Source organism: Lichenostomus cassidix, chromosome 3 (assembly GCF_008360975.1).
Source record: "Lichenostomus cassidix isolate B80296 chromosome 3, HeHo_3.0, whole genome shotgun sequence".
NCBI lineage: Eukaryota > Metazoa > Chordata > Aves > Passeriformes > Meliphagidae > Lichenostomus > Lichenostomus cassidix.
The window spans coordinates 33,965,676-34,254,033 of record NC_139483.1 but is presented as its reverse complement, the minus strand read 5'-3'; the positions used below and the strand labels follow the sequence as shown (position 1 = coordinate 34,254,033).

The following is a 288,358-nucleotide window of genomic DNA, read 5'->3' as shown; positions in this document are numbered from 1 at the left end:
GAGGATGGTGACTTCAAAGGCCATAAATTTCTTCCAAGAGGTCTGTGCAAGGCGTTGACAGGCATGTAGGTCCTGTGGAGCAGGTATGTGCTGCAGCTCAACCCATCCTGTTCATCTCCTCAACACTCAGGAGGAATTTCTGGCCCCACTGCCGTAGGCATAGGCAAAGTAAAAAATCTTCATGTGTGTTATAAAACAAGATATGCCTGCACAATTTTTAGAGAAATCTAAACTTTTTCTGAGAAAATTTTAGGAGGAAAGTACAGAGTCTCTCACAGATCAGATTTTTGTCCGACTTGTGGGACCCAAGGAGCACCCTGCTCTTCTGGCATGGAGCTGTGGCCACTCTTCTAAAGTCATGAAATCATTTCCTCTCCAGGTTATGAGTAGGAAATATGGAAGACCCAAGACTGAACTGGCTATCTTGTGATCATTACACAGAAACTGCTGAATGTGTCTTCTCAGCTTATCACTGTGGGCTTAGTAAGGCAGTCCTGACTCCACATACAAGGACAGAAAACAGACAAATTAAATGATTTCTGCAAGACTTCTGCAAGATTTCTGTAGCTCTGTCACATCTAATTCCATCCAGGTGCTTAAACGGAAAGGAACAAATTTTCTGCTCTCAAACAATTACCCTTGAGCCTTTTCCACCAAATACTACCACAGGAATCAGAGAGCAGAATCCCACAACACCCCAAGATGTCACGCACAGCCTGGCGGTGCTGGCTCCGTTCAATAGGAGCACCATTGCACATGTTAAAGTTAACTCCTAACAAGTGGCAGTGGAGTTAAAATTCTGCAGTTTTTCCACATTTCTCAAACTCTGTGAAATAAAGTCCTAACTTATGCATTATTACCTAAGGAAAATTGTTCTTGAAAACCATTTATACCTGAAGAAAACAAGCCATAGATAGAACAGAGTGAGAAGTTAAAAGTACAATTGGGATGGCAAGGCAACTAGGGGGTTAACATTGTTTGGCTTTTGCTGCTTAAAGCACTTATATTGAAATTTGCCTCAGGTAAATAAAATAACCAATGTCCTGTAAGGCTTATATAAAATACACTGATGTGTTTGTCTAGTGTTTGAGAAAGGTAGGGAGGCTGAATTATGTGTGCTGTAGCCCTTGCCAGCATCAGAAACTTCTTTAAATAATTAGACCAGTTGGGAAGCCAGGCCTCTGTTTTTGCTTTTTTATGAATGAGGAGACCTCATGGGCCAAATGAATACATAATGTTGGCATGCCTGGTTAAATAGATGTATACCAAACTTACACTGTGTAAATATAAACCACTGCGTGTTTCTCTGAGAAGATGGCAATGGCCATGTTTCCTGAGACTGTAGAGAAGCTGGGCTCTGTCAATAAGTCCCAAGTCCCTGGTTCAATTTTATACCTCAGAGGGGAAAAAAAGTGACAAATGATGACAAAATCAGCCTTTTTAGATTTACCATGAGCAGTGCTCAAGAGAGAGCTGATAAACCCTTTACCCTGGGTTCCTGTTCTCCTTTACCCAGGGAATTCTGAGCAAACTAAGAAGCTACTACTCTCTGTTTAGTGTTTGTACACTCTGAGAGCATTTAAAAATGCACTGCATTAGCTGTGGGCATGCAGACAATACTAGTTAGAACCAACAAGTCCAGTGCATTTGCTTATAGATCCTGGACTGTAGCAGAAAGAAGCAATGGTCAGATATTGCTTTCATTATTTCAAGGTATATCTTTATAGGAAAAAAGAAATCAGGTGGAAGATGCACTTGCACTTGAAGTACAACACAGAGCTACCATGGGCATCAAGAAATCTTCATTATTTTTACCATGTAGCTGAATCTACCCATCTAGGTCCTGTATTCCCAATACCTGATTTAGAACAGAGGTTGCCAAAAATGCTATGTTGAAACATAAATAAAGTGAACAGTAAATGAAGGGGCTGGAAAAGCCTCCATCATGTTTGGGATCAGGAAATGCCTAGGGTAGTACTGAAGAGGACTTTGCCATGATTGTGTCTGCAGACCTTTGGATCTGAAGAAGTGTAACCAGCTTTAAAAGCTGTGACACCATGTAGGTGGACTGTGATGTTTGTATCTCTCCAGTCTGCTATCAGAAACCAAGATGCTGCCACAATGGAAATCAATTTTATGTACCAATTTTTGTCAGAATTTGCAGTCATTGCAGACAGAAGGGTAGCATGACTGAACAGAACTGAGTCTGTCAGAAGTGCAGCAGACTTCATATGGACTTTGTTAATCTAGAATCCAGTGTAGGTAGGGATTGAGTCTTCCCAAGTTAAGTGGGATATATATCATTGCTCTACTACCTCATATAAAACCTGATTCATCAGCATAAAACTTCTTGTGTGAGGAGTAAAGTCATCTGTTTAGGAGAGTGCTCTTTGTTAATCAAAAGCAGTGATGGATTCAGTGTTGAAATTTGCAGCTGAGGATCAGAGCCCTCAGAAAATACAAATGGCTTTTTCAGCATGCTTTCCCTAGTGAAAGTGTCTACCCACTTCCAGTGCAAGCCATGTGCTGTCATTGCCACTGTTAATTCAGTTTACCAAGAATACCAGGTCTCACTCTGGATCCCAGTGCCCCTTACCTTGGCAGTAAAGCTCAACTATTCACTGCAAATCAGGCCTGGAAAATGTAAACCTAGTAACAGTCTTCTGTCTGTTTTCCTGACTATTTTCCCGATGTGTTTTCTGTTTATGCTCTGTAGGGCATCAGGTGTCAGAGCAAGTAAGTGATGCCAGTAAAAGCCACTTCACAGTAGAGAGCTCATGGCTGCCTCCCAGCAACTGAATGCATCCCCTCTGTGGTGCCCTTATCCTTGTCTCCTCCAGCTTTGGCTCTCGGCACTGAAGACTGTTCAAAATGCAGGTTGTTTCTGGAGGCAACATGCAGAAATTAGAGTGCTGCCCTGGCAAGCAGAAGTGTCCAAACATGCAATGACGCCAGAACTGCCAGTTCAGTGAGTGGATTAATGTATTTTCTTTGCTGGTATTTGCCAGAGTTCATGAAAAGCCCCTCTGCATGTGCCCCTGTGCACAGGCTTGCCATGTAAGGCTTAACACTGTTCTCTCCCAGCTGAGTGGTGGTGGCTCTGTCCACCTCTAGGGTCTCCTTGCCCACTGCTCTTGTAGAGAACTTTGCCTCCAGGGAGGAAAAATTTCTAAGAGGGATCCAGCTGGTGGAAGGGGAAATGGGGTCGTTTGGCCTCGTGCTGGTGTGGTAATGAGGGCTCTCAGTATGGTGTGGGAGTACACAGGTTCCCCTGACTCCTGGATGGCGTTGCACCCATATAAATCTCTTTTTGTGTGGATTCAGGTCCTGGCAACTCCATTGTTGGAAGATGGTACACATGGTGGAGATCGACCATCCCATGTTTCAGCAAGGCTGAATGGAATGGGGAAGGAAAGTAGTGAGACCACCATAGGGTCCTGGTGCTGAGGGCTGGTAGAGTGGGAGAAATAGGAGGGGAAAACTAGTATCTTACTGGAGGGATGGGTGGAAGGTGCTGGGGGTGCACCTGGGAACCTATGATGTAGGTACAAGGAGGTTGTAGAGTGATGCAAGGGTCTCTCTGGGCACGCAGACCCCAGCAGTCTGGCGGAAATGCCAACACTGTTCCTTCTCACCATCCCTGTCCTGTCCCTCTGCTCCTTTCATTGCCAGCAGGATGGGACAGAGAGTGTTCCTTTAACTGGTCACCACCAAGGTGTTCATTGCTGTGAACAATACTGTGAGGGTATTGAAGCTCCAGACTGCTGTCAGCCACTAAAACCATTTAAAAATTCCCCTGTTGTGTGTGAAGCAGCCTGACATTGGACAGCCTTTTGTCTGCCGAGGGCAGCAAAGAAGGCAGGGCTGCAAGCAGGAAACTCACCTCCCTTCCTGCCCCTCAGGATATTTGTGACCAAGGTTTTATTGCTGTATGTGTGCAAAGGCATCAGGGTTGGGGAGTGCAGGCTGTGCCCCTTTTGCTGCCCATTTCCACCATTTTACCCAGGCACCCGTTTCCCAGCTGGACAGAGCAATACATTTCCAATCAAAGAGAGCTATGAGGTGTACCCTAAGGGACAGAAGATGCAGACACACATTTCTGCAGTGCAGTAGCCTATATCTATGCTTTTTATAAGCCAGCTATTTTTCATGATCCATTTCCACCCAAAAAGCAGAAAACAGGCAGTCTGCATAAACACCACTCAACACAGTAGCAATTCAATTTACTATAAACTCAGTAATGTAGAAATAGAGTACCAAAGAGAGAGATCTTTCTTCTATGATGCCTTTAAGGGCCACACCAAGTTCTAATGCAATTTTAAATCCTTCTCTGAAACCAAGCCTTGAGAAGAAGTGCTGCTCTTTTGTTACATGTAAAAGAAAGAAAAAACTCTTCAAATCTTATTAGAAAAATAAATCTGTCTGAATAAGCTCTATTCTCCATTCCTTGCCTCCAGTGCCACAACCATATATCATAAGGTGAACTCTGTATTTTGATCCCCAAATTAAGTAAATTACTTCTAATAAATTGCTTAGTCACAAGCACAGTTTAGCTGGAAATACCATTTGCATTCTTATAATTGCCAGCATTAAATCTCCCAAAGAATTGTAAGAGGAAAGCTTCTACATTTTCTGCTTGCTAACTCCTCGGAGTGTTTTATATTGTGGAAAATGCTGTAAATGCTTTCAAACTATTTCAATAATTGACATTTCCCACCTTGGGTTTTCAGAGCTCTTTTCAAAGAAGGGCAAAAAAATGAAAGGAAGTGAAAAATGGTTTTGGGGGAGAGAAAATTAAATCACATACATTCTCTTAAAAAGTATTGAAGAAAAGAAAGGCAAGCAGTTTTTGTAGAATAGAAAGCTGAGAAGTTCAGAGCTTACAGAACCAAGTTTGAGAAGGTATTTTCAGTACTTTCAGTACTACAAGAAAGACAGGGACAGACTTTTTAGCAGGACTTGTTGCAATAGGTCAAGGGGTGGTGGTCTTAAACTGAAGAAAGGTTGATTTAGATTAATTAAAAGGAAGAAGTTTTTTTATAATGAGTGGTAAAACACTAGAACAAGTTGCCCAAAGAGGTGGTTGAATGCCCCAACCCTGGAAACATTTAAGGTCAGCCTGGATGGGACTCTAGGCAGCCTGACTGATCTGAAAATTTCCCTGCTCATTGTAGAGGGGTTAGAGTAGATGACCCTTAAAGGTCCCTTCTAACCCAAACTATTCTATGATTCTATGATAATTGCCTTTTTTTTAATCCAGAAAAAAAAGAGAAAAGCATGTTGCAGACAGGTTCTGGATTTACCAGCGCTATGAGGGATGCCCATGACCCCACAGACATTAATAGAATTGTAGAATCATAGCACAGTCAATACTGAAAGAGACCTTTAAGATCACCAAGTCCAACTGTCCACCCAGCACTGCCACTGTAACCCTTAAGCCCCTAAACCATCACCCAGGACCAGACTCAGGTGCCTCCAAATCACCTCCAGGGATGGTGAGTCTACCACCTCAGTGGGCAACCTATTCCAATGCCTTACCACCCTGACAGAGAAAATATTTTGTTCTAGTATCAAACCTGAATCTCCCCTGTCTCGGCTGATGGCCATTGCCTCTGGTCATCTCACTGCAGACACAGCCCCCACCTCACTACAGCCTCCTTCCAGGTGTTTGTAGAGAGCAATGAGAGCCCACCTGAGCCTCCTCTTCTGGAGACTAAACAAACCCAGCTCTCTCAGCTGTGCCTCATAAGACATATCTGCTAGTCCTTCTATAAGCCTTTCTGCTCTCTGCTGAACATACTCCAGCACCTCAATGTCCTTTGTAAAGTGAGGGGCCCAGAACTGAATGTAGTGCAGCCTCACCAATGCTGAGTACAGGGGGATGACCACTTCCCTAATCCTGCTGGCCCCACTATTCTTGATCCAGGTCAGGCTGCCACTGGCCTTCTTGGCCAAGTGAGCATATGCAGGCTCGTGTTCAGCCAGCTGTCAAGCAGCATCCCCAAGTTCCTTTCTGCAGAGCAGCCCTCAAGCCATTCTTCTCCAGCCTGTAGTGCTGCAGGGGGTTGTTGTGACCAACGTGCAGACCTGGCACTTCACCTTATTGAACCTCCTGCAGCTGTGCTCAGCCCATTGATCAAGCCTGTCCAGGTCTGTGCAGAGCATTCCTACCCTCAAGCAGATCAACGTTCCCACCCAACTTAGTGTCATCTGGAAATTCACTGAGGGTGCTCTCAATCCCCATGTCCACATCATCAATACTGATGTTAAATGGGACTGGCCTCAAAACTGAGCCCTGGGGAGCATTGCTAGTGACTGGCTGCCAAGTGGATTTGGCTCCACTGGCCACAGATCTCTGGGCCTGGCTGTCCAGACAGACAGTTTTTTACCCATCAAAGAATCAACCTTCCCAACCCGTGAGCAGCCAGTTTTTCTGGGAGGATGCTGTGGGAGATGCTGTCAAACACTTCATTGAAGTCTGGACAGACCACATGCACAGCCCACCTCATCCCCCAGGCAGGTCACCTTGTACTAGAAGGGCTGTGACAAGGTCACCTTTTCAATCAGGGTTCTGAAGACATGCTGTTAAAATGCATGTGCTGGGGAGCAAGGGGGTCAGGACCAGGAAAAAGGGAAAGGTTTCCTGCTGTTTCACCTGCAGCCCTGCAACACCCCGATGTGTGCTGGGATCAGTACTTGGCCTTCTGTTTGCAAAATCTAATGGGTTTTGTTGCCTCCCAGTAGGGGTTGCAAGCCCCAGGCAGAAAGCCATGGGAAAGTAAGGTCAGAGGAAGTCTGAGAGAGGCTCTGTTGTGTTAATTTTGGTGAGTTACAGCCACAACAATATCTTGGTGTGTCCAGATCCTGGTTCAGCTCCTTTGTGTCTCCACTGACAGCTCACCAAGGCAGAGCAGCCCAAAGCTGCTTTGAGCATGGTGAGTTTGTCTTAGGCTGTTCAGTGCTAGTGATGGTTTCTGTGAGCCCCTTACCATAAAGTGAAGGACATTTATGATCAGTGAGAAACACATCTGGCATGTTGTGCTTGTGCAACTCACTTGCAGGGGGAACAGAGGAGGCAATTCCGATTCACGCCAGTATAAGAGAAGGAGGTGTCAGGCCTGCAGAGACACCTAAAACAGTGTGCTCCCATCCTGAGCGAGCTAATAAAGTAGGAAACCAAGCTGTGCCAGCTGCAATGTGAAATATTACATGCTAGCCTGTGTTACAGCTCCCTGGCTGCCTCGGCTGTTTGCTGCAGTGTGTTGGAGCAGCAGAGCTGCTGCTGCCAGCCCAGATGAGCTGTAAATAGAGGCTGTTGAGGCCTCTGGTGCAGTGGCTCTGCCTTCAGCCCTGCTGTGTTTGGTGAGCTCCCCTTTCACATGTCCTCCTCACGGGCTTTCTGCCATCCAGCTGTCATTGCTGGGGATTGGGATAGCTTATAAATATATACTCTGAATCACTGCTTAGAGGAGTTACCTGACAGGAGACCATCAGAGGCTCACTCTGTCTCCGTTGTGGCAGTGCATGAGAAAGCCTGTAAAGAACCTGCAAGTGCTAACTGTAATTGTTTCCATCCAACTATTCTAATCCAGCTAAGCAGACACCAATTTTTGGGGAAATTACATTTCAAAGATTCTGCTGCTCTAAAGTGAATTTCTTTTTTCTTCAGAAAATTAATGCTTTACAGCTTTTTTTTCTTTTCTTTTTCCCAACAAGTGAATATTTTTCATCATGTAGAAAAAAAGTCAATTTACAAGAATGAGTAAGAAAATTGAAACAAGTCCTGATTTGTATGAAATAAATAAATTGGGTTAACTTGTGGTAAGTAATTGCAGTTTTTTTAGTCTGTTGCTTCATTTGTTTCTTTTCACATGCAGGAGTGGGGAATTAGTGTTACTGTGAATGATGTATTTTGCCAAACAACTCTGTCTAGCTATGGGAAGTTGTGAGTAAACTTCCCATTTATTTCGTTTCACATTTCCAAGGCTGGATGTTCTGAAGGCCGCAGAGGTGGGGCACAAAATCAGGGTGGTGTCTGCTAAGGATCCAAGAAATGAAAAGCAACAGATGAATTGAATTCAAAAGACATCTGCGCAGACGTTTTTTCTATCATCATGTCCACTCTTCTGCAAGAGTGGTTTGTGCAAATGGAGACATACAAACAAGGAGTGCTCAGAAAGTGAGTGATCAAGAGTTTAACAGCACCTGTAGCTGAGGAAAGTGGTACAAATTCCAGATTTCATTTATTTCTTTCTTTATATTTTTATTTTTAAAGAGTTTTTTTCAACATTCTGCAATGTCCTTGGTGTTTATTTGGTAGGAAATTGTGACAGTGCAAGTGAACCTCCATGGAGTCAGTTGGTATGAAGCAGATGGAACTTAGAAACTAGATGTTAGTATTTGGGCTGGTATTTCAGAAGAGATTTGCACCATCCTCACTTCTGCCATCAGCTGTTTTTTAGAGTGGAAAACAATTGGATGGACCAAGAGCTGCCTCAGGCACCCCATCAGTGGGAGAATAGAAGTGGTGTGTGCATGTTTTATGAGGTTCTATGCCATAAACAGCTGATGGAGAGTGTGTAATTTACTGCTGTCAGTGTGACTATTGTTTCTAACCTACAGAACTTCAAAAAGTTTGCAAACAGTTTTATGCACAAGAATTTTGATAAGAGAGACTAACCTTATCCTGCAGCACCCAAGCACTTGGTCTTGTTCTCCTTTCTCAACATTTCACATGTTCTATGAGTTGGCCTCATCTTAAGACCCTGCAGATGAAGTCTTTGCAATTAATCATTTTGCTGTTGCTTCCAAGGAAATAGGATTTCTGTCTCATATCTCTAGGATAAAAAGGGATGACATTTTTCCCCCCTGCTCCAAGGGACAAACATAAACATGTGAGAAAGGGCATGATAGAGAAGAGAGAGGGGATGTTGTTTCCTCTCTGATGCCCTCTGTTTCTCTTTCCTTCAGTACTGTGGGGAGAAGCTGTAGGGAGGCTGCAGGCATGGTCCTGGCTCTTGGGTGTGGCAGGAGCAAATGCAGCTTTTGGGGAAGACCAACATTTTTTTCTTCAGTGCATCAGCAACAAATCTTACAGGCCTGGTCATGTCCTGAAATTGCTGTGGCCATAAACACCAATGTTGAGTTGTTACTTGTGGCTGGAGGGAATTTCATCCTTGATTTGCAAGGACTAATATTTGTGGTGACTCTTTCTGAAAGAAGGTATCCATGATGGGGTTTGTTGGAGTCACACAGCTTCTTTAGCACAAGGTTTTACACAGTGAGGCTGAGGATTGGAGAAGTGGTACAAGTAATTTGAACCAAAGCCCTGAATTTTCTTTATTCCAGGCAGGCAGAGGACTTGTCTCTCTCTCTAAATTATATTTAGGGATTTTTGCAGCTGAATGCCATTATCAAAGACATTTCGAATGAATAGCCCTACACATATTCTCCACAGCTGCAATGTGAATAACTATGAACACTTCTCAATCTTCCTCTTCCCACTCTCCTCTCCCACCTCAGCTAAAGCACAAACACTCATTTCAGGGCTAAAGATATACTCTTAAATAGCTTCTGACATTTCTTTGTTGCTGCCTAATGAAGGCTGGGTTGATGAGCTAGAGAGAAGTTTTGTATAAAGCCCTTCCTGAGATGTTGTCATAGGATCGGAAGTGGGCAGCACTGACAATTGTTAGCATTTGTCTCTGGAGTTTATTTAACTGCAGATCTGCAGATCTGCATGTCTGCATGTCTGCATGTCTGCATGGCATAGGGGGCTTTGTTGTATTGGTTTTGAGCCTCAGTGATGTGTCACAGTCCCGAGGACTGTGGAGTTTGAAGGGCAGCCACACTGCTGTCCCTGCTGTGCTGACAGGGGGTTTCTGTGTGCCCTTGTTTGGAGGGAGATGTCCCACCAGAGATGTGCCAGCTGCTCCTCTTGGCTTTTCCAACCCTTTCCAAACACTTTTGCATTCTGCTTCTTCCATTAATTGGATTATTTTTTTTTTAAAGCTTGTTGCTGAAGAAGTCAAATTGACCCACGCCTGGTTAACAAAGCCTGAAGTAATTGTGAGTAAGTCAAAGCAGTGCTGAAGGGGGAGGCCAGCCTCACAGACCAGGCCCTGCTGAGACTACTTAATCCTTGCTGGGTTTATCCAGCTGTCATGGAAGGACACCTGGATAGCAGCCAGAATGGGAAGCATGTCCCCTTGCTACCTGGTCTGGTCATTCATCTTCTGCTTGTAACCAGGGCTAATACAGGGATTTACAGACCAACAGGAATGAGCTGGTTTTCTTGTGGGGTATCTGCAAAAGCTGTCTTTGCTGTGTTGACCATAACCTAACAAATGAAAATGTTCAGTTCAAAATGAGGGCTTCCTATTGTCATCTGTAGGTAAGGCTGGCAGGACACTTCTGCCCTTTGAAGGTTAGGTAGGTCAGTGAGATGCTGTAAGTCTGCAATGCCAGCAGATGAGGAAAACCTGCTGTTGTGATTAAGTAGAGAAAATAATTTCAACACTTTTAATGACTGCAACTGCCCAGACAATAGCTAGTTTTTACTTCGCTTACTATATTAAAAAAATAAGATAAACCTAATTTTTTTTTTTTTTTTTTTAATGACAGAAGTTCTTTGGGTACATTCTGCTACTCAGAAAGCAACCAAATCCTTCAGGATTAGAGACAGCTGAGGCATGCCATCTTCATCAAAACCTTTGGGATCCACAGCTGAGAGACCATATGTTTAGTATTCTTAGACCTTACTGTGCCCACTGAACTACGACTGAACTGAAGTACTATTCCAGATTTTGCAGATGGAAGCATTAGGGAAAAGTCTTTAGGTTATTGAGCAGGTTCACTGAGTGGCTCTTATTTGGAGACTATAATTTTATAAGGCCAGAAATATTATTCCAGGTATAGATTGTGGCAAAATAACTAATGTTAGCTTCATTTCTGTTGAATATACTTGTAAAGGGGAGAAGAGCCCAAAATCCATGTCGTTTTTGCAGGAGAAGTTCAGGGAGATTACTCTCAGTAGAATTTTTTTTTATGCATATGCTAGACCTATTCTTTTCTGCTATAATGGTAAATGTTTAAAGGGCTCTTTGTACAAGAATCAGGTAAAAGTAAACCTTGTGAGAACTCCCCATTTCACTGTTCCATGGTATCCCTCCATTTTCATGGTAGGTTGAGGGAGAAAAAGCATTTGGCAAAAATTGCTCTCTTCATAGTAAGAATTCTTATTAGGAAGTGTTTTGGTGATGTGTTCACCCCTGCTTACTTTCTGATTGTTGGCTGTGTTCTCCTTCATCTGTTCCCAAAGCACCTGCCAATAATGCATTTTGGGTTATTAAGGGATGTGGGCAATGAAAAAAGCTGAAAACATGAAGCTTGAAATATGGGATTTCTGTTAGACTGGAAATGAGGAACTGCAATGCTGCTTCTCCTCAGGTTGTGGTGAATCAATAGAGAGGTGGGTGGGCACCACCAACCAAGAGAACCAGTGAGTGGGGCATAAGCAAACAGGAGGTCTAAACTAACCTGAGGAAGGCTCAAGTGTGCTAAATACTGCTGCAGCCCAGGAGTTGACAGAGCCTCCCTCTTATCTGTTCTAATTTCTGATGTCAAGATTTTGGGCTCCTTTATTGGCCTACATACCTGTCTAGTTATCCTAGTACTATCCAGGTCTTTTCTCACAGCCCACTAAGTCATATTTTTCCACATTTCCTGAATCTGTGTGCTTCACCTCTTGTAAAAGCTCTGTTTTCCTTCAAAGGTCAAAACACTTAAGACTTTCTTGTGAAGAATGTATAGCATCTTTCAAAGAATAAGGCATATCCATTTTCCAAAGTGTATGTTTTCCCTTGCCTTGACTCCAAGGATGCAGAATGGTCTGGTGATAGCTCCTCCAAATTATGGGGAGATGTGGGTCTCATCTCTGGAGCTAAGAACTTAAACTTTTGAATTCTTGGACTGCACATTTGCCTGGGATGATTATTTCTGATAGGACACACAATAGTGATGATGTACTTGACCACCTTTCCACAGAGGAAGCTGAGGGCTGGATTGTCAGGTAATGTGGTATCAGTCAAGGATGAGCTAAAGCCCCTTTTCTATTCCCTTTAAATCCCTGTATAGGCTACATGTTATCTCAGGATTGGCTAGCTTGTTCTCAGAGGAGTTAGTGTTGCTCATTTCACACAGCATTATATCAGTGGTGCAAAGCACGCCCCAAGTTCTCCCAGTTCACACTGGGGACATTAGTGTGATATGAATCCATTAGAAATTTATCTTTGGCACATGATAAGGCTTTTCCAGGTCACATCCCAAAGAGATACTCATGGTCTCATTTGTGCTGCCAGACATTATTCTTGACTTCGCACTTAATTTTGCAAATAGTGTGGCAGACGTGACACACAGAAGTGCCTCTTGCTTGGGCAGCTTGCAGTGACCTTGTGCTGGACACAGCAGATGTGCCTCTGGCCACACATGAACCCTCCAGGACTATCCCAGCTTTGCTCTAGCAGTGGTTCTTTCCAGCCTGGCTGGTGTACAGTGTCAAAGGCTACCAAAGGCTGACAAATATCAGTGAGGGAAGACATTTATTGCAGTGATTTTTGTGAGTCCTTCCACTCTCCTTTTACTAGGTTACATCCTATTACATAATTAAATGCTGTATGTTTGTTATCCCCAGAGGGCTTTTGTCTCATTCACTTAGCATCAAAGAAGATGCTTATTGGCACAGACAGCTGGTAGTACTTTAAAAATTTTTATTATTCAGTGTGGCCCTGTTTTTTCTATTAGCAATGGGCTTATTACATTCCATTTAGTAATTTTCTTATTGTTCTCTGTTCCTACTGTAGTACTATTTGCACATCCTTTGAATCATATATTTATTCTCATGCTTCTCCTGCACATAAAGATGTTTTCTGTCTTGCTTTCCTTTTATGATGATACAAAACTAATCCAGCCCAGAAAAGAAAGTACTTTAAGAAGTATGTGTTAAATACACATGTGGGCACTCAAAGCTACAGAGAAAAGCACAGGTCCAGATGACAGGCTTCTGCTCTCTCCTGCAGTTAACGCAATTCACTTACCTCATTGAGTGTGGGTATATGAAGCTTTTTAAGAGTCTTCTAGGCACAAAGCTTCTTGCAGGATCTGTGTGTATGTGTATCCAGTAGTACCTTTACTCCAAAGATTGTGTTTTCAGTTTTAGCCTGCTTCATCTGGAATCACCTAATTGCCATCTCCCAGGAAGCAGGAATACATGCTGATCCATGAGGACCTTAGAGGTATTTTTTCCCAATTACACAAGATTGTAGCTTTCCATATTCCTTCATCGTCGATGCAGGGAGAGATTGGGGTCTACTGTGGAGTCTTTGCTGCAGACAGGAATTAGGCACTTCAGACCAAAACTAAACACAAACACATTTTACCCTGCAGGCACCTTCACTTTGGTCTGCAGAGTTCCTGAAGTGCTTGCAAAAATCCTTTGTATTTGTTGATTTACTGAGAAGGTTCATGCCCTGAGCTTCCAGCAATTTGAGAAGTAGGTAGAGGGACGCACGGCATTGCAAGAGAACCTGGTTTGCCAGGGTGGCTTGAACACAAAGCCAAGGCAGTGTTCCCAACTCTTTCAGGTGAAACTATTGCCCTAGGTGAAACTATTGACCAGGGTAGCAGTAGAACAATGAACGCTATCTTGTTGAACCCTATCTCAGGAAGGTGTTTCGTCTCCATCGGTCTCTCCTGAGGAAAGTGCTAAACCAGAGGCCATGCTTGGATGGGCACACTCTAGATCCCTCTTATTGTGTCAGTCTGTGCAGCCAAGACTGAGGAACTTATGGGGTGAAGAGAGACCTGCAAGGGGCTGCAAGCCTGAGTAGTTCTCACAGTAATAAAATCACTGTCTTAAGAGGGGGATGGAGGGTTTCTTGTTTTCTGGTCTCTGCTACAAGAAACACTTTTACATGAGTCATTAGATAAAAATGCATAACAGCACTGAGAACAGGGACTGGACTGGAGTAGGCTATCCCACTCCCTCCAACTACACACTCAAGTTATTCGTGTTTGCATTAGAAATGTCAAAGCTATTAAGAAATGCTGTTATGTATTTCAATGTGCCAACATCCTGAAGGATTTTCAGCTTGGCAAAAATGCTAGCAGGGGAAATGTGGACCCAAAAGGTTTCTTGGCATAAATAAACAAAGGATTATGATAATTTTTTCCCTCTCCCCAGTCCAGAAGAAGCTATTTTTAAATGTGGAAATTGAATAGAAGTAATCCTGAATTAACTTAATTGTTTGAACTCTGTTGCCCCAGTGAAAGGGTTGTGTCAGTGACAGCGGTATTGGTAATCCACTTGCAAGGCCAAGTTGTACATGTGAGTATTAATAACTGCATTTCATTATTAATAACTGCTATGATTTTGGTATAATACTGATATGTTGATAATTATGAATAATATTGATAATAAGAAGTCATCAAGTAAGATCTGATGAGATTTTGATACACATGAATGATGTGGCCATTAAGAACTCACCTGCTGAGTGTACTAATCAATAGCTAATCAAAACAGTTGGGAAATGGTTGGAAATGAATATGGAGAGTAGCTAAAAGCATAATTTAAAGTATGGTTTCAGGGCTTCAAGTGTTCTTCAAGGTGACTTCTTTATGCTCAGGAACATCATCTTTGCCAGGGTGCTTTAGCAATGTCAAAAAGGCTGTGATTACAGAAATGGATAATGAACAGCTAGCAAGGAGTTTTGGGTGGCTTCCTTGCATCTAGGGTAAGATCTCTGTCTCAGATCCTGCTGGAACAAGACAGAAAATGCTGACAGCATCCTTCAAAAGTGGTAGAATTGGTTGGCATACTACCTTCTGCCAGATGGTGCTTTTAGAGATTCCAGGTGGAGTTTGGGGACACTCTTGGAAATGGCCTTCTGCTCTGCCTTCCTCCTTGCCTTTTTCACACCTTTCTATGTCAGAGTCTGAATCCTGCAGATCAACAGCATTGTTGCAATGCAGCAGGGCATTTTCTTTAGGTAAGAATTTTCTCCATGTATCTGTAAATTAGCAGAAATACAGATTAAAAGCCAGGCTGGCAGTTATGGCCACAGAGTGCCTCTGGGCAGGTGTCTGGCACACCTATGGCTGTGGGTGTCTCTGGGAATGCAGTAGGGATGCACAGCACTGCTGTCTCTCTGTGGAGCAAAACCCAAGCACTTCCAGCAGTGAGAACTCTCAGCCCATCATGGTTACTAAGGTGGATTTTGTGCTACACTTAAAAGCTTTCAAAGCTATGTGCTAGCTTTGGCTAGCCCAGCCTGGCTTCATGCAGCTGTCACAGGATTTTGCCCTAAACAATTTGATCTATTTCTGCAGCTGCAGTGTGCACTTTTATCTGGAAGCAAACTGTTTACTTATTTGCTTTTAATTATTTAGGGTAATAAAATAGCATCCATGTCTCAAAATTTTCCACAAAAATAAATACTCTTGTAGTTCAGATCTGTGGCAATGAAAGAAAGCACAGTTCCTCAGTGTTGCTTGTAATGTTTATTTGTTTTTAACTTCAAAACACAGGTGATTTTCTCAAAACAAATGGAGTAATGGGGAAATGGAGGTGGGCTCTCTTTGTAACTTTCCCAAGAAACACATCTGGAAGAGCATATTTTTGCAAAACAACTACATTTCAGCACACCCAGACAGCAAGATTTCAAAAATTCATAAATAGCAGAGGTTAGCAAAGACTGTTGCTGTTTTTTTCCCCACTTCTTTTTCCCCTGTTTAACCTGCAAATGGCACTAAATGAACCCACAGTTTCCATGGCTAGCTCAGATACATTTTTAAAGAACTCTTTGAATATGCAGTTATTTTAAAAGATGGGGAATTATGGAGACATACCTCCTCATTTTGATTCTGTAATATATATATATAAAATATAATATATTTTATATATATATATATTTGGATATTCTATTGGTGATATAATTGGATATCATAACATCTGGAAGTCTGGCTACTGATTTGGGCCTACAGCACAACTATTTAAATCAGTATCCTTAGTTTCTACTTAGTTTGGTTTACCTAAAAGTCACTTTTTATCCATAGGCAGGTAGCAACACTTTCTTTAGAAGCAACAGTGAAGTGCTGGATTATATTTTGTAAATAGCTCTGATGCACCACCTCATCAGTACTCTTAAAACCTAAGGGTCAGTTTTGGTTTCATTGCCTGTACATCTCTTGCTCCACCTTAACAGAAAGGTAGAAAAGCAATCAGTTTGGAGACAGATCAGTAAAACCAAAGGCCAGCTTTCCCAAATCAGAAAGCTGCAATTGGGCTCTACTCACCAGGAAGGTGAGGCAAGGTGGAAACAGTTCTGCAAACCAATGGGGAAAAGTTGGAAGCCACTGCTCAGGCTACAGTGACTAGAAAATACCAGGCTAGTATTTTCAGTATACTACAACTCCTAGTCCTTGCATAGACACACACAGGGTGAGGCACAGGCTGTCAGAAGATGATGATTTATGAAGACAGGCTGAGAGCTGGGGCTGTTAAGTCTGGAGAAGGCTTTGGGAAAACCTTACAGCAGCCTTCCAGTACTAAGGGGAGACTACAAGAAGCTGGAGAGGGAATTTTTACAAGTGATAGGACAAGGGGGAGAGACTTCAAACTAAAAGACAGTAGGTTTAGATTAGATTTTAGGAAGAAATTATTTACTGTGAGGGTGTTGAGACACTGCAACAGGTTGCCCAGAGAGCACCACAGAGCTAAAACAATCATCTATGGCTGTGACTGTTAAAGAGTAAAAGACATATTTGGAAATGTAGTCCAGAACTGATAAAATTTGGATGGGAACATATTAGTTATTTTTGCTAGCTAATGCCTGCTCTCCCAAAGTCAGTCTTTCTTTTCCCAATGCATGTGAAAATCAAGTGTTTCTGGCATTGGGTGTGCTGCCCACATTGTAATGTTCTTTGTAGCATTTTGTACCTACGTAGAAGGAAAATATCACTTTACCGTCTGATTTGCTTGAGTTGTGTAGTCATCAGTGCTTTAGGAAGAAACAGATGGAATGGGAATTAGTAAATTACTCAAGCACTGCTCTGTAGAGGGTCTTCCTGAACAAAAGTGTGTGTATAAAGCAGCCACAAAACTTACAATCTATCACATTCAATATCAGGGTTATTGGATGGCGTATCGAGAATACCAAAATACACTTCCCTGTTTGCTGGAGGTGGGGTGTTGGTTGGACTTCCCACCCCAGAATCAGGGCTTGGAGCAGGCTGCATTTCTGCTGCATACTTCTCTTCTTTCTGAGAAGGCTGTGGCTGCTTCTGTTTGAGGTTTTTGAATCGTTTGAGCTTCACAGGGTCCTTGACTTCCTTGGCACAATGGAAGAGGATGAAAATGTCCCTCCGAAATTTGGAGCTCATTCCAAAGTAGATAATAGGATTGTAAAAGCTAGCAGACTTAGCAAACAAACTGGCAAGGATGCTGGTGAGGTTGGGCACAGGGTGACCATAGGCAGACCATATGGAGATGACAGCATATGGTGACCATGCAATAATGAAGGCTGTGCAAATGACAATAGAAACCTGAAAGAGAGAAGAAGAACAGTCTTAAATCTCTTCTGGAAGACTGCATCAGGGAAGCAAAACACTGGAAGGGAAAGGTCCAGATTGCCCTGAGGGTATGGCTTACAGGAGAATATGGGCAAGCAAATGGTTTGCTTTGATGCAGCCAGGCAGACCTAGGAGCTATATATTGAATTTTGGCATGGCGGTGTGGTTGAGAAATGTCTCATCCAATAAAATTAAAATAGCTACATTCCCATATACTTATATGAACAGGGAAGGTTTCAGGTAGACTTGATTGAACAGTGAGTAAACTGCAATCTCCACTCTAACTTCTGAGTATGCTCAGAAGTAATGTAACTTTTGACAGAAGAGAGCATATGCCAACCCAGATTTTTGGGGTTTGTGCTGTATAACCAACTCCAATTATATTTAGATCATTTTTCACGTGTGATGTAGCCCCAAAATTAACCAATTGGTGCAGTAAAATTTTTAAACAAACCTCATATTCTTCACTGAGTTCAGGCTCTCTCACTAGAGGTTATAAAGAAATGAAATGCAATTGACTGGTTTTGTTCTCTTCTGTTCTAGTTGGGACCAATTTTTGGAAAGACAAATTTCACTGGGATAAATCCCACCCAATACAAAACCCAAACTCACCCTGGTGACGTCCCGCTCTATTCTCCTCTGTCTGTCTGTGGGATCACCCAGTCCTGTTAATGCATGGCTTAGTTTAACAGTATTGATAATTGACACATATGAGAAGACCATGACTGTGACAGGTAGGAAAAAACAGCAAATAAAAATGGAGACGATGTAGGACTTGTAGATTGTAGAGAAGTTGGCTTTTGCCCAGTCTATCTCACATGTGCCGTACATGCGATCTGGAAAGCAAGAATATGTTGGTTAGAATTTTTAGGATATTTATCTGCTTTTGAGCAATTAATTTATTAGTTAAAGGGCCATATATTCCTCTGTTAAAACTACAGAATGGATTGATCTTTCTGATTTAATGAGACATGACATTACTTCCTACATAAACAATTTTTCAAGACCAGCTAGACCGTGACAACTTTTAATGTGTATTATCATTCTGTTGAGTCTGTATTTCAAGTGTAAATCCATAATGCACAAAGCATTGATTCAGGATAGGAAATAGTGACACTTTATTAAAAAAAAAAGCTCTTAAATCCTTCAGTGATACCTACTCTTATTTGTCGTAATACTCTTCTTAGTAACTTCCTAAGATGAGCATTGTAACAGCATAACAAGGAGTTCCAGAGACAATATGCCAAATGTAAAAAGTCACTACTTACATAACTAATTAGGAAATAAAAATATTGAGGCTTCTTGAGGCAATGGAACTTCTACTGCAGTGAGAGCCATGAGGCCGAATTGATAAAGCTAATGATAAAGGTTATGGGAAGAGAAAACATGAAAATACTTAGAAAGACATGAGAACTTTTGATAAATGGGAAACACACAGCCCTGCAACACAGAGATGCAGACTTTTAAAAAGGAAGTCAGGCAGATTGCAGGGTCTACCTATTAGTGAGACACTAGGTGATCGAATACTTAAGGAAAAGACAGTGGGAATAATGTGTAGTCTCTGGCTCAAAAACCTTTATAAATAACAGCTGACTTCTTTAGATCCCCTGATGTGTTTGTAAAGATGTCCTGATAGAAAACTTGAGTTCTATAATGTTAGAGGTTTTTCTATAAATTGTGAATTTTGTGTTTTTCTTTTTGAGTAGAAAAAGCTGAGGTTTTTTTCTGTCAGCTATGGCAACAAAATGAATTACAAATAAATGAAGTATGAATCAAAATTATGTGAGTCAAGTATTAACAGGTCCTGGAGATACGATACAGGTGAAGACTACATGATTTAGAAGCAGATCTCTCCCTAACACCCAGTGGTAATTCTGAAGAAAAAAAAGATCCTTTAATTCCTCACATGTGATAGGAGATTTAAACAGGATGAATTAAATGAGCAAAAGCTTAAAATCTCTTTTATGTTTCTCATCAAAAAGAGCTTGGTATTTTTATCACCAAAGCTCTAGGTGTTGCTGCTTGAATGTGCTCTGTAATAGAAATAGATTTTTCTCTACTTTGCCTTTTTCGTCAGTAGACCTCAAGATTCAAAAATATAACCATAAAATCTGGCTTAATTCTGGGTTTCTGCTCTTGAAAACTTTTGACTGAAAAATGACACCAGCCTCTATATGACAGGAAAAGAAAATCCTGCAGATTTCCCACAAGCCAGAATTCAGAGCTGTTTTTCTCCTCCTCAGGGACACAGACAAGTGGCTTTCCCAAAAATCAGTGGGGTCCTGAGGGCCCCTGAAGATATCCAGAAGACATAAAAGGCCCAAGGCAGCCAGCTGTAATGTGCTGTGGGCTGCTGGTGCCTGCTGCTGGACTTGCCACTGCTGGGCTCCCACATGTCCATGGATGCCCTCACTGGAGGTGTGTTTGGAGATAAACCAGGAACCTGGAACTGCTGTGAATCTCAACAGGGAATCTCCTAGATTCAACAGGAATCTCCTAGAAGTAGTCTTGCAAACCACAGTCAAGGAATTGAATTGAAAGTACAAACAGGGTCTGTGGGGGCACTTGAGTATCCTGACAAGGCAGTGTTGCCCAAAAAGTCCCTGGCTCCAGTTTAAGGCCAAAAAGAGACATCAGAAGTCCCTCTATAAATGAAGAGCTGGTAAGATTAAAGTAAAAAGAACGCAGATAACCAGAAGATACACAGAAAATTACCACTCCAAAACACACAAGTTTATGACATGTCCAGTGTGCAAAAATATGACATAAAATCCAAGCAGTCTAATAAACAGTTTGAAGTTATCTCAAAGAGAAGGTCCATTGAGCCTAATGCCTTGGGTTTGTGAAGGATAGAACATTTAACCAACCATAGGAATGGCTGCTTTTCTCACACTCATATTTAAAGGGTCCAGAGATACCTCAAAGCTTACGTATTTAGTAAGAGAATATACACACATAGTGGCTTCAGTAAGTCTCCATAGATTTCATGAATTCTCAAAGGATGCAGAAGCCTACAGGATCCAGACAGGTAACTGCTGGACAATGTCAGTCACATACCTTCAGTTTTCAGGACTTCTGTATCATCACTATTTGTTCCTAGATATTTGTTTTGTTGAATTCTTAGAGGCTTAAATTGAGGTGATTTCTCCAGATTGCTCCCATGAATAAATTGTCTGGTCTAGGAATATCCCTTAGCCATTGAATTGCTGCAGTGTCCACTATACAAATGTTTACCTTTTCTTTCTCCCCCTTTTTGATATGGCCTTATCTTGCACCCTAATTCTTTCTTGAACTGACAAACTTTCCAATGTCTTTTAGTTCTTTTGCTATGTAAGTTTTCATATTTTCAGCAAATTATTTTGCCAGATCTTTCTGGCTTGTCTTATTAGAGGTTCAAGTTTAACTTGCTGGAACTTGTGTTCTTTTCTAGTTTCCTAATCTTGACAGTTTTTGAAGGATGCCTTTTGATAGTTTTCTTTATCTCACTGCTTAACCGTGCCAAATATTTTTGGCCTCCCTTTTTTCATAGGCAATATGCACTTGGTCCAAGTCTTTCCTATGATATCTTAAAAAAACCAATCTCTTTATAGATGATACCAAAGTAGGCAACACTCTGCACCTACGTCACGCATGATGAATGGTTTTCTCAGTTCCACTGATAATCGGTCTGGTTTAGCACAAATAGCAAGAAAGAAAGGTAAGCATCTTTGTTAAGTGGAGAGGTGCCAGATAAGTACAACTGGAAGATACCTGTTACCTGTATAGCTGCCCCAGCCAAGTAATGGAGCTGCAGACCAGAAGAAAGCTGCTACCCAAATGAGGACCAGAGCCACCGACATGCTGCTGTTGCTGATGCAGTGACCTGCAATGGCATGCTTGGGTCAGAAAATAGTACTTGGAAAGGCAAACATATCTCTGGAATCTAAATGCACTCCTATACCTGCAGCTAACAAGTGAAAAACAGCTATTAAAAATATTAAGAGGAAAAAAATGCATATTCATAAAAAAGCTTGATTTTGAAAGTATCTGTCAAGCTTGTGTTATCACTGAAAAATGGAAATTAATGTTTTCTAAGCAGGAGACAATGAGTTTGTTGAGCAGTGTGGAATAAGAAAATTCTGAGTTAGACTTATGCTTTGCAATTTTGGAAAATGCAGGAAACAGTTATATTTTACATAGCAATGAACAAGATAAATCTAAATTCAGGGGATTTTCTTGCTTCAAGGTTTTTCCCCGATGAAAAGAAAATAGCCCAGACTATGTTAGCCATTCGATACAAATGATTCAATCTGTCCTGCTGTTGTTATACACTACAGTTATTTCTTCATTTATGTGGGAAATATTTATGCATTCACCAATTTCTATTCCTCAGCATTTCTGTAATGTTATACTGGGTACTTGCTTGAGATTCAAATATAAATTATGCACACCCTCAGATGTATATGTGGTAGAGCTTCACAAAAGAGAAACGTGGGTTTTAAATATGACTTCTTAACAGGCAATGAATAGAAGATGTAGAATTACATCACAGCCAAATTCTATCAGCTCCAGCAGCAGTTTGTGCTGAAAGTTAACTTCAACAAGTCTATCATTACACCAAACTGCAGAAGAACTTCTTGTGGAAAAAATTACCTCCCTGCAGAAGTTCTTTTCAAAGCAAATGCTACTTTACTTGTGCTAGTAAAGGGAAAAACTCATAGGATGCATCCCGTGTATTTACATATGCTTTACCTGCAGACATTGATAGATTTCTGCCTGAAAAATGGTGCAAGCCAATTGTAACAAAGGCATGAAAATTGATCATATACTGTCCAAAGATCAGTGCAAAAAAACTAGGGATAATTTATGGTTAGTGTAGGTATAAAGAAGAGAGATTACATAAGACTCTCAGTGGAAGTCAAAATTTTGAGCAGGCAGGAGGTCCAGAATAAATGGTGAGGAAGTTTCTATTGATCCAGTGAAAGAGTATGCCTGGGGTGAGCGTGGTGATACAAAGAGGCATGAAGGGAAATTGGTAGATGATGGCATATTTATATGAACATGCTGTTGAGGACTTCACGGGGCAGGAAATGTGTAAAGGATTTCAGATCAGGTTTGTACAGTGGCAAAATCATATGTCTTCACAGAGGGACTTATACCAAAGTTTAATAAAAAACAATGTTCAAAAAACCAGAGTGGTTAGTAAAATGTTTCTGGCACTTGGGAGTGTAATGAACTGGGGTTGTTTGAGATATTCAGGCTACAGATCAACAGGGCACTGGGGAAGGATGAAGTGTGGGTACAAAGCTGCAGTGATGATGCTTTGCAGATCTGGGAGACAGGCAGGAGACAGGGACTGTCTGGGCAGAGTGGGGTCATGTGGCTAGCACAGGTCCTTCCCATGAGACCTTTCTCCTGTGTTTTATAAACAAAGATAAAGTTCGGATGTTATTGAAACAGTGTCTCGAGATTTGGACAGTTCAGGCCTGGCAAATCTGGCCTAGGGGGAGGTTTCTGACTGACCAATCTGGGTGACCTCTGATAAGTCTGTATAAGTTGGAATCAAAATAATAAATCTCTCTTTTCTTGCCACACTGAGAACCCGGGTCCTTTCTCTGCTAGCAGCTCAACAGCAACAGGGTCACGGTCAGTTCTGGGCATGGTAGGAGCACTTTTCATCTCCTGTGGTGTGAATATGTCCAAGGGGAAGCTGGAGAGGCACGTGGGGATGGCAGGCTGTGTGGTGCTACAAAAGTTGGAGGAAAGACCTGCAGACTGAATGTTCCCAGTGCCATCTAAAGGAGTCCATGATGCCTGCTGTGCATAAATCCTAGTAAAACACCCTGAAGAATGAACATATTTGTATATATGGCAGTCTTCTGAATGAAGGATCTGATCCCTGACCACAAACTTCCCAAACATCACCTCATAGAAGATGAAATTTGTTTCAGTGAGATCCAGACAATGATGTATTACTTAGGAGCAGTTAAAGTAATATTTTAAGGAATACAGAGGGTCAGTAGGACCTGTGGTATCTTTGGCGCAAGGATGAATTTACCCATGGTGACCCAAGTGTACTTGTAATAATTTGGCCTTTACTGGAGTTAACCCTGAATGATTCTATGAAAACATGTTTGCAATGTCAATGACTGTGTTATGTCCTGGTTTTCAATGCATTTAATTTATATTTAATATATATATACTGTGACTGAGAGAAATACAGATTTCCACCAGGTTCAGTGAAGACAGAACTGGATTTCACTTTATTCCTTACCTCTCTCAGGATGGCATCCCTTGATATAACGTGTCACACTGATCACTGTAAGGGTATTAATGCTAGCCAGGCCAAAGAGAAGTGTCAGGAAGCCATCAACCTGAAAAACAAAACAGTACATGATGTTCTTTTACTGCGGAGAGGTGAGGGGGAAAAGAACCACAGGAATTTCTTCTGTCATTTTCAGAATGAAATTGAACTTGAAAGTTTTTCCAGAAACCCAACTAACAGGGAAATACAAAATGTCAGGTGCAGTTATCTTCTATAGGATCAGTGAGCAAGTAAATATTCAAAAATTATATAAGTGCTCTGTCATGTACATACAGTAAGTAAGCAAGCACACCCTTACATCTATGCTTCCCTTAAATGACTTGCTAAATGAAGGAGAAAAACTTTGAACTGGAAAGAAGAAAAGCCCTAAACAGGCAAAAATGCCCTGGATGCAGCTGCCCTGCTTATACAGTAAAACATGAAAACTGATCCTAAGAAATTTAGGCCAAAGAGGGAAGAATGTAGGAAGTGATGGCCTTGGCTCAGTGAGAAAAGATTTTTATTTTAAAGACCCCAAAACCTAAATAATCCCAGTAGATTGAGTCTCAGTGTCTGGAGCTCCTATTATCTACTATTTGTGAAGCCCTGATCCTCATCCCCTTGTTGTGATGCATGCAGAGCTGTGCTGCTCTCTGTCTCCCACTGATGTCAGTGCCTCAGCAACATCCTGGGATGGCCAAAACTCTGGGAGCTTCATGGCTGGTGTAACAAGGAAATTGCTGTGGGCTGTAGCAGACATGGATGATGTAGCCATCTGCTAGGGAGCACTGTATGGCTGGGAAAGGATCCAGGCAAAATGCTGACAGCAGGCCTTTCTTTTTGGAATCTTTGGAATTTTGGAATGTATTAAACTGTGCAGAGGAGAGGAGCTCTTGGAGGTGCCAGTTTTATACCTAGTGAAGCAAGAATATGAAGCAAGAGTCTCTGGATTGTAACTTGGCATTAAAATAGTGAAATTAGCAGCAGAAAGGCACATCATTATTCTACAGGAACAAACTCTGTCTTTGTGTGAATGGCCACAACTCCTGTGGAATTCAGTTTATCCCAGCGCTGAATCTGGGGCTTTAATCCCGGCTTAAAGCTAAGACCATGGCAGATTGTATAAATTAAATTGGGTGAAGGGTTAGAAAAAGGACTGCTTCATCACTTCTTTCACTGGTGTTTTTTCTTCCTACCAGTGCCCTCATATTGACCCTAAATACCTGTTATTGCCAACTTTTACAGACCCACCACATTTTAAATGCATACAAGGCTTGCTACTACAACAATCTACACCCACTTGTGCTCTGATTACAATCAGCTCGTGCTTGGTGTATAAATGCAACCATATTTGAAACAGACTTTCTTGGATACCTCAGCTACTTGCTAGAAGTTGCAGTTGGCTGAATTTGGCATACTATGTGCTGTGGAGGTTGGTGAAATACCTGGGTATTTAAATGTGCTCTGCAATTCATTAGCCTTACTGGTGCAAGCAGCTGCTACTTCTCCATTTGCCCTAACAATGCTTCATACATGTGGAAAACATCATGGCCATAATCTTAAGGAATTGCATTAGTTATTAGATTAGAAAGAAGCAGTATTTCAACAAGAATGCAAATAAACACTTTGAAATTAAGGCTAAAGAGTTATGAGATTGAATACTAAAAGAGTAGGACAGGCTTCTCACTGTATATCATAGGCTTGTGCTGAAAGCAGTGGAGTTGTTCTGAAATAGATGTGTTTGTTTAATCACTGACTGATGTGACCATTTTACTCCCACCCTCTTTCCCTCATGTAGGACCAGAGACAACTATATCAAGTGAGTGGTTCAAACAGCCTTTGAGCACACCTACAAGGCAGGAAGGTGGGTCTAAAAATACACTCTTGCCCTTTGACATTTAAGATGAAGCTGTCACCATAAGAAAGAAAATGTTTTTCTTCCCTAAATATTTCTTTCCTAAAAAGCCTAAACGTTTTCTTTGGAGCCGTGCCTTGCTAAAAAAATGCAGTTTTACCTAAACCAACTTAGTTCATAGGATTGAGCCATTGTCAGCACCACATCTTGTTTTCATACTATTTTGTAACAGCATTTTATCAGATCTTCTGCAGGTGTGGGGACTTCCACCAAAGATGGTACCAAGGCCATATGGTTTGTAAGTGGCCAAGTGGCAGCAGCCTCCAAGAGCAGCTGTCATTGCCCCCATGCTGGCCACAGGCTGAGTGGTTTGGGAACAGGTGAAAAGGGGAAATGCCATGGAGGAGAGGAAGCTCTGGGGATGGCAAGAGCTTGGATGAAATGAATAAAGGAGGGGAATGGTGGCTCTCAAGCTGCAGAACAGCCCATGCAAGAGCCACAGCATCTGCAACATTAAACCACGAGACAGCATCCAAGAGGCTGCTTTGGGAGCATGATGCCCAGACCACTCTCTTCCCAAACTTGTGTTGGCAACAAGTGGCTTTTGAGCCCAGCTACGCATTAACCTTTCCCCAACCAGTTTGTCGATTCTGCAACACTTTTATATGCGTGTCACTTAGACATATGTCTTCAGAAGAAAACAAAGGATCTTCCTCTAGATGTAGAACTTCAACCTTACACCTACTATATTTGGAAGGAAGATCTCTGTTACTTTCTCTGCTTTGGAGCAGAAAACACTGACTGTAGGGAGCAAGGCAGCTGCTTGGCACTCAAAGTAGTTAACAGCAGAAGAACTTCTTTAATATATTCCCAATTTCTATAGACAGAGATGAATATCTGCAGGCTACAAAAATATGTGATAATTTCTGTTTTCTGCATCTTTAAAGATATGGAATGACAGCCAAGGAAATGCTAGAATAGTAACTAACATTTAATTACTTTGGAAGATTGATGCTTTTCTCCTTACACAGTTCTGTTTTTTCTTTTATTCTACCCCCCAGCCAGCTCCTTCCTTCCATAGTACTAATATTTCCTCCATTTTTGTGTAATGCAATTTTATCCTTCCTATTATTAATTATGATAAAATAGCAGCAGTGTTAACAGGCAATAATGAATTCTGACATAAACAAAAAGTTGATTGCATGGTAATTTTAATACACCGGCTTTCCTTTTTACCCATTAAGAAAGAGGATTAGATTAGCAATTTTTAAAGCTTTTCTGTCAGTGCTCTACCAGTATTACTCCCCTGGCTATATAGATACTCATGGAAGGTGCTCATTATCTTTATGCTGCCTGGAAGCTAAGACACAACTAAAGAAAAAACTGTGATTTTTTTTCTGCTTTGTACTTGTGCCTGACTTTAAATCTTACTGATGCTCTTGGAGCACTATTTACAACCCACAATACATAGAGCTCCTACTGCATGCAAATTCATTTACTTCAGCACAGGGAGAATTAGGAATCCCTGGTGCACTATGAAATCTTTAGCTGTGAGCTTGGGTGTGCCCCACTTTCAGTACCTCCAATACTTATGAATCCCTACTGATTCATAAGGGTTGCCTTCATTTAAAGCAGAGTAAAATATAACCTATTGTTCTTATTACTGGATTAATCAATGTTTAATTGCACAAAAGCAGATTGCCAAAATAGCTATTACATTTCAATTTAGGCCAAAACATTGATCTCACCAGCCACAAAGGCTGCCTCGCTCCCTCCTCTGGCCAGCTGGTGAATCTATTGCAATTTCCCAAAGTCCATTTTTTAACCTTCAGAACCACAGTGTCCTGTATTTTGCTTCTGTTGAAAATGAGATAATAAATATGTAAAGAAAAGGATAAACTTCAAACAAGGATTATTTATCCACAGCATATATTTAAAGTTGCCACAATAAGCTCTCTCAGAGTTATTATTTTTTAATACAGATCTGATTATTTTGGGATCATAATGTAAGTAGATAATGGCAATAACCTCCTTCAACATCCAGAAACAAACAAGCCCTAAATCAGTCTTCAAGAAACACATTTGTAAAGGCAATTGTAGATAACTTTGAAGAGATGTCTTAAAATTTAAAAACTTAAATAAGTTTAAATTTTACAAATTCCTAAAGTTTGAAGTAAATGCAAAAATATTCCACTTGAGTCTGATGACAACATAATTCTCCCATCTATCAAATATACTATGATGTGTCAACTAGACTACAGTAACTCTTTCATCACAGAGGTTCTAGAAGAGCCACTGAGGTTCATAAACAGTCTTCACAGTGGACCACTTAAAACTCACAATGCATAGAGTTCCTAAAGCACTCAAAAAGTTTCTCTAAGATTTCCTACAATACAGGAGGGGAAAGAGAAACCTTATCACTGGCTGATGAAATGAAAGAGAACTTATTTACTACAGTTCCCACAAAATCTTTTGCTCATGAGACATTGCTCTGCTATGGTTTCATTCTGGCTTTTAAAATATCTCAGTAGGCTTCAAGGGTAGCTATTCTTAGAGGTGAAGGCATTAACCCAAGACATTAGAGGCCTCTGACACAAATGCCACTCCATTTATTAGCAAACAATGGGAATTTATATGCTACAGGATTAGAGAGTTAAACCATTAAGTGAGAACATCAGATATTCAGTATTTTGCACTCACAAAGTGATCAAATCTTTCTGCTGATGACATTTATTCTAAAGATAGAAATACATGAGTGCAGTATTTAGACTATGTTATTATGTGTCCAGATATGTAATTATATTAATTATATTATATAGTTAGTGTACGTTCAGCGCCACTATTTATATATACAGGTCAGATTTTGGCTTTAGTAATACTGGGGAAGCCAGTTTTATATACCAGGTTAATCAAGCGAGGTTCAAGGTGTACTTACTCTGGGCTGACCTTTAACTACTGTAGCTGTTGCCTCTCAGGCTGCAGATTCTACTCCTACTCTTACACACCCCAGTCAGTGAGCATGGCTGTGAGTGCAACAGCCCCACCAAGGGCACAGCATTTAATGAACAGATAGAAATTGCTTGCAGAATTTCCTCACACAGTCTCATAAGATTATAATATTGCTTCAAATACCCCATCTCCTAATGCTTGGGATACCTGCTTTCTGGCTCTGGGTAGATGCCGTGGCATCATGGCAGGTTTTATGCCTCACGTGTTCCCCCATGAAGAATAAATGGGGAACATGTAGCTCATACCACCAGATGATCCAGACACAATGGAAAGATTCCCATCTTCAGGTTAAATGCTGAATTGCCATTGTCTTTCTGTGAGTTAATGCAGAGGGCAATAAAGCACTGGATAGGAAAATCTAGCATTGCTCTTTGGGAGCATCTGTGCTACACTGTGAAAAATTCTTTTCAGTGGGCCTGAGCCAAAACTCCTCCCCAATTTAGTGACATTAATTCAGAGTCCATTTGTTTATTGTTAGCATCACCATTAATACAAACAAACAAATAAATCCACAGATGAAAGAAGAGAAGAGTCACCTGTCTCATCTTTACATTACCATAGAAGGCAAGGCTTGGCTTTGTGGTTTATGGAAAACAGAGATCCATGAATATCAGACTAAAATCACACTTTTGTTTTCAAAGTATTATCTTGGACATTTAGGAATATCATTCTACATGTTTCTTGAGGCTTACACATCTCAAGGGAATCAGAGGTCCCACAGTTCACAGACTCTGCCAGGACAGCCCAGAGACCACAAGTGACCCTCCACATTGTTCAAAATACAATCCTCTGTGCTACTTCCCAGCAAGAAGGAATCTGCCTATGTAGCCACCCTCAGGTTAATACAAGGTCATCTCCGATCGCTGGCTGAATGCCTACAACTGAACTTGTCCTCTGCTCATGAAGCTGTTAGGCAAAAGGCAGGGCAGGGCAGTGATGGTACCAGCTCAGCCTGAAGTGGCCAAGACAGGAATACATTACTTTCCTGAAAACCTGGAAAAGCTGCATGGCTACTAGCAGATCACCTCTTAGGTGAATACTCTTGTCCCCTATGGAACCTGTACCAAAGTAACAGGAGAGTCACAAGCATTTCCAAGGAGCCCTAGTAGATCAGGGAGAGCATGGAAGGAAGTCTAAAAGATACAGGTTATTCTTGGCCTTAAAAAGCAATCTGGAAATACCAAGTGCAATATCATCCCCTTCTGCAGGGATAGTGTTGTGGAAATTCTGGATGTCATGTCCTATACAGCCAATTGCAAACCACAGTCATCTTGGCATTGATTCACTCAGCACAGGATCTAGGTCAGGATCTGATTTGCTTTCTACTTACTATCAGTGTACTCACTCAATGGAATATATTTTTGTGATAGAGAAGATGAGTAAATATGAGGTAGAACTATTTAAGATACTTACAAACTTTATCAGACTGATATTTTAATTTCAGATTAAATTTTTCTTAAAAGCCAGTGAACAGATGTGTTACACAGAGAGGAGTCAGAAGAAAATGAATTGTTCAGTACCATGGTGGGAAGATCTTGAATGATGAAGATTCTTGAAGGATGGACAGCATTTTTAAAGAAGACATTTAGTATCTTAAACATCAGCACAGAAGGATGAGAAAGGCTACTATTTTCCACACAGAGAAATTAGAAAAGGGTATTTCAAAGCCCTCTGTGAGGAAAGCAAGTGGAGGAATCAAAGCTTAGGCTTTGCAAATTCCTGATTCTGTAGGAGCACTCTCAGGCAACAAATGCCCTTTCCAGGCAGCAGTGTGTGGTTTGACACAGCACTTGGGTGTCACAGGAGGGGCTATGCCAGCCTGGTTAAACAAGGAAACAGATAGTTTGGGCATTCATAATTTTTCAAGTACCAAATGTATAACTTACCTAATTAGTCACAATTGACTGCAGAAATAATAATTTAGAGGAAAATGAAGAAGAATTCATGACTAATGAAAACTGGCGGAACTTCCCTGAAGTCACATTAGTTCCACTGAAATGATCTTCTATGTTGCTAATGATTTGTGCAAAGGCAGTATTTCCCCCTTCCCTGCAGATGAAGTATTTTTCTCATTAAAATTCATCTCACAGATGTCTACATGAGTTGCCTTTACCTCTTTGACTGCAATGTGTACACTCTTTAGATTATATGAAGGCAGACCAGAAATAAAGAAATAGGGAAGACTAGTACCTCTGCAACTTTATATTTCAGTATCCAAATCTGAGGTAGGCAAGGAAACAAGAATGAGGATACATTCTAGTGTTCATAATTGAGATATAAATTTGTTTCAGAAAAAATATATCTGGGAAAGGAGGATTTTTGTATCATGGCACAGGGAAAGTAAAGGGCATTCTTTTTTGAATTTGCTTTATAGAGCAGTCCCCACATCCTACTTTTCACCGTGAATCAGCACACTAAGGTGAGCTGAATACAGAGCTAATATTACACAGCTTTTCTCCAGCACCTTTAACACCTGTTTTATCTCTTAATGCTCTTACTGCCAGTTCCATGATTTGTGTTTGGGTTATTTTCATCTTAATGAAATGTCAGGAATGATAAGCTGTATATAAGTAAAATCCCAACAATATCACATCCCAGTCCTGTGTTAGGAGAGTAAATAACTATTTTTCATTCCCTTTTCACCTTTGGTTTGATTTATTTTAACATCTTACAGGTGGATAGCTGAACATTTTTTATCTAAGTGGACATTCATGGACTATACCATTTGAGGAAAAAACCTGTTTATTTCTGGCTATTCTCAATCTTAGAACTACATGCTTGGACACTGGGATATGTGTGGTATTGCAATATTTGTTACACTGAGCTGAATTATCTCAGTCTTTGGGTGGAAAACCTCTGCCAAAGTTAGCCTGCTGCAGAAAACCATGCTGAGGCAGAAGGTCTGCAGCACAAGGGAACCATAAGGCATGCAAAAATGCCAGTGAGCTCGGAGAGGAGCAAAAACATGGAAGAATATTTAGATACTCTCAGATGTGGGCAAGGACAGTAACAGCAACCATCACTACATCTCCCAGTAGTGAGCTGGGAGGGAGGGTGAGCAGGAGCAAACCTTTGTCCACCTTAGTGGACTTTGCTAGGGATACAGATGAACAGCTTGTGGATTTGTCTGGGTTTTATGAGGGCTTTGTGGAGAGCAGGGTACTCACATGGGGGGAATGGGAGGCAGAGGTGGGGGTGAGACAGATACTCCAAGGATGCTTGTTATGTACAGAGGGGGTTGAAAGCTGGATGATTTGGTGAAGGAAAAAAAAAAAATAGATGATGGAGCAATGTGAATGGCTGGTTAAGCTGGAACAAGTCTGACAAACAATGCATGCAGACATTTGACAGTAGTGGCTGTCTGTCATTTTCCTCAGTAATCATCCCAGCAGCAGTACTGGGAAGGCAGGAAAAAGAAAATTTGTGAGGTTTCAATTTGGTCCTTCTGATCTGACATTGCTTTTATTACCAGTCACGTGGGCTGTGGAGCTACCACTGGTCACACATCTCTCCAGAACATGAGGGAGTACTGCTCCACATACAAGACTGTGTGAACACTTTCTTGGTATTTATAAAGCCCATAAAATCATTAACTGAGTCAAGAGAGTCAATAGTCTAGCTAAATAAAAAATTGGTTGATTTTATGAGTTATGTTAAATGGACAGAAATCAATGTTCTCCAAATTTACTCTCTATATAAAAGAACATAAATGCTTTAGGGTTTTTGATTTATCAGACAATTTACAGAAGATTTTGTTAAGAGAAGCAAGTGTTAATCCTCTGTTTCCTCCTCAGACAAGATTTAGCAATATTTTACAATCTGTGTATAGGAAAAGAGATAAATACATGTTCTGAGAAAGCAAATGGCATCAATAAAATACAGAAGAATTTATTCAAGGTTAAAAGTCCTGCCCTCAAATCTTCTGAAAAGAGCCCATGTGTTTCCATCATACTGTTCTCAGAATTTCCTACTGTTGCAATTTTCCTTTTGGTGTTTCAGCTATTCAGTTCTAATTTTTAAAAAAGATGGGCATTATTTCTTCTCAGAAATGTCCTGATAGAGCTCTATATATTTAAAAACACCCAAAATACTGGAGTTTTTAAAGTCCTAGCAAGAGGCAGTGACTGGAAGATGAATCTAATCAAGGGGTAAGGGCAGATGTGCTCAGCATTGCAGGCTTTGGTCACTTTTCTGGTGAAAGGAGGGTTGTGGCTCTGAGCTCTGCTCCAAGATTGGAGGTGGCAAAGCTGGTGAGCAAATGAGGCTCCTAAAGAAGCCAAGAGAACAAGGTGATGGACATGTCTCATCCTCTTTGACTTTTCATGTCTTACTTCTCAATGCAAAAGATCATGATTCCTTGTTATTCATAGCCATATCCTTCCCTTAACTGGCAAAACCTTTCAAAAATTAAGCAGTGTCACTGTAAAAAGCAAAGGGAATGCTGATCCATTCTCCCTTTACCCCCATGGAGCATGTGGGTGATCTGGATTTACTTTTCTCCGTTTGAAGGTGCTCAGACCCACATTCCCTGCCTAGGAACACAGACCCAAGACTATTCATCATAGGGGGATACTCAGCTATTCCTAAAGCAAAAAAATACTGGCACCAGAGACTAAAAAGTCTCCCTACGTTAGTGTCAGACCCCCACTGGAGGGAGGCAAACTCTCCTTGTCCAACAGCAGCATTGTTAAGGCAGGGATATTGCACATCTATATTACCTTTTCTTAGAAATCCCTGTTTATCTGGGATTTCAGCTGGCAACTTCATCAGCTACACCACCACAATATGGAAAATCTGCTAAAGTGCAAGAAATTCCAGACATCTGTGGGCCATGTACTCCTCAATGCATACACACTAAGTCTGGTACTTCCAGATAATTTTTGACTTCCTGGGCACACCATGCCCTTTCGGGATGCACATATGCTACAGATCTGGTGCTGTCAGGCAAATAGTGCAGCAGTGTATTAGGGCTAAGACAGTAGGACAATGCCTGTGTGCAATGTGAGGCTCACTGCTCATCACCTCATTGCCATGTGCTTCTGCCCAGGCCATGCCAGACAGGAATAAAGAAGTGCTGTGTGAGGCACAGAAGCACTGCAGGATTCAAAACCTGATTTCCTCCCTGCTTTGTAGCAAACCCAGCCACAGGATGAGACAGTCATTTCTCCCTCTCTCCTGCTCCCCTTGGTGTCTTTATAATTCTGCCCAACATGAAGCAGCTTTGTGAGGCTGAAGGCAGGTCCCTTCCAGGCTGGCCCTCAGGATGCTGAGGGCAGGCTGCACACACAGAGCCAGTGGGGACTGCAGCCTGTCAGACAAGCATCCTGCACTGGTGCTCACTAATACCTCAGAGCAGAACTTTTTTTTCCTATGGCTGCTCCTGAGGCTGCTCCTGTGCAGAGACAGATCTGCTGGGGATGCTCTGGCACCATCTGGCTGGCCAGATGGACTGGGAATACCTAGGCTGACAGTGAGGTGAGAGCACCTGCGGTAACAGCGTCAGTCAGCACGTCAGGGACAGTGGTGTCCATGATGGTGCTGTGACCTGGAGATAACCATGCTGTGCTCTGCTGTGCACAGCCCAGACACATCTTACATGTAAGGGACAGTGACAAATAAGGAATGTTTTTTTTAAGAAAACCTATACCAACAGAGTGAGCACATGGTAAGGGCAGTCAGCTTTCTTGATCCTCATAGTAAAACCTCTAAGTGTTTATATTAATGTTTAAATAACCAAACTGCATTATCAAAAGAAATGAAAAAGAAATTAGAAAAGTGAACTACTTTAGGAACTACAAGAAACAAGTTTAAACTGAAGCACCAGGATTATGAAGGATTTAAAATTTCAAGGGACTCCACAGCCCAATCTAGTTTTCAGACATGATTGCAATGTACCTGTGGAATTCAGATAGGTTATAATCCTTTCCCTGTATTTCGAGTCTTCCTGAAACCTGCAACTTTTGTTGTATTTACCATGTGATTAACAAATACAAGCAAAACTTCCTGTCATTTGATAAAGAAGCTTTAGAAGAAACCATATTGGCCTGCAGAGAGTGAATATTTCTCTGCTTATTACATGTAAGAACATTTGCACATGACTTTATTTACAGTTTTCAGTGCAACTTCTAGTTCAGCAGAACATACAAATAAAAAAAAAATATCCTGAGATAGATTTTCACAAGGAATATGGTCAGTGGGGGAACAGATGGCTCTTGGTCACGGGTTTACATTCCCTGACCTGAAATTTACAATGTGAACCAGTTTACTTACTGATCATATTGGGAGAGGCTAAAAAATGAATGTGCCAGAGACCAACTGTGCTTCCTCTGTCCAGATCAGGAGTAAGAGACAGTGGCAGAGCAGAGGTATAAACAAGAAGTGAAAGCAGATTCCAACAGCCACCATTGGGAAACTCCAATGTATTTGAACACAGTGTTCAGCAGTTGGATACAGACATACAGACCTACCATATAATCTCAATTCCTGAGAGAAAAGGCCTGTCAGACTCAAAAAATGGTGTTTGGCATGGGAAAGAAAAGTGTAATTTCTTCCATACAGACGAGGAGAGCAGGAGAACTCCTATCTGTCCCTTTCAGTGGGTATGCAGTGAGATGGTTCTTGTAGCTGGAGATACAGCTTTTGTTACGGAGAGTTTTCAAAGACTAGGCTGTTTTGAGAGAAGTCCTATTTGTCTCTCTTTCCCCCACTCCCTTCAACTGGGGCAGCCAAGGATGGTGAACCTTAATGCTGAAAAATGTTACCCGAGGGCACAGAAGGAGACCCAAGTCAGAGGAAAACAAAATACTTAGGTGGATTAAGTGAGGTGAGCTCATGAAGTTTCTTCATAAACAGAAATGACAGGCTAGCTTGGGAAAACAAAATTTCCCTAAGCATACCTGACAGCAGAAGCTGACTGATCAATAGGAACAAATGTGTAGTGAACCAGACAACAGCAGAAAGCCAAGCAAGGCTGTCCTATGGAGCTGGGAGAACAAACCAAATAAGGGAAAACACACGGGCCGTGCTCAGGAAAGAGCCATGCTTATGGATGCAAAGTGCCACCCCAGCTACTTGCAGAGGAGCCTGAGTGCACGAGGGGAGCAAGAGACACTGACTTTGGTGGGTCATGACAGAAAGTGTGGGCTTTACCTTCATGGCACAAAGGTCCTCATTCCTCATGTTCTACATGTGAGACCTCTTCTAGACAGACTACAAATTCAGTCTACAGCAATCAAAACACTATTGCTGTTCAACATTAAACATTTTAGAATGACCTTTGTGCTGGCTGTCCACACACACTTGGAAATTTTCAATTCTTTTTTCATGCACCAAAGCTCCCTCCTATTTTCCACAATATTCTTACTAAAGTCTAGCCACTCTGTTTCCATAACCTACTTTTTCATCACTGGTTTCTGTTTTGGGAAGCTTAGTAATCAAGAAGATGAATGTCAGGGTTTAAACATGTTTTTGTGGCTCCTCAAGACGTAACAAAATCTCAATGGAGACAGGAATCCTATATGATGTTCTCTCAATTAGCTCGACTACTCAACAAGCCACAACAAATCCAAAGTATTAATTCAGGGTAAAAATTGACTTTTCCAGATTACTATTAATTTTTAATTAGCATTAATACAGTACAAGTTCCTATTTGGAATGATAAATGTTACCTTCTAGAGTTTACAGAAGATTACCAAAGCAGAAACTTTAACGTTTTGCAAATCAAAGTGTTAAGAAAAGCCAACTAGAAAAGCATTATTGGTGTCCTGCACAAAATTTTTGGCTCTCAATACATCAAAACTTAGTTTGATATCCAGACTTTACAGTGAATGCTGTTTAAAACAAGATCCAAACTCAATTACTTAATGCACCCTGACTACCAGTTTGGGTACCCTAAAAATGTTATAGACCACTTCTGCCCTTGTAAAGGCAGTTCAAGCACAGCAAGATAAGGCACACCTCCATGTCACAAAGCTCAAGCACACCTCAATCCCAGTATTTTTAAATCTTTAAAAAATAGTCAGATCACCATAACAAGACTTAATAGCTCCAAGTCAGCCAAAGAGGGATTCCCAGGCAGAGGCATCATGAAAGAAATCTCTAAGGCTGCTGACGGAAGTTCCCCTGCAAACCAAGACGTAGCGACACAGTGTGGCATGCCTTGTCAATTCCTCTGTGTGCTGTTTTTCATGGCCCCAAAAAATGAGCCACAGTACAGACAGGGCTCTGAAAGAGCTTAGAGTAGGGATGCAGAAGGGTCATTTAATGTTACCTCTTTGAACCTTGTGAATTGTAGGCATTGAGTTACGCCACTGATCTTGGGTCAGAATTTCACACTGAATGGCTTGCCCTGTCTTACACAGGAAATCTGCAACAAAGCCAGAACAGAACCTGGAGATGCAGGTTTTACCTTGTCTTTCTTAGTCATAGCTCCGATCTTCCTTGAAAGAGGGAGAAAATATGAATCTGTTTAATTCTGAGTATGGGTGGGACTATTACAGTTTTCAGGTATGTGTTTATTTATCTGATAATTTCAAAGTTTTCCATTAATTAAAAACTTCAAAGTTTCTGCTCAACATAGCTTAGATTGCAACTGTAGGCAATCTCACTAGAGAAAAAGTGGGATTTCTCTGAGGAAATAATTAGCTTCATTTTGATAAATCCTTTTCTGTCAAATGACTGTAGACATACACTTTAAACAATAAAATAATTTTTTAGCTCAAGCTACAGCTCCTAGGTTAGTCAGTCTCTTATAGGAAGTCTTTCTTGCTGCATAAACTGAACTTTTTTATTGAAAGGGAGTGAACAGGACCTGCAAATGTTCTTTTATCTATGTTGCACAATACCTCAACTTCCTCTTTATAAAAAAAACCAAAACCAAACCTCCAGTAAAAGAGGATTATTTCTCTCTCCCTTTTCCTTCATCATGATCTTTCTTACACCTTGCCGTAGGCTATCCCGTCATTTTCAGATTTTGATTCCCTCATGAAACAGAGTATAATCTTTCTCACAGATGTTGTTGAAAGCACCAGGGAGGCAGCTTTATGCCTATCTGTCTGTGGGGTGCATTTATATTCTTTCCACACAGGTATGTTTCAGAATTAACAATAGTAACTTTTCCCAAGTACTCCAACAAAAAGCTGCCTCCAAGATCAGTGACGACTGTGCTATAAAGTTAAATCCCTCATTCTACCAGAGGCAATGAAGCAACCGAGAGTTTAGGAATGTGATTGAAGAGTTACAGCTGATTTAGTGCAGAAAGTTGTATGCTAAAATATATGGGTATTCCCACATGCTGTGTGGAGCTTTGCTATACACATCTTGTCAAGCAGGAGTCAGCATTGCTTTTAGCCAAATGTTAAAGTGCCAAAGACCAGGTTGGCTTCAGGTGAGCTGCATACAAGCACAGCTTATGCCTTGACTTTCCAACATGACTGTGAGCTCTGACATAAAGTCAGAAACCCCAAACTAGCAAGAAATATTGAGAATACACAGGAGAAAAACCTATTGAAAATTGGTGAAGCAGCAATCAAATGCATAGATTTATAGGTGTAACAAAAGAGAACACTGTCCTTTTGAAAGGTTAGCGATTACCTCTTTTCATTCTTTGGGTCCTGTCTGGTTATTTATATACAGCACACCCACAGAAACACCTGCACCTCTTTTGTTTAGTTAAGTGTAATCCAGTCTTACCTGGCAAGTCCATATTGATGTGATAATGAATCCATCATCTCTGAAGACGTTGAAGATTTCAATGATTCCCCGCGAATAACCAAAGACGGAGATGCTGGCATCTGACACTGCCAAGTTAAATGTGAGGTAGTCGGTAGGCTGCAGAAGATGTCTTTGTTTGTACAGGACAAAAATCACAATGCTGTTTCCAAACCAAGATAACCAACCTGCAAAAAAATTAAATCCATGGAACTAGATGATCTTTAAAGTCCCATAAAACTCCAGCCATTCTATGATTCTATGAAATAAAAAAGCAAATAAATAAAAGCTGTTGAGTGTGTAAATGTATGACACCTCTTCTAAAATTTTCTTTTGTTCCATTAGAAGCACATTAAATCAGCTTATTCACTAGAAAACCTATGCATGAAATGTTTTTGAGCAGCTTGGTACATTTCAGAAGCAGGAGCAAGTGAGTAATTGCAGTGATAAAACAGAAGAAACACAAAAGAACTGCTGCTGCATCTACTGAACATCCACCATTTAAGGGCCTAAAGTGGATTTTTTTCCCTGAAGTTTTTTTCTTTACGTGGATAGATGAAACTCATGAAGTGTTACACCTGGGAAAAATTGGAAGCAAGAAAGATTGGTAGAGTGGAGCAGAGTCTACAAACAATCTGCCAAAATCTGCACCTCTTGTACAATAATGGAGCCAGAGAGCTGCTTCATCAGTCCTCCCTAGAGTAACGCAGCCAATACAACTAGGTTTCTTCTCTTAGAACAGGTCTAGGATCTCCTTGCAACAAAATCTGTCCCAGATGGGAACATTTTTCAGTAATGCACATGATAATCCATATGAGAAGAATGTTTGGAATAGAACTTCAAAAGTATCTTTTTATTTATTTTTACATAAAGTTGCATTTTCTCTTACTCTCCAGGAACAGAGATGCCTGACTTGCATGTGACTTTCATGTGAGGAAAAGGCTAGAGAGATGACTGTAAAGCTGGCTAAAGTAAGACACTTACTCCGTTGGAGGGACCAAGAGTTTCCAAATGTCCACAGCTATTGCTCTGCCCATCAGTCCAACATCCTGGTAGTTTGCATCCCACTTTTTGAAATGATGTAGACATTGAGAGATGAATGAATTTTAACAAAATGTTTATTGATAAGCGTCAGGCTCAGTGCTGAAATGTGGCTTAGCCAGTTAAGGGGGTGGCGGGGCTGAGCAGCAGGTCAGGCAGCACCTGGCTCCCCACTGGCTCCTGCCGCTACCCCACAAACCAGCTCTGCCACTTTTGACATTGGTGGCCTCACTTCACCTTGGCAAGGTAGAGCAAGACATGACCTCTTTTGAGTGTCTGCAGCCTATGACAGGATAAGGAATGCAACACCTGGTGGTTTATGGTGGGTACAATATTATCAGGCGAGGGAGAAATGAGCTGACCCACAGCTCTCTATCCAGGCACATCCAGCAGAGACCCCAGAGTAAGGCTGCTCTATATGGACCCAGCAAGAGATGAACACACACAATAAAGACAAATAGGTGCTGCATGGTATCTCTGGATACTTAAAGGAGTCTGTGTCTGTGAGATGAAAGATGGCTGATAGGTTTAATATTGTAGCAAGAGGGCAGCTGCCTTCCTTCAGGAAGCACCACTTCACATGTCAAGAACCCAGCAGTTCACTGCCAGGATGCCTCAGCTAGGAAGGGAGGGGAGGAAATTGCCTCTCAATCTCCAGGCCATGTGGGAGTATCAGGAGCTGAAATGCCAAAGAGTAAAGCACTTGTTCTATAAAGAAAGAGGTCAGGCACGTACCTCCCAGTGAGGTGCTCCGGGTACTTTGGAGTGGGAGGGAGGTGGTTGATGGGACAGTCTCTGTATGGAGCTATGACCTGCTTCTTCTGTGGCGCAACTTCCTTTTAACAGTTCCTCTTTGCAGCATTGCCACTTTGCTGCTGTTCTGGCTTGTTTAGTAAATGCACCTGGTTTACTGAAGAGCATTTGAACTGGGAAGAGCTGAAATGTCAGTATATGGTATTGACAAGAAGTAATCACTGGTGCAATGATATACTGAGATACACACATACATTCTATATATACCTTGTTATAAGATCAGCAATAATAAATATATCTTGTTCTGGCCACTAGGTGACAATGTTTCTTAATGAAGTCTTGTTTTGAACAACTGCATGCCTTTTAACTCAGGGGTATTCTGACTCTTGTTTGAGTCCAGATATTATAACTAGGCAGAGCAGGGCACTGTGGGAGGAAGGCTTTGGGAATGAATGAGGAAAGCAAACATGGGAATTGTGTTGTTTGTGTATTTTGATTCTACACTCTGCAATGGAAGATAATTATCAAGGCAGTAGGCATGAAATATTTTTCCCTGTCCCTATGAATACATAGTACTAAAATGGCAGACAAAAGAAAATGGCACCTCCTTTGTAAATAGCAACATTTTGTCAATGCAGTGTAACAGATAGGAAGGCTACCCTCAAAGTGTCAGACACCTGCCCTTCCTGGGAATATACAGAGCACATTCCCCCTGGCCAGGAGGGTAAGGGAGCTCTCAGTTAAAGTGTATTAAGGAGGGAATTGAACAAAATGTCACATAAAACAGCATTGCACATTTTAGATGGAGGTGAGAGAGACGCGGTACTTGTGATAATTTTTTGGAATTACACTCTCAAACTGAGGTTGGAGATGAGGGAAGCATTGAGAAAGATAAGGTTACAGGGCGAATATGACTTCTGCAGATGGGCACAATTCCTTTTAAGCAAAGCAGTGGAGAATCTGCACTGGCATATCCAGTCCCTAAAAGGGTCTGTCTGGTTAGTAGACCATATAAATTCTGACTTAAAAAAAAAAAAAAAAAGAAGAAAGAAACTGAAGAAAATCAATTCTTAGTTAACCATGCAGTAACAGAAGCAGTGGTCACATAAAAGTGCTGTCAACTAGAGTAGTGACTGTGGGACACTGGATCTCTGTGCCATCAGATACATTTGCTAGTCTGGGTTGCTGCCTGTATTGACTGATTGACTTAAAAAACCCCAGACAAACCACTCCAAAACAGAAAAACAACCAGCTCCAGCTGAAAGAGCACCTCAAACGGAGCAACCCCACTCCCTTCCTAGCTCAAGCCCCGACAGCATAACAGGGAAGAAGGTTGATAGTGCAGTGTGAGCACAGCAATCTGGTACTCTCAGTGAGGGCAGAGATCTCCTCAACTGCATTGCAGGTGGTGTGTGCCTTAGGGGACATCAGAGGTAGATCAAGAGTGCAGAAAGAAGCCTCTGAACTTTGATGTGTCTCCATGTTACCAGGTGTCATCTCAGTAAAACAGAGGATAGAAAAGAAACAACTGAGGGAACTTGTTTCATTCTTTGCAAGCTGCCACTAATATTCACTCGTATGAGTGTGTGGAAAAAACTCCAAACCAATCCCAAAATCCAAAGCCAGCATACTAAGGTAATCCGGGTGAGAAAGGACAGATTTCAACTGAGGTCAAAGTGTGGCTGAGAGAGAAAAAATTAGCAGGAAGAAACGGAGCACTCCCACCCAGCATAAGGTTCAGAGAGGTATCACCAAATTTCTCCTGTAGGCACAGTGTGATATGAGCTGTTCATCAATGATAGATGCTAGATCTTCTGAAGTGGCAAAATACACGGATAATATGCAACTACCAAAGTAGTTTTGCAAACATTTGGAAACATTGGGAGGTAGGAGGAAAAGGATGGACACCAACATTAAAAATGTTGCATTGCCTCTATATAATTCAGTAATCCTTCTCCTGGAATAACACTCCCTAAGAGACCATTTTAATCCATAGATGTCAAAAGCACTCCACAAGGGCGGCTGTTATCAGTGATTTCTCAGGGAAGTACAGAAGGGCTGCCAAGTGAGCTGGTGGACGTCAGGAACTGAAACCCCATTGACCAGCTCCTGTGTTAGTGTGATGCCCACCAGCCCATGCAAAGAGAGCACCAGAAAGGTAGCCAGAAAGAGTGACTAAGGGGGCTGAAAATATCTCTGCTGAAAACAACTGAGAAAACTGAGATTGTTTAAGAATATCAAAAAGGTATGCTATGATTTTACAAATATTTCTCTCAAATCACTCAAGCTGTACATTCAGACATGCCCCATTTTTCTCCCATGTACCTGGGATGGTCTTTGAACAAGCAATAAGCACCTGAGGCTGCATGCGGTTTCATTGTTAACATTGTTTCTGGAGAGTTAAATTTGGCACAAGTGAATTGATAGCTCGGAGCTGGTCACCAACATTTCCAATAGAAGACTTCACCTGTGTCCAGCCACAATAGGTTATTATGCTTTCTACTTAGACTTGCTCTTATTAGACATCATTGCATGGCCTTTACTTGTAAAATATGGCAAAACTGAAATAGAAAAATGAGTGTTACAACTCACCCACAGTTTAAAATATACATGGAGCCTTAAGTGGAAGAATTCAAGAAATGAGAGAAAAAGGTGGGGCTCAGTGTCACAAGGCAAACTAGGTTCTTCCCTCAGCAAATTACCTTTCCCTGGGCCAGAAATTGGATTGAGCATCTTAATACAGAGCAGGAATGAATGAAGTCAGTTACTGGTTCAACTATAGATACACAATCATAAATGCCTATCAGAAGATGTTTGCTGTAAAAGATTTTCTGCCTAGAAAACTTTAATTAAACCAGTGATAAAATCCAGGGAATTTGTGAAGCTGTCATTAACTATTGCAACTTTGAAGTGACCCTGTTCTGTTTTCAGTCTTTGCTGCCAATTATACACACACAATATCCTGTCCAGGGCATGTTGCCAGTTCTGGCAGGAAGGAGAAGAGTCATCTTGTTTTAGACTTGACAAAGCATGGAGAGATTATTTGTTCAATAAATGCAATCATTTTGTGGATGAATGTTCTTTGAATAGCTTGTTTCCTTTCCCACCTTCTTAGATTTATCTGTCAAACAAAATTCCAAAATAACACTCATTCTGTCACTTGTCAAGTAACAGTTTACTTTTACCATTCGGAAACGTGTGCCTTTTAAAGGCATGTTTGGGTCTTCTGGTCTGTTCCAGTTTTCTGATGGGATTGGTAATGCTCTCAGCATGCCTTTCTGATAGAAGCACTCACAAAAAGTCAGAATTTGTTCTCTAACAAATACTCTCTCCTACTGACAAAATTTCCTTTCATGCCTCATATTTACTCTAACAGCCCCAGTTAACTGTGAAACTAGGGGAAACAAACAGAGAACAAATTGTATAAATGCAGAAAAAAAAACAACTTAAGAATTCCAACTAATAATTATGAAGAAAAAAGAACTTTATATTTTTCCCTGACCTCTAGCAGCCAGCAGCAATGGGCAGTGCTTTTAAATTGCACCTCATAATTTAAACCGTAAAAGGATTTTCCAAAGCACTTCACCACTTAGGGCACAGGCACAAAGGGGTGAGATGTAATCCTAGCAGCAGGACAAGCTTTCACCTGTTAGAGACAGTTCTGTGCTCATTGAAGGGAAGGATGGGAGCAAAGTGCTGCCTTTAGAAAGAGGATACTGGTGCAGGTGACCTAAGGAAGGGTAACACAGAAGCTGCTGTCACTTGCAGATAGTCCCTCCAAGAATGGATCACTGCTGTTGGATGGGAACTGCATTTTCCCCCCATTTTGCTGATCCCCTGGCCAAAGCATTAGCAAGGAGAAGGATGGAACAGTGACTCGGGCATCAAGATGCAGTGCAGTGATCTCAGCATCCATCAGCATTTGCAAAATGCACCACACACTTCATGCTGGTTTGCTCATGATGTCCCTGTGCGACACCACTGTGTGCAGGCTTCCCTGCAGGGCTGAGGAGCCCTGGTCTGGATCTGAACCTGCCTGGCTACTGTGCCACATACAACACACACAGCAGGGTCCTGTCTGTCACAAATGACAGCTGTGCTGCTGTGTGACCTGTGGAAATTTCCAGAAGGGGACATACAGAGGCCTTATCTCAGCAAAAGGTGTTAGATCATGGTTCCTGGATATTCACAACCTCTATCAAGATGGGTGACTCTGGGAAGACTTGGTCAAAGATAGGTTTTTAGGACTTCATCCTGTGAAGGTGAGGAGATTCAGAGGAACCCCATCTTCTTTATAAGTGCTAACACCAACCACATACATTTCTTTAGTTTTGGAAATGTACATCAGAATTTGCAAGAAGCTGCACTGCCATACTGAGACTCAAAAGAGAATAAAACACTTAGTAACTAAAGCAGTGTAATCACTAAAGCTGTTTTCCAAGGCATCAAAAATCCAGGAGTATCAAGTATGAACATCTTTGGGGCTTTGTGTAAGGAAGCATCCACAGACTCCTGCAAATGTAGATTGCCAGAGCCCTAAAGGAACGGAGGTACAGGACGGTAGTGCACAGACTGGCCTTTTTTCTCTGCTGCCAGCAGGGCAAGAGGGTGTCTGTATGACAGAGTACTTGTTCTGCCACTTGTTCTGCCATCACAGCTCCCCAGATAGAAAGAGTTATTGGTGTACATAAAACTAATAACTATAAATTGCTGTGCCTGGTGCTTGCAGAAGCGCAACAGTAGACCTTTGAGGAGAAAAGAAATTAAGACTTTCCTGATTTATGTATTACTAGCAGGTTTTTTCACAAGTTCTCATTTCCAAAAAGGTACACCTACATCCATCAGTTTCAACCAGATCCACACTACACGTGACTTAAAGTAGTGCTACTGCCAGTTGTATATACTCTGCAAGAAATGCAATTTAAGGTTTGAATCTGGAGGTAAGTTTCAAGAACAGCAGTTATGACATGCAAAGCACTTGTAAGCTTGGCGAAAGGAACTGGAAAAATCAAACCCCAATAGCCTAAAGGCTCAGGCACCTAGATATTTGCTAGGAGATGTAAGGTCACAATCAGGAAGCAGCAGAGGAAAACATCTCTGTTGGTTGATTGTTGGAAGAAGTCTGAACTACTGGTGTGATGCAGAGGCAACACTAGGAGGGATCAGTAGAGTTGGTAGAATGTAAATATGAAAAGGAATAGTGATGGCAAGACCTTGCTTGGATGCTGTATTCAGTCCTGGCTATAAGGCTGCTGGGATGACAGGGAAAAGATATCATGACAGGAGATAAATTAATTATTATTACCCCCCAACCCCAATCAATCAACCAATAACAACAACAACAAAAAATTCCCTCAATTGCTTAATATAGGAATACAGAGGTTGACCTCAAGGTATGATTGTTCCTTCAGAAACATAGATTGGCCCTAGGATGTTATTCACAAGCAAAAAAAAAAAAATTATTTCAATTAAAAAGAGTGACCAAAAAGTTGTTGTGATCACTTTAGCTAAGAATTTAGGTGAAGACTCCTATCCAACAGAGAAACAAAATCAGGAGCATGCTTTCAGCTGGAAGAGTGGTAACAATGCCAAAAAACCCCTAGGGAGTTATATGAGGGAGCGTGATAGCTGTGTAAATGAGATTATACATTGTCACAGCAGGGGACTGGCCTTGCTGACCTAAGATGTTCTTTAGAGTCTTAAGAGCAACTGATTAATTCTTTAGCTGATGGTGCAGACATTTCCCAGCCATTCATGAGGGGATATGCAGATGTGAACAGACTGGGGATAAATTGGAATACCTCTGATTTACCTTACAACCACTCTCCTAATCAACTCTTCTAAGACAGAAGCCATATGTATTTCTACTAGAATCTCTGTTTTTGCTCTAAGTACAACTTTCCCTGGTTCCTATAGATAAAAATAAGAAAGGGTAATGTAAACATATTAAAATACTTAGCATTTTACATTTTAACTTCCACAGACCTTTGTCAAGTGTACACTGAGGACTAATAAGTTAATTAAAATATGCAATAAGAATAATAGAATAAGAAAATAATAAGAATAAGAAATCAATAAGAATAATAGAATAAGAAAAAACCTGTTAGGCCAATCATTTAAAACAAGAAACATTTTTGTACATGCTATTTAGAAGAAGAGATTTAATAAAAGTTAAAATTTCTTGTATTTTCCTGTGAGGTACTACAGTTGAAATTTTTATTATCTAGCAAGCTTGCACTCTTTGAAATTTCATAAAGCAGTAAGTCTGCCCAAAATAGATGATATTTAAATGAACAAAATAAAGTCTTCCAGCAGAACTAAAATAAACACTTGGTATTTTTACTGCTAAAACACAGGATAATGTTCCAGTACCTAGATCTTTCATAGATCCTGTTTGAAGAAGTCGATTTCTATGTGCATCCAACAGTCAAAGCAAGAACAATACAAACAATTAAAATTATAAACTATATTTTGGGTATCTGCAGGAGATAATTGTAGGATGCCAACTGACCATCAACAGCCACAGCTCTGAAAATCAGAGAACATCAATTCAGTGCTACTCAGACACAAGAAGACAGAATTATCATGCACTTCTGATAATCTGTACTTTTTTATCTTCCCACATATTAAGCTTAATGAACATTAGTTGAAAGTTTACAGGCTTGATTATCTTTTTCCTCAAGATTTCTGCATTGATTATAATTTTTTTTAACAAAAGCAAGCTGTACCTCTCTGATCTTGCAATTGCTGAAAAATAAGGTTTCATTTTCTATCATCCTGCTCTATTAGGGGTGAAACCCAAATTAATCACTTCGAATTTGGTAACAACCTCTATTTAAGAGCTTCCTTTCACATCCAAGCCAAATACCTACCTAAAGCCAACAGGTAGAAACCTATGATAGTCTCTCCTTGCTCTGTTACAGCTGCCTCTCTGGTCAGAAAACTGATGTTGTTGTTCCTCCAGGGTGCCTGTGCAGAAAACTGGACAGACATTTTCAGTGGAGCTTAAGATGCAGAAATTGCTCTTCCCAGTATGTCCTGGTGATATCCTGGAATCAAGGGGTTTCAGCCTTTTCCTCAGTTTCTGCTCACTGTATACAAGGGAGCTCTCGATAAGACTAATGATCCAAAGAAGGAAATCTCAAGGGACAGGAGCTTTGCAGCCTTCTGACCTATTCTTCTTCACTAATCCTATCTATTAATACAGCCTGTGAACCTGCAGCCAGCACAAGACAGCAGATTTCCTTGTATCCTCATTACTGCTGTATGCAAAAATCTTTAAAGAAGAGTGTGTATCTGACAAAACACAACTTTCTTTAAAATAAGATGACACCACATAACCTACAGGCTCACAGGCACACCCACACCATACTGATATATTGCTTGAATAGCTGCACTTTCATCTGTTTGCCTTCACTGAAGATGAATGGAATTTTAGTTCAAATGAAACTCAGGAAAAATCTCACACAAATTAAAAAAAAAGAAAAGGCACAGTGAAAAGAAGCCAGGGAGGTGTCACCACCTGAGAACGTGACTTTAATACAGAAAAAATCATCTATGGGGTCACTTTACCAGCAGGATAGTTGTTAATTTAAAAAAGAAAGGAAGATAATTTCCAGTAGAGGTAGAAAAAAAATGATAGTACTTTGAATCATATTTTTAGACTGCTAAGCACCGTCTAGACTTGGATTGCTGCTCAGATGGAGGGTAGGGATAGCGTTGTTACTGAAGGCAGTGCCCAGGGACATTCACAAATGCTCAAGGAGACCCACAACAAAGCACACCTACTTTCAGGACAAGGAACTTGGATTAGAGAAGAGGTCCTCAGCAGAGGATCCATTAGAAAGTCTCTGTCCACGGATGCTCATGACTACCAAAAGAAAGATGTACAAAAGGATGACTCTTTACATTGGGCAGAAATTGTATACCTGGTCCATGCTCCCTCTACTCTGTCCTTGGAAATGAAACAGCCATCCAACAGCCCTCTCGTGGGACAAGTCCAAGGCCTCTGGGTGAGATTCCTCAGCTCATTGAAAGGAAAGAGAAAAGCTTCCCAAGGGTTTCCCCCTGCAATGAGGCACATCTCACACTGTGCAGGTCTCTCCTGCTGTCCTGAGCCAGGCTGTTTCCCACCTTGCAGGAATCCACACTAGCAGCAAGCAAGGGATGTATGGACCTGCTATCCCACAGGCAGTGCTGAGGTGGCAGAGCATGCTTGCTAACCACTTTCCTTTGTGCACAAGCAGAGAGTATTTTTCAAGCAAGCTGTTCAAGAAAACTGTATGATTTACATAAACGTGACCTCCTTAGGCATAAGCACTTTAAATGGTAATAAGTAACAATGATAATTATATCCTTGTTCCCACTATAAAAGGAGAATTATATTATTTGACTTGATATTCTGAACTTGAATTTTGATTTTTCCCAGCTGTGAATTTCTATGGTAGAAATACCAAAGGTCTGTAGACCCTTCAACTTTACATTTCAGTGAGAAAGTCTTCTGCCAAGCCTTATCCTTTGTAATAAGAGTGAGAAGGAAGAAAGAGAGAGAGAGAAAAAAAAAAGAACGTTCTGGTATTAAAGGAAAAAAATCTGAGTAAACTGGTCCATGAGTAAACAATCATCCTTTTTGATAATTGTTTTACCCCCACCCCAGTCTTCCCACAATTCACTGATTATTACCTTGACCCATTTGCAGTTTTCTCCTTCCTCCCTCTGGTGGCATCCTCCAGTGAAGAACAGAGGCTTTGCAGACTCCTATGGTTTATTGGGTGCATCTGCAGGGCAGTGTGATTCCAAATGAGAGAAAGGCTCCCTCTGCAGATTCCAGGAGCCTCATTCCATGTCTCCCAGTGCTTTGGTGGTGACCAGTTCAGTGGCTTCACAGAGATTATCCCCGAGTGCCTTCACTATCTTCACAAAATGCTTTGAAAGGATTAGAGCAGCATATGTTATGGGCTGTTCCATAAAAGTACAAGAAAACTGAAATGGTACAGAGAAATTACTGTGTTTCACATAGCTGTGACTACTGGCCTGATATTCTAGTATAACTAGACTCAGTCTAGTTATATTAGAATTCAGTGGACTGTTTCTGATACAGAATAACAGAAAAATCCTAAAAATTAAAATTTGTGTGTGACAGAAAACATACGATGAATGTTTCTAACAAGCACCTGTTTTCCCTGAGCAGCATGGAGATTTGGGCAGTTGCCAAAGGAATGATTTTGTCAGAAAGCTGGTGTAAGTTCTCACAGCACTATGTTTGCATGATACCTGTCATACATGGGTTAAAGGAAAGGACCATAGAAGGAGGAGGCAAAAGAAAAAATATTCACAAGGGATGGGGTAAAATAAACCAAAAGCAGATAGAAATTGGTCATGTGGAACAAAAATGCTGTTTTGTCTCTGTGAGGCATAAAATTTTCTGAGATTTTACAGAAATATATTTAAGGGATTCCAAGGCAAATCCAATGGTATATTAGCAGGAACATCTCTACATAGATTGTTTTTGATAAATTATTTTCATTTTTACTTCACATTTTTAATTAGAATATTCTCTACAAAATGAAAAAACTGTCGATATCCAACAAGAAATCACTTAGTCTTGCAATGAACAATCACGCAATGATGAGTTATGCCTATGGATTTCATTGTGGTAGCCAGAAAGTGCATTTTTTATCAGTGATAGAAGATTTTTACAAATTCAGATCACGTATTTTTTCCCTTCTTCCAATAAAATACACTTGTTGAAAGTATTTGCACAGATTCTTTTTTAACACACATTGAATGAAAAAGAAAAAGACACTGAGCTCAGGCCTGTAATGCTTAAAATCTGTTGAGGGATGAATGTGAATGACTGTGCTCGCTGCATGCCATTTGGAATAGCTTACCTGTAAGAAGCACATCTGAATCTGCTCTTAGGTTGCCAATGTTGAATTTTATACCACTAAACCACATCTGAAATATTTAAACTGAAGAGTGATCATAATGTGAAACATGCTTGACCACTTGTGTTGGGTTATTTGAAAACTCAGTTAAGAAAATGGTTACATCATATAATGAATATATTGTAAAATTGTTACTTCTGCCATGATTTCAATGGACTTTAGCCCCTTATCCTATTAAACTTCATACATTATTCTTGTTCTCATCAATCCTGAATGCTAATGTTTCTCTGAGAAGTTGTGTTCTGTACCTGTTCTGTAGCCTGTGACAGATCTAGAAAACTCCCTGACAGAAAAAAGTGCTTGGTCAGTGCTTACTACTGCAATATACAGTTTGAAATTAACTATTTCTCAAGGAATGCTGTTTAGATTGATCCTAATATGAAGACAGGCTATCCTGCTGCTTCAGATATCTACTGCTTTCATGTTGAAAGGTGATTGAAGAGAATGGAAACTACTCTGTATAGATTAGGTGGCTGAGGTTTTGTGTTGTTTAATCTCGCTGCTCTAAGCTGAATTTACACTGAGTAGATTAGGTGACAGTAAAGGAAATTAAAACCTTCTGAGCAGCTGAATCAGTTTGTGGGAGATCTCACTGAAGTGGGGGAAGTTCAGCTTCTGAGATGATGAAGAGTTTCCTAAGAAGAGGGCAGCTACTCTTGGCAACCACTGATAGAGTGGCTGAAAGGCAGGAGACTCTCTGGGGCACAAAGGAGTACAAGATTTGAGTTTTTATTTCTAACATGCCTTCATGTGTTACGCTGAATTTTTTTTTTTAATTAAAAGAATGTTACTGTAGCTCCAGCTCTAGGAGAACTTGGCTTTTTGGCTTTAAAAGCCTTCCAGTCATCCTTGGTGAGCTCATTACAGTAGCAGGTTTAAAAAAACCTACTTTAGAAGAGTGGCTGGCTGGTGTTCTGTCAGTGGGGTGCTTTTACAGGCTGTGTTGCAGCAGTGCTTCACTGCTCCGGTTCAGAGGGGAGCCCAGATAGAACATCAATTTTCCCCAAATATGGGCTCTCATCATATCATACCATATGCTCACAATCTCAAAATGGTACACGTTTTTAAATGTGAAAGCTGATTCTTAATTGCTTAGGTGTTGGTTCAGAAAGGCTGAATGTCTTGAGGATTTTCTGCTTACCAAATGCTGAAGTACACTAACAGAGGCAGGTGCACTGGATGACCTGTCACTTTGACTCATGTGAAGAAATCATTCTCTGCAAAAAAGGCAGAACAAAACCTTCAGCACTTCATGTATCAGCAGGACTTTAATGTCAGGAGAAATTTAAAGTTGCATTCTAGGGATTAAGCAAGCTATTGCAAATTCAGCAAATTAGGGAATTAGATGGGGGGGAGGGAAAGGGAAGCATAAATAATTTCAAAATGTGTTTCATTTATGACAAAAGAAAATAAAGGACACTAACAGGGGAAAAATTCTCAATAACTATTCAACACAACACATACTTCCTAGCACCTACCATTCTCCCTGGTGTTATACTTACCCTTCTGCTCTTTCTCTTGAGTCTTCCCACAGTTGGCTTCAGTCAGGGAAACAATGGTTACAGGGAGCATCATTTTTCCTATTTTTTTTCTGGAGGGAGGATGATGGTGGTACCCAAGCAGCATGATGTTGAAGCTGCTGCTTTCTTCCTTCCCTTCCTAAAGTCCACTTGGGGTTTCTTTTAGTACATTCTCTTTCTTACTTTACACCTTGTTCTTTTTATTTAGTTTGCAACTTGACATCATGTCAGAATGACCTGTATAAAAAATATCTTACATATGTTGCATACTTCTTATCTGTTTCCTCTGCTACCTACAAGCCAGTTTTGCCTGCTTCCAAGGCTTACATTTAATTGTTTGCTGCTAAGCTGTCCATAGCTCTCAACTGAAATTCCCATGCCCTCTTCTCTTATCTTCTCCATGCCTGCACTCCTCTCCCCTGCATTGTGGGTTGCCACAGGCAGCCCTCAATTGCCAGGCTGGGCCTTTTTTCTTTAACAATGCAATATTAAGATGATGGAATAAATATTTCACTCTACACAGAATAACTACTCACTATGCTTGTCTATACAAGAATTGTGGTTATATTCCATGATTATTAAAAACCAAGTAAAACAAATCAGGAAATAGTCACCTGATATTTCAAATAAACTGCTGTCACAGCTAAGCTGGCTAAAATGAAGTTCCAGGTAGGCTAAGGCAATTTGAGGCAAAGCAAGCCTGACATGCTTTAATACTGGAATGTCAGTACACAGCCTGTGGCATGTTACTAGCAACAGCAATAACTGTATTTGTGGGGCTGCAAGTTACACTGATCAGGCAGTGGCTGCACAGAGCTGCATTGACTTCAGCAAAGTTTTATTCAACATGTAAATTTATAAAACAAGCAAGCCTCCTGCTTAACTCCATCTGCTCTTGTCCTGCTCTTGTGTGAAATTATGCACAGATTGATTCTGACCACTTTGAAAAAAGTGTGGTTTCCTTTTGGATGATGCTTTTTGATCGCTTATGATGATGCTGAACATGTTCAGCTCCAACATCCAAACTAGCAAAACAACACAGACTTTTATCTTAATGTGTTCATATGAGATTGTGTGCAGGCAGCATAAAATAGAGCAAACCCCATTACTCTTATTTAATTTGTGTTTGCCTTGCACAAAACATCAGAAATTTACAGGGTAGTAAGATTCACACCTGAAACTTCCCATTCAAACCTCAGGTACGTTGTCTTACTGAAACTTCCATTCAAAGTGATGAGCTTTCCAAGGACTTAACCACAATTAGAATTTAATCCCAGATTAAGAGAATACACCACAGGAGGAGGAAATCACTGAAAATATAAATAATCTTGGCCTGGTGTTATGCTTCTGTCAGCTGAATCCACCTAAATGTTTCCAGGTGACCCTTGCTATTATAAACGACATCCTGTAGACTCCCATGAAATGTTTAATACTAGCATTCCAGCAGGTGTGGGAGCAGGTAATAGGAATGGCTCATAACAATGAGCAGTCTAGGAAACTGCTGCATCAGAGGAGTCCTAGACATGCTGGTTTCTTCTGCTCTCACCCTTTATGGACTTCTTGTAAGTTTCTGTTGAAAATCAGAAAGAATGCACCTTCCCAGGATGCTGGAAAGGAAAAGTGTTTTTCTTCTGATACCTGGTTTATGCTCCTGTGCATCTCGTGGACTAACAGGGGTAATGGGTATTTCCAGAACACCAAGAATGTCATTCATGCAAACAAGATTAGAGCTTGGAAAGCATCTAACATATTAGGAGGTCACTTGAAAGGAGTACAAGTGTTTAGAGAATCTTGCAAGCTATATAGCAATACACAATAAACTCAAGACTATAAAAGTTTTATGGAGAACAAGACACATTTCCTTACATCCTGTACATTGTTGCTTAACACCAAATGTTACCCTTTTATTTTTTGTCATATATTATGCTTTGATCTATACATTTTATAAAATATATATATTTTACATATATATATATAAAGACTCACAAGTGTTTATGTCTGAGCTCCCAAGAAAGAGGAAACCAGAAATTTCCTTCCCTTTATATGATTTAGTTTACTTCAGGCTAGTACTTTTCCATGCATCAAAAAGATATGAAAAAACCCCAAACATTGTACTTGTACTTACACAACAGTAAAGGTCCCTTGTTCCCTTGCTGAACGGGATAAAGGATTGTAACACTAACATCCACATTCTGGAAATTTAGTGGGACCATTATTTTTGGACAAACCACTTCAGTTTTTCTTCCAAACCTGGGGAAGAAGTCAGGAGTGCAATTTCTAGAAAAGCAAACTGAGGTTTGGATTACCACTATGTGCCTACTGGCTCTTTTGTGTGACTGCCAAAGGAATTCTGCATAAATGCCAGTTATCTGGGGCATGTGGTAAAACCCACGAGTTTTATCACAGACATTATTTCCCCACATGAACAGTTTTAACAGAAGCATCATTATGCCACAGAATACAAGCGTTGTGTGAAGGGACTCCATTCTGGCTCAAAATTTAATTTGGCATTTTGTACCAGAGAGCTTTCTGCCAATATTCTGTGTATAGACAATATTTTATAACCAAGTTGTACATACTCTATTAGAGAGGAAGGAGCTACATATCCATACAAACTGGGTTTTTACAGAAGGAATTTTGAGTCCATTAAAATTTTATTTACTAAAGACAAGACTCATGCTCATTTGCAACAACACAGGTGAAAGAAAATGAAAAATGTCTCAAACTTTGTATATTTCATAATACGAGAAAGTTCTGTCAAATTTCCTGGCTTTGGCTTCTCTAAGAGTATTTTGGAAACACAATAGATGCATTACAGGTTACCCTATAGGTGAAACACAGCCAGCTGATGATTCCAAAGCAGGGCAGATCAGGGGCAGAGCAGGAGAGGCAGCACTGCTACTCCACTGACTTTCTAACACCTGAGCCCCATCACCAGCACCAGCCACATTTCAGCCCCAGCACCTGAACAGCTCATGCCTCTTGAACTCCCAGAGCAAGAGCCCCAGGTTCCACCTTGCAGATAGCGATGTAAAGCATGCATGCAGTCACACAGATTTGCCAAAGAATGGGGCTGATGGGCTGATAAAAGCACAGCAAGATGCCTGTGTCTGCTGCAGCACTTCAGCCTTCTCTCCCCTCACCATCACTGCCCACTCCACTCTCTCTTCCTGAGCTTTTCTGTAGAGAAAGGCTGATTCCCTTCACAGTCCCTTCTGTAAGGATTCAATGGAGCTTAAGTGCTCATTTATTTTCTTTCCCATCCAAAACCCAGAACCTGTACAAAACTAGAAGGTACACTCTCTCACTTCACCGGGTTTCTTTGAAGCTGACTGCTTTCCAGCAGAATGTCCTCAAGAAAAAGCAGGAGTGCTGTCACTCTCCCAGCCTGCTCCTCCCTGCATATTTGAAGCAATGTGCTAATCCCAACCACCTGCAACAGAGAAGTAGTTTCAGATGAAAGGATTACAAGAGGTTTCAAGTTTCAGAGGTTTCTCAGCCTATAACGCCAAGTGAGGATTACTAATAAACTTTCCTAGCCTCTTCTCTTTAAAGGACATTAAAAAAGGGCAATAGTGGTTATCTGTGTCTTCATCAGAAGGTTGGTATCAACAGTCTTACAGAAGACAGATATACCATCACCTCAACAGTCTTCAAGATGCCATGGTGGTGCACAGAAAGGCTATAGATGTCAGCCTTCTTTGTGGAAAACATTGATGCAACATATACCTAAAGACAAAAATTTTATTTTATTTTTTATTAAACTTCCAAGCATTTCACTTTTCTAAGTTGATCTCCTCAACAAAATGATATTGACACTGCAATTTCAAAATATTGATAACAAAGGTAATAGGTACCAGTATCTTCCACTGAAGAATCATGTGGAGCTACAAACAGCTTTTCCATGCAAATGAATGCAGCATTCCTACAAGAGGAATAGACTCAGCACAACATATGACCTACAGAAGAGAAAATACTGTCTCTTGTTTCCCTGGAAAGTTTTAAAACATCAGTGCTCTTTGCAGGGACTCTGCTCTGAGACAAATTTAAGGAAAGGATGGAAGCAGATGACTTCTTAGAGAAGAAACAGGAACAAACAACTCCAGTAGGGATTTCAGAGTGGCTTGCCTGAAAATTACAGTCTCTCTGATCTTATTAATAAATGGCAAAGTTCTTCAGCACTTCAAAAGAAGCAGTATCAGCTTTATATGGCTGTTTGCTTGGTGTATAAATAAATGGGCTGCTTACTTGGGCAAGAGCACATGCTACCAAGCAAGGTCAGAAGAGGTGAGGAGTTACATCCAAACTGCAGCTTGACATGGCCAAGGAGTTGGGAACTTCACCACACTGCCCACTTTTGCTCATAATCCTTTCAGCAGGTCAGCCAAGGCTGTATCTGCTGAGAGAAAACAGAGACCATCACTGTTCACAGACACACAAGAATTGAGCTTTCAAAACACTCTCATACATTTCTCAGGTCACTTTACCAAAGAAAACTGGAAAAATCAAGGATAAAATTTGAATGGCATTTTGCACAATTAGGGTGCCAAGGCTTTTCACAAAGGACATTTTTTTTGCCTAGGCAAACCCAACAAATTCCTGTCAGTCTCGGAGCTTGGCCACACATCAGGTGAAGGATCTGAGCCTTGCTTGCACCTGTGGGGAGTTTTAAGGTTCTTCTCTATACTGGGTCTGAGATATTTGTGCTCTCATAATGCTTTCAATTACAGTGTCTCTTGAGAAGTAGAATTGTAAAGCTCAAGGCTATTGAGAATTTTCTTTAGAAAGCTACAGGAACTGATTCTCTAACATCCTAACTGGAAAGAGAAGTCAGTAGAGCTACTCATTCTGTGGCAGCACTACTACTGAATGTTCACTTCCACTAGGAGCCAGATACAGTTGGACTGAAAGACATCTGTGTAATTTCAAGTAGCAACCCCAAAAAACAATAGCAACTGGCCACAGACAGAAGGTTGTGTCTCCAGTCTTGATGAGGTTTCTTCTTTCCCCACAGCAAAACACCCAGAGAAGTCATTAACAGCACGGCAGCCAAGATGGCTCTCTGCAGAAATGCTAGACTTTCCACCCTGTTTGGGATTTCTCAGAATGAAAACTGATGGCAGCAGGAGACTGAGAATGGATGAAATCAAAGACTACAATCAACAATTAGTCAAAATAAAAACCTTCTGACCTGTGTGAACAGCAAATGGAAATCACCTTTCAGATGTTTCTTGATGCTGTCCTCACAGTGAGGTACACAGCTCAGGAGCCTACACTGGCACTGCAGGAACAAGTGGAGAGCTCTGACTGAACATACCGAATTCAGAATTATTTTTCTAAGTCTTTAAACCTATAACCTAAATCTGTATGCCACGTGAGATCGTACAGACCTTCCAATAGCTCAATTGTTCCCTTTCCTTTTGTGTACCTGCTGCAATCTCAGGGATAAGAAGGTATACTTTTTTAAATAGATCCTTGATCCCATCTCTGATCTGACACTTTCAATGATGGTAAATCTCAGCTGTGCCTTTTCTACCTCCCTCAAGATTTTCCACGTTGTTTTGTTTTCTGACGCCAAGCACCTTCACACCCATCACTGAAGAGTAGGATTTCTCTCACTTTAGATGTGGGTGTGCCCCAATCTACCCCCCCTTACATGCAGCCATCACTGGAAGGAGTATGTGTCCCACACCATGGGATAAAGGGTTCTGCTGTACAAAGGAGCACAACACTTCTCTCAATCCTATTCCTGGCACAGCCTCAGATTATTGACTCTGGTGATAAGAATGTGTCATTCCAGTATTATACTGTCTCAGGATATTTTTCTTCAAATCCCTGAAAATGACTTCTCAGACTCCAAGGGGACATGACATCAACCAGCTGAGCAGACAGGGTACTTTCCATCCTCTGTGCAGGGCAAAGAATGGACAAAAACAAGCATATTTTTGTTGGATTGCTTTGGAACTGCAATTGACGCATTGCTATGTGGACTAGCAGAAGCAGCCAGGAAAGTCTACCTGTCAGAGAGCTATTAACAGCTTTGAGAAAGTCCCGTGCCTTCTCCGGTACTGTCTGCCAGGGCAGAGAGCTTACTGGCTACAAAACCTGCTTTTACCCCTGCACTTTTTGATGTTTCAAACTGTATTCTCAAACAGAAACACTCAGCTTTCACAAAGTAAGACCTTTGAAGAATAATTTAATTTCACAAAATCCTTTACACAGTAAAGGCTATAAACCCCCTCAGCTTTCACATAGAGTCTTGCTTTTACCAGTCAGTGCTGGAGCAGGTAGGTCACTGACCACAGAACCAACAGGGACCTCTACAAGTGACTTTCAGAGGCTTGGATGTAAAAAGTAAATTATTGTTTCAGAGGAGATGAAAGCAAACTAGCTGTAAGTAAATGTACATACACGTGAAAATAGTAATGATTGGCTCCAGGCACTGAATGTCTTCAAACAGGCCCTGAATTCCAGGGAAACAGAAGGTATATTGCGGATGGGCATTGCAGTGATGTATTGTTAGACGACCTTAGGAAGTGGAAACACTGGCCTAAAGGTGGAAACCCCTCAGATTTTGGAAGGAAATATGTACTAACTGGGGAGCACTAAAAAGAGCTTACTTACCTTACCCTCAGTGCCTAACCCTCCACAGAATGAACTCCCTCACCAACCGCTGGATGAGAAACTATTCGGAGCTCATCCCTAAGGCCAGCTTTTGTAGCTAAGCAAATTATCACATTGTAACAAACGCTATAAGCCACGGCCTTCATTAAAATGAATAAGTGTACACAAAGGCTTTCCTGTGCTTGTCACATCACCTTCACAAAGTGATGGCGTGTGAATAGCTTAGCTTATCTTTGGACTTCATCATCTTTGGACTTCATCTTTGGCAGCACTGGAACTGAGAGATGCTTCACCGGTGACGGATTGCTGCCATCCAGTGGCAGCTACTTGTATTTCAGACTGACACTTGCCAGAGAGAAAACAGTCCTTTAAAGGTGTCGTTTTAGAAAGAACTCCTACTAACCCTAATTATTCTTAAATACCACAGCAGGAAAGCCAGGTGTCTGTAAATGCAATATTAATATCTTAGAAAGCCATGAGCCATTACAGCGATTCTACTACAAATTACTCTCTGAAAGCAGAAATTACGGACCATGTGAGAACGGGCTCATGTCACCTTTCTACTTGGAGAGGTATTGCAGCATTCAGTGGTCTAACTCCAGAAAGGGTGCTAACCCTAGTCCAGTTCTAACCCTAACCATATCAGACTGACAGTTCCAGAATGGACATAAATAAAAGGATACCCCTGTTTCTGATGGCAACCGTGCTGGTGTCCTAAATTGGAAAAGCCATCAGATGGTTTGAATAAAGGGAGCCCTCTGCTAAGCTTGTATCCAAACTCAATGCAGTAACACCGTTCCTAACACTGAATCTAAGGGTGTGTGATTGGAAAGGTGTGTGACAAAAATGAACCAGTGAATGACCAGCTCATTGTTACTTTCTGAGATTCTGTTTCTCACATCTTGTCCCCAGTTTGAGTCTTTGGTGGGAGAAATAGTTTTCTCTAACATGGCTGTGAGACCCAGGCATCTCGGAACACAAGAGAACTTGCAGATTGACAATAATGGGTCCAGTCTTGTTTAACTTGTTCATCAATGACTTGGATGGAGAGGTAGATGCCTCCTCAGCAAGTTCACTGACACAAAGCTGGGAGGTGTGGCCAATGGCCCAGAGGCTGTGCAGCCTTTCAGAAGGACCTCACCAGGCTGGAGAGATGGGCAGGGAGGAACCTTCTGAAATTCCACAAAAGGAAATTCAGGGTTCTGCAGGGAGGAATAACCACCTGCATCAGTACAGGCTGGGGGCTGACCATGTTGTGGAGAAGGACCCTGGGGGTTCTAGTGGACAGCAGTCTGTCCATGAGCCAGCAGTGTGTCCTGGTGGCCAAGAAGGACAATGGAAACCTGGGGTGCATCAGGAAGAGCATTGCCAGCAGGTCAGGGGAGGTGATCCTGTCCCTCCAGTCAGCCCTGGTAAGGCACATCTGGAATGCTGTGTCCAGTTCTGGGCTCCTCAGGACAAGAGACATGGAGCTCCTGGAGGGGCTCCAGCAGAGGGTGACAAAGATGATTAAGGCACTGGAGCATCTCTCTTACAAGGAAAGGCTGAGGCAGCTGGGCCTGTTCAGCCTTGAGAAGAGACACTGAGAGGGAACCTCATCAATGTCTGTGAGTGTCTGCAGGGAGGAGCCAAGAGGATGTTTTCAGGCTCTGCTTGGTGCTGCCAAGCAATAGGACAAGAGGCAATGGGCAGAAATTGCACAGGAAGTTCCACCTGAACATGAGGAAGAACTTCTTTACTGTGTGGGTGACTGAGGACTGGAAGAGATTGCCCAGAAAGGTTGTGGGCTCTCCCTGACTGGAGATATGGCAGAACTGTCTGGACACAACCCTGTGCCACATGCTCTCTGATGATGACCCTGTATCCAACTTTTGTGCATTATAAAGGAAAAAAGGGAAAAAAATATGCAGTAAAATAATTCAGTAACTACATTGTCCGGTTCATACAATTTCTTCACAAGTTACTCTTATGACTGCACAGTTAGGACCGAACAGTGATCAGCTAATCCAGACAGCCATCATAGTTCAAGACATCCAAACAAAATGGCCAGAATTCCTAAACTGGGTCCTGGTCAAATGAATGTGAGCAAGGGACAAGACATTTCATTTCACCAGTTAGGACAAACCACTTAAACATATTCCTTCTGGTTCCTCAGGTGTAAGAAACTTTGCAAGGAAGGTAACTACTACTTCTCCATCATTAGATGGGCCCTATAAAACACTCCAAGCACACTGCTACCTGCAAAATTGTAGACAACTTGAAAATAAAGTGTATTGTTTTTGCATTACGACAGGTAGATTGCCCATATCACAATCAGAGCGTTTCTGTTCAGAGTTAAAATAAACACTTCTGTGCCCACAAGAAGATCAGAACACTAAATTCACACAGTATGACTCAAGATCCATTTTGTTCTGGGATTTTATATTTTACTGGATGACAGCCATAGCAGTTTTTGAAGTGTCTTTATATTCAGGGATAACTTGGAAAGTTCATGAGTTTTAAAAATCAGGATTAATATCTGAACCAAATAATAGTCCTACCATTGCCCCAAAGAAATCTTTCACACTCCAGAATGACACTAGGAGTCAGCAGGTTCTGGTTTGGATCCATCAGAGCCAGGAACACTCCACTAGAAAGCTTTGCCAGTGGGGCTGCTGCTGTCCACTGCCTGTGGCTGCCAGAGCTGGAGAAGCAGGCTTCCTGCTGCACAGGCTCTGCTCCATCTACAGCTTCACGAGTTGAAACCCAGACCATAAACTGTCCCTTTGGAAATGAGGCAGCTGCTGGGAAAGGTGCTGTACAGATACACACTCCATTATCAATCAACACTGTTGCCAAGCACAAAAGGTGCCATTTCTGGTCTAGCTATGGTTTCCAAGTGACAAGCATGCAGAAAGAATCCCACGGTAATCCACCCTGGAAGCAACAATGATGTGAACAGCTACAGTATTACTCCAAGTTAAAGGCTACAATTACCTGGCACAGTCAACACCAGATGTTCTTTATCACAAATTTCCTACACCAGCTGAGAGTCCAGCTAAATCATTATCACCAGAGGGAACTGATGTTGCTTTCCAGTTTCTTCCCTTAACCAAAACCTCATAATTTTAGGACTCTTGACTACTTCTTACATCCTGTCCAGACAGTCCCTGACTCAAAATTTTACTTTATCCATGAAGAGAATAAACTTCAAGCAAAATAGCTGAAACACAGAAAAAAGATTAGATAAAAACAAACAAGCAAAGCAAGTGACACAAATAAATTAAGTACCTTAAAATTCAATGACTTTAGGGCAACTTCACTTCCAGGACTCTTCATATCAAAAATGGAATGGATTTTCATTAAATCTCTGCTAAGGTATCTATCAGCTACTCTTTTTGGGTGGCCATTTACAACTGTCACATGCTAAAACTAAAAAGAAGAATGAAATTCATCTCCCTGAAAGAATGAAAGATTCAATAATGCATGTGGAAAAAAAGGATGCATAGTAGAGATACAAAGTACATAGAACCCAGCAGAAGATTTGCACAGTTCTTTTTATTCAAACGCTTTGTTTTTTTTTATGTACATATATAGGTATACATATAATACTTGCCACATTTGGCAGCTGTTGTTTAATGCATACACAGTAAACAGGTACTTTTCATAATGAAATCTTGTTTAATCTGATGAGAGGCATGAAATTCCCAAGCAGATGCTTAGCTCATGAAAGCTGTTTCTGGTCTCTAAAGTTTTCTTTCCAGTTTCATTACTTTTAGTATTTTGTGACTTTAAGTCATCCAAGATTTGTTGTAAGTAACACAAACTTTGAGAGAAGTTTTTTTTGTTGTCCTTTTTTTTACTCTTAATTGTTGTTTGTTTTATTTCATTCCATCTCAAGCCTCATCAGGAGATTGAAGCACCTCTAAATAATCTCACACTGAGACAATGTGGGCTTTACATGTGCACCTTTTGTAAAATAAAGCAGGGTCATCCCCCTTTGCCCATTTCCAGGCATCAACAGTCAACATCAAGAATTTCTACACAAAAAGCATGCCATAATGAATTTATAACACACCAGCTACAGAAATAAATGGCAGCCTTTTTTTTTTAGAGGAACCACAAATGAATTAAAATAAAGCAACAAAAAAACTTCTTTACATATGACACACTCATGGAAAGGGTTTATTTATTCCTGAGCAGGCTGGCAAGTATCTATTGGTGGTCAAGTGGGAGAGAGGGAGGAGAAAAAGAATTTTAAGTTGAAAAAGGCACAAAAGACAAAAATATTGAGGCCTTTAGGAAAAAAAAAGAATTATGAGAACTATTTTCAACCATGTTGTTTTACTGATCAAAATAGTATTTGGTGCGGAAGATAAAGTTGAACATCGAAGATTATGAAAGGTATTCAGGATCAAATTTCTCTTTAATGAAACCTCTGAAGACTTTAGATGGAAAAAACTGAAGAAAGCATGTTAATCTCTTTAGAACCATATTTTCCAATGCCTTCTGATATTCAGCATATAAATCTGGGTGGAGAATCAATAGGAATTCGAACTAGAAAAAAGTGGGTTTTGGTGGGGTTTTTTTATTAGTACTCCTTACTTTACTAATCTAATCTCTTAGACAGGCAAAATTACCTGTGACAAGTATTTAATGCTGAGATTATGGGGGTTTTATGTTTCTTTTACAAGATTTGTAAAATACATTCTCATCTTTTTGAATGCAGGTACATTATCACAAAGGAGACATTGCATACAATTTACAAGAGAGATTTGCAGTAAAATTTAGAGATACACAACAACAAATATCTCAAGATAATACTAACTTGGAAGCCAGGTGCAAGTTTTTCAAACTGTACATGTATTTTTAAAAAGATACTGCCTTTTAAAATGTTTCTATATTGAAGCATTTTCATTAAGATCAAACACTTTTTAAAACTGGTAAAATTATAGCAGCAATATGGGAGACTATCTAAGCCACATGAATATTAATAATTAAAATAAAACCAAACATGAAATATTACATTAGTCAGATGTTTGTGTTAATACCAAGAACAAATAACACACAATTACTCATGTCAAACCAAGGAATCTGGATTTGTTCATCTATGAACAAATCTGTTGTATAGTTCAAAGTTACCATTTACAAAGCAGTGTTGATTGCTGACTTTCACAATCACCTTTCTGGAGTGTCCTGGAGAACTCACTTGAATCTTAAACTCCAAGTCTGACTAAAATAGTTTTTCATTTTTGTTTAGGAACTAAGGATGCTTTTAAATACGGATTCCTTAAAATGAGGCTTATTTTATTTACACTATTTAAAGTTTACTTTTCCTTCCAACAACAAAATGTGCAGGAGGATTTACTACATGCTATACAATGTAAAAATAGACTTTAAAAAGTCTGAACAATGCAAGTAAAACTGTACAATGTTTGTTCCCTGCTCCAGTTCATTGCACTATTAAGTTAAACTGGATGAGTTGTCATGCCCAGATGACTTACTGTAGGATCAGAAAATCCACACACACAGAGGAGGTAAATGAATACTGCTTTAGGTATAGTGCCAAATGAAAAAATACTATGAGTTATATCCATGGAAAGCTTCTCATCACAGAAAGGAGCATGGCTAATTCTGAAAGGCAGCCCTCTTCATGTAGGACACAGCACTGCAAAAAAGCCACAAATACACATTGATAAATGTCAGTGAAGTTGGTCTGCACAAAAATGTAATGTATATACTAAAATATTTAAATGTTGGATTCTACCCTATTAGTAACACAGTAAAATCTAGTAATCAATTGAAATTGGTGATTAAGTTTTCAGCCTCTCTCAAAAGGTAATGAAGTGACACAACCCACTATCTTTAACTAATATTATCCAGAAATGAGTTAACTAAAGGTCATGTCTTAAACAGTGCTTTTTAAAGCGTTATATCAGAAAACAGAACATTAAATAACAGGTGACGCATGCAGTTATATTTTAAAGATATGCACTGACAATTTGAGAGTCTAACTCTACTTGCTAATTCTGGTGCATGTACTAGAATCACACAGTGGAAAGATAAGACATGTCCTTCATGTGTTTCTCATTCCTGTTTCAATGTAAGACACAAACCTCAGAGCAATCCAGCTTTCAAACCAATGCTAGCACAACACAAAAGCAAATAAAGAAGTCAGGTGTATCAATTAAAAACTTCAAAGGCAAGAAAATAAATGTTCTCATTTTCTGAAATACTTGCATAACTTAAAAATAGAACAAGGTGTGAATTCTTGCTTCATTAAAACAAAAAAATATTTTAAGTTTTTACTTGAAAGATCAGGTATGAAATATCAAGGTGAAAGATGGACAATTATTCTGCTTTCACGACATCTACATTCAGAAAAAAGAAGAAAACAATACTAGACATTTCACACATTTTACTAACAAGTAATGTATAGCATATTATTTTAGCACTCTATTTTTGTCACAATTACTGTTTAAGGACAATTGGAAAAGAACACAAAGCTTAGCAGTAAATACATCTTGTAACAGTTCACTGTAGTAATACATCTGATTTCAAAGGCAATCATTTTAGCTGTAAGTGCATACTTACACATTTTATATAATAGTTACATAAAAATTATCATTGTATATGAAGCTAAATCCTCACATTTTGTAAAAACTGGAAGTAAAAAGCAGTAATCTTGAAATAATGTGTCTAGATGTGATACCAGACAACCTACCCCAATACCTTAATTCTCTGTATACACTGGTTAACACTTCATGTATATCTTTGATTTGTTCTGGAAGTAGCTAAATTAAGAAACTCTTGCTTCCAGCAGGTTTTGTCATATTCTTCACTGCCCATATAGCAATAAAACAAGCTAATGCTCTTTCCCACAATGATGCACTCAGCTTCTGCTTTAAATCTGCTGTGAACTCCATCCCAGCAGGCCCTCCCCATGTTGTCATGGCCCCAAAGAGACAGGAGCCCATGTATGTGCATTCAAGTATGTGAATATACCAGACCAACCTGCCCAAGGTTGGCATTTCCAGGCAACAGCCACCAGCTCAATACAAACAGCAGTTTCAGTCCTTCTCCTACCTAGATGCTGTTCCCTACAGTATTTCTGTTATTCCCACAACACTTGTTTCTGTCTTGTGGGGTTGAAATTTGCAATTATTTGTGAAATTGAAGAGACAAACAACTGCACAGTCATTTTCTTCAGAAAGCAGCCTAAACTTGCATACTGCAAAGATTACAGATGCAACTACACTGCATACAATATATATAATACTATTAATATAAATACTAATCTTTATAATATATATGAAAAATACTACTTGCATTATTGTACTTGGCAAATAAATCATAATGCAGAAGGTCATTACATTATACATGCAGGAAGAAAGACCAAAAACTTCTTTAAACAGAAAGTAAAAATTTAATGTGCATTGTCCATATAAACACACTTTGATCAAAGGATATGGTGCCTATTACTGTTGCAACACCTAAATCCAATGCAGCTGCAAGGTACGACATGAATATTTCCATCTGCTTTACAGCTTAACTTGTGCACAAGAAACTTCGCTTATGGAGGTCTTTCAATGGACATAAGCACAGCATTTTCAAAACACATTATATTTGTTCAACCATGAAAAAAGACCAATAGAAAGATGAGCACAAACAGCATTTAAATACTGCCACCTTACTAAGCTGCCAGCTTCAGTCCAGAAGTCTTTCTAAGATAAAGAATTTCAGTCTTGGTTTGGTATTTCTTTCCCTGTCAGTAAGTTCATTCCCCTACACTTTTTCAAATCTCAGCTTCTCCTTCATGACTCCTATTGATAAAATATAGTAACAATATTGATATATTAAAATACATTCAGAAAAACATAAGCACAACTGCAAATGCTGATCAATTTCACGTTACCATCTCTTTTAAGTCTAAATCTATAAAATATAATATGAATCCTATGCTAGTGGGAAAAGAACTACAGTTCACTTGCAAAGCAAATCACTAATTCCCACTCATTATTGTTAAGTTCAGGACAGAAACGTTCACTGAAAAGTAAAAACAAAGAGAACCTCATGAAGGAAAAATAACCCCTTGAAAATAATTTAGGCTGCAATAAGAGAAAACAAGAGAAGGCAAGCTACTACACTGTACCAGACTCTTCACAAGGTATGTACTCAGTCTGGTTTTGGGATACTTACCTTTCAGGAGACATTCCTTACAGAAAAGATCCAGGGGAGAGCTAAATGACCCCTGGAAAGAGGGACTTAAGCATGACAAGGAAAATGATGATATCTTTAACATTTGGGGGGACACAAGGGGGCAGTAGAAATTGGGGAAAGAAGATGCTTTATAGAAAGCAAGCACATGAAATAATTTCAAAACTAATAATCCTATTAAGAAATCCATACAGAGGTGTTTTTTCCCCCCTAACATGAATTGCATTGAGTTGGCCTTTTAATTCCTTTATTATATTGGATTTGCACACCCCATGTTTTGAGGATTTCTACTTCCAGCATTTCAGAAGGATTAGCTGGTTATGAAAAAGAAGTACAAGAATGATCCATGGTAACACAGAAGTTCAGCAGCAGATTTGGCTGCAGAACTCTCCTTCGTGTTCCAGTTCTGTGCTCCAGCTCTTGTCCAAACAAATTTACTTGATCATTATTAAATGAAGATAGTGAGTATTAGACAACATACACAGAGGGGTCTGTGTGTGTCTTCCTACATGATCCAAATTGCAGAATTATTCTGGCATTTAGTTCAAGTTATTTAAGACAGTGACTTCTACAATACACACTGGAATACAGGGAAAATATTAACTTATTTCACTATCTTTTTTGTTTTTATCAGAACACCAGTAATGTGGTAAGATTTCTTGTTACATCAATACTTATGCTCAATCTTATGGTTCCATTTACCTTTCCATGTTCACAGAACTCTTTTTTTATTTGTTCCATTACATTGTACCTACAATACTTTGGTAACAATCTTTTTCTAGACATTTTTTCTTCAATTCTTGCTTCTGAACAAGTTAAGTAACTTTTCAACAGTGATGAGCAATATCTGGGCAGGTCTATTAATAATTCTGTGGGCAGCCATAACACTCACGTAAGATTGTATATTCTTATCTTTTAAATACCATAGAATAGCAAGACAGTGCTGCTTCAAAAAAAATGATTAAGAGCTTGTTTGTAAGACTTTTTTTTCTGCTCTGTAAGACACAATATAAAGTTTGAAAAAAGGTTTTACCTATGCAGTCAGATACCAAACTGGATTTCCCATAAAGCTACACATATCCCAATATCACAGGTATTTACTGTCTACTCTTTTTTGTAGTAAGATTGGGAAAAAATGGTCCTCAAAGGAACATGTACTGAACAGATTTTAATAGAACCAAGTACCTTTGGTGATACAATTCACACATTTCAAAATTTCATTTCCTGATTAAAGCTTAAGAAAAAGGAATAAAATTCATTCAGTGTAAAATGAATACAACTACCACTATACCAAATGGATTATTACCACTGGGTCCAGAACTTCTTTCCAAAAACAAATTCAAGCCCCTAAATCTTCTTAACGATTTTTACCTTGCCAAGACACTTTTAATCTTTACAGCGAAGACAGCAGACTCTTCAAAAGGTAGGTCACTCCTTTTATTTTGGAATTTAAGAAATAGGTTAGAATTTCAGGTAGGAAAGCTCAGCTGAAAGTTGATCTAAGTGGTTGTAAACAATTCAACCAATCTGCTTCAACCAAGCTCCCTAAATCATCCTCTCATATGTTCAGGTAATCTACTTTTATAAGCCTTCTTTGCTTATAAAGAAGATTTCTCCCTTTCCCTAAGCTGGCAGTTTCTTCTCAATATCCCAGTAATCTGAAAGTTCTTCTGGATAGCTACATCTAAAAATAAGAGTAGACACTGTGAAGATTACTATTAAGTCAAATCACCTACTACCAGATGTATTATGAAGAGCAAAGAGTTTTAATTACTGACAACGGTTCATCCTCTTGGGTCAAACATTCTGCTTCACAAAACTACAGTTTAGTGCCATCACCATTAAAAAAACCTTGACCTTGATCCTAACATGGCTCACAAACAAATACATGTGTCTAACTGAGGAAGAATTTTTAGAAAGAGTAAGTAAACAACAGAGAAATCAAAGGAATCAACTGAAAGGATCTCTGCATTCTTATTGTATTTGGTAGATACGTATGTAACCCTGCACAAAACTTAGAAATGGATCTCTTCCAACAGGAAGTCTGTTGGAGCTTCCAGAATATTGAATGACTTTTTTCAGATTTTCTGAAGTCACAGCACACTGTATGTCATCCATAACTTAAACATGAAAGTACTTTAAAATATCTGTGAGATGAGATGATGAGAGTGACTGTAAGCTTGTGAAAGAAATAAAAAAAGCCTTCAAAAATCATATGGAGTGAGTTAAGTCCAATGACAGCATATTTGAGAAAATAGTGAGACTTGGAATACATGATGCCAAAAGGACAGAAACTTTTGCAGCATATGAAAAGCAGAACATTATAAACATGAATTTAGAAACCAGGAAACTATCTGGAACAACTCCTTGAAGCTAAAGCAAACAGTGCTTTTCAATGTCTGACATTCTATTAATATAATCAATGTATAAGACTGGAAAATAAATGACTCATACAAAAACTTTTCAAATAAAATCTGTAAATAAAGTAAAATAAATACTTTTTACTATTGATCAGAAGGTAACACTTAAAATGAAGCTATAAGCACTTTGCATAGCAAATGCATTCTTACTATGGGCAGTTTGAGTTCCAATAATGAAAAAACTGTATAATGGAAGACTTTAACTATACCCATTTCACTTCATAAGCCAAACTTCTTTGCTCCTACTGATGTCATTCAGCAGTTTGAATATACACTGCATACTTTGCTATATTTTACTATCACAAACAAAATAAACATGTTTTATTGATGATCTGTGTGCTCAGAAAGCTTGGACAAAATAAAACAAATGAGAGCTGTGTTTGATTGAAAGGCAACATAATTCATGCATGCTGTAGGATCACTCTTCAAACACACCTTATATGTACATTAATTTAGAACCAAATAAAATCCCTACTATGAAACATACTCACCCTTTAAAATATAGTCTGTTAACAAGCTTGGCACTTTCTCGCTATCCTCTTTCATGGCATGCAGAACTAAAGAATGAAAAAAATAAATGAGATATTTAGTAATAAAATAAACACAACATATTAAAAGTAATACCATGGAGCTGTTCTAACTACTCATAGAGATATTACTACCAGAAGTAAGAAATCCCTTAACTGAAATATGAAAAGATACAGTAAGACACATCACACACCCTCCACCTTTCACATGTGTAATTCTCACTGAGCTCCACAGTTCACTGATGCAAGAGTCCCACTTCATGTGGTTAATTATATTACAATAAAATGCCATCAGCTGTAACAACAACAACAACAAGCACCTCTCCCCTATAAAAAATTCTCACCAAAGGAAAGTCATGAAATCCAAAACTAAAGTATGCTAACAAATATTGATGGGCTGGAAATCTCAGGCCAGAAAAGGATGCTCCATTACTTAATATCTTTGATCATTACCTCAAATAATGGAACAATGCTGTGAATGATACTATAGAAATACTAGTGGTGCTTTTTTTCCTCCCTGAAATGGTGAATGTTATCCACTGTAGCTTAGAAAAATCTTAAATGAGTGACTGAATTTGCCATTAACTTAGAATAATACAAAAATGCCATTTTTGTGACATATGTGAGTCGATCTTATCCATCCTGCCTGTTTCTGAAGAAGGAAAACACAGGGAGCTGCTCAGCTGGACATATATAAGCCTGTCCGTCACTACACAAGGAAAAACAATGTCTACTCCTTCTAAAGTGCTCAGGACACGACTGAAAAGAATCAAAAATATAAAATTATATTGAAAAGCAATATTTAATGAACTCCAAATGAGACTCCTCATATGAGACTCTAAACTCAAATTATAACAAGTGTTTAACTTTTATGTTGAGGTAAGACATTAGTGTTCAAAACTAGGAAGTAATACACAGCTTTGAAAAAAAAAAAACCAACTGGACAACCCTAAACACCTGCTTTACTGCCTGCCTTAACAACAACAGAGACAGTGAGTCACAAGTCTACAACTGACTCACAGGGTCAAGTTCCAGCCAGCCCACAGAAATCAACACTGTTAATACTTTTTACAATGCATTTGTGCAAGACATTTTGTTAATAAACCATCAAACAACACAATGTTTTCAAGAGACTTTAACCTGTACTTAAAGAGTGTAAAGTGAAATTTAAATATGGCAAGAGGATAAAATTTCACTGCAAGAATAAACATAAAATGAGAAATCCTTTGTCACAAAATAAGTATGAATTAACAGCTAAGGGTGCCTACTGTAGAAAAATAAAGGGAACTATAATTCCTACTTAAACATTTCATTTACTCTAGAATTTATATAATGTTTATTTTCTCTTTCCAAAAACAACCAACGATCCTTTTAACACTCCTCAGCCACCCGTGGAATCACAGAACTGCGCTGCTGAAAATCACCTTAAGATATAGTGAGATTCTCCACCGAGATCTGATCAAATGCACTGATGCATTCTACCATCTGTCTTTATTCATATAAACATCCAATGAAGGAGATGCTACTGACTCCTAGAGATGCTGTGTTGTATTAAATCACCTCAATAAGTAATTTTTAAAAAATGCAACCTTGATTTCTTGCAAATTGGAATTGAAAAAGATCCAAATAAAATCAAACAAGCAGAGGACTTGGAACTTAAAAATAATTTTGAGGATCTGGCCTAAAAAGGTATGAATAACAGGGAATTCAAAGCATTGTCAAAATTCTATCTGGTTTGGAATTCCTAGTTATCAAAATTCATTAACGAAAAACCCCCACCAAAACCACAGAGAGAAGCAGGCTATTTTAAAGGCAATCAAGAGCAATCATTACGGAACTAGTCCTAAGTATCCTGATAATCCACTCCATTTTGTCAAAGTCATTACAATAACCTCAATAAAGCACAGCAAATATAAACAAACAGGAGTATATCAGGCACTATAAGACCAAATTGCATGATATGCAGCCAACATCAAAATGTGACAAAATTTACTTCTTGATATATGCCAGTTTCTGGCCTTCAGAGTGTCAGAGAACAGCTAGGAAACAAACCTACCATGAAGGCTCAGAAACCAAGTTAACCTAGACAAAATGTATAGTTAAAATCATGCATCTTTACATCCATGCCATAGGGTAAGGGGGAAGAGATAACTGGATGGATTCATTGGCTTTGAGCAACCACAACTGCAAATACAGTAAGGAAAAGATCAGTGGAATTTCATATGCTCACTTTTGGTCAACGTTTGAAGATCTTCAACCGATGGGGGTCCATTTTTCTTCTCGTAAGGAATAACGGTTGTCAAGTACTGTTAGATGAAAAACAGAGTTACTTGACAGTCCTTTCATGCAATTTTGTTGCTTACATTTTACTTTGTAAAAATTGCAGCTATTGCTAGCCACAAATAATCATATTACACAAGAGATTAGGATTCTACCTTTCCTATTTCAGAGCTTTTATCACAGAAACCAACTTTCATTTTTTTTCCAAATTATGCGGCCACTAGAAGTCACGCAGCAAACTCTCCTCTCTGCAAAGAAAACTAGGCTTCCCCAGTTAGGTGAAAATGAAACAGATGGCTTTCACCTTCTGCTGCTATACACTTCCAACCAAAAAGAACAAAGCAAGCCTGATGAAAATAAGACCCCAGAATTTGGAATTTGATTTAAATTCTCAGTTTTAATAGTCAAGTGTGCTAACAAATTGCTTCAAACCATTCCTTTTTTATTTGATTTACTTAAATCTTTGATTCTTGTCTGCTTTAAAAAAAGAACCACAACAAAATTTCTAAAATCTTTCAAGATTTTCACATCTGCAGTGCAACTAAGATTAATTTTCAAATTCTTGATGCAACACTGTTGGTCTTTTATTAAGTGCATTTTAGGTGACATCTTACTTTGCAACATATGAATGCATGTACTTCTTAAAGAGGTCAGAATTTCAAAAGTACTGAAACAGCTAGAATTTTCCCCAATGGAAAAGCTTCCCAAAGTTTCCCACAATTCAATTTTTAAGAATTTAACAGGAACTTTATTCTGGGTTAACAGCTACAAGGCAGTAGGCAAAGTAACCCTCAACCTCTCATTCAGCTTGAGATCTATGTAGTTCTCCAGGCAACAAGCAGAAAAAACATTACAAACAAGGTACAAGGTCTCCTGCTCTCCTGGTAACAGCCCTTCAGTGATAGTCAAGTGTAACTCAGCCTCTGGTGAAGAGGGAACTTCAGAGAGACTTTGCAGAAGGAGACTGAGGGTTGCCAAGCACAGCTATAACCACTGCCATGTTTACAGTGGGACCAGGCACCTCACACCCAACCACATCATCTGCCTCAAAGCCAAAGAGACTCAGTTCAGTGTCACTGAACCAACTGTACAGGAGGTACTGACACCTCTCCAGGACCTTCTGCAAACATGAGGTGCTTTTCTCCCTCCTTTTTCTTTTGGCATTTTCTCATGTCCACTCAGCACGGCAGAGGAAAGTATGCAATGTTTCTTAGGAAACAATCAATTTTCTATTTCTTTTCCAGGAGATGTAACCAACAAGTATCACCAGAGAACTGGCCTCTTAATAAAATTACCAGACTTGATAGCAAGATAAAAGGCTGCTGAATCTGCCAATGGCAGAGATAAAAGTGGATCTACTAACACAGAAATGGATTTCTGGCTGTCTTTTCCAGCCTTCAGAACTAAGTGGCATTCTACCCTTTACCTGGACAATAAACTACTAGGATATATCACTGAACCAATAACCAACTAACTCTGTTTCCATTCTCCTGTAATCTCCACCTTCCATTTTTCCTCTCTAATAGTAGCAATTAAGAATACAAAAAATAATTTCTTAGTTTCCAGAAATACTTTTCTTCATCAACCTTGTAGCTGTAACTATCAGTCTCTATAATAGCATTATAAAAACTCAGGTGCTGAACTGCTGCATGAAGGATAACATATTATGAAAAGAATGAAAGAGGGACTGAACTGTACTGACATGACCAAGTGTTAAATCTGCTGTGACCTCTAAATTTTTGAAGCAGATTTGATGACATGATAAAGCAGCAATTCTCACTGCAATTTTTCATCACCTATGAAAAGTGTTTGCTAGGCTTGAAAATCAAAATGAAGATGACTGTCTTGAATTTTATTCTGGAAATATGATCACAGAGTGAGCTACCAATACTTCAATGTCTTTTTCTTTTCAATTGCATTATCAGATAGGAACAGGGAGTTCCCACTGGAAGTTTCTCTTTACATGTTGAAAAACTTTTAAGTAATTTTCACTTATGTCTCAAACACATGCACAGAAAAAAGGACTAAGATTTTACAAGGGAGAGTACTCACTATCAGACAGTAGTAGAAGGTGGTAAATATAATTAAAATTAAAAAATGGAAAAGAGTTCTGAAATGACTGTACAAACTTGTCATAAACTTTTTTATGTTGCAACCTCATGTGTAGGAACTTCTGGCTTTTAAGGAACACAAAAAATTGTCTGTCCTTGAATTTTTTGACCACAATTGCAGATTTGTAACTCTTCCCTGCTAGCAGAAAACTCACATGCTAGCATGTGAGTTTATAATGACACCCTCAAAAAACCACTCAAATTAATATTGTGAGAGCAGCATTAAGTAACTGAATATTTGATACTTGCTTAATTTTGCAACTTGTTGCAATAAGATTACAAATTGTTGCAATAAGTATTTCAAAAGGAGGGCTAGGGCTTGGCAATGAGGCAAAAAACCCTAATCAAACAAAAACCTCCCAAACAGGAAACAAATGCCATAGAAAAATGGATTTCCAGGAATAAATCAGAACAGAGTTGGTATTTTTTCTACCTTTCTACCCTATTTTTCATTTTAAGTTCATGTTACTTCCATGATTTGCTTTAGGATATAGGAAGGGAAAAAAAAAACCCATAACCATAAGGATATAGAAAAAGATAAATAAGGAGAAAAGGATGACCAACCTGAAGAATAATTTTAGTAAATTAACTCAAAAATTACTGGAAGAGTTATTCAATCAGTGTTATTTTTAACATATGATTATGCTACTTGTCTCTACATAGGAGGCAGTGAAAGTCTTTTAACCAAAAGTATGATGAGGTGGCATAGCTAAATATGCTCACTTTATGAAAATATATAATATTTAAAATAGCTAAAGATACAGGTATAAACAGCTGTAATTTATGGTAAAGATAACAAAGAAAAAAAAAACCAACCCAGCACACAGGTGCAGCTTTACTAGTATTGTGATAGTGCAGAGTTATAAAAACTCTTGTTACCTAAGCTCTGTGCATGTGTTCAAGATCCCCAAAGGTGAGCACAAACAAATAGCTGGATCAATTAATTCATAAAATCTCATACATATTCATTGCCTGGAAACTGGGCAAGTCTTAGCCTTCTAACCTCATGATTGCAGAATGACTTGAGAGGAGTTGTTTTACCTCCCAAACTCCTCTGCAAGATACAACACTCATCTTCCAGATAAAAGCTTAATCAGCCTTGACTTCTAAACTACCAGTCAATTTATTGCCTCAATGGACTTCTCGCTGGAGGAAAAAAAAAAAACCTCTAATGGACTCCTCCGACAAAACTGCACAAACTAAAATAGTGGGTATGTGTTGTATAATGTGAAATACCAATACTTTGTAAAGTGTGTCAAAAGACTAAACAACAGCATAAACACTAGCAGTTAACTAAAATACAGAATGGATTTAATAACATACATCCTACAGATGTGAAGCAACAGCCAAGTTTTTACTTTGAAATAAGGCATAAGACTCTTGCTTCCAAGGTACACACAACATCTACATGATGCCCACTGAAGCTAAGTATCTGCTCTCCATTTCAATATTTAAATAGCTAATGAAAAGACACAAACTTGCCTAAAGCTTGTGTATATTATATTGGTAATCTGCCTTGCACACATTCGGCTGCTTTTAAAATCATGCCATTTTCAAAGGCAAAAGACAAAACAGTCTATACATTTTCCAGGTGCTACTCTGTTTTTAGATGTATCAGCTCTGAACATTTCAAAAAAAAAACCAAAACAAACCCCTTTTTCATTATGCAAGTTGCTAATGCTGAAGGCTGAAACACTACATCTGACCGGATACACATTCTTTGACTGGCTATTAGTTTTACAGACATGCGATGTGTCTAAAGCATGCATTGTGCTAAAAGAGACTTTTAGTCTAAAGTAAGAAATCCGGGTTATTAGCTCAGTGCATCAGGGTATCACATCTTGAATCTCTTGAGCTTTGAGGAGAGAAAGAGACTGTAGGCTGATCAGAATCCTGAGGTAGGAAGGACTAGAAATTCCAGCATTTGATTCTGTATTTTTCTGTCTCAGCATTTATCTTCAACTACTGTCAATTTTCAAGATCTCAGCTCCTACTGAAAGTGCAGGCAAAGAATGAGAAAAAAGGGAGAAGATAGCCCAGCACCTGTTTCTCTCCACTCGAGTTTCCAAACGTGTGGCGGAAGCCATTCTGTATGACATTTGAGATCCCTTCCATGCTGAAGCGCTAAAAGTAGTGAAAACACAGCAGAAAGAAAAAAAAAGGGACAGAGAAAAGTTCAAAAGACTATTAATCAGCATTTCTCAGGACTATGAAAGACAAATGACAAAGACAAGCTTCAAGATGTATTTCAGCACATTTCTATTTCTTCAATAATCTACTTAATATTTTTAATTAAAAAGCAAACCTTATAATGACAGTTAAGCAGTATTTCTGCACCAAAATTTATTTAAACAAAATCTTCACACTGCGGACCCTATAATCGAGATTTGACTTTTACATCTGCTTCATTTTGAAAGGTAAAAAATAGCCATTTTCAAAGTTCACCTCCCAGTAAAATCTCCTCTAACATTTGTGTTTGAACAATGTATGTTTAGAGACACTATTGATATCAATTTTTCAGATTTTAAGCACATACTAGAAACACTGTTCAGAAGTAGCAATTTTCAGGTCTTAAAAACTTTTTATGCTTTCACGCTTCCTTTTCCACAATTGAAGCAACAATTAGTATTCCCCATTTTCTGTAATATGACAAAATATATGCAATTAGTTAATAACACACCCATATTGACTTCAAGCTCCATTATATGGAATCATGGAATCCAAGTAAAGAAAAAGCAGTACATAATCCAACTACACATTTTTTCCTTGAACCTTGTAATCCTTTTTGCTCATTGGAGGAAAAAAAATTTAAAAAAAAAAAGTTTTGATGTTTAGCATGTGATATAAAAATCAGCAAGCGACAAGAACATAAAAAGAAGAAACTGCCAAGATGCTGACACAAGGCAGTAAGATGAGCACACCTCAGCATGTTTATCTGAAAGCATTTATTTATATGAGGGGAATAAAATGTGCTGGAATACAGTATTCATTTGCTTTCTAAAGCACACAAGGTCAGTAAAGACATAAATTTTGCCAAAGCCATCTTAACTCTTTTGAGATACCGTGCTTAAAGGAACTGGTATCTTCAAGCCCTGACTATTTTTAACCGGTCCCCAGTTTCCCTTGTGAAAGAGGCAAAAGTTTAGAAATATAAGAAAGTAATTTAGCCAAAGACTGTATCAAGGACAAAAGAAATAAAATACCTGTATTTTTCTATTCAGTTATAGTATTTACAGGAGCATTCATTTTCTTAAGGGTATGAAAATTCAAGTTTACTTACAATCTTTGTATTTAAATAAGACTTCATTGTAGTTACCTAAATGACCAATTAATACATTATTTATTAACAAAACCTCAGTCTTCACAAAGCTACTAGAACATGCTATCTGTATGCATATTCGTAGCACTTTTAAAAAAAAAAAAGAAAGAAAGGAAAAAAAGGAGTGTTGAAGAAAGGAACTGTGCACCTCTTTCTGGGAGAGGGCTCTCCAATCTGTCCATGGTGACAGTGAAATCTGTTTTCAAAGGAATCACACCTATGCAGCTACAGTCTCACTTGTGAGCTAGTCTATTCAATCCGTCTTAGAAAGCAACCTGACACATCTGTATCTTGAAGTGACCAAACACGAAAATGTCTTATACTGGGACCATGTAAGTTATACCTGAAAGCATCATTCAAGTTTCTAAACTTTAAACTAATCAGAACAGCTTATGAATCACTTGACTCAAGTTTCAAAGTAATTATTTTTCTTTCTAAGTACAATATCTCTTTTTGTTTCTCCACGACTGAGAAGCAAAAAGGATCTATTCACTGTACTCTTGTAAATGGATGACAATTTTGTATGATTTTCCAGATATATACTCTCCTTAAGTTCCACTAAAACTTAGCTACACACACAAACATCTCTCATTTGACAGGTGAGATCAGAACCCTATTTGGGTTATATCACTGGTACCTTATTCTTGTAACTATAGAAATAAATTCTGAAGTATTAATATTTAACTATAAATGTTTATTCCTTACATTTGAAAAGCAAATCCCAAAACCTTCTGACATCAAACTGAGGCATTTTTTCCGGGACTTAGGCAAGATCTACAAAACCACATTTTCTGCATTTGCTAAGAGGCACTAAGAAATTCAAACATTAATATCTCACTTAAGCAATTTTAAAATATACTAGACAGATAAGAAAGAAGAATTTGCATTCTAATATAAGCTAATAACCTAATTTCTTTTGTTCTCTGATTCCTCTTATTCAACTCTACTTGAAAGACATTTTTCCTTTCGTTGCTATGTCTGTAAAGAATAAAACAAATTATCTCTTCCCTGAACACATGCACTACACTTTGTCCTCCTCCCTGTCTCTTGTTGAATGTAGTAACTGCCACAGGTTAGGAGATCCAGGGTAAGACACTCACTTTTTCCCTACATAAAAACGAGCATGAGCAATAAATATCCATGCAACTATAGCAACAATCATATTGAGTTTCCTGCAAGACTAACACCTACTAAAATTCACACAGTGAAACCAAGCAGATATATAAATTTGCCTACTGATAATATAACACAGGGCAGTGTATCCAAAGACAGCATTTTTGAAAGAAAGGTATGCTAGTTCCAGGCTAATTAGCAAAAAGTTAAAAAAATCCTTTCTGAGCATGAGAAGAGTAAAATGTATGACCTTGTGAAAAGAAATTCTCAATAGGAAGTGCTGAAGCGTTGTTTGTGAATGAAGGCATGGAAGCAGGAGTACCAGGCATCTTAATATCATCTAGGACTACTATTTCCCTTAGGGGAAAAAACAAAAAAAAAAATTAAATGTATAAAGACTTATAAAAATTTTCTTACTGTTCCAGGCATATGACCTCTTTCTTGTTTGCCATTCTGAGGACTACCATTTTTCAGCTTCTTTTTCTTCTTTGCTGTTTCTTTGTGTTCTCGCTGTTTGTTTTGTACTTCGATGAGGACAGAAATGAAGCTGTTTTTCACTTCCTTCTCAAACTCCAACTCATCTCGTAGAGCCAACTGCTGTACCAGTTCCTCAGAATAATCCTTAATAGCAGTCTCAATTTCTTCTAGCAGTTCATTTAATTCAGCAACAGACAATCTTTTTACTCCTACAAATAGTTCATATAAAAAGTTGTATGTCAAGATTTTAAGCATGAGAAAACTTGTGGGAATTACAAGAAAAAAGTACTCTGAAATGTCTCAAAACAAAAAATTCAGTTCTAAAACCACACAGAACAAAACAATATTCCTAAAGGAATAAACACATCCCAAAGGTGACAAGATTAGCAACAAGAAGATGGTTAAACTTTCTTCTGAGAAATCTGAGATAGTCTGCAAATATGAAGAGTGTGTTGGTGGTTAATATTGGAAACTGAAATAAGTGCTAAACTTCTGACACAACTGTTAACTATTCCTTTCCACTGCATTCACTGTTCACAGTAAAAGGCCTTCTTATTTTCTAACTACTGGGTGATGTTTTACAGAGAGCAAAATTATGACAAAGAAAAGGTTCTGAGGCTTGCTTGGGTTAAAAGTGAGCACATTCTTTGAGGACTGCTTTCTGTTCCAGATTAAGTCTGACACACCTAGGAAGCTGGTAAGTCCCAGCAGTTGCTGTGTCAAAGAACATAATCTTATTTGGCACTTGAGAAACAGCTAGTCCTGATTACACTGATGGGCACAATCTGTTTAAGGACACGACATAGATGCTTGCAATTATTTAGTTTCATTGAATTAGTCTAGTAAATACTGCATCTAGAAGTATTCTTGTAATGGAAAGCACCTACAGACAAGTGTTGAAAAATACAAATGAGGCCACAAACTACAAAAAGTGTAGCTCTTAGAAGCATCAAAGGTAGTAAGTGAAATGTGATTTTTTTCCCTTAAACTACAGCAGGGAAAATTGAATGGAGAAATCTCCTTGTCACTTACTTAAGTAAAGAGAAGGCAATGAAACCTGTTAAGACAATTCTCTGTCAAGGAGCCAGTTTTTCAAGGTAGGTTAGGCCTTTAACTCTGTTCAAACACTGTAACAGTACTGAGAGAGAGCACCTGCAAGTCTCAACACTTGAGAACCAGCTTCACAGCCTAAGAAACAATTGTTCTAAAAACACAGGTGCAGGTTATCCAACTGCAGTCCTGACTGATGACAGATCAGTTGTCACTGTCAAAATCTACAAAGGGCTACATAGGAAATACTCTGCTAATGTAGCTGAGTGAAGACTGAGGAATTCAAATACAGAAGACTACATGGACTGAAACTTAGTAGGCTGAACAACTCACCTGTGTTACCAGAGCTTTATTTTCAGACTGCCTTAACATATGTCTTTTCCAACTCAAGAAAAAAGTTAATACAAGTGATTTCCTGCTCTGAATCCTAAATGAATGAGCACTGCTTATCTGTCCTATAAAAGCCAGAAAGTTTCTAGGAAAACCCTGTAAAAATTTCAGAGAGATGCAGACCAATTCTGAAGCACCGTCATCCACTAAAAGTAACTAGAAAGCTTTTCATAAAATAGTGACCAGAAAGACATAAAAGTAGATTCTGAGAAACTGGTGAAGCAAAGTTAAATAATCTGCCAAAGTAACTCAGGGCATTATTTGGTTGAGATTGACCTTTAAACCATAAAGATGCAACAGACAAGATGGACTCCTGAGGCAAAGCAAAATAAATATGATATGAAATACTGAGCAAGCTTGATTACCTCCAAACCTTAAGACATATGGAACTGTCAGAAAAGCAGGAAGCCCTGCTGAACACAGTACATTTTGCTTTCACATTCCTGAAATTTATGTGTTGAGATGGTTAAGAGACCATTTTCATGGTTGGAATCTCCTCCATAAATCTGAAATGCAGCAGAAACTGTAAGTCATGCCACAAGAGGTCTGCCAGTTTTCTGAATCTTCTACAGAGTTTATATTGTTGACCCAGACTACAGGAAAGAAAGCACCAAACTTTTTAAGAAGGACCAAAGTAGAAAGATCACCTATCAAGTACTCTTTGTGTCCCTACTATCTTCTAGAATTTATGCTGACAAATGAACAGATTAAACAAAATTTTCTATCATGAAGCTCATTAGTCACAGGTTTCTTTTACATACAATTCAACCTACTACCCTTAAATTATTAGTGTAATTTCTCCTTTGCTTTTGTACAGGGAAGCACAGATGATTTCATTGGAATAGAAAATAAAAAGGATATTTTTAACTTTTAAGCTTTCTGAAGAGGCATGGAAGGGGAGGACTGAAAAATATGCATGGTCCTTATGGGGGAAAAAAGAAATGGTTGCCTTATTTTTCTGTTTCTGTCTATCAAGGTATGTTGCAATGACTGAAACTGCACCAAAGGGATGGTAAAGCTTTATTTACAGCATAGCTTTCAAGAGCATTAGCTGATCTTAAGCAGTGTAGTAGCATCAAGAAAGTGTCTCACTTTACAGAAAATAATGAAGTTTAATAAAAATTGACCAATTTACTGCTTCACCCATGAAGGAATCTCACTCCACTGTATCAACCTTCAGAGTTATTTGCTTTAAATTGAAATTCTATAAAGTTCTATTTCTGTTCTTAGTAATTAGAAAGTTGACAAAGGTAAGTCCTCTATTTATGTTCTAAATCTAGGCTATTCTTTCAGGACATTTTGGAAATATTTTTGAATGCAGATATTTCATAAGAAGGACTTGCTATGAATCAAACACATGGCAAACTTACCCTTTAACCTTTTTTTAATAAGCGTAAGAGCAAAAATACTAAATAAATATCACTTACTCTCCTCATAGCTGTTGTTTGTACTGGATCTCTTGAGTGTCTGAATTTCCTGGGAAAGTATAGAGAGCCGATCTGATTGGGTGGGTGTTTCATCATCATCTGGATCAGGCGATTCCTGCATCATTTCCTCTATTTCTTCAATCACCTTCAAAAAATGAAAACTTATGAAAACCCTCCTGCATGCAGAGCAACAGCCTGCAACTTGAAGCAAAGCTGGATGAAACTAGTACCAAGACGGGATGGAAGAGGATCAATAAAATCATACTGAAATTTCCTCTCTATCCTTGCTCTCTGAGAATAACCAAACCTTGTTACAGTAAACTGGTAATGATCGCATAACAAGCAGTGTGTTGAAACTACAGTGTTATTTCTATATGAAGGTACCCATGATTCTGCTTAAGAAAACTAAATTATAGAGTGAGATGGAGTATCTTTCCTGAGTATTCAGCTGAAGGAAGTCACAACAACAAAAACCAATTACCTCCCCTACCCTCTATTCCATCATACTTTTCTCTGTAAAACAAACACTCCTCTCTCCTCCAACAAGACACCCACAAAATGAAAACAAACAAAAAGAACAAAAGAGAACCTCATTTAAAAAAACCCTCAAAAAGCCCCTCCAAGCAGCCTGAAAATCTACTGTGCTCATGAGAAGTTTTATGAACTGATCCACCATAACTTGAAGCTGATTTGAATCCCTGGGCATAAGACCTGAGCCAGACAGAAAGTATGGTAACAGATATTCTGTGCACAGATAGTTTACATCACATAAATGACCACATTTCTGCAGGCTAAATTATGAACTAGACATCTGAATAAGTAACACATCAACTTTTAGATGCAGTGTTGAGATCCAACTCACAGTAAAAAAGTGCCGAGGCAGTTCAAGCAATCCTGATTCCTGTATTATTAATAACCATGTTCATCTGAGTTCACAGGTATCATTTAAGCAACAATAAAACAGATTATTGTGTTTGCTTACTAAAGCAGGATCTTAATAGACCTTCCTCTCATTAACCTTACTCAGAAGAACAATTTTCAAGATAATTGAAGTAAATCCATGGATTTGAAGCCTTTAGATATTAAATAATTTGAAAGCTTAGCAGCAGGAACACTGATCTACTCTCAGGTTAGGCAAAACTTAAAAAAAATCTTGCTAACAACAAAGCCCTGTGAAGCTATGAACTGCCACACAGTCATGCTGGAAAACTACAAACTCTACCATACCACTAAGATTTGTAAAATATTCTTGCTTTTTGACACAAATATTTAATTTAGTAGCCTTCCTGACTAATTCATGGTAAGAAGTATATAAAGATTTCAAAGACCCTGGACTATCAACCTCACCTGAAGTGTTGGAACTCTTTTCAAACCTGAATGATGTAATGGTATCTCAAACATTATTAAAACCCTAAACAAAGAACAACCAAGAAGCTTAGCTACAGTGAAGAGCAAGAGCAACAACAAAAAGTGATAACAGACTGAAAGAACATACTACACTGACAACACAGTCTTTGATGAGCACTTTACCTGCTCTGCTGTGAAAAGCGGTTCTTCATTGATGCAGGAAACAATAATAGAATGCATATCCAACTGCTCTCTCAGCTCTTCATCATCTGACAGATCAAGGTTCAAGTTGTCATTTACCTAAAAAGCATGACAAGGTGTACTTATATAAATATATATACACCTCAAATGTGAGTGTATAAAATACATGTGCTTGTATAAAAAACAAACAAGGAGCGAATACTTAATTTTAAGAATGAAACTGAATCTTTGCCTACAATAACAGAATCAATAATTCTTGCTGTCAAATGACCTGGAAAATGAAATCAAAACTGCAACTGGATAAAGTCAAAATAGCTGTCAATCTTTAACATATTTTTAAATAACCTCAGTATGTAAAGACCATATACACACTGACATGCAGATATCTACATGGAAGGCTGTATATCCAACACAAATACTTAAATCCTAACTGAAGACTGACAAATGACTGTGTGGGGTGAAAAACCTTGCCTATAATATCTACACAAACCTCTCATTCTATGTATTTTTATGGTTCCACTTTGTCACATAATGAAAGGCATGGAAAAAAGCTGGGAAGAGTTGACACTGAATGTTGACATCAGAAAACTGTTATCACCCCAGATCATTTAAAAAATGTATTGTTGAATACCTCAGGGTCTTTTCAAAAAGAAAGAGCAGTAACATTGTTCCCATATATGTACCACCAAATGATACTCATCCTTTCAATCCAAACATAAACATACTTTAGTAAGTATGTATACACACCTTGATAAGTCAGACATATTTTACTCTCACACAGTGATATATCCTAGTTTATTTACAAAATTGTCTATTACTAGATTCCAGCTAAACCAACCTAGAAAAGTCCCCAAAAGCTGCAACCCTCAACCTTTGACATTTGAGCTCAACTGCTTTAACTGATCTTTGGGCTAATTTACAAGCATTATGACTGGCTGTACAAAGTCCTTGGTCTTACAGTACCAGTTTTCAATTTTTCTTGTAATTCCTCCAACTTTTCCAGTTTCTTCAGAAACCTTAATAGTTTTCAGTTTCATTTGGAGCCTGCAACTGATATCCCCAGACAGCTCATCTGCAGGGGAAAACATACAATTTGCACTTCTTCAGCCCTCAGAATGAAGGCAGATGTCCACTTTTTCCCAGAATCTGAATTCCAGTAACTGTGCAGTGACAAGGCTCCACTATGACTCACTCTTCACCTACTACATAGATACATCCCAATTTGACATTTTTTAAATGTCTGCAGTCCTCAAATATTTTTTCATACATACAGGATTAGGACAAAAAATGATGGGATAGTAAGCAAGGATAACATTTTATCTGAAAGATCTGCTCTCCCTCCTGATGTCTCCAGAAACATTTTGAGATACTTTCAGAATACATTTTGATAATATAGACAAGTAAACCATCAAAAATGGCATCAGCTGTAATCTGGACTAAAATGAAAACCTGTCTTTCCACCCAGCCACATTCCATGCCTCCTTCTATCCACCTGCTACCAGGGAATGACCCAGTTAAAAAAGGAATCTAGCACACATGAAACAAACATGCAATTGCACAATCCCACTCCTCATACCACTGTGCACACCACTTCCACCCAGCTACTTCTTTCACTGTCAGGGACGTATAAAAGTGTGCACAGACCTGCCACGTGAAGCGACTAAGATCAGGTGAATCAGCCTTACTGACCTTACATTCTTTCCTACTAAAACAGGAGAAATGCTTTAAGCACAACTTCAGCAGCATATTATTAGTTTCAGACGCATCAAGAAAGTGTTGCTTAGCTGTTAGTTTTCATTGTAAGGAAGTTAAAACAAGATACTAGCTGGTCCATATGTGCTGTCACATATCCAGCAACACTGCTGAGCACTAAGAAGCAGAAGAAAAGTATGTCAAATGCTCCCCACAGTCTTTACACATCAGAAGGCAAGCCATGTGGAGTGAAAGATGAAAAAACTTGGGACATGTTTAATCCCTAAACTGATTTTCTCTTTAGTGGCATCATACCTAGGGTTCTGTCTAATCCAGCAACATCACTTTACACTTTTTTAATGTACTTTCTTTGTAACTTCCTGCAAATAACTTGTAAAAACTATATGAAATGTTTTTTAATATATTATATTTAGCTCCTTATCAAGAAATCCATTAGTCTTCCAGTCCATTTTTCCATGCCACAAGGTCACAGCATGGGGGGATTGTATTTTTACTTAAAATGTAAGTATTTAATTACTCTAAAACCACTTATAAAATCTGAACAAGCATTAAATAGAGAGTAGAAGAAACACAAGTCAAATTCAAGGGATAACCATGAGGCTCAAATCAAGAAAGTTGAGTTCCGAATTTGCACCTTCCTCTACTGAACCCCGAAGTATCTTCTTCAGCAGAACAATCTTTGCTCCTGTCACAGCAAAAAGCATCTGTTGATTATCTAATGGATGGCAGAAGTCAAAGCATTACCCAACTCTCATGTTACACACAGATATTTTTACAACATAACTGAGCTTCACTATGTTTAAAAGGTAAGCCACTCATTTCCTCAGAAAACCTGTGAGATGGGAATTCCTACTAGGTTTTCCTCCTGAAGTGTTTTAATCCACTTCTAAGATCAACAGAGGACAACCCTTTCTATAAACCTTTCTGAAGCTCGTAATTCTCTGCTTCCTCCCCAGAGAGCTATTCTAACTCTTAAATAAGAAAAACAAAACAAACTCTTGCACTTCAGTGTCTCCTGGGCCACCTTTCCTCTTAAAGAAGCCATCTGACTGTGGAATAAGATGACCTTAAAGTCCTCACTGGATTTACTAGATCAGAATACTCCTGCCCCTTTTCTTCCCTTACCCAGAACAGTGTTCAACATGGATCATACAGCAGAAAGATTTTCTCATTTTACATTTTTTTCTATCATGTTCTGGCTCTAATGAACCGCCATCTAAAACTAACCCCGAATTATTCCAACCCAAGGAGATGGAAACATACATCAAAGGCTCTGTGACTTTTAAAAAGCTCTCATGTATAATGGCAAGTACTAAAAATATTTTCAGTCACTTAATAACAACATTGTTTTATACAAATGGAAACAGTTTTATTTCCCTGTTGAGTACCAAAGATCCAAAAAGGGCACTTCTGCTGATCAGAACTTACCCCTTTTTCTGAAAGATTCAGTGTTGGCAAGTGCAAAGCCCTGGTGTGGGAAGATTTCCAGTCAACTGGCATCACGTTACCGTAATTATCAGTCAAAGCATTCCAAATCCTGGAGAGAGGAAAAAAGGAACAAAAATGCAGACCTCAAAACAAGCAGCAACTGATCAGCAATAAACATATTCCTATTTCAGTAACTATACTTTCCTCTCTAAATATTCATCTGCAAGTTGCTGACAATATTTTTAGTGTTTTAAAGCGACAAGAAAATGTTTTTTGAGAAACATAATTTACTTCCTTTTTTAAACAACAATGTATGCACAGCAATGAAACAAAACAATAAATGAAGACATAGCTTCCCTACTAATTATATAACTATACTCAAAATATTTTCTGGGGGTGGATGAGCCTTTCCTTCAATGAAATTCGAGCTGAGCTATAAATTCCATTCCTAGTGTCATTTAGCAGAGGCTGAGTAGCAAATTCTGAGCCAAATATTTTCTTTTTTTTCCTTTCCTTTTATCACAGAATTACAAACGCGCACAAAGCATACTACAATTTTGGAAGAATTTAATTTTTTTCCGGAAATACTCTTGCAGAGCTCAGCCCACCACTCTTGTCCTCGGTCAGTCCTTAGTGTTTGTACAGTGTACATCCTCTCTGGCTGTACTGGAGGGGTGCACATGCAGACCCAGCCTGGCGTACCAGTTCAGTCTTTAACCAGAGCAGCCCTGCAAGCACGCTGCTTCCTCAAGTCACCAAGCAAGCCTTGCCTCCAGGCGCTGTCCTGTGGGTGGGTGTTTGGAATGGTTGCCTAGCTAAGGCTCAGAGGAGGTCAGAAAAAAGGCTGAAGCAGACACAGAAGGGCGGACAGTGCCTCATCCCTGCCCAACGTGATTCATGGTTCTCTGAACTTACCTCACTCTTTCCACCACAGATCTAGTATTTTGCCAACAGGCTTTTTAAAATTCTTCTCTTAGAACAAGACATACAATTTAGTTACCTTAAAGTAAAGCTGAAGTATTTTTAATGAAGATAAGCTGACTAAATTTACCATAAAATAAGAAATATAAATACTAGTTAAATAATGTTAAAAACTGCACAGCAGCATGGATCAGAAATGCTCTATTGCTCAGGGGAAAAAACCTAAACAATTATCGCAGTTGCAGCTGCGATTTTGTTCCTCGCCCACCTTCTGCACTTCCCATGTCTAATGTGAAGCTCTGAGACAGTGGACACTTCGCAAGAAGCTAAACAAACACTAATCCCGGTCACTGCACTTCAGAACAAGTACTCCTCGCTCCCCCGGCGGGATAAGAAGCTCTGGGATGCTCACACGCTCCCCCGGCCGCCACGGGGATAAAGCCGGAGCGCTGCACGTCAAACCGCGCCGCGGAGGCCGAGCGTGCTCTCTGGCCGAGGCCCGGCGGCTCCAGCTGCAGCCCCGGGGGCGGGGAAAGGCTCCGCTCCCGCAGCCCACAAGCCCCGCTGGGCTGGGCAAGGCCCAGGGCAGCGCTCTCGCACGGCAGGGCTGACGGGCCGCGCTGTCCCTCCGGCCGGGCCGGGCCTCCCCTGCGCTCCCTCTCCGCGCCCCCCGGCCCGCACTCACTCGTCGTCCTGCAGAGCGCTCTGCTCCGTGAGCGGCCGCAGCGGAACGCGACTCTCGCCGCCGCCAGCCCGGGCCTGCGGGGGCTCGAAGCACAGGGACAGCTTCGCCCCTAGATCCCCGCTGCCCCAGCCGCCCTTGTCGCGGGCGGCCTCGGGGCCGCTCCCCGCGGAGGGCTGGAACCCCGAGAAGTCCTGCCAGTCGCCCGGGTCTCGCTGCGAGGCCGCCGCCGCCGCCATCGCCGCCGCCGCAGCTGGGGACGCGGCGCGCTCTCGCCGCTGCGCGCTCCCGGCGGCGGGCGGGGCCGGCCAGCCCCACACGGGGCCAGGCTGGGAGCGTCCGCAGGGCCGGGCCGGGCCGGGCTGTGGTAGTGTCCGCAGGGCGGAATAGGGCCAGTCCCGGCTGTGGGAGCGTCCGCAGGGCTGGGCTGGGCCGGGCCGGGCTGTGGCAGTGCCCGCAGAGCCGCACGCAGCTGTGTCCGCACTGATTCACAGCCCCGCGCCGTGCAGGGGCAGCTCATGGGTCCGGAGGGGGAGGCGTACAGAGGTTTGGGTTGGAAGGGACTTTTAAAGATCATCGAGTTCCAGCGTCTCTGCGATGGACGAGTATTTGCGGTAGTTTCGTTGTAGCCTGGTTTTCTTGCTATCATTTATGCCTATTTTTAGCCACCTAGTACATACGAATCTAAAGCTTTGAAGATACTTGTTCTTACCAGCACTGACTCCCGTGCCCATCCTTTGCTAGCTTCGTATCGTGCCCTTACATGCAATAGCTTAGGATTTTTTTTTTAATCGTGGTGGGGGTTTTTTTGTTTGTTTGGGTTTTTTTTTTTGAGCCACCATAAACTTATGATATCCTAAAGTACCTACCAGGAATTTTCTCTGCTTAACTTCCTGAATTTGGTTTGAGGCTCCGTTAAGTTTCTTCCCACACTTCCTACTTGATGTTTGGAAATACAGCAAGTGGAAAATACATTCCTTGTTAAGCATCTGCATGCCGCTGAGGTAATTTAAAGGATTTGCGCATCCTATCCTACTCAGATACAGCTTTTTCAAACTGGTAAACCCCAGAGTAAACAGGCATTCCAAATATTATCCTTTCAGACATTGTAAGGCAGAGGAGGCTGGGACTACTTTGGAGTGTTCAAATTTAGATGCACCATTGTTTTATATATTGGTGCAATGATGTTTTCTGTTTCATTCTGAGGAAACCCTAAAATCCTTCCAGAGTTTGAAGATGCTCTTCTAGAAGATGTGAGTCTGCCATAGCCTTAGTCTTGGGAAGGAGCAATAACGCTGAACAGGTAACTAGCAAGGGAGAGGAAATTCAGCATATAGAAATGTAAAGGGTCCATAAATAAATCATCCATCAGTACATAAATACTGATCTATCCTATTTAAATTATAGACTTTGCAGTAATTACTGGGCATTTTGTATTATTCCAGCTAGCTCTGCAAGAACGCTGACTCAGTGGTCAGCAGCAATCCAAACAGTGAACACCATGCTAGATCCAGGGAGTACCACATTTGAACAATGTGGACATTTTCACTCCTCTTACCCTTCATCTTTAAAGGATGTACATGGAAGTACATGAATGGGAAGTACAAAAAATGGCAAGTTTGGCCATAAGGTCTGGAGCTGATGCCAAAGAATCATATTTTAGGCTTTTTAAGAAGAAATGGAAATAAGATACAGGTCTCTAAATTGATGGGTGGCATATACACACTGATCTACTGCTGCTTTGAATGCAGTATCAGGGATATTAAATTAAACCATTAGAAGAGTAGGTTCAAAGAAAGGAGGCAGTTTTTCACAGAGCAAGTAGTTAAGCTGAAAACTGCCTTGCCACAGGATCTTATATACCAGAACTTGGACATAGAGTCCATTAACTGACAAATTACTAGAAGAAAAAAAACCCCCACATTATAGATAATTAGATAAATAGATGATTTGTGGTTCAGGAAGTCCATGAAATGCAAACTCTGATTCCACACACTTTTTGTAGGACCTGGCATTAGAGTGCTGTATGATTAATCATGGCTTTCTGACATATACGACTGGACAGCATAAACTCCACGGCACGGCAAAGATATAGCTTTGCAATTGATTCATCTTTACTGAATGCTGGAACTAGTTGGAATTCCACAAAGCTGTCTAAAGTGAAGATTCTTTAGTGTAATATGCAGAACTTTCTGTAACTGCAAACACTTCTTTACCCACAGTGCATTCTGAACTATTCCGATCTCAGGTCAGCATGACAATAATACAAATTCCTACTCACCATAATATCAAGCTCTAAACTAATGTCTCAAGGACCAGTGTACAGAAGTAATAAATAGGAACATTTAAGAAAAGACACATCAATAGGTTTAAAATTTTTTTATTGTGCTGCCAAGAGCCAAATTACAAGAAACCGCCTTACAGTTAAAAAAGTAAACAAGCAATCTGCTGAACCGAAGTGCACTCCGAGTGCCACATATGCATCTATTTTTCAGAAAATTATATCTGCATTTCTCTTACAAGAGCACAACAGGAACCAAAGTAAAAGAGTGTAATGGATACAGCACATAGGATAAATCATATCTTTAAAATAATAATAATAAAATAATAATAATAAAAACATTTTACACCATGTCCTATATCCTGCTAATATTTTCAGAATATGGCCTTGATTGTAAAACAAAAGCAAGCATTTACAATTTCTGGATAAAGACTGCTTACTCTTATGCAAGGAATGGATGTTTTGTCTTGACAAAATCTCTGTAGTTGCTGGACAGAAACATCTCTGTTTCAATATCAGATTGAGTACAAAACACTGGGGAGACGACATTTTTTCTTATTGGTGGTTGGAAACTGAAGTTATATAAGCAGAAAAAATGTTGACCCTTAATGATACACCTATTTTTTTCTTTGATGCAAACAGCTAGAACACCTTTTTGATATTCTAAAACAAAAAAATTGTTAATCTTCAGATTAATAAATTAGGTCATTATAATAATAAATTAGTTTTTTTTTTTTCAGTTTTAAAGTTCAGCAATCTCTGACCAAGTATTTACAACAATACTTGAGAGTTCCTTTACAAAAAATACATTTTCTTTTCACATTAAGCATACTGGGTATCTGTGTCTCTTATGACAAGCATTTGTAAAAGAAAAAAGGCAATGCACAAATGGGTAATTAGTATAAAAGTGCCAAGACCTGTTCGGAAAGTTAACATTGTATAATACAGTCAGAGTTATAAATGAGGCAAGCTACAACAAACTTCCAGCTTAATGCGGACAATATTCCAGTAGTTGTTTCAAACAATTGTTTGAAAAAAAAAAAAGAAAGAAAAAGAAAACCCAACCAAAATCCAGGAGCTGATTGTGTTATTTTATGGAATTGATTAGTGCTGCATGTATATTGTCATCAGTGTCTCTAGCCAATGCATTCATTAAAAAGCCTTTTTAAGGCTAAGCAGGAAAAGAAAAATAAGAAACACCCTGAAATGTAGCAAGTAGCAAGAGCAACGCTTACTGCTATAATCGTGCACGAACTGAACACACGCCAACACAAGAGTGCATACACACACACGCACACACACACAAACACTTTCAAATCAAATCAAATCAGATCAGACCAAATCAAATCAAACTGTAGGTAGAATGAGATGCTCTTTTCTTGTCTTTCCTAAACTCACAAGCGATTAAGCATTGATATGGAATGCCTGTTATCTGTTTCTTCTCTGGGTAAAATCTCTCTCAGATAAAAATACATTCAACAAGAAAAAAAATAGAAAAAATATATACTGTATACATAATATTTTATATATACAGTATATATATGTATAGTGTATATACACATGCACGTATATATACATATGTATACCTACATGCATTTGTATATACATATATATACACAAACATACAAATACTTTTTGTTGTTTTTAGCATAATTATATTTACATAAATATTCCTATAATGCTAAAGTTTAAAGAAGCATGATCTCCTTTTTTTCTGAGCTTCAAAAAAGGTGCTTGAGTAATATACAATTAAAATTAAGCAGCTTCCTAGCATGGAAGTAGTTTCTAAATCTGCATACCAGTAAATAAGAACATCAACAGGAAAAAAAACAACCTTAAAACAGTCTCTTTTTTACTCTCTTGTACGCAAGAGCTTTGTCCAACAAAAATATTTTTCCTTCTCCTGTATGAACAACCAGAGATTGATATAAAATAACAAAACAAAACCACAACAGACAAAACAAACAAACAAAAGCCCCTGGAACTGCATGGTGTTCTTGACTTTTCCTTCCTTCCTTCTTTCCTTCCTTCCTTCCTCCCTTCAATACTGCTGTCAAAAGATCCAGTGCTCATATCAGGAATTACTTAGGCCTCAGTCATTTGCTAACTCTGCTGAAGTCTGGCTAATCTAGCCAATCAGCTTTGAAGAAAACAAAAAAAAAACCCAAAAAGCAGCACAAGGTATAATTTTATACATCCTTAATAAACCCACCCTTTATTTTCTGCTATAATCTTTTCCTTGCTATTTCATTAACTACTGCAGCTTCTCATCATATAGAAAAATATTTGCAGCTACACCACACCTGTGATGTGACAAATTCTGTTCTAGGAGTATATTACTGTAGCAACAGCTGGAAAAAAAATCAGACCTTTTCATATTTTTTTTTCACCTGGGGTTAGGCTTTTGCTGCAACAGATGCAATTTCAGAGCAACAAGGAAAACCACTATCCTGCTGCTCGGCAGTATATTTTCTTCTCCAGCCAAGCATGACCAGCTTTTCTTCTCCGAAGCTTTCTTTTACCTCATTGCCTACCCCTAGCCCCTGATTCCCCCTCCCAAAAAACCTCTATAGCTATGTTACAAGCAAATACATCTTAACAAGTTTTAAAACTTTGGTTCTAAGAAAACACTTGGTCAGTTATCTCAAGGAAAAGTGGGAATGCTTTTTCTGGCACATTGCAGGAGTCAGAGCTCATCCCAGAAAGGTCTTAGAGCTGTACATGTAGTCACAAATCCAATACAATCCACTAAGCAAGTGCACAATTCTAGTTTTATTTTAATAGCAGACTGTCTCTCTTTCTCTCTCTCTCTCTCTTAAATCCTTGGTAAGGGTGCAATTCTTCAAACTGTTTGATAGAAATTATCTGCCTGTAGGTTGTTCTGTTTCTGCATGCTGTAAAATCCACTGTATCTTGAATCTGGGTCTGCAATTCTTAGCATCCTCTGAGAACTGTCCACCTGGACCATGGTACCTTTCTTGCAGTCCACATATACCAGTTGATTGTTTAGGCAAGAAGGCTGTTAAAACAGAAAGGAAATATTGGGTAAATAATACAGTTTTTGTATTCCACACACAATTTAAAAAGTCCTTTTGGTTCAAGTCCATAAGCACAAATCAAAATCAAACTGGCAATGAAAGAGTTTGGACTTTTGCTAAAGTTGGCTTATACCAGACTAGTAACAGACCAATCCTCTCTTCAGAATCACCATTTTTCATCTTCTGAATGGAGCTCTGGTATTCTTATATGCCAGCTGGGCTGGTTAAACTGTTCTCTGCTAATTTAGCAGCACACAAAGGCTTAACCTTTGTGTTGCCCCAGACGTGCAGCAGCTTTTTTCCCAGACTTTTAGCAGCCTCTTTATTGCTTAGCATTTTCCACAATGTTTTGTTCTTGGTTTCCTAAAAATGGGAAAGCCTGGAAATAGACACAGCACCTTTGTTGGAGCTTTGTAGCAGGACACTGGAATCCATTGCTTTTTCTGGTTGATGAGCAGGAGGACGATGATCAGTAACAGCGCTATCATGATTGGGATTGTCACCAAGGCAACAGAGCTGAGGGATGCATCTTCACTGGGGTGTGGCCCACTGCCACTTCGGTATTCTCCCTGGAGATGGTTCATGTCTGCAGGGCAAGTGGGAGCATTTGTCAGTAATTATAAATGGGCCTAGGCCATAAGGAAGAATGTCATTATAAAAGTCTCAGTCATACATCTTGTCACTCGTGAATTTGGACTTTCTCTCCTGCAATGTCACCTTATTTACATAAATCAGAACAACCGAAAGCTAGTATCTATTAGAGAGACTATATTAGTCAGGAAAAGGCTATCAAAAGGAGAGGCGATGGAAGGAAATCTAAAGCACGGTAACAACCAAGTCTGACAATAACCTGTTCACTCAGTTGTGTTTGCATGATCTGATCACAACCAAATTCACGCTCGTAAAAAAAATCAAACTGTGTTTCCAGGCTAAGGAGAACTTGGACATCTTAGGATGAAAGTAATTTTTTCTTTTTTTACTTTTAAAAACTGATAGGAAAATTACAATGTGTTCACTCTCATCTGTTGAGAGCATATTGCAATACTTGCAGTGCTCAGTCTGGTGAAAACAGACTGTTGGCGGTCTACTGGACTGTAGCAAGTTTTGTGTGTAATTGCACAGAATGGTAACTTTCAATGACATATACAAAATTCCCACAGTTTGTAGTGTATTTGTAATCCCCAGTCAGGATAGTTTCAAGCCAGCTACTAAATGCTTGAGAAGTGAAAATGCTGTAATTATAAAAGCTTCAGCTTAGAACTTTGTAAAGCAGTTACATTTCATGCATCCTTTCTCTCAACAATAGTAAGCTGTGAGATCATCTGCAGATTAAAAAAAATACATCCTCAGATTAACATAAATACATTGTTTTGGTTGTCCTTCAATTAGAAAAGGTTAACAAAGACTGTGGCATAGAGTGTTTCCTCTATGCTGGAATAGTATTACAGTGCAGTTTTATACATAAGATGCATTTACATCCTTAGACAACTTTATTAGCTGTGTCACTATACCTGAGGTGATTTTTTTGTCTAAGGTCTGACATTTGGCTATGATATATGCTGAGCTGTGGTACATGTTTTTCCATCTTTGTTTATCTATTCATGGAGAATGTCAAATAGATCAAATGAAGGTCTATCAACTCCAATGGCCTGCTTTCTAGTGTTTGAATCAGAAAAGACACTGCAGAATCACTTCTGATTCATCATTTTGTTGTATTCTTAATTGTATAGAACTCCATCATACCAACACAGATGTTTCTTTTATGCGGAACATGGAATGATAATGAGACCAAAATGTATAAATATGATTTCATCAACTGACTCATCTTTACTCAAAGCAAAATGCATGTAAGAATTATGCACTGAAGAATATTCTCAGATAACCACCTTTTCAAAGCAGCATACAGATGCTACCTGAATAGAAAAAGTAGATTTATGAAAACCACAGTCATAAATTATCCCAGTCTGTATCAGATCTGACCTCTGTGAATGTGGATTATATCATTTTCACTTGGTGTTGGCCAGTTTGGTACTTCTAGTTCAACATCTCGATGATTTGTCTTCTCAATGGGGATGTTAGTGGGTTCAGGTACATACATCTCTGCGAAATGAGATAAATGCGTTTCACAAGTTACAGGCTGCTTAACTTCTCAGTGCTGCTCTTAATTCAGAAAACATACTTGCCCATCTGCAGTGCTTTGTCCTTTAAATTCTTTTTTTTGTTTCAGAATTTTTATCATTAGCCTGGGATTTTGTTTGAAAACTCATTCCATACTGTATATGGGATTCATGCCTGTTGTCATTATCGTAATGTGAATGGGACAAAGGACTGATGAGGACAAACTTGCTTTTGAAAATACCATTTCAGAATACATGCTTTACTACAGGCTTGCTCTTCTGTGATACTAAATGAAAAAACCCCCAACAACAAAGGGAAGGCTACGTCTTTCCAGCTGCTATGTAAACAGTCACTACTGGTTTCTTTGCCTCTTTTTTGTAATCTTCAAAGCAGGAGAGTTGCAAGAGGGGGCACTGCTGAATCTCCCCAGTTGTCCTGTAAGAAGTAGCTACCAGCTGGCTGAATAAGATGAGCAAACTTCTGCAGAAGTATGTCAGGACTCACATTAAAAACCAGTTGCAATTCATATGTCTCTTGTGCCCATAGCTAAGAAAATTTCATATTGCATTTAAGCAAAGTTAAAGTGATAACTAAAGCAATGTGATATTTGACAAGTAACCAAGAGACTCAGAAAAGACAGAAATGTTAATCACTGTGACATAATCTGCTGAGATGTAAGGATATTAATTTTCCCACTTCATTAACGTATCTCCGTAGCCTTGTGAAAGGACAGAAGAGGGGCAAGCAAGTAATTTTTCAGTTCATATTTCTCAGAATAAGTGAAATTGAAACAATGTTTTTGCACAATGTGCCTATCTATTAAGAGGTCCAAAAATCTGTTATCTTTGTGATACTGTTCAAACATGGACTGACATTTGAAACCCAATTAAAAAACCTGGGTTGTCATATGACATTACCTGGACACATGGGACAGCAGCTTCCCTCCACATTGATGGGCTCAGCACATGGCAGAGGTGGGCAGCTGACAGTGGAGCAGAGAGTCTGACCCTGCAGGCAGTAGCAGTGTGTGCAGCTGTCGATGTCCCAGCGTTCCTCATCTGCGTATGTTTCCCCACTGAAGTGGCACACCACTTTCTTTGGAACTGTATCTTCTGTGGAAGGAAAACAGTGGGATGATCATGCAGTAACAGCCAATTACACACAAATCAGATTTCTTTCCTAAGCACAAAAGTGAAACAATTGCCACAAAGAAATCCCAGCTGTAATTTAAAGATCCTCTCTTCGTCTTCCAGAAAATCTTTGTAAGAAAAAGCCATTTCTGCTTCTTTATGAAGTATGTAATTAGTCTGGGCTACTTCTCCTCATTTTCTTAATGCAAGAGACCAGAGGATGGTTGATTGGGACATGAAAAGATGATATCAAAAGTGCTGTGAAAATTAAGATAAGTTCATTCTGTTAGACTGTTTGAGACTGCCAACTACTCATCTGCCTCATTTCCTAGTAAATCCCATTAAACTAAAAAAACCCCAAACCCCTAACTAACTACATTTCTAACTACCAAAGCTCAAGAATGATGAACTCTTTCTAGAGTACTGAAAAAAAGCAGATTAGGCAGGGCACCAAGAAGAATGAAGCAACTCTCAGGTGAAATAACCAGAAGTGCTTAGACTGTTAATGATAAAACAAATTTGAAGGGGATATGATAATTCCCTGCAACTGCACCAATGGAAAACCCCAGGAAAAGAGCAATAACAAAACTCGGTACATTTTTTCATGGTTAATATTATATAAATTGGAAATTGGTGTGATTTTTCTGCCTATGCATTCAACACACCACTTTTTAATGTTGTATCCTATGCAAGCCTTTTAGGTGATCTGCAGTAAACCTTCTATTTCACTGAGAAGGCAGTAATTAATTGCTTAGCTTAGGATGTTTTCTGCTGCTGGAGCACTTTAAGGATAATGAAAATAAAACCACGCAGCAGAAACTCCAAAAGGTAAGCAGGGCCTCATTTTCATCTTAGCTTCCTGCTTCCTTTCTTTCTTAGAGGCAAAAATTATTGTGATGAAACCTGCTGATGACAGGAGCTTGCACATTAAACACATGAATAACATTCCAAATTAGTGAACAACAAATCACAATTTAATACAGTAAATATTTTTTGAAGAATGAACAAGGATAAATTCACAATTACAGTGTTGTACCTTAGAACCTCAAGAGGAAACTTTTAAGTCCTAATGAAGTATTACCCTGTGGGTGTCTCCTGTTCTGGTGCCCATCTCTATGCAAGTATAAACAAGGATGAAGGTGAAAGCCACGCCCCCAACAGGTGCTCAAGGATAGTGCAAACAAGAAAGACTTGCAGTAGGAAATCACATACCAAAACCACAGTTCAGAATATTGTGTCTAGCTCTACCCTCTCCTCTCAAATTTCTTCTAACTGCACAAGAAAATCAGTCTCATCCGGTAAAGAAACAGTCATCACTCTGTTTTCTGCAGAAGAGTTACCCTCTCTCTAATCAAATAGATATCCCTTTATCCCCTCTAAACTAGAAGGTTATCTTTCCAAATTAATCTTTCTTTGCATGAGAAAGATGAATGTTGAACACACAGGATGAATTTGAACATTCAAACAAAGCATCCAAGATTATAAAATTTTGAATTTGAATCTATACAAACTAGATCCAGAAAGAAGCAGAATAAAATAATGCAGTGGTAAAACCATGCATAATTTTTGAAATTCCAATAAATGAAGAAGGCCTGTTTCCACAGTTTGCCTGTGCCCGAGGAAGTGATAGAATCACCATCCCTAGAGGTAGTTAAAAGAAGTGTAGACAGGGCATTTAGGGACATGATCGACGGGGGGACTTGGCAGTGCAGGGTTAGCAGTTGGACTCGTTGATCTTAGAGGCCTTTTCCAACCTAAATGATTCTATGATTCTAAACATTTTATCAAGTATTACATGAAAATAGACTCTGTACAAAGATGTGCTTCACAGTTCTCAAAAATTAAGAGTAAGCCAGTAAGAACCAGAAAGACAAAAACTGAGTGCGTGACTGATTCCTCTTACATGCAAGAGTATATGTAGTTCATAGAAACCATAAAATAAGTTAAGTTTCCATGAATTTCAGTTATTTAAACCACTAAGGATTCTGACTACACAGGACAACGTGGATTAATAAAATGTAGCATCATTGAAAAATCTTTGTATCTGAGTGTTAATTAAAATCTGGCTTCTGTATTTTGTATTGCTGAGCAGTTGTTACTAAAAAGAATATCATTAAGTTTCACAGCTCACACATTAAAATATTTGCAATATTATACAACTGTATAGGATTCAAAGTAAATTAATTAAAGCCATATCTGTGTGCTGTGTGTATATATTTGCAAACCTGATATGCAAGATGTAAGGCAAAAAGTTTAGAGGTTTCATTTTGTAGCTTATTGTGTGCCCTGTGGTGCATCCCCTCTTCATCCATAGAATTTGCCAGTACAGTACTACGATTCCCGTTCTGACTCTACTGGTTTGATTGCCCAAATTCTCATACACTCTGCATTTTTTTTTAATGTTAAAATGTTTTCTGGATTAAAACTATTTTATGGCTCAAAGTCGCTGGAAAAAAAGCCTGCAGAAAGACAGTTGTCCAAGAAACTTCAAATTCTCTCCATTTTGTATGCAAACCATGAGAAGAAACAGCAATAGGATAACATCGTACTTTTCCCCAATATCCCCATCAGGAATCCAAGTAGGGTTTCAAAGGCAAATAAAGCTTGGATACTTTGTAACTTTTCCATGCATTCTTTCATGGAATTCCTTGTGCATCATATAAAACTCTATCACCTATTGCTAAAGCTACTCTACCTGCAATGATTTAAAGATTTCAGGGGGTGTATCAATATCTGAACATACGTCAAAATCTTTCTGACATCTTTCTGATGAAGAACTGCTTTGTTTATAGATGGGCAAGTTGACTCACATGTTCAATTAAATATTTAAAGCCCACCAATTTTATTATCCTCCTTTTTACTGTTCTTTTCTACTCTATCTCCCCCTACTACTTTTGCAAATGAAGGTAAGTAAGCTCTGAATGCTTTCCAACAATGCTACAAAGACTTAAATTCAGTAAGTACATTATAATATTTTTCTCTATCAGCAGCTTCCATTCTGCAGCCTTTATACTTACTGTGAACTCACAAAAAAGTCTTCCATACATAAAAACTCCTATTCAACATAAAATGGAAAAAGTGATCAGTAATCTCAAATTTTGCTACTTTTAAAATGCCTGGCAATTTTCACTGTCTACAGCATCCACCAATTACTTCAGCTCCAAATTCAAGAACAGTGCATGGCCCTAATTCTTCATGTATTTTCAGTATTAAGAAAAAAATCCCAATTTTTTTGGCAAAGATATTATCATTAATGAAATTCCATTTTTTCCTGAATTTTAATTTAGTTGCCTTTTTAACAGTTCTCCCTTCTGTGAAATTTTAGAATGTTTCAGCTCATCTTCTGTGGTCATAATTAATATTTTGCTCATATTATCACATAAATCTTGACATAACATATATGTTACCTGGCAGATCTCCCCATAAATAAAATATTTCTTTTGTAATGTCTTCATCTAATAAGGTGTCTTGCCAAGATTCCAGGAGGGTGTCCTCTGCAGTTTGTAGGCAAATTACATGTTTATCTCTATGTGCTTCTATCTAAAAACCCACAAACCGTGATCCTCAAAGTTCCCTATGCAGATTTCATTCTCCAATTCGACTGATGGCATAGACTGCATCTCACCAAACCAGGGAAAGCATTTCAGTTTGGAAAGAAAACTTCTGTCTTATTTCCAAGAAGGGAACAGCAAGTTTAACAACAATTTTTATGCACTCACCAATACAGTAAGGACAACACTGCCCCTTTCTCAAAACAGGTCTCTCACAGGATACTGGTGGGCAAGACTCAGAGTAGCATCTAATCACACCATCCATGCAAATGCAGCTAGTGCACACATTGGGCTTCCAGGACTCAGCTGTCAGAAAAATATCTCCTTCATCATTTTTGCAATAACTGGGCATGCTCTCATTGCTTGATGGGGAGGGCTGAAGAGTCTCATCTGTAAATATAAACAGATTATGTTATTTAACTAACAGTAGCTCACTTCTGTCATAGGTCCTAAACAGAGGGTTCACTCTTGAAGAACACAATGGAATTGTTACACATTGGCTCACTACTTCAGAAGAACTACAAGGATAGAGCCTCAGGCTTCTTCAGTTCTTACATGGGATGAAGACCTCATGATATGCTCTAACATAATGCTTATTTAGAGCTTTATTGAATTTACTCAAAAAAGATAAAAGAAAGAAAGAGAAAGCAAGAAAAAGAAAAAAAACTTGGAAAAAGGACATCAAAGTGAAAAACAATCACCATCAGAAGCAGCCCCTCAGAAGGTGACTCTGAATGCTCTGAATTGCGTGGTATATAGGAATTCATCTCAAACAAGAGAGATTAAATTTTAAATCTAAAACCTGAATCTCAGCTTCTACCACATCAGCCGAAGTCTTCGAATGATGCAAAGTGAAAAGCTATCATGCTGCTGTCACCTTCACTAGTGGACTTTGATGAGCTAATTATAAGCTGTTGAGAAACAAATGGAACTTGATCGTGCTTCAGTCTGATGCCAGTGGCTTGCTTTAATTCTCATGCCTGCCCATGGGGATACATATTCCTGCAATGAAGCTGTATCTTAACAGACATTATAGATCAAGAAACAGGACTGTATGTGCAGAGAAAGTATAAGAAAAAGAGCAGAATAGAAAGGATTCATAACAGCATTTAGATCAGGTTTTCAATCTTTTGAATCTAACTGCATTAAGCTATGAGACTAAGCTTATTATATAGCCAGTGAGGAAAGATCAGCTCCTCCAAAACAGTATTTTGAAGCAAACGTTCATTATTAATAATGAGAAAAGTGTAAGTGAGGAGAACTGGCTACCTTGTTTACTGAAAATATTTTGTCAGAACCAACCCCGCCCCCAAACCCAAACAAACACCCTGTAGCAAAAACTAATGGCAAAACCTAACTTCTATTTTTTCCTATAATAAAATTTTAAATTTTGGTTTTAATAAAGCCGTATTTTCTCAGTGAGTTCATATGCAATTCACAGGTTTGTACTAAATTTCCACTGCAATAAACTCCCCCATTTTCTATGTAAAACAGGAATTTATGTTCATTTATCATTTAATATCTTTCCTTGGGGGAAAGCAAATCCTGTTATCTTCTTGACACTGTGAGGCAGTCTAGGAGGAGTCTGGCACACCTGCCAGGCTGGAATGCTTTGATATTACTCAGCTGCCTTCAATCACACTCAGAATAATACCACGTGGAGGTAAAAGCAAACAGAAGTATTTTTGAGACCAAATCCCAAATAGACAAGATAGTAATGAAAAGGTTCATAGAAACCAAGGCATGAAGAAAGAAAAAAAAAGCCTGTCTGCGGCGGCTACTTCTGAAGTCATAACCAGAAGTGCTTTAAATGCCACAGGAAAGTTCATTCAGTGGGGAGAAGGGCTGTTTTGAGCAACACAGGAGATGAATTTGGGCTTCTGGAAGTCGACTCAGGCGAGGGGACGAGATGAGGTCTCTTCAGCTTTATTTGGGGTTACATAGGGGATAGGAGAGTTTGGAGAGACATCTGAAGAGCCCAGAACAAAGGCTCTACAACAGGTTATAAGGGTACATATCTAGGCGGGTTTACAAGTTTTCAGAACAAATAGAAAAGTGAATACAAGTAATTTACAGTCTAAATTTACCAATGTCTAACTCTGAGATATGCATGCGTCGAGTGGTTGGAGAGAGATAACGGTTCATACTATCTGTAATACTTTTCTGGGAGGTTGCTGGGATAATCCATTTCTTCTTCACTTTCTTCTGGCACTTCTCTCATTTCATCCCAGTCCTCCACATTCTCAAGGGCACTGAGTTCTATCTCAGCTGCTTGGGCCGTAACATATGTCTACGTCAAAGTTTCTCTAATCCTGCATGTCTCCATAAACAAGTGCATATTTCATAAACCTTTCAAGGATTCTGGTTCTCACACAACCCCTACATTATAAGATTGCCTCCAAAGATTTTCAAAGTTCAGGGCCACAGCTCCCCTTTACACATAAGATCTCTCTTGCACACAGTCAAGTTTTGCATTTGAATTAGAGGACTGCAGGCTGTTGCTCCAAGCTGCTGAAGAACAAAGGCACCACAACAACCATCTGCACACACAGAAGCATTCTCACATTGAAACATCAGACATCCTCGGGTCAAGGAAAGGCTCTGATGAAAGCCTGCATACCTGGGCACTGTGGGCAGCAGGAGTCCTGTGTGCGCGTGGGGTTTTGACAAAGAAGAGGTGGACAGACTTCAGTCTCACACAGGACACGTCCACTGTGGCACGTACATTGTGTGCAGGAATCAATGTTCCATGTCTCTCCTTCTACAAAGTATTCCCCACCAGGAGCATGACAGATTGATGGACTGGTGAGCTCTGGCTTTTGCATGATTATTTCATCTGGGAAAAACGGAATTGGAAGACAGGCAAAATCAACTGTGACTCTTATAATTAACAACTGTACGCAAGATGAAGAACTGTTATCGTTGAAAATACATCCATAAATTATTCTTAATGAAGCTCTTTTGACTTTATGGCATCTGCATCTCATGAAAAAATGAGAAATATATCAAAAAGTAACTATTTGAGAATCAGTTGGAATAAAGACTAGTTAATATAAATCAGAGATAACTTCAAGCATTCTTCACATTTTAGAAAAAAATCAAACTGACTTGTGATTTAGAAATTCCAAGAGACAATTATCCTTTTCTTAAAAATTCTGAAATTCTGAAAAATTCTGAAAAGGTGTACAGCAGCTCCTCTAGTCTTTTAGGCAGGCCAAGGCTCACAAAGTGGTTCCGGCTTCTCTTCATGTTTCTAGCACTGCTGTTCCTGTCTGGAGAACGGCATTTGTTGCCTTTGCTCTATGACACTGCCATATAGAAGAAAAGCTACTCAATTGTTTGTTTTAGTTTCTGGAGAATGATCAGCAGAGCTCAAGGAAGCTGACTCTGGCTGATCTCACTCTATTCACAAAGTACCTGTGCTTTTCTTTCCAGGAAATTATTTTATCTTTCACCGATTTGCTTACGCTATGCTTTTCCAATTGCTTATGAACCACATACATGATTCAGCAGCATTTATCTGGAATGTGATTGCTAGTCTGTAGCCTTGTCACTGGCTGATTTTTATTTCAGCTAGAACAACATACTATACATGTTATGCAATGGCATTCTAACTTGCCATGGCAAAGGCAATACTAATTCTTTTATGGAAATTTTCTGTGTCATGTCCTTTGAATTAGTTCTCTGCAAAGTCACAAGGCCTGTTTTGCTACAGCTCATTACTGTTCCTGATCAAAAAAGCATAACCAGATAGTACTGCTGTATATATTGCCCTCTGCTCCCTTTGCAGCATTGATAATGATAGATCGCTGCAACTGAAGAGCCACAAATGTGCAACTACTGCATAGCTGAAGAAACAACTGGTCAAACAAATACACACTTTCTGCATAGCATAGTTCTGCAATACATCAGCAATTAATGGTTTTCTAAATCTTTCAGGAAACCTGGAGATTTTCACAAGCATTGTGACAATCAATTTAAACCTCTTAATATACAGAAACATGGTTAAAAGGAGCATTGTAGCAATCAAGCTATATCTTGCTCTGCTGAAAACTAACTATGGAATTGAATGCAACCACAATATTTTTTTCAGTCTCAAAAATGACGTCTGAGAGCTGCCACTTCCCTGTTGATGGGTTAACAGTGCAATTTCAAACCCAGTACACCAGGATTGCTAACTACTTCAATATCCCTATGGCAGATGCATTTGAAGGACATGCTCACAGTCTCACAAGCCTAAAATGCATTCCTATCTACTTAAAGCCATGATATATATTTAACATTATCAGTGGGGAATCAGTATGGTGCAAAATAAAATCAGAATTACATTTCTAACAAATATAAGACCTCAGTGAGGAGAAAAAACACACACTGAGACTAATTTGGCCATAATAATTCCTACACTTCCATATGCCATCTTTAAAATGCTGTGTCTGCCCTAGCATTGTAAGAATTTCCGCCAAGTATGACTTTGCTAACACAGAACCTAGGTGTCCAGTGTCTTGAAAGCAGATTGATGTCAGACAGAGAAACCTATGCAGACACTGTCTCTCAAGGGAATGGACACTGCTGGCTAAGCAACTGCTCTTTCATCAAAGACCAATATTGCTGGTGCTGAGAGTCAAATGCTGATCTCATCCACAAGAAATGTATAATGTGAGATAATAGGTACTGTTAACTTCATATTGATCTTCCTTCCACAAAAGCAACATTAGGCTTGTGCATGAATTTACCCAAGCTCATTCTCCATACACAAAGGAACTAGCTGCTGGTCAACTGAAAGACCAAAATTAACATTACTCTTATGTGAATGCTCTGAATTTTTCAGTAAATCAAGATGCACAAGTATGCTGACAGTAGAATGAAGTCAGGGATGAGTCTTGGGGTCCCTGGGGACAACAGAATTGTTCTATCCAGGACAATCATCGTACATTTTAAACTTTGAATCTTGTTTATCTAATGCAAGACTGATATGTTAACCTGTCGCCATCCATATGAAGTATACCACCCCCTACAATACTACACAAATCATTGTGAAAAGGCTGAAAGAGAGAAAGACCCTTTGGAATCTTGTATCTTTTTGGGGACTTATGCTTTTCCAGTTACCCCAAGGTGTGAACTGGATTGGAGATCCCCATTTGTCTAAGCAATCTAGAGATGGGTTATCTTAGGTCACATGGAGGGTGCACCCTTCTCTGTCACTTTCAGAAAGAGGATCTGGCTGCTTATTTTGCCCTTAGGATTTCCTGTACTTTACAAAGAATTTGAAAGAGTTCATAATTGCTTATATCCTGCCAGTAATATCTTACTGTTCTACTATTTATAGAAGTTTCATGAGCCTCATTGTTCTTCTCATGACTTCCAATAAAGTCATAGACAATATCACTGCATTACAAATTACTCTATGTAGCGCATAAAATACTGTAGGAATAATTCTGAAAACAGAGGGTATTAATCTCTACCCACACTTTTTTGTAGGTGTTTTTCATATTAACACTTATTAAAATTGTATTGGAATACAACATGAACTATGCTTGGCCTTCCCACTGAAAATACTGAACTAATCTACTGCTGGTGGCATAGGAGCCTTCCCTGAGAACACAGAATCATAATGTTCACTTACTTGAGACATCTGTTTGTGTACACCTTTGAGGGGTTGTAAAGTATACATCAGGAGATACATTTTAATAGAACACCACTTTAAAATCAAAAAATGAAAATTGTAATGGCTTATTGCAATCCTTGCTATTATAGGTAACAGACTAGAAACTTTTACTTACTTTTACTTACTTTTACTAGTTTAAAGATTCCAATGAGTCAAAGATTAACATATTAGGACCCACAATATGCATATGATTTAAATATTTAACTTCCCCTTTTCCACAGCTGAGAACTGAATGACAGCAACTCATGTTACAGTTGGGCACAGAAACCTTAATGTATACCTCCTACTGAAGGATGCATGAGATTATTTTCTCGTCTTAAGACAGAGAATACAAGTGAAATGAAACTCCATCACAAAGCATGTAGGAGAAATCATGTTACCTGGACACGATGGGCAACACTGCCCTGGATGGATGGTGGGGTTGCCACAATTGGGAACAGGGCAGGTGATCAAGGCACACATTTCCCGTCCATTGTGACAGTAACACTCCCTGCAGCCATCATGCCAGCTCTCCTCGTTCTCGTGCCGGCGCCCATCCATGGACAGGCAAGAGCCTGTTTTAACAGGAGGCATAAGAGAAGCCGTTGCCTCTGCAAAAAATCAAATCAAAATGAGGTGTCCTGATAAGCATCTGCTGCTTAGGGAGAAACGCCAACTTCATGTCTGGATTGCATTTATTTTTAAAGCATATATAAGACCAAGTGAATAATAGTTCCGTCATTTACACTTAGAAATAAAGTAACAACACATAGGAAACAACTAAAAGGTACACCAAAGGGGAAAATAGGATGTAGTAGAATGTATTTCCTTGCAAAATGTAATTACTTTTTTCTGTTGAACCTATACTTTTTTAATCAACCAGAAATGCAGTACTGTCTAAACACTGTAAGAAAAAAGGAAAAATGCAATGGAGGGAAATAGCAGAAAGCATGAAGCATATTTAAAACAGAATAGTTAAATACCATAGCATATTAGATTATCTATAATGTATCTGATAGCAAGTAGAATATAAAAATGTTTAAATGAGCTATGGATGGTCTTACAAATGATAAAAATTTGCAATCAGGTCCTAACAGGGTAATGGTAGATACTGGAAATATTACATAAAGTATTTCCTGTGAGAAATTATTTGTTTATATTACTATGAAAAATGAGATATTTGGAAGAGAACCATGAGAATTTTATCCCTCATTTCTTTTAGCTTTTACTGAGATGAGAATACAGCAGCTTAGACTGTGGTATTACTTGAGCTCTGTCACAGCACACAAGCAGTTGGTCTAGGAAGGATAAAGTTTCATTTGTATCTTAAGGGGTATTTTAGTGCTGTAGGATTCAACCTCAATGTATTCTTTGTTAATCAGCAGAGTGAATTTAGAGCCAAACACTCCCTCATCCACATCACTATTAGGATGAAGGATGTAGGGCAGTTTGTCAGGGAACTGACTTGTTTTCGGTGGTATGTCAACCCTGTTCTGCTGACATATATAAGGTTATCTGTACTAAGTTCTTAATTTAATTTTCTTTTAAAAAAGGACCATATATGAGAAGTAGTAATGTTCACATGTAATTTTAGTAAGTGTTCAGGTTTTCTTGCTTGTTGGTTTTTTGGTTGGTTGGGGTGATTTTTTATTTGGCTTTTTTTTGGGTTTTTTTTGCACACTAGCATTTAGGTCAGCCGTTCTTCAGCTGTGGCAGATCTATCAAAGATGATCTCACAAGCAGATGGTACAAAGTCAGTTTGAGGCACATTATCAGAATAGAAAGCCAATAAACACAAGTTACATTAACATACCATTTTGTGTATTAAAAAGAAATGCTGCATGAAGACAAACTATTTCTTAGAACAGACTTCATCCTATTGCATGAACAAAAATACTACAAAACCCCTTAAATTCAGTTACTACACTTTCATACTTTAGTATCAGAGTATTTAAATTATGATTTGAATTAATATCATTGGAATACTGCTCTATATTAAAATGTTTATTGACACTCAGAAGCCCTCGATAGTAATACTTCATTTATTTAGGAAGGAAAAAGGGTATCAGAAACTCTTTTTTCTTGAAATATTCTAAAGTAAATTTCTCCAAAATCTGGAGAAACATAAATAGGTAGCTATTCAAAACTAAGTTCACAAACAGAGATTATTTTCACTTTTCAATTTCTAACTATAATTATTATTAAGCTAATACCTGAAAAAACCTAATGTCTGAATACAAAATGGGAGTAACTGGCTAACTGTAGGTGTGGCTGAAATGATCTGAGATACAGGAGTTCACAAGGAAAAAGGAGTCTGTAATGTGATACCATTGCAGAAATGGCAAGTTCAATACAAGATACAAGTACAGGAGCACTGTAAATTTATATGCAGCACTTCTACTAGTTTGAAGATTTTACTATGGCTAAAGTACAACATAAAGTTTTTGAAAAGTGACAAGAAACCACAGTAACTGTGTTTGTTTGACTTAGAGATCCATCCTACCCCCAAAAATGTTCAGGAGTCTCCAGTTGCAACCCCTTAAATATTACAAGAATTCTAAAGGGAATGGTGCTCAGCTGCTCCATACATCTTGCTAAACTCAGGACAAGAAGTAGCCAGTTCAATGTGTAGAAAGTGAGACAAATTAAAAAAAAAAAATTTAAATGTCATATGTTGCTGACCATAGGAAAACAGTATTTTAGAAAGATTTGGTTTTTTTCTCTTTATTTTGGTTTTAATGTCCTTTGAAAGTGGAGATTCTTAATAAATTAAATCTTAGACAAACATCTGTCAAGGATTATCCAGATACAGTCTATTTTGTGCAAGAGCAAAGAAAAGGACTCAGTTTTTCAGAGTACTACCCCAGCCTGTACTTCTATGGTTCTACTTCTATTAATCCCAGCATAAGCTATTTCTGGCAGAAGCAATTTAGAAAGTTGAGCTAATTCACAGGCAGGGGATTTACCCATCCCTTCCTCTTACTTAGGGATTCTGGGTCAAAATTTGAACAAGGGCTCACATTTTCCCCAGAACATACTGGTGATTGTTCTAATCTTTCTTTGGCAAGCTGCTAATGAAGTGATGTTGAAGTGATATGCTCATGGTTTGGTATCTTCATGATCATGACAACAATAAATGCTACTTAGAGAGGGATCAAGTTAATTCCACTAAATAATTGTGCATGTTCTAAAATCCATACTTGTTAGGGAAAACACTTAGAACTGTGCATACACATAATTAGTGACCAAAGTTTATAGTCTGGGAGCATCTAAAGGAACACTTTGTGTGTATTTAGTCCCAGGATTATGATAATCAGGAAAAGTGCGCTGATTGTGAACATGGAGGTGAATTACAAGCTGAGTGATAAGAATTATCTCAGTGGGACACCATTCAGCAGTTACCCTTTCTTATTTAATTTAAAAAATTTTAATTTCTAGTAGAAGTCATATATGGTAGCTTATGTCAGTGAAGTCTGTCTGCTTTTCACATTTGCAAAATATGTTTATACCATTGCAACTTTTGCTAGAAGTCCTTAAGTTTCTTAAACTGTTTGCAGTGTATTATGTTATAGAGAGAAAATATAATGTTGGATATTTTTGATTCATATGATTGCATGTTTGCTTTCCACTACAGGAGAGTGACTTAAGGAACGCATACACTTTCTTCCAGTGCCATGTTCCTATAAATTTTCCTATTACATAATTTTTTAAAACGCAAAAGAAATAGCAAGAAATTAAGAATAGAGTCATTACACAAAGCAATAGGAAAATAAACTTACTTGACTGAAATCAAAACACACAAGTAAGAATCAAAAGGAAATAAGCATGAAAGAGCAGTTAGGATCAGAGAGAGACTGAGCAAACCCAAAAGTTATTAAATGCAAAACATGGAGATGAGCAATGAAGGCAGTTTGATACCCAGACTAATACAAAACACAATCTGAAAATATTGTAAAAAAGAGACATGCTACAAGCAACACAAGTATAAGGCAGACAACAAATGAACATCTGATCCCAATATCCACTTTGAACTTGGTGGTTATGGATTTGGGATGTGTCATGTGTGGAATTTTTAGCTTAAGAACACAAGTCCTTTCTCCTGGGTAGCTGCTCTCTCTACTCACTAAAATTGACTGGAAAGCATCCAAGAAACAGCACTCCAATTTTAGGTAATATACAGGACATCTATCAAATCCTACATTTTTAGTAAAGAAAAGACAATGGCCAAGATGAACATCACTACTGAAAAAAATGCCCTCAACTAGCTTTTTTAGTAGTTGCTTTTTAAGAGCCTGATCTGATTTTTATTAATGGTAACAAATGTTTTGTGACTTTGTGGTGGGAGATGAAAGCAGAGCTGAAGTTTTCTGCTGTAGCCAAGATGAACAGATAATAACAAACACCAGCAAAACAATACATTCCTTTGAGCAATGCTGAACCGGCTCCCCAGTTACCATATTTCAATTTGTAAATATTCTGTGCAGCATTGCTTTCCTTTTGCTCTGGTTTCCAACAGCTTTGAAAACAAGTTATAGTTAGAGGCAGCAATGCATTGGCACATACCTCTGCACTTGCAGATAACACAGCCGTGGCTGTTCTGCTGGAAGCCCAATGGACAGATTTTACCACAAGGCAGGTTGGGGCACTTCTTACACCGACAGATTTCACAGCCATGCTTGTTCTTCCTAGATGACCAAAATCATTTGTAAAAGGTCAGCAAGTCACTTTAAATATCTATATCTTTAAAGCAAGAGCATCCCCCCTAACGCAGTTACTGGTGAGTGAAGAAAATTATTGACTACCACCCTTAGATTTAGTGGTTTTATGGGCTGTACAATTCTCCATCCTGGCATGTGCTCCCTCCTTTCAAATGATCCTGTACTGAATATTTCCTTGTTCTTTTTCAGAAAGGCAGATAATAGTATGCAAACTTTAGACATAGATGTACTAAACAAAGAAGAGACATGGGAAGTTATACAACATGACCTAGGAGGGTAGAGGAGAAATAAATAACGTAAATCTCTAGAAAGCTTGGCTTCAAGTTGTAGAAAACTTCATTTAATTTTTAGTTAAAAGGCTGAGAATAACAAATTGTCATACAGTAGAGTGGAGAATGAAAGACTTTCTATCTTCTTATCCCATCAAAAGGAATGCTTCTTTCCATTAATGTGTTAGAGCTTTTAAACAGTGAGTATTCAGCAGATTTTTTTCAGACAATTATTAAAAGGTTTTGGCTTCTTTAGAGATGCACAAAGTCAGTATTTCCAATTACTAACTTCTGAAAGTCTTAAAAAAAAATCACAAATGTGATGATTACTCCTTAACTGTTCACTTTCTAATGTACTTTTCTTTTAATACTTCCTTCTTGTATGTCCAATTTGTGACTAAAGCTTTACATTGAAATAGAGATTTGTCCTCCATTATACCCCATGTTTTTAATGCTCACAACACACATGGAAGTCAAATACATGGTATTTTAAAAAAGAATTTGGCACAGTAGCAGTAAACTGAACAAATATACTATATAACCACAAATCTAAATAATTTTAACACCAAGGTAAAACTCGAAGTGGAATGATCCTAGAGTTGTTCTTACCACAACTTTAGCCTTTTATACTACTAGTAGTTCCACACACAGTTATCTTTAAATGTTACGAATTTCATTCAGCGTAATTACTGATGTATTTTGTTGAGAATGACAAGATTAGAGTGCTCATTTCCAATTTCTAAAAAATTAAATTATCTGAAGACTTTATTAAACATTCATCATTTAAAAATACCAGCCAAGCATTGTGCATAACAAAATTTGTACATTACATTCTACGTGTAAACCCAGAATTTAAATTGAAAACTATTTCCCAAATAGCTTAAAAAGGTTTAAAGTTCATATATTTTTCAGGTGCACAAAAATGTATGGGAAAGATAATCCCAAAGACAGGGTTCCTGAAGACACTGGCATCAGCTTGAAATCCACTTGTTTTTATAACATTTTAATCTTAAAATGACTGTACTATCCCCATTAAAATGTGCTGTCATTTTTTAAATGCTTTTGCTACATAGTTCCCATCGATTTTCTAATAAAACTGTTTTGGACATACTTCAGTAAAATAAAAAAAAAAGGAAGAACAGTGTGTTTCAGCTTAACTTAGCACAAACCCAACATACATAAACTGTTTTTTCCCCCTGTAGGTCAATATACTAAACCCATGATACATACAGACTAAAAATTACTGCTCTTTACAGGATTCCTTTCCTGTAATTTTACTCTGGTTCTACTTTCTCTCACTTGTGAAACTGAAAATAACTCTCAGCCACTCTTGAAGTCAACATGCCTGAAGACAATTTTACTAACTCCTTAATTTAAAATTCTCTGTTTTCCTCTCCCATTACTACTCAGTGCACCAAAAGGACACACTACAGTAAAGATGGCTATTAAAAAACCTGCAACATTTATGAACAACGGTCAAAGAGAACTCTCAAATGAACCAAAGTTTAAGGAGTATTACTATCAAACACTAGGAGTTGCACATATAGTAAATTTCATTGAAAATCCTAAAAAAAAAAAATTACGTATGAATGTTACCTGAAAATCTGCTGTCATGAGGTAGAAATTAAACTATTACGAAAAGCAGGCAATAACATGGAATGAACCCATAAAAATAAAATTTACTGGTAAAATATATATAGATGCCACCAGAACTAATTACTAAGAAATTTCTGTGACAAAAGACCAGCTCAGTTTTCATCACCTGTTCCACCATTGAATAAATACCACAAATATTTTCTTTTATAGAGGAAAAAGTCCACCACAGATACAGATTTTGAATGCATTTACAAAAGCATAGATAAGATATAGTACTGTTCTTCACAAAGCCTGTAATCTTCAGAAATGTCTCACTAAAACTAGTCTGCTGTCATACCAACGTTAAAAGAAACTTGAAATATTAGATAATAATTTGAAAAAAATAAATGGGCTATAAAATGAAAGGTTATCAAAGCATGCCAACAGAATTTCAAAAAGCTACATGGAAGGGATATTACTTGTAAGTAGTTTTCTCATCTTGTTTGTCAAATTCTTCAGAAAAATATAAGCACTGCTTTGCTTTTATAATCTGCTGGGTTTTGAGTTGCTGTTTCTAAATCTGTTTATCAAAATCCATTTTGAAGAATACTGCACTCTCACATCCGTAGCAAAATTTCCATTTTCCTACACTTCCCCCTGCTTTCCCACAAAGCCAACACAAGTACATACGCCTGGGTCTTTTCCCATTTTCAGTACACACAGGGATTGCGTTAGGTGTGCTTTCAGAAGGAGAATACGTACAAGTATCCAAAGGGACAGTACTTGTCACATACAATGGGTTTGCACTTCTTGGGCCGCGGCCGGCACTGACAGATCTCACAGTTGTGGGCATCAGTCTGGAAGCCGAAGGAGCAGTCCAAGGAGCAGCCCGAAATGAGGCCTGTGCACAGCTCCTCCCCTGCAAAGGACACAGCAGGTTAGCACTGTATGAAAGCTCTTTATGTCAAACACATCCTCAGCAGACTAAACCTTCTGCTCCCTTTTACTTTGTAACTTTTGTAATACTGTTAAGCCTTACCTTCAGACTGTCCTATTTTTAAAAGATTTGACAGAATTCTCCAGTAATGACCCCAACTGTATGAGCAGACATTACAGGAATCCTAATTTCTGATCAGCAGCTTGGGGAGTACCACCTGGTACTACAAACTAACATGGTTTTATGAACAGATGCACAGCCAATGGTGCCCAACATCCATGACTCCACTGGCTTTTAATAATACACCTAAAATAACACATATTTGCCACACATTATATGGGTTTAACAGGCTTTTGTTCAAGAGAGTGAATATTTATTTTTCTTCTACTTATTTTAAATAGAACTGAAAGGGTGGGATATGTTAAAAACTTTTCTTCTTTATGCTGTTTTTTGTCAACTATTTAGCGACTAAGACCTGCTTTCTAAAAATATAACTGCGATACCTTAAGATGTGATCTAAGCTTAGAGATGATAAACTAAAAGGTCTGTCTCTTGAGGTTCAGTACCAAGTTTCATCTGCCTCTTGTGGCATAAGGAAGATGCTGAACTGCTGGCATCTCAATTTTTCCAGTACAGAGATAAATAGTGCTCATTATATTTGTTCTCATTGAAATTTCCTGTTTTGAGACTGATCACTTTCTTTTTGCTTCTCTTGAAAGAAGAAATGCCAGAAAGACCACTCTTAATATATTGTGGGATACAAAGTTCATTTATTGGTTGTAGAGGTGAGAGGAAACAGAAAATTACAGTGGTTTTTTTCACATTAAGGATGCAAAACACAAGGGAAAGAAATGACCATTATTACAATAGCCAAAGTGAGATCAAAATGGAAAAAGAGGGAAATATAACTAAGATTCTTCAATAGAAGAATATTATGGGTGATATCCAAAGGCCTGACATTAAGAGTGATTTTTAAAGGATTTCTAGCTGAAACATCCACACCACCACAAAGCATTGCTTGTACAGAGGTCAGCTGAAGAGTATTCGTCCAGATTTGCTCCTCATTCGAGACCTGAAGACCAGTTTCCTTTAGGGGCACGAACATTCAGGGACATGGTTTTTACAAACAGATCAGTTATTAACACTACTTACTCTCTAACATGGTAATGCACTGAAGGCAAACTACAGAAGCAATCTTTTCTTTACTCAAATGCTTCCTCTTCTGTTTTTGCAATGTTGTGTTTAATGTTGCATTTATAATTGCAAAATATAGACTTAACCAGATGTGGCTAAGCTAAGTGTTTCACTACCTATTCTACCAAGTTAATGCATATTTGGTAAAGGAGTCACCTTTCTTACTGGCTCAGAATGAGACCGAAACCTCAGAGAAAACTAGCAAATTCACTGCCTACTTCTGTGGTGGAATTTGGGCATGCAAGTGCAATACAACATAAGAATCTCATTATTCCAAACAACAGTGCTCAGTTTAAATAGGATGAATATAATCAGGGTCATGGCTCTCACCTCTCCACTTTTATGCAAATTTGGTGTCTGAAGCAAAAAGAGTGCAAATGTGGGGATTTTTGTCATTCAGAATACAGAAAAAGAAATGCCAGACCTTTCATAACCTCTAGAGGTTGCATCTGGAAGCAGAGTATCAATACCACAAGATTTAAGCATTTACTCTCAGACAGATCTAACCTTTGCACAGCAGCAGTAACCCTTGTTCTTGCTTTATTTAGAGAGAAACACACATGCAAAGATGTTCATGAAGTTTTATACATTTTTGGAGATTAAGTCAGGCCGATCTATCAAGAATATTAATCTTTTTCATATGTAGCCACTAATGCTGATTTTAAAACACCATAATGCAGAGGAAACTGGTATTTTTCTCTGGTAAAGAGTAATACAAAGACTTTCCTTGAAGCAAGTTAAAACAATAAGAATTTGTCTTTCATTTATGAGCTTATATACTAGAATGTTTGTACAAAATTATTGCCTTTCAACACACAGAGATAATAAAATTAACTGAATGTTTAATTACACAAGACTTTATAAGGTAGTCATAATTTTTAAAGCTAGGCTTGATCTTTATAAAGAATGTACAGAAAAGTGCATATCTCCAAAAATTATTAAGTCCAGGTACAACCTTTGATATAATGTAAGTTCTTATATCTCCTGCAGATGCTCAGAACTGATCAGTGAATAAATATGGAATTGCACAGGTTGAACTGAGCAGAGCTATTAATTTTCTGAAACCTACTTTATCATGGAGGTGAAATGTTTAAGTGGCTGTCTATAAAGAGCAGAATCATGAAGACAGGTGAAGAAACAAGACGGTACCCATGCAATTGCATGGGAGAAATAAATAGGCATCTTAAAAAGGAAAATCTGGAAATAACAATTTTAAAAAAATCTACAAAACCTGAAAAAACAATAATTTTTTTTTTTTTGGTTGGCATATTCCTTTATTTTATTTGTCTCCAGATTATCTATTAAGGAAAGCTATCGAAGTGCAATATCCAGGTTTGACTATGAAGTTATAGAAGACAGCAAAATAATGATGCCTCATAATCCCACAGCCAAATACATTGTTTTCAGTCTTCTATTCTGCTCTCTTTTCTGTAACAAGTTTGTTACATGTAAAGTTAATACACTTGATTAAAAGGCTCAATGTGTCTAGGGCAGTTCTACGCAAGCAGGAAGACATTCCAAGTGTCTCATCCCAAGTAGCTTATGATGTTGTATATACTTAAAACTCAAACAGCTGACATATTAACCAGGAGATCCAGTCTCGAAACAATATCCTCCTTGCCTAATCCTTTATATAGTGAGCTATCCTCAAAAGAATTTTCACTTCCTAAGTGGCTGAGAAAGAAAAGCTATCCAGAGCCTTGAGGTGGATGACTAATAATCACCATTGCCTCTCAGGAACAGACAGTGAAGACCATATTAAAAATCATCAAAATTCTATGGCTATGTCAAACATAAAGGGAAAGTTTGCTGAAGGCAATGAAAAACTGTTAATGTATGGACTTTCTAGTGTTATGTCAATGCTATGTATGAGGTGATCAGAATAATCTCCACAGACCTCTGCTCACAGTCTTTCTAATAAGATGCTGAAACTTATATTTCTGATAAGATGCTTTTAACTGAAATTAACATGTTATTGCACTTAAATTTCTGATAGTATGACAGTACAAGGTGTGGAAAGAGATTTTAGACAGTTTTTGAAAAAAATTCTCTATGAAGACATGTAGTGTCATGAAACCAAGAAAGTGAATTCTGGTCTGCTTTCTAGCTTTACATCTAATAATCTAAATTTCTCCTATTAAAACATTATTAAAAACATGACAACTGCAGGCAGTCTCTAAATGAAGTATTATCTGGTACACAGACAGAGCTTACATCTGCTGCACAGGCCTATTGAAATGCACAGTACAGCATTTTAAGCCAGGTATTTTATCAGAAAATTAGGTGAATCACCAATGTCACAAGGCAAAGCATAGCTATTGGAGAATGAAGAAAAACAGAAGAAGATTGCAAACCTGAATATTCAAATGTGGATCAAATTCAGTGTATACAATTGGCATTTTCCATAGCCTTAGCTATTGCTTTAAATTAAGCATTACTGAAATAATCACTAATTCATTATGAAAGGATAAGTAAAATCAGATTTTTTGCTAAGGTTTTGCATTTCAAATGACAAATACTAAAGAAAAAAGAGAACTAGTTCATGAAAGACAACTGGAATGAATGAAGGAAACTTATTATTATAAAATGTTAGAAGGGTATTTGTTTGAGGGTGTTTTCCATCTCTGCTTAGATAAGTTTCACAAGGAAACTGAATCCCAAATCATGGACTGTATTTGCAGAGAAGAGATTCCGCTCTAACTCTTCTAAAAACTGCTTCAGAAGTGTACCAGGGAAATCAGACAGGCTGAAATAAGGGTATGGCAAACATTTTAAAAGCTAATGCAGAAGAAAACGACCATTCAGAGTTTGACAGAACTGCATTATGCATTTGCATGTCATGGCAACTCTACCAGAATGGGATCAAGCTTCTAATCAAACAGTGTAGGATATTTTTTTTTTGTTTTGCGACTGATCTTCTGTTTTAGAAGACTAATACAGACACAAAATGTTGAACGGGAAATCCATTAAAGGAAAGGTGTCTCTCATTGTGCTGCTTAGGGAAATATCTGGATGGAGAGTAGAGTTCTACATGGTTATTAGAAACAAGTTCATTATTTTTCTTACAAAACATGAAATGCTTATAAAGTCATGCCAATACAGAAAACAATTTGCATGACAATCTCAGAGTTCAGTTGGAGGATATTGGTTGGTCCCAGAATGATTCTGATGAGATATGACTTTAGGAAAACATGAATGTGTTCCTGAATGTCTCAGGCTCATAGAGCTGTATTTTTACTACAAATACTTAGCTTTTTAATGTGAGTACATCAGCTGAACTATCCCATCAAATGCCAAAAGAATTAATTACAGTAGAAGGCTAGGACACTAAACGGAAAGGTTGAGGACAACAATGGAAAGGTTGTTTGTCCTCAACCAAAGATGTTATTAAATAGTCTATGAGTTCACATAGCAGTGAATCCTGCCCATACAACAGCACCAAGCAGTCTTCTTTGCCATGTGCAGCCACAACTGCAAAAGCAGCAGCAAAGTCAGCTCCCAACAGGTCCACTTGGTAGTTCACAGCCTAGCCACAGTCCTCACCATACTGGCAAAATAGATTGCTAACAGACTTTGAGTCCTCTAAAGACTGCAGCCCTAGCAAATACTTTGTTCTGTAGTTTGCTACAATCTAACACATTATATGCTGACTTGAATATGGGAATTTCAAATTATTGGATTCTGTTGGATCAATTTAACATGATGCTGCTGGAAAAAATAAAAGCAGAAAGAACAGCTGAAGATTAACTGGTCTTCCAAAAAAAACCCATTTGTGAATTATTAACAAACAAACATATTTGTAAGGTTTTTAAGCCTGGTCTGTAGACTCCTTTTAAATATAAGGATTTCTTTCCCCCGCTTTCTCCACACACTTATATACCCTTTCATACGTGCAGACTATCATGAAACAAACATTGGAGTTTCAGAAGAGCATGACACTGTTAAAGAGGAATCTGTTTGGCATATGGAGGATGGGACAACACTCTGTAGAAGAAAGTCTTGAAAACTGATGATTACCAAGATATGGTGAGGTCTACACAACATGCTACACAAAAACTATGTGGTGTTCTAAAACTCTTTTCCACTAAGTATCTTACTCTCAACACTAACATCACCTCCAGTTTTAAAAGGTTGTCTGATATCTGTAAAACTGAGTCACACATTCAACAATCAGCATGTAACAGCAGCTGACCTACTGATGTGACCTACCACAGTCCAGTCCCATCTTGCAAACAAGACAGTGACAACATTCTGTCCCATGATATGGCAACAATGTATGCATTTGGCAAAATTAACTTAGTAAAGTAATATTTCATATACAATACAACCTGTCTTTCTTAGGTATGGCATCTTGAGGGCAATGCATCTCAAAAGGAATCACAGGTCTTTGGCCTAAATTCAAACCATTGTATGCATGATTTATTCCTGAATTCAGAGTGTTCACATCCCCACCTCACATGAACCTACGAATATTGGATTATTTTTGGCAATTATAAAATATTGCCCAAAAAACAAACTGATAAGTAAACAAGATTCAATTCCATGAATTGCATGTTAGCTCTAAAAAGAGTCTTCTGCTTGAATTTCTAATGTCTTGATTATAATTCCAGCTCTTTAAAAAAAAAAAAAAATCTTTTTTTATAGCATATATATGGTATATAAAAAACCCTATGCTTTTAAACCGGGATATTTATGTTTCTCCAATGTATTATTTTACATATGGACACACTGTTATTTATACTGTAAGAACTGAAAATTATCTTACTCTAAAAGTTTTGAAAATGCATTCTGTGTTGAAATACTTTTAGTTTTCAGTCCTCTAATTCACAGATGAAAAAAAAACTGACGGAGAATATCAATCAATATGTGACAAGGATTATGTCAATATTTCAACTTGGCTTAGGCTGGTGTCCATTTTTGAAAATTTGTAGCATGGCTACAGAAAGCTAGCTACATACCTTTACCAGCATAATTTTCTTGATGCTGAGGACAGATCATATCAGGAGAACTGTTTCACAGTACCTTTATAATTAAGCACTCCTCAGCCGTCCTCTCGGTGTGGATTGCTACTGCTGGTTAATCTTCGGGGGTGGGGATCTGGGGAGGCAAATTTATGAAGGAGAAAACTAGGTTACTTAACAGTAACTGGAATTCTCTGAATATATTGCCTCCACAGATCCACACTAACCCTCCCTCCTTTCGTTAGACTTAACTCATGATTCACAAAAGCTGGATAAAAATGAAGGGACTGGGCGCTGTGATCCTAGAAAACCCTGTTTAAAAAAATTGTCTTGTGAGTCCGTTGAGGCAAATGAACCACTTGGATATTTGCTCTAAACACATCTAAAATTCACATAAAATACATGAATTCATGAAAATGAAATTGTAGCAGTGATATCTCAAAGGTGGAATTACTGTAGAATGATCAAGCTTCAAGCACATTGGTTTTGGCTGGTTTTTTTTTCCCCACAAGTCAAGCCAAGCAAAGTTCTTATCTGCTTCTACTGCACTAAATATATTGTCAGCAATACTAAACCCAATATATTGTAATCTTCAGAGATCCTGCCAAAGACTTTCACTCTAGTGAGAAGATAGATAATATTTATTTGGCTTGAGTTGCTCATCCTAATTCCATCCTCTTCAGGGAGCACTTCCACTATCTTGCACGCGTACTTAGTATTTTTATTCTACTTAGATGATGTTCTTTTTTTCTGATTGAAGCCTTAAATATTTAGGAAACATGCTTCATCCTACACTTTCCATGGCTGTATTTCATTACTTGTGGTCTAATATGTAACAGCTATTCCCTTTTGTATTACTGCAGAGGATAACAAGACATTATTTTTCTGTCTACATTATTCAGAAATCTGTGTTCTCATTTGCACTACCTGGAAAGACTATCTGTACTGTCTTTTATTTTATAACTTTTATTCTAGAACTTTTATTTTCCATGAAATTTGTTGCAAAATCAAAGTAACACTTGAAAATAATTGCTACTAAACCAGACAAGTGTTACACAATTTGTATTTTACTTTACTATTTCCAGGAATTTCGCATTGCCTGAAGCACATTTTGTGTGATTAGTGTGTAATTACTGCCTGACCTCAGTTTGATACAGAAATGAACATAAAAGTATGTTTATTTAAATGGAAAAAGTTACCACTGAGGGAGTTAAAGTGTTTAGAACACACATCCCTGAGTATGGATTATTTACAGAAATACAGGAATGAAATATTCACATTTTGGCTAGACGAGTGAAAGGGTAGGACTCTATTAACGAATTAGCACCCAAAAAACGAGGCGTTGAGATGTGTTTTCTAAGGCTTTTTTCCATCATCAGCCCCTAGACTGATGAGTGAGCCTTAATTGTTGCTATTTATAGACAGCCTCTAGATGAACCTACCAATCCTGCCTGTGAACGCCTACACAACTAAATAAAGACCCACACTGTCAGACCCAAAGTCCACATCAGAATTTCATTTTGCTTCATCAGCTATAAAGGGAGATGGTGTGACTTCCAGAATATTGAGCACCATGCTTCAGGTGTGTGCTGATATGATAGCGCCTGCTTTTAACTCCGTGGTGGAAAACACATCTTCTCGCTAAAGGAAAAGGTAACAACACTTCCAAAATTATTTCTGTGTGTATACACAGAATGTGTTTTGGGGGAAAGGTGGTTTCATGTTTAGAGAACTGTGCAAACACATAATATATTGAGATTTCTTATTTTTGAATACTCATTGCATGATTTGCTTTGACAGACATAAGAGACCACGACATGAAGTGGAAGGTGATGCATTTATAATGTGTAGGGAAAACTAATCTCACACTTCTGCAGTTGCATCTCTCCATAAGGAGTCTGAAATCAATGAAACTGGATGACAGCTGCATCTTGGAACTGCAAAGGTAAGCTTTCTAAACTAAGTAAATGATTTTTAAAATTGACAGCAACGCTAATTTAATTCTATTTGAGGAAGATTTGAAAGGTTAAAAAAATATTAAGTTCATACATGCTCAAAGTTATATCATGAATAGCACTACATGTTCAATTCATTTGGGGTAAAACACTGGTTTTAGTTGCAGGAGAGATTTTAAAAGGTTTTTCTTTTCCATGAGACTAATCCAGGGAACAGACAAGGCCTGCACTGCAGACACTCACTGAAGAAGGACTTCGTGTGCAGCAGCAACTATGAATCAGATTTCAAATCCTATGTTACTGCAATCAGCAGGTATCATTTAATATGCCTGTTGGTCTTCCTTGGGGCAGCAGAAGTCCTGCCTCACAAACAGTGGATCACTGTCTTCCACAAGGAGTCGATTTGTCCTCCTAAAGACTTCGTTCCACTCCAGTTCTCCATATGACAGTAAAGGCCTAGACACTCCAAACACTACCATTTTTAAATTTACTTTTATCTGTTTGTGTTTGGCTCTTGTATCATCTTATACAAGTGTTTTTCCTACTTGTTTTAGTTTTATTCTTGGTATTCTGAAGTGATTCTACCTAGATTCTGGATTATGCTATTATACTTCTTACCTTTTATTGTCATGTAGTGCTGCTTTGGCTTCTGGATGCTTCTGGTAAGTATGATCATTCTTTTTCCCTCATCATTTGTGATTCCACCTCTACTTACTAGAACTTTCTTTTTGCTCAGTGAGGTTTTTTTTCTCCCTTCTCTTACATCTATGGTCTGGCTCTGCTGCTTTTAAAAAATATTTTATTTTACTTTACAGTTTTCATTGTGTGTTGCTACAGCATGTTTTTGTGTCCACCGCAGAAACAGGAAGAAGGATATAAGACAAAGTAAACTACTTCCATTAAAATCATATTCCAGAAATGTTTTGATTTGCTTCTTTCTATCTTTCAATTCTGTAGCTGGCTTGAACCAGGCTGGATGGACTTGAAACTGAATTACAATAAAGCACCAAACAAGTTTCATTATACTGTACTTACATAATCATTCCAAATAAACATGTCATACTTATTTCTGGCTACATGAATGTAAATGAAGGTAATAATGAAGAACAAATGATGCCCTCACTCTATATTCTTCCACTTCACCGTTTGGACTTTTTTTTTTCGCTGAAATAATTCAAGTATTAACAAACCTTTAGCAGAGACAGATCTAAAGGGAAATTACAAAAAAATGAAACTTCATTGGAAATAGATTAGTAGAATTAGGATATGATGACTTTAAATTGTAGTGGGGGCACAGGGGGTTTCTTACTGAGGCGCTTCAAGTCTGACTCTGTTGAGCAGCTTGGAACAGAAAAAACAAGTGGATGCAGTATAAAGATAGAGATGCTTCCTAAAGTCCACATGAGCAAAAGATAATACATCTTCTGTTGTCCTTAAGAGAGTCAAGATGCAACTGAACTGGTTTGGACATTAAAGTACAGAGGATCTCAAAACACAGAGCTAGCACAGTACATTTTCAGCATATTTGACCTAAGACTCCTCTTTTCTCATTTCTAACACACTCATTTGTCCAGAGCCTTGCAAGCAAGAGACACTACTTGACAGAAAAATTCAATTTCTGTCATTTTGACTGATAACCACCAAATGATGAAGATTTCCAAGCTGTTATTTTTCTTCAATTCCTTAGAAAATAAAGGTCTCCTCTTTCTAAATGACTGAGATTTTTAAGCGATCTACTAGTCACGTTATTTAACTGGAAAAGAAAAAAAAAGAAAGATGACAAATGATACTATTAAGTTTACTCGAGATAGTTTGCTACTGTAAAATGAAGATAATTTCAAGCAAATCTGGCAAGAGAAAAATTCTCCTGAATAGGTTCTCATGCACTGTTTAATCAGAAATACTCCAAGCAAGAATATCCTGAGATGTGGTTGGTATCCTTGTGCAATCTGGTAACCTAGGAGAAAAGAAACCATCCTTTGGAGTGATGTGTCTCCAGTGCACCAAACTGGAGGGAAGGACTGCATACACAGGCATAGATGATGAAATTTGCCAAGTATGTCCATCTTCTTGTTTGTGTCAAACTCCCCAGTCAATTTAATAATAACTGAAGGAGAAGAAAAATCAAATTACAATGTTAAAAGCAGACCTTAACAATTCTAATGTTTTGCTTAGGAAGAGCTAAGTAAAGTATGGGATAGCAAATCGTCCTTCCACAAATACAACTTGTAATCAAAGGTATTATTTTTGTATTGCCACGATAATGTTATGGTTTGCCACATTTTTACTTTTGTTAAGATGACCTCTCCAACACCAATCCAATCCTAAAACTCTTTAGTTTGTACTAATTACGAGTTTTATTTTGACCATTTCTACTTGGGAGCCCTACAATAGTCTAAATGGGTTTAGAAAGTGGTTGAGAATGGGTGGACTGAAACTAAAAGGAAAGGAATGGAGTAGTACCTTAGTTGTGAAAGCCTTAGAGGCTTCAAGAAAGCTGAAAATCTACAATAACATTACAAAGAGAGCTCAAACCCACTCCTAGGTTGGGTTGGCAGCCACAGTGATGCATCCTGCAGCTGAGATTAGTATTCCACAGGTATCCTTTGTTGGTGAGTTCCAAAAACCAACCTGATACTGCTTTATGTTTCATCTGTAAACACTGAAGTCTTAAGGAAACACATACAGAAAATACATTTTTCTTGATACACACAAAGTTCTCACACGGCACAGTGTTCTTCCTTTGGGAAGAAATAGATGTTAAAGCCTACATAAATGCTAACTAAAATATTATATATGTATGTAAAATAAATACAAGAATATGTTATATAAATATTAATATGGATATAGTTGAATCAAACACCCCCTCCCAAGGTGCACAAAAACCCACTCCCAAGCATATAATTTTCAAACATTAATCCTAAAAATCTAAATTTTGACAAAAAAAAATAAGATGAAAATAGGCTGTTTAGCAATAGGAGATTTTGAAGTGCCGAAACCTAGATGTTCTTAAAATTCTTTAAAGAGAGGAAAATGAAATGTGGAATTCTGATAAGACTTCTCAAAGTCTATATGAATATTAGGCCCCCAATTATTACCTTTTCTAGCCAGCTGTCAAATTTCCACCTCAAGACAAATACTGTATATTTTCCTCAAAATACATTTTAAGCAAGCAAGCAATGCCAGAAATCAGGAACCTATTCTGTAAAGATGAACAACCATAAAGCACATACATACTAACACAACATATAATCAGCATTATGAATGGAAAAAACCAGCATACTAGCATTTTCACACACAGCTTGATATAAAAGGTAGAAGCCACTGCATTTTTGCATACTCACTGGTTTTGCACTGACAAATGCGACAACCATTTTGGTCCAGTTTGAAGCTATAGATACAGTCTTTTTCAGTCAAAGTGCAGTTCACCAAAACCTCACAGGTGGGTGGACCTATTGTGATATACGTTGGTTCTGGGGATAAGAAAAAATAATATGTATAACTTTGAGATTCTTGAATATTTTAATTATGTTCAGAAAAATCCATACACAATGTAATAACAAAGAGAGTCATATTAATTAATTTTGTTTCTGATGAATATTCTTGGTACTTTAGAAACAATTCAAGAAACAGACTTCGTTTCCAAGCGACGAGCACTCAACAAAAACAGTATGAAGCTGTAGAAAATTTTTAAAGTATTGAAACAGAAAAAAATACCACTTTTTTCTGTTCACGATGAAATCAGCTTTCCAGCAAATGTAGTTTGAAACTGAGTACGAAATACTTATTTTTCCCACTTTTCTGCAGAAGTATTTAATCAAAACTTCATGCAGATTTTTTTGCTTCAGCAACAGAACAGAACTTTTTCTCTAAAGCTGAATTGATTAATACTACCAAGCTGCACATAAAACACATAGCTCAGTAGTCAAATCATTCTTTGTGTGAATAACATCACTTCTACTGGAATTTATAGCAAAAGAGACTCTGAATACCAAAAGGGAATGTAGGATGCTCTGCATGGGAAAGATCTCTGGAAAGCATTTAACATGTCTATTCATTGAAAACATCACTTATTACAGAATACTTTGCAGTCCCAGATTATGCTTTCTGAATTTGAGGAGATTATTCTGATTTTAAGTTATCTATCAGTAGTATAATACTTACTTTTTGAAACCATTTAAATATGTTGGAGTATGAAATTTGTTTTGATACACAGCATAGACAGAAATATTAATGTGCTCTAGTATGTGAAGTTTTTAGAATAAAACAAAATCCAGAGACTTACGGAAATAACAAGAAATCTCAAAATGACCATCATAAAACAGGATACAGAAGGAAAGAAATACCTAACTTTTCCTGAATAACTTTTTTGCTCTCTGAGACTAATTTTGTCTATCTTGTGTTCTTCATAGAACTCAAGCACTGAAGAACCAATGTATTCATAGTTAAGAGCATTATTAACATTATATAAAATATTCAAGAAACAAAAATTGCATGACTTAAAGAACTGTGAGCTTTCATATCAGTGCTTCAGCTGTTTAAGTGTACTCTGTTTCTCCATCTCAAGAAATGAAGATTTATAGGAAATTAAGTTTAAAAAGCCTTCCATACTTAAATTGATAAATTGTGAAAATATGGAGAAATTACATAGACTGGAGGTGGCCACATCTTGCCATCTTTCATCCTCAGACCACAGATTTTGCCATTCTTACTTATAGGTAGCTAGTCTTTGCTTTCAGAGTAAGGGTAAAATATTACTCAAAGTATATTAAGTTGTTAGAAGTATATATTGTTAAACAAAATACCAATTTTGGTGCCTATTGGCTGCATTCCAGCAGGCAGCTTTTGCACCCATGCCTTCCAATCAAGTGAAAGTTATCCTATTACAAGAATGAACTTTGCTGCTTTCATTGTCTTTTATAATTTTCAGCTTTCATAATTTCTCCCCAGCCTTGCTCTTCCCAGCACAACAGTTTATACAACCGATGAACATTTTTAATCCTTTTAAAATTAGGTCAGCTAACTAGAGTTTGGAATGAGAAAACTGCATTAAAGACACGACAATTAAGTTAGATAACTTCAAATTTTTCTCAGAGGTCATGGTTCAGATTATGCACTTGCTGAGGAACATTCAAATTCTGTTGCTTGTATAACTTCTAGTAGGAAAGCAGCAGACTATTTTAAAACTATGTAAAACAGCACCAACAGCTTTGCTCATATACAAATTGGAAATCTACATAATGGCACCCATGTCTCTCTTGATCCCTGAAATACCTTCTTATTTAAATTAAAATTGTGTAAATTAGTTTTTTTTGTAGAGATTTATAAATTACTAGGTTGGAGGTCAAAGGATGGGTTTCTGTCAATTCTTCATTTCACAGCTCTGAGTTTGCACATGTAGTGTAGAAGAGCAACCTTAATGAGAAATTATTTTAAAATCCATGGATTTCCAAACTTAACTTCCTTTAGTCTCAATGAACTCTTTGTATTTGTTTTAAAACTAATTCAGTAAACTATCTGATTAAATCACATTCATGCCTAACACTTAACATTTGCAGCTTCACCAAACCATTAGTTTAGGAATCATGAACATATTACTATATACCAATATATACCAATAATTTGATATATTCCATTAATTAATCCTGGCTGTTTAGGCCTCTGAGTATATAAACTAATTTTGCAACCAAACTGATTTTTAGCATCACCAAATTCTCTAACCAAAATATGCTAAACATGTAAAAAACCAGAATGCAAGAGCTACCCTGAAGCTATATTCAGGTTACTCGTCAGCCACCACAAACCCTACACTTCAAATTTCAAAAAGGCCACAGCAATGCTTTATACTCACAGGTGGTTAAAACTACTACAAATCTTATGAATCATTACTTCTGCCCAGAGCAAAGTTCACTGACAGCAACACAAGCTGGAGAACTGAAGGAGACTGTAGCTTTACCAGCTGACTGCAGAACATGAGGTAAAACATGTGGATAAAAAAAGCCCACAAACCCTGCTGAAAGTTGGGATGCAGGTTAGTTAGTATTCACTGATCCACTTGGATGTAAACTAGGGCTAGAGAGAAAGAGGATTGTGTTTTACTACCCATTGCTGAAGTTCACCCCTCAAGATATCTTCTCTGTAATTGCAGGTGTAACTTAACATCTAGGAAAAACAGCATATATATTCATATTTTTATATATATTTGTATCTAGTTTTTGGTGACTTTCCAAAACTAAACCTCTGTGTTTTGATGCTCCCTTGCCTTGGACACATTGACACAATTTTTATGACCTTGGTACATCCAGTAATATGGTATTTCTTATAAGGGATGAAATTAAACTGTTGTTACATAAATTTAAAAAGTTTTTGTTTGACCTCCATTCATTGTGTTTTATTCTGTTACCTTCCACTTTTGGGCCTACTTTCAGCATCCTCAGTGTTTCCAGTCAAGTTTGCAAATCTGTTTCTTTCTCTCTCCTCTCCCTAAAGGTAAGCCCCGAGATACAGTAATTTTATATGCATGCCTGCTTCTCAATGAGCTGCAAGTGGAGGACAAAAGAAATAATTTCATTCCCTACCCCCACATGTGCAAAAATGCAGCCAGGAAAAAAAAAATTAATTCAGGCCTTTTCACTTCACTAGACAAGACTCAACAAATAAAGCCAGATCTGCTCTGCCAGACTTCTGGCTATTTGAATAGGCAAGCAGTAGCTAAGCTTGAAAAAGCAAGTACCACCACACGATCTGAACTGGGCTTTCACTGCTGCTCTTGGTAGAAATGGCAGAAGAAAGATCCAGTGCACAAATGCACAGACAATGGGTGGGAAAAAACGGGTGCCCTTTCTGCCTGTGTGCTTTACCAACAATAAAACCATACTGTAGAAAGAAAGAGAGAAGAAAATAAAGAGAAGGGGATTGAAGAGAGTCTGGTTGAAAACAATGGATTATTTAATAGAGCACAGATTTTGCTGATATCAAGTGGTTATATATAAAGTTAAATGCAGATTCGTATTAGAACACCATGCTTCCATATATCCTCTCTGATCCTGATACTTTCTATGCTGCATTTTAGTGCATAAGATTATTAATTTGCCTGCTGTGAGGTTGATAAAATTATTTGAAATAATTTTTTACAACGTCATTTACTTATAAACAATTTCAGTGATTTTAAAATCCACAGCGGATATTTCAGGTGCTGGTGGACCATCAGTCTTACCAGTCCACTGAAAAATCCTGTAATATGGGATGAAACCCTGAATTTCATTCATTCCAGCTTGAAATCAAACTGCATTTATGGTGAAAGAAGGGAAGATGGTGACATTCAAGTACTGCCTGCAGCTGGCTTTGCCCATAAGGAGCCTACATTAACAATACCAACACAAAAACTGGTTGTCAAAAAAAAAAAAGAAAAAAAGAAAAGAATTTGTAAGATGGAATAGTATTTTCACTAATTTTCTTTTTTAATTTAGAATAATTTTGTAATATGAGTAAAACCAATCCCCAGACCCCTTTTTTTTTTGATTTCTGAGACCTTCCACTCCTCCTGAGTGATGTGACACAGTTTGTAGTACAAAGAACAGACATTTTCTTCTGTTAACAATGTGAACTATTATATATACAAACACACAAGAACACAGGATGGTCAGTCTGGTCTAGCACTGTGAACAAAGTATAACAAATAATTGTATTTGTTATACTTTGATGAGTATTGAGGTTTTAAGAAACTGCTCAGGTATTCAGATATGGAGAGAAATTGTTACATCTCTGTTTCAGTGAGATCAGGAGAAAATTTGTTTCTCAGGATTAAAATTTTATTATATACACACTTTGATTAATTAAAATTATTAAAAAAACAAGAAGAGAAAGGAAACTGAAATATATAATTGATTGCTGAAGTGCTGGAAAACAAACAAAAACAAACTCATGATTGAAGATTTCATTCTAATATATAAATTATATAAAAGAGAACTAACTAACTAACTAGAATCCTTCTTAAGGGTGGAACCAGAATGAAAAATTATACCCACTTTCCTATTATATTCTTAGTTGTTCAAAATCTGAGCTCTGGCCATAGAATTTGTATCAGAAAGCAAAGAGGGATTACATTTAACTGCTCTACAGCAAAGCCAAATATAGTATGAGAGAATCAAGAGTTCAGGTTTGGTTTGAGTGAAGGACAAGAGAGACCTGCACCAGCAGGAGCAGAGCCTGCAGGTACAGGGAAGTGACGCTTTTCTGCCATTTAGCACCTGGAAATCCACATGTGGAATGGTGTCCAGCTTTGGGCTCCTCAGTAGAAGAGAAACACAGACACACCTGAGCAAGTGCAACACAAGGACACTGGGCTGGTCAGGCGCTGGAGCAGGTGGCAGATGAGGACAGGCTGAGAGACAAAGCTCAGCCTGGGCAGGAGGGTCAGGGGCATCCTACTGCTGTCTACCACTCCTTAACCAGAGGGTACAAAGACAACAAGACCTGGCTAATCTTGAGGGTAGCTCCAGGCTGGGTTTAGAGACAACAAACACAAGCATGAAATGGGAAACTACAACTTGATAAAAGCTGTTTTGATCTTTCTTTTAAATCACATGGGCCATCAAACTCTGACATGGTCATAGAGACTTGTGCTATCTCCATCCTTCAAAATACTCAAAACTCAATTGGGATAAGGCCCTGACATCCTTCTGTCACTGGACCTGCTTTGAGCAGGAGATAGGACTAGAAATATCTCTGGCGGTCCTTTCCAACTTGCATGACTCCATGAACTTTGCTTTCACATAAACTCAGGACATTTCCAGTCAAAGCAGTAATATCCTTGATGAATTCTAATCAAGGAACTGAAATCAAAAGACAAACATTACAATTTCTGATTATTTCTGCATGTTTTTGCCAAGTACTGATTACCTTCCTTTTGCAAAATAAGTACATGTTTGCCTAACACTATCTGTCTGAATCTACTTCATGACTTAAAAACTACCCTTTTTTTGGGGATGCAAAATTTCTTCCAGGTGTTTAGAAGAGCAATTCTCAGTTAAGAATTATTTAGTAGCACCCACAACCAGCTTTAATCAGTCTCATTTTTCTCCTTTACATTACTACGTTACTTAAATGCTTCACCTCTTGGCAAGGTATTATTATTATTATTATTACATGGAAAACAACCTCTTTGCTTTGTTTCATTTGGAATGCAATATTTTAACTCCAAAAAGGTTTTGTTTCACACTTTTAGTAACGCCATGTGAGGGAAATACCTAGTCCATGGTTTTACAAAATTGGTTTTAAGTGGGGAAGTAACTATTGTATTCTAAGTTTTTTCCTCTGCACAGCACTTTTCTGAATAAATTCAACAGAATAGGATTCTAGGATTCCAACATCTCATTTGTTTTCATAAAATGAAAACCTCTTCTGGGGGGAAAAAGAAAGAAATTAATCAAAATAATATTCTAAACCAGGAGAAAGACCTCTGACATGAATAATAAAAAACATGCCCATGTTTGGGGAAAGTGAAATAGCTCCCTCTTCTGTAGTATTTTGTAACACAGACTACACCTTTAAAAGAAATAAAACGTTTTAATCCTATGAAACCAGTATCAACGTACTTAAAGAAATTCAGAATCAGTGCATTCAAGCATTTACCATTTAAAAAATGTAAGGAAAAAAGCCCCTGTAGCCAAACAGTAGTCTTTTTACCTAATGCTTTAAGTGGTAACTGGCTCAAAACTGGGCCTGAAGGGTGTGCTGCTCAACAGCTTTTCATTCGAGTCTGCATACGTGTTTAAATTTTGTCTACTGTCCAAAAAAGTTAACTGCAGCCTACTAAGCAGCAGCATGTGTGTTTACTTAAGCTTCCTGTAAAAACATTCATATCATTCCAAGAGTGACTAAATGTTTTCCATCCTCATAGTTCGCATTCCAGCCTTCCCCGCCCCTCCAGTTCATTACATGAAAAATATCAGTCCTGAGTCCTGGGCTAAAGAATTTCCTTCCTGGGTTTGAAATACCTAATGCCTCACAGGAAATTTTTTCCCAGTGTTTAACTATCAGTGCCAACTATCAGGGTTCAACAATTCAGCATCACATAACAATTTATAAAATGTGTGCAAGGACTTAGATAACATAATTTTCTAATGTCACAAGCAACTCTGAAAATATGTTCATTAATACCTCCAAACACATAGGTCAGTTTGGCAGTCTTTTTTCTCCAATTTTATTCATACCATCATCCTGAAACTGCTAAAACATGTATTTTTTCCTTGAAAGTAACTGTCATAATCAAAGACTTTTTATTGCTGCAGAGTAAAGAAGCCCTTTATGAACCAAGGGTGCATGTGTGTCTTTTTTGCAGTGATGCAATCAAAATACATACTTTCTACTCCCAAGATGTGACGTTGCCTGTCATAATCAATTCTTACAGGTTTTGGTTTAACAGGCATGTATACTCTTCAAATGAATTTTAATGCTGGTAAGAATTTTTTTTGACAATTTTAGGTGGAGTGACTCTAAGTAACAACCACTTTTGTTAAAGCAGAATCAATTAATGCTATCAGGAAATGTCCAAATATATTAAGAAGGTCATTCAGTTATTGTTACTAGGTGAAGATAGAGTAAACACTATATTACTGTACATCTGGGGCAAATCTATGAATGCCATAGGTGCTGAAAAAATTAGGAGGTTCTTTTTAAGTGAGACATACTCTGACATATATTCATTAGGATTCTTCAGTTATGTATCCTTTCAGCAATCTTCCACTGAATTCAATGATGAATCACTGAAAACCATGAAAATGTTATTTGATACTCATATAGTCTTCCTAACTTTCACTGGCTTGCACTGGCAGGTTTCATCATACTCTTGATGGTGTGGTTCAACAGGCTCAGCTGCCTTCTCTAGAGCCACTATACTAAATCATGATCTGGCAAACATAAGCCCAATTCTCTACAGCATGGTGTTTGCATTCCTTAATTGACTTGATGAAAGGGCTGGTTGGGAGCTCCAGCACTGCTGCTGAACAATAACTTAAACACTTCATGCTCTGAGGAGGACTCTGGGCCCAAACCCCACGTCAGTGAACACTGCTCACAACCACTGACTTCACCCTGAATGAATCAAATTTCTTTTCACTGGACTCTGCTGCCTGTTTTTACTTAATGAAGTGCTAGACACGCTAAAAGAACTGAACTGAATTACATCTCAGCTAGAGTTTGGATTCCTTTATTGATGAAAATGTTAATTTCTTTTTGTGAAGATAAAGTGTCAGCCATAATGACAGCAAAGTACCGTGGGTTTTATTAATCTAAATCCTCTGAGGGGATTTTGGTTAACACTTAATTTCTCATTCACAGCTTATGCTGGCACCCTGCCACTTGTACCTGAGGGCTCTCTTGCAGAAGGGCGTGCTGTGAGATAACCAATTACTGTGTATCAGCTTTCCCTATGAATGGCCTGAGCCTCTGAGAGATGCAAGGGAATAGAAGCAACCACAGATTTTCCTAAGGGACATTTTTGGTATCAGTGCCAGTACTGAACATTTATATTTAGTATCTTGTTAAAAAAAAAAAAAAAAAGGTTATTTTCATATGATCCTAACCAATATTTATGTCCTGTGAACACAGCTATTATTGCAATTTGCAGATGGCTATCCACAAATGCAGATGGCCTGAGGGAAACAGTTATTTCTATCACTATAGCTTGTTTATTATTATTCCCATGCTATTATGTATTCATATGCTATTTTCCCTTTTTTCTGTAAAATTCATAAAAATTGAATTGCTATTTAAATCACAGTAAAGTTACTTAGAAAGCAAAGTTGTTAGCCCAGCAAGAAGCAAGCAGCTCTTGTCAGCAGCAGCACTTACTGCAGCTGACTGCCAATGGATCTGGTTAGCTCCAATGGAACAGGAACCCAGGCCAGCCCCCATGAAGAATCTCTGAGCCAAAAGAAGTGTGACACCTCAAAATTTTGCAGTCCCTTATGGCACTTGAGAAACCCCTTTCTCCCCTCTACCTAGCTGCCTGTTTTAATCTGTAGAAGTGTGATCCCTTTGAGACTTCCTCGTGCTGTAAGAAGCCATTGGCTCTAAAGCCATGGGGAAAGAACAGAAGGCCAGTATGATTGCCTAGGCCTTGGCTATTAACGAAGGGAAGCCTAGAAAACTAAGTAAGAGAAAACAAACTAAATAGATTAAACAAAGTCAAATCCCAGAGGGCCAGTATCATTACAGGAGCTACAGAATCTATATAGAAGCATTAGAAGCTTAAAACTAATTCTTTGTGCTGGATCCACAGAAGGGAATGAGCATGCTTTTCCCAGCTCTCACCAGAGAAAGGAGAAGCTGTGTCAGCTGAAGTGGGTTTGAGTTTGGGCACAGGGCAAGGGTGAAGGAAGGTCTTCCTCTCCACATTACACTGTCTCAATATGCCTCTGTCTCCAGCTCCATGCCTTTTCTGTGGAAAGGCCTTCTGCCTCTCTCCCTGCAGAAACAGGCGCCTCAAAGCAGCCACTCCTGATTCACCCACTGGGTTTTTATTGATGTGCCCCATGCACCATGGGCATTGCGTGTCAGGTGCTGCCAAGAAGTGACTCAGGTGGACATAGATGTCTTGCCAGAAGGGTTTTGGTCACTTTGATGTTTAGCTTAAAAATATCCCAAACAACCCCCCTCCCCCCAAGCCCCCAGCTAAATACTGAGTTATATATTGGTAAGCCACAGCCATCACTTGCATAAACACTGAAAGTTACATGTGAGTTACCATTACTGCTTTCAGTTATGTAAGCAATTTCCTGAGCAAATCTCTTTTCACTGAGGCTGAAAATACAACTGCCATGCCCTGAACACATCAAAAAGACAATCTCAGTCACAACATGCCACAGAAGGAATTTTGTTTTCTTCAACAACTTTCTGCCTTCCTCTAAATCCCACCTTCTCTTTTGTAATCCAATTCCTTTTTTTTTTTTTTTTTTTGGTATTATCTTTGTAACAACCTTTTAGACACTTGAGGATTGCTATGTTCACATTCTGACTTCATAATTTTATTTTAAGATTAACCAATCCGATTTATTTAGTCAGTCTTCCTAGGATGTGTTTTGCAAATTCTGGATTGTGCTCATAGCTCTCCAATGCTTTCCAGCTTCCATCTTTATCAGAGGAGTGATGTACAGAAAAGAACTGAGCACCTGCTATGTCAGCCAGGGACATACCCACCCACAGGAGTGAAAGCAAAATGGGTTACTTCAGGTCCTTGTGAATTCTCCTCTTGATCTTAATTTCAGTATGGGGTTTGCCTTCTCAAGGCCCTGTTAATCCATGTTCAGCATGTTCTTTCCCCTAATCACCAAACCTCTCCTGGAAAGCTGCTCTGTAACAATTACTCTGGTTCAGGACTTACAACGACTCTCCTCTAAGCACACATTGTGTTCCACTAAGGGGGAGCTGCGGGGGGTTCTGTTAAAACAGATTATCTAGGATGGAATTAAGCCAAAAGAGGCAAATGTTACATCTGAAATTGTTTATTGGTGACAAAAAGGGCGTTGCCCTACTAAAGAAGAATAGGAAAGACTGAAAAGGAGGAAGGAGAAGGAAGAAGAATGGGGAGGGGAGGGAGAGAGAGAGAGAGAGAGAGGGGAGACAGAGAAACAGCAGGCGTTACCACCAGTACTGCAGAGCGTGCCATCCATGTCCCGCTGGCAGGGGCTGTGTGTCCTGCCGGCTGGGGGGAGCCTGAGCTGCTCTCAGAGCTCCAGCTCCACAGGCACAGATCCTGTGGTGATGAGCAGCTGGACATGAGGTGAGTGGGGATCATGCAGGAGGTCCAGAACCCTGGACAGAGTCGTGGTGGCAGGCTGGTGACACAGGGCTGGGAGCAGGTGGCTCAGGCAGGAGCCCGGGCAGGAACAAAGTAGGTAAGGTGTTGAGCAGGAAGGCAGGACAGCAGCAGGCTGGAGCTGGTGAGGGAGAGGATGTGGTAAGGCAGGACAAAGGAGGTGGTCAACAGGTGTCCAGCCAGCAAGAGGGAGACTGAGCAAGTGAGGGCAAGCAAAAAGAGCGAGGGCAAAGAAGATGCCAGCAGCTTGTGATGCAGTTACTTTTATACCCTCCAGCTGCCCCCAAGGTCTGCTCCCTGGCAGGAGACCTCTGACCCAGTCGAACATTCAACTGCAATCCATGGTGGACACCTTTTGCCACCTGATTGGAGAACCTCTGTGGAGGACACAAAGTCCTTGGTGGTCTCCTACTGACTGTCTGTTCCATGTGAGATGAGAAATGCCTGCCAGCAAAAGTCTCCCTAGAGACAGTGCTTTCCTCCATCTTCTCCTAGCTGCCTCCTGCAAGTGGCACATGTGCAGCCCCTCCCACACATATCTCTTGTCAAAAAATGTTGAGACAAAAATCAAAATTACATTGGTTCCTCACAGCACAGCATGTTGTGTTTTCCCTTGTTGAATTTGGTCAGCATCTTCCTGCCAATTCTCTGCTTTAAAACACATACGAATCCATACTCTACCCTTTATGTTCTTTCCAGCTTTGTTGTCTATAGATAAAATAAATTTAGCTTTGATCTGAGCTAGTAAAAACATCAAACAGCTGGTAAAGATACTAGTAGAACTCTAGAGAGACTGCCCACAGATTTGGAAACTAAATCCATATACAAACCCATTGTACTGGCACACCACATCCATAAATACCCTTTTTCTTCATGCACCCACCCTCCATGTTCCTGTCTGTTCCTCCTCATCAATCTGCCCCAGGAGTTCCCGTGTAGAGCACCTCAAGCACCTCACTCAGCCTTCCCCTTCCACCAGCAGCAGGCAAGGTTCAAGTGAGGGGAGCAGCAGTTCCCATCTTCCCCAAGGCTAGCAAACCCAAGACAGGCATTCATAAAATTATACATTGCACATCAATCTGGGCATCCCATCAACATGGGAATGTGTATTGCACAGCACACATACAGGATATACACGATGGATACATATACAGCAGCATGTTAGGAGGAATTATAAAGGGTTTACTGTGGAGAACAGATACAAATCAACTCTGTACAGTAACACAAATATCACAATTGCTACTTCTTGGTCTCTACTTCAGAAAAGTGTGAACAACTTTTTATGTAAGTTCAGTCTCTACAATCCTCACACCCTGGTTTTCTCACTGCTGTAGTAACAACATCAGGATTTTCTTCATGAGGGAATGGGAATGTTCTAGTTTGGTCTGAATTTCCTGTATTCAAACGCTGAATATATTTGTGTGCTCACATACTGAGCTTGTATTTCAAGAACCTTTGTACACAGAATTTCTAACATGTTATATGTGATCTCTGACAGCAATATTTTTTGCAAGTGTAATCCAACAAAAATTTTATCCTTATGCAGCTGCTGGAACGCAAACTTATCTAGGGGAACAAATATGTCCTTCATTGAAACTGATTATAAAACAGCCAAGAAATAACTGAACTAGCAGAACTGCAGGTACAGCAGCATTTAGATCAAAGACAGAGGGTAAGAGTCAGATGTGACTGATACTAATAATCTTTTACTCTGGATGACCCACAGCCAGGCCACATCCACAAGCAACTCTGATTAGAATTTTCTCATCCATTTCAATCCCTGTATCCCTCAACACTCAAACCAAAATACAGGATAGAAATATCTGTGACTAAATGTTTTGGTTTGCATATTAAAGAGCTTATATCTGACATGCTTAAAGTAAGCTCACACAATTGAAGCTGGCTGCTGGCAAGTGGGTTCTCTTTCAAATGTAAATAGAAGTCCAATGAGAAATAAATGCATGCTAAAGATAGTGATAAATGTAAAAAGTGTCTTCCTTATTATTCTTTATCTAATACTTATTTCTAAATGGAAATATGGGCATGAATTGGTCCATCAGCAGCTAAATTGACTAAGACAGTAAGGGGTTTTCAGCAGGTATCAGTCTTCTTCCTGCTTTAGATCTGATAGTTAAGATTAAGCATAGTTAAGATTCTAGAATACAAATAATTATTTCCTACATTCTGCATGAGTCTCCACAAAAAAGTGAAAAAGTTAATGCAAAAAGTAAAAGCTATAGCTTAATTAAGAAATGCAGTATACAAGTAAGACCAGAAAAGCAAAGTATATTCATGATGCAATTATATAATACAACTTTTGAAAAAAGTAATTTTAAACTAATCTGGAAAATGTGTATTAGTTCTCTATGATATATACTCTGTATTGACATGTGAGTGAGAATTGAAAGTCAATCAAAAGAGAAGTGCAAACTGAGGTATGCTTATCCTTACAATCACTAGTAAACTACTATTTCAAAATCAGCTGCAAACTTTATGTTATTTTGGACCACTTATTGAACACATCACTGAAGTACATCCCTTTTTCTCCTTTAATAGCCTGCACAGTTGAAAATATGACACTATATAACATCATGAATGCCAGAAGTTCGCTACTCTTTCCTGAGCAGTAGGAAACAAGAGAAGCAGAAGGATGGAGAAAACAAACTGGAGAGCACAGGACAGTCAATGCTTCTGCCCATACAATGCACTGCAAAATTCAGCTTAAGCTATGGATACGCAAGCACAATGAGGTGGTATGCAGAAAAGCATCATATGGTTGACAATGGTAGGTTTTAATTCCTCTTAGGAAAAAATATGCCTGGAATTTACTTCATTGCTTGCAGCTCCATTAAATGTACTGCACATCCTTTTCATTAGAATCATTAAAATCAAGGGATTGACTTGTGAGCCAACTTCCCAGCCAGGACCTTATTCCTCCCTGTTCCCACCACCCCTCCAGGTCACGGATGACACAGTGAGCATCAGCAGCAGAACTTCATCAACAGAAACAATGCTCGAGAAAAAGAGTGAGAAGCTGACTTAAAAGGGGAAGGAGCACTGATCCATGCAGCTTACCTGAGTAAGAGAACAGAGATATCAGTTGGCTGGATGATGGCAGAAACAAAGCAGCATTTTAGATGTGATAGGACTGTCTTTAAAATGATATAACTAAAATTCAGGAAAAATCAGTTAAGATGTGTGAAGGAAGTTTTTAACTGCCTTCCCATGGCATACTTACTTCTCTAGTTCAGCCTTACAACATAGAGAAAACCAGAGAACAGAAATCTAAAGAAGGCCCTTGCCTACCAGGTTAGCAAGCAACACCTGTATTGTAATGAAAGCAGACAGTACTTGTTTCCTATCCCACGCACTAAACTCCAGGCAGAAACACTACTAATCTCAGATTTAAGGCTTAAGACACACGAAGCTATCTGACCTAGGAGGTACACCAGAAGTCTATGGCTAACACACAAGTCCCTGCTGCCATCAGCTCAAGCATTACCTTTCAAAAAAAAAATAAATTAAAATACACATTCTTAATGTTAAATGCAGACAGCCAACATCTAACACTGCTATTTTTTCCTAATGTTCTTGGATTTTCTTAATGTGTGCTTTCAAAGAAAAATCTTAACAGATTCAGACAGACACACAGGCCTCAAACTTCCAATCAGGTAACACCTTGCTCTCCTGTATCTAAATGCTTTGTTCAGGCTGCTAATCACAAAGCATAGCAGCCTTGAACCCGTTTGATGCCCCAAAACATAACTTCTAGAGATTTGCTGGTACCCTTGATGGTTCCTTTCTCAGGGATTTTTTAATTTGTTATTATTCCAAGGTAAATTGTTAAGTCTCAGATGCTGAATAATTTCTCATCAAGTCATTCAAAGCTATTTCTTGCAAACCCAATTTTTTTAAATCTTGGGTGCTAGCATCTGAACTCACTGCTGTGTTTTAACAGTCCAGGTTTTTGATCCTTGAAATAGTGCCAAATCTGGATTCCTGGAATTAGATAATTTACAATAATTGAGCATAATAGTTTGTTATGGTTATATTTGCTTGCTGTGGGAGACGGAAGGGAGAAAACAGGAGAGGATTCAAGTGTTTTCAGATATTCTCTGACCACTGCTTCCCAAGTATGCTGAAATCTCCTCCTAGCATGAACTAGAAGCACTTCCACTAATTGTTGGTTGCACCACTTATATAATTTCATTACCTGTTGATTGTTTATTTGGCAGTATTTGTTAACAAAAAACCACCAAGGCAAATGTGACACTTTTAAGCTCAAAATTTAGGAAGTTTCTCAAAATACCATTCTGTATCACTGCCTTCCAGATGGGGCACTCAAAATCAGATGACTACAATTAAGCATACATCATACAACAGCTAACATGACAAACAAATAAGAAGTCAGATTATTTTTTAACAAAATATAATTTAGATTATTAATTTAGATGACAAGGACCTCATTTAAATATTGATTCTATGGTTCTATTGTGTAAGTCTCCCATCTATTTGCATCTTCTATTATTTGTATCACAAGTATGATTATACTCCATGCCACCCCCCAAAACAACTTCCAGGGAGTTGAACAGTTGATAGCTACATCATCTTCTGAAAGTAAAAACATTATTACATAGAGTCACCTAATCTAGACCAGAGGATCTACCTCATGTCTTGAGAGCACTGCAGAAGCATTAGTGTGGTGTTTTAATGAAGTATCAGCTTGTTTGTGTCGAAACCTTTAGCAATTAAGGAAGGAACCCTATGCTTGACCTTGCATTTGATTCCCATGGTTCTTCATAATTAGCTCAGTCCAATATATATACATGCATTTAATTCAATTATCCCTCATCCATTTTCTCCTGTGTGGAAGAGGAAAATAAACATTTGCCTACACTTCCCTCATTAGAGGAAAAGAATCATCTCAGTGTACTAACATGTTGAAAATACTTCCATCAGCCTCTCTGCCTCTCTCTCTGTACTGCCTTTCCAAGATTTCTCACAGACACCCAAGTAACGAGGGGTGACAGCACAGGCTCTGTGATATTCGTCATGAGGTGATCACTGGGCATCAACAGCAGTTAACTTGCTTCCTCATAGTGAAATTAATTCAGTGCCAGTAGTGCCATTCTGTACAATTCACCGTCAGCTTTTACACATTGTATCAAACACCTTCTTCATACCCTGTGATGTGAATTCTGGAATTAAAGAGCACCTATAAAAAATCCTTAAGCTCCTCAGATTTATCCTAAAAAGTAAGTATCCCAGTGAGCTCACTTGGATGGATACTGCAAACCAAGAAGGGCCCTAAGACAGATGCAGATATATAAAACCAATTCTTTTAAAATCAGAGATGGAACAAGAAAAATTTAAGTGGCAGCTCACTGAGCACCCACAAGTGTTTGTATTCTGTAATGATGGCTCTAGTTCTACATGAACCATTTCTAAATTTGTCTGGTGTTTTTCCTGATGAATGACTACTCCATAAAATGCAGCTCTAAATGTACATTTACATGTACAATTCAAAATATTTTTTTTTAATGTCTCAGTTTGCAAGCTTTCACATTGCCATTGTCAGGCTGGGCAAGCATTTTCCCTTACAGTTAAGTTAAATCTCAGTCAGTTATACCATATACATGTATTTCCATAAACAAATGAAAAAATAATTTTAAACTTAGGTTAATTTTTCATCTCCCAGGTAATATCACTTTTTTATAAGTTTCACTGAAATAACTATGTCCAATAACAAACTATGTTGTACTAGAAGACTTTTAATTGCAACTAAACGACACTGATGAAGAAGAAACCAGGAATAATCCAATTAACAGTAATACCAAGCAATAAACATTTTTACCTTCTCTCTTCTCCTAGATTTATTATAAGGTTTAAGCAAAGAGAAAAAATATTAAATAATTCTAATCTTAACCATCTTTTTCTGCCAAAGGAGTACCAGGGATTACCAACATATGGGTGTAGTGAAACCACACTGATGTTTTCTGCCCTCAGTAATTTATTCAGTCACCTGCCAACTCTCTACCAGCTCCTTCAATCCTCCAAAATTTCAGAGTAAACCGAGAATTGCCAGGTAAGCAGCAGCCATGAGAGACCAAAGGCAGACGAGGGGCAGCAGCACTCTCACCTTCACAGACAGGGCAGCACTCCCCGGGCACCTTGACGGGGTTGAGGCAGCTCTGCCCGCAGGCTGTGGCCACGCAGTGAGGATCCCCGTTGATGCACTGGCAGAACGTGCAGTCGTCCTCGCGCCAGCGATCGCCGTGAGCCTGGATCTGGCCGTTGGCATAGCAGCCAGCAGGGTTACTCACTGGATACAGTGGGTCTGAAATGAGAGCGATTCCAAGAGAATGAGGCTTAATGTTTGAATTTTTTTATTTTGTTCTTCAGAGCAAAATGGATCTTGGATCTATTGATTCCTTTTTTTGTACCGACTTCCTGAAGGAAAGTGAAAAAATCTAAATGGAACATTGGAATGACTCTTGTCAGCACTCCATCACTATTTTACACTGAGAACAAAGATGAGACCTCTGGCACATCTGTTGCTGGAACAGGAAGAGTGCCTTAAGCTACACCTCACCACAGTTCTGGAGATATACTAGCTTTTTGAACTGGGTCAGTTTTCAGTTTCATTTCAGTTGAACTTTTCTTCCCCTTGAAAGCCACAAAAAAATTAAGATCAGGGTATTTAAGTAACAGAATTTTAGGAAGTGCACTTTATGTAAGATTTCTCCTCAAGTTTCATTCAAGTCTGTATATGCCAACCCCTTACTTGCAATAAAAGCAGCTTTTACTCTTCAGAAATAATAGTACTCTAGAGATGTGGTAAGTAGCACTAATATTAATAGTTAAAAAGATATATAAATTATGTGGATGTATACAACTTATCATGATGGCTAATAAAAAGATAATTATCAGCCTCAAAAATTAAGTATCTGAGAAGGTACAGTAAGTAGGTCAGGTTTGCAAAGAAAACAATACTAAAAATTACATATTAAAGCAAATTTAATATATTGAAAGCAATAAATAAAACTGAAAACATCTTTTTTAGCAGACATCAAATAAGCACAAGTGATTTATTATAAGTTAATTTTCCAGAATTGTTATGTTGGAAGGACTTGGGAGAAGCGAGATGTCCTATCTGAAGGAAAAAAAGGATTGAATGAAACTTGGATTATTTCTTTGAAGTTTCATCATTTCCCTTTGGAAGGAAGGCAATGCATTGTGAGTGTACATAAAATCTGTAGCAGTGCCAGTAGATATTTTTTTTCTTACAGCATGAAGGCTCTTGTAAGTGTAGGTACAACGGTACCAAGAAAGACCAAAAACCTAGGATCCTACTTTCAACTATAGTCAAAGACGAATGTCTAGACCAGGTCCTAAACACAGGGCAAACATGGATTGATATCTCTCTAGAATACTTAAGCCTACAGCATTTGCATTTCTCTACATCTGAACACCATGTATCAACCTGATACAAACCTACATTAAAATATGTAAAATATACACCAAAATAAAAAAAAATTACAAATACTCCTTTAAAAATGACTTCCTAACTTACCTGATATTTCATTATCCAGATTTTGGGTTAAAATCTCTGAAGCTTTCATTAGCTTGTAACAAAACAAGCCACCAAAATCACATTTTTCATCAGATCCTGTGCTGAGTGAGAAGGTCCAGCTCTTACAGCTGCCTCTTTTAGACTCATTTTTATGAGGTACCTTACTTTCTAATTCTCTGCTTGGAATAAAACATGACTATAATGGATCTTCTGGCTTATTTGCTCCTGCAAGTAACTACAGGAATACAGATATTAAGGAGACTGCAAAGTGTTTGAAATTCACATCAATTACAAGATTCCTCTCCTCTGAGGAGATTTCAGATTTCCAGGTGATTTCAGTTATTGAGGAGATATTCCTATGCTCACATTTAAACTAGAAGGGACTGGAAGTGCTTCACAGGCCTTTTGACTACCTGGTGGCTATAACCTGATTCCCACTGAGGCAAGATCCAAGTGCAGAGCACCACCCACTCCTATCTTCCTCTGCTGGAAGTCTGGCTGTATTCTGGCAGAAGATGCCTCCAATACTTTCTAGTAAAAGCGAGAGAGTCCATGTGAAATTTCCCACAGAACCTTGTTAGGAGGACTGCAGGCCTAGCAAGGCTGGCAGCAGGGCAAAGGAGGAAGAGAAAAACACTGATGATGGATTACTGCCCCATTGCTTTGCTGTAATTGTAGAGGAAAGGTGTGTGCATTGCTCCAGCTGAACAGAATAAGAAGCAGGTTGCAAAGCAATCGAAATTTGTCTCAGGGCCGCAACTGCAGCTCTGGAGATGCCTGAATGTCTGTACAGAAATTAGAAACAGCTTTTTATGTCCTTTGTCAAGAAGGCCCCCCAAAAAGCACTGCACACTTGACCATGTCTAAGAAGTAATGTCAAGGCCAGAGAAGAACTGCAAAAAACATGACAGCACACTCAGGCACAGGAAAAATGTAGAAATAAACTGCATTACAGAGGAATCTGCAAACTTCAGAAGAACAAAAGTCCTTGTTTGCTGATTTCCATTGAACAGGCAAATAAAACAATAACAAAAAAGGCAGCAGAATTAAAAGCAGACAGGATTAAGGAGAGACTGTACCTTCACACACTGGGCAGCACTCTCCTTCTGGCACATAGTACCTGTCGCAGTGTAGCTCACCACACTGGGCAGAGAAACAAATAGAGACTCCCCCTTGGCACCGACAGAATCGACAAGCATCCATCCGAAACATGTCTCCATCATAGTATTCCATGCTGTTAAATATGCAAGTTGGCTTCACTTCTGAAAGAAGAGCAGAAAAAGTATTTCACAGATATTGTTAAACAGGCAATAGTTAAGCTTTTGTTGCTACTGACAAAAACAGATATAAAAGAGACTGTTGATTTTTCTTCCATTTTTTAAACTCAAATACAATTTCATTTTACCAACATGGTATATTTTACTGTCTGTTTCAACAATGGAAAAATATAAAATGCTGTTCTCAAAATTACCTTCACAGCAACTGTCTACAATTAAAAGTTGCAATTAAAAAGATTAAAATCCTGGAGGAAGGTTACAGCACTGTTATTTGTTTGTAGGTGTTAAATATTTCTCATTCTGGATGTGCCTGAAGCTACTTTGAATTTCAGCACATGAAACATAGCATTTTTCTATTTTAAGAAGACAGTTTCTGATGTCTCTTAAGTGTAATCTTCCTCTCCACAGGACTTGGTACCCAGGTGGATAAATTGCACTAAAGCTGTCCAGTCAATAGGTTAAGAAGAAAACCCGAAAAAACATTTTGTGACTACATGATCTGTTATACAGAACTGAACACTTCTTTGCTCAAGCAACCTGGAGCTGTAATAGCCAGCTCACAATTAGACCTCCCACAAAAAAAAACCAAAAACAAAAAAAACCCCAGCAACAACAAAAAAAACAACAAAACAAAACTCCGCTGTAATAATAGTTACATGATCACTTTAGTGCTTCAAAAACATAGGATGGGTATTTCTTTTATGCCTTCATCTACAACAGACCCCTGACATATAATTAAAGCCAAACTTTGTGGGAAAGTAAGAGCCTCTAAAATTTTTGAAGTATTTTAGGAAGGACATTGCCTATTTACTTTGTTAGCACTAAAAAAAAAAGAAAAATAAAAGGAGAAAAAGATGCTAATTAAACCAACGAAACAGTTTGCAGATTTAATCAGCTTTTTCTCATTATTATTATTTTATACCTAAGAGATTTGGTTCCAGATTATGAAGAAGATCTACACATCATGCATATATCATTAGGTCTTCCTAGAGGTTTTGACCTTGCAGTTACCCACATGTATGAACCCCATTGCCACCACCTATTGCCACCAAAGCCCACTCAGTTCAGCCAGCCCAGCTGATCCCACCCATGGCACTGTGCAGCTCCATGGCCCAGGGCTGAATCACTGTGATTCAAGACAGTGTAGAATAAAACACTCCAAATTTATGTTCAGCTACAGTACTCTGCATTAGTCATTAGGAAATCATGACTTCACAGTATCATCATTATATTACTCAATGACTTAAGCCCCCCTCCCTCTTCCCCACTTCAGAAAAAAATTGTGGCCTCCTATGACACTAGCCCAAAAGATGTGAAAGCAGCCACCTGAAGTACAGCACTATCTAGTTCACCAGGCTGTTTTTTTTTCAGAAGATATAAATTTAGCAGTCTGAAAAAACAAAGGTTCTGCAAACAGGAAGCTCTTTATTTCACCAAGAACATTATCAAACTGTAGATAAATCCAACATGTCTCATTGCATTTGAAGCCAACAGCAAAGGAAAGAAAGGAAATTGTCCATGTTTCTGATTTCTGTAGAACAGATGGAAAAGACTATTTACTTATATATGTAATGCCTGGCCACATAGAGTTGAAAAGTGCCCACTTCATGGTTAGGTGATTTTTCTTTTTTGGTTAGTGATCAATCTCACATGGGAGATGAAACACATTTAAATGAAAAATCAGCATTTGCAGATTCCTTTTAACCCACCCCAATTCTCTTAACTTTTGGGTGCAAAAAACTTTACATCTGAGTTACTCTAAACAATCATAGAGATTTTCTTTAAAACTCTAAAGCATTTCAAGTGCTTCTTTCCACATATGCTTATTCTGAGCTCCAGCCTTGGGTCATTTGATATGATTGTAAAGCATTAGAGTTGAAACTTGGAAGTACCCTGAGCAATGTTTGATTTTTATATGCCTGTTCTGTCTTCAAGGCATAATGTAGAAAGCAGCATAAAAAATAGGAGCAAAAGGAGGAAATACCACTGCGTCCAGGAAAACAGCGATGACCTCATTAGAAAGCAATTCACATAAACAAACACTTGAGAAATATTTCAAGTTTATGCAGCTCAAGCTGTTAGTTTAAAAACCTTCTCAAAAAGGAAAAGTGCCAACACAACTCAAAAGGCCTTTAATCTATTTGCTTCTGGCTTCATTGTTTTGATTGCAGCTTTCCAGATTTCTACTGATTCCCTCATCCCCAAACAGTAGATATGAATTCCTGCCCCATTAGAAGTAGAAACATCATTTCCCATTAATTATTATTTTAAAATGTCCAAACAAGACCATGCAAGTAACTGCAAATCCTGCAAGGAAAGAGCATGTTTTAGTCCTATGATGAAAACCACTGTAGAATTCCACTACATGTGTGTTTTTTCCATCCAGGCTTATGGCAGCATATACATTCTGACTAAAGTATAGATGTAAGCCTATACATCCAGCTACGAGACAAGGATTACTTTTGTTAGAACTGTATGTAAGACTCCAGTCTTGAGACTGAGTCAAGCCAAAACAAGCACTGAACAAAGAACTCTAGCTTTAGATACTCCAGGCGGAAGCCTGATGAAACAGTGAGCAACACACAGTGAAATTATAATGATGCATTTCTTCCACCACAATTTGCTGAAAGATCTTTCAGTTCCCTGTTTTTAGTGGTGGGTTTTTTTTTTTTTTTTGTTTTTCTTGTTTGTTTGTTTTTGTGGGTTTTTGTTGCTGTTTTGCTTTTTTTTTTTAAAGTGCAAATTTTATTGCCTTATTGATCTAAGTATGACAGTCACAAAGCAATGAAAGAACATAAAGCTAATGCTAAATAAATTCATCTTCTCCTAAATTCATTAATCCATTTTTCTGCCAATAAAAATAAAACTACAGGTAGGTTGGACTCTTTAGGCTTCACTGTGTCACAAAGTAATTCAAGTTGCCAAAACTTCATAGCACAAAGCAGTTAAATATATCTGAGACTCCAAACCCCGTTTGTGATGTAAACTACCACAACAAAGCATTGAGCATGAGACACAGGCCATGGCTTTGTGAACATAAATTTAGTGTCTGCTAGCTCTCAGATAACCCAGTACTACAAGACTGATCCAGCCTAAACCCTGACACACAACTGCCCATCTGTGAAGTGATCCAGGATACAGGTGATGATCACCAGCAAGATACAGTGTTTTTACTGGCTGTGGAAGAACAAATGACATTGCACCTCTGCTTCTGTATAAAGTCACGCATGACTGAGATGGACTTGATTTGGCATTAAGGTTCCTGCCAGAGAGTTGAAATAGTTGTGACACAAATTCAGCTCTACAGATATCACAGCCACAGCTTTTTGTTCTGAGGGTGAGAGCCAAAAAGGTTGCTCTAAACCCCACAGCCTCACACTATACAAACAGTGGTCAGTAATTTCTCAAAAATTTTGTTACCAGTTTAACCTGCAAATGGACACAATCTGTTTTATCAAATTAGTTTTTGAAAGTACTTTACCTTTGACATGTAAATCTAACTAAACACATAGAAGCTCTGTGGGCTGAACTAGCCCAAAGTAAAACTTCTGTTATTGAGATTTCTGTAGTTTCCTAATACTTATGGTTTTCTTTGACTGGAGTCATGGAACAGGTCAGAAACACATGAAAGTTTGCCAAGCCATCCCTTGCAAGGCAGCAATTCTGCACACAGTTACACCAAGCACATGAGATGCTTCAGTCATCAGCTGTCTGTAGGCAAGTTTGGGCATTTTCTTTTGCAGTATCAGAAATTCCAGCTCTCCCAAAGTGGAAGCAAGTTTCAAAACAATTTTCTGTTGTTTAAAGGATTAAAAGGTTCATGGTTCTAGCACTTCAGATATTCCTTCAGCATAAAGAAGTATTTGTACCAGAGCCTTGGAAGGAACTAGGGTAAGTGCTGTGAACTTTCTATTAAATGAAAGGGAACTGATAAATTTGAATCCCATGTCCGTATAAACAAAATATGGAAAAGCTTTCCATTTTTCAAGAGCTGAGCTGATAGTTCAAAAAAGAAAATGTTACCTGTCACTGGAATTGCCCATAACGTTATAGGACAACAGTATGTTCTTGCTTCCTTGCAAGCATATCAAAACAAGCTAAAGAGAAAAAACTATCTGGATTCTTACTCTTCAGGCTGTACTGCTTAGTGCAGCATATTCCCTATTAACACAATCACAGGACAGTTCTAAAAGTCCTTTGGTCCTGCATACTCTAAAAAGGTCACCCAGAAACAGAGAAATCAGAATTAAAACAAAACTGTAACTATTATTTGAAAATCAATGCATTTATTTATACAACTATTTATAAATACTTTCACAGCTTAAAAGAATGAAATACTATTTCGTGGGAACTGCAGTCTGTAAAAGATATTAAAAGATACTTGGGATGCTGAGAAAACCTAAATTCAGCTCTACCTGATACATCCCTGTCTTAATATTTTCTTTAAAACCACCAGTAATGGAGAAAATGCAACCTACCTATTAAACAATTCCACAGTTTTAACTACTCTAACTGAGCAAGAATCACAGAAGGGGTAATTCAGGTTAGACAGAAACAGCAAACAAATAGAAAAGAAGCTTCCCCTAAGCTTCATTACATTTCCCATCTTTGAAGTTTCATGTTCCACTGGATTTTTCTATTCTTTAGTGTGCAAATTTCTTACTAAGAGGACATTCTTTCTCAAACTCAGAACACCTCAGGGTGTCCCTGCCTACATCCTCTCTTACAAACATAATGTACACCTTTCTTTCAATTTTATTTATCTCCATCAGGTTATGGTTTTTAGTGTTTGTTTCTGTGGCTTTTCCCATTCTGTCTCTTAACTCCTTTGTGAAATTAAGCAGTGCTACCTTTTAACATCCTGCAGTCCTAGTACGCACAAATACCAGGACAACAAAGAAGGAGCTGGAGCCACAGAGGGTGGTGGCTATGCTCTAAACCCCCCAAACAGTGACAGATTTTCTTGATGAAATTATGAAATTGCCAAACAATTCTTGGAAGCAAGACATGTTTTTCATAGCAGAGGAATGTGTTTAAATCCCAGTGGTCCCTGTCAGTCCATCACAGGAGAAAATACATGTTGTGACCAGTTTAGCCCCAGGCATGGTAACAGGGCACAGGCATCTCAAACAGTCTCAGTACCACTAACAGGTACTGGCATAGCCCCCATGCATTGCCAGTGCATCTCTGAGAAGCCTTGACTGCATCAGAGAAGTTAAAAGTTGCAGAGAGGGAAAAAAACCAAATCTCCAAACCTGTAATACAAGGCTATGGTTTGGCGTTGTAACAGTCTAACCATTTCTTCCACGCTTTGAGAATACTGAATTCTAACCTTGTCCTCCAAAGTATTGGCAACTTGGTCCAAGCTTAAAAATATACAAATATCTGAGCCAGAACATTACTGAAAATACTAGCTTACCAAGACAATTCATTTTGGCAAAAAAAATTTATTATTTCACGAATGCAAATACTAGAATAATTTACTTATTTCTTTTCTTTTTTTTTACTTTTAAAACCAGGCAGAACTGCACCATTTGACATGTAATATTCTTTGTATATGACATATCATCAGTTCACAGAATCTATCTAGCATCTTGTTTTTCATAAACCAACATGAAATAAGAGAATTAGATTTTGTCCTTTTTATTTAAAAAATAACTTTGTTATTTAAAACTCAGTCTCCATTTCCCATTGAACAACTCTCCTACTCCTAGTGATCCACTAGTAGAGTTTTGAGTCTGGTTTCACACCCAGCTGTGGTCCTGACAGTCCCTACCTCATCTCTTTTGCCTATTTATTTACATTGTATGCATTTATATGCATTTACAGACTGAGTAATTTCACCAGGAATTTTGGGTTGACGGGCCTTCAGTTTTCCATGTTTTCCTTTTCCTTTTCCCTCCTGTTTTAAATGTCACTGGTAACGACTGGCATTGTTTCACATTCTTTTCCCAATTTGACTACAGCAAGTACAATACAGGTTCAGAGGATCTAAAAACATTTGACTTGGTTTGGCAGAGTGACCTGCTTTTTCACTACACAAGACCCAATTCTCATACTGCTGTGACTGGTGCTAAGCCATGATTTTCAAATACCTTTCAAATACCTTTCAAATATTCTCACTGAATAAAAAATATTAAACCCCAAAACTAAACCTCAGCCCACAACAACTAAACCCCTCTACCTTTTTGGTATCAGATTATCTTTCTTTAACATTAACCTTATTATGTACCAAACAATTTGTTATCTTTTGCATCTTATTTTTTTAAGCAGCTGCCTTTTTGAAGTCCACCACAAAAATCTGTGGGTTTGGATGGCCAAAGAGAAATATGCAGTACTGTTTCATTAGTATTAGGATTATTAACTTCTCTGCTCTGAGACAGACAGTTACCTTGGTCAGATCCTTATTTCTTTTGAGCACACATCATATAGGTTTAATGAAAGTGCAATAAAGACTGCCAAGATCAATGCAGTAAATAATGGGAACTTCATGGTAATTAGACTGTGTCTGTGAGGGGCTTCACTTGGACTCCATTCCTCCTTCTAAGGTGAATATTTTCCTTGCTGACCCTATATTCCCCATCAAAACCCTTCAGTGCTCATTGATCCTCCTTTTAGAAACAGGCCATTCTTATTTCCTTTCAGAAATACCAGAATGACCTCTATCCTTTTCTGCACCATGAGATTAATAATGGATCTGCAAGTGCTGTGAGGAGTAAGTGCACCAACAGGTGACAAAAAGTGATTAAAAGAGGGTTTTTAACCTCTCCTCCAGTGCAGTACCACTGCAAGATATAAGTGTGAAAAAGCCAGAAGGCATAGAGAAAAGATAAATGCTTCCTTTATGTCAGTTTATCTTAAATGAGGAAAAAAGAATTACAGAAGCAGTTATAAAATACAGATTATGAGACCCATCAAGTGGTCTTACTAATGTAGGAGATCCCTTCTATACTGCCCTGCAATCACCAGTACAGCCTAAACCAGCAGTGTAGAAAGGGTCAAAGTCTTAAATCCTGGGGAAGGTGGGATTTGACCTTCCTGGGATAAATGCCAGTTATTTTCATGCATCCATCAAATAGTCCCAGTTTTAATGGACAGGGCAACAAAAGTCCACACCTCACCCCCCAGGGAAAAGGGATTTAAGTGGGACTCCACAGCCATTTTTAGCAGATCTGGACTCTAACATCACAGCTCACACATGGCCATGGCAGAAAGCAGCCTGGACCCCTCAACCTTGAACCTTGTTGACACACTGATGAGGACAACTCACACACGTAATCTATCATATTTCATAAACCAATCAACAATATTTTTGAAGTAGCAGTTGTTTTCAAACTTTGAAACTTACTGAGAAGTGAAAGCCCTGACTGACAGAAGGCAGCAGCTGCAGGATGCTTGGTAATTGCTCTCTCAAATTTCTAAGGCACAACTCACAGTCAGTATGTGCTTTAAGTGCAACTTACATTCAAGAGATCCATGCATCAATACCTAATTAGAGAACAGGCAAGTTTGGAAACTCTCTTGTTTCCAAACACTTGTACTGTTGCTGCACATGCAGCTTTTAATCTTCTTTAGATTCACTTGTTGATGCTTGTAATTTAATGCTGAATCAATTTTCTTTCCTTACAAGCTCCCCCATGAGAAAAAGCAAGACTCCAGGATCAGCAGATAAAGTCCTGGTGAGTAATGTATTTTGTATGGATCAGAAGAAACTGGCTTCTGTAAAACACAGGATTCTGTGGAAGACTGCGTATCTTGGGAATCTCTCACTCAATTTTCCCCAAATATGTATCATATACTATCTAGTATACTCTAGATGAAAAGCAGTTTTCAGGTAAGTACAAGTGAGGAAACTTCAAGGCAGTTGGCATAATCTACCTTTGAACAACGCAATACTGAGTCTCACTTTCCCTGAAAGTGGGCAGCAGAACCACAATACAGACAAAACCTCTTTTTTCAGTTTCATACACTAAGATGAAATTATTTGCTACATATTTCCCATGTTACCTTACTTCCTTTATATTGACTTCACACTTCTCAAGAAATGAGAAGTTTTGACTATGGATGTGCTTCTTCCCTGAAAACTTTACTACTGAACACCCCTGTACAAATCTCTGGTTCCCATATGCAAAAAGCAGTGATGTATTTAGTGATACTATTGTATGGTAGCCAGAGATTTAAATTTAACAGTTCATGCTTCTGTCTCCTTCAGGCTAAAACTGTGTTACATGCATGAACTAGGGCTTGCTCTGATGGTCATCAAGAATGTAAGATAAAGAAAAACAGCCAGCCAGACATCTAAGAACAGATGACTGACAAAATCATATCACTACTGCATTTTAAATCACTGTTTGCCAACGATTCCATAGAGTTGCAAGGTTTAGGTTACAAATTAAACAGGAAAGACCTTTGTGCTGACAAGGAAAAAGGAGTAAAAACAAATAACAGTGTTGCAGGCTTCATTGTTGTCTGAGCTCCCATTTTGACACCCAAAGACCAGGCAGGGCATGCTCAGGGATGGCTCAAATACTCACCCTAGATAAACCATGCCAAGGAACTTTATCATGTCAAAAGGGAGCTCTGGTTTGATTCCTACCAGCATTTAACAACACAGAATGGTTTTACTTACAAAGATGCTTCCCTTCAAGTGAAGGAATCAATGCATGCCTTAAAATGGACCTTTTAAATTGACTGACCTTTGCAACAAGAACCACATTCTAATGACACTAAGCATTAACTGTAACAGTGAAATCCTTTAAATACAGCAGTGCTTTAAAAAGCATAACTTTTTGTCTCCCGTTAGTATAAAAGTTTTATGTAAAATACTCTAATATCGGCATACATTCATGATGATTAAAATATCACACAGAACTATTGTAATCTATCTGCAATATAGTTTTTTTCCTCCTCACCAATAAGAAAATTGTTCTCAGCACTTTCTAAATTATATTTTTGTATTAAAAAAATCCCAAAAGAAATTTGACCTATGCAAAGATTGGACAGTTACAGACAGTAGGTGCTTAACAAGGAGCTCCAATTAAATGAAAATACCAGGATCATTTTCCAACCAGGAATAAATGTTATTTTGGTGATTTATAATGTCTATATAATTATAGAATAAACTATGAGAAACAGCAGATTGTACATGAAGTGAAGCATAAGGACATACCAAATATAAATCTGAAGCAAGAAAATAAAGATTAGTGTATTGACTTAATGCAGTATTGATAATCAAACAGCAAGAACAATTCCACAATCTGCAAAAGAAGTAATTACTTCAGAAGTTTATTTTGCCACAGATTAATATGCTTTCCTAAGACATACTAACCAAATGCTAGTTTGAGGCAGTATGTATCACTAACAAAGATAACCACACAAAATCTGTATGTATATATCATAGCGCTTCTAAATCAGTTTTATATTATATCCAGGAAAAACATTTGTGAAGGAATAACTGATCTGTCCCAAAACTGTTGACAAACAACAAAGAGAATACACTGCCAAGTCTCTCTGCAGTATTTTGCTGCCATTATTAACTATCCCCTCAAAATTGGCCACTGTTTTTCTACAACTAGAGTGCAGCTCTTTCCTACACAGTAAAGCCAACCTACCCATACTGCAAACATATAACTCTGCATCACATTAGCACAAAACTGCAATAAATATTGCAGGAGTCTGGCCTGCTTTAGCACTCTGCCTATCATTAGGGTTACCTAAATTTACAAATTTATTCATTTACTAATTCATAATGAATACCCTTATTTTAAGGTAATGATGCTCAGTATTCTTCCTGACTGCTCCCCTCACTGCCAAAAGAATTATTAAATTCTTTTAATTATTTAATTAAATAGATGTTATAATAGCAGGAAAGCTATACTAATGTGAGTGTGCACTTTTTTTTTATCCATCCTCTTGCTTGTTTTCAGAGAGGTTTTCAAACACAGAAGTAGCTATTGAAACTTGCTGGTAATGCTGATTATACAACTTCCCCACTTACCATCTACAAACTCATTAAATTGCATTTGATTAAAACACATGCTTTAAAAAGGCATCTAATCCTAATTGGAAAGGATGAGATAAGGAATTCAGCATCCTCCCTGCAGTTTGTGCCAACAGCTAGCCACCCTCACTGTTGAGAACAGCTTGTCCTAGATCTTACAGATTTGACTCTTCTTACTTTAAAGGCAATTTTTTTAATGAAGCAAAGAAATTGATCTAAGCCTATCACTGTAAGATATTTTTTCCATCTGTTACTGGTATCCATTGTATCTCCTCTGCATTTGTTAGTATTTCAAAATACTTAAAAAAACCAAAATTGGATATTAAATTCAACTACCAGTTTCACTAAGAACATTCCCCCTTCCTCTTAATTTAAAACTGACAAAGGTAATGGTAGGGATTTATTACACACACAAATGCACACACATTTATCAGTCTGTCATTGCATTAAACATTTATCTAGAAGTTCTTGTCAGAATTAATTTTCTAGGAAATTTAGAGGTTTTAGAGGACTTGTTTGTAGTAGCTACCCCTGAAATAAAAACCACCTAAACATGCTAAAATGCATTTGAAAAAACCTAAATTATAAAGCAATGCAGATCATGTTCTATGACTATGCTGTCTTCCATACCAGTTATCTGCCACACAATCCAAATGTCACACACTCATAGGTAGTTTCACAGTTGTTCACAGATTGTTATTAAAAATATTTATCATCCTCAGGTTTATAACAATTTCCTCTTTCCAAAATGAAGCATTATTAATAACTGCTCCTGGAAGTTTGCCTGAAGCACTTTAAAGTTACATTATACGACATTATTTCTTAAAAATTTGATTGTAGCATTAACTAACATAATGACAAATGTGTTTTTTGTAAAGAAAGTATTTAATTTTTCTGACCAGCTTTCTCTGAACTATTTTCTTTTTTAAAGAGGAAACTAAAGATAATTTTGATACTGTCATGGAATATAATAAAATTGATTTTTAAGGACCTATACAAGACAAACCTAAAACCTTCATTTTTCTCCAATCTGGCCTTTCTGCTCCCTTCTGTGGCATCACCTTCCCTTCAAAAACTCCTGTTTTTCTTTCCTATTTACTCTGTATTCATAGGCTACTTAGGTATGGGAAAGCCTGAGGGGCAAAAATGAAACTTGATCCAAAAGCAGCTTGGATCTTTGAAGTGAGTTACAGTGAAGAATAAGGCAATGATGCTCAGGGCAGCAGGGCTAAGACAGTCCAAATTCACTGTTACCATTGAAAAATGAATCTAACTTATACTTGGAAACATGACATGAAGATACCACAAAAAAGTGAGTAATTTAAGCAGCTCCATCTCATACCTGCTACAGTATACATACTGAAACTATTGTGTTAGCAGAATCCCCAAAGAATAAGCAAACTGAAGAGAGGCAATTAGTGAGGTGGTTTGTACCTTTGAGATATTGTGTTGAAAATTTGCCTTGTATTTCTTGCTTAAACTACTAAATAAATCCTGAATCAAATATTGCGTTGAAGTGTGTTACACAGTTAAATCAGATTCAGAAATGAATGATACTTTAACAGAACGAAACAAATATGAAACAAAGGAAGATGAGTATTACTTTAGTGTACATAAACAAAAATTGGGTAAGTTGCATTTTTACAATCTCACCCAAATAGTTAAAGAATTACACTGAAAGCTAAAGAATCTGTGACTCTTCATGATGCAAATTCTTTTATTCATACAAAAAAACTTAATTTTTATATATAACATCTCATTATATGTACTAATATTTTTCAATCACCATTTGTGTATTTAAACTTTTCCTACGTGTAAATAACACAAACATTCTCCTAGGGAAATCTCTTTCTCTCTCTCTGTCTTCATTTGCAATGATGATTGTAAAATAAAGGCTGTTTCATATGATACACACACCACTAAACCAGATCAAATACTGCTGAATAAATATTAATTAATAAACACTGCACTGGTTTGTAATTATTTATGCTCAGAAATTATTATGCAGTGCTTCAAGAGTATTTTTCCCCTCACCAACAGTCAAATATCGTTTCTTCACAACTCACCAAATACAACATTTATACAGTTCTATACATAGAGCAGTCCTGAGATAGAGTCACTTGCTTAACAAATTCAAAGTTTTTAAGTATTTCCTAAACATTTAGATTGGGAAGCAAAGAACAAGAATAAATATCTTCCTATACTGCCTTATAATTTCTAAAGGTTGTACACTTGTGTTAAAAATTACTTGGAATTGATTCTTAAAGCAAACCCTACAGTCCAAACAGCATGTTTTCACTTACAGTGCTGCCACAAGCAGTTGAGTTGGTTAACAAAAATTTCACTTCTAGAAGGCCACTAGTGTTTGCTATTGGCAAAAGACTACCTGAAAAACACACAGTGAGGGAGTCTTGCCAAAACTATAATTCCCTGCATCACAGACAAAAGTGCTTCAGAAACTAAAGCAGCATGACAACTTGAAAATGAGTTTCCCACTTCAGTATCTTCACCTAAACTTCCAGTTCCTTCTTACTGAACGAGCTTCAGGAAAATTATTTCTCTTAGATCTTGACAACATAATAAAAATAATCAAATCATCCCATCATCCTCCAGAGACACATAAACCCCTCCTCTTCATGTGCAAGAGAAAGTTTCACGTACCGTTGACACATTCAAAGACATCACAGCACTTTCCAGGTGTTCCATCTCCACGTGAGACTATCTGGGGAACGGAGCCTGCCTCGCACATGGGGAAACCACACAAACCAGTGAGACACTCGCATCTGAAACCAAAGAACAGCAGGGAAAACCCCATAAATACATGCAGCCACATACGAGGCAAAAGAGTAAGTTCCAGCACAAGCTCCAGCTTTGGCATATTCGTGTCTTAGAATAATCTTTTATTAAGTCAATAATCAAGACAGTTAAGCGACATGAAGGGTTCTTTTAACCATCCAAACTCTGTTGGCTGCTCAAGCAAACAAGAAGGTGGTACTGTGCAACACTAATGGTGCTCTAATGCTGTATGAAAAAATGTAGAAAACTGTAATAACTGTGTTCTCCAGACTTGCAAAATTAGGCTTCTCCTCCAATTCTGTCTTGAAAAATCAAAATTGGTGAAACACTTCTAGCTGTAATTGCATCCATCCATCAAAAGGGTGTTCTCTTACAAGGAAACCATGTTATATCCAGTGTAATGCCAGGAAAAAATAAAGGGAAAGAAAGACCGGAATCATTAAATCTAAGCCAAATGAAAATAATTGCAAGTTCTCTTTTGGTGTGGATGGTGCTGCAGTTCGCAGAAGGGGAAACCAATTACATGTGACGCCAAATAATGTGGGAGGCTAGGTATATTAAATATTGTGGTTAGTTTTGGATCATTCTAAAAGGACTACTTTCTCCATGTAAGTAGTATTTATTTGCTTATTTAAGAAAACAGTCTAACGAACTGGGAGATATAAAATGTGGATAAACGACAGTCATGTTTGCTTCCAGATTCTTTGCTTTATGATTAATGTAACAGTTTAAAAGTCAAACACTTAAGACTTTTGATAAGTTTACATTTAACGGAGTTCTTGCCTCGAACAATGGGTACATTATAGGGATAAGCAGCAATGACTCTATAATAGAAGATCCTGTAATTATAGGTAAAGAAATAAGAATGCTACTTGCTAATAACTATTTCAAATATTTTAAGTATCCCAAGCTAATCCCCACATTAAACCACCCGTTAGTAAGAAGCAGTATCAGCCCTTCATGAATTTGCTTATTCTTTATGCTCAAAAAGCAAGAAGTTTGTTTCTCCTCTGCCACACGTCTCCTTAATTTCCCAACAGCCATTTCATCTCAGGTCAGTGTCCAATGAATGAGGAAGAACCACCTCTCAACAGAAGTTTTTTGAATATCTCTCCCTTTAAGCTCATCAGTGTTAGATAAAATTGTTATAATCTCCAATGTAAGGTATTGCTCCAAAGGAAGTTTGCAAGAAATACAAGTAAAGTCAATGAAGCTCACAGAACATTTATTAAACCATTTGAAAAGGATTCTTAAAATACTGCATGCATTACAGAAGCATATTACTGTAAACAGATAAAGAAGTCCATTTCATGAATAATGTTAAATATGTCAAGATAAAGTGAAGCAATTTAGCTCTGTGTGCACATATATGCTACAGTATAGTAACAGCTTTAAAACAGGCATTTCAAAGTTTGGATTTTTTTGTTTGTTTGTTAATAATACTATGCTTCCCATAACAGTAAAGGATAATGGACTAAACAAAAAAGTAAGAGTACAGAAACCAAAGCTTTATTTATCATACCTGTGCTTGTGACATTTTCTTCTCAACTTATCTGTAAATACAGAGAAAGAGGGAATCTAATTTTGCCTTCAGAGATGTGGAAGAAAAAAAAGCCACTCTGGCTTCTACTACATGTGATAAAAAAATCCAAAGGATTTGTGACAGCACTTTTCCTTTAGGATGACTCTGTAAATAATTTTACAGAATTACTAATACCTCTCACTTTTGCTGTCCCAATAGCGCAGGAAGATGGTGGTGGGGAAGAAAAAAGATGACTTCCAGTGACCAATGAAAAAAAAGTTAGCACTGCAAGGTTCATGGAATTTGTGCCTTAACCCATGTAGCAGACGACTTTGAAAGATGCTTTTCCTTTCAGAGAGAATGAAACACAGAAATAAGTACTTACATATTACTAATGAAAAAGTAAAAAAAAAATCTTAAAACATATATAACAAAAAAAATAGCGCAGTCACAATCTGAAAGTGGTATTAAAAGCCTAAATAAAAATTGAAGTTTCACTTTAATAACCCTATATTTAACATCCAGCTGGCCTCTGGGAAAATAGGTAGCTCAAACTCCCTGAAAATTCAGAGAAAATGGCACACATGATGAAAATAGTTTTGGACCTTGATTTTCCAAGTCTCATGAGCTGAAATTACCACTCTTACTTCTCTTGCCTTCACAAGAAGCTTTCTCAGACATGTCTGTATCTTCTTTCTTTTTGTCTCACATTCCTTATAACTGATAAGAATTCCAAGATAATATTAAAAGATTTGTAACTTGTACTTTTCCCCTCTCGCTTTCTTCCCAGTCAACAGCTTAAAAAAAACAAACCAGAACACAAAACTAAACAACAAGAAACTATGAATCACCACTTTAAATAACTTAAGATAGGACAATGTTCCATAAAAGCATGAAAGAGATATTTAAAAGACTAGTGGGAGCCAATGTTCTTTTCTGCAGAAAAGACTCCCTCCTATTCAGAATAATGAAAGTTTCACATACTCATACTGTAAGCAAACAAAACCTCAACATACCAAAATTTTATAAATTGACTTCCCATTTGGTTAAAACATAATCCATGCACAGGAGAATGTTAAAGTAGCAAATGATCTCAGATGGACTTTTAAATAGTCTGCATTCTTTTCAGCCAGCTCTGCTAGGAAAACCTTTGACCATTGTCCAGGCTATTAGCATGGAAAACATTGTTTTGGAGACAGAAGTCTGTTAGAAAGAAACCCAAGGAATTCTGGTAGCTGAGCATGGCTGTCACACTGCCAAAACAACATCTGGAAATTTGGAATAAGTGAGCCCATTCCCAGCAAGAGAGCAAGATGAGCTTTATACATCCAGATTTCTCTGAAGTGCTTTCTGGAGCAGAGGGAGGGATGGAAGGGAACCTGCAGACAGGTCTGTGCTCTGTCACAGCCTGGTATCCACCTGTGCATATCTTACCCTTGGGAATGTGACCTTAGGCTTGAAGGAGTTTAGCAGGTCAGATTGAGTTAAGCCTGTTGACAGCAGCCATGGTCCCTCTCAGATTAATTTCTAAATAATTTAGCTGTTCAGACTGCTGTTCAGGAAGGCACCATGCTGATTCTGAGCTGCTCCCTCCGTAACTGTGGCTTGCCTAAGGAAGCCACTCACAGCAGAAGCTGCTGCAAGGAAACCTTCCCAGAGAGGAGAGTGAATCACCCTGAGCCTTCTCCCTTCACACACTGACACCACTGCAACATCAAATGGCCTTGTGGCATCCAAAAGTTCTAAGAATAAAGGGAGGGCAGTACTTGAGGTACTGGGAAGTTGGCATGCAGTACCTGCCCCTCACACACCTTACTGCCAAAGGCTGCAAGGGAAGAGCCTCTTGGCATGTCATTACCATAACAGCACTCAAGTCAAGCCAAGAAGAACACATCCTTTTAACGAGGAAGAACAGTCCTGAGCAAGAGTACAATGTCACCTTGTAAGAGGGCTCAGAAAGAAAAAAAGAAGAATCAATTATGCAAGAGTCTGCATGAAATACCGCCTGAAAAGGTGGTGGTATGACCTGGAAGGAATCTATAAGCCCAAGGAAGAGCTTCACTGCACTAAAACTTTGAAAATACAGAGTCAACCTGACAGATAAAAGGAATTATCTCCAGTTCTTCAGGTTAAAAAAAAACCAAAAAAAATCAAACAAACAAAAAACCCAACCCAACCCAAAAACCAAATAACAACCCTAGAAAGGTCAACAACTGAGCAGGGCAAACTTCAATATTTAAGGAACCAGAAATAAGATGATGTACATTAACCAGTGCTTTACAGATTGAGGAAGGTGACACCTTCAGTAATATAAATGGCCTGATTTTTAAATTCAGCTTTTAAGTTCCTCAGAAGTTAAGTAAGTTCATTAACAGTTTAAGCTGATGAGTTGATGTTTGAAGGGTGCTGGTGGTGGGATTGTTTTGGTTTGGTTCTTTGTTTTTTTGGTTTCTTTTTTAATAGAATCACTTTTTTTCTTTATGCCCCCAAAAGTGCAAAAAGGAAAAACGAAAAAATCAAATGGAATACTTGTAAATGACAACTTTTACTTCAAATCCAATTATCTTGGTTCATTTACTTCTGTTATTAAACAGATTTAAAGAGAGAAGGGCTTGCTTAGCATCAGAAAAGCTGTTTTGATGGTAGGATCAAAAGAGTTCTCCAGGCACAAGGCATAATGGCTATGAAAATAAGAACAGGCACCCTGGAAAAAAAGATTTAGTACCAGTGAATGGGAGGGCTGAGGCAGGGGTGTATTGACGAGAAGGATATTTATTTTGAGGATCAAAACAAAATTAAAGTCTAAAGCACTGAGACTAGAGAAAAGCATTCCTGAAACATACATCACATTCCTGTGGAGATTTTATCACAGTCCTTTTTTTTCCCCCTGGCAGCAATCTAGTACAATTTGCATTAACATTATTAACACTTATATTACTCAAATGTAGTAGATAAAACTACCACAGACCTGTTAAATAATATAAGAACTTAAGCATACTGTGAAATAAGGAATTTCCAGAAGAGAACTCCCAGCATTATCAAAACTTGACAGTGGGGAAAAAAAAACAAGAAAAAAAGTTTAACTGCAAGACCCCGGGCTACCCTCAAGCACACAGTATAAGTAATGATGATACAGCAAAATTAAATATTGACATAGCAATTTCATGAAATTATTGAAGAATTATTTTCTTATTATTCACACCTGAATCCACAATAGGAATTAATCATACAGGATGATGAACCTTAACCGGTCAAGCTACAGCTTGAGGAATCAAACAAGTGCTAGTTTTGGAAAACAAACTCCAGTCCTACACAGAAAGTGACATTGCAGGCAAAGCCAAAGCCATTGGGACACCACCACCCAGGAATTTCAACTAGAATTTTCACTCTCGCAGAGTGGAGAGTTTTTGTGCACAAATTCAGTATCACTATTTAGTGCATTTTTGGTTTTAAAGATATTATTCACAAAGTCAGTAATGAAAATACTCATTTTTCCATGGAAATCTTTCAGTATGTTATTTCAAAGATCAGTAATAAACCTCTAGAGAGAGATAACACAAAAACTGTGGAAGCTGCATATAACACTTACTAAGAGACTGTTTGCAAATGCTCAAAAGTTTAGCATCACTGCTATGTGAACTGACTCATATGGAAGTTCTTCCTGTTTTAATTTTCCAGGGGGTTTACTTATCGAGAAATCAAAGCTAGTGTGCTCCCAAGTAAGAATTCCTTTTAAAATATGGATGTTGTTAGAGACACACAACATATTAGTGCATTTTTCCATAAGTACAGTTATCTTTACACACCGCTATATATTTATCTTTAAATGTTACAAAATGCAACTATCGAGCTTTTAATTAAAGATACTGTGAAAGAGAACTTTTTCTCTGCATCCCTTGCATATTATTAGCATTAGGAAACAGCAAACAGACATGAAGCAAGGGAAGATGTTATAAAAATCAGCATTCACATCAAGCAGATTATCAGTTTTCCAAGGCTGATTAGAATCTAAAGAGATCATTTGCCTAAAAAAACTTAATTTCATCCTTTGACTAGTATTAATTCATCTGTTTCCCTGAGGGCTGAGACAGAAAGAGAGCATAGTTAAAAGAGTGATGCCATATATGCAGTGGAGCAGTGGCCAAATGCACTGACTGTTCAAGCGTGTTGATTTTTTTCAAGTATAGAGATATATGTACAGAGCCTTTTGAATTCATAATTATAGGAAATAAAATACAATATAAACTAGTTCCACCCTGTATTTTTCTCATATTTTGCCATACCAGCTGGTGCTTTTTTTTCTGTTGAAGGTCTCTATGGTTTTTACCACTGTGTACCACAGTTACTCTTTTCTCAGGTTTATCAGCTTCACCCTTCATAATATAACAAACATTACAAAACTAAAGTAAGGTACAAGTGAAGATGTTATTCCCATGTCAGTTTTCTGGTATTATGAAGAGCTATTTCTTTACTTATTTCATCACTGTTTAATGACGAATTATAAATATCAGATCCTCTTACAAATAAAAAACAATTCCTAAGGACTTCAGGCCAAAAATCATTTACAGATAATAGTTTTATAAGTAATTAATTAACTTCCATATTCCTGAAACTCCAAACTTTCTTACTCCTGAATGACATATCTTCCTACAACTAAGCCATCAGAGAAGACTATGCCATAAGCAAACAAAAAACCATTGAAAAAACAACGAAAAAGCAAAACCCCCACAAACCTCCCCAAAATTCATTATTGTTTAATATATTTTACTGTTTAATTTCATGTCCACTTTCTCCTCTTTGCAAGGAAAAAAACCCTAATAATTACTTCATGTTTAGTTTTTCCATGCCATTCATGGTATTAAATACCTGTCTCAAATCCCTGAATGCAATTCTGTACAAGTTTGGGAAAAATAATTATAGAATGGTTTGGGTTGGGAAGAAGCCTTTAAAGGCCATCTAGTCCACTCCCACCCTGGCAATGATCAAGGACATCTTCAACTAGATCGGGTTCCTCAGAGCCCTATTCAACCTGACCTTGAATAAAAATGAAGCCCAAAGTTTGGTCAAAAATCTAATTGGTTTTGAGACCAAATAACTCCACTTAACTAATGAGACCTTTTCGAAGTAGTGGGAACCATGCAGGCAAGAACTATAACACTTTTGTAGAAACCAGACTGAAATTCACCAATGACATTTCAAAGAATGACACTGAGAAACTACTTTTTATTTTAAAATGGTCCACAACCTTCAGTTCCACTTTTTAATTATTCAATAATCTGAGAGGGAAAAAAGAATCAGAATTGGTGGCTACTGGATTCTGACATGATGTTTCCTGCTATTTTCTAGAGGAAACACATTTTCACACTTTTCACATAGCCTCAATAATGTTGATATCACCTGCTCCAAGCATCATTGGAAACTGCTGGGAAATTCTCATATCTACTTCCCTTTTAAAATGCAAGCATCCAAATAATAATTCTATTGCTATATTATGTATATAGGTCTCCGTAGACATCAGTGCAGTTGCAAGTCTGAAGACAACAGTCAGACATTATTCATCTCTGCGATAAAAAGAGAAATTTACCTGTTCAAGTCAGAAATTATTCCCAACTAAATCACTTACTAAATTTCGAAATAAGCTAACAGCTGATTAAGTAGACTATAAGAAACAAAACACAGTGGTAAGTCTCAGGAGAAAGAGGAAAAGCAATATTCAGTGTGATCAAGGTACACGCCAATTGTTAGACCAACAAGGGAAAACAAAACCTGAAACACAAAGATATATCTACCAGCTTATTATAAGCTGCTAAAAAGACTTCAAACACCGGCTTGCTTATCAAGAATGGAAACAATTCTATAGCCACTATGACTTCATTCTAATTCCAAGCATAAAACACCACCTAAAAATAGATACAATTAGGAGTCACTTCAATTTATCTAGCTTGAAATTTATGTTCCAGTTTCACAGTGGAGGAGTAGATATACCATTAATTCAGTACATGGCCAGATTAAAGTACTACAGATACTTTTCCAAAAAAGGAAACTGCTTGCATACCTATCATCAATACTTCTTCCCCTAGTGCAAATGCGGTTTTTTTTGTTATGTTTTGCTCTTTGGAAACGTCTTCTTCCTTTAGGTGGCATTGTCTTTCAGGTTTTCCAATTCAGTATTTCCTAGAAGTTGGTGGAACATTTGGATGTGCATTTTCTACAGCTCATACAGGCACAAAAAGCTGGTCTTATAAAAGATGCAAGCAGGGACCTCTGTATTTGCAATGTCTTACAACTTCTTCTGCAGAAGATTTACATGATATTTCTTCTGCAAACATCATCATATTTTCCTCTCGTTGTTTCGTCTCTGAGGTCTGTGACACTCAGAAGCCAGCCATCAGGCTCCAGAAATGTCTTGTGTTTCAAGAGCTTCTGTTCAAGTTTTATTGAGATGGCGTTAAAGAAACAACCAACTAACCAACATGTCATCTTTTCCTCATTTGCGTACTTCAGGAAAATGTGGTTGCTGGCCAAAACAACCCACACTGTGAGGCTCATTGCCAAGGCAGCACTGAGAACTGAGAAGACGTGGGAATTCCTGAGGCAGCTGTAGTAAGGAAGAGGGGGAATGCTTGAACTCTGAGTTCAGCAATTCATTACCTCTCTTGGAAGATATCAGGACAAGATAGGTGTGAAACATGGGTCACCTTATAAAGGTCACACCCATGCCCTGCTATCTTGGCTCTTTGTGGATATTCAGTATAATGCAGTCTGTAAGTAGGACTGAATACCTCAGCAGACCTGAATGAAGCAAAATGTTTTGCTTTTAAAAAAATATTCACCATTTCCTAACTTCTGAGGATTTTAAAGACTAAAATGAAAATGCCTGAACACCTATTTCCAGATTACAAAACTTTCCAAAACTTGCAGTGTTCTATTCATCAGCTGTTAAACAAAAGCCTACTGCAAGCCTGAGCTGGACATGGGATGGGTTCAGCTGTCATCAATGCAGAGCTTTCCCTCAATATAAACCTGCCTCTTCAATAAAGAACAGAGTCTCCAACGCCAAGAGTTACACCACCATGGTGCTGAGGCACTTGAGGGGGCAAAGTGGTCTGCTGGAGTTGAAGTGCAGGAGGAACAACCTCAGCAAGTTGGCCAGGATGGTTAGAAAATAGTTTCTAACAAGCTGACGATAGAACTGAAGTCATAGTAACGCTTCTGCAGAGTCCTTAACATGCTTTTGCTGGACCTTTGATCCAGCTATCCAGAGTACTCAGAAGTCAATCCCTGAATAGAAGTGTCAGGAAGATACAGGTGCTTGGATTCATTTTGGGTCTTACCAGTTCCAGCTGAACCTTCCTTTAACAAAAACTGGGATCCACAACCTCTTTCTCTTGGATACCAATTCTTGAGGGGGGGTGGAGGAGAAGTATCTAAATTTCTAAAACAAATACAAGGGAGACCTCTGTATCAGCAAAAGTTGCTTAAGAGAGGTGACTGGTACAGGGAAAAATGAGGGAAAAGTTACACTTCCTGGAAAAATCATGACTGCCCTCTAAAGAAGGTCGAAGAAATCCAAGTGGTCAGGGCTGTATGGAACACCAAAACAATTTATCGTAAAATTAAGGTCTTCCTAAGACAACAATCTAGACAAACGTGAGAATCACAAGGAATGATGTGGAGAAGGTCTAAAACAGCCAAAGAGCTAAGAAGAAGGAACAGAACGGGTGCACAATACCCCTCCTACTAAATGGGATGGGTGCAAAGTTCATCACGGACTCAGAGGCCACCTCAACAGATGCTGTCAGAATAAAAACATTATCCAACTAGCTGTGTATGGGTGCTCTCAAATACAATACAAATATATTTGATTACAGCCTAAAAGGGAACTTACAACAATAGACTTTGTAGTTATGATTCTGGTGGCTGCCACAGGATGAGAAGAAAAGAACTGTGCTGATTTTTGTGTTGCTGCCACTCAATTGCCTACACAATACTGGCTGGTAGGTCTAATGCTGTGACAGACTGTGGACACAATATATGATACAATAACCCACATCCAAGTGATATAAAAGCAGATAAAGTACATTAAGAGCAAATGCTGACTGGACAAATATATCTAGGGGGATAAAGAAATCATGGAATCTTAGAACAGCTTGGGTTGGAAGGGACCTAAAAGATACCCTAATCCCTGTAGGGATGTAGGGACGTCTTCCACTAGACCAGGCTGATCAAAGCCTCATCCAAGCTGGCCTTGAACACTCCCAGGGCTGGGACATCTGTGTTTCACCACCGTGATGGTGAAAAATTTCTTCCTAATATCTAATCTAAATCTACCCTTCTTTCAGTTTAAAACCATTATCCCTTGCACTATCACTACACTAATTCTATATACATTTAAATGATCTCTAAAGAGGTGTGATTTCTGCATAATTGTCTGCCACGGGACCTCTGTTTCATTTCACTTACATGAAAAGACAGCATGGTTGACTTAACACATCTACCAGTTTTCTGAAAAATTCAAGTGAAACTGCTAATGATGAATTCCTTAAGTGGCATCTATATTGTGCCTAAGACAATACAAGTTTTTATTAGAAACAGAAGATTACAAGTAACAAAACATGTAATTTCTCCTTTGGAATAAAAACCAATTCAGCAATGGTATATACAAACTTTAGATCTAGATTGCTAATCTAGATTGCTACTTAGCCTTAATGTCTTTATAGCTGCTAAATAAAGCACAGTCATGTTAAAAATATTTTAGTACAGATGGATAAAAAAAGAGTGTTTTCTTAAGATTCTTAAGGTGAAATACGTTTTTGTTGATTTACTCTTCGTCCATTTCATGCATTGGAAGGCAATTAAATAGAATAGAAAAAATCTAGTCTAGTTCTGTTCTAAGTTATATTCAATTTCTATCCAGTCAAATACAGTTTAAACCAAACCTTATCTAAAAAACTATTTCCTACTACCTCAAGGTATTACTCATTTCCATAAGCTGTATAAGAATGAAAGTATTTAATTTAGGGTGGGGGAAAGAACTGGGTTGTTTTCCAAGTTAAGCTTTAATGCACATATTAATTGCCACTCGGACCCTCCAATGGGGCTGAGTAGGTGATTAAAGCATAAACCAGTATTTTATCATCAAGAGAATTAACAGCTGGACTTGCTGATCAAGCATCCTTCACTTTTTTACCATACTGCAGACCAAACTGTGGCATTGCCATTCACAGCAGCCCCAGATTGAGACATTTTAGCAACATACAGAGAAAAAACGACAGGGTGAAAGAGTGTTAAACAAGGAAGAAGGAATTCTATGACTAATTCATTTAAGAATTTTTTTCGGAGGTTTTCTTCTGAACAATACAGCTATAATCCTACCCCTTCATGCTACTTGAACCAGCTGAGAGGTTGGCATTTGTAATGCCATTTAGCTATCTGTAACTAAGTGACAGTGAAATGGTCCAATTCAAAGAGCCTTCATTCGCTCATCCATCAAGCCCAAGCCTTTTGGGCTCCAATCTTGCAAGACTGTATCTGTAAAAAGCTTTTAATCACTTTTCTGGCATATGAAATTTATCTGCTCCTGTTACACTTAATTTACAATTTCTTTTCCTTCTTCTCACCCTATCATATCATTCTTGAAACTGTTTTCTTTAAAGCTAGGATTCACATAGAAAATAAAGTACTGGAAATTTTTATAGATAAACATTTATCAATTATTTCTGAACTTTTTAGAATCTAGAACATATTCAGGACTATGGCGTGAGCTTTTTTAAAAAGTACATCAAGCAAACTTATAACTGGGATTTAGTGAACATACTCCTGGCTGTTTCTCTCCTCTCAGAATACTACTATATCCTATATTATCACCAAGATATTCAAGCCAGCATGCATATACTGCAAGAGTTCCTCTCAGGAGCTAAAGGACAATGATGCTGATTCATTGAGACTGAATCACTTCCAAAATCCGAAGGAGGAGAGGTGTGAGAAATGTCCTTCAATGTTAAGTAGTTTGGGTGAGGGGATACATTTCCATTTTATAAAGTAAATCCTGTAAGACAATATTAATTAAAAATTCCTAATTATTTTTCATTCATTTGTTTTGTTTAAAGCTACAATCCAATATAAAAAAAGGACTAGTGACGATAGAAGACAGAAACTGAAAAGGAAGGCACTCTGATGGGTCAAGTTTTTAAGGCAAGCTTAGAATCTTCAGAAGACAAAATCAGATTTCAGCAACATTGGTTGCTTCTAGCTATAATTACATCCTTTAATCCCTAATTCAATCCTCTATCAGTTTTCCCCACTATTTTACTCAGAGTTGATACCAAGACAACCAGATTTAATTACTTAGCTTTTGTTCTTTTTAATATTGGCACGGTGCTAACATCTTGGTATTCTCTGTGGAGTTTTCCTGGTTATCTGGTTTTATTAAAAGACTGACCAAGAATAGCTGGGGGTGGGGGGAGAAGTGTGTGTGAAATATCTCTGAGAATAGAGCACTGAATGAATCTTAAAATTACCAAATCTATAACAGATGACAGCACAGAAGCAGAGACCTTATAAAACTATAGCAAGAAGCAGAGACCTAATAAAGACTAAACTTCCAAATTATTCTGACAGCAGTCACAAAGAAAAAAAAAAAGATAATCCAAAAATATTTGGTGCAAAGCTATCCAAACAGGCCATTTACTGTTTTGTAAAAATCCTATGAAACACGTACAAAACTACGTGAGCAATAAAAATATAAGCCATTGATAATCACTGTCCTGTTCCATTTTTCACAGATAAAAAAATTAAACAAATTTTGACCAAGATTTTTACACTTAAATTCCCAAAGGAATCTGAAAATTTGAACAAACTTCATTCACAACAGAAAAACTGGGAATATCTGAAGATAACAGATTCTGTAACCTTGATATAGATCATCTCTTCCTTCAACTTTGTAACAGAAGACAACAAACTTATATTAAAAGCTGTGATAAATTAAGAGCTCTAATACATTTTCTGTAAGAGCTCTAATACATTTTTTGTTCAACAACCTCCTTGGAGAAGTGAGCAGCTTTACCAAGACCAGAGACAGACTGTTCTAAGATTTTCAAACATAATAGCCGTTTTCCTGTTTTCCAAACATTTAGCTTTCCTAACATAATAGCTGGAAATTTAAGGTAAATGTCTCATAACAGTCTGATGAAAGCTGAAGCAAATGGTATTTTGATGTTGATGCCAAATGAGTATGTTCTGTTCTGTTTGAATCACTGCACTAGAAATCGGTGTGACACTAAATGTAACCTCTGAGTGCAAGACCAAGAATTCATGGTATCAGATGTTTACTATTCCAGCGTTCCCCCGGCATTGCTAGAGAAGTTTTCATTGTTATGAAAACACATTCAAGAGTTTGCTCACAAAACAAATGCCAATTTAACACCAGATTTGAGGATCTCCATTTTCCTAGCATATTACATATTAGAAATAGGCCAAGAACAAGATGCGAGACAGAAGTCAATCTGATCCTCCTGTATGTGAAATTATCAACTACTTATTAATCAACTCAGTGACATGGTGTGTATTCATGGTACTCTCCTTTAATTGCATTCTGGTTCTGCTGGTATTAGGCTTTTTTTTAGAGGCAGTAAATGAAACATGACAACAATTTCTTCAAAGAGTTCATAATCTTAAAAACATAATTTCATGAAGTCTCAATGACTGTCCAAAGTCTAACATCCATGGCCTTATGGAACAATGTCTCTGCTTTTAATAAATTATTCTCAAATGTACACTAAAAAAATACAATGCCACTTTTTTTGAACTCAAGTCTAACAATTAAAAAGAGATATTACATGCAATTAGGTGATTCTAAAATGAATCTCAAACAAGGTAACGTTGATATTTCATCATTCTCAATATTTAACTAAGAAATTTTGAAATGAAGGAAAATTTTCCCCTTTTCCTAGTGCAGACTCATTCATCCATGCATCTGCACTTTTTTCCTACAATTTTGACATGCAAGTCACACAGAGACCCTTCAAATATAAAACTCCAACTTTTTGTCAAATCTGAGGAAACACTGAACCTGAATTCAAATGGCTTGATTTTCATGTTCCAAGTAACTGAACTTTGTTTGCCTTTCTGCTCTCTCTTTTCACATATGAACTTCCCTTCCCTCTAACACTTTTTTAAAGCCTTCTTTTCCATAATCCCCATGTCTATGTTCCTTTATTCCTCCCTTCAAGTAAAATCTTTGCCTACAGCACATGAATGATGACTACAGCACTGTTTGCTTTAAGAAGCAGTGTAGTATATCAAAATCAAAATTACTAAATGTATTTCTACCAGGCACACAACATGTAAAGCATCTATACGATCACATTGCTGCCAAATTCAGTTTTTCTTCTTTCCTTCTCACCTACTCCATTAAAAAAGTGTATGATTCCTTTGGCTGATTTAAGGCAATCCAAATAGCAATCCATGTAATAACAGCACACAGCAACCTAGACTAAGCCACGAAATTAAAAACTAATGGAAGAATACAAGACATCTATGATTGTTTCTGCCTGCCTACAGACATACTAGGTTATGCTAATAGTGGAGATTTTTTGTAGCTTCATACATCAAGGAGGGCAGAGGTATTAACACAAAAACCCCTTCAATCATAAGATCAGATCCTAAGACTCCTGGAGCCAAGTACTCATCTATCCCAGCTCTGATCTCTTGTTAAACTCTGATCCCAGGAATGCGCAACAAATGATTTTAAAGAGGCTTCAGGAATTCACAATTATCTAGTAATTCACACACTGTAAGCCTGCTTGTACAATTGGGATCTTTGTGCACAGGAGAAGAGGCTTCATCACTCACTTCCCACACGCACAGACAAGAACGCTTCAGACATCAGCTAACGCACAGCAAACCAACTGACTTCATTTTTAAACATTCTCGGCGAAATAAAAAGATTCTTTCAAGAACATGTTTGCTCTAGGTGTTTTATTTCAGGTCAGTTCCCACATGTGTACTAGAAATAGAAGATATTTCAAGCTGGTGATTTTTCTGAAGTAAATGAAGATTTATTTTCTTGGTACTCTACATTTCCTGACAGAAGGAACATTGAATTTATCGACGACAAAGAAGAAAGGGGATATTTTTCATTCCCTCCACCCAAGTACTAGAAAAATCAAACCACAAGTTATATTAGACTGCATAAAAGTAGAACATAATACTATTTTTGTGAAGCAAAAATAATTTGGCTTATGTATCACTTCTTAATCCAACAAGTTGAAACAAATTTGGAAGTAAAAATGTACCATAATTCTTTCTATCATATCAAGGTTACTAAGTGTTAATCGAAACTCTAAATATATGAAATATTTATCTGAGACTGCTTCTTTGACTTTATAATCTATCTTTCTGAATACAGTCATTAGCAGCATTTTATTCTAGGTGTCTTGAACATGCTGAGCTATATTTGCAACAATGGCAGTATGATGACTATATAAAATCTACAGACTCCCAACTAGCCAGGTCAACTCTAGCTAATACATCATTGCAATTCCTAGGAAGTTTACAGAAATGATGTCAAAGAATAAAGGGAGGATATTGAGATTCCATCCATGTTTGGTACACAAAATTCAGAAAACAAGAAAATAAAACTCTGAATTTAATAACATTTGTAGCATTCACTGAGTAAGGATAATAAGAATCAAACTATTATCAGTATTCTACAATTACAAATAAAATCGGTCAAGTTTAGAAATATATTTAAATTTTTAGAGCCAGGATTAGTGCATTAAATGATATTGTCCATATGTCTTTTCCTGCCTTAATTTTATTAAATAAATAAATGTTTTTGATTCTCCATGCAATAGGAGACCCTCATATGTCATGGAAACAACAGTTTTAGAGAAGATGACACAGTAAATGTGAACCCAAAGGGTACCCAAAAGACAACAACCTTGATAATACAACCTTTGCCATCTTCTACTTTCTGAGTTCTCTGCAAGTTGTTCACCACTTTACACAAGGGACTGACAGTAGGACAACATTCTATGGTGCAAAGACATTCATACTAATTAAACCAACTAGTTACATCTACAAGAAATATTTTCTTTTTGGTGTAAAGTATTTTCATGGGTGTTTTTTTTGCTTGACTTTGTATTTACTTGGCATATTCATGAATCAGGTTTTGGGAAATTTGATGTAAAAACAGCAACACAAATAGTGGTGCATGACCATGAAACAAAACAAACTCTAAAATGGTGTTATTTTTAAAATCACAATAAATTAGACCTACTTGAACAACAACAATAGAAGTAAAATGGAAACAAGTACTTGAAATTTCTGTTTCCCTACAATTCCAGAGAGTTCGGTCTTGCAACTTCTTACAGTGGTCTTCTACATACAAAAAATTAGGTTTTTTTCTCCTTTAATTGGATGAGATCTTCTCTACCATATCTCCTGTCATCTCTGGCCTTTAATTTCTAAGCATCTAACAGCTTCAAAAGTTAAATTTGCAAAATTAATTGAACTAACTGAAAGTCATTCTAGAGACACGAGCTCCTCAAATAATTTTAGCAAAAAACAATTTCACGCATTTGCACTTAGAAGAATTTTTTTCTGCCTCAGAAAGGTAAGATTCCATATTTCCATCAGACTGATATAACCTACTTCATATATCTTTTATTTTGTACCAGCATTTATCGTCACAGAAGTATGCACGATTATCCTGTATTTACAATACTTGAATTGTGGAGAACAAGTTAGAAGTACTGAGCCATGGAGACACCAACCTTGTGGGCAGAGTGCAGCAGCCATCAGCCGTCAGCCTGACTTGGGTTTCATAGCTATCCAGGGGGCAAACAACTTGTTGAACAGGAGGACATTCAACTGTGCTGCAATCCACACTGAACACTACGGAGGAAGGGAAGAAGAACATTTCTTTTACTCATGCTTTAGAAGCTCTTTGCAAATTACTTCCTCATAAGCAACCACTTATGCATCAGTCTTTTAAGTCAGAAAAATTAAGCAATGAATGCATGCTTGCTAGGTAACATTACAAAAAGCATCCCTTTGTCTTTAAGATTCACTTTTTAAAATTATTGATCCAGGATGCAACTGAACTGATATTAGTTAATAAAAAATTATAAAAGTTAGACACTCAACCTTAAACAATCATTACAACTGTGAACATTAGTTAATTGAAGTACCCTAGTTATGGAGAATATATATTCCCTGCAGCTTTTAAAACAGTAAACAATTCTTTGTTTAATTTTTTCCTAATTTAAGTCTGTTTAAAAAGCAAAATACCTGGGTTACAAGAAATAAAAAAAAAAAAAAGAGATACACTATAGAATTATGTGTGCATGTGTAAAGCACATTTTTAAAGATTATTCTATTAGGTTGTCTTGTTTGGGTATTTATATATGGCAAAAATGAAATACAAATTATCAAATCTTTCTGCATTACTGAGATGAAGAATTCTACTTAACATGAAAAACGGACTGTCAGTTTTTAGAAAGCAACAAATGTTTAGAACTGCAGAAAAATAAAAACAAAGCTGAATACATATTCAATTCTGTAAGTCATAGGACAGCTGAAACACATCTGTATCATATTTGGAACTAAGTCATACATGTTAACAAATAATACCCGCTCAGGTATTATCTATCTGCTATCCCTTTTCATAACTATATTAAGAAAGTGCAGAATAAAACATGATTCCCCCTTTAAGAAATGAACTACTTTCTCACTGAGCAAGCAGGATGAACAGAATGCTATCAGACTGAAAATTATACAGTATGGTATCACTGATTACTGATTAAACTTCACTGCAATTTTAACACTATCATAGCTGCCTTACTGAACTACTAAAGCAGCTTGGCAATCCTACACCACATTTCTTGCAAGAGCTCATTACCTCCAAGGCCCATTTTTTCTCTTCTGGTCCTGCACTTCCCAAGCTTGATCCAAAGTGGTACAAAGCAGTAACTGACTCAGTCATAATGAGACATCAGTCTCAGAACTGCATCTGCTCTGCTTATCTATCTCCATTGCAGTGCTTACAGTGTAACAGTATGTGGCTCACTAGCACTGAAAAGCAGTCCAGTCTTTTTTAATAAAGTACAAACTTAAAAAAAAAATAGAAACAACCCCCAAATTAGGACTACACATATAGACTTTTTTTCCTCTTTATTATTACATTATTAGATTAATTGTAAAACAGCTGAGGTAGGACAGGACATCTTGGAGGTTCCCATGCCAGACCACATAGATCTGGCTTCCCAGGACTGTGCCCAGGTTGCTTTTCAATATCTCCATGGATGGAGAATTCACTATACTTCCAGGAAACCTCTGTCAGTGCTCAGTCACCGTCATGGTGAAAAAGTGTTTCCTGACGTTCAGAGGGAACCTCCTGTGTTTCTGTTTGTGCCTCTTGCCTCTCTGGTCCTATCACTCACTGGGCACCACTGGAAAGTACCAGCTTTGCTTTCACTACCCCCTTCAGGTATCCATACGCACGAGATCTTCCCGGAGCCTTTCTCCTCTCCAGGTGGAACAGTCCCATCTCTCTCACAGTTTCCTCATGGGAGAGAGATGAAGACAGATAGGAGATGAAAAATATTTGAAAAAGCAAAAAAAAAGTTCCTAGTTTCAGATTTAAACAGGTTTCTCAAACTGGAAAAAGTATTGAGACAAACTTACAGATAAGCTGAAAATATTGTGAGGTTACAGAACAGTCTACAATTGGATTCTTCATTTCTTTAAAAAATATCTCCCAGATTAGCTGCACTACTGTCCTAAAAAATAAGACTGCGAACATTTGCCACTGAACTTCTAGTTTTCTTTTCACATCCTACTGTGATTCCAATAATTAACGTGTACATTTCACGAGCAGTTTATTATAAGCTGTTACTATATATCGAATTCTAAACACTTTTTTTGTCTGTCCTAGAAGATTCAAGCTTTAAATAGAGTTAGACAAATCTGTATCTTCAAGAACTCATAATATATTCTAATTTCCTGTCAGTGAAAATTCACCCATTCAGCCTTTGTTTGCAAGTCTTGAAGAATTTTCTCATGCACTGAATTTTTATATGGAAGCATCTGAGAGTTAACCCTTTGCTACAAGAATGTAGCAGAAACCCTGCCATGGCTGCAGACCCTGACATATCTGGAGTAACATGCTACCTCCTTTGTGGACTACAAAACCAAAGGTCTTTGATCATGAAACTGCTAATACCTAGGTGAATAAAACTTTCTTGTAGAGTAAGTTAACAACATATAAGTTGTTAAGCGTATTAAGTTTCACCCTGACATATTTCAACTAATAAAAATGGCTGGCTTATCAACTGATACAATGTACAGTTTAGGGCAAGATCTAAATAATTACCTATGCATCTAATGGTGCAGAAGCAAGTCAGTATCTGTATTTCTGATGAAGCACAGTGGCTCAGCACAGGCTAAGGCTTCAGAAGTCACAGATTTGTGAGGGGTCAGTACAAGGATACACAGTCTGCTTTTACAGCATAGAAGCACCACGTGACATCCCTTCCTTTGCTTTCAGTTTCGATGCATTTCAACTGGATTCTGGATTGAATAATGCAACACAGTACAACTACACGTGGTGATGGTGGTCACACTGTCTGCCATGGGATTAGAAAGGAGGTATCTCTCCATGAGAAGGCATCATCCTTTTTACATTCCTTGACTCTTCAGAGCATATTACATACAACCACAACATTCCTGGACTTTCAGAGCAGCTGTATCACTTGCTCAATCACTTCCTTAACTGCTCTATCCCAGGTATTTCCCAACATGGACTTTCACATTTGCTGATTCTTTTCCCCTCCCTCACCTTCATTGTCACTTAAAAGCCATTTCTCCAGCTCCACTAGAAACGTATCTGTAATTCCTCCTCACTCTTTTACTCCAGTCCTTTCCCACTCTTATCTCAAGTTCTGTCAACATAAGCTCAATCAATAAAACAAAGTACTATTTCTGTGAGCAAGAGAGGATAAAAGAAAGCTACTATAGAATGCTATTTCTCGGAGCTGTGTATAAAAACTTGATTTTGCTGATCCCTGTCCTTAGTGCAAGACTGTAAAAGCTCCCGACCTGATTTTCAATGCTGAAGCTGCATCAGGGTGGAGCACAAGCTACATCCCCATTTGTCATTACAACTACCTACCAAATTTTGCTGTTTATCTCGGGCTCTCCATCAAGCCCTGACTGCACAGAATTCCCCAAAGAAGGCAAACAATAACACTTTCTTTACAGTTGTGTTTAAGCCAACTTTGGTACCAGAAAATATGAGTAATTTTCAGGCCATGCTGGAGATGAGTAAATGAAAGCTCTGCCAAAAAGACTTCTGAAAGAATGATAAATGAGTGGTCTTGTCAGCACAGGTTATGTCTATCATGACAGACATTTCCCAGTGCTTTCCCAAGGATGTCAGAAACTAAAAGATGACACTCCCCATTGCACTATATACAACAACAAAAGTTATCAAAAAAGGTACAACAAACATCTGTTGGACAGCTGTCAAAGTAAACTATTTAGCTTGCTTTATTCAGAACTGACAGCTAGAGCTCCTCTCAACACTCCAGCAAAATATGTTTTAAATTAGATTTCAACTCGATCTTTAAAAAAATAAACATGATTTTAAAAACATTCGTGGTCATAGTGGTTTAGCACATACACTCCCTCAAATCTTGCTTTGAGTTATTTTTATTCTTGCTGTTAACATACACTATGCAGTTCCATTTGAGATTGCTCATTCAAACTACCTTTAGGAAAGAAAATATTTGAAAATACATTTTGAGAACTGTAATCCCCATCTTAAAACTAAATTAGATGCACATTGACTAAATTCATTACTCCTGAATGGACAGTTACACCCATCATGTAGGAATAAGAGGTTGCTTATGGAACCAGACCAGGGTTATTTCATTGCTGAGCTTTGCAACCAAAGCAAAACAATGAGCATGACATTGTTCTCAGAAGGTACCACAGCTGTAATGAGATGCTTGGTGGAGCAACATGTAAGAACATTTAAAACAAATTAATCTAGAGGTTAATAGAAAGTGTGATGAAGCTATTAAGTTTCTTCACTATCCATTTTAACTGAATATCAATGCCCTCAATTGTATTCCCAAAAGAAAAAGGGGCAGAAGAGGAAGTGGGTCTCAAAATGAAATACTTTATTTTTATTCTAGCATTTAGAGTTGAGGAAACACTATTTTCCTTTCATTAACTCTGTTGCCAATCATAGCACTTGAACATACGCAGAAGGCTCCCAACTCAAATGCCAGAGTAAACTAGAGAGCAATGATATCTTTTTTAAGGAACAGAAATAAACACAATTTATGCTTTAATTGTGCAAGCACTGTATCTTGGCATAAATCAGCACTGCTGTCATAGGAAGTAGTCCTCCCAGCTTTGTTTCCACCAGAAAGTCCTTGCTGGTGCAAAACTCCTATTGAGATGGTTAAGCAGATATGGAGGTGCAGGAAGAGCATTCTGGAAGCATTACTCACAGAACTGAAGTTTTTAGGTCTGTGGCAAAAAAATGGAAACATATTTTTCTCTGTTCAACATGTTAACTCCATAGACTTGCTGACATTTTCAGTAAAACTGGTGACATCAGCCCTACAAGAGTCTGCATGAACACCTACCTCACAGGCCTTACACTGTCCATTATCACGTATTTTTCTAGCAATGTGGCATTTCAGTTATAATTCATACAGGTCAGTTCCTCTCTAACACTTCTTTCCTACAATTCTTCAGGATACCAAGTCAAACTCTAAAGATGCAAAGTTTATTACCACGTCTCTAAATTTCTAACCCCTATTTGCAAAGCTCTACGCTTCCCTTAAATCCCACTAGTTTCTTTACTTCCCCAGTCTCTTCAAAGCTCTGCTCTTCTACCCTCCTAACACACAACTTCATTTTCCAGTGCCATCTACCTTCACCTCTTGAAACTCCCTACAGCAAAACATACAAATCGCCTTAGAAAACAATACACACACAGTTACATACATTCACTTGGGATAGAGAATCATATTCTATTTGAAGATTTTGTAAAACTAGCAAGCTTCAAGAAAACAGCCTTCATGAAGTAATTTTCATGGGGAAGTCTGGACAGACTTATTTGCAAACAAGACTAGAATTCAAATAATATTTTGGAGGACATGATCAGAGCTAAATTTTTTTTTGAAAAAGCAAAATAATCCAATGCCAGCAAGACAAAATTCAGTAAAGGCATAATTGAAGTATATAGGAGGAAGAAAAATGTACAAACACAATGGTTCAGTAGCAGTCATGCTACAGAAAGATCCTGGGATCATAACACTTCACCAACTAGAAATAACTCTTGCAAAACAATTAAAATCTGATTTAAAGTTTTGTATGATAAACAGGAGGCAATTATTCTACAGCATTTATTGCTGAAGAAGACTCCCCCAAAATATTAGTCTGCTTTTGGATAAGACATGTTAAAGACATATGGTTTAACTGAAAAAAACTTATAGAAGGGAAACATAATCAGAGAGGAGCCCAAAGAAAGCAAGTCACAAGAAATTACACCTATTTATAGATGAAAGAAGCCTAAGGTTGACAAAATGTTCCAGAGCAAAAAATTAAAGACTTGTTCACCAAATACTCAGGACAGGATACCAAGAAGTTTGCTTAAATTTCTGCACAGTCAGATTTGCATTGGATATTAGGAAAAAAAAATAAAGAGAAGCACTAGAAGATACAAAGACTGTACAATCGTCTTCTGTGGAGGATTTAAGAAAATGTTAAACAAGCATAGGAAAGGCACAGTTAAAGCATATTCAAACTTGTTTGCATACAGCATTTGGGATGAAACCATTTATACGCTTGCTTTCAGTTCTCTATTTTGATTATTTATCTTACCAAAGCCTGGATCAAAGAGTGAATTACACCTTCCACTTCACTTGGAACAATAAATCACAAGAAAGGGTGATTTATGTTCTCATGAAATGGAAGACGAGTGAATAGTGAAAATGTAAAGTTTTTTAATATGATCCTCCATAATCCTTTTGCTCTGCACATTTTAAGGGTGAACACTTGACAATCTAGAGAGATCTTAAAACAGAAATCCTAATTCCCTGTCCATGCACAATGTACTCCTACTATGAAAAACCTTTGTTTAATCTAATCAGCATACAAAGTATGTCACTTGCACTAGTAGCATTCACAGATATGCAATATTCTCACTAGGTTATGTTTCCCTTGCTGCTCAGTTTAAATTAATATCTAAAGAAAAAAGAAGGTAAATTTTATCATGATATTTTAGTCTTTTTTTTAGAGTATTGTCTACATTTAATAATTTTCAAGAAGAAACAGAGTGGATTTAGAGGCTATATATGCTTCACTGGATGCAATTATATAGATTATTTTGCTTTTCAGACAGAAAAAATTGAAAAATAGGAAAAGAAATTGTATCTATTTTTTACCTGGCTTGCATTCATAGAGATCACAGCATTCCCCTGGCTTTCCAGATGCCTTAGAAACCAATATATTCAAATAGCCAGGTTGGCAAACCTTCCTCAAGCAGCCTGCAGGATTACACACACAACGGCTTGGGAGTGGACAGCATTCACCAGGAGGAGCATAGCCTTCAATCAAGATGGAATCTTCTGGACATCGAGGAGAAAACTGGACCTCACAGCGGGCCTTGGAGCAATCAGGTTTCTCTTCTGAAAGGTAGACAAAAATCATCATGCCATATGTGCCAGTAAAACACTGGAGCTGTAAAGATAAACTCAGATAAAGCTCCCTCTCTTCTCCCTCCCCCAAAACAATATAAAAAAGAAGAGGAAACAGCTGCAGCTGAACTGATTTGCAAAATTTATCAAATATCCTTTAAAAACTATATGTATTTGGAAGATGGCATGTGCCTTATGAAATATTTTACAAAATTTCTAATTCATGCATTGTGTCTGACTGCTGAACTCACACAGCCTCAAGCAGAGCTGTTACTTGAGTAGAGAAGTTACACATTTGGCCAGGACGTTAAGAAACAACTTGTCATGTCAGCCCTGATGTTCACACCTACAGCTTCAGCTCCCCAAGACTTTCCATTATGGACTATCTAAACTGATTTATTGACCTGAACTGAGCTCTCACATAGTCAAAAGGCAAGTTAAAAGTTCAATAGCTAACATATTTGAAAAATCCATACATTGGCAGAAGAGGATTTTTCCTGTACACATTCCCAATGTTCACATTAGAAGTGTTGCTCCTACATACATTAGAAGCTTGAAAACTAAAGAGATAAGAGGTTTGACTGTGGTGATGATGAGATTTGATGATGATCCTTATGGGTCCCTTCCAACTCAGGATATTCTATAATTCCTTCAGGTACTTTATATTTTTTCTTACAACCATCAGAGATTACTAACCTAAATGTGTTACTAGACAGCATTGTAGCTCTTTTCTTACAGTTAAAAATCCTATTATTTCCATCTATCTTTAAAACAGCCTCAACTAGATATGTATTTTGTCTAGAACTTTAAATAACATTTTTAAGACCAATTTTTTTAATCTACCCTTATGTTTAGGTTCTTATCTGCTTTATATTAAACACATAGTTCAGACTGAACATTGCTGGTTACAGAGATTCACTGCAAAGAGTTGCATAAATAATAGATAACATACCAGTTCCAGTATTTTATTGATAACTTTTAGTTTATGGATATAATAAAAGGTGTGACATTCTAGCTTTTAAAATTATTTTCATTTTCCACTGTATGTTTGCTCAACATGCACAGAGAAGTGACAGAACTGCTGCATCAGCAGCCCTTAAAGTACACACTCGTGACAGACCCTTGATGGAGCACTTGTACTCATAATGACCCTTAAATTCCCACTATTCATTACTTTATGTGCCCTAGCATTATGCATCCAGTGATCTTCTAATTTCCATGGCTAATAGATAATCCCATCCTTATGCAATCTCTCTCATGAAGATATTTTGTATTATAAGTATTTTAAAAAGTTGACCTACTATTTTTTACTTGACTACCTTTACAGACATACATGTGTCTATAGGAAGACAAGTGTCACCTTAAGGAATGGTTAGCTAATGTAATAGAAATAAAATTTGACCAATGCAATTAGTCAAATACAATAAAAACTATTTTTGACCAATGTGGCTAACTTTCAAAAAGACAAGGTTTGTCAGAAATGTATGTCAGACTTGGAATTCAAACTATTCAGGACCCTAAATGCATCTTTTTTTGAAGGCCAATGCAAAGTCTACTGCTGGAGTTGGTAAGATCACCTAGCAAACATATGAAAACAAGAATCTGTCACTATCAACATGTAAGAAGCATCACAAGCAATAGAAGAGAGACATTTAAAATAGAGAACCATGACACATATTTTTGTATGAAATATTCACTTGAGTGTTTTGTAGTTACTACTTTTGATAGTTTTTCCATGTTAGAGTATTGTGCTCAGTGCAGTTAAAGGTAACAGATTGCACCAGGACTCTTACATAAAGCCAGCACCATTTTCAGAGGAAATAGTTTGAGCATAACTACCACCTTGCAAAATAAACGTTTATGTTTTAATACCAGGTAACATAACACCAGTAGATATTTATAAACCAAAGGTTTTCTTATTAATCCAGTGTCATTATTACTCTTACACTTCATAGTCCTGAAAAACAAACAAACAAAACCCTACCAATAACTCTCTAGTAATACTCATGTGAATATTGTTCTTCCAAATTACATCTCAACCTATGTACATGTAGAAATATTCCCTTCCCAATACTCAAGTGCAACTGTGCAACAGGTAAATCAAATATATTCACCCAAACTGGATCAACCAACAATTATCTTTCAGCTTCCCAAACTCCAGCCCACAGCAGAGTCAAAAGCAGGTTAAGAAACTTTTTGCAGACTATGTCATGATTTGTTTATTGATTTAGATGTTGTTTTTCTTTATGGAAAGCAGCTACTAACTAAAGGATATGTGGTCAGCAGTATATGAAATGTTTTCTTGAACATAATCTTTGTCTAAAACATGAAAATCCAGCAGTTCCAGGTGTAGCATGAAGACATAATAGTTAAAACTTAAATCAGCTAGTATCATACTAGTGTAACTGCATACCAAGTCCAGAACTCACTGCAATGTAATAAAGTGGGAGTTCAGTTTTACTGCATTTCAGTAAAAGTTGACAAGGGCTCCTCATTTTGATACCAAGTTTGGATAAAAGACATTACTTCTACGCAGCCATTTGGAAAAGTTTCAACATTTCTCTTGATATCTCAGTAAATGACAAAACCTTCTCTATCCACAGGGATTCATTACACTAAACTAGTTCTACCTTTTCATTGCTTCATCGAAGAAGGCATCAAAATTTAATCTGTTCTCAAAAAAAATTACAAACATTAATACAGCCATAAATGTCACTGCTTTAGCAGAATTCCTGATATAATTCCAATACATACAGCTATTTAAGATTTCATCAAACAAGAATTGTTTAATACCTCTTTTTTCCTTTATTAACAAACCCTTCTAGCACTTACAAAAGGATCATTAAAAAAACCATGTAGGAACAAAATAATTAAAAATACACCAACAGACTCAAAAGACAGAAAGCAAGGTAATGCCAAGCTGTATTCCACAAAAAAAAAAAAACCAAACCCAAACCTGTGAAATCACTCACCAGTGCTATTTCTGCTACTTTGCCTCTTTTACACACCAAACAGACTATTTCAAAGCAGCTTCTCCATAGACCAAAGTAGATTGACAAGAGCCTACTGTCTCTCTGTCAAAGAGACCACTACACTACATGACCTGTCCCCTAGATGTTTTCAGCTACTGTCTTACAAATCAGGCTCTTCCTGACCAAGGTCTTCAAAGTCAAACAATGCATCAGGACTTAAACTCCATTTTGTTATCTTTATTTTGATAATAAATAGAATATAAACAAACACTATGCGTGTCCAGAAACAGGAGAACTTAATTTTTCAAAGCAGTGTGGTGAAACTAGAAAAATTAGGCTTTTGAGGAAAGGGAGAACTTTATATGGGACTTACTACGAAATAAATTAGTATAGCAAATATATACATTTTCCTGAATAATAAGGCATCTTAGCACACATATTACACAACAAGATACATGTGTCACATTGTCCTCACCCATAGTGCAGATTCCTTCACAAGAAAAATCTCATACAACCCTACCTACATGTAGAGACAGTAAAATTGCTATAGCAGATATGCTTTTTTAACAAAGAGGTTTTACTCAGGACACTTATTGCACTAATAAAAGTGTATTTTCATAAAACATTGTTCTACCTCTAACTCTGAAACAGTTGATATGTTTCATTTAATAAATTTACTGTTTTGGAAAGGCAAGAAACTGCTTATACAACTCACCAATTAATTTACTGAAGTGAGGACTTCCATACGCTTATGCTGTTTCATTATCAGAATCAGACAGTTAATCACAGATTCCTGGTATTGGTAAGGTTGGCAGGGACCACTGTGGGTCAGCTGGTCCAACCTTGCTGCTCAAGCAGCTTCACCCTAGAGCACATGGCACAGGATTGTGCAATACATCTCTGAGCAATCTCTTCCACTACCTGATCACGCAAAAAAAAAGTTCTTTCTCTTCAGTTTGTGCTCATTGCCTCCTGTCCTACTGCTTGGCAGCACTGAGCAGAGCCTGGAAACATCCTCTTGGCTCCTCCCTGCAGACACTCACAGACATGGATGAGGTTCCCTCTCAGTGTCTCTTCTCAAGGCTGAACAGGCCCAGCTGCTTCAGCCTTTCCTTGAGAGATCCTCCAGTGCCTTAATCATCTTTGTCACCCTCTGCTGGAGCCACTCCAGGAGCTCCATGTCTCTTGCCCTGAGGAGCCCAGAACTGGACACAGCATTCCAGATGTGCCTCACCAGGGCTGAGTGGAGGGACAGGATCACCTCCCCTGACCTGCTGGCAATGCTCTTCCTAATGCACCCCAGGTTTCCATTGTCCTTCTTGGCCACCAGGACACACTGCTGGCTCATGGACAGACTGCTGTCCACTAGAACCCCCAGGTGCCTCTCTGCAGAGCTGCTTTCCAGCAGCTCAGCCCCCAGCCTGTACTGATGCAGGTGGTTATTCCTCCCTGCAGAACCCTGAATTTCCTTTTGTGGAATTTCAGAAGGTTCCTCCCTGCCCATCTCTCCAGCCTGTCGAGGTTCTGAAGGGCTGCACAGCCTCTGGGCCATTGGCCACTCCTCCCAGCTTTGTGTCATCAGTGAACTTGCTGAGGAGGCATCTGCCTCTCCATCCAAGTCATTGATGAACAAGTTAAACAATACTGGGCTTGGAGTGGAAGCCTGGAGGACACCACTGCTGACAGGCCTCCAACCAGACCCTGTGCCACTGAGTATAACCCTCTGGGATCTGCCATTCAGCCAGTTCCCAATCCACCTCACTGTCCACTCATCCAGTCCACACTGCATGAGTCTGCCCTATGAAGATATTGTGAGAGTGTCAAAAGGCTTGCTGAAGTTGGGGAAATGTAAAAACATATAAAATTCAATCACATTTCAGTATGTCCTTTAAAAAAAAATAAAAAACAACCGCTAATGAGACTTTTCAGGGATACACTCATAAAGCTTCTCATAAAAGTCTGAACTGATAACTTACAACTCACTAAGGAAAACACAGTTGGCTGCAAACGCTGCCTTTATGTTAAAGAAAAAGCTGCATTTCAAATAGTTACACAGGGAGCAGAAAATATCAGTTGGTTTTCTGATGAGGTTTCTCTGTGGGACACATTCTCTTTATAGCCTTTCATCAAACACCAAAGCTGGAAGCATTCTGGTATCCCTGACATCTCAGCAGCCTGAGCAAACAAAGAATCTCTGTAGATAAAGGAAGAGTCTGGATCAATCAAGCTTTTTCAAACTATCTATTCTGAGACAGATACATTTCTCAAGAAATTCAGAAATGTAGCTGGAAATATAGCATTCTTAAACTGGACACAATCCAGACAGGAAAACTAACATTTTGATGAATTCCAAGTAAGACTTCTATCCTTGGAAACAAACTTAATCCCTACTCTAAAAGGCAGCTCTAGAGATCATTCAGTATAAAGGTCTTCAGTTTACCAGTGACAGTGTTATTTTTAGATATAAATTAGTACTGGTAGAAGTTTTGCATTTCAAGACAAACTACTTTCTGTAAGTCTGAAGGTTCAGGCTTACTTGCTCGTACCTGCAAAAAGAAGTCGCTGCTATCAGCAGAGAGAGTACACACCACAATTACCAAGAATAACCTAAACTAGAATGTATAATTGAAAACAACAGCTGAATAAGATACAATGCCCTGTATGCCTTATTATTAAAACAGGGATCATTCATTTGAAAAGTCACAATGTCTCAAAAAAATTTCTCACTTTTATCTCAGAAGTGTGCAGGAAAGTTGAGCATCTCAGAAGTTGAGGCATTTTCACTGCAACCACAGCATGCTTATTATAAAGTGCATGAGAGGGAGGAGAACAATCCTCAAAGGATAGAATAATAATAAGATATCAAGATATGGATTTGGTCTTTTTTCTTTCCATTAACTTTAGAAAGCATCTGTCATAAAGCAACAGCCTTAAACCCAGAACTTTCACAAAGTTTCTCCATCTCAAAAGTTGCTGTGTATTTTTAAAATCATACTTCCCAGGACTGTGTGGAGGTACAACGACAAGTTACTAAAGCCCTTACATTGCAACCAATGCTTTCTTTGAGAGATGGCAGCTTTACGTTCCTGAAAGGTTTATGCAATACTCAAACTAGGTACTATTTAGACATGTTTGCATTAAGACAGTCACTGAATGTAAGTCTAGATCTCAGAGGTTTTATGTTTCTTTTGTTAAAGTCGAGCAGCTGCCACAAAAACCAACCAGGCCAAACCACCCCCGCAACCCCCATCATCTCTGTTAATACCAAAGAAGTATGGAAATAAAAATGGCTCCTTAAGAAAAATTAAACACTTTGCTTTCACCTCTGTATCAAATTCTTTTCCTTCATTATGTTTGCTCTGCTTTGACACGCAGAGAAAGTACATGCCAAGTTTATTTAATGAGAAAAGCAGAAAAGTTAAAGCATTGGTTAGTACAGTGAAAGGATCTTAGGGTATAATCTAGTGTGGGAGAAAGAGAGAGGAAAAGCCCTGATGGGGATGGGAAGGTCTTCTCATTCTTCAGGTGAAATGGAACAGATCCATGCTTCTCAGGAAATAATTTCAGGAAGGAATTTTTATGATTTTGCCAAAACATCATGTGATACTGTTACTCAGTCACCATAGAAACAAGGACAGAATGTTTTATGGGAGGAGATGGCTAAAGAGAAATATCAGAGACTCAGGTCCAAATGTTTCCATTGAGATACTTAAACTGTTCTACAGTTGCTTCTTTAAAATCAAATTTCTAATACATATGTATATGGATATACACAGATGTATATACATAGAGATGGAGGGAATACGTTCTTTTTTTTTCTGCTAGGTCCATACAAAGATACAAAGAATACAGAATAAAAAGCACTTTGAAATAGCAAGCTTCATATTTCATTTTCCAGAGCAGTTCAGAATAGGTATGGTTTATGAAGATGAACATTCTGCATGACTAAGCAAAGCAATGCACTACAGTTGGCATACATACTTTGAAGGCACATGTTCAGCTTTGCATTTCTGTTTCACTGCAAACCATTTTTGTGAAATCTAGGCTAAAACACAGTCACTTTTATTGTACACTCTTACAGTCATCATTGAGATGCATTCCAAACAATAGGCATACTGTACTGTTATACAGTGGCAGGAAGGAAATATTAAAAGGATTAGGGATAAACAAGAAAAATGATTACCCAGCTGAAGCAGTCAGACAGACAGGGATCGATATTGGAATGCAAAATACCCAAAAGGATTTTCAAGAATCAAAAGGGCAGTTATAGTACATTAAAAAATGAGATTAACTTACACATACAATATGCACAGTACTGTATACGGATGAACTGCTACAAATAAAAAAAGGAACTAGAGCCTGACCTTTTACCTAAAACTGAACTTTATTTAAAATCCATTCTGTTTTCTAAATGAGTCTTGCTACACTTCCCATCATTCCGGTGCCCTGAATTTTATTTACTACACAGTGGGGCCACCTGTCTCACCCACATAACAGCCTAATCTTGTAATATAACAACAGCCTGGAACTAACCTGGGTTTAAAAAAGTCACACACAAAAAGGCATGCACAGATACCAGTTTTAAGAAACATGCATTCATTGACAGACATCTTTGCAACACAGTATTCACTACAGATTGGCCAAAGATTTTCCATTTTGAGGACCAAATAACCAGAAACAGGAGTTATACCACTCTAGACAGCTACAGTCAAGGAAGACAATAATCTCCTTTGGGTAGATAGCAAAGCTATTACAATGTTATAATTCCATTTCCTGAGCTAGTTTCTTTTCCTATACTAAAAATACTAAAAAGAAAGGTGGTCATTCAAAACAAACAAAGAAAGAAACAAATCCCAAAAAACACCAGACCAGACCTGCAAGCAAACCTGACCCCAAACAGATGTCTACCAAAGAAGGAGTTAACAGACTCAATGAAGATGTCAAACACCTGCATCTAAATGCAAATGTAAGTTCTATAAAACCAATAATGTTTGTGGCAGTAGTTGCATTTGGGTTCTGACCTCCCAGCTCACAGCATTCCTCTAGGAAGGTTAGAAACGCTCAGGTCTTGAAAACTCAAAGGTAATTTTAGTTCTCCTCCATTTCATTCAAAACCTGCTTTCAACAGATGTGTGTTAGCTTGACACCAAGTGAATCCAAATCAGCAATGGATAATGTTAACTGCCAGAACTGTACATTAAGGACATGAGCTCAGCCCACTGCACAGAACACAGGGGAAACTGTGCCATCCCCAGGACAGGATCCATTTCTACTGCTAACTGCACTGCTTTCAACAGAAATAATGTACCCTCAAACTTCAGCAGTGAAAATCCTTTAGAAGTTAGTTGGAGAAATGAGCTGCAGTCAGATTTACAGCTGTGTTGCCTCTATTGTAAAGTAAAATTAAAAAAAAATGTTTTCAATACTGTCATGGCTAGAATAACATTGTACACTGTGATTTCTTTACATAAGAGAGCCTATTATGCTGGATGAATGGTACTACTCCTACTACTGCTCAGTCTTTATACTGGAAAATCAACTGAAATTTCCAAAGAGAGTATGTAAATGGTAATGAGATGGTCTCACCTATAGAGTCAGGACTTTAAAGAATGCCAAATCATTCTGGGAATAAACCAAAAATGGAAACACTAGATTTATATTCAGTATAAGCTGCATATACTTCGATGACTTACAAAAACATACACCAGTAGTAAATTTACTTAAAGCAGAAAATGTATTTATTGCAACAGTATATTCTGTGCAACAGTATATTCTTAGCTGCAAAACCAAAGGTAATGCTGAATGAGTACCAAAATGATGATAAAACACAAATATTTGGAACAATTCTGCTTCGCACAGCTTAAGAAAACAATATGAGCTGAGTTGATATCTGGAGAAATAATCACAAATATTCACTGAAGCAGAAAGACTGCAACACACACCTTGATGTGATGAGGAGAAAGGGATTTGAATTTGAGGACACACCAGATACCTCACAACAGACAAACCTCTGGAGGCACCTCAGGATGTAAGGAGCAACAAACAACTTACTCTACCACATAATCATACCCAAAGTAAAATCTCAAATTGTTCTTTGCTTCTTACTCAAAGTCTAAAAACATATGCAGAACAAGGACTCAGAAAACACTTGCATTTGCAATAAATGCAAATTATAATGAAAATACATACATGAGTTTACAAAGAATAAGAATTCACATATGTATGAAGTTAGCAACTGAGACTGAACAGCAGGAAGGGCAATCAGTTTAGTAGAGCTGATTAAAAAAAGCAACAGAGTTGTAAACATTAACCTAGAAATGAGGGGTTTGATATTCAAAGAAATGTAATGTTTGTTTTTAGTGAAATTGAATCAACTCCTGTCTGCCCTTCAGTGTTTTGCTTTGTTAATACAAACAAATTTAAGGTATGTGTTTTATTTTAGTTGTCTGATAATTGCTAATGTTAAAAAACCCCACCAAAACCTGTAACACCAAGCCCACACACAGTAAAAGGACCTAAATACCTTAAGATATTTCTCGCAAGTAAACTCCAGTATGCAAAGTCGTTTGCCCAGATTTTATGTTCAAAGAACCTCTGTCTCTTACCAGCTTAACCTCTGCATGTTTATTAGAGGTTTAACCACGTGTTTCTAAAATTCTTTCACAAAAACACTCAAGATGCATAATTATGAGGAAAATCAACCCTGTTCAACATTTTGTTCTTCTCTTTACTAAGATTCCACAGTAGTCAGAAACTACAAAGAGAAGCATAGGTTCCTTCTTTTAGGCAAACAGAAAGTGACTACTTCCAATGGTGAAGGACAATGCCCCAGTGTTTCAAGACATTTTCACACTCCAACTGCTATGGTTCATCTCTCTTGACTTCTCTGGGTTAGCTTCTTCATAAGGCCTGCAAAATAACCTCTCTACTTTAGAATTCAAACATACTTTTATTATACAAGATTTTCCATACAACCAGAGATCTTCCCAAATTCTTGTTTTTTTCCTTTATCACTTTAACATTAACATTTCTGTTAATTTTGTCTCCTCAGAATGCATTTTAATGCCAACTGCTCTAACTGTTCCTTGCTATTCATCAGTTACCAAACCTGCATCATTATTGGACAAAATTCCGTGCATTACTTAGGACAACAGAAAACAACTTTCCCTATAATAAGAAATATGACAGCAAAGCAAAAACAGGCCATTATAATTTTAGGGGAAATCTATACTGTGCAGAGAATTCTGATGTAGAAATTCTTGGCGGCTTACAGTGAAGAAATTCTACAAAATTTTACAACACTTCTAATTAGAAGAGAAATTGTCAACATGAAGGAATTTAAACAGCTCAGTCCTCCAGGAAAAGTAGATATTAGTTCTTACCAGATTTATTTTTGCTGAGAAATGACACTTAACAAAACTCTAGTTAAGAGCATTTCACTGAATACAGAAATGGTGGATATCCCACATAAAACATTATATTTTCTCCAAAGGCAAAGTCTTCTGATAAACTGACATATTTGACACTTAAAATGCAAAATGCAGAAATAAGAATCTAGCCAGAAGACTCCAATGTAAAAGAAGCTAAAGCACTCTGTTCTTTGATTCTTATACTGAAAGCAATTTCTCATAGTCCATGTGAAAATATAGAATAAGTAAATATAATAGAAACTGTGCTTTCTGGACTCCAGAGAACATGTGCATTAGGCAAAACAAAATTAAATAAAACATTTAAAAATCATGCAAGGAATTATGTTGAATTCCAAGCTCCTACTGGCAATACCTGTTTTCAGTGCTAGTTTGAATGTGTTTCTGTGTTTTTACAACTGATTCACACAAAAAAGGAAAAACAAAGTATCTGTTGGGACAAAAAGCAACAAGATAAAATAAGCACAAGAAATTTTAATTTTAGTCTAAGCTGAAGACATGTGAAGCTTGAGAAGACAGCTGCCCAACTGCTTGGCCAAAGGTTTTTGAGAATTGATTAGAAAAATAAACAGACACTTGGAAATTTGAGAACCCTCTTATTCATCCTGCTTTCAAGCTACAGCAGTATGCTAACCAGAAATACATACACATTTTGGGGGTGGTTGGGCGTGTGCAATACATGCACACCTGGATTCATAGCCAGCTCTCAAACACACTAAGACCACGAGGAATCACAGAATGAGAAGTTTCCTCCACTCTGCAGTATGGCTGCACAAAATGGAAGAAGCCAGATCACTTTTAAGACAAACTGAGAATGATGCAATATCAACAGTCTTTATTCCTCAAATAGTCACTAAACAAGTGCCTGCACAGGACTATGCAGATATAATAATAAAATAATAATAACAAAAATAAAAAATAACAACAAAATATTATACATTATTTTATTATAAAAAAAGAAAATATTTGACGATACTAATTAAACCCAGCTTCAAGTCCATCATACATTAAATGCTAGTAGATACCACCAACCCTCTTGCAGCATCCCTTATTCTACCTTAAAGCAGCAACATCCCACAGAGGGAATTAAACATCAAAACTACAAAAAAGCAGAAAGTCAGAGTTTACACAGCACTGAGCTTCTGTTAACACTAGTACAAGTATTTTGCTGACTTCAGTAGTCATTAAACTTGGACTCCTCTGTTTCAAGCTGGATGAAAGCCAACACCTTGTATTACAAACAAAAGACAGCAAGTCTGGAAAAAGACCAACAATCCTATGCCAAATATATAAAAATAATCTCTCAATTTCAGAATGTTGTTGGCTGCAATGTTCTTTAATTAGATTCAGTTTCTGATCTCATTTGAAGCATACAGTTGTGTATTAACCACCTGCAAAGTTTGTTTCCAAGAGCAGCTTAAGGGGGAGTGATCTAGAGGATTGCAAGTATGGTAATCTGTTTTTCCCCAAGTGTATTGTTTGTATTTTTTTTTTTAGTCATAACTATCAAAGAGTATCACAAATTATCTTGGCTTGGACATTTTTCTGATTCTTTACCCTTTGCTTGTCTTACTCTTTCTTCTTCATTGACCTTTCCTCTTGAGTTATCCACTTTTTTATGCCCTCCTTAAAGCAAACCTCAAAAACTACTTACTTCACATCTTTTCTAACCTTTCTTATTCTACATCTCCATCAGTACAATACACAGCAATGTGCTTGTCTTGGGTAACAACCTACCTTAATATAAAATATTAGTTTCTCTTAAAACACTAAAGAAAAGTGTATTTGTGGCATTTTGCACAGCAACTTCCATGACACAACTAGAAAAAGAACAAACTAGGAAGTTTGGATGCAAAAGTTTTAGATTAGCATAATTTCTTAGGGCAGTTTGCCTAAACCTTGAATACAGATTAAATTTACAGGCCCTAAAATGCAGGTTACATACCCTTGCAGAACATTATGCATCGTGACAGAAGCTACTGCCAGGAAACTGCAGGTACAGTTCCACTTCCTAAGTGAAGCAAGTAAGTATTATTTCCAGCAAGATTCCCATGATGGCAACCCTTGCACAAATTTGGGATTCAGTCGCCCCCAAAGCCAATCCATTTTCAGATCAAACTCAGTAGAGTATACGGCACAGGAACTGGATGCAATCAATATACATTAATCCTATGTATAAAGGTGTGCAGAACACATTACAGAGTATGTGGTTCCGTGACCAGAGACAAGGCAATATGGGCTTATTAATAAATTGGTCAAGTATGAAGATAGCACCTAATCCACAACAGTTATTAGCATCTTTAGAGAGCCACCAATGATGTATTTGGTGAAGACAGATTCTTCATCAATCCTGGAAAAACTCTCAAAGTGGAAAGATGGCAAATGAAGTTTTGAACAAAAACTATCAAGTGCCCCAAGGAAAGGACTGGCTCTGTACACTCTCGGGCTACAGTGACAGTGGACTCAACCTCACAAACACACGCTGGGTGGCAACATGAGCAGCAAGACTAGAATTTTAATTGAGGGCTGCTGTGAACAAAATTATTCCAGTGCTTGAAACAGACTACTGAAAACAGAAGAAGAAAAGAGTTGAGGTTACTAGCAAACATTAAGAAATTTTTTTCTCAAAAGATGCAATGATACTTACAATCATGATACTGCACTGATCCTAAAAACTCACACAATACAACCAAGAAATCCTGAGATTGAGAACTTTTGCGTATAAGCTAAGTATTGCAGAAGTGAGCAAAGCCTGAGCAGTACTAACCGGGAAAGCCTGTTGACATTCAATAAGATAACAGCAGAAAGCAAAAGCTACCAAATAGCCTTATCAAATACTACATACACTGATGCTTCGCATCTCAAAGCAGAGATTTCATTGTTTCCCCCATTTGGCTGGCAAAAGACAGCAGAGAGAATAAAATCTAGTATTACATGATGAAGTATTTCACATGTCACTCAAGATATCTCCTCTACAGTACACCTCAGTGAACAGCAGTCCTCACAGTAAATCAGTAGCAGTAGAAGCAAATGAGAAAAAATGAAAAAAACCAGGCCTTTAGTTAAAGCAGTTGTAGGTGCTAATTGCTAACAAAGGCAATACTAATGAGGTGAGTTTTAAAGGAGACTTTTCATTAGCACAACTCAAAATTCACATGTTTTTTTAAACAAAAAGAATAAGGTGGGAATCATGCCACTGACTATTACTGCTGACAAACAATTCTCCTCTAACCTTTCTTCCAGTCTATGCAATGAATGTACTTTCTCAACAGAAAATAAGCATTTGCTCTCATGGAAATCTGGATCAAGACTTACAAAGATTTATCAGAAGTCTCTACAATATAACCATGCAGGAAGGACAAGAGTAAGGAATACTGATATATCAAAATAGCAGAATAGGATGCAAAGACATCAGTTCTGTCACCTGCATGCCTTGTGAAAAGTGCTGTCAGGATCGCACCAGCATAGAAGAAAGAATAATTGAAACACCATAGAAGAAAGAAACTTTACTCAAAATTTCTTACCACAGGCATACCCTCCCCATGCACTATAACCCATTAATGACATAGGTGAATGCTTAAAAAAAAAATTAAAGACCCCAAAAACAAAGCTAGTAGGTTTAATAAATCTCTTCCACTTAAACTTAACCTACCTGATGTCCTATAAAGGAGAATTTTGATTATCACCTTTAATAAACAGGCCTTCTCCCAGTTCACATAATGTTCTTGAATTATGATGTAGATTTCAAGACATTTTAAAATATATTTAAACACCAACGATTTCAGAAAAAATATTAAAAATATTAAGCTGAGTAAATGTCACATTCAGCTACAATTTCTCTTATGCTACAAAATGAAGCAACACTAAGATCACAAGAAAGTGGACAGTACAAGCTTAAATAACCTGTAATGCACTGCTTAAGAAATGTGGAAAGATTGTCTTAGGAAATGAATTATTTATGTAGCAAGATTTAAGAACAAATATTTGGTTAGCAAAAATTGCCTTAGATGCTTGACTTAGACAGGGCTTATAAATACTTGTTTAGATTCATACTGTCTCATGTCCTGCACACTACAGTGTGGTAACTAAGAGCACAGACTTAGAAAAACTCCAAACAACAAAATACAGCAAAACCATTTCCCACTCCCCAACGAAACAACAACCAAAAAAAAATCCAAAACCAAATTTTAAAAAATGCATCACAAAAAGAGAAGAAAATGAACAAAAACATGACCAAAGGAATAGAGAAGTTTTTATAATAATGAAGTATCCAAACCAAGAGACACCTAACATATATAGAAAGGATGCTCCAATGGATGGAAAATTCAAAGACTTAGGAGCAAATTTCAGGACCACATTTAACTGGATTGAGTTTCTATTCCCAGTTTCAGTAAATTCAGACAAGCTGTTTTGATTGTTTCACTCCCCAGTCTACCATCCTTTTCAGCAACACAATTTCTTCACAAGTGCAGGGGAACTTATTCTGTATGTGGTATCGTGCTCTGTGTAACACACAATCCTTTTTTCAGTCGAGTTTCCTAGGTGCTACAAAAACCCACTCCACTCCAACCAAACAAAATCCCAACCTTTTAGTACATATCTGAAAATGCTATACAGCTGCTAAAAATTTTGAGTATTCAAGAAAAGAATGGACAAGTTTTTCTTCAATAGAAAAATTGCATCTGAGTATTCATCCTTGACTAGATTCAGTTGAAAAGAAAGTAGTACAAATGCATATTCACTAGTCAGTCACTGGCAAGTAGTTGTGAATTGGTGTTTTGCAAAGAAACAACCATTTACTCAGTTATTGGTAGGCAAAATTCAGTCTAAACCAAAGCATGATGTATCCATTTTTCTTCTTTAAATTAATCCTTACATCCTAGGCTATGGATCCATACGCAGTCAGAGAGTTTGCTAGTACCACACCATTCTGATCAGAACAAAAGAAGAATGGAAGAAAACACATTTTGGTTAATCACTCCAGAACAATTTTTTCAGAATGGAGCTGCATCTAAGGGAAGGTAAAAAAGACAACCACTGTCCCAGCAGGGTGAGCTCTATGGAGTAAATTTGGAAGCTGCCTCAAATGCATCCTAGGAAAGAAGATACAGATATAGGAGATATACACAGCAGCTAAACCAACCAGGTTATGTAATCTCTTAATGCCTCATAGATATCACCTTGTAATGTATTAATGTCTCACATCAACTGTTTGTTCCAAATTACATCATACAGAGAAACAGAATAACTCTTGCAGGTAATAAGCAGTCCAGAACTGCTCTCAAGAATGGTGTCACTAAGTCACATTTCTGAGCATTTTTCCCAAGGCAAGTAGTTTCAGAACTTTCAAGGCAAGTCTGAGACCCTCCATCACTTCAAGCGAGGATCCATCCTTTCCAAGTCTGCCAACTGCAAAGTAATTCCACTCCAGCTGGACATCCTAAGGTCATCTGGTCCCATCCTCTACTCCGAGCAAAGCTGATGCTAGCAGCTGCTCAGGTCCAGGTGAGTTCAGACAAGCCTGAGGATGACAATTCCACTTCCTCTCGGGGAAGTCTGTCCCTCAATCACCCTCACAAAGCACATCCCGCCACGTAATTGGTGTGTTTGTTGACGCTGATGTCTGATGCTTCTCATCCTTTCACTGTGCGCCTTGCTGAAGCACCTCCCTACATCTTCTCTGCAACCAAATACGAGGCCGCTGAAGGCAGCATGGAAGTCCATTCTGCTGCTTCCCGTTCTTTAGACAGAGCAAAGCGTCTGCTGGCCGTGGCTGGTGCTGCCCCGCTCCTCCCGCAGCCCGCCAGAGCTGCAGCTGGCCGCGCCGCCGCCAGAGCTCACTGCCGGCTCGCCGTCAGCCTGCCGTGTCGCGACAGCCGCCCTGCCCCGATCCGCCTCCCACGGGGGCAAAACCATCTCTACGGCTACTAACATATTGCCCCGGCGGGCTCTTTTATTTATTAGTATAGCAGTTCAGGGTAGGTTTTCCATCCCGTCATTGGCACCAGCCCAACAGAAACTTCAAAAATCTTTAATTGCTTTGCTTTGGAGCTAGGCGTTTATGACCAACAAATGTGATAAAGAAAGATCAAAGACATGTATTTTTAACCTTGGATTCAGTTTTTATCCTCCATCTATCTCAGTTATGTCTCCTGAAGCTGTTCAAACGTTCAGGAGTAGCACAGGCTTACATGCTGCAAAAAATAGAAATTAATTTTGCCCACAAATTGCTACTGCAGTGGGGAGTTTATGTGGCACTCATCTCTTAAACTATGCCCTGAATTCAACTTTACCTGTATTAGACAAATCCTGAATAAACAAGAGGAAGTTTTCAGCATACCTCACTACGTTTACTGTTCTATTTGTAGAGAAGAATTTACTATTTTTACTGGGAACTTCAGCGTGTTTGGGCTATAAAAGAAACAATCCTGCCTAATATTTTGTCATCCAGCCTTCACAGTTTTGGTATGCAATACAATATCCACAGAGTCAGATCAGATGCCCTCTTCTGCCCTTGATCTAAATATTAACTCTGAACTTAGCTTAATTCATTAGTTAAGAAAGAGCCATATATACACTAATGTGCCAACAAGCTTCCTCCTAGAGTTAACATATGTTCTTCAATAATTTACTGACTTGATTTGACATAAGAGGATAGTGCCAGCAGCATTAGTGTGAGCTATGACAACCTTCCCTCTCATCTCAGCATTGCTATTTCTAGTAATTGAGGATGGTGTGCAGGGGGTGTGCTGTATTGAATAACAACTGAGGAGAAACAATAGTACTCTTTCCCTCAAGCTCTAAGACAAATTTGTCCCTACATATTTAATATAAACTTAAGTTACACTAGAAGCTCATTTGTTTCCAAGCAAAAAGCCCAACACCCAAGAGGGTGGCAGTCTAAGAGTTATGATGTCCTGCACCTTCACTCAGCCAGCGCAGCCCCTCTGCAGATGCTTGCTCCTGTCCAGGCAAGTCTGGAAAGACCACAGCCTTGTTTGTACAGGTCAAGTACGAGGCATGTCCAAACACACCGAACTTAGATACAACAGGCTACATTCTTCCATCTAAACACACCCACCTGCACTAGCAACCACAGTTCAGCTATCACTGACTTCTGATTACATTGAGGTTTACCACACATGTTGTGGTAAATCAAAATGACCACACAGAATAACTAGACAGATACATATTATTTATATCTACACTGTGATCAACTACATAAATGACTAGCCTGCAGTAACATTTTCTTTTCTTCTAAGAACTCAACATTAAGTGCGTGAGATTTTCAATAGGAAATAATTTTTGTTTCCCCTACAAAACATTTGCCTCCAAAAAAAAAGACTCGGTTGTGACAAACACTGGAATAAAACAAATGCACTTGCATTCGTGCCCATAGCCACAGCTCTGTGTTTGCCCTGTAATACCAGTCACACAGATGCTCCAATTGTGGATGCAGTTATTATTACAAAACATAGCCATGTAGTAATTGCCTGAAAATAAAGTTGTACAGTGGCCAGCAGTAAGTGGGTGACATTTGTTACGCTAACAAGGCTCAGATGCTATAGCTACATAACTTCTGTGCTTCAATAACACTATCATGTTACAGTTAGGTAAAAATAATGATCTATTTTACAATGGCACAAAATTAAAATTATTTTGGTAAATTTTTAATACCTCTGTCTCTTCCAGGGATTTCAAGTACTGTTTTTCTTTATATGTATTTAAACATTATTAGAATATTTAATATAACTAGTGTATCAATATATTTTTATTTTTATACATAGATTAAATTCAGATATATATATTAAGCAAGACTAAATAGCTAATGCACCACTGAAGAACAAGAATACTGGAACCTTTTCTCTCCCCTTTTAAAGTTAGTATGACTTGCAATCTTTTCTATTTTATTTTAAACAGAAAATAAATACTGCTTGAACTTTAAAAGAAAATGAACCGATGACATATTGAGAGGATACTAGAATCTTATATATTAACAATAAACAATACACATATTAAGCAACACCTAAACATCATCTTACAGTATATATCTGTGTGGAGTAGAGAGATTTGAACTGCAGCAGGCTCACTGCAGTCTCAACTTCACCAGAGTGATTCAACTTCATGGGCAGTAGTATCAAACAAATAGTTTTCTGTAATACTTAAGATTCCAGAATAAGAAATCAATGTGAAACAGAGAAGCAAAATGTCAAACATAAAATGAATATGGTGAACTCTCCAAATAAGCAAGCAAACTCTTTTAAAGCACACATAGAGGAAATTATACAACATGCCACTGGCAAATCTTGAAAGCATGTGAGAGTCCAGATTAGTACTTCATATTAACTTGAAACATTCAGCAGACAATCAGTCAAACTTTTCAAGACTTCATTTTCTTAAACCTTCATAAATGAACTGAAGTGATGCCATGGTTTAATCCCAGCAGGCAGTTCAAGTACCACACAGCCTCGGGCTCACTGCTCACCCACCACTGGGATGGGGAGAGAACTGGAAGGGCAAAAGTGCAAAAACTCACAGGTTGAGATGAAGACAGCTTAATAAGGAAAAAGGGAGTAGTATAGAAAGAAAAATAAAACTCCTCAAAGGAAAACAAAACAAACCTACCAGAAATAATGCAAAAATCCCACAATTGCTCATCAACAGCCAACCTACTGAACTCCAGCCAGTCCTGGTTAAGGGGGAGTGCTGGCAAACCTCTTCCCTTTTCCCCATGTTTTGTTGCCGTGCACGATGTGCTGTGGTGAGGAGTATCTCTTTGGGCAGTTGGGGTCAGCTGTCCTGGCTGTGTCCCCTCCCTACCCACTGTGCACCACCAGGATAACTTGCTCATGGGGCAGCATGAGAAGCAGAAAAAGCCCCAACTCCATGTTAACACTGTTTAGCAATTCCTAAAATATCAGCATGTTATCAACACTATTTAATCACAAATCCAAATCCAAAGAAAGCCCCATACAAACTACCATGGAGAAAATGAACTCTTTCCCATTTTAAACTAGCACAAGGTAACCTCAGAACTCAAGTTTGCAAGATTCCTTCTGAATGCACACTGCTTTATCCACCCTTAAGTACAGCTCTTTAAGAGCCCTTTCTGATTATTCTGAGATGTTCAAAGGTAATTAGAATTTAGTTAAATACCGTATTTTCTCTTAGCAGAATGTTTTCCCTAACAACTCAGTTGGTTTCCAGACCAACTCTATCCACAGTAGTTTATGCATTTCCAAGCCCCACTACTGTTGCCTAGTAAATAATTAAATGCAGAAACATTTTACTCCATGACAGCAACAGGAAGACTATTAAAAACATATAAAATACAAGATGCATTTACAGATACTTTTGAATGTAAGTCTACATGTATCACATGTATTCAAAGATTTTTGAGACAACACTTCTTTTCAAAAGGTGCATTTATTTTTAGGATAGAATATGAACTTGCATTGAAGGATATTTATTAGATTCACCATAGATTTACAATGCTTGCAAAATATTTTCTCCTGATAATACCTTGTAAGGAAGAGGAAGTTATGAATTTCTACCTAGACCAACATGACATTGACTCAAGACCTAACTAACTTGGTAAGTAAATGGTAAATACATGAAACCTGTCAATTATTCCAAGCTTGGATTGCAGAGACTGAAGATAAAAAGACACAAACCTTTGTATATCTTCCTTCCCCATCTTCTCGTCAAACATTAGACCTTATCACTCCTCCAACTGTTATAGTTCTTCCTTTCTGAATGCCTCCGTTTTCCTCATCTCCATTCACCTCATGTTTAATCGCCTAGCCCTTTCCCTCTTCCATACTCTTTCCTCTCCTTCTTCTGATCCCATCCCTATTCCATTTAGTTCATACAACCTCCTTCCACACACTGTCCAAGTGTGAGTGGAGAAGAAAGGGTCCAAAAGTCTGTCCTTGCTTTCAATCCTTACACTTGACAACACAGAGTTACAAGACTGCATGAAATCCTCCTTTGCCTTCTCACGTCCCAAAGCCCACTGAATTCTCAAAGAACTAAGATGGGCAAGTTTTTCCTTAAAACTCTACTGAACTTTTGCAAATATTTTTTGAATGGTTTATATCCTGGCCAACTACAAGCAGAGTCTATTTTGACAGAAAATGTCATATCAAAAACTAAAGAGACAGCTGGTAAAAGAAAGAGTGTAATGAATACAGATTCCCTACCAGTTATCTTCAAGTACAAAAATCATCAATGTCAAAGTTAAACCTGAGGTACAGAGTTCTTCTGAGGTTTTTTTTTTTAAATCATGAATATTAAAATTACTTAACATAAAACCCTCAAAGAAAACAAAGCATAATCTGATTATTTGCTCTCAGATTGCACTTTGTTGTTCTCACTTCGGTTTTAAATCACCCAGAAGTAGATGTAGCAAAAAGCACTTCAATTTACATGTTTAAAGTTCAGCATCAAAAATATTTGAATTACTGAATTATCTCAACACTAGTTGTAACTTGCTCCCTTCCCTACCTCTCTCACATAGTAAATGCCACCAGGAATGCAAGAGAAGAGCACAGCAATGATCAGGGCAGGTTTGACAGCCTTTTTGTCCTGTACCATACAATGCACACAGAAAGAAACAACAGTGGAAAGAAACACATTTCATCCACCCTCTTAAGGTTTGTAAGTGGTACATTTACCTACACTTAAAGGAATACATGCTGAAGCACAACTATTAGAACTCATTCTTAGCATGAGAGCAGATTTGACAAAGAACAGACAGAACTCAATAATTGTCTAAATACCTTTTGGAGACAATAAGAAAACTGAGAAGGCTAGTAATACTAAATCTGTACCTGAAACATGATATAAAACAGGGTTCTGACCTAATCACTAACATACAGAGAACTAAACACCCAGTGTACTGTGTGTTTGTTACACACAGCATGGCTCTATCAAGAAACAGCAGCAGTGCCCTAATGGTCTAACCCACCAAAATTCAGGCAACTTTAGCTGCTGCTGGTTATGCCTACTCCATCAGTATCATCCTAGCAAAGCTATCCATTGTGCTTACACATACAGACCATGTTTTCTGAGACAAGTGTACTAAAATGTTATGCTTTTTAGTAAGTACTTTATAATAGCCATTGTGGCTCAGCAACAAACTTCAAGAGAAACCAGGCAAGCCTGCAACTGTACATTTGCTCTCCTCAAAATGCCAGCAGAACATCAGCAAAATAACACTGAAAGTCAACTCAGTTTTCATACAGAGACATTTTCACAGAACAGCACAAAATGAAGTGGAATTAAATCCTGATGAACTTTTTATTTACAGGAAAAAAGCCGTAACTATTATAAACAAAACTAGGTTGTTAGGATTACATACTGCACTTGAGGTATTCCATCAGCGGTAGAATAAACACTGTGCTCTTAAAAAGTAAAAGTAAGTTAATTGTAAGGACTTTACCTCACAAGCTAGCCCTCAGTGATCATATGACAGAAGAGTATACACAGGCAGTCACACCCAAACAAGTAAAACATTGTAAATTTACACTCCTAGCTGGCACCAAACATTAAGATTTGTGTCATTTGCTGTCTGCTGTGATTCTTTTTTACCTTTTACTTTTATAAGTAGTTTCTTGTTGGTTCCAGCCCAAACCTGCCAAAGTTAAAGACTCATCACTGCTGACTCAAGAAAATATGTAGTAAGAAGAGAACAAAAAGATAAGTGCTCGTAAATGCGACCCTTAGAATTACAAATTTTTAAAAATGAAGCTTTTAACATAATTGCATCAGATTTCAATAAAACAAATTTGTAGCACTGAAAGGGAAAGAGACTACTTTAAGACTAAATGCATCCACCCCATTACATTATGGGTTTAGTTACTGTACCAGGCACGGTATAATGGAAGCAACGACACAAATGTATGAATGCAGAAGCAAACTGCATAATCCAATGCACAGCAATTGCTTTGAAAAAATAAAAATGCAATAGACAGCAACTATGACTAAGAAGGCTATTCTCTAATATCAGATGGTAAAAACTGAGATTTATTAGAGAAGAAAAAGGAAATACTTTCTGTAATACTAAATAAGCAAAGAGCAAAATGACTACACAGACCTCAAATAACTGTCTGGATGTTACTCCATGTGTGTGCTATTTCTTTGTTGTTTCCAGTAACAGAGGCTATAAACACCCCATGGACACAGTGCTAGAGTTTCTCTGGATATGGGAACAACCAACTGAGCCTACTTGAACTAACTTTCCAAGCTCATACCTGAAGTCACCATCTTAATATCAAGTGAAATTGAAATTTTCATAACAAGAATTTTTGACAAGATGGTCTTTATTTTTCCCCCATTCTTTAGAAACAGCAAATCAAAGTAGTACAGGAGAAAAAAATGTTTAAAGGTTATTCAGATTAAATATATTTTTTAAAAATTTTACTTCAGATTTTCATTTTGTCCTAGAATTATTTTTCCTGTGTTGTAAAGTTAGCTCACTCTTCAAACATTTTTGCCAATAATTGTCTGATTAATTATAAAAATCAAAGCTTTATAATTATTTAATATTCATATCCATAGCCAGTAACACTTCTTCATAATTAAACAGTGAAAGAAAATATATGTTCAAATGTACATGCAATATAAAAACAGTCCTCTGGAAAAATTTTTTACAAATTCAAACTGTAAACAAATATTATATACAAACAATGCTTAATATTCTACTCTATATTACAAGGCTGGAAGAAAGCAAAGAAATTATTAAATCTTGTTGTGAGACAAATGTTAATGACAAATTGTCAATCCATTTATACAAACAGTTTCAGACAACTGGAAATTCCCATGGCTTGTAACATAAATTTATTTAATCCTGGATTTATAATCCCGTCACCATCACCATATAGCAGCTTCATTACATATAAAGAAGTCTGCCTTAATATTATTCTACAATAATGGAAGCTAAACATCATTGATTGCAACAAAAAAACCCAAAAGACAAAACCAAAACCCAACCAACCAACAAAAGCAATTGCTATATTACTAGTTTAAGACTGTTAGCTAAACTTTGGGGAAAACAAAACAAACACCACCTCTGTTCCATTATCAACACCAGTGTATTTTTCTTACCAGCATACTGGTTTGCCCAGATATTTCTGACCATGCTGAACTATGCAGAACATTGGAAATCCATGCAGTTGTTCTTTGAAATGATACTGAAGAAATGGACTACTTTAGATAGGTTATGAAACAGTGCTAGATCACATTATGAAATTTTAGTCAGATGGGTCTATAGGTCAGGCTTATGTTTTTGTATTTATAGATACACACATGTATATGAATAAAAAAACCCCCGGAACATTGTGTCATTATGGAAAACTTACTCATTAAAATCATCATTGAATTTGCTACAATATTATTCATATATCTTCTGCTACAACAGTTATGAAATGTATTAGTGGATTTTTTGTTCTCTTTATTATTGTTAACTGTAAATCAGAACCATAAAGATCACCGGGGGCGGGGGGGGGGAAACCAAAAAAACCCACTACCAGACCTGTATCTCCAGAAAAACCATGCTATTGTCTCTTTGAAAAATGTATTTCTAAAGTATTCAATCTCTTCAGACATATTCTAATTCCTCTGCATCACAAGTGTGGATGAGAAAGAAACATATCAAGATCAATGAAAAAAGCTCTACTGTATTCAGAAGAAAAGGTGTTTGCTATTGCACTGGGACTACAGAGGTAGCCAAGAATGCCTCCCTCAGGCAGCACCACTGAAGTGGCTAAAAGTAAACCAACAAGAAACACTTGTTTTGTCTGGAGACAGGAGAGGCACTCAGGGGTACAATAAATTTGGAAAGAGTTAATTATGTTTGATAGATCATGAGGAACAGCACAACTGCAGAACACAGCAAAGACTGAGAATAATCCTCATCTTCAAACAGGCAAAGCTGCATAGCCAGAACCATTGGCATTGACTGCAGGCATTCCTTGTGCAAACTCCCCTGCCTTGGCCTCCTGACAGGACTGACAGCACCACAGAAGCCACATGAAACTAAGAAAGAAAAGATGCAGCTAATGGAGAAAAAGTCAATGTTTTGATCAGCCTGCCACAGAGTGTGGTGCTTGGAAACATGCTGGAAGCCATGAATGGAGAGCACATTGAAACAAACCTGCAAGCAGGGCAAAGCCTCCCTCACCCTCCAAGCAACCCTCAGCTGCTTTTCCACGCCTGCGCCAAGCATATGCTTTCTCCATTAAATGTAACTGCCACAACCAAACAAGCAATAAACTCATCCACTTTATCCATAAAAGCACACGTAGGAGAAAAAATATTCAAATTAACTTCTACTGTGATTTTTAATGATGATAGTGATATAAAATACGCAGAGCTGACTACAATATCAGACAGTTTAACCGGGCAGCTGAAAAGACTGACACAACCCTGCCTGAAGGTTGAATCAATCCCAAAACAATGTCTTGTGCTGATGGCAAATTTTATTGATGCAAGAAAATTTACCATCAGATGTGCAAAAACCTAGTTTGAGAGAAGTTTAAAGGAGTGGAAGAAGTGATAAAGTTGAGGAGTATCATACTGCATAAACGGCTTTTATTCAGTGACGCAGTAAACGCGAAAATTCTCCCTTAGTGCAAGGCAGAGTAAACAGAAAAGGATTAACACCACAGCTCAGATCTCTACCTGCAGGCAGTGCCAGGGAAGGCGTCTGACCGCCCACATGGCTGCTGCAGGCAGCTGGCACCATGGCTTTGCACAGAGCACTGGGAAAGCTGGCAGGGCTGCTTGCTTGCTTACATCCCAAAACAATCCCGAGCTGGACTCAGTCAGCATCCTGGTCCTCAGTAGCATCTCAGCAAGCCAAAGGAGCTTTGGCCACCTGCCCTCTATGAGTTTCCCTATGACAGAAATTACTCCTGTTGCTCGCTGACAAGTCAAACACTGCAGATAAACATAAGCATACACCTGCCATTTCTCTGTCTGATCAGTTTTTTACGGTGGAATTGAAAATATAAGCAAAGGTAATTTTCATACCACCTTCAGTCTTCACTCTAATATGGAAAAATGTTTCCAAGATAGATTTCTAACAACTGTGTAGTATGTAGCTTCATACTGTAAAGATCTTTCCACACAGAGCAAAGGGACATAATTGTGCAATGGAATTTGAAAAATCTTCACATCAGACACTTAACACAGAGAGGATTCCTTTCACAGACACCCAATAGCTACATTCACTATGTGGATGTGGTATTCGTGCATTGACCATGTCAGTTTCACTAGGTAAGAGTATCCCACCCTCTCCAAATCTTACATCTATCTAAAATATAATTCAATTAGCCAGAATCAGTAGTACTATCAACCAAAAAGACTGACAAAAACAATGATGTAACAGTAATTTGATAGTATATAATGCTTAGTCTCTGACTTGTATTAAGAGACTTTTTTGATCAAAAGGCATGTAAAAACAAGCACAAAAATGTGAAAATGTAAGTCACCACTTAGCACTCAGACTGTAATTATAACATCACCACCACTCATCATTTAACTCATACAATAGTGCTACATCTGCGTACAGAATTCATTAAAAGAATAAGACACAAGCATCTCCAAATAGTATCTGTTATGATTTACCACCCTGGATGAGATCAGTAACTGATTTTTTTTTTTTAACCTCCTGTATTTTCTAACATATTAATACAACAAGACCAACACATTACTTAACATTGAACTGGACAACAGTAGGAACAGTACATGTTAAATGTAATATTTTTCTGGAAGGATTCTTCCTATCAAAATGAAGTACAGAGCAAAAGTAAAGGATAACAAGAAGCAATGTATGATCAAGATCAAGACAGATGTAAAGAAACATTGGCCATGAAAAGTTTCAAGGAATTGAGGACAAAATTTCTTTAACGTTTTCTTATCAACTACGATTTGAAATGAGGAAAGCTCCAAATTAACATGAGCAAAGTTAATACCATTTTGTAAACAACACATTCATTTTTAATCTGACTTTAACAGTTCTTACATTGCACTGAATGAGGATTCACTAAGTCTGCTTTAATTGACCACAGCCTTGTATATAACATGGAACTCCGTAAAATACTACTCAACTCAGATGCTGAGTGCTCAAACTTGAGTACTATTTAATTAGGCAAATGAACAGAGATTCTAATAAATGATCTAGTCTTAAAAAAGATGAAATAATCTTTGTATAAGGTAAAACAAAATACTTATGCAGGTACTATGAAAGCCTTCTCCACCTCAAAGTACATTTATATCAGAAGTCTCCTCTCATTCTACTTTGCTTGCTCACACATTTTTTGTAGATGTGAGGTGCTTATTTTAAGTAATGGAAGATGCTAAGGAATGGCAATATTGGGTCCTTTTACCACCACCTTCTATAGACTCTCATTTAGGTAGCTTTGCAGTTGCTACAAATTGTTATCTAGTACAGGTCCACAAACTCAAGCACCCACTTACTAAATGCTTCAACAGATTATTGTCACTAAATCTTGAGTATATGAACTCTCAGATGCTCATTTAGTACTAACAGCTATTATATAGCTTTTGAACTACATTGGTTTATTTTAAAGACAGCACTATGCAAATCCTAAATGGAGCTAACAAAATAATGCACAGCATGAAGGTGACTTAATCCCACCACTTAAGGAAAGCAAAAACTTGATAGTTTGAAAGAGGTTGTCTAACTTGTTGAATCAAGCACCATTTCAAAACACCATGTAAAGCTTCATGATCAGTGATTAAGTATCTGGTTGAACTACTTCAGATGAAAGATAAGAAACTGGTCTTTAAAAAGAAGCAGAACCGAACATATTGTTTTCAACCTATGATTTTCTTTTAGCTAGTCACCTTCAAAAACATACAGGTTACAGGAGCCTTACTGTAAAAAAACAAAACCAAAATAAGTATGAGGTTTTGTTAGTTCTTCCCACACCCATTGCTAACTAGCAGTCCTGCACCTCTCCACCAATTCCTACTAACAAAGCAGGACTCTGGATTTTGTCAGTAATAGACTGATGAAGTAGAAGAAACAGAGGAAGCACCAGAATATATTCAAGCCATGACCTGTGACACTTGATGGTCTTTTAGCTTTGTGACCAAGACATCTGATGGAAGGAACCACAGACACTGAGAGGCCCATGGGAATGGATACTTCTTTCTCAGTGCAGTTAACAGACTAACCAAGAGCTGCAGGAAGGCACAGTCTGATAACCACGTAACTGGGAGGCAACTAAGAGTTTTTCTCCAGACGAAAACTTATGCCAAAAGACCTCCACCCTGCCTGTAAACTGGAGGGAAATGCAAATGCTGCATGCCATATAGGTAGAGTTTGAGGGGATCCACAGATTGCCTGGGAAGAAGAGGAGCAAGTAGGGGGAGAGGCTCTACTGTCCAGGCCTCCATCCCAAGGGCCTCTACTCACCCACAGAATGGCTGAGGCTGCTCCTCCTGCAAGAAGACCATCTGGGCATCAGCAGCAGTGGGAAAAGCCCCACTGTGCAACCAGGAAAGTGGGGAGAGCACCTACAAACAAAATGGAACAAAATGTAAAACTGAATTTAAGGAAGATGAGATAGGTGAAGCTCACTGGATTCTAAATTCTAAGAAAATACATTTGAAACTTGAAAGGAAATCAAATTGTTTATCCCAAGCTTAGCAACTGTTGTCTAGTATGTTTTTAATAAAATGGAAGATATTATACAAAGCAATTCCTGGAAACATTCTGACTCATATAAACAGCTATATGAGAAATTCAGTTTACACACAAACTAACTTCATGAACAACAGATACAAGCTAACTAGAAGAAACTAGGAGAAACCTGCATCCAATAAATTAAATCACTATTCCATGTTCTAACATTTCCACACCCATGTCAGTCTACAGCAAAGTGGTGATATCTTTGTAATTACTTACTGTCATCTAGGACAAAACCAAAATAAAAGCACACATGCTGGATCTGAAAAAAGCTGGGACTTAAGGGAAAGGTGAGTGGTATTTGTTTATATAAATATTTCCCCTCCCCTCTGATGAAATAAGAACTTCCAAATTCTTATTACATCAGAAGAAAATTAGAGAGGATTACACTGCACCACCAAGTGACATCTATTACAGCATAGTATCCCAGTCTGGGCCTTAAGATCTATCAATATTCATAAAAAAAGAGATGAAATTGCCCATCTAAACTCTGTGATAAGGAACTTATGAGTTTGTTTATACCATTCGGTTTAAACACAAAAAATTACAAACTCAACTATTAATCTTCTTTGTCTGTGCTACAATATAAGCCTTCAATAGATCTATTACCAATAACTACTGTTAAACAAATATACAAAGAGAATATTTTCTTCCATGTAAAAGACGGCTGGCTAGCAAAATCTTAATTAAATTCTAAATCCTGTATTGAAAAAAAAATTAGATAAAAACATCTTAATCATCTTTGACAATCAATCTCACCCTAAATGTTTAAAATAATTAATCATGTTGAAGACAGATGAGTTATTTGTTTAAAGGCTACAGTCAATAAACCAATAAGGTCTCACATTCATAGAGCTATTTAGAAGTAGCACAAAGGCATTTTTTGCATGAATAGCTTCCTGCAATTCCAGAATCCCTGGAATGCAAATTCAGTTATGAAATCAATTAATCTTTAAAATTACTCAATTATCGCTCAGATCCAACAAACAGGTAATTGTAAAATATGAGAGAAACAGGAAGCAGAATGTAACTGTACAATGTCCAATGTCTAACCTATTCCAGAAGAACAACTGCCCTCTGGAAGTGGCAATTTGCTCTGCAAGGCAGGAGCCCTGGTACATCTGCAAGCAGCTGGGCTTGCAGCACTCTGGCTGGAGTGTTTCTCAAGTTCCTGGGTATACTCCCTTTGAGATCTGCACATATTCTCATCAGGAAAGGTGAATGTGAAACAGACTGTCAAGATAAACAAGCACCTTGGATTCAGCTTTCACTTCAAAAGACGCATTTCCACCTTTCTGAAGGAGAAGGTTCATCTATCTTTCATCTGTCAGCTTGAGTAATTTTGCTTTATCTATAAAAATATATATTACTTGTGGGCAAAAGTTAGGTCTTGACTGCAATTTATCAGGTTTATTTTGATTTAGCACTGACCCTAATAAGGTTAAGTATATTTTCCCCAATTTACTTGATTTTTGCTAATTTTCTTTTATTTTGTCTACTGCTGCATTAATCCTGCACTTTCATCTGCAGAGCTTTGCCCCACATATTACACTGGGAACAGTGGCAAATATGTACTTCATGTTCTAAGGTGATTAATGCAGTACTTGACACACTTGCCTTTTACAGACTGCCCACCTTTTCTTCAGGTCTGGATAGTCCACACCAGTTACTTTCTTTTGCAAATGGAAACTGTTAGCTTTTTGGAAACTGCAAGAGATTTTTAATATTATTTGATTTTCTAAAGCAACATCGGCCTATTCCATTCCAAAATAAGTCTTATAATAGCCTTTTTATATTGTTTGCCACCCGGTCAGTAGCTCTGCAAGCCCATTCAGAAACACACTGCCCTTGAACCCTGAATTTCAAACATATTTCAGATGTACAAGTCTGGTTTTCTTTGAAACCAAAGCACAGGTGCCACAGATATTGCTCAAAGTTTTAAAATAAAAAGCACATTTTGTTGAAGGACTATATGGAGAAAAAAAGAACCCACAAAACAACAAAATAAGATACCATTAAAAGGTCTCTTTTACTTACAATTTTTAATGATGAAATGTAACCTAATACTTTTTATCATTTCCCACTGAAATAACATTTTGTTTCCTTCTAACTGGCAAACCTAACCCTTTAACCCAGAACTCCTTGTATTTCAGCACCAAGATTTTCTATTAAGGAGAAAAAACATCACATTTCAGCCATGTCAACTTGGATTTCTTCAAGGAAATGAGAGAAGAGAAGCAATCCTGGCATTTCTTGCCAGTGCTAAAAGCAAGTTAATCCTTTTTTATTTGAATTTCTCAAGCTTATGCAATCTGCTAACACCTCTACCTGAGAGGTTTTAAACTGGTTGCCAATTCCAGTCAAATAAGGACAGAGTTTGAAATACAGGAAAATAAACTCTTAAAAGGCAAGGATAACAAGAAATAAAGCCAATATCTGATTATGCCATTATCTAGCAACTTGAGAGACAGAAAAGTAGAAAAGGTAGTTGCTTTTAGATTTGGTTTGGTTTTGGAGGGATGGGGTGGGTGGATTTGGGGGGATTATTTTGTTTGATTATTGTAGTTTTGGGGTTTTTTTGATTCAATACTCTTTTGCCTTTTAGAATAGTTGGCAATCACCACGTATTTATTGGTTAATTACATGCCATGCACATTTCTTTGCCCAGTGCAGGTGCCATGACAGATGCAAAAAGAGGCAGAAGATCATAAAACACCACATAAGCTTGTGTAATAATGACAAAGATTTGTATCACCTAGACACACTCAACTTGAGGCATCCAGCTGCAGTATCTGAACTATGAACCCAATTTCCCCATCCTGATGCAATGCTATGGACAAGTCTGGATATCTGCAAAGGCATTTCAGACCTTTGGTGACCTGGATCATCTTCCCCAGTTTCCCTGTTATCCACAGTGCAACAAAACTATACTTTTGACACATTAAGAAAAATGTAGAATGTATCACATTTAAACCTATCAGAAATTAACCTAATCCAAACAGACCAGTAAAATCTTCAACTCTTTCAAAGAACAGACATACCATTATATTTTACTGTGTATAGGTTTTCTGGGCTTTTCTTTGAATAGAGATGTGGTAAAATAGATTATGATGCAAAGACAAAAATTCCTGAAAGGCAAAGTTTAATCAGTTGCTCATGTTTTTAGTATTATGAGTAATTTTTATACTAAACTTATCTTTTTATAGTAACAACCATACCAAGACTGAGAGATGCTGCAGTGCTGCTAGAGATCATACTCTGCTATGACAGAAACTATTTTAAGTAAATTAGAAGCAGAAAAAAAAGCTATAGCCATAATTATATTTTTTTATTGATGAACTTTGTGCCATGCACAGAAGAGTATGGGAGAGGGTAAGAGCTACAGCATTGAAGAGACATCAGTGGGGGAGACAGGAGAGGCTTATCTGGACAGACAACTGGAAGGGGATGAGAGAAGCTGTTGCACCAGCAGAGGAAAGAAACTCTCCATACTGGAAGCACCACCATTAATCATCAGGTAGTTTAAACTGCTGCAACTACTATTTGAAGGAACAGCTTTGAACTCCTTATGGCTCTTCTACCAAGCTGCTTTTTGAAGGCCTTCTACTTCAGACATAGAAGTAAGTTCAAGTGCCCTCATTAAGTGAAGCAGTTTTGTCAACCTCCAAACACTGTAATACAGACTAGTGGCAGATGACCACTTCAGGACATGCTTTAAGGTTATACTGCAAGCAGCACCTGAAAAAAGTGAGCGAGTACAACTTCATTTGCACACCTTCCTTGATGAGGCTTTAGAGATGAAAGTTCGGAAGCAACATGTCTAGGGCACTTCTCACACAATAAAATGTTAGTTTTGTCCTGCTGAAGTTCTCTTGTTGGAACAAGTCAGCATGACGTGAAAAGCATTTTGAAAAATAGAAATACTGTGGTTTTACAATATTTTCTTAGCTTTAAATTAGCTCCATGAATTAAATGATTAAGCAATTAAATAGAGAAGTAGAGAACAGTCTAAAAAACTCCACAGTATCTTTCATATTTTTGAACTTAAAGCAGCTATCATTATAATAACAGAAAATTAATGTTTAGTCTACTATACAAGAAAGGATTTTGACCCTGTTAAAATGCTAAACTCTGCGGCGCTTTCCATGAACCAGAAAAACAGCAAAAGATTGCTGAGGCAAAGTAGGACACTCATGAAAAGCAGCAGGGAGAGAGGTACAACACCCCAAAAGCAGAAGAACAAAAAAGTTCTTGCCTTTACTCCATATTTACTTGCAACAAACTTACTTTTTCCCCAAAAATTATAAATATATGCAGAGAAAATGTTCATCTGTATTTCCAAACATTTTGTTTTAAAGATTGCATTTAAGATTTCATGGTTACTAATTCTACAGTTCTGAAACAAGACAAGAATGCCTCTTTTGAACTTTTAAATTAAAACCTGGATGTTGTATACAAGGTGAGACATGCTACCAAGAGTTATTTTCTTCCAAATCTGAATGGTGGTATATGAAAAAACAAATCACATTCTAAAGAATAGTAATTACATCTTCCTCATCCAAGGTTTTAGGGCAAGAGATTGCAATAAGCTTTCAACAATATAGGAAAGTTATTTTGGAAAATGGGCATTTTCTTGCAATACCTTGGCATTGTGACACCACTATTAAAGCAATCATTTATTGCAGAATGCAGCACTAATGATTTTACGTAATACAGTCGTTGAAGTTTGAAGATATGAAGATGCAAGCATACTAAGAAAACAGAAGAATAAATTCAAACATTTAGATCATCATTATCACAATTTCTGAAATGGGTGTTATTTCTACTGGTCTACAATTGTTTCAAAGAAGCAAACCCTTAAGGGTTTATTTTAAAAACTGCACTGACAACAATGCTCAGTCTTTATGTTCAAAGGGGAGAACAGTGTCATCCAGCCAATGCCTTCCTGTTTTACACACCTACCCTGGCAAGCTTTCCCTGGGTAAACACTGCATCTTTTTCAGCCAAGCAATCGATATATTACTCATCCTCTTCCTTGAAGACCTATACAGAAGTTTACAGTCGCAGAAGAGAGCATAAAAGCACTTGGAAGTAGCCTTTTTCTTTTTAATAATGGAATTAATTTTCTTCTTTCATAGAACAAAGTCAATTGCATTACTTTATTTAAATCAGGAGGACAAAAATACACAAGGTCCAAATTTCAAACCTGATCAATTCAAGTCCCAGAGCCTTACTTAACTATTCCATATATATAATAAAAACATCTTCAATTTGGTGAAAAACTTCAAATAAAAATCACATTACAAACTGAAAGTTGAATACTATTCTAAACAGCCCATTAAAAAAACCAGTTTTAATGTAATTGCAGTGTTCTAGTTGACACATCACAGAATAGTTCAAGCAGGACAGGATTTCTGGAGGTCATCTGGTTCAACCTCCCTGCTCAGGCAGGGCCATCCTGAGCAAGCGGCCCAGCATCACATCTAGATGACTTCTGTGTGTCTCTAAGAATAAAGAGTGTGGTTTAACCTGTGCCAGCACTTGGTCACCCCCACAGCGAAAAAGTGTTTCCTGATGTCCAGAGGGAACCTCCTGTGTTTCAGTGTGTGACCATTGCCCCTTGTCCTGTCACTGGGCACCACTGGAAAGAGCCTGGCTCTGTCTACTTTACGCCACCCCTTCAGGTAATTATACACATTGTAGAGAGCACCCCTGAACCTCTTCTTTTAGAAGCAGAACAGTCCCAGGGAGATATGCTCTAGTCATTAATCATCTTTGTCCTCTTTGATGTACACTCTGCTATGTCCATGGCTCTCTTGGAAAGCCCAGACCCAGACACAGCACTCCAGGTATGGCTTCACCAGGCTTGAGTAATGGGAAAGGATGACCTTCCTTCATCTGATGGCAACACTCTAATGCAGCCCCAAGATCCCATCAGCCTTCTTTGCTGCAGGGGCACAGGGCTGCCCCATGGTCACCAGGAGAGCCAGAGCCTTTTCTGCCGAGCTGCTTCCCGGCTGGGCAGCCCCCAGCATTTACTGATGGTGTCTAGGTTGCTTCTTCTTCAGATGTAGAACTTGGCACTCCTTGTTGATCTTCATGAGGCTCCTGCCAGCCCATTTCTCCAGGCTGTTGGGGTCCTTATGGATAGACCATGACCCTCTGGTGCACCAGCCAGTCCACCCAGTTCTGCATCATCAACGGATTTGCCCCATCATCCAAATCATTAACGAAGATGTTCAGCAGGACTGTTCCAGTCCTCAGCCCTGGGTACACCACTAACTGCCAGACTCCAACTAAGCTTTGAACTGCTGACCACCACTCTGTGGATGTGGCCATTCAGCCAGTTTTTACCTCACTGTCTGCTCACCCAGGCCATAGCTCCTCAGCTTCTCTATGAGGATCTTATTGGAGGCAGTGCCAAAAGCCTTACTGAAGCCAAGGCAGACAACTCTCAGCTGTTCTCCCCTCATTGACCAAGCCAGTCATATCCTTATGGAAGGTTATCAAATTGGTCAGGCATGACTTCACCATGGTGAATCCACGCTGACTAGTCCAGGTAATTTTGTCTTCACCAGTGCAGACCGTGCATGTTACCGCCCTTGCTTTGCATTCCATTCAAATAAATTTCGTAGTAATTCCTACATATGCTTCCCAAAACTATTTTAATACCAAGTGGAAGAATCAGTATGATATAAACTGACTTTTGTAACACTTATATACCATCCCCCCAAAACAAACAAAGAAGCAGCTATTGTCTCCAGTTAAGTTCATGAATCTTTTTAGAAAGATACCCAGAACTTGACTTTAAACTACAAGCGGTAGGAAAACAATAAGAATTTAAAGCTTAACCAGCCTGAACATTAATGAGATTTCTTTTTCTAAGATTCAGCTTGCAGGTTCTAAGTCTTTTGCACCTTCATCTTTAAAATCCATGTACCTACCCCATTCAATGGGATCTTTTCTGCTGTTAGAGAATTGTAATTAAAAATAACCATTAGACCTCTCTTCATACACTAAACATACTGAAGTTATTTTACAAGGTAAAAAGAACCTTTCCAGTTCTAAAAAAGTTACAAACTCATCTAGGAATCTTTTCCCAAGAACACAAGCTATGTTCCTTATAATATGATAATATACCTCATAATGATACCTCATAATAAGGTTCTTGAACTAATTACAAAAGAGAGAGCCATGCACTAAGAGCAAGTCAAAAGGAAAGCAAGCAGAATGCACATCTACCACCAATACCTAAGGCAAGGTTTGGCTCAAAACAATCTATATTTTAAAATGACCTCTATCTGTTCACTGCTTAATAATCAAGTAATGAATATTCATGTAGCATAATTATTCAGATGTATTACTCCTGCCTCACTGTAACCATAGCCTAAGAAAAAACAGAAAAAGGAAAGATGACAGCTAAACAGCAAGGCTGAAGGAGAAATGGTCACTCTCACAAAAAGAGCAGCTGCCACCCTCAGATTACTAGATTGTCATTATCCCTAGCTCCTTATTAAACTCTTGCTAAGATACCAAATACAAATCTTGACAATGCTACATTTCCGACGCTAGCCTTCGCGCTAACCACTGATTCTTTGCAGTTACACATTTGTTAGTATCCTTCACTTATCTTCTATGTAAGTTGAACAGAAAAAGACTTTTGTTTTTAATCTGTATAACCCTTAATGCAATTTGAGAAGCTCATCCAGGCTTACATTATGGCAATATCCCTTAAAAAAACAAACAAACAAAAAAAAAATCAATAAAAGCAACACCACCTAAAAACACGACCAAATACAGTCTGTCTATATCACTAGCCACATTGATATGCTATACTTGATTACAACTCACAACAACAATAAATAAATACCAGTTTTTAATACATACTGTCAGTAAAACAAAGTGAAAGAACTATTCCTGAGCACAGGACTGCAGCACAAGACTATGTTGATGATGTTATATTAAAATCGTTGTCCTCTGTAATTCAAGACCTCTGTCTAGCCACATCAGCTAAATTTCAGTAAAATTAAGTTGTCAACCCAAACCAGCTGGTAAGTACACACTTTGAGACAGTATGATAGATAACAGGGCAGGAGACCAGCAAGGTTGACTATGCTTAAAAAAAAATAGAGCATAAGTCCTCAGCATATTAGAGACTGGTGGGAAGTTCATCTCATATTTAATAATCACAGGGAAAGTTCAAGTTTTGGCTCAAGATATTAATTCCTTGTGGAAGTAAAATGTCCTTCAGAAATACACCATTTGGAAATGGGTTAATATTACAAAGTCTTAGTGAAAAATTGCAACAGAAAAAGATGTGGCTTGTTTTAGAGAACTGATTTTTAGATTTATGTTATTTCCTTGGCCTTACTATTTGTAGAACCCTGCATTAGCACTGCCTTTCTCCTGCCCTTGGAGCTGTACCAGCATTGGGAACAGCAGCTGGCAATGGTCTCAGGCCAGACTTCCTCTGGTTCACCACAAAGCAGCTACCCTGTGGTGAACCATAAGCTGCAATGCTGTGGGACCATGCGGCAACCCAAGGCAGACCACGGGTGCTGGGGAATTCTGCCAGCTTCCCAGACAGACACATCAGAAAGGAGAGACTGCTGATCATGGATTAACCTGTCAAGTGCTCATTCAGACAGCTGTGCTCTTCCTGTATCCAAGTCAGGTGTCTCAGCATGTGCAGGGGAAACCCCAGGGCAGGGCAGTGCTCACTCAGAGGCACACATGTAGTCCTCAGTGCTGAGAGTGTTATTCTTCAATTAAACAAACACTGAGTATATGGTGAAGAGCCATGAAGGAGATTGCATGTTTGCTCTGCTCAGTGTGTTGAACTCCTTCAGGTGAGATCTTATGGAAGACAGAAAGTGTCCCTTTCCCTGGAGGCAGCTAACCATTAACCTCCTCAGGCGGGCAGAGACACAGCAAGCCCAGGATCCCAATGCACAGGACATCCCTGAGAAGGCACAGAACAGGTGAACAAACCAGCCACAGATGTGAAAAAGACAGCAGGATCTTCTCATGGTCTGGGTGGGGATTTGGAAAGGCTTGCTATGAATCAGGAAGCCTGTGAAAACTGCCTGGTTGGAAAGCAAAACTCTGCAAGACAGAATAGATAGTTTTGATTCTAAACCATTAATGTTAACATTTCACCAAGCAGACATGAGTTCTTTTGGTATGCAGTTTGACTTAATATTTTGTACTCTTACACAATCTATTCTAAAAGTGAAAACTTAGTATTTTGGGACACTTACTGTAAGCATGGTACAGGACAGTTCTACCTCAAAGCATCCAAACCAGAAAATCCATTACAGCAAGTAGAAATAGGATCTTTGCTTCTCTTTCCAAAACGTTAAAACTATTCTGAGGTCAAGTTTTGATGTTATGTATGTGCAATTTTTTAATCCAACACCCTTATTTTTATTATATAATCTGGAAACAACTAGCCTGAATGCCCATTTTCATCTTAGAGTAAGGTCTGAATTTCAATTTAAAGTTTTTTTGGAAAAGAATAAGAAAATTCTATGGTTTATGGTGTACATTTGAGTGTTTTCACCAGTTATTGCACGTGAACAATCTTGCTATATTCTTTCCAATTAAGTTTCATTGGCTAAAATCATAGTTGTCTTTTAAACTGGAAGTCAGATTAGATCATATCTCCTGGTTTAAGATACAAGAATCTGGTGTTGGAAAATGCTGTAACCTAAAAGCATGCTGAATTCTATCAACAAAAATTATATAGGAGATGAAGCATTATTAATAACCTACTGGAAGTACTACTCCAAATAAAAGAGCTCCCCTTATTTTAGAGTAATATCCAGGAAATAAGTGCCTGGGTTTCATTAATTTCTACTATTTCCAAGTTAAACATGTTATAGGCAGCACTATACTCTCCACATTTGTACTGTAGCACAAGGTGAAGCCTGATGTGATTAGCAGCTTGATGGGAGAATCCTTAAAATTAGTACTAAGCATTTTCTCCATTGTGTCTTGGCTTGTCTTCTCAAAAATGTTCCACTTGGTGCTGAAAATATTTCTCCTTCTATTCACAAATATTCCTCCAAAAATTTAGAAATTAAGAATTGGAGTATAATTTTAAGATGATGAACTATCAATTAAAATCTCAAGGGCTCCTCTTAAGAAACCACAGAAGTAGGAATTTATAATTAATGAGCAATGCAATTGCATGAAAAACTAAATGTTAAGGACACAGTAAAAATAAAGTGCCAAATTTCCTTGAATGATGCATTTTCCAGAATGCTCGTTTCCTGTAAGCAACTGCTAGATCTGACTGTTACAGTCCAAGCCAGAAAGTTTTAAACAGCATAAACTGTTCCTTCACATCCTAAAATTATGACTGATACATACATTTAAACATGCTAGTTTTAAAAACAGGGAGCTCTGCAATTGCAGAAATCTGCATTTACTCCTCTGTGCAGAGATTGAGACTGATTATAAAAAGTAGTAGATACATGAAGTAGCAATTATGATTTACCAGTCCTAAAATGCCTATTTATGAAATCTCAATACTAACAGATGTCATGTATATAAATTTGGAAAGAGGAAAAACTAATGAAAGAAGGAAGATGAAAACCTTGACTCTCAGCAGAGCTTCAGGGAAGATCTTTTATTGCTGTTCCAGTATGTAATGGCTACTTAAACAGGTTATCAAATGACCTAATTACAGTGTGCCCTTTCAGCTGTATCCCTACAGACTTTTAGTCATTACATTGCTGATTAAATGATCAGTTTTTAGTCTCCCCTCCCCCTCTGTAATTATTTCAAGTTTCTTTCTCTTCTGCCTCCCTCCAAAATATAAACAGCATGAACAGAAACTTGGTGTGAAAAGCTTGTTATATATTCCTGGTTTCCCTGGATATATATGATATACTTTACTTCTTGTGCAATTCATAATCACGTGGAAGCATTCATACATATGCTTTTTATTACCACTTCCAGAACTGACTGCAATACAAAAATCTACTCTTTTAACATGACACAGTATCCCAATATATTGGTACTCCAGCATTCAACATTCTAGCATTTAGCACTGCCTTTCATTATACTTACGCTGCTCTCCAATACCTCTGTTTCAGATTCTGGTGCAACTGAAGTCCTGCTTTATTGTATTAATAAGTCTGTATTAAGCAAGTGTTAATCACTCAACATTCCTCAAGAGCAAAGTGAATAATCGTCAACATTATAAAAACAAACTCACTGTTCTTGCACCCTTCTCTCCTATCTTGTTTAATATTATATGACTCATAAACCACCTATACAACTCCCATCACCTACTTAATAAAGTATGAAAATTTTTGCAGTAAATTCTAGCCAATGAAAACAATGAGGAAACTATACATCACCAAGTCAATGCAAAAAAATCAAAGGGAAGAAGAGCTACAAAGCACAAAATTCTTCCCTCAAGTGTACACACAAGGTGGGAAAGCTCCACGGGAAAATCATCACAAAAATGCTTTAATCTGAACCTTTTGCTGAGCAACTGACTGTGGGGAGTGCTGCTCTGCCCTGAGGTGTTTATTAGTCACACACCCAGGCACAACATTACTCTTGCTTGCCTTCATCATATACAGCACATTTCCTGTTCAAAACAGTTATTGAAATTTTCTGAATGCTTGAATTTGCTAGGAAAGCACAAAAAGATACTTAAACTTATAGACAACTATGGTAGTTTTCTTTCATAGATTTTCACATATACTGGAATAAGACCAATTTCTTGTCAGTGCCAAAACCAAGTCAATTAGGACTGGTATTAAGCAAGTAACTCCCAAATGCTCATCATCTGGCCTTTTGTTTGTTTTACAGATAAAATTTATCAAATGCTGCTTTTCTAAAGCTCTTAAGTGTACTTCAGCCATGAATATTTTTCTCCATACCATATCATCAAGGAAGACAATGCATCACAATATCCTGGGAGCAAAGACAGACTACAACAATGCTTTTCATTGAAATTTTAATGCTGAGTTTTGGAAAAGCCTCTTTCCTTCTTCTTGTGTACCTGAAAAAAAGCTAACCCCACTGCTGTAAATATTTATTGGAATTTGCTGTCCTTGTAAAACAGGGTCAAGTTTTTCTTATTCTACAGTGTAGACCAGTTCATATATTCAGTATACAATAACAAAAGCCTGCAATCAGCTAAAATAAACCCAACCTTTCTGGGGCACTTCCTGAGTAATTTATGCAAACTCAAAGCATAGACAAAGTTGGGCTACTCAGAGACAATTGCTCAGACACACCAGGATGGCATTAAGAAAGCCAAAATTGGGCTGTATTTTAAACTGGTAACGGGGGTAAAAACCATAGGGACTTCTGCAATGACAGGAGAAAGAAGATTAAGGAAAGCAGGAGCAGCTACCCAATGGAAGGAGGGCCTAGCAGTAAAAATATATGGGAAGGCTGATTTACTCTATGTCTCCTTTGTCTCAGTCTTTCCTGGCAAGGTTTATTGTCAGCCCTCCTGGCTCTCTGCCATATTCATGAGAATGAAGGACTATATCAGGCTTGAAAAAGGTAAAGTTGGAGACATCTAAAAGCAAAGAGGACTTACAGTATTCCTGAGTACACAAGAAGAATGCAGAGCTAGTCACTGTGGAAGCTACTCCTAGGTACATGAAGTAAGTGACTCAGAACGGCCAGCGTGGATGGAATAACACATCACTGCCTACAGCAAAAGGATTGGTTAGGTGGATGAGGGGAGAGCAGTGTAGGTCCTTTACCTTGACTTTAACAAGGCTTTGAACATGGCTTCCCCATAACACCTCTGCAACCAAAGGGAGAAATGGACTGGACAGCTGCACTGCGAGGTGAGTGAATAACATGCTGGACTGCCAGCCCTAAAGCATGGTGGCTACAGCCCTGATGACAGCAGGTGACCCCATACTGGCTGTACTCCCCTAACTGCTGGCTCCAAGTGCCCAAAGTAGCACCCAGGTCTCCAGAGAGGTGCCCAGCAGGAGAGTGAGCACAACAGGGTCACAAACTGCAGCAATTGTCATTCCAGTTGAACACACAGAAAACATGCTTCAGAGCAGGGTGGTCAAACACCAAACCTGCCTGCCTGGAAAGCAGCCTGCAAACATCACACTTTCAAAATATGTTACTTCATTTACTTTTACTTAGCTCTAAAAAAATCTTCTGGGTTACGTGTGAGATTTTTCTTGAGCAAACGTCGTTTCAGCCCAATGTACTAGGTTACAGTGGGCATTTCTGGTTTCTTAGGAAGCTGGCTGCATGCTTCTCACTTAACACTTCAGGGTTGGTTTTTTGTTTGTGTTTTTGTTTGCTTTTTTGGGGGGTTTGTTTGTTTTTTTGGTAGTTTATTTTTTTATATCATATTGCAGTACTTCTCATTCCACAGCACTCACCAACTGTTTTCTACTGCTTTTTGAAAAACTGTTCATCTTTGACTCTGCAAGTTTTTCCTAACAAGTTGTCTTTTCTCCCTCACTCTAAGTAGCATATACATTTGAAACAATTTCTGGTCTTGGAGTATTTTCTTTCTCTTTAAAGTCTATGCATAATTTATAACAACCACCATTAGCTATAATCACCTATAAGCAATCAATTATTAGTCAGATGGCTAATGGTTCCCTGTGCATGCAATGGAGTACCAATGGAGTACCAGTAACTATGGGACTTCCACATCACATCATACACTATTTTGTACTTAATGTCTTTTGATCTTCTCCATATGGGAAATTTCACACAGAAGTAAAAGTTATTAATTACATCCATATAGGTCCTTTGAGGAGGAAAATCAGCTGCTGCCAGAGTGGGGAAATGCCACTTTTCTAAACTGTATGGGAACAAGTGGAATAGGAAATAAAAGCTGCACAGAAACCTGCAAGAATATTATCACTACCATTTTCTGAACAACTCAAAGTAGGAGGAAGACGGAAGAAAGCAATTAAGCAGACTTCTCATGTTTTCTAAGAAAAGTGAGAAAATAAAAAAAGGACCTGTCTTGCATTGATTCTGTTTGCTTCTTCTTGCACTTGACTATCAAGCCCTTAGCTCCCAATCAGAAGTGGTAAGATGGCATGGGTGCTAACCAGATATATCAAAGCAGAAACCAATGCTGTTTCTAGCTAGAGCTACTATTGGACATTCTCCCAGTAGCACTAGTGTAAGAGACAGACTGTTTATGAAAGGGTCACTGTGTAACTCACAGCAAACTAAGGGCTAAAGACATATGTGCCAGCCTTCAGCACACCTTTTATTTGACATAAGTAAGTTCTCAGTACTAACTCACAATTTTCTTTTCAGCTTCAATAACCTCACTAAAATGTAACTGTCCACTAAAATCAACTGTGGGATAACTCCATTTATCTTCAGAGCTCAGCAAGCCTGGCCCTTTAGCCTCAACCGCCTTGGTTATTAGCGATACTAAAGTACCTGAGCATCCTCTAATTTTTATTAAATATATATATATATATACACACACACACACAGATACATGTGGTTTCTCAGATTAAGAAATTGAAGCAGAAAGAATATCTCCATTTCAAAGGGCTTAGGATGAACCTTGCCACACTTATAGAAAGACAGAATATGTGAAGTTTTCTGTACTTGCTGAGCTACCAGACTATATATATATAGAGCTGAAGTTAAGAAAGTCTGATCAAGCATTAATATGGTTTTAAGACACTAATATGTTTTCAAGGCATGAAGGGTGGAAATCTGTGACAGCATGGTACCATGTTGCCAAAAATAACTCTAGCTTATGAAGTTGATGACAATAAAACCAAGGGAAGTAATAATTTATGAATCATCAACAGATCTTTTTAAAGTAAAACTCTGAAAGCAATGCTTCCATGTAATTGGAGGTCAAATAAAAGTCTAACATTTGCAAAGATTACAAGATTAGCTTATATTTATATATTTAATAAAGAGCCCAGTAACAAACCAAGTGTGTCTCATCCTCCAATGTTTCCCGTTCTTGTTAAAGTACTGTTGAAAGATGGAAGGGACAGCAATTTTGATTTGTAACAATGCCTTATTCTTTCCTGTAGAAAGGAACCATTTATCCTTGCATACTCAAGATCCTAAGGCAAACTCATGTGATACTGCATTTGTAATCCATCTGTCCTCCTGCTTTGCTCATAGCTTGTTTTTTATCACCATGCAAATGTCAGCAAATAATGTAAAAAATCACTTGCCTAGAGCAGATTTCTTTGTTAGCATAACTACCTTACCAACTCTGCTCAAGGCTTTCTGGAGGTTTCCATTCTGAAAACACAAATTTATCCTGATTCCTTGCCCATTCAGAAAGATGGCAACCACTGTTCAATGAATGAGCATTCCACAACCTGTATTTGTGATTATACCTGCAAAACTATTGCAAAATTTACCTGTAAAGAACAGTGACTTTCCCAGTTTACTGTGACCAGAGTTTTTACTATGTGCTATTATCGCCTTCTAGTACATTATGAAACTTGTCAGGTGGATGAGGGCAATCAGGACAATTCCTGAAACCTCTCCAGTAATTTTTAGTGCTGACTCTGGCACAGTAATCATGCCTATGCATTTTACACTGAAAACCAACACTAAAAAAAGAGCTGCAGTGTTGATGCTGTACATGAAACTAATTGTTTTCATCACACAGCACTGAGAAGTTGAGAATAATTTTCACCACAAAGCATTGAGAAGTCACCTGCTCTTCAAGGCTACACTAATGGCAGCACATACTGAACTAAAGTGGCACCACTCATTTTGCTCAAGTACAGATGGACAGGCAGCTGTCACTATTTCACCCTGCTCATCCTCTGGATACAAATACATGGGCTATTTTACTGGGATGTCGCTGTTGAGCAGCTAGCAGAGTAAAGAAGTCAGTTCTCAGTGGCAAGAAGGAAAGACCTTTATTGTTTTGATTTCATCATATATATAGAGTTTTCAAAAGTCACCCAGATTGGTCAGTCAGAAGCCTCCCCCTAGGCCTGACTGGCCAGGCCTGCACCGTCCAGATCTTGGGACACTGTTTTTAATAACATCCAAACTTGATTTATAAAACACAAAAAGAATTCTCATGGGAAAAGCCTGTGCTAGCCACACTGGGATTTACTGATATCCATATGCAAACACTAAGTAGTCCATCCTCAAGCCTCTTTTACCATCACCCAGAAGTCTTAAACATTTTAAGAATACTGGAATGAAACACATCATTCCCAACACATATCAGAGGCAATTTGATTAATTAACATATGTTTGCCTACAACATCAAAATGCTGTACAGATAAACAGCAGACATAGCTTTGAAATGCCTTTACTCCTTTTGCAGGGAAACCATGCTCTTCTATTTGACAGATAAGAACAGGAAGTTCACCCACAGCAAAAATTAACGTGCTTCCCAACATTGTATTTGAGCACTTTTAACTCAGAAATACACTAGAAATACCTGTTACTCTGAAGTCTCTCATATTGACACTGCCCTTTGCACCCTCAAAACTTGAAACAACTATTCTTAGCTACTGTAATGCTCTGAGAGTTTAGGATATGTCATTAAGTAACAAAGAACATTTTCTGGGAAGCCTCAGGAATGGACATTTTCACACAGAATCAAACATTTTTTTCCAAAACAATTGCCATATATTGGGAGGACTTTTATGGGAGGGGGTAAGTGTTACTTACCAGTTATCCTGTTTATTGTAGTCTTCCTCTTCCTCCAGCCTACAACAGAGTCCTTATACTAAGTGTTATGGCTCCCACCTACCAGGAAGCAAAAGAATTGTCAATCAAGGTCATCAGGGAAGTACCAGCCTCAGCCTGTACACTTCTATCTCAGCCACATTTCCATACCATGGGTACCTAAACTGCATATGAAAGTCTAGAAAAACCTCATCACCAACCCATAATGAAGAAGAAAAAGGGAAAGTATTTGCCTGAGGCATTAGGAGGCTAGAGAGAAGCACTGGCTTGTTGATATCTCTCTTTCTCCCCTGCCACATATTTCTTGAATAGGAATCTCTGCTGAAGAAATCAGAGAAAAAAGAAAGACTGCTATAAACAGTTACCAGAGGCCAAATGCACCCTTGAGGCATGCATCCAAACCTATGCAGTCTAAACACAGGGGGGAACTGATGAAACTTAATGGGGTGTAGGAAGTTACACAGGACTTACTGCTATTATGGACACGCACTGGTTTTACCATGGCAAGACCAGGTGCTATTAGGCAACAAAACTTCAACTGTCTGCAGTATTTAGCTACTGTATGGCTACTGTCCTTTGAAGACAAAGGATATGAAAGGACTGATGCTTCTCTACTATTGCAGCCACCAGAGAATGATCACAAAAAGATTATATGCATCACTCCTATCTTAAACTGTCTGTACACGTGTATCAGTAAATTCTTTGATTGCATTATATACACACAGCTTTTTAAAAAGGGCCTGGATAAGCATGTTATACTTACCTTTTCCTTTTGCTGGAATTCAGGAAAATATCTACAAAATTGATCTAATCTTTGTACAGAGGGGAGAAAATTATCAATTCTCAGAAGTCTTTGAAGAGGAGGAATATAAAATGTATTGACTAGTGCAAAACACTGTTTTTAGGAACTGTGTGAGCTAATTTAAGACAATTAACCTGTCTAAAAAGAGGACACATGACAAAGTTGTCATAAGATTTCATGCTTCTAACATGCTTTTTTATAAGTATTACAACTGTTTTATCAAAAAAAAGGTGGCTTTTACTTTAAAGTAAAAGTGACAGGCATCTCAGCTGCCAAACTTATTGGCATCATCAATATGAAACTCAATCTTTGTGGAACTTAGAGGTATAAAAAGCTTAGCAACAGACAAGAGGTTGATGTGATGATACATAAGATGATGAGAGAAAACAAGAATAAGATCATCTTTCTATTTGAGGTTCACCTTTCCCTGATGTTAACTTTCTTTAAAAGAAAGCTTCTCTACATAAAGTTTTTGAAATTCCACCTTTTAGGAGCTGAGAATAGAAAATAACCCACTGATTCTATAAATGATATGAAGTTTGAAAGGATAGTTCCATTTTACTATCATTTACAGAAAATACTCTAAGTCAAAAGCCTCAAAAATTAGCTTTTGTTTTAGCTCTGTCCATCATGTTAAATGTAGTTGTAAGCATCCAGGAACTAGAGCTATCTAGGAAAGAGGGGTGAAATGAGAAACAAGAGTAAATGAGAAAAATCTTTATTATTTCATAAAATAAATTAAACCACAGAAAACATCCTGTGTGCCAAATAAAGACAATACTTCAATGAAGTTGTATCTTTGAATTCTTGACTTGAGATACCTATTGAGCTCACTTCACTTAAGGCAAGCATGGCTCAGACAACACTGACTAAGGTGAAAAATCTGAAGGAATGGAGTCTTCTTTACAGACTGCCAAGGAGTATTCCTGGAGGGATACTCACACACATGGGTAGCTCAGAACGTTAGCTTGAGAAGCAGGCCCATGGGAATCTCATGGGGTTCAACAAGACCAAGGGTGAAGTGCAGCACCTGGGTTGGGGCAACTCCTGCTATCAACACAGGCTGGGGAAGAACAGACGGAGAGCAGCCTTGGGAGAAGGATTTGGAGGTGTTGCTGGAGGAGAGGCCTGACATGAGCTGGCCATGTGCACTCCCAGCCCAGAAAGCCAAATGTTACCTGGGCTGCATCAAAAGTAGTGTGGCCAGCAGGGAGAGGGAGGGGATTCTGCTCCTCTGCTCTGCTCTGGTGAGACCCTACCTGCAGCGCTGTATCAGTTCTGGGGTCCTCAGCACAGGAAGGACAAGGACCTGTTGGAGTAAGTCCAGAGGAAGGCCACTAAAATGATTACAGGGATGGAAAACCTCTCCTACAAGGAAAGGCTGAGAGAATTTGGTTTGTTCAGTCTGGAAAAGACAAGGCTTTGGGGTGAGCTAACTGCAGCCTACCTGAAGGGTGTCTACAAGAAACACGGAGAGGGACAAATTAGAAGGGAATGTAGTGACAGGACAAGGTAGGTTTAGATTAGATATTAGAAAGAAAGTCTTTACAGTGAGAGTGGTGAGGCATTTGAACAGGCTGTCCGTGGAAATTGTGGATGTACCGTTCCTGAAAGTGTTCAGTTGGATCATGGAAGGTGTCCCTGCTCAGAGCAGGGGGGGTTGGAACTATATGATCTTTAAGGTCCTTTCCAACCCAAACCATTTAGTGAATCTCTGATTGTATGAAAATGTTATGGTTTAATTTCTGCACAAAAATAGAGATAGATGTTTACATTTGGACCTCTGTATTTTTCAGACAGTGCTTAAAAACCACTCAACCAAAATTATGGTAACACCTTTACCAACAAAATACAAGCACAAAAATCATGGCAAGGGAAAATTAGACATTATATTAAATGAGGAATGAAACATGCATTAAGCTTGTGTAAGAATAGAATAAACATAGAAGTGTACCCCATCTTCCTGCCATTCAAACACAGACAACACCCCTACAAAAATGAAGAGCCTTTACATATGGAATTAGCCAGGATAACTGAAGAGAAGCTAAAGATTCCCAGCTTGAAGTCAGAAGATGAATACCTCCAAAACTTTAAAGCTTAATAAAACGTGTCTCATTAAGCATGAAGACCAGCAGGCTTAAAAAAAAAAAAATCCCACACCCCAGGGTACTGAAGATTCAACCCATACTATGCAATCAAAAGTCTTGACCCAGTAGGTACTCTATATGCTCAAAATACCTTCAAACACCTAACCAATGCTTCTAATGCTGCTTTAAGTGCTACTCCATTCCCCACTCACTCACCCCCATCAATACAAAATTAATTACAATAACAGAAGGAACATTTCTTCACACAGATGCATTGACCTAGGAAAACAAGCTTGTAAGCGGGCAATACTACAGTTCTTCACCCTGACAGACTGCGTCTTGCCACTACTCAGTATCTATCTTATCAAATGCTCTCTGAATGCATTTGTAAACCATCAGGCTGCCAAAAGCCCTTCAACAGGTATTTAACACTACAATGACTTTCCCGGATGGCAGTATCACTTCTGTTAGATGTCATGTTTCTGTCAAAATCAAAAGCAAAGAGAGCCCTTAAATTCCAAATCCACAGCTGACCTTTCTGCCCCAGAGAATTAATACTCTTCACTTTGCTCAGCTGGATCTTCTGTATGTTTCCCTGTCAGTGATTCATCATCCAGTTGGACAATTTTCCTTAAGAGTGACACCCTTCCACTTGCAGTGACAGGCATTCTTCTCAACTGCTCTCAAGCAGCTCAAGTATCTTGCAGCCTTCAAGACTGTCTTATCCTCACCTAGTTACAGAGCTAGACTTTTATTTAGTGGTTGTCTTCTTCACCTTGTCCCTTTTCCTCTTCTCAAAACTGCACTTGATTTACACACACTCAGTTATCTTCTTCAGTTATGTTATTAACACCTCTTGTTATTTCCATTTCTATACTTTCCTGTGCACCACACCAGCTGCCATCACACCTCAGCCTTTCTTCTTTGATACTCACACAGACCTTAAACTGTCAACTTTATCATCTATTTTGTTTCTCTATTCTGGTTTTATATCTAAATAATCCAATTCTTGGTCACACCACTGCATGTTTTTCTTTAATCAAAGTTCCCATCAACAGGCCTCACTGCATTTCTTACTCTACCCCATTTCAGTTTTCAGTCCCTTTGCACAATATTTACAAAACCCAAGTATACACACTGATGCTTGCCTGGTATCACTTTGCATCTCGAAGATGGGCATTTCAGGACAAAAGCAGTTAGTAAGAGAACTTTTGTGAAGTAGAATTTGTCTCTTAATATTCAAATAAACAGTCTTAAGTTTCCTGCTCCTTGAATTTTTTCTATCTCATAGCTAAAATTAACTTGGAGTGATGGTAGCCCCCTTAGAGCCTTAAGCTCCAGAATACTACCATGACACAGCATGGCATTTACTTCTGTCCTTACTGGAGTTAACAGATGTTTCTATGAATGTTTAATAAAAGAATTGTCACAGAGAGCCTGTTTGCTTCTCAAGGTTTGTTATTAACTACAGCAGTAGTTATAACATGGAAAAGTTTTACCAGGAATGACAGCACCAGAAAAGCAAAATGCTATCGAGAATTTTCAATAGCTGTGCAGCAGAGGGAACAACTAGTATTTCAGAAATTATTTCTGTTGTTGTTAATGCAAGTAAAGTTTACAAGATAGGCAAGGAGAGATTTGCCTCAAATACAGTCTCTCAAGTCATTAAAGAACCATGTTTGAAAACACTGAAGGGAAACAAGGATTCCAGCCTCTACTGATGGAAAGCCTGCAACATGCTGCTCCCCCCACAAAAAGGAAAGAAAAAATTGAGGTGCACAAAAGTCCCATGTCTCACTGGAACACAATCATTAGTGGTATAAGCATAACTTCCACGAAACTTTTCAGTCAATGACAAATATCTAACACCTGAAGCTACTCAGAAGTATGCATCTGAAGGTGTCTGGAGCTGACAGAATTAACCAACAAAAAAGCATATTTGGAACATGGTGGGAGGTAGGGAAGATCAATTCAGAGCAAACAAAACCCAAAGCATCTGAAAGTAGCTGTGTAAATTTTTCCGGGAAACTACCACAATGAAAGTTTCTATAAAGAAACTACAAAAATCTATTTTATTACTGAAGGGCTCACTTGGGCTTACAAAACCGAAAAAAAAACCCCAAACAAAAAAAAAGTTTAATGTACAGCAACAGTAGCACGTAAACATAATGAGAATAGAAATTAAGGATAGGTAATGGTCAAATTTTAAACTTCCCCTTCCAGTGATATCAAGAACACAAATATGCCACATAAACCATGTTAATATTACCTTGTCTCAAAATGATAGCACTTATCAGCTAATCCATGATAAGAAATGGCAGGGTGCTCACTCTGTCCCAACTGCAAATTCCAACTAAACTTAGAAATTTGAATTTGCATTTGCACTAAGCTAAGCACATGGACAAGAGCAGTTACAATGTAATCAGCTGACACTCACCTAGCTATTATCAGTATCCCCATATCTTAGACAGACAAAGTAAATCTGATTACAGAAGGATTCAAAATGGTTTGAGTGTTACAAGCACTCTACATAGTTAGCAAACAATCGGCAAGACTTAAGTGCAGATCTAAGACACTTCCATCCATGCATCCATGAATACTTCAGGAAACAATTCCCCCCTCCACCAAAAAGAGTTGTGCTTTAACTATGTGGATAAGTAAAGCTGCTACTGAGAAATATTCTTACTGTGAAAGGAACAGGAGAATACATTGTAAGGAAGAAAGCCAAGTCAAGAAAGGTAGCAGGCTAGGGAAATTAACTTCTTGTCGTGTCTGAAAGAAATTGACAACTCTAGATCCAAGTTAAGAGATGTATTAAAGACAGGATGATTAACTTAGCATCATTCAACTTGAAAAGCAAACATACATTTTCATCTAAACAGTACTCCTATTACAGGACTGCTAAAATTAAAAGAGCATAGGCATTTTTTTTCCAGTTCATTTTGTACACTTACCAGCATTTGCTGTATAGACAATTTCATTGATGAGTCAGTTGTACTTCCTCTCTAAAGTGCTTTGAGGGGAGCTCAAGTGCATCCTCTTCCTCAATCTTTGAAGTGTTTACCTGTACCACCAGCTTTGAAAGTAAAAGGCAACAGGCAGGCAATGCAGAGACAGGAATGAGGCTGAGTACAATAGTATATTACTCAAAAAATATTTTAGTGTTGCTTTTCAAATCTTACAGGGACAAACAGTCCTTTTATTTTTTTTAACTGAGACTTCAGATACTATTTAAAAGATACTTTTAAAAATTAACATTTTAGAATTCAGTCAGCAATGTATCAGTTCACAAGAATATAAGAACAGATAATCTGAAATCATATACATTATATACACAAATACATAAACCAAACAGGATTATTTTCAATTAAAGTCATTGGTGTGTTATAACAGTAAACAATTAGAAAACTCCCAATATTAAATACAACAGCATCAATATTGGGCACTAAGAACTAATGGGAGCACATTGTAATATGAATGTTACGAATGTGGAATTACAAAAAATAATTGCATTTGTATAAACATGTCAGAGTAAAAAGAATTCCAACAATGGTGGAAATACTACAGGTGAAGATTACAACTGGCAAAGGTTTGTCCACAAAGTGGGAAAAAAGGAAAGACAGGAACAACTAAAGAGAGAAATTGAGATGTATTTAATATCCACATCAAATATTTTCTATTCCAAAACTGACTAGAAAAGCTAAAGGACTCTGAAGTCTGTCATAAGTATTAATAAAGCTATTTCCAAAATCCAAAACCAAATCTTAAGGAAGAAATGCTTCACACAAGAATTAAAAAGAACTAGCACAGTCAATATTGAGTACTTCTGTTTAGGTTACTGATCTTCATGTTAAAAGGACAAGCATGCTGTGAAAGCATGAGAATGAGGTTGTGTCTGAGCTGAAGATGGCAACTAGGGAAATTTCCACTACACTTAAATGTTAGGAAGCTCTCCAAGCACTTGGTTTTCATGGTATCTGTTACACATCTGCTGACCTAGGAAAAGTAACCTGCTTCTTATATAACCTGGAACTTTAAGAAAATGAAGAAGTTTACTTTTTTTTTTAATTGAATCTAACTGGCACACAGGCAGGCTGAATAATACTAGAGTCTAAACATGACTATGCAAGAGCAAAATAGTGAAAATTAATGCAGTTTAGACACCGTGTCTTCTCTATAGGGGAGAGATTGAAAGGAAAAGGTAGTGGTTGTTACTTTTCCAACTTTCTCCAACTGCTGGGCTTTTTTTGGTTTTGGGATGTTTCAGAATTTTTTTATTGCTCTGGGGGGTTTTTCAGTTAAATGGGATTTTTAAATTTTTGCTACTAACATCTAAAAACACACTTAGGATTTTTTTTTCCCCTTGACCATGAAAGTATAGAAAAGAAAGTATTATTAACAGTGATAAAAACTTATCCTGTACTTCCACACGCAATTAGCAATGAGCAATTTCAGCATAATATTGAACTGGGAACGTTTCATAGTTTCTGGGGAATACAGCACAGAACAAAGCAGATGTCTTGACTAGAAGAGAAAGGATTTTATCATCAGGAACAATGAACTGCTCCCTAAAATGTTCCTCCTAGAGGTAAATTAAGTGAAATGTAAGAACATAAAGCTCCCGCAACTAGCTGAGAAAAAGTCAACACAAATGTTAGTATGTAAAAAAGAAAGTGACTGCAGTTAGAAAACTGTAAGAGCAAAATGAACAAGAAAAGTAGGGGAGACTCAGTTACCATCATGTTTGTTGACTAAACAAGAGGAAGTTTCAAATCAAGCTACCTACAATGTAACATGGATTATAACAACCCATATTTGCCACAACGGAAGTGAAAACTACTTCAGTAGTGAAAACAACAGTCCACCACTACTATAATTTCCAGTGAACACTGATTCAGGACCTCTTTTCCAAGCAAAAAGGCTGGAAATACAGCAAGACAAATTCAGTATCCTCTGCAGAGATGCTTCAAATGGATCAGAAACCCAAAATCTCTTATTGCTAATGTCTAGAAAGCACGTCAGGAACAGTTTTCAACATTTATCTCTTACCCAATTTTTAAATTCTTGATCCATTACTATTTTCTTAATGCTCTTCCCTCCGTTTAACTGCTATTTCAAGTTCTATAGATGAAGAATCAAAAACTGAAATGCATTTGAATTCCTATGTGGTCAAGATCTGTGGTGGGGGCAAGCGAGTAAGTTGACTCAGACAATGGTCATCTTTCCTTCCACTGCTGCACAATGTTCACTGTAGACCTGTAAGAATTTTAAATGTCTGTATATCCTCTTGGGCCACAGACCAAGGAAGTCTCAATGATGTCATTTTTGGACATTAAGAACCACAATCCATTGATGAACTTCCAAACAAGAGAGAGAAAACTGTATGACCTGACTGTACCTGAGGGATGCTTCATGTTTTCCACAGATAAAACATCTGTACATTTAACATTCGATTTGCTAAGTTTTAATGGGTCAGTGAAGTCAATAGCCATTTATTGCACTTGAAAGAAAATAGTTCTACCATCATCTTCTGGAAGGGAGGTCAGCACCTTCACACACACAAGAAGAGTGTCTCAAAACACTTGGAAGGCATGGCTCTTGTTCAGCCCATTTGTTCTTGCACAGTTCTTTGGATCAGTGGCAGCCCCACTACTGCAGAGCGAGATGACCAAGAGCATCCATCAGTAGCTTCTGCAGATGCTCAGTGCCAGCAACTGCAGTCTGTAACTTCCCTCCCACCCTGTCCAAACAGAGAGCAGCAGGACCGCACAAGGAAGTGCCACAGCACTGCTCTTGGGCACTCTGTGATTCCCTTGGATTCAGCAGAACTCAGTCAGACTCAGAGTCACGCTGAGAAGCACCAGAGCTGCACCAGAGCTGTGATCCAAGCTATAGTAATTTGGCATGCACAGTGTTAGTGATAAATACACAGCACTAGCTCTTACAATTGCCTCTTCAAAAACTAACTGAAAGTGATGCTGGGTTTGATGGGGTGGTTTTATTCCAAAGAAAATTCCCTTTCAAGGGACTTACCTTCTCCAGTGCCAACGAATCCACAGGCTCAAGACTGATGGAAGCCAGGGACTGCAGAGCTGATAGACTTAATCCACCTGCTAAAAAGGATCATGCTGGAGCTGGTAAGAACCACTGGCTGCACAGTCCAAATCTAATTCACTTAACACAGTGTGACATCTCTAGAGAACCTTACTGCCTAGCTTCTTGGCCAGGCAGAGTCACCAAAGCCCAGTGAAACCCACAGCCCAGGGTCACTGAGGTCCCTAAGGGGCACAAGACACACCAGAACAATGCATCATTCCCCAAACATACTCTCATAAATAAGCAGAAAAAGAACATCCCACAACAAGCTACACTGGAGAATTAAAATATTTGCATCCCAGCTAACAATTACATCCACCGTGAAATGAAAAAAGAACTGCAAGGATTAAATTAAATTTCTTCAAGCAGAAGTTGGCAGAAAACTCATTTGAATCACAGCCACAATCTGGACATTCAAACCAGCATGATCTGGCATCTCTACATCTTGTTTCAGGCAGACTGAAAGGATCATCATTATGATTCCAGGAATTTCTACACAAAGCTCACTGCACTCATACAGCCTCAGTATGACCATGTGTATCGGGACAAAACAGTGTTTTAAAGCCAAGCCTCTTTTTGAGCTAGTCACCCAAGCTCACAGGCAGATATCACAGTGTTTCACATACTCCAACACAAGGTCTAATATAACCCAAGGCTGATGTGTTACACAACACATTTTCCCTCACAGTGGATTTCCAGTTTTTCCCTCTCTAAACAAAAACCCATCAAGACCCCATGCAAGACCTCAACCACAAAGGGGAACATCTATTCAGTATTGGTCATTATCTCATCAACAGGACAGAAATTCACCATTATCTCTAATACTGCTGTTCTTAACGCATACTCCACAGCTGTCTTTGGAACTGTAGTATTTTCAGTGTCTCCACATGCCCACTACATTTCTTTTCAGTAACCTCCTTCACCAACACTGAACTCTTCAGCATCTGAGGTTTGCCAAAGCTTCGTTAAAAAGTTTATTTTCTCTCTACCTGACTGTGATAGCTTCATGAGGAATCACCACAACTTTCAAATTGTCAACAAAATTGGGATGTTACATCCAGACATCACTGCTCATCTGCTCAGTACAAACTTACTTTCATCACCAGTTTAGTATGCTAAACTGTCTTAAATGACAGTAGCAAGATTCACCAAGCACCACACAGATCTCATATGCTGGAGCTCTCAAGTTGCAACAATCAAACCATCAGCTATTTTCAACATCACAGGAAAACACAGAGTCAACACATTTCTTCCTGAAAGGAAGATTGCTTTCTATGCAGTTTTTAAAGTCCTATTTAAAATTTAAAAAAACCCATAAAAATCTAATTTATAAAAACCAACCTCCTACTTTCAAGAAATAATATCTGTAAAATACGTATGACATAGGAAAACAATAACTTCAGCATAACTTGGAACTGAAGGCATATTATGTATAAATACCCATAGCTTTAACATGACAACTAAAGCCTGCTGAATGATCATGGTATTGGTTTGTAGCTAGAAATTATACAAAGCTGATGACATGAACAAGATACAAGAGTGAAACTATACACATCATTCTGAACATCAAGATGCTTCAGGCATTTCTGTCAGCATAGAATATTTTTAAAAATATATTTAAATTAAAAACAGATGACATTTTGGTACTTGGGGTTATTATTTCGATTTACATTTCTATTCTAAAGAGACTGCGAGCCAAAGTAGCATCTTCCTGAAAACTACTCTGTTTTTTGGCTGAATGTCTTTCCTTCACAGTATTTCCTTCAATGTTTCCATACACATTTCACAAAGACACTTCAAACAAGCACTAGTAGTTTTAAAAAGAGCAGTAAAGACAAACTAGCTTCAGATATGTGTGCCAATAAAGAGCTTTTCAAGAAAGGCCATGCCGCCTGCATCTGACAGCCTAAAATCTCCTCCTTTAAAAATGAAAAAAAACCAAAAAACCCCAAAAAATACAAAAGAAACCCCAAAAAACCCCCACTCAAACCCATCTTGTCCAGACTAGAATGAGAGTTACATCTAGAACCACCACCAAGAGCACAAGTTCACAAACATTCCCACCACATCCCCCAGGTAGTACTGCACAGCTGGACAGTGGCTGCAACAGCACTTGTGTCTCTTGATAAGCTGCTCAGAGCAGATCCACAGAGGATGAAGGAAGGAATTAAGTATTCAGGTGGTGTGAGCATGCCCAGGAAGATCATCATAAGGAAGGACTGATTTGAAGTAGGGTAGCTGGGGAAGAGGTAGTTAGAAGCAGGCACAGCAGATGTACTAAAAATGTTAAGAAGACTCTGCACAGCTGACTGGAACACTGAAAGAAAACTGAGGCGGGAAAAAGTCATTTGCATGCAAACTTCTATTTGAACTTACTGAGAAATAAGAGACTTGTGCAATTCCTCCAAGGCACTACATTCAAAAGGTCATTCTCATTCATGTGATTAATCCAATAGAGTAAAATGAAGTTATAAACTAACCAATATTTACCCAACAAAGGGAGTATGCTGTTATCCCTTCATATTTCTTTATAGGTGATCAGAAACATCTGAAACTATGCTCATGCAGCACAGCATCAACTGTATGCTAATGCAGAGTGGGTATCATATTCTCTTAATTGATTCTAATACCTTTTGAAAACCCTAATCAAGTTGCTTTGAAATCTGACATGTCAGTTTTAATATTCCAAATTGAAATATCTAGATGGTGTCCCTAAAATCCAGCACCAAAAGAAACAGACCCATACTGCTTTTAGATTCATCAATCAGTATTGATCAGATTCATTACTAAGCACCCACTCATAGAGGTCTTCATTAAAAGAGCTGGCACAGTAATGAGTAGGTCGCGAGGATGTGGATATCTCCTGCCTTAGTGGCACTGTATCCCTTAATGCAAGATGAGGGCTGTATACCTCATCCCTCCCATGTTAATATAACATGCAAACATACCTAATAATTGAATTTATCCTGTCCCCAACACCCACAACTACATAGCCCTCAACTAGTAAATACAAGCAGGCAATGACCCTATTCTTGGACTTTTTTCAGCCAGCATCCCAGCTGCTCTGTAAATCAAAACAACAATAAAATAAAGTGAAAATGATCTCCCACACTGAATGGGTGACAAGCACACTGCAATCAAACTAGCACTAAGAGAAGAGGAACCTTATTAAAGAGAATCATTAGCAGGTATTCTTCAAGACATTTGTTTCCAACTGATAACTACTCAGCTACAAGGGTCTCACCAACACAAACGAGTCACTCCAAAACACTGAGCTTCCAACACTCAAAAATCACACCTTCTACCATAAGTTAAACCATTCACCATCTCCATGTTCCTGCCACTTTACAAACCATTCCTCTTAAATGTCACTTTGTCATCTCATGTCCCATCTATTAATAACAGAATCAAGTAAAGGGGAAAGAAAGAGTTATATTTTGACATCTGAGTGCAACTAAATACAAGCAACTACTTTGAGCAGCAGAAGGGGTAGCAGTCTGAACAAGATAGGATGTGTTGCAAGCCCTCCACGTTTCCCACAACAGTCAATATGAGCACAATTAGGATAGCATGTAAGCATCCCTACTGATGTCTATTCTCATTACATGATAGCTGAAAAGTATTTTCAATACACTCAGATGAAGAATCAAGACACAGAAAGAAATCCACAAAATAGATGCAGGGGTTCTGCCACCTAGTGGCATCTAGGGCCTCAAATTACTGTATCTACCACATTATTAATACCCTTTTTTTTTTTTACTGGAAGCATTTGACAGCAGAGAATAGAATAGAGAACACATAGTTTCACTAGCAGCAAAATTGCTAAGCTTGGTTCCCTGCGGCTTCATTTCAGAACTGCATTCTGTAGTACTCAAGATGAGAGTTTCAATTGAAGCTTTTCTAGCTGTTCAAATAGTAATAGTATATTTCTCTTCATCAGTCCTCCAGCTCCCACAGACTCTCTGCTGCCTAACAGCAAAGTTGATTTCCTATTGTATAGTCTCATAGCCACCTGCCCATATTCAGTACTTGCAGAATTACAGTATCTTTGAAGTCCTTATCCATTTGTTGAAATTACTCAAATCTAATAAATATCAAAAGTAATCATGAGCAGGAAACAGAGAAAGGCAGAGAGAAAAGCAGCAGCATGATAAAAGCCTCATTTTTCCACAACACCATCTGCATTGCAATTTATCAATAAAGCATCTTTGTTGGCTCCATCTTTGCTGGATTCCCTTCCCCAGTTCACAGCATGGACACACAGCAGGTCATGTCAAGGCAACAGGGAGAGAGAACACAGAAGCATAGAGGCATGAACTCCCCAAGGCAAAAGCCAGCAGAAACCCCCTTTTTCACCAGGCCATAAACTCAAAAGCCCCCTTTTCCACTTGGGATTCAAAGCCAGAAGCATTTTAATGCCTAAACTAGGTCAGTCTTTGTTTACACAAAACACAGATGAGAAAGAAAGTATCAATTCATTCAACTTAGTCAGGATGGGTCAAAACCACCAGACTACAAGGCACACAGCATCTCGCCCTTTTTTTATTCATTTTTAAGAAAAGAAATTTTATCAAAGGCACATTCAGAAAACACACCTCACACAGATATAGCCAGGCAACATACAATTCTTTTTTTAAATGTATGACAGATAGGCTTCTTCTGGGGGAAAACTGACGAAGAAATTTGAAGTGAGGTCATATTCTTACTAGGCTATACCTCACAGATACTTCAGGTTTCAGCTTCCATTTGCCTACTTTTGTAACCCTGGAACACCATGACTACTTCTGGTCTCTATCTACCACACATACCTTAGTAAATAACAGACACATTGAGATATTTTAGTTTCAATCCAGAAAAACAGAAAAACCAAAAAAACCCAAAGAACAAAAAAAAAACAAACACTCACCAAGCAAAAGAAAACAAAAAAAGCCACCAAACCACAAAACAAAAAGGACAAAAAAATCCATACACCAAAACTAAAGCAAGACCACAAATATGATACAGTTGTAAATCTTATCCTTTTGACAAGTTTCCATGGCCTTCTCAAGCTTTTCCTCCAACTCCATAGCAATCCTTGCACACCCCAGAAAGTTCCTCAACTGTGTGTAGCCTATGACAACTTTGCCCTTAAGAGGTGGGGAAGAAGAGGGAGGAGAAAAACAACAAAAAAAAGGAAGATCTGCCACAAGGGATTCACAGGTGAGCCAATCCTGAAGAGTTTCCACTGGACTTTTATGAGAAAATAAGAGAAGATTTCAGTATGTTTTATTTCTTGCTCCACATTCCACAGATTTGAATTTCAGTTGTGTAAAATATCAAACAAGTAAGAACTACTGTAGTGATGGAAAGACATGCACACGTGACTTGATGTGAAACCATGTTTGATCACACAATGACAAGTTTTGCGGACTGCAGCTGTAAAGACAGACTAGATTTCTGCTACAAAGAAAAGCACTCTTTCACTTGTCAATGAGCTAGTAGCTTTCACAGCAACAGCCTCTAGGATTGAGAAGAAAAACAGAGATTATTGGAATAAGTGCATTGGCAAATTAATGCTTCACAAATGCAGGACTCTGAGAAAACTCAACGTCAGCTACAGACACTTCTCTCTGGAGCCTCCTGAACCAAGCCCATGGTGGCTCACAGAAAGTGCATGGCTTTCTTACAATGAGCACTCATGCTCTGGTCTACATGTAAGAGAGCTACTCACATTACTGGAACATTACAGCACCATTCAAAAGAAGTTAGGGATGTGTTACTGTAAAGTTACAGCTTTATCTCAGTTTTCAAGTTTCACTTAATCTCACTTCACATTACTACCAAACAGATCTGTTGAAACTCTTTGCAAGGTAAGGAACCTGCAAAATTACTGCAGTAAAGCACAGTCACTTATATAGGACAATCCTCATATGGGATTTTTAATTAGAGGTTAGCCAGAGTCCTTATTTAACCTCATTTCAATAAACAGCTTGCTCAGACAGTGGAAAGGAGAGAGTAAACTGTTTTTAGGCAGTACCTAGGTGTACCATCCCTTTATATGATGCTAGCTCCTACAGACCTGGTTTGGGAATTTCAGTAACACCCTACAGAGTTTTGCAAGAGACTAAGCAAACGTGCGTTTAGAAAACCAAAATCTTGCTAAAGATAGAATAACTTTATGCAGTAGTAAAAAGTTCTAAAATAGCACACTTTACATGTTAAATGGCAACATTTTCCTTTTCTCCTCATTTTCTTGCACACCTCACACTCATCCATTGGGTGTTACGTGTATCATATTTTGCAAGAGACCCAGACCTACCAATGAACCAGTCAGATCACGGTTCCTTATAAGAGCCCTGATACCCAGGTACAGCCCTTGAGACAGGATCCAGGTCCCATCCACCCTCAGTTACCTGTATGTCCTCCCAAATATCCACTTTCCTGAAATACTCAGCTTCTTGCATAGCACACTTAAGGTCACACAACAAACAGTATTAGCATGCTGATCCATTAAGTGCTTTAACTCTCCAACATTAGGAGCAGATGCCAGGGAACAAAAGATGGGTATTTATTCATTTTTCTTTTCATTCCCCCCCCATCCCCCACACTGCAGCTTGACCTTGCTTAGCTCACTTGGAGTTTTCAGTTTCTAGTAAAGGATGAGGAGTCCTGCCTTACTCTGCTCTTCCTACTCATGACTTGGCAGCTGCCAGCATCTTGTTCAAGGACAGGTCCAGTTCAAGGACATTGACAGCATTTAACTCCCAATAGCTCTCCAGCTCTAGGCAAGTGACTTCCAGGCTCAAGGTGTTTGTCCTACTCAGTATGCCCACACAGCAGGACATTCAAAGCCCCAGAAGAAGGTATCCAGTTATTGCAAGCTGGAAGCTGAGAGCAGAGACTTGCATCGTGGTAAGGACTGGATGGTCAGAAAGATGTCACAGACTGAAGTATACACTTTAGCTCTACAGCTGATATGGCAGTCTGAAGTGCAAGACTTCTGGAAAGCAACAGCATCAAGATTGCTATTTTAGTTTTCTGTCACATGTGATCTACTGAGGTAAGGAATACCCACACTGCTCACAAACTATAGCAGCACAGTAATTACAAAATTTTGTTTAACAGACTTATTTTACATCTTGTTTTCTATCCATCATTATAGTATGGTATATCAGTCACAAGTTTATTAAACCATTTTGGATGTTTGGATAAATCATTTTCTTCAGAAGCATCCAGATTAGCTTTTAAAAAATATATTATTTTTACTTAATTCTGGTAAATTAGAATTAGAAACTACTTGATTCTAGTATTTTATCCTGACTTCTAAAAATGAACAAGAGCTTAGAAACTTGTGTTCCAAAATTCCATACAGCAATTAATAAAAATTAAAGAAAAACCCAAAGCAGAAAGACAAAATACGTAGCTTTTGGCATTACTGTGCTCCCTATTCACTTCTACAAGAAGCCTGCAATGACAACTGCGAAGAAAAGAGCTCAGACCTGCCCATGCAAGTGTGCCAAAAGGGCTGGAAGAAAGCCCCAGCTCACATGACGAGAATGTTAGGCATTTCCTCTGCTGCTGTATATGACTGCACCTCCTAACCAAGGGTCAAAAGCAGATCTGAGTTTCCAGTTTGGGATTTGGGGGTTTTTTTATGCTTGTTTGTTTTAAATCAAAAGGGTGTTTTCTTTGTCCTTCTAATGCTATATGCTAGTGCCAAACAGGTTCAACATTTTACATTATTAGTGCAGTCTTTTATAGAAGCTGAGATTTTGGCATACATATCTGACAAGTCATTTAAATTCTAGCACCTTAAATTATGTAGATTGGTTTGTCACTATGACAACAATTTTTACATGACTCTAAAACATACAAAAGTACCATTTTTCCTGCTCCTAACTGAAGCTAAGAGTTATTGAAAGCTTTACCTCTTCTGAACAAAAGGCAGAACTTATATAACATCTGATTCTAGGCAAGCTATATAAATTACTTGTTGAATGAGGAAGGAAGTTTCCACGAATTTGAACAGTTAGAATTTAAAAAATACTTTGAACACAGAACACTTGAAGGAGTCTAGAACAACAGGGAAGAGTACATATGCAGGAATTCAGGAGGGCTACAGCTATTTTTTATCATCATTAAAGCTACGAAAGTCTTTAGCTGGATTTTTTTTTTTGAGAAAGCCATTCAATCTCACGGTCAGGCTTCACATTCAAAAGCAAAGTTCCTCTAAAACCCAACTGGTTTAAAGGATCTTGTTTCCATTCTAGTGTCCATATATACATACATCTTGGACACAAACACTTTGCTGGTGATGCTCCATTCTATTACAGAGAAAAATTAGTCTGATGATGTGGAAGTGGGGTAGTGTTTGTTTTATTTAGAAAACACCACCAAAACTTCAAGGCCTAAATTTGGAGACAAGTGCTAAAATTGTTTGTCCTATGCTACAAAATTGTTCAGAATTACAAAATACTGGAATATCATTGATTGAAAGAGAAAACTGAAGTTACTGGATGTGATCAAACAACAACAAAAAAAAAATCAACTTTATTTTACAATAAACTGTTTCTTATTTTTTATAGAGACATAGCCACACTACTAAAATTGTCATATTGACCAGTATGTCACTGATACCACTATCACTGGATACATCCATTCAACACTCAGTTATCTCTGTCAGCATCAATGCCACATATATCCAAACAAGACTTGCCCTGTCAAAACAAGACCTGTGACCCAGCCACAGGAATATAGCTTCCTGCTACTATTCAACACTAACCTAATGTTTACACACCATTCCATCTGAGATCTTTGCTCAGGTCTCTTCTGTCACGTGTAACAGCTAACTTTTGATCCTTAAAATCAACACTGCATCTGGCAGCGTTCTGCTGAAAGTCACCTGCTCCATTTTCACTCTCTTCCTCAACTTGAACAGAAGGTCAAGCTTTCATTTTAACCTGTAGCTTGTCTGCAGTTGAAGTGAACATACTTCAAGCACAGCCTACTTGCCAACATGGAAAAGAGCTTTTGGGAGGCACAGAACTTATCAAGAGCAAGACCTTACCAGGTGGAAGATACCTACCCTGCTTTTTCCTGCTCTCATAGAAGCTCCAGGTACAATCTGTTATCTTGTATTCAGTTTCAGGTGAATACAGGTAAGCATTTGGAACAGAAAAATGCAAGAAGAATACTCCTTTGTCTCTCGGAACAACCCTGCTTTGACCACCACATCTGACTGCTGGCTTTGTAGGAGGCATTTGTCACACAGTCCTATGCCAGGGCCTACAGTTAAGGTTACACTTCTGTCCACAACAATCTCCAATACTGCCAAGCTTGAAGGAAATTGAAGTGTCACAAATTGAAGATCCAGTACGCTCTCCGTACGCATTACATGCCCAAGGACTTGGATGCAGACAGGCAGGCATGGCAGCTGTACAGCAGCTCACATGAGTGAGTGCAGCACAGCAATAAGCTCAATTACTACACAGTAAAAACACCACACATTTACATAAAATGGCAAGGAAAAATAGAAAAGATACAGTATTACTTCCAATTGTAAGGAATTTTTGTGATGCTAACACTTTGGGGCTTTTTAACCAGCTGCTCAGTTTTGTGTTCTATATTCAATCTTCCCTCCTAACAGTCCCTGCAATCCAGCTTTCCCCCTATTAATACAAACTGCATTATTCATAATCTAATTAAGCCTGAAATTAGGTATCCAGCCACATCAATACAGAAATATGAGAGTCAGTTTTCCCTTCTGATATCTTTCTGAAACTTCTACAAGGTTTTCCTCTGGTTAGCTTGAGATCTCATAGATTTTGTCTGTGTGACAACTTGCCTTAAAAATAGGACATGCTAAAATAATCAATATATTAGGAAAAGATCATATTTCCTTAATCAGGGAACAGTTCTCTGAGGAACTAGAGTCAGGGAAAAGTGACAAGTCCTGCAAATTTAATACTGCACTGTCATGCTGTGAAAGCAACTGCACTGCCAGATGTGCCACTGTCACAGAACCTCTCATCAATTAATGATCTTGTTCTCTTCCCTTTTTGTTTTGGAAAATTGCTTTGTATATTGAAGTTTGTATTAGCATTCCTAATCTGTATTATTTCCACATCAGTTTTTTTTCCTTTTGTCTCTATGCATTCAGGAAAAAAAAAAAACAACCAAAAGCTATACTGCTGTTTCCCACTGTGCTCATGTGAAAATTTGCCTTTAAATGCACTTACTTGGCTCTCACAAACATGTTCAAGGTAAGATCTGGATCTTTGCCACAACTGCATTCCTTATTGCAAATACATGCCAACCTTCAAAGTTCAGTTATTTGAGCAAAAACATACATGAATTGTTTTGCAAGGGGAGTGGAAAGTATATCAGATTAAGCACATCTGAAAGTATTTCACTCCACTCCTTGCTTGATAAATCAGCATAAAGCTGGATTCTGTTGTATTTTTTTTTCAATACAGCCATTAAGACCACACAAGTAATGTTTTACACTTTACACAAATCAGACTTAACAACAACCAAACAAGCATTCAGAATAAAATTACCTTCTCATATTTGTTATTCCAGGACTGGTCTAACAGGTATTGCAACATTTGTCAGCATAAAGTTATTCAGTTACATGTAAAAAATAATGGAATGCAAGGAGTGTGTTGCAATAAGCCAGCTTAATAGATACCAGCAACTTAAAAGGCCTTTTCCTTTCACCTATGAAGGACAGCAGTGAATAGCTTGGAAAGGTGCAAGCCAGGTAACCAAGAAGCAACTCTTAAAACAGTTTCAATAATTTAGTATCAGCAGCACGTTTTACATGTAGACAGAGATACAAGTGAAAGCAGTTCATTTACCTAAAGCATTAATCACACCTTTCATCAAAAAAGGTACTAATTTTATCTTTCACATTTATTCTGAATAAAGACTGAGTTTAAGTTTGAAATGGAATATGGTTTGGATAGAGTAGGATTGATGAAGTTGATTGGTTTCTCCTCATAGAGCTCAAGTGTACACTGAACCTAGGAGACAAAACCATCATTGCTACGACTGATGGCACTTATGTTCTCTCTGGAAAACGTGTTTGTCTGTGTCACATCAGAACCTGGTATTATCAAAGCAAACTCTTTGGCAGTGATCTGCAGATTGAAGTTTTTAGTACATAAGTTGATGAGAACTCAACCTGATGTAGAGCCTACCTCGTGAAAGACTGGATGCCTCTGACCCACAACTTTCCCCTCACTTCCCAGAGGGAAGAGGAGATAGCTGTTCTAGCAGGGAACTTCTATTAAGAAGTGAGCTATCATTTTGAAGACCTGCTGATGCCTCTGAAGAGGCAGCACGTAAGAGCACAGATCCAGGCCTGCTCTGGTACAGGAGGAGGAGCAGGCTCAAGAACATCTGAACTGTTGCCAGAGTTAGGCATAGAAGGAAAGAAAGCAGAAGACCCCAGAACTGGAATATAGCCATTGAAACTCAACTTTCAGCTAACTGAACAGGCACTGCATTAGAATATTTTAGTGGTACTTCCTATCAATGCCCTACAAATTTATTGTGATAAAAAAAATTTACTTCCTCTTTTAATTCCCTCATCCCTAATTGTCAGTATCTCACACCAAGTTTGAAGAACTGACTCTTTTGTGCTGGCTGCAGCTAATTCTTTGCAAATCATGACTGCAAGAATGCATAGATGCAGCTTATTAAGTCTCCTGACTGTTAACTGTGGCTCAGCAGACAGAAGGCATCTTGTCACTTTCTACCCCCTGGCCATATTTTTCACAGTCCACTCCAGCAGTCCAAGTTCAACCAAGCTGTCATCATTAGCAGGCTCCTGAATAGAAACAAGCTTTTCAAGCTCAAGAACACAGGATTTCCTGAACCGTATCAGAACAGGCACTTATCAAGACAATAACCAAAAGCATTTTAAATGACAATTAAAAACAAAAAACAAAACAAGAAAAAAAAAAGCAAACCAAGAAAAAAACAACCCAAACACCCCAACACAGGAACTTATTATTATTTAGCTATGCAATAGCTTTTCCAGACTATTTCTTTCTAGCCCCAAATGCATGCATTTCCTCATAGTAGGATGGTTCATGACCTCTATACAAACCTTCTCTATGAAAAGCCGCTGATAGTCCATGTAAAAAACCAGGCACTTCAAGCCTGGTGATGGAGTTGGGAGACCTCTTAGCATAAATGTGCTTTATGCTATATACTCTATTGAAGTAACAACTCTCTGAATATTTCCAGCATATCTACACAAAAATTAGACAGACGTTAGCTACAAAGTTCTGTGTCAAAACCAAACCTTTCAAATGTATCTAATCCTACTGTTTTCCAGGAAAACAAGGGAGATGAAAACTTCCTTGAGTACCTGTATTACTGAGACTGCACTTGAGCCTCACCATATTTCTTGCCAATAGACACCAGCACATCTACAGAGGTTACACACAATTGCGTAGAGATTATTCTCTTCTCAGTACAGGCTTTCCCAGTACAGGGTAAGGCAAGACTCAGGCAGACAAAATAAAGAACATGGCTTTAGGCCCTGTCAATGACGTTTAAATGTTACGTTAGAGACCAGGCGACCTGATTTTGGGAAGGAAGGATACAGGAAGTTGTTTCAAGTGAACTGGGATACAAACAGAATTAAAAAGGTAGGCAAAGAGAGGGACAGAGGTAACATTTAAATGAAATATGAGCAGCCCAGGAAGTCAGGCAGAACCCAAGCCAATAGGAAAAGAAAGATCCTACATGAAGCTAACAAGAGAAAACTTTGGGTTAGCAGAATAAGCAAGCTAGAATTGACATCAAGCCCAGAAGGGAAGACCACACACAGCCTGAAAAGCTTAAGACAAAGCAGATAAAGAATGAAGATGACTGGAAAGGCTCTTGAAAGTGAAGGTGCTAGCAGAAAAAGACACAAGGAAATGAAGTATGTGCCAAAGTCCCAATCCCTCAGCATGTTCCCACATGGAAACAGGACTCCAGATTTCAGCTGTTTTTCACTTGTCAGGTTGTATCTACACAACAGATTCCTTATCTGCAGGCTTTCAGCAAGCCGTGCAGTTTTCTTCAGAAACTCTGATTCTGGTGTATCCATCAATCAGGTATTCAACTTATGTCATTTTAATCACACTATGTATTTAATTATCCATGTAAATTGTGGTGAAGAGAGAGAAGTTAGACTACCCTCTCTTGGTCCCACTTTCCATGGCAACAGATTCTATTAGAATATTTAAAAGTTTAAATTACTAGTTTCAAATCTTCTTGCTATTATCTTTAACAGACAAGCTAAAAGAGTGAAGTATATACATCAGTAGTCAGGATTTCAGGGAAATCTTAATTTGACATATTTAACAGATCTTATGAATCATCCCTTTTTCCATGACACTACACTTTAAGATTTAGCTTGCCTTAAATAAACTGAAAAATTTTTCTATTTTAACACGCTCACAGAGCCCTCTGGTTTGTATACTACCTAAGCCATGTTTCAGGTGGACTTTCCAAGTGGCTGAATTCCATTTTCAGACTATTAAAATTTGAAAACCTGAAATATTCAAGCAGCAAATTCTGGCTCAGACACACCAAAGTGTCTATTCCGTTTTACCTAAGAGACTTGGCTTGCTTAGCAAACAGGGACGTGGCAAGCACTAGTGGAAAAAAGTTATTCTTCTTTTCCGTTAGCTTAGGTACAGGACGAAGCATTACTTTGGTTTTAATTACCAAAACAAGAACTAATGCATTTAAAGAAACAACCTCCATTAGCAGTTAGCATTCAATTACCAATCCTAGCTGAAGAAAGAGGGAATAAGCATTTACAGTGCAAAATCCAGCAGGCAGATTTAACAGACTATATCTGTAAAAAGTAGAAACCAAAATTACATTATGACTTCTGCCTGTCTATCAGGAAATACAAAGGGATTTACCTTCCAACATCCCTCAGTGATACAGTTTGATAGTCTGAGGATGCAAATGCAAATTCACATTCTTATGAGTAAAAGCTGGACTGTTATAACACTCAAGTTGTAACTGCCAGACTTCTGTTATTTAAAGGCACCGTTGTTGCTTCAACACTTGCATCAGCCATCCCTTCCCAACTGTGAAAAATTAAAAAGTCAACAGGCCCTAAACACTCCTACTGGTGCCCCATAGTCTGAGGCTTTGGAAGAACACCCTCCCTACTACATAAAGAAATAAAAAAAAGAAAATTATACCTCTGAGAAAGTAACTGCACCACCACTCTTATTCCAGACAGTTTACATGTAGACTATGGTTACCTCATGGCTAATTATAAAATGCTGTTCTTTTTACAATGAAAAGTTAGCTGAAAAAAGACAGCTGAAAGCACGTGACTCAAGAGAATCAACCTGCTTTAGCTATGCCATTCCACATGCTAAGTCCATTTCTTCTGAGACTGTAAAGCACAAAAAGACAACCCACAGCAGATTTTCATAGCGAGTTAAGCACATGATGAACTGCCATGCCAATGGAGTCCTGATGAAATACTACAGTCTTAGTCACACATTCACAAGTCAAAAAAGAAATGGTAAAACTGAAGAACATATATATGCTATTGCCCACTACTACAGCAGCAAGAGACCAAAGGTTCTGCCTCTGCTCTTCCTAGAGTTACAGAAGAAAAAAAAAGCCCAGACCAAGCACTTGTACACATTCAGTGAGCAACATCATGGCTGACGATCATGAGTACATTTATGCAGTTTCTCACATCTCCGTAGTTAAAATCGGTAGCTCAAAACCAATTTTCTTAACACACAAGAAGTACAACAGATGACATCACACTTCCTTAAGTCAAAGATTCCCTTAACTTAAAATATGGTCAGTAGCCTTATCAATACATTCACTTCTGCAATACATCTTTAAAGAAGGCTAATTAAGCAGATCCACACCACTAATCAACTTCTGCATGCTCCTGAACACTTTGGAGAACAAACAGTAATTACAGCATCATAGAAAGGGTCCAAGATCACTCCTCTGATTGCTGTTCAGAACAATCCAGAAATACACCATGTAAATTTAACTTGAGCTGGATATATTTGAGACAACTCACTTCCAGTTCAGCCATAAGCAACAAAAAGAAAAAAAAAAAGCAAAATAAATATGGATGTATGCATAAGCATTAACATATGGGGCCTAACACAAATCTAATCAAAGAACCAGAGGAACTGTAAAACGAGCATTAATGTAATGCAACATTATGCCAACATAAAAGAAAATCGCAATTCATACATTCATATAATAAAAACATACAAGTATAATCAGTAACTACTCCTTTTTCTATGCCTTTACTATTCAAATCCACTGGGTTTATTCATTAGTCAGTCAATTCAATACATCTGAAGAGGGTTTTCCTGCTTTGCAGATGAAGATAAGCAAAGGTAGCTACCACAAACCATTTAGTCATAAAATCTGCAGACATCATAGCACACAAAGCATGTTTTTTATCCTCCTCACACTTAAGCATTTGGAATCCTAATCTCACCAACCTCTAAAACATACACCTGTTTTCTGACGTGTAGAAGACTAGAGGTATCTGAAACTACACATCCTAAAACATACAAACTAAACTACTTTTTCCTCAGCTGCATAGAAAAAATTACTAACTCTGAATTACTGAAGACAAGTGCTTACCTTCAATCCTTTTTAAGGCCGACAGACAAGTATCCCGGCTTGGAAACTCAAATGGATTGTTACAGGTCCGAATGGTGTCACATTCACATTTCCCGTTGATTATGTTACAACCTGTTATGAGGTTTTCATTGCATGGTTCAAATCCAAGAAGCTGATCGTCATCCCAGTTTTCATCTAAAATAAACAAACAAACTCTCTCACTATTGAATTTCAGCTGCAGTACATAAATTCAGCTGCTTTGGAGTTGGGTGCAATTCACTTCAAGTTCAACATAGTGCTAAACAGAAGACAACAGATTAAAAAAAATAATGGATTAATCTAAACAGTGGGATTTGCCAAATACCATGTCTCACAGCTGTTCTATTGCCCATTTTGCTAAAGCAACTGGCATTGTTTACTTCCATCTGTATGAAAAACTATGTCATCTCAGGAAAATGCATAGCTGTAGTACAAATGAGTGCTATTCTAACAGAAATAACTTTTGCAAATAGTTGAAGTTATATTTATAATGGAAGTGAGAACATTGTACAGAATCTGCAGCTGTTACAGAAGTCAAAATTGAGTCAGAAAGAGAGCATTTTAAAAGACGATTTAAAAAATGCATCACATAGACTTCATTCCACAGAGATAACTTTTTATTACAGAAATGCTGCAAGATGCCAGGCTTCTGATCCCATTATATGACCAAAAGTGTGTTTATCAGCAGTCCTAAATTATCACACATTCTTGGAGAATTGATCAAGCACACTGCACTCCTTGCTGTCAAAAGGGCTAGGGATAGTGGGGCCAGAATGAGTCTCTCTGCTTAAATAACTGTTCCTTTTGAATCAATCCTGATCAATGTGCATAACTGGCGTTCCCACAGTAAAACTGCCAACCTTCCTTTTAGGAGTCACGTGCAACAAGATCTTTTTTCCTCCAGAAAGAAATACAAATCCAGTCAATGTAGAATTCCAAGATTACCAGTCCTTATATCTCAGTTTCCTTAGGTCAAGTGCACACACAGCAACATCCCACCAACTCAGAACCATAGAATGGCATGGATTTGAAGGGACTTTCAGTTCCAACTCCCCTGTCATGGGCAGGGACACCTTCCACTACACCAGGTTGTTCAAAGCCCCATCCAGCCTGGCCTTGAACACTTCTAGAGCATCCACAACTTCTCTGGGCCACCTGTTCCAGTGCCTTACCACCCTCAAGGTAAAGAATTTCTTCCTAACACCAAATCAAAGCCTATTCTCTTTCAGTTTTAAAACATTCCCCCTTGCCCTATCATATGCTTTTTAAGCAAAATTGAAGAAAGTAAACTAGGCATTAGGTATTCTTCACTACAGAACACCAGATGTTTTGTAGACAGACAAGCTTGGAAAATCCAGTGCTACAAAACAGTTGCACAGACTCTGACAAGTAATGACAAAAGGAACAAACATATTTTTAATCTTTATATCCTTACATTCAACTGCAGCACTCACATTGCACATTCTAAGTAGCTCAACCCAGTTTTATTTACTATCAACAAGCAAGTTTCCAATATAGAACCTGACAAGAAACACTTCAAAAAAGTTAAAATATCATCCAGTTATGAAGGGTAGGTTTCTTCTTGTTGGAATTATCAGAAACCATCCTCCAGTATGAGAGGCCACAGCCAAATACAAAACTGTCCTTCAGTAGTCTGATGCTCCACAGAAGCCTAAAAACTAGTACCAAATAACAGCATACACACATATACTGAGGTTGGCAAGTAAGTTCATTCCACTCATAGAAATATGCAGAATATCTGCTAACCTGAAGTTTTTCCTGCTTTAGGGAAAATTAAAAAAACGCTCTCGAAAGAGCTGTTTACCAATTCAGTACTGTACATGATCTACAGGAAGTGTCACAGCAATTCTCACAGGTGTGTTTCTCCCTGTACAGCCAACTGCTTGCCTTCTATTATAAGTTGGCAAAGTGACAAGAAGCACTGATAAAGTCCATTTTAGATGTGAAGATGGGAAATTCTATGAGAACCTCATGGCTGTTCTCCATAAAAATAGCAAAAGAAGAGTAGTCACTGAACCCAGGAAGTAATTTTTTTTTCCTTAGCTTAACCTATCATTCAATACAGAAACTGTATCAATGAAAGTCAAAGGAAATGCAGAAGTTCCTGAAGAGAAACCATTAAAATTCTTTCAAAAGAAGATTCCTCTCCAATAATGCCTGGGACACTCTCATTGTGATGAGGCCACGCACACAGACGAAAAAAAATCCATGAGAATTTGGAGAACAATAATACATCCTGTTTTTGAGAAGCCGGAATACAGTCTGGACAATTTGTATTTTAGAAGTCACAGCAGTAATCCATGTAACAACAAGAACAAAAGCTACACCTACAGTCCAAGACTCGCTGTTTCAAACCCTGTAACAGCAGGATCCACAGCTTCATCCAGATCAGTCTAACAGCCTTAAAGAGATGTTTGTGTTGCTCCCTGTTTCTGACACGAGCTCTCCTCCTGCAGCCCTGCAGGACAGGAGCCCAGGGACAGCACATGAGCTCTCATCCCTGTGCCTCCCAGGCCAGTGCAGTGCACACTGGAAGGACACACAGATGGTGATGCTCTGCTGCTTTTCTAGCAAACCAGTTTAGAGTGCTTGTGCTGCTTTGCCTGTGGTATTTCAGCACTAGATCTCCTCAAGGCAGACAGATCAGCAGGATCCTGTCACACCAGAGCTGCCCAGCCCACGAGAGGTGGGACCCAGCTGGCATAGAAAGCACAGTTGCCCCCTCCCTGTGGCAGAACACCTCAGTGCAGATGCACTGCACACTGTGGCACTACCCACCCTGATTTCCAGGACAGGTTAGTGGTTGGTACCACATCTGCCAGCTCTCACAAGTTTCCAGAAAAGGAGGTACACAGGAAGGCCTAGTAGTAGATGCACCTAAAGTCTTCCCTGCCACACACCTCAAAAATTAGCTCAGTAGCCATTATGACTATAGAAGAGAAATCCTTTAGTAATATTGTGCAGAGTACACTTCTAACATGGTGAATCTTCAAACAAGATATTTTTCAGTACTTGGTCTGATACAAGAAAGTTACATTCAGACAGGAAGAATCCAGTTTTAGGCAGCACATCTTCTACCAGCCTGCTTTTCACAGAAGTTTATTTAGAAACAAAATTTCCATCAATAAAGGAGCAAACATGTAGCAAGAGCTTATTTTAGTTTAGAAAAATCATGCTAGACTTTGCACTGATTTACATGCAGACTTCAGACTGACTCCTTTTCCTAGCTGATTTAGTCTTTTAGGAACAGAATTTCAAAGCCCTGTTAAATGAATAATTGTTTACCACTCAGAATAAAACCCTCAGAAGTCACATCAATATAGGCAGAACAAAATGCTTTGGAATGAAAGGTGCAACCACATGAAAGCATTCACTCGAGCTAGAGGGATGAATTCAGCATCTCACTTCAATTCAAAACTTTGGATACTTGGTGCAAAGGCATCCAGTGCTCTCCTTGATGCAGATAAGCAGCGGTCCAGTACAGCACGCTTGCTCCTTCAGAGGTCAGCAATATTTCAAATGACAATGGAATGATATCTTGTACAAAGCATATAACCTAGCCTCTACTCCTCACAAAAATCATCATGTCCGAGGTACTATCCCAAAAAGAAACTTTCATACACCAGTGATTTGGGACCTGGGACAGTTCACGAACTATCCCAGGCTGTATACATTTTCCTGCCTGTTCTCGATCTTCTCTATGGCTTCCTTTTCAGGATACTGCTCTTTCATGCCTACCTCTAAGAAATCTGGATGATGTGAAGAGACTAAGATGTAGTAATTTGTGAAAGCTTTATTTCTCTACAAGTAGGGCCAACAAACAATAAATATAAGAATCTGAGCCTCTCAAACCTTGGTATGCACATCCTATCCCCTAGCTGACTTCTAGGACACCTAAAAATACAAAAATCAAGTATGTATTTAATGTTACAGAGTTTTTAGAAGCAATCCAGCTGAAAAGAAGCTCAAGTAAGCTATTAGTTTTTCTCCAAACTGATCTTTCTTTAGCCGTGATTTTACCACCTCATTGTTCTGGCATGATCAAGTAAGGCCAAGAAATTGAAAGGCTGCACTTTTTAGCCATCCTGACTTGCCACTGGACTCTTGTTATACAGTCACTCAAGTACCTTTTTGCACACAAACCTCAAAGCAGTTCAAATGTTCCCAGCAGGTTCGTAACTACAGCTTCAAAGTCATTTCTCTTTCAAATAATTTCTGCCCACATGCAGTTCCCCACTCTTTCCAACTCATTCAGGCAAGTTCCAGATAATAAAGTTTCAGATAATAAAGCAGTTCTGCATTTACACAGATCAAAGTTAAGTCTTGGACATAATACCTTTTTAATTCTTCTAACTGTGCTGTCATACCAAAAGGAAGCCACAGAAGGGAGACTTCACATTAATTCCAAGTTTTTTCTATTCTCTATCATTCATATAATTACTTGCTTTCTGCAAAGAAAATGTTTCATCTTGCTAAAAATTCATGTACTGCTCTGGGTTGCTGAACTCCCAAGTCCTGTCATAGCATGCATCTAAAGTAGGGAAGAGGATTAAGGCATTAACAAGTTGAACAAGAGGTCCTTAAACTGGTCTAGTCTGGGAAACAGTCTGAGAAATAGGTCTCTGGTAAGCAGCATTCCATCACTTCTTCCATTCTAAATTCTACATACCAGTACCCACAACACGGCACCATGCAAGGCACAATGGCTCACGACTGAAGCATTCATCTGCTTTGCCTGAAGAGCTGCATGTGTTTTTAGAAAAGCATGCAACTGAGAAACTAACTTTGAGCCTTACTTTTAAGGCACACAGTACCTCACTATAGTTACATTCACTGTCCCCACTGGCAAAGGATCATCTCCAAACAGGTGCAAGCTAAAAGTACAAGGAAAAACCTTTTTAGAGACTCCTTCTCCATTGCCTAAATTTTTGCTTTCCCTTCCTTCAAGTTCTCAATTCCTTTTGCCTGCCACAGAAACTTCTCTTTTTTGCCCCAACCCTTCTCTGTCTTCCTGGACATTTAATGAGTATCAGCTATTGTTTGGAAAACGCTATACTGATCTTCACAGTTTACAAAGATAAGGCATCAACTCAAAACAGCAGGAAACACACACGGTCACTAAAGTATCACTGTTGAAAACTAATATACAAGCATTTCACCCACAATAATCTTATGTTTACTGCCTTACCCTTGAACTGTAATTTAACTGGAGTAGATTGAGTCAACTCCCATAATTTACATTTAACTGAAGCATGTTACTCAGCTACTTCCGCCTCTTTTTAAGCATAACAGGTAGCTCTTAGGCTGCTGAAAAGAGCAAAGACACTATAAAATACAGTGATGATCTGAAAGTGAAATTGTCTAAGTCACATCTTACAGACTCTTGCAGCCTTTTAAATCCTGCATTTAAAGGTGTGAGAGAAGCAATCCTTACTGAGACTGGTACTGCCCTCGGGGAATTGGGAGGGGGATGGGAACCTTTCAGAAACTCCTTCATGAAACTAGACCCAAGGTTTGAGCCTCACCAATCCAGCACAGTGGTGTATACAACAGCATTTTCAAATCAGCGGTATTCATTACGATGGTATGAGACTCTGAAAGGATTCTAACTTGCTAAAATAAAAAAAGGAAATGCTTCTTGCCAGTAGGCTCTGGCTTCTCTTTGAACAGGAAAAAAGAACGATGGAAAGGAAATTCATGTTTTGGAGGAGCTGAACAATAGAAATGACTAATCACCACTAAAGAATGCTTGAAACACAGCCCCAGACCTTGAAAAGCAGCAGAAGGGAAGACTAGCCTTGAAGTGAGTTTGAGCTCATATACTGGCTTCAATCCTTTCCCCTCTTGCAACTTATTCCTTCACTGAAGTCGTGAATCAAAGACTAGAGCCGGCAGAAACTCTTATGGTAAGACACACAGCTGAGAGTTTTGTGAAAAAGCATTTTTTTCCCACCTTTTGGAAGGGTCCCTTTTCCAAGGCCAAATCTTCATGTGGAATGTACAGCAGTACAAAAGGGTTTTGCAACTTCCTGAGAAAATTTCTAGTCAAAGCTAGAAAGCAAAACTGTACCATAACATTTAGATACCTCAGGAACACATACATGTAATGCTTGTCTCCAATCTGCCTGCCTGCTTTATCATACCATGTATCCCAGGTGATCAAATCCTCAGTTTAGTGAGAAAGATTTTCACTGCAACAGCTCTGCATGTGTCTGAAGACAGCTATTTCATACGAAGGAATATAGGAAGTATTTAAACAGACCAGCTTTCCAGTGAATTATCAGAAACTCCAGAGAAGTCTTGACAAAGGCAAGGAGATAAATGGAAATGTTAAGTGAAGCATGTCATGTGGACAACTACTTAAAGTATTGAAGTTTTCCCTTCCCCACACTGTCTGGAATATTTTAGTTCTCCAGGTACACACCCACTCCCACCTCCCCACCTTTTTTTTAGGGGGAGGTGGCTGGGGGGGTAAGAGTGTGCTTTGTTTGTCTTTTGGTTTTTTATGACTTGCACTCTTTAGGGTTCCCCACAGCAAAAGTATATGGTACTTCCTCAAGGCTTCTTCCCCAAAGACGTTCTGAAATAATAAATTATGAGTTTTGAAGCCTGACCCATACACATTTACACACCTGAAAAAAGACCAGCAAATTATTTTAATCCTATGACCAGAACTGTATCTTGTTTGTAAATAGCTGACTGAAAATACTACACTCTGTCCCAGGATTTAATTGGTCAGAGAAAGCCTCTGCCAGTACTCCCCTGATTAGAACAAGCATGGACAGCGGTGTTTCAGCTGTCATAGCAGATTTTTCCTCTAGCTCTAGAAAACTCTCTACAAAAATAATTGCTAAAGCCTCAGAAAAGGGTCAAAGCTTCATAACCATTTTCCAAAGCAGTCTAAAATTCCAATTTTCTTTCCTTTTTTTCCCCCCAAGTTGCACTCTGCACCCACACAGTTCAGCAGCCTGCATGTACAGCAGCACGCATCAGCTTCACTGCAAACAAGGAGTTGGCTGGCAGCTTGCTGAAGCTGCTAGGCAAAGGCAAAGCTGACAGGAGTAGGAAAAGTTTTGTCAAAGTCAAATTCTGGAATAAAGCCATGAGCAAAGCAACCTATACCAAGAACAGTCCACCCTATTGTACAAAATCCAATATACTCAGTATTTTGCCACTTCCCCCCAGTCATTAATGCAGCACCACTGAATACCATAATTGTAACATGTTTCAGAGGAATTGCACCCCATTTCTTAATCATAGAAGACTACAGGAAAAACTCTAGCCTGGATTTAGAATTACCCTCAAGGCTTTTTTCTTTTTCCAAAGCCTAACTTAAAGATAGACATCAAGTTCGGCATTTCTATTGTGAAAGAAGTACATTTTACATCAGCGTGTGTAACACCATTATCAGTATGACCTCAGCTTTTTATCAACAACCCATCAGTGAGGGGAAGAAATACCTCTACACACACACATCCAGCCTTTCCAAAAATATCTTGAGGAGAGTACAACACAGCCTGTAGCAAAACACTGAAATTTAATTCATTTCAAGGATAAATGACCCACCAGAATGGGCTCTCTTGGATTCAGAAACATTACACTTGCTAGATCTTTCACCAAAAAAAAAAAAAAACCCAACCAACAACTGAAGCCTAACAGTAGCTGGCTATATAAGACTTAAAGTTTAGGAAATGAGTAAGAACATGGGAGTTGGAGCATGCCTGTGGGCCAGTTCTTTTCCTCCTGCCCTCAACCCTGTGCTCCCCAGTTCGTTTTCTTATTAAGTCTTAATAAAGACTTGCACACTCATGACCCATAAGGTGTTAACATGATTTCCAGGTTCTCAAGTTAAGTACCCAGTATACCCAGTAAAAGCTGCTGGGGACTGAGTATTGCCTCTGATAAAGGTGTGAACTACTTCTATTCAAAACATTAGGAAGGGCTTACTTGTCCCAAACAAGGCCAGACTCATCTGTTTAGACAAGAGCCCCCCCAGGGACTACTTTTAATCCTTGCACTTAGGCAGAATTTAATCTAGATAGCCTCAATGCAAACTTATCTTCCCATCTTAGTTTATGTTGGTAAGTTTTTCCATATACGTAAGTTTTCTGTGTTGGTATCAGTCATTTTCCAAACTCCAGTATTGTCAGACACAACCGGTGCCACTCAAAGTCTCAGGCAAAACCCTGAGTTCATGATTTCCAAGTTTACATTCCCTGTGGATTAAATGCATTCTCAAATGAAAGTAGTTTATAAGTCACAAGAGATACTTAATAGGTCACCTCTACAGAGTATTTAATCCATTAAAACAGAGAAACATTTGGTTCTGTCTGCAAGATGCTATAAACTTTACTTATTGAGATGCAGACTCCTTAAGGGGGGCACAAAGTAAAGGGGGGAAGAGGAAGGCATTTTTGAACCATATTAATGGGTTAATTATTGCATAATATGCCTGTCAGTGAAATGCCATTTTGGTTGACTAAGGACCAGGCAAGAAGTTCAATTATGCAAGAATCCTTGAATTAGCTAGAGGGTTCTTAAACTAGCAAAGATGCCTAGGGACAAGTTTGAAGGTAGTTTATAAAAAAAAAAATCTTAATAGGCACCATGATTTTGGGGAACATAGTGAAAAAAAAATCACCTTCTGTGTAGAAAAATTCACATAAGCAGAGGATGCAAAGTTTTAAAAATTAAAAATAAATGAAAAGAGAATATTCCTTTTACAGAGGCTGAAAAATGAGGTTGAAAAATTTAGTAATCCAGCCTATTCACAGTGAGATTTCTAGTTTTAAACTGTGCTGATCCACAACAGCAAAACCCTACCAATTCCTGCATCATATCTGTTAGACTTTTCCACTTAATTTTCATTGAAATACTGGAACGAAGTAATTTCTAAAATTGAAACACGATGCCCAGAAACAGAGAGGAAACCATTTCCAAGTCAAATAAGCACCTGATCCAATTCAAATTCCATGCCACACTCAGAGTTACATGTTCTTACTGACGTTGAGATTTCAGCATTGATGGAATACAGAGCAGGAATAGCTTATAAATTATCCAGTCTGTGTGTAAGAAGTCAGCATTCTCCTAGTAAGTGTTTTTTGGGGGGGAGACAGGAAGGAGGAGTGCTAAATTTGATCAAGACTAGCATACCAGAAGCTGCATATTCACCAAAGAACTATTCCTCATTCCAGTTTCACCACTTAAGTAATTTTTCTGATAATTTTTTTTTTGACAACATGAATAATTTTTCTATTTGTCTCCCTGATAGTCTGGATTGCTGACAGCCTTTGAACGAAGTACTTTGACTGTCTTCAAACCAACAACCATTTGGTACACCACTTGATGAAGTCCCCAACTAATCATCAGTTCTAACACTTGATGTTTCTGGAGGAATTTCTCTGCAAACACATGGACATCAGAACCACTTGGGACATTTCCCCAGCCATTCACTACATAAAGAAAAAACCCAACCAAACAAAAAAAGTTAAGAAATCAGGGCAGCACTGTTTTGGTCCAAACAGATGTAAACAACTGGGTTACCCACATGCAACTTCCAAACTACTTGAACTTCAGTAACTTGTACTGAAAGCAAAGTATTGCCTGATCTTTAGGGGTCTGGCAAGGTCAAGAAGCCAAGCATGTTGTATAGCAATCTGACTGGAGACAGAGCATCAAGTTGAAGGCTTTGTGTCCATTGAGCCACTAGAGAGCACAGGACTGAAAACAACTGAAAACAAGGCTTTCCAAAGGGTACTAGCTGCAGAAGTTACAAGCATCAGCACTACTTATGATAAAAATACTTCATTCTTCAGTAAAGCAGGGAAGAATTCCATTGGCACACATGTAAACCAATGCCTGAACAAAACAAAAAAACCAAGCTTAGCTTTCCTCTTTCAAATTTTGAAACAAAAGCTAGGCTTTCAAGGTTTAAATTCTTCTCATCAGCTCCAGCGTCACTAAGCTTCAGTTACATACCATACACTGTGCCCTTATATATTTCTCAGGGAGGAAAACCAGGCAGATTTAATAGTGTGGAGTGTGACAATGGATACATCCAACTTCTTCCAGCTTGCCTCAACAAGGAGTCAGACAGCCTGCAATGCTCCAAATTCCCAAAAAGATGCAGTTCAGTAAAAAAGACTAGACTAGCCACAGTAAGGCAAACTTCTGCCATCATCCTCGGAGATTAACACACATACTTCCCAACACTTGCCTAAAATCTGCTACAGTAACCTTCTCCTGGTCCCAAGAGACCTGCAGTTCAGAAGTCATGCACTAGGCAGACAAGCCTCAAGAGCTCAAGACAAGCCTTAAATTACCTACAGCAAGCAAAAAGCATACTGCAATAACTGTACCCCCCAGCAAAACAAACAAACAAAAAAAAAAAAGAAACCCCACAAACCCCAACCAACAACTAAAGCAAAAAACATACCCAAAGCTTGCTAAAACTAAGCCAACAAACCAAAACAAAATAAAATATATTATTGTTAAGCTAGTGGCACAGTGATACCTTCTTTCAATGTCTACCTAGAGGCTAATTCATAAGGAAGTATATTATAAAGAGAAACAAAGAACACCATGAGACTAGCAGTTTTGTTAACTATGCATTTCAAATATATCACAAAAACTTGTTTCTATTATACATTTAAAAATAATTTCAGCTCATTTTTCAGTGTTATATTATTTGCTATTGACATGACTTTGAATAGTTTAGCACAGCAATCTAAGCCTCTTTATCTAATAGCACCAGAAACCAGGGAAGCATGGAAATAGACAAGAGAGTCATCTCAAGAAATGCCTTCACAGAGTGACCTAACTTCTCTGGCAGAGCTTTTTCAAGGCTCTCTGATCCCCTGAAAAGCAAGAACCCTGCCCAGCTGCAGAAGCCAAGGCTAAGGTGTTTCTGGAGAACTTCAGTCTAACTCAGTGGTGGCTCCAGGACTACCTTCAAAAGCAGAGATCAAGGGCAGTTCCTGCTTTGCATTCAAAATTTCTCAGTCCTAAGAGTCTTTGGAAGAGGCTGCAGGCTCTCAACACCTCATTGAGCCAATCCAGCAAACCCATGTAAAGGATGCTGTGAAGTCAACAGAGGCTGAAGGTGTGCAAAGTCTCTCAAGAATGCCCTTCGGGAGGTGTAGCTATCAGAACCAGGACCTCAGAATTAATAGTTATAAGAATACAAATGCATTCGGGAAAGGCGTCTACCCACTTCAGGATAATGACACAAATGGATCATTAGAACTGCTTTGAGACATGAACAGTTAAGGTGGTGAGATGAATGAGAACTTCCTTTGGGTTTTAGAAGGATAAAGAAAAAAAAACCCCTCAGGATTAGCAACAGATTCTATTAATAAACAGTGCTGTAACAAAGAACAGTCCATTTGTAATTCCAGAAGCAGAAGCTACCAGTAACAGGTGCCCCAGGGACTTCTCTGTCAGGTGTTATGGAACTCATTTATGTCAAGTGTGTTAAATGCTAAAACTGAGTTAGTAGGCAGGTATTTCTACCTGTTGCTATTCCAGCTCTCAAAGTCTTCTGTAGCCTAGCATGCATTGATATTCTGAAAAAAGACACTGCTGAGGCTTCAAAAAAGTGATACAAAAAAACATGCTTATAACTGTAGCCAGTAGGGGTCATTTCAGTGTAAAAAATTGCAATGAAAGAAAAGGCTAGAGACAGGAAGGAGAGTAAAAACATGAATTTCTACTCACAAAGCTCTGTAATACTCTGCCATTTCCTCCTCCCTGGACTGGGGAAGCAAAGGGCTTGCCCTCCCAGTATAAGACAACAGAAAAGCACAGTCTTTATTCTGTTAATGGATACAGGCATGGCTTAATACCACTCACAACAGGCATCACCAGCCTAGCCTGTTGCATGTGTGCCTGTAAACTGCACAACTGTTTAGGTCATCACAATCAAAAAAACACAGCTATTTCACCTCATATTAGTGATCAGAGGCAGTACAATCAGTACCCTTTTATCCTTGCTGCCACCTCATGTGCAAAACATGCACAGTGAAGAACAACATATTACTTCTGTTCCTTAGAATGAGGCAGTTTCCTGACAATTCACTAATAGGTATTCCAGGACTATTTATTAGGCTGACAGTTCAGCTTGGTTGCTTTTCATTTATGAGAATGAACATTAAATAGATAACTTACCTATTAATTTTCTTATTTTAGCTTATCTCCCTTAGTTATAGTTAATAGATTGTTATCTCCCTCCTCTTTATCTTCCTCCCCTAGGACTATTCCTATAGGGACAGCTGGAACTAGTTTCTAACCACAACACTAATTGAAACACAATCTTGCCAACAAATGCTTCATACTATTTTCAACAGTAGATGGGACGTGTTATGAGCTGAACTACAGCAACGTACAGATTGCATCACTTCAAAGGAATGAAATACTCCTAAACTGCCAGAGATGTCCATACTGTGATACAGTAAGGGAATTGGAACATTGAGGCCTTTAATGACTGCAGGCTTTTAGTTCCTTTAACCATCGAGAAGGCGGGAAGCTGTTTTAGCACAGCTTTTACTAGAAAACACACGGCAAGAGAAACTCCTCCAAAACCAGATAAGTTTTTAAAGTGCCTTTGCTTGTACTTTTCTGTTTACAAAAACTTTTCCAATGCATATTAAAAATAAGAGACTACAGCAACGTACATATTCAGCAACATAGTCTCAGCCAAGGTCTTCAAAATAGTTTAGGGCCATTTTTAAACGTTTAACAATGCAGTTTTTAATCTGGAACTCGTCCTGCCCAAGCATCAGCTCCCGAGGCTGATGGCATTGGCTGTAGCACAGGCGGGACACACTGCCCTGCCCTGCTGTGGTTTGCAATTTATTTGTCACGGAGGCAAATGGAGTTTTAAACTAATAATGAGCGCCAGGACAAAGGTCAGCTGCCCACTAAAAATGACCGGGTTTAGCTTTCTTAAAATAGCGCATCATTCTAAATGCAAGTTTTTTGGACAGATGCTGCCTCACCAGCTCTCTGGACTTTCTACTGCCCTCTACCCGCCGAGAGGAGACCACCTCCGTCTCCCTTCCAGAATTGTCGAAGCTCCCGCTCCGAGTCACATATACATTTATACATATCCCAAACTAGTGCTTATTTGTAATCTCTTTACAGCGCCATGTTTTCCCTCAACTTGGGGGAAAAGGGAATTGGAGGTACAACAGAAGGGAAGACTAAAAATTGGCCTCTGGCCTTTCGTTAAATTATAACATATATATTAAAAAAAAATCTTGGGAGCTCTGATAGATAAAAAACTGAAGGGGTTGAACGCCTTTTGCATTTCATACCAATTCAGCACCTCCCAGGCAGACGGCAGGAAGCTGAAGTGACTTTAAGAGGAGTTCTGCCGTGGGTATTTCCCCCACCCTCTTGATGCTCCAGCAGGGAAAAAGACACCCCTTATCATTATATGCCGAGCAGCACAGGCAGAGAGATATTAAGTGACAGGAACAGGAAAGAAAACTTTGTAACAGATGATCAGTCTCTGTTGTTTCCTTACACAGGGGGGAATCCGGAACAGGCATCATGTGTGTACGACGGACCTCCGCCGATCTCCAGCTGCCAGACCCTTCCCGAGTCCTCTACCAAGGCATTTTAGTTGGGCATCAGTACCTCCTATAAGCTATTAGCAAACCAATGGCACGCTACAAGAAGGGAGAATTGGTAGAACCTTAAAGTTTACGGTAAGAAAATTAAGGGCAAAACTTCTAAGCAGGAGTTTGTGGGGTATTTTAAGCAGGGAAGGTTAAAAAGACACGCTCGCAGATGGGACAGGCGGGCGGCTGGAAGGGAAGGAGGGCGCACCGGCGCCTAAGACGTCTTAGGTGCGCCTTCCTTCCCTTCCCGCCGCCCACCGGGTACCCCCACCCCAGGGAATGGATGGAGGGATGGATGGTGTCCCGCCGCCTCTCACCTTCGCAGACGCCCACTTCGTACTCGGTGATGGAGTCCCCGTTGAGCGGCGGTCGGATGACACAGCGCAAGCCCCGGTCGCAAGCCCCGTGCAGACCATAGACTCCCCCGCAGCTCTCGTTCCGCTGCCGAGCGCACATGAAACAGCAACCGCAGATCCCCAGCACGATGCTACCGGGGCAGCTCTTCGGTTCTTCGCATTTGGATTCGTCGCAGGGTAAGCAGACGAGAGCACGCGTCCCCGACTCGCCCAGCAGCAGGGCCAGCAGGAACAGCCACCCCGCGGCCGCCAGGTGCCAGCCGCCGTCTCCGCCCGGGCGTCTCCTCCCCGCCGAGACCGCTGCCAGGTACATCCCAGCCGCCGCAGCCCGGCCTGGGCCGGGGGGGAGCCTCTCGGAAGCCCCCTCGCCGGGCGGCGGACCCGAGCGTGCCGCGGCTCCTTCCCGCCGCCCCCGCCTCCGGCCCCCCGAGGAAAGTTTCCTCTCTCGGCGGCGGCGGCCGCTTCAACCAAACTTCTCCTCCGGGCGGCGGCTCCGCCCGCTGCCCCCTCCGGGAAGCGGCGTCCCTCAGTCCGTTCGTCCCCGGCCCGCCGGCTCCCGGTTCCGCGGCGCCGTCCGTGCGAGCGAGCGGCAGGGAGCGCGGCTGCGGCGGCTGCTGGCTCTGTCCCCCTCGCGTCCCGAGTCCCGACTCGCCTCCTGCCTCGCACTCGCCCCGCTCCAAGTGCGCCCTCTGCCCTGCCCCCATTGGGCGACGCTCGCCTTCGCCCCGCCCCCCGAGCCCGGCCGCGCCTCTCCCATTGGGCGCCGCCGAGGCTGGCCCGCCCCTTTCCCTCCCGCGCCCCCCAGCCCCAGATCCTGGGCTGGAAGAGGCGCAGCGGAGGCGAGGAGCAGCCTGGGCCCCACGGCGGCCGCCGCCTCCGCCTCCCCCTGCACCTCCCCTCCCCCTCCCGGGGCTCCGGGCGCGGAGCGGAGCGAGGCGGCGGCGCCAGACCGCGGGGACGCGCTGGCGGCGGCCCGGGGGACACCGGGGGCGGGGAGGGAGAGGGCCCCGCGAAGGGCTCAGCCCCAGCAGGGCGATGCTGCGGGGACTCGCGAATGGGGCCTCCCCGGCGGCGGCGGCGAGAGCTTCCTTCTTTTCCTCCGCCTGCTCCGTCGAGGGGCGCGGGGATCCGGACGGGGAGCGGCTCCGCGCCCTCTCAGCCCCGGCGCCCTCTCTCTCTCCCCGGGAGAGGAGAGCCGGTCGCTGCCCGCCCCGCCCCGTTCCCGCAGCCCCGCTCCCGGGCGCGCCCAGGTGGCCCGCGGGTGCGGAGGAGCCGCGGCGGACCCGCTCCGCGGGGGCGGTAGGGGCTGTCCCGCTCTAGCGGCGGCGCAGCGCTATCCCGGGCCGCCCCTCCGCCCGCTCATAAACAAGCGGCGCTGCCGCCGCTCGCCCGCCGACCTAGGCACCGTAAGCCGGCCCCGGGCCGCCTGCTGCTCTTCGTCGGCACAGGGGCAAGAGGCGCCCGCGGCTGCCGGCCGGTCTTCCCTCCCGAGCGGCTGCCCTCGTTGCCCAGAGCCGGCCAGACGGCCGCGGCCCTGCCGCCGCCGGGTGCGCTGGGGTTGCGCGGGCCAAGGACGGCCCGGAGCGGCGGCGGGAGGTGCGGCGGCGCTGTGGCGCTGGCCCGGCAAGGCCGGCAGGCGGCAGCGCTCGGCGCGGCGCTCGCTCCGGCGGAGTGCGGCCGGCCGGAGGTGCCTGTCTGACCCGAGCCGGGGCGAGGGGGCGGCGGGAGAGAAACCAAAAGGAGCGGTGTTGCCCCGTGTCAAAATGCCGCCTTGCCTGCGCTCGGCAACCGCGTGAGGCAGCGACCGGGCGGAGGAGACGGCAGGGAAACAGGAGGTAGTTGGCCGCACAGGGCAGCCCCTGGGTATAATCTCGGAGCCGGACCTGCCGCTGCCGTGTCCTGCCCAGCCCAAGGTGCGATGGCACCTTTGGGAACGATGCGTCCCCGCGATCAGGAATGCCGGAGCTCTGGTCGACCAGAGTATGAAGACATTGGCTCCGCAAGTGGGTTGTGTCAGCTGCAGGGTGCTGAGCCTGGGAAGGCTTGGGTTGCGTGTACCGGTGCCAGCAATTTGGGAGGGAGGGTCTAGAACCTTAATAGAGGTTATTACAGAGAGGCCAAGGTATGGTTTCTACATATTCTCCAGTCCCACACACCTGTCCACTTTGGCAGAAAGAACCAGTTCTCATGTCAACTGAGAAGTTGCTATGGAAGAGCAAAGCTCCAAACTGGCAATGCAAAGTTGTCACCAGGAAGAGACGAGACTATAGCGTAAGGCTTTGTCAGCACTAGTGTACCTTTTAGATGAGTTTTAAAAACCCTGTAATTCACCGTTGTTGACTCCAGCCAAAATACCTACTGGTAGCAAAGATTCCCTATTGCTAGCAGAGGCCCACTGGTAAAGGAAACAGTGCAGCCATGTAATATGATGTTGAAAAATAAAACATTTCCATATTTGTCTGAAAGAAAGCATTTGCCATATTTTTCTATTTTTAAAAATAATAATGGTTTTATTATAGCAGAATAGCAGGCTGTATTGTGATCCATTTAGAACTTAAACTAAATCGTAGGAGATATTTTTCAAGAGCTACAATGTTTTCATTAGTCTCAATAGTTTGCAAGACATTGGTCTGCTTTTCAGTGAAACCCTATTGTGATAAAACACTTGATACAGCATACATTACATGGATTAGGGGCATTCAGCTGACATATCTCAACACCGAATGGACAAACAGCAATTTACTGGGTATTTGATGTAATACTGTGATACATTTTTTAACAGACTTGGAAAGTAAATGAAAATCTGGTCTTGTTAAATGCACTGTGTTTTGGTATAAACAAACCCAATGTATACATTTGAGAACAACCAAAAACATTGCGTGTTCCTGAATTCTGGAAAGCAGTAGGTCAGGAAAGTACCCTGAAGGTCATATTAGACAAGACCTCAAACTCTGAATGTCACAGTAAATGGACGATACTCCCGGGTGAACCAAGGCACCAAGCAAGTAGTTTTGTGCCGTTTCCTCAAAAATGCAAATTCTTCCTCCCCTCATCCTCAGCCCTCTCGTGTCAGTTTGCCGAAGCACCTGCAGGGGTCAGAGTACTTTTGAGTCACCAGAAGTTTCCACCAAAAACCCGCTGTGATTTGGATTAGAGTAGTTTGTAAAAATATTCTGTTTCCTACAACCTGGAAACACTGCCTTTTGGTCATGTATTTTACTGATGAGGTGGATGAAGGTGTTTTGCTTTCTATGTGTAGCATCGCTGAGATTGCTTTTTGAATGAGGCATACAGTTCCTGGGACTGTATTTTTAAAACACTGTTCACAAACCTGAGATAGTGCAGAAAGGAATCACAATAGTGATTTCAGTGCTAGGGAGGATGCTGCACCATACAATACGTGGTCAGAGGCTTGAATTTAATAGGCTTAGTTTATCAAAAGATGAAAAGTGAACTGATTACAATGTATTAATCCCCTCATGTGAAAATATGAACTGGTCTATAAAAAATACATAGGCATTTTTCCAGGACTTATGAACATAGCCAGCATGGAAATCCCAGACATGTTGGATTGCATGCTCAGGCAATTCAATATTTCCCAGACATGCCAGACCTACCCATCATGTACTGTACTGATGTACAGTATATTCAACGCACAATGAATTCACTGGAGCTACTGTGCCTGTTTGCTTGTGTGGGAATGAACAAAGAAGATCTAGAAGCAGTACAAAAACAGATGAAGAGGAAAGCTGTGGACAGCTTAGATAAGAATGTTATAGGGCCCTGAGAAAAAGAGAGCAAACTTTTGAGCTGACTGCCAAGTGAGAGAGGCTTCAGCTGTGAACAGGATTAGTACCCTGCTTCATACACTTTTATCCTGTGATAGCTGCATGTAAGAGAGGAAAATACAGAAATATGTATGGAACAAGGACCAAAATTTAGGGTTCTTTTCTCCTTAGGCGTTGCCCTTTAGGTACAAGTCACAAACTGTTCATGCTTATTCTTGTGTTTTCCTTTTCTGGCCCCAGGAATCTAAAAACTTCATTGCACAGTGGCACAGATTCAACAGGAAAGGTAGAGAATTCTCTTGCCCCAAACCTGAGAAGAGTCCATAGGGACAATGAGGCACTCCTTGGAAATCAGAAAATCTGGTATCTGATGACTTTACAGAGAAAGATAATATCCCTGCTTTCCCTAGCAAAGAATCAGTGATGGATCCTTACCGGGAAATTCACTTATGCCTGCTCCTACCTGCTTCTTGATTTATTAAGGGCCCTACTGATCCAAATAGCTTAGGAGTAAGTGGATTCAGCTACTGAGGTGAAACCCAACTCCTTATTTCCCCTAGAAACAGGTTAGTAAATACTGCTGAGTACAACTGTGGGAGGAAGAAAAGCATTCTGATAAACAGGCTGTAGCAGCCTGAAATTTCCTGGGCTTGTTTTCCTGTAATGTTAGTGTTGTATTGAAGCCACATCTAGGCTGGATGAAGTTGCAGCAGTAACTGAGTGGAGCTGTACAGCTTTCTTAGTCATCATGGAATGCGGAGCTTTTGGAAACTACACAGTCATATGAGAAAACTGATATTCCCTTCACTGATTCTTCAGTTCTGTGCTTACTAGCCTTCCTACTGGTAAATCTCCCCATGTGAAAAATACATGTTCAGCATAAATCTCCTGTAAGTCTGAAATTCACAATAATTATAACTGAAATTATTTCATTTTATTACATGGTTGAAGATAACATTAATACTACCAAAAATAAAAACATCTCCCTCCCCCTGCCCCCCATTACTAAATAAAATATCAAAATGTCCCCATTTCAATTCAAAAGGCTGTTTCCATAGTGTTGATATATGCTGGTAACTCCATATATATATATCTGAATTTGGGAACATTGGTGCTTTTGATACCAAAGTTGTCTTTTTTTCCTACACAAATGTTTTGTTTCTATTCTGTACCTCATTGTGTCTTTGTTGCACATTAAATTTCTTTTTTATTCTTTACTTCATTAAGATCATTTATGTCTCCTTTGTAGCAGTCTCTTGACATAAACTCTTTCATAAACAGGTTATACACATGAGCAATCTCTACTACAAGAAAAGAAAAAGGATCAAGATGAAACCTGCCACTAATACAAGCAGTGCTGAATCAGTCTAAACCTCATGAGAATAATTTCTTTCATCTTCACAGAAATATCATGGGCTTATTACATTAGTACCTGCAAGGTGTTTCAAAACCCTTAAATGGAAAATGGTGGGAAAGTGAGCAAATGAATATGAGAGTTCATTTTAATAGAAACAATCTTTGTATGAATTGTTTTGAACCATTTCATAAGAAATAAATATCCCATCAGGAAGTCTCTGGAGTGTTTTTTAGCCATACAAGCTTTTCCTCTCAGTTGAATCCTTAGCTTGGGACATCTCAGTAGTTCAAAATTTAAGTCTGGAATACCTAACAGGCAGTTTTTGTAGCTTTTCCCTAATATATCTTTGATTCCTCATGTGGAACATAGAAGTAAAAGTATCTGCCTTTTTAATGGCCTCGGAGCAACTGCATAAGCAATTTTAAAACACAGTTCCATGACTAATTTACTTGTGAATGTTTTTTCTCAAATTTAGAAGCTATATATTATTACAAATTATAAATAAATAAGCTATAAATGAATAGGGCTGGCCATTTACAGGTGTAGTTCTTCAATTTGCACTTAAGTCAATGAAATTGTGCATTCCACCCAAGGATTTATTTAGGCCTTAACATGTTAGAGTATATAACTTTAAAATTGCAAGGTTAAGGAACTAGGCAGTCAATATCTATTTAAGGATATGTACCAGAAACATATTGGGAGAAATTACTGCTATATCTAGAAATGCAGTGTTGTATTTAAATTGATCATACTCAAGGTCACGTTGGATTTAGCTACTTTAGCATGAAGAAAATATTCTTAACAAATAAGCATACTTAGCAAGGAAATACAATTTGCTGTCCGTTTACAGAAGAAAAGTAGAAGTCTTTTAAACTGGTAAGTCATTCTAGGGATTATTTGCATTTTTATTACAGAAAATCTGGCCACCAGAAAAGTAGGTGGATTAGATCAGCATCCACAATCCTCCTCATAGTGCTGCATACTGATAAGATTTAAAATGTTAAAATATAAATCTGAAAATACTGTGTTTATTTCACTGCAATCTGCCGTGTATCAATAACTGCAGTATAAAATAGATGAAATCAGATAGGATCAGGAATACACTGGATGTGAACTAGGGTTTGTCATAGCTAATCCCCTAGCTTAGTAGGTCCATGGAAAGTTCATAGCATTCTAGGCAAGGTACTTCCTATTCTGAACATAGTTTTGAGCTCTTGAAGGAAAAGCAGAAGGGCTAAAGCTGGTGGGTACAGACAAAGCTGGTGGGTAGCTGCTTATTCAAGGTAAGTCAGGGCCCAGCTGTAATACTCTCTATTTCAGTTCAAACTCATCAAAACTTGTCTGAGCTTGAAACTCGTCAAATGACTGATTCAAATAGGGGCAAAATGCCTTGTCCTCATTGGTTTTCAGCTCAATCAAATGCTGAAAGGAAGGTTGTTGAATGAGTGGCAACCATTGAAAAAAGATTTATAATGACAACATCAATGATAATGAGGATCTCCCTTTTCTCTTCTTCTAGGAGTATTATACCTATAAAACATCCCTGAAGTATATCTTCTGTGTTCAAGAAATTTCACTTAATTGGGTACATTCATACATGTTGGGCTAGTCAGCTCTTGATTTTTAAGAGTAACCTGAAAGGGGAAAGAAAAAAAACACCTGAAACATAACCCTACTTCGAACCCCAGGAAGTACAGGATGAATGCAAGATGGTCTTTGGGATCACTCCATGAGAAATCAGTGGGGAAAAGAGAGATCTGGTGACAATGGTGACTGCAGAGGGTGGGGACCCGGCAGGTGTGGAGCACATCAGTGTGTCAGTGTCCTGCCAACACAACTCTCCTGCTCACAGATGTGAGCTGGCTCATGCGGAGCCTTTCAGGAGTCTCTGGGCTTGCAGTATGAGTTGTCCATAACCCAGACAAGCCATCAGCAGTTGATTGAGAGGCAACTATAACTGATCCTGCTTTATGCAAGAGGGCTATACAATCCCCTGTGACTTTCCTGACAATGTTTCTATAACTTTTGCAGACACCATTGTGTATTCTGGCTGGAACTCACAGATGCCAGGGGTTATTACCACAATCTCAACATGCCCCATTACTTACTTAGCAAATTAAAACTATTTTTCTTGTCTTTATTAAGGCTGGATAGAAGCTTTCATTCCAAGAAATCACAGCAGCGTTTTTTTTTATCTTTTTCTAGATTTTAATTCTGATAAATATAACTGGCCTCCCTACTGACTTGCTTCTACTCATGTCTTCACAATTTCTGTGGATGATGATGTGGGTTGGCAAAAATGTTTAGGACAATGTGAAAGGCTATTCTGATTACAGCTACTTCATGTATGCCAAATTAAGAAGTTTGTCTTCTGGTATCGACCAAGTATGTTGAGGGAATCAGATTTCACTGGTTCCTCCATTAATCCTAGGAAGATAATGTTGCTTATGAGAGTAAAGCAGAGACATTTTTCAAAAGTAAATGTGTATTTCAATTAATTGTTTGAGCTTCTTTATTTCTCTTGATGGATAATTAGCAGACAGTCTAACTACTCAGCTTTTTAATATCTTGGTTAGAACCAAGTACAGCTTAGATACCATTTGCAAAGTCCATATGTCTGAAGTTAGTGGGGTATGGTTACAGTGAGAGAACAAGGTAGTATAGGTAAGCATCCATAACAATTGTTTGATCTGTGCTAGTTTTTGTATTTTTTTTTCCAAGGATACTTAAGCCTTGTTCATTACTGGGTTTTTGTTGGGCTTTTTTTTTTTTTTTTTTGGTAATATTTTTGATTCATGTCATGCTACAAATTGGCCTTCCATGGCTGATTTCAGTATATTAGCAATAACTATTTGCTTATTCCTGCTTTTTCTTCTGTATAAAATTAGAACTATGGTGATTCATATATAAATTGCTATGCACCCTGAGAGATGTTGCAAGTCTGGGTTTTGTTGTAGGCTTCTACAAATGTTAATACACTCATCCTGCATCAGGAGATCCTCAACATCATGCAAGTTCATACACCTTTTCTTTCAGTCTGCAGGAAGACATGTTCAGATTTCCTGCTCAGGCTTGGCTGAAAGTAGCAAATGTATGTCGGTGTATACTCAGTGTTTTGAACAGCATCTATCTGTTCAAGTGTGACCTTGGAATCTTAAGTTTAGAGACTTGGATGGCAGTTAAGGAAACAAGCAGAAAGGTAAGATTACTTGCTTGTAACAGGGGCAGTGATGCAGTTAGGAAAAGAACACAGCATCTCCTGCTTCTCAAAACATTTCTGCCTCACAAATTATCATTTCACATGAAAAATGATGGTGAGAGGAAATAAGCCCTGAGGAGCAGAGAAGTCTCAGCAATAAGATGGGAAGAAGGATAGTTTGATTAGTTCAGACTCATAGAGAACAGGCAGACAAGAAAAGTTTTCTCAGACCAGGAAGATGGATGGGTTGGATGGAGTTATGGGGAATAGCATCCTACAATTGGTAGGAACTTACAATATATTAACAGTTTCCTAGATATTTCAAATTCTATCACTTCCTAACAATAAAAGAAGGAAACCCCAAGACATTATCAATATTTTTCTCCCAGTCTTTCCCTCTTAATGTATAGGGGATTAACATCAATGGCTTACTATGCCATCCCTTTTAAATCAGAAGGGCTTCTCTCATTAAATGTTCAGGTCACCATTGCTTTCGAGCTGAAGCAGACCTCCAACTTCTAGGAGATGCCTTCTTTGTGGGATTATGTTAAAGTAACAATTACCATCTCCTTTCCTAGTTAGTTGGTCTAGCCCCCACAGCTGATTACAGCCTTTTATAACCTGCTCCCAGGGCAACTAGGCTCTAGAACACATAGGTAGATTTTAGCATGCTTTAACTCATGATAGTGAGTTTACTTATAAAAGACTTTGTAAAGTTTAATGTAATTAATGTATTCTCTTGAGTGCTTGGCTGTTTATTTTCCTTTTTTCTCCTTTTTTATTATTAATTTTTTTTTTGTTTTTCTGCAGATGAGAAGATACAGAGAGTTTAGGTTACAAATTTGAAAAAAAAGTTAATCAATTCTCACAAGCTAATCTTTGCATTCTACCAGAAATGCTGCTACAGGGCTCCTATTACCTTATGACAATTAAGCTCTTAGAGTTTTCTTACTCACTAATAAGGAGAAAGATTTGCTCTTAAGCTGTGTCTGCTTAACTCTTCACAGCAATGCAGAGTAGAGTAAAAAGGTGTTTTTTACTGTCCAGTTGATTTGGTTCTACAGGTGATTTTTCATTAGTGGATTTGTAAGCAGCAAGCAGATCACACTTGTGACTATTGTACAGGCCATATACAGCTTTTTCACTCTCTGTCTTAGCTACAGTCCATCTTGGGAAAGTGCAGCAGTGTCACCATACTGACTTGCATTTTGAAAATGTTTTTCTCATCCTTCAGCTGGACCTTGTGGTCAGACTGAGACTACAGTGGTGTTCCAGTCCCGTTGACATACTACTCTTTGTAGTAGATTTTATGAGGGTAAAACCACTGATACTGTCTCAAGAACCTGAGCAGGTGATCAGGAACAGGACAAGAATTCACATTTCCCCTGACTAACACGAAAGAGACTGGGAACAGCTGGCAATGGGATGTAAAAAAGTCCATGCCCTCTCTACAGAATTCAGTTTTTATATCCAGCATCAAGCCAGAGCAAAAGCATCTTGAATCACCTTCCTCTCCTTGGTCATCCCATATTAGTTTCAGCAGATTGAAGTACCAACACATCTTTTTTTAAAAAATGTTTTCTTATCTCTCAAATTACACCTTTGGTGGGTTTTTTGTTTCTTTGCTTTGCTTTGTTTTGCTTTTGCTTATACAAGAAAGCATGGTCCTTTATTCAGCTTAAGTGATGCTTATCTATGGGATCTATGGGTTTAGATCATACGTTTTACAGAGAACCTTTTTGAATGAATATGAGCAAACTATAAAAATGCACCCTTTAAAATTCTATTAATTCTGTGGGTATTCATTCTCAATATAAAAAATTTCAGATGCAATAAACCTTTTAAAATATGAAAAAGATAAGGTATTTTTAATTCTTTACCTCAAGCTTAAAGAAATTGTAATTATGCAGTAGGCAGTATTTCAAGTCCACCTGGGTATTTATATTACAAATTATTTCATAATACCTTTGATATTTTACATTTGTTATAAGAAAAGGATTTTTTATTTTTATTTTACAAAATAGGCAAATAAAAGTGAAAATTATCAAAAGGAATACTCCTTGAACATCCATTGTTCTCTCTGTATCAATTAATTTTTCCAGATCACCATGAATAATTCAAACAGACAGTTTATATTCAATGCTTTGTCTTCTTGCTATTTAAATGCAATTTTTAGTAAGGGAGATTTAAAGCCTAGGAGAGACAAAATGAGTTTGGTTTAACTATAACTGTCTGATGAACATATTTTCAGTAGAAAAATCTTAATTTGGCTCACTCCTAAAACCCACTGAAGCTAACATTCCATTACAAGAACTTTATGCACATAACTAAAGGACAGAATACCTAGTAAAGCTGGTAAAAATGCTCTCATTAACTTCATAAAGTTCTGCCTAATAATTACTTATGTGAAATACATGTATCTTTATTCAACTATGATTCGGGTGATTCTGATTTCTCCTTTCTTCTGAACTTTGCCTTTTTTTTTATTTTTGTAGGCAGAGGAGCAATGTGAAAATCTGGAATGCTTACTTTCATTTTAAATCTAACTAGTCTCAGAATTTTCATACATATGTATTAATAATTTAGGCGGACTGTAACCATGACAATATTGATAGCATATGTAGAATAAATAGCAAACAAGAGTACTTACCCAGGAAGAGTCAGCACATAGAATATTATCAGGATATCTGAATTTTTCAGATGTGCACAAGACATTAGTTACTATTTCTTATCTTATAAGCTATTACAGGTTAATTTTTTTAGTTGTTCTTTTTCTGTTATACATTTGTCTATCAATAGTCTCATCCATTTAACAGTCGTGACATGTAAAAGGTTAAACCTGACAGTTGTCCTTTAGATTATATTCCTTTAAATGCCAAAGTGTGTCTCTCTATTTAAACCTTCTGCTGGGGAAAATATTCATTGAGGAATAGTGTTTGCTTGATCTCAGATTCTTCTTAGGCATTGTATTTAAAAACATTGAGAAGCAGACACAGCTGATTTTTCACTTCCTGGGAGCTCCCTACAAAGTACTTAGCTAATATGGAAATACTTAATTACATTGCAACCATATTGTGTGAAATTACTGTTTGGAGCTCAATTCAGAGAAATCAGGAGCTCTGTGTTTTGCAAAACTTCCCATTCCAAAATACCATTTTATTTCTGTCTCTTTTCTCAATCACTTTCCTGTGTTTTATAGTTCAGAGCTTTCATTCGTTGCAATCAATACCAAGATGCACTAGGGCTATAAAATGAGCTTTTTCAACAATTTGGGGACAGGGCAGATAACTGCTGTCACCTGTTGCGACATGTATTTCAGATGAGTGAGATGAAAGCTCAAGTTCTACCATGTGTTGGTAGTTTCTGTCAGTTGGGACAGGTTATTGATGACCTTTACTGCTGGATAAAACCTGAAGGAAATCAGAAGCTGTCAATATGTTTGGTGAAGAGAAAGGGTTCTTTGGTAGTCCTAGGAATCCATTTTGATGTATTTTTCTATTTATTCCTCAGCTACACTCTGTGCAGAACACTTCCTTTCTCTTTATTACTATTGTTAGAATAGCAAAAAAATCACCAGTATCTTTAAAAGTCACATTGAAGTGGCCAAACTCAAACCTGAAAAACCATCAACACAAATAAATATAATCTCAACCTAATATAAAGAAAATTAGGTAATTTCTAGGGGCCACTAACAAATGCTGAACTTCTGAAATGGTGATTTTCTGTCACAACTGCATGTTATTTTAAACTCTGTTTTGCTTTAAATGTAATTAAAGCCAATGAAGGAAGTGAGTGGCGGTGGTGGAAGAGGAGGATTGGATATTGTTGCATCATATGAGCAAGATGTGACAGGGAAGTTAGTACCTGGCAATTTTGTCCTGTTTGGGTAGTACAGCAACCTTCACACTTTGGGGTACCACTGGTCCCTAGTCTCATCTGTCAGATAGTGGGACCTTTGGAGACAACACCTGCAAATCCTTCTTTAGCTGGACCTCTGCTGTGGCCTAAGGAAAGCCTTACTAAATACAAGCAAAATTTCTGTAAGATGCAGAAATATATGCGTGTGTTAAGCAATGAAATTTGGACATTTAAAGGAGCTATATTAAGGTGCCTTTGTAGCTGCAAGACTTCTCACCTCTGTGAATATTCAGCCTCAGTCTTCTTTAGCACCCTGGCTTTAATTTCTCTTCTCTTCTCTTCTCTTCTCTTCTCTTCTCTTCTCTTCTCTTCTCTTCTCTTCTCTTCTCTTTTCTTTTCTTTTCTTTCACTTTTCTTTCACTTTTCTTTCTTCCCCTTCCCCTTCCCCTTCCCCTTCCCCTTCCCCTTCCCCTTCCCCTTCCCCTCTTCTCTCTTCTCTCTTCTCCTCTTCCTCTTTCTACTTTTCTCATAAATGTAGACTGTTATAAAGGGATTTTGATAGGCAAGTTTAAAAGCACACATTTTCTACAGATTTCACAGAATTGCAGGTACCTCTAGTCACACAGTCCTATAAAATCAAAACTGAATTTATAAAAAACTTTGAAAAGGATTCCTGTATTTTGGGTATTTAACAGAGCTCCCTTCATGTTTAACTCTGTTATGTTATATATGTTCACCCAAAGATTTTAGGAATTATTTGAAGTACTATCTAAAAGTGTAACCTTAGTAAAGAAATGGAGGCAATAGGCAAAGGATCTAGTAGTAAATGAGGCAAGAACAGTAACTCAGAAAAGAGGCTGAAGGTAAGTTCTGGTATACAGCATCCTCTGGCAGCAAACACATACAAAAAATGGTTGAAAGTGAATGTTGCCAGTTGGCAGAAGTGGTAGTTAATAGACTAAATTATCATTTTACTTGAATTTACCCATATCGCATCAGTCAACAAGAGCATATTCTGTCTGGGAAGAATTGACATTTTATGACATGCATTAAAATTCAGTATTAATTAAAATAATTTGTTCAAATACCACCTTTTGTATGAAGAACATTTTGTAACAGATAATATAATTAAATTATCCAGATTCTTGGAAATAGAAGCATATGTGCTCAACAGATGACGTTTTTAGCTCAAGTCTCTTCATTTTATACAAAAGCAAACAGCACCAAATGCAGTAATAACATCTTTTAAAGCACAGGAGGTATGGCAGCAATGATAATACTGTGTCTCAGTGACCATTCACCTCCATCACAAAAGTCAGCTGGAAATCTAACAGATAATGAGGCAATTTTTATACCCCAGCAACGCAGATGAGAAAGCTGAACAACTTTACATGTATCCAAATGTGGTCTACATGATCACATGGATTCTTGACAAGCCAATCAACTGTTATGAAATTCAGTCAGAAAACAGAAAATTAATTATTCAACACAGTCTGAAAGAGTTTGTCTTTGAAGGGTGACACTCATTTCTGCTGCATTACACAAAGAACCTTGCTTGGGGGGCAAAGACTCTGAGGTGGTTTCTTGGTGGTTTTTTTCTGTTTATTTTTGGGTTTTGGTTTGTGGCGATTTTTTATTCAGCTGTCAAAGCAATTACACAGACAATAAGGCCATTTGAATATTTTTATTTCTTGTCACCAAGATTAAAATCCAGAAAATTGAATGGAACCCAATTCATCCAGACTGGGGAAATCTTAATTTTGATTCTCCAAAGCTTACATATATTGGTAGCTTTTAGTCATTAGTTTGCCATTTCTAAAGTATTTCAGTTTCTAGGCGCACACTGATAAAAGTTAGCCAGATGGAAAATTAGATTCCTGGTGGTATTACTGTCAGGGCTTTTCTTCATATCAGACAGCCCAGGAGTGGGGGGAGAGGTTGAGATCCTTTCTCTACCTGAGAGGACTTGAATCTGAATTATCCTCCTTCCTGAGCAGCGTGGCCACAGTACAGCATAGATGACTCTGGGAAGATGCTCAGTTGTGGCTAGCACAGGTCTTTCTCGTGAGAACATTCCGCTGTGTTTTATAAACAAAGATAAAGTTTGGATGTTTTTTAAAACAGGGTCTTGAGATTTGGACAGTTCAGGCCTGGCCAATCAGGCCTGGGGGGAGGTTTATGGCTGACCAATCTGGGCGACCTCTGAAAAGTCTATATATATTGAAATCAAAATAATAAACGCTCTTTCTTGCGACACTGAGAACTTAGGTCCTTTTCTCTGCTAGTGGCTCAACAGCGACACTCAGTCTCTTCAGGTGGGGACACTTCCACTTTGCATTAAAGCACAACATTGAACCCAGATGTTTCATGTCTTTGCCAGCCACCAACTACTGCATTGTCCCTGTGTGTCTCTTTGTAATGAGCCTCTCACAATGGATGGTATCAGGTAAAGGCATTGAGAAAGCCTCATTTATAGTGGATTAGGGAACAGTGCCAAAGGATAGTGCCACTCTTGAGTAACACTAGTTCAAAACTTCTCAAGAAGCTGGAGAGCAAGCATCTTCCTTTCTCATCTGGATGATGCAGCCCTTCTTTTCTTTGACTTTTCAGTCACATACATATAGAATGATATATTGAAACAATCCATTATATAGCTATGTCAATTATTACTTTTTGATATCTTAAAACATTTCTGCTAATATTACTTGGCAAATTCAAAGCAAACTAGTGACCATTTTCTGTATGCTTTGGTGACATCCTCCCAAAACATTGTTAATATATAATGCCAGCTCCTTTGCAGCAAAGCCTCTACAAGAAATCTAAATGCACTCTGACTGATAGTAAACAGGACTTCTTAACAAAATATTACAGGAAGTTAGAAATATAAGACGGAACTCTACAAACAAAAAACTGTACTGCATTACATTCCTACTCTCCAGGGAAAGCCATTTCCATTAGAATACTTACAGAATTATTGCCACACAAGGTAAGTCAGGAATTAATAACACTTCATTTCTATTTCTGCCTTCCTAAGAAAAAAATGATCATTCAGATAATCTTCCTTGATATAGTTGTTGCAAGCTACTCATGGTTAATTAATTTAATGTAGTCTGATTTCCTGGTTTTTTGGTAATTATTTGATCCAGTTTCTCTGCTGTATTCTCTTGTGGCAGTCAAGTCTCCTTTACAGCAGTCTTCTCTTTTTCAGATGTATTTTGGGTAAACCTAACTGTAATGCAGCTGTCTGTTTCCTAAGCACTGCGTGTCATGCTGTCCTCTTTAGTTCTTTGCAGGACATGGTGATCTCCTTATAGGAAGAACTTTACCCAGAATTACTGACACAAAAGAAGAGTAAAATAATAGATACTTATAAATATTTTAAATTAAATAACTGCTGCCATAACTTTTCATATCTTCCCACGTGAAGCCTTTTCTCCCAACTAACTGGGTCTCAAGTAGAATCAGCAATCATGAGTTTCTCTTAGAATAGGTATCTCGAATGCTCTCACTTTAAGCAAAATACCTAATTTTCTTCTTTTTTTTTTCTTTTTTGTTAAATATCACTTCATACATGCCATTTAGCAGGCTGAGCTTGTCTGGAAAATATAGGGGAAAGACAGGTGAGAAACAAGGAATCGAACTACCAATTTTAGTGTAAGGAGTGTTGAAAAGAAAATATATTATCCAAGATGGAAGCAGGGTCAGTCACTGCCTGACAATTTATGAACCTTTGGTTTATAATTTAAGTTTCTGAAGAAAATCATCTGTTAGGGTAGATAAGTAGTAGTTCAACATCAACTGAACTGAAACATACTAAGTCTTCTTTTAAAATCAGCATAGTACTTCTAGGTTTTAGAAAGAAAAGATTTTACAAATAATCCATCTTTGCAGAAGAAATGAAATTGCAGCTGTGTCTTGTGGTCTGCTTTTTTACCACAGAGTCACAGTTTCATTGACAATATACTCTGCTCATGGTTCTATTTAATTAACCAAAATTAATACTGTCATTCATGAATATTGAATTTTTAGATTTTTTTTCTTCTGAGAATTCACAGACTGCAGTTGTATCACCAGCATGGGAATGACAAATTCATTCATTGAGACTAGCAGACAAATAGTATCTAAAAATTAGATAGTCAAGTTAGTTAAGGAAGTTAAGAAACTTAAATTCTGTGTTCAGAAATCCCAGTGAAGAACCTATATCCTGTGTGACTTAAACAAGGCACAGTTTGGATTTTAAATGTATATAGGTGATGAATGTATTTTGTGCAAAACACTCAATGCTTGGGCTGATTTGCAATCAGGCTCTAGTCTCCTAAGAAAGTCAGGCTCTATTGAGGTTTACTTGAGTGCTGCCAGGTATCTAGGATTATCCAGTCCAGGGGACTTGATGGGACTATGCTATGGTCTGGCCTATCTGAGTGCTTTCTTTTCACGGAGGCAAGAAGAGCAGGAATATGGGAGAGAAGGGCTAACTTACACAGTTGCCCTGCTATTCATTCAGTATACAGTCAGGGCACAGCCGTGGACTGGAAACTATTCCCACAACTATAGCTATATTATATATATATATATAGATAGATAGATAAATAGATACTATGATCAGATGTTTATTATAGGCATAAGAAGTCTAAACACTTTCCAGAAGCAAAAAAAAAAAACAAAACAAAAAAAACCAACCCCAAGATGAATTCTCTAGGTGGAAACAGTGTTTCATTTTCAGGAACTTTCCTCATATTTTGGATGGTCTTTCATAGGCCTGAAGACTTCCTTTGAGGAAAAGCAAAACCAGATGCCTACACCTACCAACAGAAGTTCTTAACTAACATTACCTTTGCCCTGAGCACACATAAACTATATAAATTTCAATGATTTTCTGAATTTTGTTTCTCGGACTGTTGCAACAAGAGAGGGAGAACTTGGTGATATAATTTTTGGGAGAAGTAGATCAAAACACAATCAGAAGACACGGGAGTTTTATGTATGATTGCTGCTCCTAGCCCCTGATGAATCCTGTGAGAGTCCCTTGGACTGGGCTCACTGATTGTTCTGTGGGAACAAAACCCCTCTGTCTCCCTACAAGAACAATACAGCGGAAACTCTGCTAAGGCTTTGCCATGGAATTTCCATCTCCCCCTGTAGGATTTTCCAATACAGGATTAATCTGGACAGTTATTGGCTTCTTAGCTGAGCTTTAACTTAGGTTCAAAAGCATATGAATGCTCTCTTGGGTGGAATAGCAGGCTACTGGAGGATATGAAATATTTCCTCAATGGAGACATTTACCAAAGCCTCTGTAGGACTTCCACGAATCCATGAAAGCCAAGTCTTCTGAAAATTCTCATGTTAATTTATATAGATGTATTAAAAAAGGAGTCATCGAATCCCATACCTCATATACATTAATTTTCCATCCAGCAGAATAACTTTAGCCATCTTGTACTTCAATGAAAACCACCTCTGTAAGCAGAGTGTTACTGAATAATGGAAAGTTTCATTTCCAAAATATAATAAAGTTGCAGGAATAGTGAAGGAAGTGCACATTACTTGCACTTATGGTACACTCATTTATGACTTTATGAATATGAATTTGTGGTTTTCTTTTATGCTGTTGTTTGTACAAATGAAATCTACCACAGCATTTAAAACTAGATTAAAATGTTTCTTTTGTTTCTGCTTTTGAGCCTTTTACAGAATAATTATGTTTTAATGTTACTATTATAAATGTTTATGCATGGGCCTAGTCCAATTCCCTCTTAACTTGGTGGAAAGATTCCTTTGATGTTGATGGGGGCGGGATCAGGTGATTGATATGTCCTGCTGTTTATACACATTAGTATACCAAATTGCTAATGATCCATAAATTAACAAAGATATTCCTGCCATCTGATTTTCCAGTGTAGATATATTACCTAAATCAAGTAGTTCCACTAACAGTGGAATTAATGAAGCCTTATTTTATATAAGTTTTTTCTGAGGGTGAATTTCCGTGTGGATTCTCCTATACCTAACCATGATTGCACTCATACTGCAGCCTTTGCAGCCAGGACAGCAATGTCTGTATCCCCTCAACCTCTGAGGCTGATTATTTCCATGAGACTTGCAGAAAATGTATACAGATGAGTCTTCTAGCTCCCTGTTGAATTTGGGCAGAAAGAGCTGACAGATTTACCATGGGCTGGCAGATAAGCAACATGAAAACGTAAAAATGCTATAGTTGCAAGCCATATTCCTGGGGAAACTGGACTAAAAGTAAAGGAATGCACACACTGGACTTTGTATCATCAGACTTTGATAATATGCTAAAGGAATGGTTAATAAGAAACCACAAATGTGGACTTAAAAGGAACAAGAAGTAATCTTAAGTTTTAATAAGCAACACAGGAAGCTTGGTTATCCCCGTAAGCACAGCTCAGCATTACACAACCTCATGACTTCCCAGGGGAGGCATCTTATTCCACTGAGACTCCAATGCCTCCTGGAGCTTCCCAGCATACAGTTGGAATTTGAAATATTTATGGTACTGCGACATGCCTTTGGGAGCAGTTGACTCCACCAAGAATTAAGACTTGCTCTGTAAGCCGGAACAGGATGGGAACAGACCTTGGCTTGGTTCCCTCTGCACTTTGGTAAGCAAAATAGGGAATGATTTTACTTAATTTCTGGGGAATGCACTCTTAAGAATGAGGAAAGAGTAATTCTTAGGGTCAGATCTTATAGTCTTTTTTTCATTCTTCATTCTTTCCATCCTTCTAGTTTCCATTTTCAAAAAGACTGCTGCAGAAGTAATAGTAAGTATACTGGATCAAACTGACCATTGGAATTGACCTTGTTTCAGTTATTCCTGGAGGAAGTTGATCCTTACATTTTTAAATGAATTGCATTAATAATTAATAATTGAGAACATATTATAACATTTCATAAATGTAAAAGCCTTAATTCCAATGTATTTTCTCATTATGGACTAGATACTATTACCCTGCCTCCCTGGGGCCTGGGTATGGGATATTACTGGGAGACTCCCTGAACTAATTCAGCCTTCTGATTATTACCCTCTGCTGGTTGTCCACATTGGCAGTGATGAGGCTGATAAGAAGGGTACCAGGGTAATGAAAAAGGCTCTGGGTTGATTGGTTGATGGGACAGGAGCACAGGTGGTGTTCTGCTCGATTCCTTCAGTAGCAGGGATGGATGATCAAAGGAACATGTTAAACCATGAAAAAACTATGTTAAAAATAAGTGGCTTAAGGACATGGTGCCCTTCAGCCAAGTTTTGGGAGCAGAATAGCCCCTCTGTAATCCAGGAGGAAACAGTGGTTTGCTGAGCCACTTAGATGCTCACAAATCTATTGGACCTGAGGGGATCCATCCTAGGGTGATGAGGGAGCTGGCAGATGAGCTTGGTAAGCTGCTCTCCATCATTTATCATTGGCCTGGGCTCACCAGGGAGGTCCCAGATGACTGGAAGCTGCCCAGTGGGATGCCCATCCATAAGAAGGGCTGAAAGGAGGAAACTGGGAAACTACAATCTTGTCAGCCTGACCTTGGTGCCTGGCAAGATAATGGAAGAGACCATCTTGAGTGCCATCACACTACAGGACAGCCAGGGGATCAGGCCCAACAAGCATGGATTTAGGAGGGGTGGGTGACCTGCCTGACCAACCTGATCTCCTTTTCTGTTGTCTACCTGGACTTCAACAAAGCCTTCAGCACCATCTCCCATGGCATTCTCCTGGAGAAGCTGGTAGCCCACAGCTTGGACAGGTTCACTCTTCACTGGGTTGAGAACTGGCTGATGGCTGGGCCCAGAGAGTGGTACGGAATGGTACTGGTCACTAGTAGTGGCCCCAGCAATCAGTGTTGGGCCCAGTCCTGTTTCATATCTTTATTGGTGATCTGGATGAGAGGATTGAGTCCATCATTAGCAAACTTGCAGATGTCACCAAATTGGGGAGGAGTGTTGATCTGCTGGAGGCTGGGAAGGTTCTGCAGAGGGACCTGGACAGGCTGGATTGATGAGCCAAATCCAAAAAATGAGGTTTAACAATACCAAGGGCCACGTCCTGCACTTTGGCAACAACCCTCTGCAATGCTATAGGTTGGGGACAGAGTGTCTGGACAGCAGCTAGGCAGAAAGGCATCTGGGGGTACTGACTGTCGGCAGGATGAATGTGAGCCAGCATGTGCCCAGGTGGCCAGGAAGACCAATGGCATCCTGGCCTGTATCAGGAATGGAGTGGCCAACAGGATCAGGGAAGTGATTCTTTCCCTGTTCTCAGCACTGGTGAGGCCACACCTCGAGTCCTGTGTCCAGTTCTGGGTCCTTCATTACAAGAAGGACATTGAGATGCTGGAATGTGTCCAGAGAAGAGCAATGGAGCTGGTGAAGGGTCTGGAGCACAGGTCCTATGAAGAGTGGCTGAGGGAGCTGGAGGTGTTTAGCCTGGTGAAAAGGAGGCTCAGGAGTGACCTTGTCACTCTCTACAACTGCTGAAAGGATGCTGTAGCCAGGTGGGGTCAGCCTCCCCCCAGGCAGCTGTGACAAGACAAGAGGACACAGTCTTAAGCTGTGCCAGGGGAGGTTTAGGTTGGACATTAGAAAGAAGTTCTTCACAGAAAGAGTAACGAGGCATTGGAATGGGCTGCCCAGATAGGTGGAACAGAGAATTCACATTTATTCTTTGTTCCAAGCAGATTTTATATTTTAACTTACATTCAAAAGAAAAATTAACGAAAGGTAAAGAAGTATCTGTGCAAATGTTCAGTCGTCTCCAGTTCTCAAAAACCTGTAGTTTGTAGAACTCTATCACTATCATCAAGATTACTTTAAGAGACAGAAAGAACAGTCCTGAAATAAGACAGATGAGTGTGCTGATCTAAGGAACATCCAGGCAGAATCATCTAAATTATAAACCTTTGAGAATATAATTTCTATATCCTAAGTAGAGTTTGTTAAAGACGTACTGATAAAGGTATCAAAACTTCTCATTTGCACTTTCTGACTAAACACTTAATGTGGGTATCATTAATTTTGTGCACATAACATGTGGTGTAACCTTTGTTTGGCTAATTTATGTGCCTAATTTATGCCATCTCTCTGCCATTTAGAGTTTGATAGATGGTGGATGAAGCAAAAGAGACAGAAAGAAGAAAGAAATTTTCTCTTTGACTTAGTTTTACCTAAGTGAGACCTACAAAAGATTTTGCCTTGCAAGGAACTTTTGTGTGCTGCAGAACAAGACTGTTATAGTGCATATGTTCAAGTAGGTAAAATCAAAGTTCTTTAATTCATGACTTTTTATAATTTTGGTACTTTAGTGCTAAGACCATTTTTATTTGAAATCAAGTGCATCTGATTTCTTTAAAATCTACTACTTCACTTGAAAGACCATAATTTACCTGTGACATACATGATAAGGTTGATCCGTTGTTGTTCTTTAAAGGATGTTAGAACTCATAGCTCTCTAGGGAATGATGTGTATCCTACTGGATACTCAATATGGCAATTTTTCAAAACTCTAACTATGTCAGTGTATTTCTTGCAAATGTTTTTCTGGTCATAAAATGCAACATGTAGAACATTATATCCTGAATAGGTGGTTTGTTGTCCATTTAGTAGCGTATCATCTTATTAAATTGTTGCCATATTTTTGTGTCTGTGTATCCATCCTGTTGCAGACTTCATCCCAATGCGGTTTTTTGTGGGTGTTTTCCACAAGATGAATGTTTAAAGAGTTGAAATCAATCCTGCATGCTCTGCCATGTAGGTGGTATCCAAAAATCTCTTCCAAATTTAGCTATGTTTTGTAGCACCTGTTTCACAAGTTCTTGGCACCTGCTCTCCTAATGGGAGGGTATTGGCATTCACTCCAGTAGCTATAACATCCGGTCCAGTTTTTGTTGGTAGTCCCACACAACATCCACAGCCATACTACCAGAAGAAACAAACATCAGAAGAGATGAGCATGACATACTGGCCCACAGGTCTTTCTTGTCTTAATCCTTATGCAATCCTCAGCAATTTTCTTTCTGTACCATAGCATGCAGCTGAGTTAGGAAAAGGCAAGGAAGGCCAGTGAGTCTGTAGAGTCCACCTCTGCCACTGTGGAGGTCAGTGCAGCTCAGGTCTGCATCAGGGAATGCTTCATTTGCTGTGGCTTTGTGAGACTGTGAAAGATCTATCCTTAGCCACTGCCAGTATTCTGAGCAGCAGCATTTGAGGCTTAGCAAGCAACCATTTTAATGGAGCATTGCAACACTTACAGAGGCCAGGACTGAACACATGAACGTTTGTGCTTGTCTATTGTGACAACTTATGAGATCAGAAGAGTTTATGTGGAAATTATTAGTTAGAAGTCCATCTTCTGCTTATGAAATGCTCTCAAATCCAATAGCGGCCATAAATTAAGCTTCCTGATTTTTTTTATTACAGTATTTCACAATAAATGTATATTATGTCCCTGGGAAAACTGATTTATGAGATCTTTGAGGTTTAAATTTTGAGATTCTTTTAGCATACCAGAGCAGAATATAAATTTTTAGCATATTTGAGAAATAGGGACAGAAATTTAAACTGAGAAAGAGCAAGAAACAAAGGAAAAGAAAAATATAACCCCCTCAATGATTTTCTCAGTGTTACCAGGTAGGTAACACAAGTAGTACATGCTCCCACTATGGGACATGAAGGGAGGAAGAAGCAGATAGCTGTGTTGATCTTGCTTTACAGCCCAGGGCAATGCTAAAAACTGGACAATGTTAGCTTCTCCTTTGGAGGAGGAAAGCAACATGTTCTACACCCTTTCTTCCCCTTTCATCTCAGGATGAAAAACCTAGGAAAAGTGCTCTCTACTTGGTTTGTAAAGGTACAGTCTAGTCCTTAGTATATGGTCTGAAATGAAAATACTTTGCTGAAGTTAATATTAGCTTCTCAGGTGAAGTTATTTTACTATTTTTTCCACATCTTAAAAAAAAAAAAATAAATTCTTAATGTTCGATGCATAGCCATTATTTATTATTAAGTTTTCTGTATGCTTGAATTGATAATAAGTTTTACGAGTATGATGAATCTTCATTTGGCACAAATTGACTGTGTTAAATATACCCTAATTTTTTCTAGGTTATCATTGTCTTAGCAGTTGAACTTTAGAACTGATTCTGAAAAAAAATGAGGAGTGCAAAGTCAACTGTTTGCAAGGCAGAGCTAGAAAGAAGTTTTATCAGAGTAAGAAGTTCAGGATTTGACCCTCTGAGTAGATTTTATTTTCAAAGCAGTTTCCCAGAAGCCACACAGAAAAGGGAAACAAAACTAAAATTGGGACAAGGTCAACTGGATATAGAAGTGACTGTAACAAACCTCAAATAGTTCTGTTATTTTTGTTTCAGCTAAAGTTCACAGAAATTTTATGAGGAATCTAACCTAGATATTTACACAGGAATCGGAAAGAACAACTTTCTAATGACTGCCCAGCAGGGAGGCTGTATTCATAACTGGTGTTAACTTCATACTCGATGCTGACAGATATTGGTTTAAATATTCAAAGATTGGGAAGCCTCCCTCTACTAAGGGTATACCATATCGGAAAGTAAGAGATTGGAGAAATCTTTTGAGCCTATTTTGTAATTACTCCTTTCTTGGAAATATGTGTGTGTGTGTGTGTGTGTGTGTGTGTGTGTGTGTGTATACACACACATATATATGTGCATATCTACACATACGTGTGTATATATATTTTCATGTAAACATATATATTTTATCAGAATAAGACACAATTCTTTTTCATTTTAAGGGCTTCACAATCAATGTGAGTAGGAGAAGAATCAGTTTTTATTTAAACAAGATACAAATGCAGATAGTGCATATTTTCCAAGCAGAAATTCATTATTTCAAGTCAATTGTTAGGGCTAGTTTATCTCAATTGAAGAAAGACACATTACTTTAGACACTTATCTTCTAAAAGAAACTTATTCTATCATAGATGGAGCAAATATTTGCATGCCTATGGTGTCTTCATGTGGGCCTTCACCCTGCCCCCCCTCCAAACTGCTCAGAACCATTAGGTATCAGATAACATAAGTCACAGAGGTACTCAGAATTTCCTCTGTTGCTAAGAATAGACATTACTGTTAGAGGTTTCTCTGAGAAAGTGTCTGCAAATTAGAATTCATTTGCTGTCCAAACTAAAATAGCTTAAATATATTTACTCTCCTAGAAGGCATGTTACTTTAAAATGAGAAATGCTGAAGACCCTGAGTTGGTGTTTATTTGGAAGTTTTAGATCTGGGAAGATTTAATTTAGATAATTTCTACATTTTGCTGCTGGTGTGAATCTACAAAGAATATTTTGTCATTCTCACTTTCACTTTTGTGATGATGTTGTAGTCTATTTTTCATTGTTGCAACATGCAGATATTATTTTCCTTTATGTGCATTTAAGTAAATGTTAAGCCAATATATAAAATACATAAACAGCATACTGGGAGTATAGGTATATTCTGTATGCTTGTAGTGAAGGCTGTTGTCCATTCTTCTGAAAGATGACACTTGACAATTCATGTGACATGGAAAATACAGAGGTTTTAAATAGGGATACAGCTAAAATGCAAAACTCAGCCAAGGGCAACAATATCCCTTGCAAACTGTTTTTAATCGTTGCAAAGTGCCAAATCCTTTAACAGCAGAATTAAG

The 288,358-nt window shown here is 38.5% G+C and overlaps 3 protein-coding genes and 1 long non-coding RNA gene across 11 annotated transcripts; all 4 read right to left on the bottom strand.

Annotated features, from left to right (window-relative positions):
• Positions 1-15,536: 15,536 nt before the first annotated feature.
• Positions 15,537-56,931, bottom strand: LOC146439434 (visual pigment-like receptor peropsin). Of its 2 annotated transcripts, XM_085055228.1 has the most exons (7): positions 51,363-56,931; positions 48,957-49,199; positions 38,463-38,668; positions 23,879-23,978; positions 21,383-21,487; positions 18,238-18,461; positions 15,537-17,598 (listed from the first exon to the last, which is right to left on the bottom strand). In XM_085055228.1, the coding sequence occupies exons 2-7, from the start codon at positions 48,997-48,999 to the stop codon at positions 17,158-17,160; spliced, it is 1,119 nt and encodes a 372-aa protein (XP_084911354.1). In that variant the 5' UTR covers positions 49,000-49,199; positions 51,363-56,931; the 3' UTR covers positions 15,537-17,157. The 2 variants fall into 2 exon arrangements, with proteins under 2 accessions (XP_084911354.1, XP_084911355.1); XM_085055229.1 differs by lacking the exons at positions 48,957-49,199; positions 51,363-56,931 and adding an exon at positions 47,147-47,891.
• A 4,952-nt stretch (positions 56,932-61,883) lies between these two features.
• On the bottom strand, positions 61,884-88,248 carry FEZ2 (fasciculation and elongation protein zeta 2). 4 transcript variants are annotated; one of them, XM_085055226.1, is made up of 10 exons: positions 87,971-88,248; positions 86,365-86,473; positions 83,206-83,322; positions 81,676-81,820; positions 78,749-79,017; positions 75,943-76,023; positions 71,739-71,814; positions 69,473-69,538; positions 64,461-64,489; positions 61,884-64,012 (listed from the first exon to the last, which is right to left on the bottom strand). In XM_085055226.1, exons 1-9 carry the CDS (start codon positions 88,204-88,206, stop codon positions 64,479-64,481), a joined length of 1,110 nt encoding a protein of 369 aa, XP_084911352.1. In that variant the 5' UTR covers positions 88,207-88,248; the 3' UTR covers positions 61,884-64,012; positions 64,461-64,478. The 4 variants fall into 4 exon arrangements, with proteins under 4 accessions (XP_084911352.1, XP_084911351.1, XP_084911353.1 ...); XM_085055225.1 differs by lacking the exon at positions 64,461-64,489 and having other exon boundaries at positions 87,971-88,247; XM_085055224.1 differs by lacking the exons at positions 61,884-64,012; positions 64,461-64,489 and adding an exon at positions 64,502-66,167.
• A 2,085-nt stretch (positions 88,249-90,333) lies between these two features.
• On the bottom strand, positions 90,334-264,159 carry CRIM1 (cysteine rich transmembrane BMP regulator 1). Of its 4 annotated transcripts, none has more exons than XM_085055219.1 (17): positions 263,433-264,158; positions 249,455-249,628; positions 179,793-180,035; positions 173,103-173,223; positions 156,669-156,790; positions 143,810-143,992; positions 141,297-141,494; positions 124,683-124,811; positions 113,054-113,210; positions 110,293-110,414; positions 106,131-106,340; positions 102,706-102,921; positions 100,254-100,475; positions 96,322-96,516; positions 95,267-95,386; positions 93,685-93,872; positions 90,334-93,267 (listed from the first exon to the last, which is right to left on the bottom strand). In XM_085055219.1, exons 1-17 carry the CDS (start codon positions 263,782-263,784, stop codon positions 93,091-93,093), a joined length of 3,129 nt encoding a protein of 1,042 aa, XP_084911345.1. In that variant the 5' UTR covers positions 263,785-264,158; the 3' UTR covers positions 90,334-93,090. The 4 variants fall into 4 exon arrangements, with proteins under 4 accessions (XP_084911345.1, XP_084911348.1, XP_084911347.1 ...); XM_085055222.1 differs by lacking the exon at positions 263,433-264,158 and adding an exon at positions 207,890-207,990 and having other exon boundaries at positions 249,455-249,582; XM_085055221.1 differs by lacking the exons at positions 249,455-249,628; positions 263,433-264,158 and adding exons at positions 207,890-207,990; positions 224,816-225,517.
• On the bottom strand, positions 134,828-137,759 carry LOC146439432 (uncharacterized). Its single transcript, XR_014850798.1, has 2 exons — positions 135,420-137,759; positions 134,828-135,272 (listed from the first exon to the last, which is right to left on the bottom strand). It is a non-coding gene; the product is annotated as an uncharacterized LOC146439432 (long non-coding RNA).
• Positions 264,160-288,358: the final 24,199 nt, after the last annotated feature.

Excerpts from the sequence above, each read along its gene's own strand:
- LOC146439434 (XM_085055229.1), bottom strand. The coding sequence starts at position 47,267 with ATGTCTGTCCAGTTTTCTGCACAGGCACCCTGGAGGAACAACAACATC. Across the intron at positions 23,979-38,462 it reads CATCAATATGGACTTGCCAG|GTTGATGGCTTCCTGACACT; the intron begins GTAAGACTGGAT and ends TTTGTTTTTCAG. Across the intron at positions 18,462-21,382 it reads TGGCTGGGGCAGCTATACAG|ATCGCATGTACGGCACATGT; the intron begins GTAACAGGTATC and ends CTTGCTTTCCAG.
- FEZ2 (XM_085055224.1), bottom strand. The coding sequence starts at position 88,206 with ATGGCGGCGGCGGCGGCCTCGCAGCGAGACCCGGGCGACTGGCAGGAC. Across the intron at positions 76,024-78,748 it reads GAGGTCATATGCCTGGAACA|CGCTTCAGCATGGAAGGGAT; the intron begins GTAAGAAAATTT and ends CACTACTTTTAG. Across the intron at positions 66,168-69,472 it reads AACAGACTATATTTTAAAGG|GAGTCATGAAGGAGAAGCTG; the intron begins GTGAGTATGTTT and ends TTTTATCAATAG.
- CRIM1 (XM_085055219.1), bottom strand. The coding sequence starts at position 263,784 with ATGTACCTGGCAGCGGTCTCGGCGGGGAGGAGACGCCCGGGCGGAGAC. Across the intron at positions 249,629-263,432 it reads CGAAGTGGGCGTCTGCGAAG|ATGAAAACTGGGATGACGAT; the intron begins GTGAGAGGCGGC and ends TGTTTATTTTAG. Across the intron at positions 106,341-110,292 it reads TGTTATCTGCAAGTGCAGAG|AGGCAACGGCTTCTCTTATG; the intron begins GTATGTGCCAAT and ends GATTTTTTGCAG.